At 42.7% G+C, this 288,358-nt stretch overlaps 3 protein-coding genes across 8 annotated transcripts in view; 1 reads left to right on the top strand and 2 right to left on the bottom strand.

Annotated features, from left to right (window-relative positions):
• GABRG3 (gamma-aminobutyric acid type A receptor subunit gamma3) overlaps positions 1-50,638 on the bottom strand; it is a 300,100-nt gene extending 249,462 nt beyond the window's left edge. The window contains exons 1-3 of one of the 2 annotated variants that reach the window (XM_081907666.1): positions 48,859-50,638; positions 39,798-39,946; positions 17,029-17,096 (exon numbers count right to left, since the gene is read on the bottom strand). In XM_081907666.1, coding sequence (XP_081763792.1) covers positions 17,029-17,096; positions 39,798-39,946; positions 48,859-48,911 — 270 coding nt within the window. In that variant the 5' untranslated portion in view covers positions 48,912-50,638. The remainder of the gene's footprint in view (positions 1-17,028; positions 17,097-39,797; positions 39,947-48,858) is intronic. The other variant, XM_081907665.1, reaches the window with a different exon arrangement.
• Positions 50,639-72,784: 22,146 nt separating this feature from the next.
• GABRA5 (gamma-aminobutyric acid type A receptor subunit alpha5) lies at positions 72,785-142,220 on the bottom strand. 3 transcript variants are annotated; one of them, XM_081907662.1, is made up of 10 exons: positions 141,763-142,220; positions 139,616-139,771; positions 123,433-123,554; positions 120,590-120,657; positions 120,251-120,471; positions 104,576-104,658; positions 85,759-85,902; positions 78,913-79,065; positions 76,549-76,760; positions 72,785-75,358 (listed from the first exon to the last, which is right to left on the bottom strand). In XM_081907662.1, the coding sequence occupies exons 2-10, from the start codon at positions 139,699-139,701 to the stop codon at positions 75,062-75,064; spliced, it is 1,386 nt and encodes a 461-aa protein (XP_081763788.1). In that variant the 5' UTR covers positions 139,702-139,771; positions 141,763-142,220; the 3' UTR covers positions 72,785-75,061. The 3 variants fall into 3 exon arrangements, with proteins under 3 accessions (XP_081763788.1, XP_081763789.1, XP_081763790.1); XM_081907663.1 differs by lacking the exon at positions 141,763-142,220 and adding an exon at positions 141,226-141,629; XM_081907664.1 differs by lacking the exon at positions 141,763-142,220 and adding an exon at positions 140,455-140,475.
• GABRB3 (gamma-aminobutyric acid type A receptor subunit beta3) lies at positions 81,736-274,483 on the top strand. Of its 3 annotated transcripts, XM_081907658.1 has the most exons (10): positions 81,736-82,067; positions 169,770-169,817; positions 177,809-177,900; positions 178,071-178,138; positions 250,195-250,415; positions 258,285-258,367; positions 261,178-261,315; positions 262,841-262,993; positions 264,541-264,785; positions 272,079-274,483. In XM_081907658.1, exons 1-10 carry the CDS (start codon positions 81,967-81,969, stop codon positions 272,427-272,429), a joined length of 1,500 nt encoding a protein of 499 aa, XP_081763784.1. In that variant the 5' UTR covers positions 81,736-81,966; the 3' UTR covers positions 272,430-274,483. The 3 variants fall into 3 exon arrangements, with proteins under 3 accessions (XP_081763784.1, XP_081763785.1, XP_081763786.1); XM_081907659.1 differs by lacking the exons at positions 81,736-82,067; positions 169,770-169,817 and adding an exon at positions 177,197-177,462; XM_081907660.1 differs by lacking the exons at positions 81,736-82,067; positions 169,770-169,817; positions 177,809-177,900; positions 178,071-178,138 and adding an exon at positions 247,898-248,061.
• The last annotated feature ends 13,875 nt before the right edge of the window (positions 274,484-288,358 follow it).

Here is a 288,358-nt window from a genome sequence, read left to right as displayed (position 1 = left end):
CCAATCCCATTAATTTGATTTTTAATTGATTTTAGAATGAATTGATTTTAGAATGCATTTCAATTAATTGATTGTGATTTTATGTAAACTGTGTTACTTTTATTGTTGTTAGCCCTGTGAGCCTGGCTTCGGCTGGGGAGGGCGGGATATAAATAATAATAATAATAATAATAATAATAATAATAATAATAGGTTCATCCTGGGAAGGTACACAAATCTGGAGTCTATAAGATGGCTTGATGATGCCTTGCACTGATCTTTCCAGCAACTCCTAGTATAGGTAGTCATATATATCAGTAGTCACTAGATCCAATGGTGTACTCCCCACCCCCCAAAAATCTTCCAGTACATTATTACGTGAGAATTCCAACCTGTGCTAGTGACTGTGAAGACAGTAGTTTTCCACTTTGACCATCAGATTGTATAAGGATGTGATCTTGGATAGGTGGAGTTTTCTATTGTTTGGTGATTACTCTTGATTTTGGCATAACAGTTCTGCTCCCTGTTTTGATAAGAAGCAACAGGATAGATCTGGATTGTGACTAATGTTGTATGTACACTGATTCCCCAAGCTGTGGGGACAAAATGGATTCAGAGCAAACAGGCGTGTGTGCACGGCCTCAGTGAACAGTATTTATTGAGAGGACCTTCAGATATATTCCACCCTATAATTCTATGGAGAACAGTAACAGCTCTCTGTAAAGCTCTTGTCATACCACAAGAGGTGGGAAAGGGGGGTGAATAAATTTCCCTGATGATTCAATGGGAACAACAGAGGGATAAAGAGGGGAACAGAAGAAGAGAAGCATTTTGGTCAACAATACAGCTTGATAGCTCTTCTCAACCTCTAATGAACTAACATTTGCATAATACATGGAGCCCAATTTAGGGAACTTGAAGCCACTTTGCCTTAAAGATGCCCAGATGCTTGGTGAGGATGTGATCCTGCATCATTTAGGAGCAAAGGAAGGAAGATTATCTGGGAGGTAGAGAAAGAAATGGAGGAAGCCTTTTCTTATCAACTGATTGTAGATCTCTGTTTGGCACTTTATTCTGCAATTATGCAATGGCATTTTTCCCCCTGCACTGCCCTTGACCAAAGTCCCCTAATTAAATCATGGAGCGGACAGTTCTGTGCACTTCTTTCCTCAACTAACCCTCACAAAATATGCATCTATTAACTCTACTCCACAAGATACCTACTTACTCTGGAGGAATCCTGTTGACTTTAATGAGATTGCCCAAGACTAATTGGGCACTTGACCTTCGGAAAAATCATTAGTACTCTTCCTGCGAACTTCACTGTGGGTTTTTATGAACTCGGAAAGATTTGACTGATTTCACATATTCTTTTTGAGTCAGAATTCATCTGCCTTATTCCAATGGGAATTTCACCCCATAACCAAACAGAAATTGCCCCCAATACTAATGAGACTAAATCTGTGTTTCTGTCTTCATTGGGAACTAAGCTGTTGATTTTCATAACTGACAACCACTGCAGCAAATGTAAGGATCAAGAACCCTGACATGCCAGCATGGAGGGAAACATTTTTGATATATATTTTTTTAAATATTCAGGTATAGTTAGGAAGGTAACTCACCCTGAGTAATACCATTAGTTCATCAAGGTCCCTGATGAGTACACACTAACTGGGAGTGGTTCTCCAGGGTTTTAGACTGGAAACATACAAAGCCCTACCTGGGTATTGAACCTTTTTGTGTACAAAGCAGGTGTTCTACCACTGAGTACACATTCAATATGGTACTACTCATAGGCTAAACTCTTCCTAAAGAGGGGTATCTCCCCTCTAGTTTAAGGTGGGCTATTATTTACACAGCTTAGTGGGATTCATGAGTTTAATAAGTGATCTTGTGGATGAGCTCGTGAAGGTCAGTGTACTCACAAGAGGCTCAATGAGAATGAAGGTGACTGCAAGACATGACAGGTAGAGAAATGAGATTGGGAATGCAGGTGGAGTTAAAAGGAAGGCAAGCTAGATGGAAAATTATAAACCATTAAAGGCAGTGCAGCAGGAAGCATCTACCAGTGAGAGAGTTCCATGAGGGAACCAGCGGAAGGGCTTCAAACTGGAAAGATGCAAGGTCCAACCATTTCATTTTATTCCACAGGTTAACTCTGGATTTAGAGGAACAAAGTGAACAGATAAGTCAGTTCTTTAAAAATGCTTAATCACAGACTAGGTGTGACCAACACTGCTATTGTTTTAAAGTGGCCAAACAGACAAAAGCAATGTTATGGGGCTGGGTCTTTTTTCCTGCTACTGTCTATCATCTATCATCTATCTATCTATCATCTATCTATCTATCTATCTATCATCTATCTATCTATCTATCTATCTATCTATCTATCTATCTATCTATCTATCATCTATCTATCATCTATCTATCTATCTATCTATCTATCTATCATCTATCTATCATCTATCTATATCTATCATCATCTATCATCTATCTATATCTATCTATCTATCTATCTATCTATCTATCTATCTATCATCTATCTATCTATCATCTATCTATCTATCTATCATCTATCTATCTATCTATCATCTATCTATCATCTATCTATCTATCTATCTATCTATCTATCTATCTATCTATCATCTATCTATCTATCTATATCTATCATCTCTATCTATCTATCTATCTATCTGTCTATCTATCTATCATCTATCTATCTATCTATCTATCATCTATCTATCTATCTATCTATCATCTATCTATCTATCTATCTATCATCAGCTATCTATCTATATCTATCTATCATCTATCTATTCATTCATTCAAAATATTTCTTATCTATTGTGTTAAGAAAACATAATAAAACAGTGGGATGATAAAACCATAGCTCAGGGCCATGACTTAGGGGCAAGCATCTGCTCTGCCTGTGAGGTCGTCCTAGGTCCAACCCCTGTCTGGGGTTGCCAACCCTTCAGGTTTGGCCTGGAATCTCCAGGAATTAACCTCCATCTGCGGGAATCTCTTAAGGCCAATCCCATATAACTGACCAGCCGCCGTTGCTGTCTCCCATTGTTGAGTGCTAGCCAGGAATATGAACAAGACAGTCCTGCCATTCAGAAAAGGCCACACCTACAGATGGTTTTTGGTCACTTCTGCTGTGGACTTGAGCAATGCAACTTCTTTAACTGCAAGGGCAGTTTCAGTGATTGCAGGTACTGCAATCTTTGCTTACTGTCAATCTCTGTTATACTTAGATAGTGCTATGTCATATGACATGCTGCTTTTTAACTAGATATTTATGATAGGTGCTATAGATAAAGCATAGAGAAGTCCGTTGCACATGGGCAGAGAGACACGAGCCTAAAAAATCTACATCTCATCATGGAGTTGCTCAGTGAAGGGCCATGTTTTTAGGATGTGACTTATCAAGCACAATCCCATTAATTTTAATGGATTCATAGCTGGAGCAGTGCTTGCTGGCATGTGAACTTGCAGTATCTATTCAATATTAAATATTTACAGTATAACTACCCCCACCCCAAAAGTGTTAGGATTTCACATTTTGTCCTTCTGAAAACTGGCCAATGCTAGTCATGTATATCTCTCTTGCTATTTGTTTAGTATTGGCATTTTGATGGCTAGCAGCATAAATTACAGCTTTATTATATCACGTACTTCTCCCAAGCAATGGGACTTGTTTCCTTGTGTTTTTACTCAATTTAAAATGGATTTTAGATGACATGAGTATTTTATGGCCATGAAATGACAGCCATTGATGATTAAGATACACTTTTACACAGAAACCACTGACTCTTTTAGGGAAAGTGGAAATCAATAAAAATAGCATTAGATCTCAGCAATATATACCCCACAGTTATGTCATGATTAGGAAAGGTAAGCTACAATCCTATAGATCCTTACATTAGAGCAACTCCCATTGAATTCAGTAGAACTCACTCTTGAGTAGATAGGATTATTCTGTTTAGGATTATTGTGTTAGAGTTGGACCAATAATTCTTCTTAGAGTAGTCCCTTTATAAGATTAATTGTCTTGGCTATTGATTTCAGTGTGTCTACTCTGAGTTATGAACTATAAATCCTCTTGGGCAAGAATTGAGCAAGAATTGAGAGATGCCATCCCCTGACTAGGAGAAAGTAAGAAAGCGGGTGGACTCAGAGAGAAAAAACTGATAGAGGTGATTTCAAACAAGGATGGGGAGAAATATGTTTGCCTCACATTTTCATACAAATGCATCTAATCTGCAATTCCCAAAACACTGTGCAAACTGACTCACAGCTATCCTTCAAATTATGTCCTCTGAATTTTGCTATGTCCTCCAACCAAAAGAGTGTGTGTATTAAGGGAAAGTGTGTGTAAAAATACATATAATCACAAAAATAACATTATACTGGAGGAAATTGCTTTCAAGAATGTGCAAATGCACACTACAAAATGCTGGTGAATTTTCTTGTTTCCCTCCACCATTTTGACTTGGTGCATGCACACTTAGTCCCAAGCGTGATGATGGATGAGTTCAAATATAATATAGATCTGTGGCTTTAATAGAAAGACTGTGTTTTTAAAAGTTGGGGGAGGGGGGGAGAGGGAAATTTCAGAGGTATTTTTTGAACAGGCCTATACAGCTTGTGATCATTCAAGCCAACTGCTGGCCACCAGTCATGCATTGGCCTTTCGTAACAACACAGGGGTTGTTTCTAGAGGAAATTTTATCAAGGCTGTGGTGATGGCTGGTTCCATTCGGGAGGTCTAAAGTTATTCCTGACTGTAATGGCTGCAGCTCTGCCCATCAGTTCCAGAAGATACCATTTCTATCGTAGTTAAAGAAAACCTCAATATATATAAAACAGTGATCAAAGTACAGTCCATAAACAATAATTGGGAAATAAATAGTGTGGCACTTTCATAAGAAATGAGTTTTGCCCAAGAACATTAGTCTGATGGTATTTCTACAGCTGCAGATGCTCCTGCAATATATTTTGGGGCTATGCAAATAAGTCAAAAGAGAAAGGAAGAAAGAGAGAACGGGGAAATGCAGATTTCGTCATGAGCACAGGAGAATATTTAACCGGAAAGCGCTCATTTTCAGACATCTGTTTTTAAAAAAGTACCTCGTGAGCCTGACAGAGAAGAAATATGAGCATTTGGGAAGCCCAACACTGAAGCTGGAATTCAATCAGGGTATTGTTAAGTCTGGAGAATTGGTTTCATTCTCAACTGTGAAGAAAAGAGTGAGGTAGAAACAGAGGATGCATACAAATATAATTGGGAGCAGACAAGAAAATGGGTAGAAAGGGGAAAGATAATAAAAAAGCACAAAGGGAAACTCATCTGAGGAACATGTAATCCACATCTAAGAGTGAGTGAATCAGCAGTTATCCAGTGAAAGTGTAATTAGTAATCACATATCACAATAAGGATGTTCACGTCTGATATAGTATCTCCTATAGAGACAGAATGGACACTATTTCCCCGAATCCACTCCATCACCTGGAAGGGAGTGAGTTCATGCCTTTGCTTTCCATTGAGCTGCCTCACCTCGAATGTCCCACACATCCATGCTGACAATGTAAATGTCAGGTGCGACATATGTGTGTGGGTCAAAATAACACAAGAGGAATTTCCCCCACCCATGAGAGCCAGTCACCTGATTTTGGCCTATGGACATTGGATTTTACATGCATAGGCCAAATGTGAACTTGATCTCCTCCATGTCACTCTGTCAGAACTTTGGTGATGAGGCTGAGGGAGGTGGTGGCCAAGGAAGTCAGGTGATCCCTTGCTCCCCTCCATGCTATAGGCTGCTTCACAGGGGAAATATAATCCAACCTGGTCCATTGTTGTTGTTGTTTAGTAGTTTAGTTGTGTCCAACTCTTTGTGACCCCATGGACCAGAGCATGCCAGGCATTCCTGTCTTCCACTGCCTCCCGCAGTTTGGTCAAACTTATGCTGGTAGCTTCGAGAACACTATCCAACCATCTCGTCCTCTGTCGTCCCCTTCTCCTTGTGCTCTCCATCTTTCCCAACATCAGGGTCTTTTCCAGGGAGTCTTCTCTTCTCATGAGGTGGCCAAAGTATTAGAGTCTCAGCTTCAGGATCTGTCCTTCCAGTGAGCACTCAGGGCTGATTTCCTTAAGAATGGATAGGTTTGATCTTCTTGCAGTCCACTCAAGAGTCTCCTCCAGCACCATAATTCAAAAGCATCAATTCTTCGGTGAACAGCCTTCTTTATGGTCCAGCTCTCACTTCCATACATCACTACTGGGAAAACCATAGCTTTAACTATATGGGCCTTAACCTGGTCCATAGTTGATATGAAAAGGAGTTTTCCTGTCAATGCTACATTATTTATAAACTGGAATTGCCTCATTAAAGGGTTTTGTTTTGGGGTTGTTGTTGTTTTATTGCATGGGATCTCATATTAAAGGCTTTTGTTTCATTGTGTTTTGTTTTCACATGGGATCTCATTTATTTTCCTTCAGAAGTCCCAAGCCCCAAGGCATTGTGCTTCATCTGCCTGCTGGTGAATCTAGCCCTGTAAACCATAAGCCTAGTAAAGAATCCCAGAGGGGAGAGAGAACTCTGTCCTTGCCTCTAGGTGTGTGGCTGTTTTCCACCTGCCTTGCCTCGCTAGTCCTCCTCAGCCCCAGGAGGATCATAAGGGAGATGCTGTCAAACTGAGAGAAGAACTTTCTAGTCTCGTTATAAAAGTGGGGCTGGGTATTAGGGACTAATGCCATCATCCCGCAAGATACTCTCAGTATGTGAGCAGTTGCTGCGCTGCCTTCAGCACTCTATCCTGTAATGAAGACATCTGCTAAGAGAGAGGCTTTTTCCATCTTGCTTCTTCTGCCTTGAGACTGCTAGGTTAGCAGTCGCCCTTTTCCTGCTCAGTATATGGGATCATTGCAGGAGAGTGAGATGTCTGAAACAGAAGAGCTGCATCTCAGTAGTGGGGCACCAGTTTTAAATGCGGAAGGTTCCATTTTCAATCCCCAGCATGGGACCTTGTCTGAAGTCCTGGAGAATGATGGCCAGCTAGCATAGATATCACTGAGCCAGGAGAACAATGGTCTGACTACATATAATAATAAAGCATCTTCTTCCTATGTTCCTAAGTGCCTAGTGGCTATCATGCCTTTTCTTCTAGGGAAAGATTTGGTATCCCAGTGAACGTGGGGTGGCCTCATCTGGGAGCCAGCGTGGTGTAGTAGTTAAGAGCAGTGGACTCGTAATCTGGTGAACCGGGTTCGCGTCTCTGCTCCTCCACATGCAGCTGCTGGGTGACCTTGGGCTAGTTACACTTCTTTGAAGTCTCTCAGCCTTACTCACCTCACAGAGTGTTGTGGGGGAGGAAGGGAAAGGAGATTGTTAGCGGCTTTGAGACTCCTCAGGGTACTGATTAAAGAGGGATATCAAATCCAAACTCTTCTTCATCTGGGCTAAAGTAGGGCTTTTAGCTGGACATCTTGACTGTATTGGTGCCTAGGAGGGATCATCAGGGTAGTGTCTTTTAGCTGTTGGACTACAACTCCCATCAGCCACAGCTAGCATGGCCAAAAACACCCCCAGGGATAATGGGAATTGTAGTCCAACCACAGCTGAAGGCATAGGCGCCAACTCCTAGGGGCCATGGGGGCTTCAGCCCAAACAATAAAATATTTGCCCCCAAAGTTGATAGGCATTGCCATTCAAAGGGTGTGTGTGTGTGCACCTTGTCATGTGATTGACTGTGTGGGGCAGGGTTTACCTGGGCCCCCACAATATTTTCTTCAAGTTGTCACCCCTGGCTGAAGGAGACCACATTGGCTACCCCTAGTGTAGAATAATACAGTATGCTTGGTTGGAAGTTTCTGCGAAGAGCAGTTCAGTTGTTTTCTCTTTTCTGTTTTGATGTGGGAACAGGGGCATAGCATCTCCTATTGCTACCTGGGGTGGGCATGCATATACCAGGTGGTGGGCCATGCCACTACGTTGGGAGTGCCGTGGGGCGCACACATGCACCAAAGCCCAGTGGAGGAGAGGGGCAGTGAAGCGGCTTCTGTCTCTCCTCGTCTCTGCTGCTTCTGCCCCTCAGACAGGCTTGACCCAGAAGTGAAGTGCTGGCTGGCTGGTGACTGTAGCCTCCCCTCTCCCTCTCGGCTGGCCCAGGGACACCCCTAAGGAGGAGGAGCCACTGCTGCCACCACCCCAGCTCCAAAGGCCAGGCCCTGGTGTGGCTTCCCTCAAAAAGGGAGTCTCGTGGGGACACCTGGTTGCACCTCCTCCCCCAAAAACGTGCCCAGGGCTATGCCCCCCAGCCCCCCATTCTATGCCGCAATGTGGGAAAGCTATCTGATTATTAAGTATCTCCATATGAAGTGCTAAACAAATTGCTTAAAACGGCGTGATGTTGATATTATTGGCATTGGATATTGTTAATTGACTCATCAGTATATTTCATGCACACTCAAGACTTTTGATATCTGTCTTAAATGAATTGTAATGGTTGGAATGTCAATGGTATGTCACAGCGCATCCGTTTTATTTGCTGTTGCTAATGCACTTGACTTCTGTGAACTGTTTTGAGCAGAATGTATCTGTGGAAAATGTGCTATGTAAACAGAATGACTCTTAGCCATGACTGATAAAGCAGCAGGCATGGCGTGGGCATGGAAACTCACAACAACATTGCTCCCACTGAGATTTCAGGCAGCACACACATTTTCCTGCCTGCTCTGTGCTGGCACCATTATTCCACACATCTGCAGGGAAGTTAAAGGAGCAGCTATGGCTGAGGATGAGCCACAAAGATGCCCAAATCAGAACCAGAATCAAAGGCAGAGGGAAACTTTATTTTATCCATATTGGATCAGAGCCTTAGTTAGATTTAGATATCTGTTAGACCAAAACCATGAAGGTGACTGTAAAGATGAAGAAAAAGAAAACTGTCATATTCCTCATCTAGGCTGCGTATGCATTACTGGCTTAAAAAACAGCTAGGTTGTGGTTTTTCTCAAATTGGATCAAATCTGTTCTGGGGAAAACCACAGCAAAACACAGTATTTCCAATATGTTTTTAGTTTACTCCTGGTTTTTTTTGGAAAGTTTAAATTGTTGTTTTAAACTGCTTTTAACCAATAGTTTTATAGTCCCCTCCCCCCATAAACTGCTTTGAGTTTGAGTTGTTTTTTTTATTTTTCATTTACAGTTGAGCAGTGTAGAAATTTTGTGAATTAAATAAAAATAAATGACAGGATAGTTACAGGATAGATATGGATTGTGGATAATGTCACATATATAACCGTCTTCCAAGCTAGAAGGGAGGACGCACTGGATACAGAGAACACAGGAGTGTGTACACAGCCTTGAGTCAATGGTGTGTTGTTGTTTTCCAAATTTGATTTTGAGGAACTGATTGTAATTGGAATAGATCACAGTCATATAGAACCAAGCTTATTTATTTTTAAAATATACGTTTTGGATCAGCCAGACTTATGCATGCTACCATTGTCAATGGATGAAAGTTAGGATAGAGGCTTTCCGCTTAAAAATGGCATTCCACTTTAGAAACTATGAAGATAAAGAGTCTGGTGGGAGAAAATACATCACTTCTGCAATTACAGTGTCTACAACACTGGTATCTAATGAGGTCCCCGCCTCCATCACACCTCAGATAGTGCTGTATTACAGTTCCCATCACCTCTTGGTTATTGGCCATGCTAATTGGGCTTGATGAGAGTTGTTAATCCATAAACATTTGGAGTCACCATGTTGACTCTCTCTAGTCCATACTATAGGAATGTGTTCTTTATTACTGCTTTCCCCTTTCCTCAACTTTAATCTAAAGATGATGTGGTAAGAGAGAGAGAGATGGAGAGACTCAGCAGGGCAGAATGCACACCTGTCTGACTGGGACTTGGAAACCAGGCACATGTTGTTAAAGCTTCTTTTGTGGCTTCTGCTGAATGCCACAAAGGGACCTTAATGTATCTGTTGCGTGTCGAGACCCCGCAGCCACCCCCTCATTGGAAATAACTCACACAGAGATATTAGGTTTATGTTATTGGGCAAATTTTGGCCACAACTTTATTGAATTACAGAATGTGAGCTGTATTGACTTAGGCATTGATTGGACCTGACTATATCTGACTCCTGCTCATTGTGCAGGAAGTCCAGTAAGGGTAAGCCACCGGTAGGGGGAGCCCTGTCGATGCAAACCGACTGAAGCTCCCCCTGGTGTTCCCGTCAGGGTCGTGTCAAGGCCCTAGCCCCCAGCCGGGCTTCAGACAAGATCAACACCCCTGGATTCCTTTAACGGAATACCCTTAAGCATGGAGGTGCAGGTGATGGCCACACCTCCCCTCCCCCACACAAGGTCAAACAATGCTTAACTGCAACCCTAACAAAGTTGTGACAATTGCTACGAGGTAGGCGAAAACCAAGTGGCCAGTGCAATTTGCCAGTGGAAAAATTCCTGCCAGGCCCCTCGGACAACCAAGGCGACCAACCAAGGCCTAACCTGCAAAATAGGGAGGGAGGGAGGGCGGGTGATTGAGGAAGTGAGCCAAAGAGGAAGTCCTCTGGCTCGCTCCTCAGTTTAAACGGCCCCGGCCACGCCTCCCCGGCCAGTGGATTGGCTGGCCGGGCTCTGATGTGGCCGGGATCCCCCAGGCAACAGGGGACAAAGTCCCCTGCCCCCGGTGAGGAGTGGGTGGCCATGCGGTCCACCGCAACTCCTCCCCACTGGGAAGTGGAGCGGATTTAACAGTTAGTGAGATGACCCAAACTTCCTGCTTTCAGGCTTCCTTACTTAAGTGGATTGAATGGGTTTACCTCTACTGCCTTACTTTGAAATGCTAGCCTGGAAAATAACCTATAGCCACTGATTAAATGTGTGCGCGAAATGTTGGATTTGGAAATGAAGTTCTGAAATGTCACGGGAGTGAAGTGGCAGGGCTTCTATAGAACCAAAGCAAATAGTCTTGGGCAAGGTGTCTCTGTCAGCAGAGATCTCCTAATCTCCATTGCTGTCATAGACATAAATATGATCTTAAACAACAGGAAAAGGTGACTAAATTCCCGCCATAGGCATGAATCACAGTTCTCCCAAGACAGAGCACCTGATGGCATTTTGTCAAGAATGTGCCTGAGAGAGAAGTTTGAGGGCCACTTTCCTCACAGCTCACTTTTCAGAGATGGCGCTTGGACCGGATTCATAATCAAAGATTTGGGATGGTATCTAATGCTACTCCTACTCAGAGTAGACCCACTGAAGTGATTTGGCATTTCTAATTTTAGTGCACTGATTTCAATGGGTCTACTCTAAATATAATCGTATTGGATGCAACCCTGCGTGTACTAAAAGAGTCAAACACCTGCCATAGCTCTCATATTCAATAAATACTGAATTTTTGGCACCTGCTAAAAAATTTCATTTTTATACAAGCCTACTTATAAAGTTGAGATGTTTCTAATCTGTTTTAGTAGTTTAACTTCTCTGTGTTTTAAATTATGGTTGTGAGGTTTTAGTTTCACTGGTTTTTCTTTTGTATACTGCTCTGATTTAAAAAATAATAATTCAAGAAATGTATATATTTTGTTAAATAAATAAATAATGGCAAGTTGTGGTGTTCTGTTCATTCCCCTCTCCTATAAAGAGCCAACACAGAAAGCGACACTGATACTGCAATGTAAAGTCCAAATTTGACTTTCTGCATTAAGTGACATGTAATAGTTCTCAGTCAGACAGCTAACATTTCCGTGGACACAAATCCAATTTGTTTTTTTCTGTTACAGAGGTGTCAGAACGTTTGGTAAATCTACATTTCAAACACTTCCTGTTTTGTATGGTCACTTCTCACCTCTTTCCTTAGTAGCCATGGAAAGCCTTTCTACTTTGAACCTTTTGTTATCTGAGGCAGCATCTCTATTTCCCCTCGACCCTTTCATATTAAATGTTTGTAATATATTCAGTGTTTTAATGTTTGACATTTTATTATGCTTTTATATGTGTTGGAAGCTGCCCAGAGTGGCTGAGACAACCCAGCCAGATGGGCAGGGTATAAATAATAATATTATTAATAGATAGATGATGATGATGATACATAGATAGATGGTAGATTGATAGATGATAGATAGATGATAGATAGATAGATGATAGATAGATAGATAGATAGATAGATAGATAGATAGATAGATGATAGATAGATAGATAGATGATAGATAGATAGATAGATGATACATAGATGATACATAGATAACTTTGGTACTAGTATCAAAACATACAAAAGTTAAAATATACAGAGTGGTACCCAAAATCAGTCTAACTCAGGTCTATGGGTTCACTCTGAGCAAGACTTATTGGATATTGCCTGCATTCCATACAAAAGTTAAAATATACAGAGTGGTACCCAAAATCAGTCTAACTCAGGTCTATGGGTACACTCTGAGCAAGACTTATTGGATATTGCCTGCATTCCATACAAAAGCTACTTTACTGTAAGTTAGAATTTGCAATAGGCAGAACATTTAACCATTTGAATTGGTCATAACCGAGTGACAAACAGTTTTTTATAAAGACAACTACTGGGCTGCATATTTTATTAGAAAGTAGAATTTCCTACATAGTTAAGTGTTCAGTACAGTGGTACCTCAGGTTAAGTACTTTATTCATTCCGGAGGTCCGTATTTAACCTGAAACTGTTCTTAACCTGAAGCACCACTTTAGCTAATGGGGCCTCCTGCTGCTGCCGCGCCGCCGGAGCACAATTTCTGTTCTCATCCTGAAGCAAAGTTCTTAACCTGAAGCACTATTTCCGGGTTAGCGGAGCCTGTAACCTGAAGCGTATGTAACCTGAAGCATATGTAACCCGAGGTACTACTGTACTCCTATGAATCCAAGCATGGAACATGAGAGCTGGACAACAGTTCAATAGGCTGAGGTACAGTATTATTAGGGGTTTTTGTTTGGTTGGTTGGTTGTTGCTGTTACTTTTTTGTATCTTCATTTTGTATCTTATGATAGGTGTATAAATTGTTCTATTCAGTATGTACCTTTTGATGTTTTGTTTGTTGTTATGATATGTTTGTAGTTATGTAATTTTTCATATGTTTCAGCCACTTTGAGCATGGTTTTAACCTTGGAAAGGCAGCATGCAAATTAAGTGATTGGCTGACTGATCATTTAAAATTTTTTATGGACCTCTGTTTAACATGGTTCCTTAGAGCCATTCCAAACTGCAGGGCAAATGACCCATCACTTGGTCTCCTGAAGATGCAGATAAAACCTAAGCCCTTGAGCTTCCGGTGAAAAGATTAATCTTGGTAAGAAAATATGGAATGTGCATTTCCTGATGAATGACTGAAACAAACAAACAAAAGATGGAGTGTGCAGAAAGTACTGGGGCAACTGACATCTTCAGTCAAAGTAATGTATTTGATTCATTTTTCTTCAGGTAAAAGCAAAGTTTGCCCAGCAAGGGAACCATCTGCTTCAGCCTTAGAATTGACAAATAGCCAATTATCTTTTTCTCCCGTAACAACAAATCAGCGGCGATGGCTTGTGCAACCTGCATACAGCATGGGCTCTTCTGACTCATGTTGCTTAATAAATGCATATTAAGCATTTGTCCTCTTTCGAACAAATGAGACAAAATGTGGTGTGCCAAGTCAGAGCAGAGACAGGCATAAGAAATGCATTCATGTGTGTATGTCTTGTGCAACCAAATCTGGGTGGAGTCATGCAGATCACTGATATGCCACGTTTACATGGTAGCAGATGGACTTTAAATTTATCCTGAGTTCAAATTAGATGCCAGGATAGGCAGAGCCTGATTGCAGAAATTCCAACAATATTATGGACTTTGCAGAGTAACCACCTATGTCCAGAGGGTGAAATTCATTTCTTTCTCATATTTGTAGCTTGATTTTTGCCCAGCAGAATTGCCCACAATTGCAATAAGCAACCAAACAAACAATTTCAAAGTAAAATAAAAATAAAAATGGGGCAGCTACAACTATATAAATGTATACATCCCTGGTTTACCCTATTCCTCCACCAAGTTGTTCAGGGTGATCTACATGGGAAGTATCTCATATTTGTTGGCATCCATCTGCCTTGAGAGACAATGGAGTGTGCCTCCAGGGGTGAAGTCAAACCACTATGTTAGCAGGACTGAAGTGACCTCCTTGGGCTCAAGCCAGGGCAGTGTCTATGGATGTCTTGGTTTGCCAAACAACAAGACTCCTCTCTTGACCTCCCTGATCTAATACTATGTTCAGCTTTAACATACTGACCATAATATTCTGATACAGCAAACATCATAATCAAAATTGCAGGGTGAGGAATCCAGTGGTACTGCGCTACTAAAATGCTTCTAACTTACAGTCACTTGTGGATTCCCACCTCTACACAAGCACACAAGATGTGAAATTATGTTATCCTGTGTTTACCCCAGCTAGTGCGAAATTAAAGAAAGAACTCCTGGTCTTGTAGCGACCCAAATTCCACACTCATTGAATCCTGGCAACATATGAATGTTCGAATTGATTAGCCTTCATCCCCCCCCCCCATTTTCTCTCCACTAATGGACACACAGAGATGCCACCTTGATAAACAAAGCATCCCTCTCTCACACACACAGACACCAAATTCTTTGGGAGGAAACCCCAGCCCTTCAATAAGCAAAGAAAACAGATTTTAATTAACCTTGATTCAAAGAAAATTACTTGAAGTCCTACAGAAATCAACAGAACAAGCCAGTAGCATGTACGATTTCATTAATTTCAATTGCATTTAAGTATCAACATTTCTCTCTGGATCAGGGTCATTATTTAGAATTTGGTAGCTGCTGTTTCCCAATAAAATTATTGGCATTAGAAGTTTCCATTGTGAGTAGGATTAAGCCAAACATTCCAACAGAACTGAACATCACAGCAAAGAGCATTGTTACACGGAAGAAGAAATAAGTCTAAGAAAGAGTAATTTAGCCTATACTAATTTGTTGTACCATCATGATATTCTGTATCTGAATAAAAATAAGGAAGTAGAATTACTAGCACAACCCTACCCCAAAGTAACCCGCACTGTGACTGGGATTTACTCCCAGTGATAATTACTCCCAAATAAGTATGTACAAGACTACATCCCTAATTTCTTCTGAGTTCAGCTCCAAATGTCCTTTATGGTCAGAATCACTGCTAAAAACAGAATTAAATCATGTACACTGTAGAGCAGCAGATTCATTCACATAATTTATTGCATAGCCTCCTGCAACTAAAGCTTTGCCTGTGCACCACAAACCATTAAGTGTTAGTTAACTGTGCATATGTACTCTACAGATAGCTCAGAGAGATATTCATTGTGTTATAAAATGGCACTGCCAAGTTCACTGGATGGGAACAAATGTGGTTTTAAGTACAAATGTATTTTTGCCTTGCTGATAAGAGTTATGCATTTAAAAAGTGCTTTAAAGAAACCCAAACATTATTGTTAAAGTGTGATCCTGTGCATGTCTACTTAGAAGGGAGCTCCACCAATTTCAATTTGTCTTCCTCCCAGGCTAAGTGTGTAGAGGATAGTATCTTTAGTGCACTTATTTGTGAATTTCTAAAAGACTCACAACAAGGTAGCACACTTTACATTAAAGCAATCTACAATGCACTTAAATTCACAACAATGAAAGCACTCATAAACGAACTACAATCTCACAAAGTTACAGTAGCAGAAGAATAAAAAGGATTGTGAAACCTCACCAACACTGCCTCACCAACCTCAGTCTGCCCCCAGCCAACCCCCTGCCCCCAGCCTGCTTCTTACATCTTGTCCAGGAGGCAGTGCTAGTCACAATCTCCTTCTGCCTATCACATTGCCTTTTGGACACTCAATAGTGAGGAAGATGGAGAGATAATGAGAATTAGTTGTCTCCATTGATAGTAGTAAGGTAAAGGACTCCTGGACAGTTAAGTCAAGTCAAAGGGACTATGGGGTTGCAGCACTCATCTCGCTTTTAGGCCAAGCGAGCCAGCGTTTGTCCACAGACAGCTTTCCGGGTCATGACTAAACTGCTTCTGGCCCAACGGAACACCGTGACGGAAACCAGAACGCAGGGAAACACCATTTACCTTCCCACTGCAGTGCTACCTATTTATCTACTTGCACTGGTGTGCTTTCGAACTGCTAGGTTGGCAGGAGCTGGGACAGAGCAACGGGAGCTCACCCCATCATGGGGATCCAAACTGCCGACCTTCTGATTGGCAAGCCCAAGTGGCTCAGTGGTTTAGACCACAGCGCCACCCACATCAAAATTTATTGTAGGCTTTGAGTACACCTCCTGTTGGACTCCTTTTCCTTCCTCAGTACCGGTTCCAATGGCTACTACCTACCACTGATGGATGATGAGTCACACAACATCAGTTTCCATCTGTGTCACAGCCTCTTTAAGAGGGGAGCAGATGTTCCCTTACAATATCCTGGACTCCCCCAAACTTGGAGACAGTTCAGCAGTCAATGCCTTGGTTGCAGTGAGTCCACCATGTTGACATGCAGACTTCCAAAAGATATCAGACCAGTCTTTCAATGGCAAAACACATGACTGCAATTTATTTAGGCGCAATTACCCAGTAGTAAACCCCACCAAGAGTAGCAGGACTGACTTCTGAGTAGACACAGGCATAGGAGTGCAGTGTTAGTTTACATCGCCACGTTTTCTGCGGTCAGCATTGTTTCACCATTGCTTGCAACGTCGGGGCAAGCATATTTCCCAAAGATAAATGGAATATGCATCATTTTCAAGTGTTTTTTCTGTGGCAGACAGATCACAGCATGATACTGCTGATCATCAGCTCTCTCCTGCCTGCACCGTCCTGGCCTCCCTCAATAAAGGGACAAAGAATTGTCAGGAAAGCAGAACCAGATCAGAAAATACAGCGACAAGAGCAACCATAACACTTCACCTCGTCTCATGTTTTAGTAAAAATTAAGGGGATCAGATGCGGATGGCATGAGCAGCGATGCCAATAAAATCATTGACTGGAAGACACTTACCATATTTATTGATGACACGGGGCCAATGCTATTAACATAAATGTCAACATCAATGACAGTTGGTTTCACTGTGAAAGAAAGAAAGAAAAAAAAGCAGCATTTAATAGTGCCCTGGAGACAACACAGGGCATCATGTTTAACATTTCTGTAATTATAGCCTTCCCATCTCAAATCTGTTTTGAAACAACAGCACAGCACAGACCATTTCCTCCCCCCTCCAAGAACTCTTCTAAAATCCTCTCTCTCTTTTTAAGCAACATTTTGGGAATGAATTCATTTGGTGTATACTCTGGTGTACAGGACTCTGTAGTCCTCCTTTCTTTTTCTCTGGAGCCACATTTGGAACTCCATAACTCAATGGAGGGGGCTGCTTTTGTGGGTTGGCCTTCTCACCATCAGCCAGTCCCTCAGTCCATCTGCAGCTCCTCCTGCTCCCACCCTCTGGATGGAAGACCCTGAAACTGACTCAATCTGCCAGGGATCAGAAGAGACACTGTATCAGGGAAAGCTTAGAGGACATACCAATCAGAAAGCTACACATGAACTTTATCGTTTCTCTTTCAGAGGGTTGTTTGCTGTGTTGAAATGTTGTGACTATTTGTGGAATCTACAGTAATTTGTTTGCGTTGTAGAGTTTAAAATACCGTGCTACGTTGACTGATAGCTTGCTTTACTGAGCATAATTGGAAACTGCTTTGTGACCATTCGGTGGTGAAAAGCACTATGCAAATGTTGGGAATAAAACGATAAAAGAACAGTAATTGGATACTTCTGCCTCTGCCTAGACACAACTAAATCCAGTGCCACCTAGTGACTAAACTATATATAGTATCACTAGCCACACAGGCTGTGAATACAGTGCAGGGGTCAGCAAACTTTTTCAGCAGGGGGCCGGTCCACTGTCCCTCAGACCTTGTGGGGGGCCGGACTATATTTTTTTGGGGTGTGTGTGGAATGAACGAATTCCTATGTCCCACAAATAACCCAGAGATGCATTTTAAATAAAAGCACACATTCTACTCATGTAAAACCACCATGCAGGCCCCACAAATAACCCAGAGATGCATTTTAAATAAAAGGACACATTCTACTTATGTAAAAACATGCTGATTCCCAGACCATTCGCAGGCCGGATTTAGAAGGCGATTGGGCTGGATCTGGCTCCCAGGCCTTAGTTTGCCTACACCATACATTTAAAGTTCATTTAAAGCACCCAAACAACCCAAGAATCTTGCAGACTGGAGTTTACCTCACACAGCTGTACAATTCTGAGCACCCTTAAAAATTAAAGTTTCCAGGAAATTTGGGGGGGGGGTGTTGGTGTTTTAAATGTGCTTTGAATGTAGAGTGCATATATACAGAAATAGACTACCATGGACACCTCCACATAAGGGCTGAAACAGAATGCCCCCCTATAGTATTTTGGAGCTGGGAAATGGGGTGGACACTTGGTCTATTTGTCCCTGTTTCATAAACCTGGGGTGGTCTCTTCTTATAGTAACACCCCCCACTTTAGAAGCCATTGATTGGCTTCAGGGACAGTGGTGTAGTGTGGGGAGTGCAGGGGGGGAGGCCGGCCGCACCGGGCGCAACATCTGGGGATTAGGGTTAGGGGGCGCAAATCCATGGGTTAGGGGGAACCTACCTACTTGCCTTGCCCCGGGTGCTGACAACCCACGCTACGCCACTGTTCAGGGAGACCCCCAAGGTAATGCAGAGGCTGGTTGAAAAAGGGCAGCCTTGTTGACAGCACTGCTTTATCTGGTGCAGTTTTCTAAAGCAGAATGAGCAGATGACAGCCCTCTGTTACCTGGAATCGCCCTCCCCCCAGACAGCATGAGACCAGGGTGGCTGGGAGGTGGCCGTCACGGTAGGTATAATATACCATTGACTCACAATAAAAATTGAGAATAGAATTTATTGCTGTACTAAAACATTATAATAACAAAGGGAGGGTGAAGTAAATATTGTGCCATGAAATATATATATATATGGTCATGAATTCTGCCAAATACTATTGATCAATCTACTGATGATAATGATAGTGCAAGAAATGTCTCAATCCACTTGAATAATTTTGCCTGGTCCATGAAGCTTGGCAGCAGGACATGGCTTATAAGGTGCACTAGCATTGGTGGTGCACTGTTCTTGTTTAGGTAGGTAAAGGACCCTTGAATGGTTAAGTCCAGTCAAAGGTGACTATGGGGTTGCAGCGCTCATCTCGCTTTCAGGCCAAGGGAGCTGACGTTTGTCTGCAGACAGACATCTGGGTCATGTGGCCAGCATGACTAAACAGTTTCTGGGACAAAGGAGGACCGTGACGAAATCCAGAGCGCACGGAAACACCGTTTACCTTCCCGCCCCAGTGGTACCTATTTATCTACTTGCACTGGTGTGCTTTTGAACTGTTAGGTTGGCAGGAATTTGGACAGAGCAATGGGAGCTCACCCCATCACCGAACCGCCAACCTTCTGATTGGCAAGCCCAAAAGGCTCAGTGGTTTAGACCACAGCGCCACCCGCGTCCCTCTTGATTAGGTAGAGTGGCTACGCAAGGAGCCTCCATGTTCAGAATGGGGCATGTTCTGAATACCAGTGACCAGGGACAAACAGCAGGTGGTTTTCTCTCTCTTGCCCTGTTTGTGAGCTTCCTTGGCTAGCCATGGGGGGTGGGGTAGGAATGCTAGATGAGCTGTGGGTCTGATTCAGCATGGCAATTCTTGCATTCCTCATTTGTACCTGTGATGATGTACACACATCCCAAGATGCTTGAATAATCCTTGCGTAGTTCAAAATACTAATGATCTTGCAGGCACATAAAACATAAATGAGGGGGGGGGAGCTTTCAAATATTTCTGTTTTTAAATCCCATTGGTTATATTTACATGACTAGCATTAATTACATAAAATGATTTCATGGGGACTGTACTAGTGAAATATAAAATCTCAAATGTGGGAAAGTGTTGGATTTCAACCGTGAAGACATGGGTTCAGATTCCTGTTTATTCATGTCACAGAGATCAGTGGATAGCCTTGGGCAGGTTGCTATTTCTTAGCTTAACCTATCCCAGAGGGTTGCTGTGAGCATAAAATGGTGAGCTCCTGAGAGGCAGAAGAAACACAAATAGACCAGGGTTCACTTCGCTGCCAATTGGGTATGACGTTTCTCCCCCATCTTCTGCAGTTTGAACTTGTGTGTATTTCTAAAACTTGACATTGCCGGTCAGTTTAAAAAATAGCAAGAAGAGAACGGAACCAAGAATCTGAAATATCCTTTAATTTATAATGATACAATACAGTGTAGAAATATTTTTTCCATGCAAGCCTTTTGGCCATCTAATTAAAAGTTAGAAATTTGAATTCAGACTAAATGTAGGGTGGACATGGATGAATTTCAGTCTTTCTAAAACTTTATGTAATTGCTGACAAGTCATATATTGGGGGGGGATGAGTAAAAACTAACTGAAGGGTTTTAAAATAATAATAATCCGGTAGCCAGATTCAAGTTGTTCTCATCTGTAGAGTTGAATAAAGACTGTTCTGGGACAATTTGGGAGAGTTAATTAAATCCAGAAACTCACGCTGAACTCAAAGAATAGCCTCAGATGAACTGAAGCCCTGGCTTCAGCAATCAAAAACGGAAATCAGAACAAATACGACTGATTAATCAATGTAACCCTGATTGTAACGCAACTGAAAACAAATGGCAATCTTCCTGCTGCTCCTCTTAAGAGGAGAAGTTGCAAAATGAAATAATTGAGGAACCTCTAGAAATCCATAATAGGTATAATTTTAAGAAGTATTGCATGGACCGGGGGGAAAAGCAGAGGGCAGCACAATGTAGGCAGATGACAATCAAAGTGTCTGTGAATCTCCGAATCCGTTCCTCTTGAACTGGGGCAGTGTGAACTTTATGACACCTGTTGTGTTGTCAAGAATTCAAACATCTTGAAGAACTTACAATAGCAGGCAAAAGAAGGCATGCTTCAATGAGCCCTGCTCTCTTTACGTGTTGAAAGTGGAAAGACAAGGCCCCTAGATTGTGTCCCTGGAGTTCTCGATCACACTCCCAGACTATACAGAAGGGAAGGGGGAAATGGCTGTGCCTTACTTCTCAAGTTTGGATTGAGCCCCAGGGTTTGGAAGATGGAAAAGAGGCTAGAGGAAAACTGAAAAACATGGCATTTCCTCTTGAGAGCAGGGGTAGCCAATGTGGTGCTTTCCTGATGTTGCTGGACTTCAACTTCCATCATCTGCCTTGACCATTGGGCATGCTGGCTGCAACTGGTGCAAGCTGTAGTCCAATAGCTTCTGGAGGACACAGCAACTGATGGACTAAATGGCTTATGGACCAAAGGGAAGCCCATTGAGGCCCACAGGCCATAGGTTCCCTACCACTAATTTAGCCCCCTCCTTCTAACTTAGGGCCTACTGCTCTGCCCTCCCTTTTTAAAGGTATCAACCTTTTCGTTGATTCCATGCAGGGGGTTGGACTAGATGGCCCTTGGTATCCCTTCCAACTCTATGATTCTATGCTCAGCACATTGTTCCTGCCTGACCTATCTGCCCCGATTCTCTCAGCCTTCTGTGGATTTAACCAAAAGCTTTTGGACCAGTCAGAAAGCTATTACTTGACATTTCTATTTCTGCAATAAACCATGCATTTGATTACACTTGGCACTGACTCCTTGTCTCATTGCTAATCCTCCCTATTAGGAAGGTTTAGCTATGCAATTGTATACCATGATTCTTGGTCCAGGACCCTTCAATACACATGCAATCAGTGAAACTTGTAGACGACAATACAAGGTAATAACTGGTTTCCCTGGAACTTGCATATGTCACAGAAGAGGAAGAAGAAGAAGAAGAAGAAGAAGAAGAAGAAGAAGAAGAAGAAGAAGAAGAAGAAGAGTTCTCTTCTTTATCACTACCACTTTATCACTACCCAAAGGAGTCTCAAAGCGGCTAACATTCTCCTTTCCCTTCCTCCCCCACCACAAACACTCTGTGAGGTGAGTGAGGCTGAGAGACTTCAAAGAAGTGTAACTAGACCAAGGTCACCCAGCAGCTGCATGTGGAGGAGTGGAGACGCGAACCCGGTTCCCCAGATTACAAGACTACCGCTCTTAACCACTACACCATACTGGCTAGAACTATCTGCTTGCAGGTGGAATCCCCCTGCAAAGTACTAGAGAGTACCACAGTGGAAGATCAGTTTGATACATTCTTTAAACAAAAGAAAAGCCCTGCTAGATCAGAACAAAAAGCTACCTAGCCAAGCATCCTGCTTTTCCAGAGTTTCTACCCAGATGCCTATGGAAGGCCAGAGTCATGTCATATTGAAATGATCTAGAACCGGGTGGCTAACTTGTGGCACCAACACCCAAATGTTGCTAAACTACAACTCCCATCATTCCTGTCATTGACCATTCTTCCTTGAGGTGGCTGGGAGTTGGATTCCAGCAACATCTAGGGGTTCACCAGTTCTCCACCCCAATTAGAATTTCTACTCCTTCACATGTGCCAAACAAAGAGTGTAAGAAAGGTGAGCATGTAATTATGGTACTTCCACACTTAAGGAAAATAGACACACAAATGATTAGTTCTATCAAATGTTCCAGCTGGAGAGAGGAGGGGAACGTGTGGTCCACCAGATATTGTTGGCACTAACTCCCATCAGCCCTTGCTAGTTTGGCAAGTGGTCATGAACAATGGGAGTTGCAGTCTAGCAACAACTGGAAGGTCATAGATTCCCCATCCATTCAGTCGGGTGACACAATAGAATAGTCAAAAATGCATATTTTTAAAGGCTTTATTTTAGTCATGGGTCTGGAGCCTTCTGTCATGAGACAGAGGTCATCCCCCGCAGTCATATTGCCTAGTGGGCAGGTAGAATAATGTTCATGCTAGCTCTTCTCAAATCTGTCAGTCAGATTGTAAATGGATCTCTAGCTCTCCAGTGTTTCTTTGTCAGAGGGATGAGACAAAAATAGTTTGAAAGTGCTGTCAGCAACCATAACATTTACATGTATATCATAGGTGGAAGAATGATTAAAGGATGTCAGCAGAGATATCAGCCTGCTCAAATCAACCTCTTTGAAACAGTTCTTAATGCAGGGTGGTTATTTTCCATGAAAAAAAAGGGGGGGAGGAAATGTGTCCAAATTTCAACACTGCCAGGCTGACATCTGGTAGCACCAAATGACAAATGTTTAGAGCTGTCTAGTTGTTTGTCACATACGTTGTAATATCCAAGCATCCTGTTTCTAATTAAGAAGGCCATTGATGAAACTAATGAAAACATGAATAAAGGTTATCCTGGTTATTTGGAGAGTTGGCAAAATACATCTGACAATTTCCACTAAGCACAGATCTTGTAGCTGTAAATCAAGGGGATAAATTCTGCCTCCATGTGCGCCGGCACAAATCTACAGCAGCCTCCCTGGATTTGACAGTATTTCGCTTTCCTGTTTAAATTGTTTTGCACCGCATTTAATAGATTACATATCGAAAATGATTAAGACTTTGGCATATCTGTTCTGTTTAATGGAAAGCCCACAGGGGTAGAAAGATGCCTAATGGGTGTTTTTTTTTTTTAAAAAAAGGGGAGATTTCATTTAAAATTGCAATATGATGATGCACATATTTGTGATCACCAAAGCACATAAAATGATGAACATAACCATTGGTCTCCACTGAGTGCCTTGGCCTGTTGGGTGCCTTACATCTCCCTGCATCCCCACCTTGGATGCTCTTGGCCTGCATAAGAGGGGACAATTCAAAGGCCACATTGTGAGTCAATGAGTGACAGGGGAAAGCCTGTGGGGAAGAAGAAAGGGGTGGGGAGTCCTTCCAGGAGTTAGTAGAGTCACAATGGTGACGTGTTAGTTCTCAAAGGCACTGCTTTGGTGGGGGCAGGGGAGCCTTAAGTTAGCAACAGAGTAGATGCTTTGCTCTGAAGTTCAGTGGATGATGAGAAAGACATCTGCTGGAGATCCTAGGGAGCTGCTGCCAGTCAGAGTACACAATGCTGAGCTAGATGAGCCAATGTTCTAACAGTATAAAGGTAAAGGGACCCCTGACAGTTAAGTCCAGTTGCCAACAACTCTGGGGTTGCAGCGCTCATCTCACTTTACAGGCTGAGGGAGCCGGCGTTTGCCCACTCCGCAGACAGTTTTTCCAGGTCATGTGGCCAGCATGACTAAGCCGCTTCTGGCACAACAGAACAGCGACACCAGAGCAGCGCACGGAAACGCCATTTACCTTCCCTTCCAGAATGGTACGTATTTATCTACTTGCACTTTTTGGCATGCTTTCAAACTGCTAGGTTGGCAGGAGCTGGGACCAAATAACGGGAGCTCACCCCATCGCAGGGAATCGAACTGCCAACCTTTTGATCGGCAAGTCCAAGGCTCAGTGGTTTGGACCACAAATCCGGCACTGGTCCCTCTAACAGTATAATGCACCCTAATATGCTATGTACAGAGGAGGGAAAATTTTGATTCAGTTAGCATTTAAATGGGAACTTGCCAAGTTCACAATTTCTGGAACAAAGCATGAAGCAAAACACACAGCTCAGTTGGTAGAGCTTGAGACTCTTAATCTCAAGGCTGTGGGTTTGATCCCCATGTTGGACGAAAGGTTCCTGCATTGCATGGGGTAGGATTAGATCTTCCTCACGATCCCTTCCAACTCCATGATTCAATGATCCAAGCTATGATTCCATGATTCAAGCAAAACACAGTCATCCTTCAATATTCACACTTCTCTGAATTTTACAATGCAGTTCTCCAGCCAAGTAATATGTACAAAAGTGCATATACTAATGGAAAATGCGCATAGAAATGAAAATAACATACAGAAATGCGTTCAATTTGGGAAATTGCTTTCCGAAAGAGTGCATTAAGAAGGGTGTGCAGAAGAGGAGGGGATGTTAGTTTCATAAGTGGGTGGAATGGGTGCGAGGAGGAAGATGTAGGAGGTTATGGGGATGATGGTGAAAACTGATGCAAAGAGGGGCTGTGGAACACAAGAGAGAAGGGGCTGCAGAAATGGGACTGGGGAGGTGAAAAGAAAGCTAAGTAGATGCATGGGGTGGGAAGGGGGAACTCTGGGGGGATTGTGTGTTATGTGAGAGGCTGGGGGTTGAGTGGAGTGCGTGGGGATCCAGCCCCTAATAAACAGATAAAAATGCATCTGATCTAGAAGAGAATCCCTGAAACAATTATATGATATTAAATGATAATAGCAATAATAAATCATTGCTATCTCAAATTTCTTACTTAACTTAGTCATGACCCTTTTCAATCTGCTTTAGCCTTCTTCTCCATGAAGCAGAAGCTTAATACAGTTTCTAATTATCTTTCCTTGGCAAAAAGAATCAAGGGTTTTATTCCATTCTTATTCTTTTTAAGCCTTTCTGCTTCCTTTGACAGTCACTCATCCTGTTCTTCTCGTTTTAGCCCTGGTTCCTGGGGTCCTCTCCTGGGTTGCATTCATTTTTATCTTCCTACTGAACTTTTAGTGTTTCTGTTGACGGTTCTGTCTGCAAGGGCTTTTCAGAGTTTTGTCCTTGGGCTCCTTCTGTACTAATGGTCAGAGAATGTCCAGCGCGCGACCCACTTTGAGCCAGTTTTATGGCCTTGTGAAAGGTTATTTCTTCCTTCTTCAGACATTGCATTATTATACTTCAGGGGGTCGGGGGGGGGGGGGTATTGGCACTTCAAATATCTTACTGGTGACATATTTTGGTACAGCTAAAGAAAACCTGCTAGCTCCAATCTCAGTGGCACAGGAGCCCGACTTCTCGCAGATGAAAAGATATATCTAACTTGGGACATGATTCTCATCCGGAACGTAACATCATTAATGCTGAGATTTTGGACTTGTCCCAAGATTCAATTATGGAAAACAATCTTTAATCACATTAGGGGCATGCCTGATTTAGATGTATCAAGGTCATCTTACTAGGATATCTAAAAGAAGCAATTCAAAAACCAGATGGAGAATTTATATTGGATTTATTAGCAGCAGCTAAATTGAACGTAATCCCCATATTGTAAAAGGATGCACTTTCCATTTCTCCGCAGTTCTGTTGTTGTTGAAGAGGTGGAATATAACAATACTGATGATGTGAAACTGACATACTATGTAAGAGTATGCATAAACACATTTATAGAGTAGATCTTTGGTGTGCAATAGAATGACAAACATGGCAATAAAGCTAAACCACATTATAATGCCTGCTATTTAAATTATATCAGTTTTATTTCAGATTTTAAACCAGAATCAGATGTAAACAATTAGTCTGATCCTGTTTACTCAGATGTAAGTCAATAGGGCTTCCCTGAAATGCCTCCTGTATAACACACACATATGAATCTCCTTTACACATCAAATAAAGCAGTCCTGGCTTTCTCTAAAAGCTGTTATTCTGTTTTAATTGGAGAACCAATTCTGGGTTGTGTATGAAAATACACCTGGACATATGCAAACAAGCACTACAGCATCATTAGTCCTAATTGGTAATTCATTAAAACTGTGGATAAGATGCTATACAAGTCCTCTAAGACTATCTAGAGTATATAACACTCATTATTGGAGATGTGAAAAGGACAGGGGTGTCTGGTGGTGAGGAAGTACTAGCAAGATATGATGTTGGGATATTTGGGATACATAGGTACCAAAGGACAAAGAAAGCTATTGGATGGATAGCAGTAGCATGGATATCTTATAAAAAGTATTAGAAGAAGAAAAAATACCACCAGCACCTATGTGATTAAAATAATGGTATATTGAAGTGTTGGAATTTGCTCGGAGTGCTCACTGGAAGGACAGATCCTCAAGCTGAGGCTCCAATACTTTGGCCACCTCATGAGAGGAGAAGACTCCCTGGAAAAGACCCTGATGCTGGGAAAGATGGAGGGCACAAGGAGAAGGGGACGACAGAGGACGAGATGGTTGGACAGTGTTCTCGAAGCTACAAACATGAGTTTGACCAAACTGCGGGAGGCAGTGGAAGACAGAAGTGCCTGGCGTGCTCTGGTCCATGGGGTCACGAAGAGTCGGACACGACTAAACAACAACAAATTGAAGTGTTGGAATTTGCTACATTATGCAAGACTACTTGGATCCTATGCACTGGCTATGCACTGAGTCCTTCCATGGGAAGGAAAAGGGTCTCACTGACCTCATTTTTTCCTACAGGATGGATCCAGTACCTAGGCTTCCACATCAAATGTTGAACACACATACCAGGTCAATGTGTGACCTGACATTCATTTTGTGAGTTTAGCCACATTGTTCTGAAATCAAATGACCAGTGAGGATCAAAAGTTGGGCATGCCAGGTTAATGCAGCCGGGCAGCAGAATGGGCACTGAACCAACTTATAAGGTGGTTCTCCATAAGAGTAATATTTTTATTTATTTATTGAATTTGATAGTCACTTTATCTTGCCCAAAGTGATGTACTACCAGTCACACAAAAACCCCAACAACCCACATACATAATAAAATTCAATAAAAACATATAACTGTAATATCCACAGAACAGTAGAACCGGTATTAAAAATACTACAAGCCCATGAATACATGGACAAATAAATAAGGAAGCAATACACACACACACAAAAACACATGATCTGAAGGGGCTTCACTGAGTTGTGGAGCTGCTGTTGCATCCTCAGCCCTGCTGAAATGGCAAGGCCGGCTTCTCTTTGCACCAGCCTTATTCTGGCACAGTATTTAGACCCACATTGGGCCCAGTGAGAACAACTGGGCCAGCTAAGGATCAAATGCCCATTGAAAGGCTTCTGTTAGCAACCACAGCAGGATGATGACGGCAAGGGGTATAGCTGGAACTGGACACACCAGGACAAGCAGGGGAGGGGGAAGGAAATACTCACAGGGTGACGGAGGATAGCGAGGGGCTGGGAGTCAATGCACTGGACCCATCAGCAGAGCTGGGGGGGGGGTCTGTCTCCACGAACATGGTGGGCTTTGAGGTGTAGGGAGCAGCAAGATGGGAGCTCTAGGAGAATGAGGCAGGCCAAGGCCCACAGCCCAGCTTCCTAGCTGGCCAGGTGGGGCTCACTAGCTCTGGGAGGAGGTGTGTGATTCCTCAGCTCAGAACAGGGGAGGGCCACCTGCCTCGTTAAGTCCAGGTGCTGCAATCAGCCTGCAAAGGGATTTGCAGAGGGAAGCAGAGCTGGCTTGCTGTGTCTGCTCAGCTGCCCATGTTGATTGACCTTTGCTTGGATGTTCCTGGGCCTCTGTGGAACTGTGCTTTGGGTTTGATTCTCGACTGTGTTCTGACTACTGGACTACTTGGATTGACCCTGGACTGAGTTTCCTGACCCTTTGGACTTTGCTTGTGTGGATTTGAACTTTGGACTTAGCATACTGGCTTGCTGCCAGGTAGGCCAGGGGTTCAGGACCCACTGTTGGGAAGATGTCCCCGATATCAATGGGTTAATCAATGGATCAATCAATCAAAATACCACCAGCCATATTTCCATCTGCCCATTTAGGGTGGACAGAAGGGGAAACTGAGCACCAGCTGACACATTTCTGCAGGTGACCAGGGGGATGCTAACCAGGACAGCTGTAGCCCATCTAACCCCCACACCTTCAAGAGAGACACAAAAGGGGAATTAGATTGCCCTATAGGTCATTTTCAACTGGCAGAATGCAAACACACTTGTTGCTCACCCAGATCTCTGGACCTACATTAAGTTAATAATAAAGTTACCGTTTATATGACCAGAAATTCATTCATTTTCTTAAAGCATAAATTCATTTTAATAGCTATTTCTATTTATATTCCCAAATGTGCTTAATACCTACATTAATAATTATCTAAATTGGCCAAGCTTTTCCATGTGAATTGTACAATTTGATTCAATTACGTGGCTGTAAGAAGAGGTTTGATTTTATTTTGTAAGTATCATTGGTACCTAAATTTAATAACCGACGCACCTTGCCTCATCATACTCTGCTGAATTACGTTTTTCCTACTTGTGGATTAATCATTAACCAAAACTTCTCTTGTGTGCTATGTGATAATTTCCCTAACACCTTATAAATTTATTTTTGTTTCATTTGTCTCCACATTTTACAATTAAGCAAGTCTTACCTCATGAATTTTGCCTCATGAAATTTCCGTATAATCTAATAAAACACCCTTTTGAAATATACATGGTTTCTACTTCTTTTTCTTTACAATTTGCTGTTAGAGCTCTCCACGTTCTGCAATTACTTGAATCTTATTTTATGAACTTAAGCTGATAAATTACTCTTAATGGGCAATATCTAACATGGACGTGATGGGATTTCCCTTTCCTCTCCTCTTTTCTGCAGCCCCCGCTTCTGCTCTTGGGGAGATTTTGGGGGTGTGAGGAGATGCAGCAGAGATGGAAGGGAGCAGGAGAGAATGAAGTCTTGCTTGCATTAGAAGGTTCATTGCACAACACTCTGACACTGTCAGATGTCGCACAGTGCCTTTCACATTTTTCCTACGGTGTACACCACATTGCGTTTCATTTATATACAGTAAACCATTTTGTGGCTTTTGGAGTGTCTGGCATGCCTGATACATTAAGTTCCTAAGTCAAAGGCCAGGGTCCCAAGCAATGTGGGTGATGTTTTTCTTGTGCATTGTGGCTTTTCGCTTTTGCCTTCAACCATCCTACCCCACCCCCAAATAAACCAGGGCATCCAGAGTGACTGGGTTTCCAATTATTTCAAGTCCACCCCCAACCCACACACCACCTTGTTGTTCTTTTGCATTGTTCTGGAGTGCCTTTGATAGCTACTGCCTTGAGGCATCAAAATGGGATATAAATAGAAAATAATCAGGTGCAATTCAATTCATCAAAAGTGGTGTATTCCACAGGCATTTCTAAGCACAACGAGCATTTGAAAATATAGATTATCTGCTTTTATACACCTCACTGGCATTCATATTTGAATCCCTATTTAAAATGCAGCTGGACTGGTTGCTGACTTCTTTAAAAAAAAGCACAACTACAGTATATTAGTTGACATTTCTTTATCTTCTCTTCCATTTATTTCACTTCTTTTTTCTATACCATGATATATTTTGCATTAAACTCACACAATGTGGCTTGTTGAAAATCCTACCACACTTGGAAATGTTCTCTCTTTTTTAGGGAAAAGGCTATAAGTCTAATTGCTTGTTTTTATTGAAGAAATATAGTCTTGTTCCACAGAGCCAGGGGGGAAAAATCCTTTGCAGCACAGTCCAGCTTATGTTTGTTTACTCAAAAGCAAATCTCACTGTGTCCAACAGGGCTAATGGGACACTTAAGGGAACACAGGCACTTAAGGAAACACAGGATTACTGCCATAGGGAACAGGAAATTAATGAAAATCCAGTTGTTTTCAAAGGGCCTCACTTGTTATTTTGACCTTTAGTGATATTGTGCTCTTAGCTGTGCATACAGTACTACACTGACACCTAGTGACATAAACCAAGCAGTACAACTAATCATTAGCAGAGCAAAAAAAGAGAGTGGGATCGTTCTGAAAGCTGGCTGTTTTGTGTTGCATACACCCAATGGAATGTTTCCCCTCAAATTGTTTTTTGAAATGCACCTTAAATGCATAAGTGGGTTTTTTTGTAACCCAAATAATTTTTATTGATTTTCATGTAAATACAAGAACAACATATAACTACAGTAACTTGGAGAATGTCCAGTGGTAGATTCTTATTAAGTTTCATATGCTGTACACAGTACACAAGCAATACGTTTATTTATGCATTGTCAATTCAAGTATCCTCTCCACAGAGATTCTTGTGTTATGGGCAGAATAAAAGTACATTCCGTCTCATTTATCAAGGAAAAGAATGGAAGCCAAGTCTTGCCAAAAGTGTCTATCTCTGAAGTGCCTTTAATTACCCTTCTATGGTGAATAAGGCCTTCTGATAGAACCACATTCCAAATATTATTTAATCAGGTTTCAATGAGGATTTCTATAGGTTGTTAATTGGGCTGCTGATAATAGAAAAAATACTAATTCTCTGCATTTAAGGTTATTGTTTAAGTTTGAGTCTAAGAATAACGAGGCAAGAGCTGAATTGGGTGGAAGGGATTGATGAGCAATTTTGAAAATAATCTGGAACACCTTTTCCCAAAAGGAGTATACCGACGTGCGTGAAAATATGAGCCTATCTCTCTGCAGCTGTTCCAGCATAGGGGGAGAGATGGTTGTGTTTATTTTGGGTAGATGTGATGGATTCCAGTGCCAGCGAAATATAATTTTGAGAGAAGCCTCCTGCAAACGAGCAGAGATTGTTCATAGGGACGGGTTATGCCAAATTGATTGCGATTTATTATCTGCAGTTATGATCCCTAAGTCTCTTCCCCAAACCTCCTGTATCACCTGCATATTGTTCTAAAAGAATGCTATAGATTAAAGACGCAGCTCCTTTTATGCCATATTTTGATTTGTTACATAGAGACTCAAATGACCTAAGAGAACGAAGGCGATCCAAGTAGCTCGCAAATGTGCACAACTGAATAGACTGAAAGCAGGTTAACTGGTTTGCTATGTCATAGTTGCTGTTTGACAATTACAAGCCAAAGAAACCTTTTTGGGTGATGGTTGTGTGGTTCTTTAGATCCTAACTAAAGAGAACGAGGGAGCAGGCAGAGAAGGGGAATGAAGTATGCATTCCAATTCAAAGAGGATACAACTAAAAAAAATTTGAAATTAAGTAACAGGACAAAGAAAACTGAACGTAAAAATATATATATTATGTTTTAACTTGTCTGTCTTTTAATGCATTATATGTTTTAGAAATGCTTTACAGTGGTACCTTGAGTTACAAACGCCTCAGGTTACAAACGCTTCAGGTGACAAACTCTGCTAACCTGGAACAATTACCTCAAGTTGAGAACTTTGCCCCAGGATGAGAACGGAAATTGTGTGCCGGTGGTGCAACAGCAGCAAGAGGCCCCATTAGTGAAAGCACGCCTCTAGTTAAGAACAGTTTCAGGTTAAGAATGGACCTTCGGAACGAATTAAGTTCATAACTAGAGGTACCACTATATTGTATGTATTGTATTTATATGATTAATTACATCATAGCATATGAAACTAGAGAATTCCCCTCCAATAGCAGAGGCATAGGAGCTAGCCATGTGACTTTGGTGCCTGGCAGAAAATCAAATGGCCCTCGGTTTAGCACCTGGTTCAGCTCCTCTGTATGACCTTTGCCTTTTCTGCCAATATGCAACGTATTTAATGTTTTATCCCTTACCCAAGAAATCAAACTAAAACATCAAAAATAAAAGACAGCTTAAAGTTTAAACTGAAGCAATAAAATGATGAAATGTCAAACTCCTTCCTTCCCAAATTCTCACCTGAATGATATTGATGTTATTTGGCACCAGAAATATAAAAGAGAGGGTCACGCACAAATCTTTCTGAGGAGGGAGTTCCAAAACCTAAATGTCACTGCCGCAAGGTCCAGTCTCCAGTTGCCATCTGCCTAATGCCTGATGGCACACAGGAAAGCTTCTGTTGAAAATTATAGCATATGGTCAGGTTGATATGGAAAAGGGCGGATCTTTGAATAGCCTGACCATTGAAGGCTTTTGTAAGTCAATGCCTGCACTCTGAATCGAGCCCAGAAAAAGACCTAGACGCCAGATTTTTAAGTGCTTGGAATGTTGTGGTCAGATCAGCAAGTCTCAGTTAATAATCTGGCCATTTGATTCTGCATCAAATGCTTCAAAGACAGTCCTATGTCTAAGAGTTAGATAACTGTAATGGTTACCAAAGAATGGAAGATTAGTACCCCTTAAAATGAGTTCTAACCCATGCTCAGTTGGATTTCTCCTGAGTTTTCCTCCATCTATGTACCATCCCAGCCATAGCTGTCAACTTTTCCCTTTTTTAAGGGAAATTCCCTTATTCCGAATAGGATTCCTCGCAAGAAAAGGGAAACGTTGACAGCTATGATCCCAGCTGCTTTATCATGCCAAGCTCCTTAGGAAGCAGGTTGGGATCTAGTCAGTGGGAGTTGGTCTTTGATCATCATTTCCTTAACCCATTGATCAATCAGGACTTCATCAGGCGTGACAACTGTGCCAGCTGGAAATTCTCCCAAAGGTCACCAAGAGACTGTCAATTTGCCTCTGGGAGAAGAGCAGCCTAACTGGTCCTCTTCTGTAGAGGTTTGAAGGTCCTATGTCTCTAAATCTTACCAAATAGCAATTTATCAATGAAAAAGAAATTGTGAATATGCCCCCCACTGGCATTTCAGCTGGCTAAGAACACTAAATCAAGTATTAGAGGCCATCATGTCACTAGAGCCCAACTAACATTAGTATAGTCACATTGCTTTCAAGGTAGCCATGGAGTCCTGAGCTATTCCTAACAAAGGAGCTCAATATGGATGTTGACGTACTCCAGTACTACACTCTAAGGGATCCCTCCCCCCCCCACCATGTCCAAAATTATCTCTGCCAACTCAGACAAGGTATCTGTTGGTCAGCATGATGGACAATATATCAATATATCATTCAAAACCAGTTGAAGTCCATATTGTGAGGCCAGTTTCTTAATTTTTGACCTGGCAATATATTGTGAATCATGTTGTACATGTGTGAGCTTGCTGTGCAAAAATCACAATGCGGGGAAAACTATGGAGCCAGCCAATGCCTCTACATAGCTCCATCCCTATTTCAGACATTGTGATATATCAGTATATAGTGATTTCTGGCTGGTGATATATTGTGATGTTGAAAGCCAGATATCGCCCAGCATACCAATGGATGACAGCACATCCTGTCTTGGGTACCCAAGTATCAGTTGCATGAGCTCAAAAGTTGGGCTTTTCCAATAGAAGACATGGAGGAGAAGATGGAATCCCTTTAATCCACAGCAACAATGATGATTCACTTTCCTACCATTTTGCTGGCATTTGCAAGGATAAGTGCTTCACAAAAACTAGGCTGCTGTTTACTGGAGTTATTTAAGTATCTCAATATACAGTCCAGAGTTATATGGACTTTCCTACCCTGTCTGTTGGAATATATGAGATGTCAAATAATTTGACTCCTTGATCTAGGCCAAGATTTATGATTGCATGCTGAGAGATAATGGGAATTATTTTGCCAACGGATCTTTCAGCATTGGGGAAAATGTGTAACCACAGCTAACATTATGGAAACTCACTTTATTATTAGGTAGTTCCCTGTAGAATCATAACGTGATTTATTCTGCTCATTCCAGGCCTGTGTGGGAGAGATGATTTATTTCCAGAGTTTGTGACCTGGGGACAAGCTGCCCAGCATAAAACGAAATAGCACTTCCAAAAATTAGCTGCAGGTGTTGCTATTGGCTGTGAACCATGTTATTGTTCAAACTTTTAAGAGCTCCATTCGATCAGGTGTTGAAAGCTCTTTATGCCTAGCATGACGCACCCATGAAATTGAAATATTAACAGCTTTTCTTCTAACACTGGATTTTACTATGCAAGGTTGTGTTAGCAGTGAACTAAGACGGGCTGAGTTCAATTAGTAACCAATTGCCTTTAGTTGAAGCAGCTGGGTTATACAAGCAGGGAAATAAAAAACAACCCTTAAAACAAAACAAAAAACCCACACCATATAGGCTATGGATACAGCTAGACTACTTGTTTATTGAGCATTCATCCTGATTTGTTTGCCGGAGGATAAGAGGACATTGGCTAATCGCAAATTCACTGCGATTTGTTTGTTGGGAGGTTAGATGATGCTGCATCAAAGTGTTATCCCACACTTTTAAGTGCATTCTCCTGTCACTTGCTTTTTGAAAAACATCTGATCTTGGGGGGAAGTGGCTTAGTTGCACGCGATCGTTCTGATAATCTTAATGCATGAAAAGGTTAACACCATAGAGTAAGCTGTCCTGCCAGGCTTAGCTTACCTCGAGAGGGACCAAGTAATCAAGCTTTCGATCCCTCAATCTACCCGAGAAGCTCAGCCTCTGAAGCGGCTAAATTGGACAGATTTCAGTAAGCCAAACATGTAGTCTTTTTCTATGTTAAAGGAAGAGGAAAGTTTTGGGACTCACAAGGGCATATATTAAAGCCTAGATTTCCACGCTTTAGTTTGCTGCATGTGGTACATGGGGTGTTAGAGAATGGCTTCGACTAGCTGACTAAACCAGGTGAGGGTAGCTGATGGATCTCAAACCCTCAGTGAGTTAAGGACTTCCTCCGCATACAAAGACAGGCTCTGGCAGATTGAGCAGATGAGACCAATGGTGGATCCATCAATCAAGAAGGTGGTTTCTGCACATACAGGTAAATGGGGCTTGCCAACATGGGAAGGTGGCTTCTAAGAAAATAAAAAAAATGGATCCTAAACCTCTGCAGAATATCTTTAGGAAAAGAAAAGGCTAGGGAGTGAACCCTACCCAAATCCAGAATGGGTGGTGCCTTGTATGCCTGTTTCCAGCGATTCCTGCAGCTAAACTGGTGCCATATGTATTGTTCTGCTTTGCTTTGGACCACATCAGTGAGGCTGAGAGAGGTCTTGACATCTGGGCAACCCAGGACTGCCCAGACATGTGCCTTGGGGAGGTCACTTCAATGCTGCAAACGCAGTGATTTGATTTCACCCCCAGAGGCACAGTCCATTGTCTCTTGAGACAGAAGGATGCCAACAACATTACTCAGTTTCCAGAAAAAGGGGTGCTGGAACTCAACATGAACACCTCCTGTATTCTCTTATAATGGCAATGGTGCCCACCTGAGAGAAGAAGAAGAAGAAGAGTTTGGATTTGATATCCCGCCTTTCACTCCCTTTAAGGAGTCTCAAAGCGGCTAACATTCTCCTTTCCCTTCCTCCCCCACAACAAACACTCTGTGAGGTGAGTGGGGCTGAGAGACTTCAGAGAAGTGTGACTAGCCCAAGGTCACCTAGCAGCTGCATGTGGAGGAGCGGTGACACGAACCCGGTTCCCCAGATTACGAGACTACCGCTCTTAACCACTACACCATACACCGGAACTGAGTTCTGCCTGAAAAAGAGCCCTGATTTTACTGCGTATGTTGTGGATTTAAAATCTTTGCTGGGGTTCCTGCACCAAAGAGTACTCTCCCCCAACCAGGATCTTGTCATACAGGAATTCTCCTTTCATAGCTATTTTTCCCTTGAACCATCAGAAATGTCCTATACTCTTCTTCTACTCTACGCTCCAGGCAGCTAGCGGTGCTAACTCTGAGTTATTGCTTAGAATGGCAGAATTACTGCATGCAGGTGCCTAACCTAGGTGTGTCTGGGAGCCTGTTGTCATCCACAAATCGCTTCCTGAGTCTTTATCTGCATACCTTGGCCTGATTCAATACTATTTAATTCCAGTTGCACAGCACCTCATTAACAAAATAAACTCGAGCGTTTTCAAACAAAAACAAACGGCTAAAAAGTAAAATGCATTACAGCCCATTCCTCACACCCGGGTGACTTTCAGCACACCAGATCTATTCCTTGAATCAGGGATCTGTGAATCTAGGGATGCAAAGTGCTTGTTAAGGCAAATCATTTTCTGCCTGCTACCTGTTTAGAGGGTTTTGTTTATTCTGGCTTGCAGCCCAGAAGTTGGACCTGATAGTCTTTTCGCCTTTTCCATCTCATATGATTCTACAAGGCTGTTCTCGATTTGTTCATCCACGCTTAATAATGGGTTCTGAGCTCCTCTGCCCAAGCCACTTCAAATGGGCCCTGTGTTAATTCAGTTATCTGAGAAGGACTTGTGGATCAATTTGCAAAGCTGCTACAGGAGTTTTCTGTCTGGCTAGATGTGCTGCTTTTGGCTAAAATTCTTGCACAGTGGATCTTTCCCTTCCTCTCTTCCCTCTGACTGTCAGGGGCTGGCAGAGGTGGAAGAGTGGTGCTGACCGCCTCCCCAGCCTGACCCTTCCAGGGAGGAGGAAGAGGAGGAAAACAGTATAGATTTACAACAGTGGTTTGTGGGAGGTCACAGCTCAGAGGCAGATGAGGGGGAAAGCTGGGAAATAATGGGAGAGGAGGAGCAGAGACAGAGCAGAAGCTGGCTGACAAGTTGTCACTAGAAAGCATTCCAGACCCACCATCTCCAAGAACCCGGCAGGCCTTAAAAGTAGGAGAGCAAAGAGCTCAAAGACAGAGGGCACTTAGTGGCACCCATAGAGGAGATGATGACGATGACAAATGAGGAAGTGGGAGAGAAAGGGGGGGGATGGAGATTCACTTAGGACAATGCCATTATCCAAGGGGCTGGGTTCTATAGCCTCTCTCTGTAAAGTTTGAAATAAAAAGGACTGTAAGAAACTTTTCCTCCTCTTTATACATCCCTGGGCAACCAGCCAGGAGCTGCTGACAGCACCCTGACACTCACCCCCTGTACGTTCACACACACACACACACAGAGGAAAACTTTATCCAGAGGATTGAAAGGAAGCTACCAAATACTATGTCTTATGAGGTTGTATTGGGAGGGAGAAACTAATCAAAATAGGGTAGCAGGAATTCACCTTTCAATATGTTATATGAATAATACTTTAAGAAGGGGGGAGGATTCTTAACCTGGCCTCTTTTCTGTTGGAAAGATGCAGCTGGAAGACTCCAATTTGGAATGCATTTCTGATATGGGTTGGGGGCCCAGCTCTTATTTGTTGACAAATGTGCTTTTAACTTCCAAGAAGTTGCAGTGAAGAGGGCCTACTCCATTGCTTCTCGTGTATCCTTGAAAAATCACCCTGTAGGTCACTGTGTTCTGCAGAGGAGTTTCTCCTGAAAGTCCTCAAAATATGAGAAGCCCACTCCACAATAATTCAGAGCAGGGATTTCAGTATGACTACCCCTTTTGTGTGGAACAGCATCCCTGTCGGGATAAGACAGGTGTCCACTATCTGGCTTTGAATTTTTTGTTCATCCATCTTTTCTATCCGAATGAGAAGGTCTCAGTCTTTGGTGTTTGTTTTTTGTTTTGTTTTTTTAAAAAAACAACACCGTCTTGGGGGAGGAGGTTGTACTGTTTATAAAACTATTTTTAGCTGGTTTTATTATATGTTAATAAATCGTCTTGAGACCAATATAAAAGGAGATTCATAAATTAATGTGATGATGACGAATCTCCCCCCTGCAGCCTGCTGTCACAGATACACTGTCCCTGAACATCTAAGTTTCCAGATGTTACCCTCTGCTGATGAAAGGCATCCCTCAGCCGAAGAAGGATGAAGACTATTTTTTGTGTTCTACCCTGCACCCCAGTCCCCTGAAAATCTACTCCGGAGGATTGGGGATTCCTCCTGGCAGAGTCTCAGGGGTTGCAGAGGGCTGCAGTTGGAGCAGGAATTTCTCAACTATGCCACCCGCTCAGTTCCACTAACATATGCCTTCTGTCAGTGGGGTGGACTGTCATGTGACAAAGGTATATGAGAGCAGAAGCAGTAAAGGAAGCAGTAAAGGAGTCTAGAAATGTTGTGAAATGCTGAAAAGCTGCAGAATCATTTAGCATGCTGAATCACTGTGACTCATCTTGGGGATGACTCATTCTCTGTATAAGTATTGTATTTGCTTGCAGGCAGACTCAATGCCTCACTCAGTGTCTGTGTGTGGCTCTGTAGCTCAGTCTCAGTGCGTGGTGGAGCCTGTGCTCAATGGAAACTCTGTGTATGCTCTGAAGCGAGTTTAATCTTCTGTTCACTATGCTGTTATTTGCAAACAAGTTTATTTTAACTCAGTAAAGCTTTTATTCTTTTACTGAAGAAGACTCTGCATTATTAATTTACGCTGCGCATCAGGGACATCCAATGGAGGCCACCCTCTGTTCTTAGATGTCATGGTTATACCTACATATATAGCTATAGATGTATCTTCTGTGAATTAATCCTAATCCCTTTTAAGATCCATCTAAATTAATGCATGTTATCACATCGGTGATAGTGAATTGCAGAAGTTAATTAACTATACAATCTGTCTTGTCCTTAAACTACTACCTATCAATTTCCTTATGCACCCAAGTTCTTGTATTATGACAGAGGGATTAAAATGTCTCAGCTATTCACTCTCTTCTCACTCCATAGTTTTATAGATCTACATAGTATCAGTCATCTTGTTTTCCAAACTAAAAAGCACTCGGACACAGTGTCGTAGCGTGGGGGGTGCAGGGGGAGCCGGCCGCACTGGGCACAACATCTGGGGGTTAGGGTTAGGGGGCGCAAATCCATGGGTTAGGGGGCACAAATTACTCTCCTTGCCCCGGGTGCTGACAACCCATGCTACGCCACTGCTCGGACATCTTAACTTTTTACGCAAGGGAAGATGGTCTAGCCTTGTGATCATTTCAGTTGACCTTTTCTGTATCTTCCCCAGCTTTCCAACAGTTTTTGAGATAGGGAAGCCAAAGTGTACTATTAAAAAGTCTAAATCCACCCATTTTATAAAATGTGTATATTTTTATTATGTTGCAAGCAGCACAATCTTATTATGCATGTCTACTCAAAGGTTAGTCTCGCTGAGTTCAATGATGCACTAATATATATCATTATAGCCTTACCATTTTATTTTCGTACTATTTACTGATTGCCCAGTGTCTCGTATACAATCCAATTTCTACTACAGGTTGTAGTCAGCCTGAACCAATACACATTGGTCTCTATGTACACCTCTGATCATGCACATTGGTTACTAAAACAAAAAGAAAATACGGACACAGCCATCTTCAATAGGATATATCCATTACAGAAAATTAAAGGGAAAGAGAGCACTCACTTCCAATGTCTGGCCGCAGCTTTTTATCATATTCTCTCAGCAACTTGTTTAACAACAGTGTCACGTCAGTGTCATGCGTTTTTGGAGACATTACCCATTTTTGGTTTGTCGTGAAATCTTCAAAGTCATCCTCTTCAACCTTTCTTGAGCTGCAATTCAAAACATAAACCATAGGACAGTGTCACATGAGGAAGGGCAGTGCAATGCCTCTATTTCCTCCATAATTCAGTCATTTCATGAGGGAACATTCAGAGTTATTTGTTTTTCCCATTAAAAGAAGGGGGGGGGAATCAAAGAAAGTCTAAGTAGGACACTCTAATGGAAAATAATTGAATAGTCTTCTATCATTACTTCTCACTAGATGGTGAATCTAGGGACAAATGCCACTTTTCTTCTATATCAGTGTGATGAGCTATTTTGTGTAGTTTTTAACTTGCAGTAGCAGCCTGAGTTGGTGGAAGAACACCCTGCAGAACTTCAAATCTAGCTTCTTTAACACATGCTTCCTCATCTCTTGCCCAGGAAGAAAGTGAAGGAGGGAGGATTAGTTATTTTAATATTTCCTGACCATGTCACCCTGTTAAAAAGTCATTATATATCCTCAGCATTTCGGAGTTCAGGTATTTAATGTAGCATGTTTGAAAATAAGATAAAAGTATCCTGGACACATTGGCTTCAATCCAAAGATAAATTAACTGAAGGAGCCTCATGGAAGGAATGTTTCCAGTCACCCAAGTCTTCTTGCAGCCACACAGGCCCTCTCTGGATTCTTGGGTGGGGGTCCTCCTGGGCAACATGGAATGGGGCAGAGGGCATGAACTTCCCCACCATGAACCTCATTCAGTTAACTCATATTAGGATCCACATCTGAACTGGAATGCTTTCCCCTGCTGCTCCAGCAGCCCCTCATCCCACATCCCACATTATTCTGGAGTTTTCCCTCTGCCACTGCCCCCCAGTACTCCAAAGAGTGTTTTTTGGGGTCAGAATCAGCACTAGGTGAACAAATACAGTGATACCTCAGGTTACAGCTGCTTCAGGTTACAGACTATGCTAACCCAGAAATAGTACCTCAGGTTAAGAACTTTGCTTCAGGATGAGAACAGAAATCACGTGGCGGTGGTGCAGCGGCAGTGGGAAGCCCCATTAGCTAAAGTGGTACCTCAGGTTAAAAACAGTTTCAGGTTAAGAACGGGCCTCCAGAATGAATTAAGTTCTGTAGTGTGACTACATATAACACAACTTCTTGTGTTCTTTGCTAAAAGCATGGTGAATCTTGTTTCCATTTGAGGCATATTAAAAGTATACATTTCAAGTAGAAATAGATGAACATATTCCCAGGGACCTACTTAAATGTATAGTGTATACCCCTCACAATAGTAGTACTAGTAATAATAATAATAATAATTGTACCTCACCCATCTGACTGGGTTCCCCCAGCCACTCTTGACGGCTTCAAGAATATATAGAAGCATCATTAAACATTAAAAACTTCCCTACACAGGGTTGCCTTTAGATGTCTTCTAAAGGTTGTATTGTTACTTATCTCATTGGCATCTGATGGGAGGGCCATTCCACAGGGTGGGTGCCACCACTGAGAAGGCCCTCTGCCTGGTTCCCTGTAACCTCACAGTGAGGGGATGGAAAGCCATGCTTTGCATGTGTGGTTTCTCTCCTCTGTGTTCCATGTCACTTGGCATGATAGGGCAGCCAGTGATGGCTGGTGGCCGTTAGGTCTGGTAGGGTAGAAGATGTGGAGGCCCACAGGAAGCAAAGCCAGATCTGGGTGCTAGAAGCTTGCTCTGCTCACAGTGTAAACTGAGATGGATCTTGGTGGATAAACCTGCGGTGGGTCCAGTAAAGTGGATGCCATTTCTGAGTCCCTGTTTAGGTGTTTGCTTGAAAGTCCCAGAACTCCCTCCTGTCTGGGGGCTGGAGGAGTTAAGAGGAGGAGGTTGGTTGCAGCAATTACCAGATAGTTTGGGTCGTGATTGGCTTATTTCTCAAGGCAGTTGTGGGACAAGCAGGCTTTCCTAGCCCTCCTCTTTCTTTACATGCACAATGTTACAAAATTTTGATCTTGCTCATTTCCTTTCCTTCCAGCTTGTTCACCTCTCCCTCTCTTTGTAACTCTCCTGGGGTGTTGGGTTATGGTAGATTTCCATATTTGTTAACCTGCTCATTATGTCAGGGAATTTGCTGCAGCATCCTTTCATTTATACGATGCACCAGCAAGCAATTGGACATGAGTACAGCTGAAGTTAAATTACAGTTTAATACGTCTGGGATATATAAACTATTTTTTTTTTATACAAAAAACCAAAAATGTGGAAGGAAGCTGTGTTTCATTGCTCATGGCACTTATTTCTAAGCCTTATTGTAGTTTCTCCCTCCCTCCCTCCCTCTCTCTCTCCGGTGATGACACTCATGATTTGTCAAGGTACATTAAATGAATTATTTTCTTTCGGAGGTGAGTTATTAAAGGCTACAAGGCAAATTCCATCTGTATTCAGCTGCAGCCAGTGCAACTCCATTGCATGCAGAGTAGTTCTGGGTTGAGTTGCACCTTGAGTACATATCAGCTGCTGGATTCCTGTTTTCTTTTGGACAGGTTTCTCCACAGTGAAATCACAACCCAACCTGAGTCCCATTCTGCTCCTAGAAGTGGATTTAGGGCGGTGTGACTAGTTCCACCACACTGGGTGCCGAGCCTAGGGGGTGCTGTGGGGTGTCACAGCTATGACATGGTGAATTTAAAGAGCAATGAGAGGGGTTGTTGAAGAGGAATTAACGTGATTTGGAGCAGGAGCTGATGGAAAAAATTAATAGAGGGTAAATGAATGAATGAAGAACTGATCTGGGGTGACTTCTTGTGGGGTGCAAATTAATCAAAGAATTTATTTGCAGTGATTTGGATAAGGAAATGGTTGCCCTACCTTCTGTGGCATTTAAATTATAAAAATCTGCATCTATACACATACGTCTTCATATGAAAATTGGTTTCTATGGGACCAAGCCTCAAATCTTTTATGTTCCTACTGGTGCCCCTGAGGAACTGATCGCAAACTAACAATGAATAATATGTTGAAGGGGGGAGAAAGTGAAGCTTGGCTATATCTACATTCATGTCAAACATTATGACTTTTTTAAAATGGCTATGTACAGTAACCAGATTACATGTGGGTGGGTGAGACTAGAATATGAATTAACTCGGCATGCATATATGTTATTGGTGAGAGTGGAGATTTCATTTTGTAACTTTTTTTCCTGTAAAAAGGAGAAGCATCTGATTGTATTGGCATTATTTTCATAGCAAATTGAATGGCTTGAAAGAAATTGCCCAATGGGAAATGTAAGGACAGGTGTTTGATTTGAAATCTCAAAGCATTTGTTATGCAGACTGCACGATGGCCCTGTACTGAGAATGGTGTTCCTCCTATAGCTTCCCCAGAGTCCTTATTTCAAGGAACAAAAACCTTGCACAGCTCATCTGGTCCCCAGATCATCTGCCCACATTGCAGGCTACAGAGAATGTGGGCCACCCTCAATTTATCTTACTAGCAATATGCTCTTTTGTACCAACTAGGGCTGAGCCAAAATGCTGGGTAGGGTGCTATCTTTGTAACTACCCCAACAAAGTTCTTCACCATACATCCTTGAGTAACAGGATGGGAGAATGGATCATGTTATGGATTGTAAATAGCTAAATAAGGAAGAAGAGGTGAATTGTATGAGTAAATGGATAACTTTGATTGTAAGCAATAGAATCCTTCCCCCCCCCCATCTGTATGGAGGAGGAGCCAGTTTTGCTTAATGTACAGTGGTACTTCGGTTTACAAACTTAATCCGTTCCGGAAGTCTGTTCTTAAACCAAAACCATTCTTAAACTGAGGTACGCTTTCCCTAATGAGCCTCCTGCCGCCAGCGCCCTTCCACCATTTGGTTTCCGTTCTTATACTGAGGTACAGTTCGCAAACCGGGACACTACTTCTGGTTTTGCGGAGTTCGTAAACTGAACAGATCGCAAATAGAGCTGTTCTTAAACTGAGGTATCACTGTATTCATAAATGATCTGGAGTCAGATAAAAGCAGTGAGAGGTGACGAATTTGTGGATTATACCAAATTACTCAATATATTGAACCCCCAGGCAGAATGGGAATAACTCTAAAATACCACCCCAGGCTGGGTAAGTGAAAAACAAAATGGCAAATGAGATTCAATGTGTGGTATGCAACTAAATTTCACTCAGGGTAGACCCACTGAAATGAATGAACATGACTAAGCTAAGTCTATTCATTTCAATGGGTCTTGTCTGGGTAAAACTTTCCAATGTTAAGTGGGAAGTGAGCCATGCTTAGGCAAGAAAATCAGTCATGCCTATGCATTAAAATGGCAGCAAAAAATAAAAATTAAAAAAATCCAATTAAGAGATATCAGGAATGCGATGAGTACAGAGTTAAATGAAATCATTGACTCAGTATGCCGCAGTGGTGAAAAGGCAATTATTGAGAAAGGAGTATAAAAGAAACAGGCTGGTGCCATAGTGTCTTGGTATACATGAATGGTGTGGCCATGCTTAGAATATTGTGTATGGTTCTGCCCATCCCATCTCAAAAAGAGTATCACAGCTGGAAATGGACAGACAAAATGGGATCAAGGAGATGGAGTGTCACCAGGATCCCATGAGCTTCATTCAGGTGTCTACGGATTTGCTGTTGAAGACAGTAGACGGTACATTGCATACTTATTTTGTTGCTTCTTTTATTTCTTGTATGTCTATAGCATTCAAACAGAAATACAGTGGTATCTCGGGTTACAGACGCTTCAGGTTACATACGCTTCAGGTTACAGACTCCGCTAACCCAGAAATAGTACCTCGGGTTAAGAACTTTGCTTCAGGATGAGAACAGAAATCATGCTCCGGCGGCACGGTGGCAGCGGGAGGCCCCATTAGCTAAAGTGGTGCTTCAGGTTAAGAACAGTTTCAGGTTAAGAATGGACCTACGGAACGCATTATGTTCTTAACCCGAGGTACCACTGTACAGTGGAATTCTAAGGAATAAAAGAAGCAATAAAATGCAATTATAATTATTCTGACATCTTGCACAACACAGTACAATGGCTACACCTGGCAGAAAAATTCACTGAGCCCCTCAGCAAGTGGTCCATGGGAGGAAAAATTTAAGAACCACTGACCTATACAATTGACTGGGCAAAGTCACTGTTGAGAACAGACCAAAGAGAGTCTTTTCCACGCAATGAACAATGAATTTGTAGAATTCACTTGTTCAAATTTTTTTTGAAAATGATGATGTCTGCTTGCTTAGGAGGTAGACAAATTCAAATTAGCAATGGAACCTCTGTGTTCAAAGGCAATAGAACTCTGAATTTTAGTTGCTAGGGAGAGTTGTCTTCATATGGGCTTCCAGGAAGCAGAATGTTTGACTGGACTCAGCAGGGCACTTAGGTTATGAATGAGTTGGGGCCTAGGGTTTTTATTTATTTTTTAAAATCCAAGCTGACATCAGTTGTGCAGGGTGTGTGATCTGGTAGAATTTAGACCCAGAAAGATTTTGCAGGATCCAACTAAGGGTGGAGTGAGGAGATGGAACAGAGACTGGAGGGGAAGAATCCTGAATTGTTTGCATGCTTCCACTTCTGAGCTAGAGTACCAAATCAAGTGGGGTGGGGTGTCTTGTAGATCTCTATCGTTATTCTTAGCAACAGTCTCAGCCTCTTGTTTACAAAGTAGCAGAAGGTAAGTGCTATACTGCAGCTGACTTGGGATATCCTTAATCAGAATTTTATGTGTGTGTTTTCTTTAATTAAACCAGTTGCATGGGGTTTCCAATCTGATTAAGAAAGTGGTGCTGTGAGGTGGGGTGTTTAACCCTTTCCCACCTGCTGATCTGAATCACCCTTCTGAAGCTGCTATTTGCCCAGTCAAGTCAAATGTAGCAAAATGGTGTCTGTATGATTTCCTCTTGATGGGCAAATGGGATGGGAGTATGACTGAACACCTCTTCCCTCAGGACAAATTTCCCCAGTCACAGTCCCACATGACTGCTGCTTTGAAGGGAAATAAAAGAAAAACAAAAAGCATGTGTCTAATTTAGTTGAGCCTGAAGCAATACACAACTATGATCAAGTTAATTTAGGTGGCAAGTTCCTTATGTCAGGAAGTTTATTGCTTAAAAAAAAGAATACAGAATGGCAGAGAAGACACACTTTGCATACAAATGGTTCAATCCCTGGGAGCTTCAGTTTAGTAGGGATGGGGGACCCTGTAGCCCTTCATAGGCTGCTGGACTTCAAGTCCCATTAGCTGCAGCCAGCATGGCCAAAGGTCAGGGGTGATGGAAATTGGAGTCTAGCAACATATGAAGGTCATGGGTTCCCCATCCCCAAATTAAACGGATGAGTGAAATGCCCATCTCTGCCCAAAGCTCTAGAAGAGCTGCAACCAGTTGAAATAGCTAGTCCTGTGATAAGATGGACCAACAGTCTGTATCAAGAGAGCTTCATGTGTTCCTTGAGGATGATATATAAAAGCATTTCCTTTTGGCAACTGTATGGAATGCACAGAACTATTTGTACGGGGCTGATCAGACAACATCCACCATGCCACCATGGTCGCTTGCATGGTAGGACCATTGCAGATGGGTTGTTTCCTTTCTGTGCAATAATATTGAATTAAAGTGGAGCAATATTCACTCATCGAGCTAGCACATCTGCTGCAGGACACAATAGGGTTTCCATCTCACCAGTGGCTCTTGGGTCTTGCTAAGAAGGGGAGAGCCCTAACTTAGTAGGCAATGGTGCATGTAGAAGGTCCTATTGTCAAGTAGGATAGGGAAAGTCCCTACCTGAAACCCCCAGAGTCACTGCCTATCAGTGAGGGCAATAGTGAGTCAAGATGGGGCCAATGATCTTCAGAGCTTTGGAGGTTCCTAAATCAAAGCTAGGAAGCTCTGAGAGCCAGTCAACATTGTAAACATCCTAGGAGACATTGTACACTGTGGAAGGATGTGGGACTAAGTAACTGCTCCAGACACTGATCTTTGGCTGTAGCTTTTTCAGATGCACCACCCTCTAATTTCGCCCCTAAAAGGGAACATCGTCAGCATTTCCCCCAACCCCAAAGCAATTCAATAAGGCCAGGGTGATTTTATCACTGCATATTAGAGGATGGGAAGGGTGAAATGACAGAATAAAATGTGTACAGTTGTCACCTGATTAAAGCAATTTTAGTCAACGATGTGAAATAAATAAATCTGCAGTGTGTGTGTGTGTGTGTGTGAGAGAGAGAGAGAGAGAGAGAGAGAGAGAGAGAGAGAGAGAGAGAGAGACTGGATGAGCAACTGGGTCTTGTGGCACCTTCAATACAACAAATTGCACCAGAACCTTTCCTTGACTAGAGCCAAGCATAATCACTTCCTCATTAGTCTTCGAGTGGGTAGGGACTCTCTGGCCCCCCAATATCTTTTGGGACTCTTAAGTTTCCTCTGCCCCAGGCACAATGGCCAATGGTCAGGGATGATGGGAACTGCAATGCAATGCCAGCTGAAGGTCCCCAGATCCCCCCTCCCCTTTAAGGTGCCTCAAGAGACTTGGTCCTTCTTCCTGTAATGGATCAAGAGGCCTCCATCTTTGAACGTTGTTCTCTTGGAGGAGACATCCCCTCCTGGATGGTCGTGAAAGGGGAAGGTGGAGCTTGCCATTTGCAGTATCTGTAAACACTAGATTAAACTTTTTAAAAAAGTGTTGTCCAGTTATTCTGGGATGCCTTTCTAGATGAATGAAAAGGCTTTCCACCTCATTTTGTATTCAGAGGTTGCAGGCATCCCTGGGGTGTCTGATTTGGGAACAGTTTAGAGGAGGAACAGAACTTCTTCACCATGATAGGTGTGTGGATACCACAGGAATGATGAAACCATAGATTCATGCTGTAAAGTTACTGGTAAGGGAAAGCAGAAGGTGTATTGTGGGTTTCCCCAATAACGTGGTGCAACTGCAAAGGAGTTAACTTTGATTGACACCCTGTCCGTTAGCTGAAGTTTAGCAGAATTATTTCTGCGAGGAGAGAGATGGCAAAGAAGCGGCAGAAGGGAACCCAATAAAAGCACCCCGAGCAGGGCGAGCAGATCGCTCTCTGAATGACCGTGCCGGCATTTTCCAGAACGGATAGTGACACGATTATTACCGAGGCATTATCGTAACCCGGTATAATATGATTATCAAAGGAAACCATCTCTCTGGATAATCCCAGACAAGATATTTAGGCAATCGCTTTGATCCGTCTAACGAAATGAGCCTCGCAAGACATTCCCCAGATCAGCTGCGGAGAAACAAAAGCGGGCTAATCAGGCTAATTGCCTTGATCAATTTCCTCCTGTCTTGGTCCTCGACTCGCGTGTTTAAAGATCAGCCGTCGATCGCCCCCAAATCTTGACCCGGGTGAGTGAACGTCAAACCTTGGATCTCACCGCGGCGCCACCCAAATCGCTCGCAAGTGGATCTTCTTTTAAAATAAGAGGGTGCCACTTAAGACACAAACCACTTGGGGAATCTCGTCCCCTGCAGACAGAGCCTTCTTTGGGTTTGCGAGAAAGGCTCGCTTTAGATTCCCCTACAAAGTGCAGAGGAAACTTCTACCTTTTTTTTTTTTTTTTGCAATGGGTGGGGGCGAACGAAGGGGCTTGGGACTGAGAGAGACTCCAGAGGAGGACCACCAGCGATTTCTGGAGCCTTGGAAAGGGAGAAGAGGATGCGTGGAAGGAAGGAGCAGCATCTGGGCTTACAAAGTGACAGTGTGTGTGTCTATGAGTTGCTCGCAGCTGGTCCATTTCACGGCGCCTCTTCCCAGCTGGGGAGAAAATCACGGCTGTGGAGGAGAGCGACCCACCCCCACCCCCCAATATTGTTGTGATCATAACGTTATTTTGGGCAGCTGGAGATGGTGGTTTTGTCGGACACGGACATTCCAAGAAAGAGGGAGGGGGAGAGACAGAGAGAGAGAGAGAGAAGCAGGCTAGGAGAAGCGCGCCAGATGAAACTTACCAGGCTTGGAAAACGGACAGGAGGAAGAAGCCCACCAGAAGCTTAGCGGACATGATCCGAGCAGCGCAGCCAAGCGAGGGGAGAAAGTACAGCAGACCCAGAGGAGGAGGAGGAGGAAGAGGTTGCAGGAGATGTTCAGGCAAAGGGGAGGAGGAGGTGGTATCTGAGGTGAGGGAGAGCAAACCACGGATATTCTCTTCTTTTCCCCTCTGTTGGATGTTCCTTATTCCCAGTTCCGCGCGCTGCAAGGCATATTCCGCTTTTCCTCCACGTCTCCCATAAGGCAACCCCCACGACCCCCCAAGTGCAAAGCGAGCTTTCCCTCGATCCCAGAGGGACTCCGGATCCGAGGAGGGTCTGACAGGTGGTCCGAGGTGCTCCACAGCCCTCCTCCTTACCCCCTTCCCCTCCCCCACTTCCCCCCCAGTTGTCTAAGCTGGTCAAGCAAGCTGCTGGTCCACGGGAGGGTCGCGTCAGCCAGCCATGCCCCTCGGATGGTGGAGACACGTCCGAGAAGGAGGAGAAGAAGCGCCTGCAGAAAGCACATCAGGCGTTGGGCAGGAGGAAAGCTCCGATCCCCGACGTGGGACGCTTCCTCCGGACCTGGATCACCGAGGCTGCGTGGGGTCCCTCACCATCTGAGAAGCGCCCGGTGGGTCTCCCCACTCCCTCCCTCCCCGGACGGCCAAGAGGTCCCTGGCTTGTTCCCGGGCAGCTGGAGCCACTAGGAGCTTAGACGGTGCCTCTCCATCCTTGAGGGTCAAGGTGCTCCAGAAGAAATGGAAAGGGGGCAGTTGGAGGAGCGGGATGGGGGGTCTAGTTTCTCCCCAGCTTGACTGGGCGACGGCAACAGCAGCGGCAGCAACAGCAGCAGCACCTCCCGGCGCCGCCCGCGCCTCGCGAGGAGGCTGCTGTGTTTGGCTGACTCTTCGCCAGGCGACCCACGCTGACAGTTATTGAGGAGCGAGCCGAGCTGAGCCTCGTCAACATTGCCGCGGATGTCCTTGCGAGAGCGGGGAGGTCCCTGCCAGCTGCAGGGATGGCCAGGCGAGCGCGAAAGAGGGCGGTCACATCTCCACCACCCCCAACCCACCGCAGCTTTTGGCAAGACTTGGCAGCCAGGGATGGGCGACGAGGAGGAGGCGGCGGAGGAGGAGGACCCTGAATCAGAATCTGGTGGGCCAAGCAGGATCCTCTCTGGGTCTGGAGACGAGTAAACACGAGCGCCGCTGCTGCCATCCGCCCACTGCTTGATCCGAAATAGAACTCGCGAGCGCAGGAATATCCAGGCAGGGAATGAGGTGGGCTAGTAGCTCGCGCTCAGGAAGGTTTGCGCAGGTTTCTAGTCCGCATGAAAACAGGTATTTCGAAAGGGAACGGGCATTCCCCTCTCCCCCGCCCATTTAAAAAACAACAAACCCGCAGCAATAACGATTCTTTGCACCCCGAGGAAGGGAAGAGGAAAAGTTGATCCAGTTCCCCTTGGCTACAAACAATGGCACCGCGCCCCCAAGTCACAATACGAAGAGAATGCCAATAGCTGAAACGATTCTCTGGAGCAACTGTGCTGAGCTTGCTGTTGCGGTGGACTTTGAGAGGACTAACCCCGTCCTTGACAGCCTTGGAGAAATCATTTAGGTTCCTTTGGCTAAAAGAGATTGGTAGCCACAGACTCCAAAGAGATTCTAAAAGCACCACCAACCTGTTCACCTGTGTTGCTCTTGTAACGTCTGAACCCTGCTAACAGGGTAAGTAAGAAAAGGATCCTGATCTCCTTAAAGCTATTCAGCTATATTATAAGGACTGTTCATCAATGGAACCTACAGTTAACTCACATGGAAATCAACGTATATTCCTACCTTTTTATTGCATCCATATCCCATCCTTTTCTCCAAGAAGTTCGAGGCTGCATACATGGCTTTCTCCTTTCTCATATCATCCCCACCACAACCCTGTGAGGAATGTTAGGCTGAGAGGTAGTGACAGGCCCAAGGTCACCCAGTGAGCTTCTTGGCCAAGCGGAGATCTGAACCCTGGTCTGACACTCAAAACAACTAGGCCACAATGGCTTTAATTATTTGTCGATAACTTGTCTCAGTGAATTCCATGGGATTTAACCCAGACTTGCAAGGCCTAGTGACCATACAGGGTAATGAGGTTCTACCATGTGGAAGTGGTAGAGCAAACAATGTCACTTCAGAGTCTGCAGACTGAATATTGTTTGGGACACTCACTTGTGTTGTAATCCCATGCAAATAGAAAACTACCACACTAGAGACAAAGATTCAGTTCTTTGCCTGCTGTGCTGGGTTTCTATTTGCAAGGAGGTGGTTTTTTTATGTAGGGAAAGCTTTCCAAAATATGAGGACATTTTCAGAGGCTCAGCCTTCCACCACTTCCTGATTCACTTGTAGATCTTCATAGCTTTAGTTGGGTCAGGACAATCTAAGCACTTTAAAGGTTCACATCACTGAGACGTACTCTGCATCCTCATTTTAAAATGGTTTTGTCTGCTGTTGTCATAAACCATCACAAATATATGAAAAGAGTGGAAATGCTATTTTTATAAAAGGGTATTTGCCCCCCCCCAAAAAAATGGTTGGATTCCTGGGGAAAATAAGGTGTTTATCATTCTATTTCATTCATATTGCAGTTACTAGATCAGAGAGAAATGTGAGTTGCAAGGGGGGAAAGTACAGCACAGTGTTAAAACTAAGGAGATAAAAAGCCCTATCATTTAAATACTAACAAACAGATAAAAAGTTATGTGCACATGTAAACTTAAATGGGATATAATGGAATAAAAACACAACACACCATAAGTTTATTAGGAGCAACTCACAATCGTAAATCAGAGTTTTAGAGTTCTGCAAAACACTTCATTAGGCTCCATTTTTAAAAAGAAAACAGTTCCCCCCAAAAGGAATATGTCATGTCAGAGCGCTGGGGGTGGAATGTTCAGGATGCTCATAAGATCACAGATTTCTCCAGGCTGTACAGAGACCAATAAAGCCACACATGCACACACCCCTCTCTTAGGGGATATAAAAGCTTTCTCAAAGATATAGTCTTTGCTTCTTTGTTCCATTCTGCTTTTGGTGCCATCTTTTTCACTGGCTATAAAACCAAACTCATTATTCTGTAATAATGAAGGCATTCTTCCATGCCCTCTAACAGCATCTTTTCAGGTGTGGAACATCACACACACACACACACACACACCGGGTAGGGGCAAATTATAGACCTCTAGGCCTCTCTATCTGACCCGCTGAACTCTCTTCTGGGCCACACCCCTCTGACGTTTCTTCATCCCCTCCCCCACATTTTTTACTGCTGTTGTTATTTTGGCCTGGCTGAAATGTGTACTTGAACTCTACATCTTGCTTGTCTGGTTGGAAGGATGTGTGCACAAACCAGCCTACTGAACAAATGTAAAATTTACCTTAGTTGCTCCGACCACACACACCGCTTGCACTGTATGTTGGAAACATTTCCCCATCCCTATAATGTGTGGGATATGATCCATGAGAGGCAGTCAAGTACGACATTCCTTGCAATGCTAGAGCAGACATGCGAGGGAATGTTTAGTACAGCCAGTGGAAACTTCCTGTTCCTCCTGGCTGGAGCATCCTTCCTATTGCATGTGATAGAAGGTGGATGTGACCTAACCTGTCCAGGTAAGAAAAGGACAAGTCACGCAGCACACTCCCCTCCTTTTTGACTTCCTTCTTCGTTTGACCAGCTTTTAGCTAGGACTGTTCTGCTAGCTCTCAGCTAGCAGAAGCACTGGGATTATTGCCCCATATGGGGTAGATCCACATGCATATATTTGTAACTAAGTCTGCCTTCAGGAATCCAACTGTGAACTGATGTGAGTAAACTTCTTTTATTGTCTTTGAATAAGATTGTGGCGTCTTTATTCTTTTAAGAGGGATTCAAGGGAACTTTCTAGGAACATACAATTCAATCTGAGACAGACAGAATTGTATAATAGTGAGAGCCTGCAACCAGCTATCTGCTGTGCATGTAAAAAGGGGAATGGAACTCTGCTAAGTAAAGGAACTTGCTAGCACAAGTTAGGAAGGATATTAATAAACAATATATCCCCTCCTGCCACCCTGAACACTCCGACAAAATAAAGATACAATAAAGATCCCTGGTTTCCCGCCGCCCTCTCATGTAACAACACAGCTACCTGATTATTACTATTATTTGCACCAGAAATTATTAACTGGGGAAACCCCCATACTACTGAATGGGAGATCTGTCATTGATGTCCACAGATCAAACTTTTGTTGCTGTTGTTAATTAATCTCTACTTATTTCCCTTGGAGAAACCCACTCTTTCCCACTGAATTGGAGCAACACCAATCAAGTTTTCCTCAGATTGATGCTTGCTCCGATTCAGTGGTAAAGAGTGTGTTTTCCAGGAGAAAGCAATGGAGCAAACAGAAAACCACTCTGACTCATGCCTAGAAAGTATGGGACCAGTGGATAACCACTTGGACACGTGCCTTCCAGGCACAGGAGAAGCAGAAATGTGGGTGAGCTCTAAGTCCCACGGAGATCAATGGGATTGCACCCTAAACTCTGTTGGTTTTAGTAGGGGAAAATTAAGTAGTAATATATGAGCTCAAATTTGAAGGCTCATGCCTTCCTCCCTTTTAACCGGATGCCAGTAGGTTGTTCTCCCATACAGAACCACAGAATTAGCCCCAGATCAGTCGAGAAGTGAAAGGTAAGGGAACTCAAATGCATGTCTTTGAAAATGAGTTGCTTTTTTAACAACAGCTTTTCTTAATTAAAGTTGTCTGTTTTTATATTGATTTCATTTGTTGCACGGCTCTTCATAAGAATCCTGGAGCAGTTTATATAATAAAACCACAAGGAAGCAAGCAAGTTCACAAATACAGTTAAGCCACACGTGTGCTCAGCCTTCAAAATACACCAGTGCATCAAAGCCAATTGTACTACCATGTAGCAACAGAAGCAGCTCTGCTTGGTCTAGACTGTCATAGAGTTCACAGGGAGCAGCCACCAAGATGTCCTTCACTTGAGTTCCCACCAACTGCGCTGCAGATATTGGTAGGACAGAGAGAAAAGGCCTCATTCAGTAAGCACAACCTGCATTTTTTTTAAACTTCAGAAGTAGACAGTCATTCTAAAAGTAGCATGAAATGCAAAATAATTTCTGCTTATTCATTTATCTTAGGCTGCAATCCTGCAGTTGGGAGTGCTTCTGGGTTTGGGCGGGTTCATAGGATGTTTTGGATCTCACTTTCTGGGAGAGAGAGAGAGAGAGAGAGAGAGAGAGAGAGAGAGAGGGAGAGGGAGAGAGTCAGCCTTGTGAAGTGAGATCCAAGTATGTGTAGTCTAGCGTAAAGGTAAAGGACCCCTGACGGTTAAGTCCAGTCGCAGACAACTCTGGGGTTGTGGTGCTCATCTCACTTTACAGGCCGAGGGAGCCGTCGTTTGTCCGCTCCACAGACAGTTTTTCCAGATCATGTGGCCAGCATGACTAAGCTGCTTCTGGCACAATGGAACACTGAAACCAGAGTAGCGCACGGAAATGCCGTTTACCTTCCCACCGGACCTATTAATCTACTTGCACTTTTTGACGTGCTTTTGAACTGCTAGGTTGGCAGGAACTTGGACCAAGCAACGGGAGCTCACCCCATCGTGGGGATTCAAACCACTGACCTTCTGATCAGCAAGCCCAAGAGGCTCAGTGGTTTAGACCACAGCGCCACCCGCATCCCTGCAGTCTAGCCTACTGCAGCAGAAATCTGAGTAGCCCATGCCAACTTCAGTAAAGGGAAAATCTATGCCATAGGTAAAGACAAAAAAAGGGAGGGTTTTCTGGGGTTGACCGGGGCATTGGAAGAAAACATTGTCTGATGTCATCATTGATCCCAACACATTGGCAGTATCTTTCTGTCTGCCCATGAACTGTTCTCCTGGGTGGCATGGATTTTCTAAAGCTTGCTGCCTCTTTGGAAATGGAGTCTTTAAACCTCTACTTCCACCTAGGAGGCTATTCCCATGGTTACATTACCTCATTACAGTTCATGCAAATTAATAATTACCTGCTGTAAAAGCTACATTTGACGGTTGCCAGAAGGGCAAATCTAGTTCAAACACAATCTAGTTCCTACAATTGGAGGGTTCTTATTCCTGCTTGTTTTCAGTGCTGCGACCAATATGCTTCATGCTAATTTGCTACTTGGAATGTTTGTTTAAATGCAGCGTGGGCTTCTGCATTGGCTAGATAAGCTGCCTGGACAGTAAATGCCTTGTTCTGTATCAATAACTATTTGTGAGGTGCAGGACTGAGGTAGCAGAGGAGATGGCGTGATTCACAGATCTGTTGCAGAAGGAAGGCATTCGGTTGCTTTGTATGATGTGTGCTTCTCAGGAGGATGTGTTCAAAGGGGAGCTTCCTCTGTGGTGGGTGGTGGGCTGCTAAATCAGGTGGGAAGCATAAGGAAGAGGAACTGGCTAGATAAGGGGTAGGGGACAAAGGGCTTTCTTCCCTTACATAACCAGTAACCATCCTCTTTCAGCACTTGAACTCCGGACAGCTCCAAAGAGCCAAGAACAGTATAGCATACAGTACAGTATAAAATAGGGGCGCGAGTGGCATTGTGGGTTAAACCACAGAGCCTAAGACTTGCTGATCAGAAGGTTGGTGGTTCGAATCCCCGCAACGGGGTGAGCTCCCGTTGCCAACCTAGCAGTTTGATAGCACATCAAAGTGCAAGTAGATAAATAGGTACTGCTCTGGCGGGAAGGTAAATGGTGTTTCTGTGCGCTGCTCTGGTTCACCAGAAGTGGCTTAGTCATGCTGGCCACATGACCCGGAAGCTGTACACCGGCTCCCTCAGCCAATAAAGTGAGATGAGCACTGCAACCCCAGAGTCGGCCACGACTGGACCTAATGGTCAGGGGTCCCTTTACCTTTACTTTTCAGTATAAAATTGTCCCTTTTTTTAATTAGTTAGAGCTTGCCCACAACCAGCACAGAATGAACAGCCAGGGAAACTTTGTAGCTGAGGCACTTCTCCCCTTCCTCTATAGACTACCCTGTGAGACGGGGAAGCTGTCCTCCCTTCAATTGCCAACTATGCCACAAGTTACTGTGTTGCAGCCCAATGACAACAGGGAGCTGCTGCCTTAACAGTCCTTTTTTTTTGGCTGCAGGATCTTCTTGCAGCTGATCCAAGAAATGCTGCTCAGAAAGCCTTTTGTTGCTGCTGTGCTGTTTCCAGCTGAGCCCATTCCTCCCCACCCATAGATTAAGCTGGGAGCAAGCCACAGGAAGTTCTATTTATGGGAGAATTGCCATCGATCTTAAGACAGCAGCTATTGCTTTGGGCTGCTGTTTGGACCATTGTGCTTTAATAGAAATTCCAAAATGCCTGTCAGGTAGGTTTAGAAATGATCGGCTTCTTTTAAATATGTTGTTGCAGAGAGAAGTTTGAAACCTATCCCATTAAGTGAGGCAGGCAGAGTACTGCTATCTGCAAGCAGGCACACCACTCACTGCTCCCGCCCCAAAACCCCACTGTGTAAGGACGTGTGGATCCAGAATTGGCCTCCATAGTCACTTGCAGACACACCATTAAGACTGTGTTCATGGAAGACAATCTTACTCAGCCACAAGTGATCACCAAAGAAGAAGACCACTCACTACTTGGTTGTTCAGTGCTCCATCACTGTGGCTGAGCATGCAACTTCCTTCACTGGAGTATTAAATTATGATGATGATGATGATGATGACTCTAATTATTATCGAATTGCCTTTTACGTGTGTCTGAAAGGGATTAACAAACATACCGTGAAAAGTGTTTTAAGCAGCTTTTAAAAAATAGAACAAAAAAGATAGGTTTAAAGACAATGAACACCCAAGGCAGAGACCTTTTCAGCCATCTGGAAAAGGTTGTCAAAACAAAAATGTCTTCAGTTGTTTATGATAGGAAAAGATAGTGAGTGCCTGATGTATCTCAGAAGAAAGGCTGTTCCATAGAACAGGGGCAGCCCCACTGAAAGCCCTGCTTTGAGTTACTGTGGACTTCTGAAGTCTGGAGAGGTCACTTCCTGGTTTGCATGGGGAAGCCATTTTCAATGGAGCCTAGCAACAGAAGCACACAACTGTCTTGAGGCAACACCAGGTGTTGAAATTTTTCACCCCTAACAATTTTGTGCCTGTGGCAACTGCCCCTATACCCCCCCAACGCTCTGCCAGGGAGTAAAACATAACCAAAGATAAGGGCCACAGACTCCAGATTGTTACTGAAACAAATTGAAACACAATTCAGTAATTCAATTTTCATATAGAAAATAACACTGGGTTTCTCAACAGAACTTCCCCTTCCTCTCCTCTTCTCAAATGCCCCCAAGTCCTCTCCAATCTACTTAGCAGGACTGAGGCAACCCAAAAACAGATCTGGAGGAGGGGACATAAAGGGAGGAGAGGGAAGGGAAATTCCACCCCTTGAGTGCAAATGGAAGTACTTTGTTGGATTCAGCCCATTATTTCATTTGAAGAAAGACGTAGGAACGTCAAGGAAAATCAGCAGTATAATAGAAAATAATGTGGATTAAGAATGGCATGAGAATATTGTTATAGCTGCCTTGATAAAGTGATCAGAGTAATTTGAATAAGAATCTTAGGCTTACTTTCTTCTAGCCTTACTGAAGGTTTGGCCTCCTTGGAGCTTCCTCAGTTCCCCTGCTCTGTCCCCCTAGTTTTCAAAAAGAATATCTGAGTTTCCAAGCATGACCTTTCATCTACCTTTCCTGACATTTTGGAATAAAGTTCATAGTTACCCAGCCAGTGCCGTAGGTTAGGATTGTGTTCTTTTCAGATAGGTGAGAGCATATGAAAGAGAGTTGCATAGGAAGAATCGGCGGGGGAGGGGTGAGAGAGAGTATCTGAGCATCTTTTATATTGATCAGCAACTTGGTGGTACCACAGCCATCAGTTTTCCATCTTGAACCTACCTGGGAGAGGTCATAGGAAAAAGAGAGAGAGATGTCTTTATATCAGTATGCACAACAAACTGAAAGAATACCCATTGAAGGAAGCAGCAGTAATTTATAGTTTACCTCAGAAAGCGATTGAGCTAGTACAGTGGTGCCTTGGGTTAATACTTAATTCGTTCTGGAGGTCCGTTCTTAACCTGAAACTCTTCTTAACCTGAAGCACCACTTTAGCTAATGGGGCCTCCTGCTGCCACCGCACCACCGGAGCCCAATTTCTGTTCTTATCCTGAAGCAAAGTTCTTAACCTGAAGGACTATTTCTGGGTTAGAGGAGTGTGTAACCTGAAGCGTATGTAACCTGAAGCGTATGTAACCCGTGGTACCACTGTATTGTGGCTCCTCTCAAACAATGCAGATATTTTTTTCCAGCTTCCTCAACAGGGAGTTGTTAAGGGCATTGGAAAGTGAAAGGAGATGTTTGATTTTACTGGATACAACATTTTAACCTCTGTGATGCCAGTAGGCACCCCCAACCATGTAGGCATACATTGATGGCATAGTGATCCTATGGGAAATTGCAGTCAGATATAACTAGCAAGCTTAAGGCTAGTTAATGCATGATGGGGTTAAGACCACAGCTCTGTATTCCTAGACTCAGCTAGACTCCTCAGCTGGAAGGAGGAAAGTTAAGATTCCTCCTTTGTTTGTTCTTCTTTCACCACATGAACTCACTGAGATAGGATGTGCCTGAGCTTGCTTGCTACAAGCTCAGACTGCGTAATTATATTCCCCTATTTTGCTATGTTTTATGTCCCAGGAATTCTTCTTGTGTTTACTTGCTGTTGCATGGATAAATGCATGAATCTGACCTTTGGATGTTTTGTAAGTAAAGCCATTTTAAACTTATAAAACTGTATGGACTTTTCACTGTGAGAGGGGTAGAAACGGGGAAGCTCTGGTAGCAACTAGAATGAGATATTTAAAAAGTCTAACAACCTATTATTCTCTCGCTACACTACTTTTGTGACTTTAAAGCTCTGCAGGGGCTTCTCTCCTACTTAGCCCCTTGTTTGAATGTAGGCCTTCAGCAAATTCTGTTTTTATTTAACCAAATATCGACAGATCCTTGAGTCTCCATTGTGTAGCCCAAGAGGCAGCCGCCCACTCTAGTTAGATACAGATTTGCCAACAAGTACTTTAGAGGATTAACATTTTTTAATCTATTAGAACAAACAACCAAAAAGACTTTATACAAATTACAGTGGTACCTCTAGTTACGAACTTAATTCGTTCTGGAGGTCAATTCTTAACCTGAAACTGTTCTTAACTAGAGGCGTTCCTTCACTAATGGGGCCTCTTGCTGCTGTTGCACCACCGGCACACAATTTCCGTTCTCATCCTGGGGCAAAGTTCTCAACTCGAGGTAACTCTTCCAGGTTAGTGGAGTTTGTAACCTGAAGCGTTTGTCACTGTAATGTCAATTTAGTGGAAAACAAAGTTGCAAAAAAGTGTGATTTGAATAGTTCAAAAAACCTAGGATTTGAAAAATGGTTCACTAGGGCGAATTTCTGAAACCAATTCCTTATTTTAAGAACAACCACAACAGAGAAGATCTTCAGTTCAAGTCACATTTCATTTCAATACCAAAGCTAATTGCAGGTGCGGAAATGAAAAGCCAAAACTTACAGGCCATTGATGTGGAAAGTCACAGAGAACTCACGAGTCCTTTCTTTCCCTGCTTGCTTTGTTGAAGATGGTGACATCAATGATGGTAAAGTGATATGCTGAGGAACTTTTCCCTTCATCTCTGACCTTTCAATATAACTGGGGTAAGAAGACAGCACTAACTTGAGAGCAGAACACAAGACAACACATAAGTAGCAGTAACAGATGGAGATCCTTATAATCAAACCTTTGAAAAGAATAATCATCCTTTGAGCGTTTCTGTTTATTCAGTAATCTTCCTTAGGATATGTATGGGAACATATGGATTTTAATTATTTTTGTCAACAGATCACCTGACTCAGTTATCAGATCATTCCTGAGCAGGAACAAGAAAACTCTCTCCCCCCCCCCATAGATTTTATTGGAATATAGAAAAAGGTATACAGAAATTATTATAAAATATCTTTTTTGTCAAAGTAAAAAGTTAATCTAGATAAAAGCACAAACCACAACAAAAGCAAAAGAAAGAAAGAACTTCTTGTTCCTCGTCTATCAGCTATTTGTAAATGTTATTCAACTCATCCATTCCAGTATTACACGTAATAAAACCACTTTCTATAAACCAACATTATCTTCAGTCTTCAAACCCAAATGTCATTAGTTCATTTTCTTTTTCACACACAGAGTCTATAAGAGATTCCCAATCTTTAGTCAATGTTTCCCTGATTAAACATGTAAATTTCACCATCTCAGCTACGTCCAATAATTTTAACAACTGTTCTTCCATTGTTGGGAAACATGAGTTTTTCCATCTTTTTGAGTATAAAAGTCTCACCACCGGAATCATGTCTTGGAATAAATTTCCATAGTCCTTTTTCTAATTGTTTGTCCATAAGTTCCTGCAGGAAGAGTTTTGGTTTCAGTTGGAAGTTAACCTTCAAGATTCTCCGTATCATTGTTTGAATTTGTATCCATTTTTTAATAGCTTTTTACATCCCCCCCCCAGCATGATAGAATGTCCCTTCATGTTCTTTAAAGGTAAAGGTAAAAGGTAAGGGACCCCTGACAGTTAAGTCCAGTCGCGAACGACTCTGGGGTTGCAGTGCTCATCTCACTTTCAGGTCGAGGAAGCCGGTGTTTGTCTGCTCTGCAGACAGTTTTTCTGGGTCATGTGGCCAGTATGACTAAGCCGCTTCTGGCACAATGGAACACCAACAACAGAGCAGCACATGGAAATGCCGTTTACCTTCCAGATGGAGCAGCACCTATAAATCTACTTGCACTTTTGGGCATGCTTTCAAACTGCTAGGTTGACAGGAGCTGGGACCGAGCAACAGGAGCTCACCCCATCATGGGAACTCGATCCGCTGACCTTTTGATCTGCAAGCCCAAGGCTCAGAGGTTTAGATCACAGTGCCATCCTTTAAAATTCCATCTTTAAACTTCCAGCAAGTATTTGGAATATTTTTATACATTCTAAATAACATCTGAGGGGTTAAATACCAATGGTACACCATTTTATTAAAATTTTCCTTTCAGTTAATGTGTATTTTAACCCTATAATCCCATATGCTCCCATTGTTCCATCTGTATATTATACCCAAAGTTATTTTGCCAATTTAATTAAACATTATTTAACTTGTATCTTTTTTTGTTCTGATACTGAAAGTCTTTTTATCTAACTTAAATCTCTCTGTAAGCTGTAAATAGCAAAAAACTTTGGAGAATGTGACCTTCCCTTGCTAAGTAAGTGCACAAGAAAATTCTTCTGTCAGCAGTCAATAATTAGCTAGAAACTAAGTGGGAATTTTGATTATCTGTATTAAACAACTACCGTAGAGCTATAAAAGGTGGTTGTTAAACCATCTAGCTTTTATGGACTCCTCCTGTGGTATTTCAAGCAAATTACTGCATTTAGCAGTAAAATGACACAAAGTGCTATAAAGTTAACTACAATTTCATCAGATTCTATTATGATTTGCTGATTTAAAAAATAAAAACCAAAATAGAATAAAATAAGGAAGACTTGTAGAAAACGTCACTGAAATTTATGCACATTATCCCTGTTGCTTTTCATTGATCTTAGATCAAGCCTGCAAATACAGACACAGAAAGAACTATGAAAATGCCATTACAAACAAAAGCAAACCATCTAGTGGATGACTGTAGCTAAAGCAGGGATTAGTCAATGCCATGGCAAATGCAAACAGTGCACCTTTCTTGAACAAAGTAAGAAATCTGGCAAAGCAACGTGGAGATCACAGACTGTGCACAATCCATTGATAGAAAACAAGGTCCAGATGACCTGGGAAGGATAACATCCTGCAATATATACTTCACTGGTTTTTATTATTATCATTATTGTGCCGAGAGTAAATCATGAGTCACAATCAAAACAAATGCAAGGTACGTCAGGGTTTGTACCAGTGACTAGGCTTGACTGAAAGGATAGGACAAGCTATTTGAAATCCAGTTTCCAGTTGACAGACACAGACTAAGGGCAAAGAGTGGACTTAGGCAGAAACATAAGAGGCTGCAGAAAAAGTGTGGGAATCCATGCGGCATGGATGGAGATGGGACTACAAGTGTTGCTCAGTAGGATGTTGGAGAGATCTCAGCAGGGAACAGAGAAAAGGCATTTGTTACAACTCAAGGGCCAAACCACTCAACTTGGTTGGACAGGCAGAAAGCCAAAGCAGTCAGTTTTTGGAACATACGTGAAAGGTTGGTTTCTCATGCAATGCATTGGACAGAACTCCAGAAGAACACATGCTGATACCCCTGAAAAGCAACAGTCATTACTGCATAGATCAGATGCCCATTTCACTTCCCAGGAATATGTCTTTCTGAAAGTGCATTTCTGTTTTATAGATAGTATACAGATCATATCACAGCAGTGGGAAACCACAGATCCATGTACCAAATTCGGACCATCAGGCCTCCCCACGTCAGCCATGAAGTCATTTTGATCAAGCCATGGGAATAGAGGTATTCCGTTAAAGGGATCCATGAGGAGGTGCTTCTGTCTGGATGCCCACACTAGGTCCATACCACTCCTTGAGATGGCACTCCACTGAGAGGTGGTGCCTATTTGATGTATACCGTAGGTCAACCTACGTAGCATCTAAAGGTCGGTCTTTTATATTCTGCTGCCAACGTTAGTGGGCTTTACTGTTTTGTGCGCTTGTTGGCTTGCCCCTCTCCCTTAAAAAATAGCTCCTCCCCCCTCCAATGACAATGGGTAGATCACTGCAGTCTTTTGGAGTTGGATCATCCCACAGTCAGGCTGCTTGATATCTGTTGTAACCCAATGCCTTTGCCAAACAACTTGCATTTGTAATCGATTAAGGTGTGGCCTAATTTGAACCATATCATGTTGTCACATGTGGTCTTTGCTCAGCAGAAGCTTGTGAGGTGGAGAGCAACATGGGACCTGGACTTGCAAAAGATTGGCCAAGAGCCCGGGGAAAATTAAAGCAGGCTGGAACTCTATACATATGTACTAGGAAGTTCCCTGGAAATGAGCACATATTGGTCTCTTGAGCCAAGCATCACCTACCAGAGCCAGTGTGGTGTAGTGGTTAAGAGCGGTAGACTTGTAATCTGGGGAACCGGGTTCACGTCTCTGCTCCTCCACATGCAGCTGCTGGGTGACCTTGGGCCAGTCACACTTCTCTGAAGTCTCTCAGCCCCACTCACCTCACAGAGTGTTTGTTGTGGGGGAGGAAGGGAAAGGAGAATGTTAGCCGCTTTGAGACTCCTTCGGGTAGTGATAAAGCGGGATATCAAATCCAAACTCTTCTACTACAGCAACTCTCCGGCAAGGTATTTGCTAGCCCTGCTTACCTGAGATCTTTGAATCAAGAGATACTGGGAACTGAAAATGGGGCCTCCTGTATCTAAAGCATGTGCTCAACTACTAGCTATGTTTCCTCAACACCACCCCAAATTCTGGTGCAGAACTCATGTGCAGTGATGAAAAGAATGCTGTGTTGGGATAAGCTGGAGTGAATAAACTTCTCTCTTAGCTCATGACTATCTACAAAATATTCACAGTGTGTTTACTCAGGTGTTCAGACCCGCTGTGATCATGGAACTGCTTCCTGGTCAGTGTGCATAGGCTCAGCTTACAAACGATTTCTTTAAGGCTCCGGAGACTGCAGAAGTGTGCAGAAGTGCAAAGAAATAACAAAGCTTAATTGCAATGGCCTTGATGCTGATTAGCTTTATTCAAATGATGTGCAATGGAAATAAGTGAATGAGATTGAGCCCTGCAGCACATGTTCCGCTGAGCTGAAGAAAGTAAACTTTTTTTTTTCAAGTTTCAAGCATAGCCCTCCCATTCAGTGCTTTCCACCAGGAGCAGTCCTTGTCTTCTAGCTTCTTTGGGTATGTACCAAGACATTATCACCATCTAATTCCCACAGAAGTTCAGAAGTGAAAGCATTTGCACAGTTCACACACCAGCTTAATCATACAGAAAGGATAGCATTTGCATAGCTCATGCTGGTCCAAAGGACCATGTTACTCTAGGTGATGCTCTACGCCATTTTAACTCACTGTTGTATACTAAGTAAGGTGAATAATCCTAGGAATAGTGCTACTTGAGTTTGGGCATCCTTTAGAGTGGGGGCAGAAGGAGGATTCTTCAGCCCAAGTGCCACATTCCCTCATCAGCGGTTTTTCCAGGAGATACACATGTCTCCATCAGTAGAGCATGAGACTTTAATCTCAAGATTGTGGGTTTGAGCCCCATGTTGAGCAAAAGATTCCTGCATTGCAGGGGGTTGAACCAGACGGCCCTTGTGGTCCCATCCAGCTCCACAATTTTAAGATTCTACGATTCTAGGGTTAAAAGCAGGTGGTGCCAGGAGCAAAAGTTGACAATGGAACAGATGTGACTCCTATCTCTGTATAGTAAGTGACATCACAGCCACCTAAAACTACTCCCCAGCACTGTTACATATCTCACCATCCTTCACCCAGGCAAGTGAGAGGCATTATCACTGTTCAAGGATACATTCCATCTGAGCAAATGCACTTGAGGAGACTCCTAGTTCTGATGGCTGACACTCAAGAGAGATCTCTACATAACCCCCAGCCATCAGTCAGTCACTGGGTTATTCAGAAGAGATACACCTAACAAAGGAAGGTTGCCTGACCATCTTAAGGTCACTCTTATGTTTTGGACGGAAGGGCCAAAGCAGAATGAAGCCTACAACTACAGCAATTCCTTGCAACAGATGCCTTAAAAGATGTTTGAAGGTAAATGATCCTTCTAAGATACAGTTACACTGCAGGAAGCTTAGGGACAATTGTTTTCTTCTTGTGTGAATTAATATTCTCTCAGTGACTGTTGCTCTCTGCCTCTGGACACTGTAAATATGAGTGTCCCTGAGAAGGAGCCTAACTGCTTCAGCCCCTAGGTAGTTTCTCTTCACAGAATAAGTACTATTTCCCTGGGGTTTGCCAGCTGAGTCCTTCTGTTTCCTTTGCCAACTCCCATTTTCCCAAGTAGGTTATGATGAATGATGCCCTGAGGTACGCCATACGTTTGAGGGAGCCTTTAGAAGCAGATTTTCTGTTCAAAGATGGAGCAATAAACTGCAATGATTCTGGCACCTTGCACCTAGTGCATGCCGACTCAGATGCACAACTGACCCCACTAGAAAATACTCCCAAGTAGCTGTGTATATAGGACCTAGGCTGTGACCCAAAACACATTTATAGGAGAGTGTGTCCTATTGAAGAAAGAGTGATTTGCTCTTGAATAAATATGCATAAGAATGAGGTGCTCTAAAGTCTCTCCACATTTACTTAACAATGAGCCCCAATTGTACATAGTGAGGTGTCAGGGAACTGACATCGGAGCCAAGTGGAGCGGCAAGGCTCCCTAATGATGCCGGAGAGGGAACCAGCAAGGAGAGAGAGAGAGCTTCCGCTGGGGAAGGAAACCAAGGTGACACCAGGAAGAAAGGAGGGGCTGAGAGTACTTTGGAGGGGAGGCTCCGAGACTCTTCCAGTGAAGTCAGTGAGGAAAGTGCAGGACCACCCCTTGGCACACCTACTCTGAGCAGAAGGCTTCCGCGCAGAGAAGCGAGGAGGAGATTATCTGTTAAGGAATTCTTATGTTGGAGGAAGTTTAGGAAACACCCACTGACGGATTCTGCCAGTGATTGAGACAGTCGCGTTTTTAGGGCTGTCAAACTGGGGAAAGGTCCAGCTACGTAGCCAGCTCGGAGCAGTTTGGAATTTACGCACAAGCAACCCCAATTCCCATTACATGAGGTCTACTACAGAGTAAATGTGAGCCAGAAAGCAGACTTCATGTCAGCTTGCAGTGGCCCTGCAGCAACCATCACCTTTCCCCAAGAATGTTGCACAGGAAAATTAGGAAGTTCCATAGCAAAAGTGTGATCAGTGATTCCACCCAATCAATAATACACCATCCATCTGGCTGGGTTGCCCCAGCCGCTCTGGAGAACTTCCAATAGAATGTAAAAAACCAATATAATATCAAACATTTAAAATTTCCTGATAAAGGGCTGGCTTCAGATGTCTTTTAAAAGTTGTGTAGTTCTTATCACCTCAACATCTGACGGGAGGGTGTTCCACAGGTTGGGCACCACTACCGAGAAGGCCCTCTGCCTGGTTCCCTGTAACCTCACTTCCCACAGTGAGGGAACCACCAGAAGGCCCTCGGCGCTGGATCTCAGTGTCCGGGCTGAAGGATGGGGGTGAAGACGCTCCTTCAGGTACAAGGACCGAGGCTGCTTAGAGCTTTAAGGGTCAGCATCAACATTTTAAATTGTGCTCAGAAATGTACTGGGAACCTATGTAGATCCTTTAGGACTGGTGTTATATGGTTCCGGCAGCCGCTCCCAACCACCAGTCTAGGTGCTGCATTCTTGATTAGTTTTAGTTAGTTACATCCTCACACATCCAAGAAGCATAGCAATTGCAATCACACACACACACACACACACACACACACACACACTGTACCAAGATACCCTGCCTCCCCACAATGGTTAATAAGTTTGATGCACAGATCCCTTCCCTCCCCCGCTCCTTCCTATTCGAATGCTGTTCCCATCATCTGCTCTCCAATATCCATAAGAATGCAAGTACTGTTATTGATGGTGCATTGTGCCATGTTTGTGTACGGCAGCATTATGCTCCAGTACAATACATTCTCTTGGCTTTAACCTGAAATAGAAACCATTAATTGTGTCCACAGTATTTGCTGTGTGCAACAACTTTTGTAAGGAAGCAAACGCTTTCATAGAAAACTTAAATTCCTCCTGTAGGGCACAAAATGAGATAGAAGGTAATAGAAAACAGACCATTATGGCAATATTTTAGCAACACCATCGAGGGAGGGAGGAAGGGAAGGAGAAGAGCAGCACTGGAAACTCAGTTTTACAATGTTGCCCTTTTGATGGCAGAAGGGACAGGCTAAACTGAATCAGAACTGCAGAGAGGTGTTTGCAGCAAGGAAGTTTGGGTCTTAAATGTCTTAGGATGCTCTCTGCACAGTTACTCTTCAATGGCACAAACCTTGATAGAAATTTCTCATTTCACCAGATTTTTTTTTATGGAAGATATTGATGATTAGTAGTTGTGATTTATGGAACAACCCCCAAATGTTGAGTGGAAATCAGAATTCACAGGCACAGGAGGGCAGGGCCTTTTTGGTACTGGCCCCATGCTTGTTGAATTCTCTCCCCAGGGAAATTATAGAGAACTGGCTTTCAAGTAGACCCTGAAAACGTTTTTCACTCGCAACTTCTTCTTAATATGTAGCACTCTTGCATTGTTTGACTGCTGCTGTTTTAATGTGGGACTTATTCCCCATAAGAGGGTTTAAAATTGCAGCCACACAAAACCCCAAACTCTCATTACATATGGTGGAATGGCTATCATGTCTAATAGTTGCCCAATCTGGGAGGTTGGTTACCACAGCATAGACAACAGTTAGGCTATCCCTGACCAGATAGGGGCACAGCTGGGCCACCAGCCAAACTGGTAGAAGACACTCTACACCATCGAGGCCACCTGCGCCTCAAGTGAGAGTGAAGGATCCCAAAGTACCCCTAAGCAACATACCTGCTCCTTCAGAGGGAGTGTAACTCCACCAAGAGTAAGCCACCTCTCATCCACCCAGTCTAGGTAACCAACCCTCCCTAACTGTCCCTTAGTCTTATTGGGACTGAGTGTCACTTTATTTAGTAACATCTAGTCCATTACCAAGGCAAGACATCAGCCCAAGACATCACCACCACACCTGCAGATATAAATGAGAAGAGTCGTAGAACAAGGGCTAGCAGCTGGGACTTCCAAGAGGCTGGGGGACTCTCTTGCTGTTCTTAAGTCTCCCCTGGATGAAAGATGCTGGTAGTCTGCTGCAGTTCATTTAGCCTGCAGAGAAGACCTCTCCCTCTCTGACCTGTATTTAGGTTATGCTGCAGAGTGTGGGAATGTTCAGGGAGGCAGGAGAGGATATGTTGTTTATTAATATCCTTCCTAACTTGCGCTAGCAAGTTCTTTTACTTAGCAGAGTTTACATTCCTCTTTTGACGCACAGCAGATAGCTTTTTGCAGGCTTGTGTAAGCCTCTCACTGTCATACAATTCAGTATTGAATTGTATGTTCCTGGTAAGTTCTCTTTTATCCCTCTTAAAAGAATAAAGACACGACAAACATATTTAAAGTAAAAAAAAGAAGTTTACTTACGTTCAGTTCACAGTTGGATCCCTGAAGGCAGACTTAGTTACAAATGTGTACATTTAGATCTACCCCATATGGGGGAATAATCCCAGTGCTTCTGCTAGCTGGGAAGCTAGCAGAACATTTCTAGCTAAGAAGCTGGTCCGACAAAGAAGGAAGTGAAAAAGAGAGTGTGGCAGCATGCCTTGTTCTTTTGTTACTTGGACAGGTAAGGTCACGCCCACCTCTAGTCACATGCAAAAAGAAGGATGTTGCAGCCGAAGAGGAAACAGGAAGTTTTGACTAGCTGAACCAAACATCCCCTTGCATGTCCACTCTGGGAAAACAAGGAATGTTGGGTTTGACTGCTCTTGGTGGATTACATCCCTCACAGAGGCTCCTTGGTGTGCAGTAAGGCCAAGAGCAGCAGCTGGGACTTAATTGTCTGTTAACTTTTTCTCCTTTTTGCTCTGTACTTATGTCTAAATCTAGATTATTTATTTTGCAGTTTTGAACTTCTTTCATTTGCTAAGTTGTTGGCCTTTTCCCTTGTCTCACTTCATTGACATGCTTTGCAAACACTTTTCCTCTCCTCTTCCTCCACACACGCCTCTCAGTGTTTTGTGGATGGGTGTTGTAAGCTGCTTTGGTGCCCAGCTCACAGTGGAAATGCAACATACAAAGAAACTCAACCAATTAATCAACACGTTTGGCTGTTCCAGCTGTGTGGGGGCAGTGGGAGTGGAATTTCAATGACGTCTCTTTCTTGCCAGTGGTGCATCTCATCTCCTGGGCTCCTGCCAAATCCTGTAGCTCCGCAGCAAGTGGCAGTGATAGAGTGGGAAAGTTCTCAGTGCTCTGTTTTTGTGCAGAACATTTTCCATTTCATATGTCCCTTGGTAACAATGAGTGCATGCCGAGTGCAAAATCAATTATTAGGCAACCTTGGCAGTTTTCAAGCTTTGTTTACTAAATACAAGTAAATTAAAGATGATAAATTAGATCACTCTCTGGGACATTAAAAAAAAATCCAGTGCAAATGGAACTTCTACCTTACTTTGCATAAGATTTTTTTGGGGGGGAGAGGAATCCAAGTGACATTTTTGCTCTAGAAAGCTCACATCTAAATGTCAACATGAGGGTGAACTGAGACTGTATGCCAGGGATCCTAGAGGAGCTGAAGCTGTATACCAGGAACAGGGAACCTGTGGTCCACTAGACATTGGTGGACTCCAACTTCCACCAGTCAAGTTTTAGATATTGTTCTCTGTAGAGGGGAACCTGTGAATATATTGGCGTCAAGTCATCAGAACAAAGAACATGTCACAAGGGGAGGGCACACACTTGAAAAGACCTTCCATTAAGTTGCTGACATGCAAGCTTGGTCTGCCACCCACAGATGTGAATGGAATTCCACTGAGCCATGGTGAGTCACACTTGGTAGACTTCTGACCACTCTAATGGTCAGATGGAATTAATATGTAAGGGATGGGGAAACGAGCTCTCTACAAGAACACAGGAGTAGCCTGCTGGATCAAGCCAATGGCCCATTTAGTCCAGCCTGCTATTCTCACAGTGGCCAAACAGATGCCTGTGGAAACCAGCAAGCAGGATTTGATCACAAGTGCACTCAACTCTCCTGTGGTTTCCAGCAACTGGTATTCAGAAGCATTGGTGAATCTGTTGTTGGACTACGAATCCCATCATCCTTGACTATTGGCCATGGTGCCAGGGGCTAATGGGAATTGGTCTCCATGAACACTAGGAGGGCCATACTTTCTCCAGCTTTGAATAAGGTAAGCAGAAACCCCAAGAAATGTAGTGTTTTTACAATTAGAATGCCTTTCTGAGGATGCTGTGACCCTACAGTCATGGAAGTTTGTACCAAGGGCATGATAAGTCACCCTTTTTATCCTTCCCAACCACTGCTGTGTGCATTGTGTATTTGTGAGTTTCACTGGTAGTAGCAGTCATGGAACACAAAGCTGAGCTCTGAGGAGTCACGAATGTTGAATGGCACAGGTAGGTGGCCAACTGGATCAGGCCTCAAATACACATTGGGAAATGGAGCCTTATTTCCCTGGCAAATTCCACAAACCTGTATGTTTCTAGCATCTGTTCCTACTGGTGGCAATCACAATTCAAGCTTTTGGCTGGTTTTAAAAAAACAAAAAACTGGAACATTAATTCTCTCTATTAACCGTAAGTTTGGAAAAGATGACATTTTGCAACTGACTATCAAATGTATTCTTTTATTTAAACATTAAGATAAAATTACAAAAGCTACTGAAGCAATGGATCTATGCAGGGAAAAGAAAGTAAAAATAACTCAAATTACGCATGCAATCCTGAGCCTAGGCATGGTAATGCAGGAGTAGGTCCTGTTTAAATTCAATGGCACCTACTCCCAAGGAAGTGTGCAAAGGACTGCAGCCTGATGGTGTAAATCCTAGGCATGTCTACTCGGAAGGAAGCCCCATGGACTTCAGTGGGACTTTCTCCCAGATCAATGTGTACAGGATTGCAGCCTTTATCATTCACCGATGAAGCAAAACATACTGGAAGCAATAGAAGTTTCCGAAAGGCATGATCCCCAACAAAATACTGATATAGCTATTGGAAACAGCTGGCTTTAAAAAAAAAAACAAAAAAAATAATTTCTCTCTCTCTCCCTCTCTGTCTTTTATTTATCAGAACATGACATCATTATACAATGCATTCTTTTTTCTCTCAAGAAGACATTCTAAATATGTTCATATCACCCTAATGGAAATGAATACTAAGCGAATGAACAGTACGTTATATCTGGCGTAGTTGGTTCTATTCTACTTTAAAAAATAAAAAAAGTAATCCCATGCAATACATGTTTCGATTCTTCAACAATGATAATTAAGTGGTGGGGGGGGATGTAGCTTGAATTTGAACAAAAGTATTTATTTCCCTGAAAGGCAAAATTCCTGTCACTTCTAATGAGCACGTAGGTAGTGGCTTTATTGTTCAAGTAATCAGTGAACCAGACTCTCAGCAAGCGCATATTAAAACTGGTCCGTGGGTTTCAAAATTCCTATGAGAATCTGGGTCAGTGGCATCATCTGTGCAGTGAGAGATCTTCCACCGGGATCTTGCTCCTGCATAGGTACCACTGGAATGGGATCATGGGAATGGCTCTTGCACAACTTCTGTTTGTCAAGTTGCAGGTCCATGTGAAAAAGTCCCTGGAGTGACCAGTGTGAGTATATATGGCAAAATCATTGCTCAATGCCCGATTTGTTGTCAACATGCTACTAGACTGGAAAACGGGTAGAATTTTGGGGGCTCAGCATTTCTGTCTACCTATAGGGAGTATGTTTTTGTGTGTGCACATGATAAAAGTCAGAGTTCATCTATAATTTTAAATAGCCTTTAGGAAACTGGAATATTGGTAAACCATACTTTTTTCTGCCCCAAAGCCTTAAGACTAAGTACAAACATGGGCTGGATCTACACTGACCAGTATAATGTTATTAGAACAATATTAGATATATTGTTCTAAAATGTCACAGGGCATATTTGTAAATTGAAGACCTTCTTACCTTTGTTTTTTGTTTTGCCAAAATGTTGTCCCTCCACTGCTGGTTGTTCTCTTGTCACATTGTAATGACACTTTATGAATGTTAAAAGTTGGACACCATGTGTCCATATGGTTATCGAAACCATTCCTTACCCCTTTCTTAACATTAAAACCCATGGGTGTAAATCTGCCCAGGGTCTTGAGTTTTATTCAGCTGCTGACTATAGTTACATCTGTTCTTATGTTCTGTGCTACTATAATGGTCTTTAAATATAATACCAGTTTCAAAGTTGTCGAACTGGTTATGGATTGTGGGTTGTTGTGGGGTTTGGGGGAGGCATTTCAGTTTGAGCATTTGCAAGGAAGGGGAGGAGAAAACAAATTTATAAACAGTAGAAATAAATAGCACAATAAATAGATTGTGGTCTCCAATAGTGCTGGGATCAAAAGTTGAACGAGATATACATTAAGGTAGGTAGCTAATAGAATTAGATTAGGGTTTACTTCCCTGATAAGGGCACTGCTTGATTTTGTTGTAGAATCTGGAATTTATTGGAATGGTGGCAGGACAGTTCTGAACACACTGTAGGAGTGAAAAAAGGTGAATCTTGCAAGTGGGGGAACCACATTAGAAACAAGACAAGAGATGGAAAACCTATGTTTCTCCAGGGCTTGTTGGATTTCAATTCCTATAATCCCCAGCCAGCATGGCCTGTAGTCATGGCCTAGACATTTGGAAAAGGTAATAACCATAACTCAAAGTTCTTTCTGCCAGGTAGTGATAGGTGAATCTGTCAGTTCCAGGTTTTCTGTTTCTTGCTTCCCCCCAGCCTTAAGTTCCATTCTCCCCCATTTTCACATCAGTTTGAATTAAAATCACCAGTGTTTTAGTGCTTATTTTTCTTAATATACACGTTTTTGAATGCAATTTTGCCTAACATATACATCCTTTGCAAAGCAATTTCCCTAATACAATAATAATAATAATAATAATAATAATAATAATAATAATAATAATACTTTTATTTTTTATATCCCACCCATGTGGCTGGGTGTAAACACGATTAATTTAGGTCCTTTAATTTCACTGCGCCTACTGTGAGCAGAACAACCCTCATTTTCACTAATATGTGCATTTATATGCATGTTTTACTATAGTATATGCATTTTGGTACACTTTACTTGACTGGAGAACTGCATTGCAAAATTTAGAGAAGTGTGGATTTGAGAGCTGGCTGTGTTCTTATTGTGTTTCTGAAAGTGTGAATTAGGTAAATTTGCCTTTAAACATGAACTGAATCAAATTCTTCCCCATCCCTCCTGCAGGTGCCTGTTTACCATGAAAGCGGTGGGAAGCCATCTGCTTTAGGTGACACATTCCTGATGGGCACAACTTTCCTGCTTTCAATGAAGAATTAGCTGGTGGCCTTATTTTCACTGAAAAAGTGTATTAAGGCTACCAAGTCTTCTAAGTACCAGCCTTTGAAGCTGCCTAAGTCTTCTGAAGCTAGGAGGCAGCCACTAGATCATGGGTAGGCAAGCTAAGGACTGGGGGCTGGATCTGGCCCAATCGCCTTCTAAATCTGGCCCATGGACAGTCCAGGAATCAGCGTGTTTTTACATGAGTAGAATGTGTCCTTTTATTTAAAATGCATCTCTGGGTTATTTGTGGGGCCTGCCTTGTGTTTTTACATGAGTAGAATGTGTGCTTTTATTTAAAATGCATCTCTGGATTGTTTGTGGGACATAGGAATTCGTTCATTCCCCTCCCCCTCAAAATATAGTCCAGCCCCCCACAAGGTCTGAGGGACAGTGGACCGGCCCCCTGCTGAAAAAGTTTGCTGACCCCTGAACTAGATATTTAGTGTGGCTTCATTCTTCCAGATAAATAGTTTGAAGTCATGGTCATAGGCTATAATCAAGAGGCTATTACCTATGTATGAAAAGAATCTAGACCTGGGTCTCTAAAACCTGCACAGCTCCACTATGCGAGAAAAATGAAGGCCGATCCAAGATGCATTCACTCTTCTCAATAACTAATCATTTCATACAGTGTTTCTCAAACCTGAGCCTCCAGCTATTGCTGAACTACAACTCCCATCATCCCTGACCGCTTTTTCTCTAGCTAGTCATGATGGGAGTTGTAGTCCAATGACAACTGGAGACCCAAGTATGAGAAACACTGATTTAATGACATAATCTAGAAATAGGCTATGGATTGTGCTCACTGCAGGGATCATCAATATTCCCATGGTTAGTTTTCCAGAGGCACCAATAATATTTGGCACTGCTAACCATGAGGTCCAGGCATGGGGAACCTGTGGTTCCTCAGATGTTATTGGTGGACACCAACTCCCATCATCTTGACCACTGGTCATGCTGGCTGGGGCTGATGGGAGTTGGAGGACGACAACATCTGCTCTGCTGTTGTTCCCCATCCCCGAGGTAGGTAGAGCAATCACGTCGTACTTCACTCAAAAAGTACTGTGCTGTATGTCAGGAGCGTTACCTATTATGGCTGGGGTAAGGAGAAGCTTGGATGCCAGTCGCCACAGCATTCATAATCGAATGCCCAGCCCGTTTCTCAGATTTGCAGCTGAACGTGTGAACTGCTTTTGCTGAAAAGGTCTGCCTTACCATGAAGCGATGTGAGGCAAGATGAAGCCTGTGGTCTCTGATCTGTGATAGGTGTCCCACTCAACCATGTGTATGCAACCCAAGTGTACATATGTGGATTGCCACTAATCCAAAAACCTGCCAGTAGGAGCACAACACAAGAGATGGTGAACATCCACTTACATGTGCACAGCCAAGCTATGGGCCTGCAGGGTTCTGGATCCTAGTCAGAATACTCCAGAACTGACAAACTCCAAAATAACTTGTATGAACTTTTCTGCAATGGCAGAATCCACAGTTGCCACCGATATTTACATTCAAAGTATAAAAAACTGCAGATATGCAATATGCCCAAACAGTTTAAAAAATATACCCTATTTCATTTGTAAACTATCAATGCAAGTTACTCAGCAGCATAGAAGCCATGTCTCATGTCTTCTGTTGTCCTAGAAAGATTTGTGTCTGCTGCCATTAATGTAATTGCCAGAAATATCTGAGGTTACATGTAGAAACAATCGAGGCAATAATATTTTTTTCTTTTTGTACATATTGTTAAACATGCAAAAACTTCCTGAAGAATATTGCCCAAAGGTAGAAAGTCTTTTGGAACTCAAATTCTCCTTGGTAGAGTTTGTTTTTGCAAGTATGGCTAACACTTGATTCGAAAAGGTCCTTCCATTTATTTTGAAGAAGCATCTTTGATCACAGGCTCCCTGTTCAAATACGTAGCCCAATAGACTAAGTTAAAAGTTCCAAACAGGACCGGAAATACTATCCGGGACATCTTGTCAATCTTACTGATGCTGTTGTAGGTCTTTTTGTTTTCGGCTGGTTTTTCGGCGGGCTTGACTGGAATGGGAGCGGCGTTGGAGATTACTGCAGGGGCAGAGTCCTTTGGTAAGTTTAAGGTGGGGGTCATCCGTCCGGCAGGGTAAGTGTTCATGGCTCTGCTTGCCAACAATTCACGCTCTTTTTTCTGCAAATCAACAGAAAAACAGAACACTGGTGAAAAAAACAGAAATGCACACTTAGGACATGAAGAAAGATGAGGGCTGTATGCAGAGATTATGTGTACCTTAACACTGATAAAAGCAATGGAAGTGATTTAAAGAGGACTAAGCAGGTGTCTGTTTTGCATTCTTCTAGTGGATTCTTATCCTCGCTAAAACTGTAAGGGCACTTCAGATTCATAAACCAAGCAAAATAAACCCAGATTCTAAGAATGCTTTCACAAATACACATTTGAAAACATGTAAGTGTGTGGGGACGCAGGTGGCGCTGTGGGTTAAAGCCTCAGTGCCTAGGACTTGCCGATCGAAAGGTCGGCAGTTCGAATCTCCGCGGCGGGGTGCGCTCCCGCTGCTCGGTCCCAGCGCCTGCCAACCTAGCAGTTCGAAAGCACCTCCGGGTGCAAGTAGATAAATAGGGACCGCTTACCAGTGGGAAGGTAAACGGCGTTTCCGTGTGCGGCTCTGGCTCGCCAGAGCAGCGATGTCACGCTGGCCACGTGACCCGGAAGTGTCTCCGGACAGCGCTGGCCCCTGGCCTCTTAAGTGAGATGGGCGCACAACCCCAGAGTCTGTCAAGACTGGCCCGTACCTTTAAGTGTGTGGGGGGGTAGTGTTTCACCACATCAATCTGATTGTACGGCAAGCAAATATTTTAAAGCACAACTAATTAAGCTTAATTCAGTTTGAGAATGCATCCTCTGGTTGGGTGTGTACAGAATTTATCTTAGCAAGAAGATACAGAGAGAATAAAAAAGGATTTTCTCCTTTACCATGCCTTAGGCTTGGAACTGGTCTCTTTCTTTTTTTTTTTCAAAAAAAGGAGAAAGAAACCCCACCCAGATATTTTTGGTTCAGGCCAAAAAAGTATAGCAAAAAGCAGTCTTGATCTCAGATCAGCAACAAGGACACTTCCTGTAGATTATGTTCACACAATTTTTAACCAAGTCAGAGAGCTCCCACCTTCCTCTTCAGGGTAACTATTCTATCTCTTCAAAGAAATGCATATCATAGAATTGATATTGTTGGAAGTCCCTTGAAGATCATATAGTCCAATGCCCTCCAGTACAGGAATATGCAACTGTCCCATACGGGGATCAAACCTGCAACCTTGGCGTTATCAGCACCATGCTCTAACCAACCGAGCAATCCAGGCTACCTTCTTTTTTGCAGCCTCTAATGCCTTCTTGCCATCCCAGGCCCAGCTTCTTTTTGTGAAATAGTTGACTGTGGCGAATTCAATCAGTGCAGAAAACACAAAGGCGTAGCACACGGCTATGAACCAGTCCATCGCGGTAGCGTAGGCCACTTTTGGTAGAGAGTTGCGGGCGCTGATGCTTAAAGTTGTCATGGTAAGGACCGTAGTGACCCCTTGAAAAGAAAAGAAGGAGCAACTTTTAGAATTACCTGGAAGCTGCGCATGCCTTAAGTCAACCATCTCCAGCTAGGAGCCTTCCGTATGTTTCAGACTCCCATCAACCCCAGCGAGCATGGTCAACAATCAGGAATAACGGGAGCTGCAATCAGGGGTGGACCTTGGTAATATGGCGCCCTGTGCAAGGCCAAAATTTCATGCCCTCTCCAGCCCTCACCCCACTTTCCGAAAGCTGGATAAAAGGCACTGAGTTTTGGGAAGGAGGCAGAAGGGATCTGGCAGGGTCCTAGAGCCCTTCTTGCTCCTCCTCAAAGTCCAGAAAGTGCTTGCCCTGCTTTGGGAAGGTGGCAGGAGGACTCTGGGACTTGGCCCCTCACCCCCCCCCAGCGTTCCTACTCAAGGGAGTCAGGTTGAGGAAGGTTTGATTAGATGAACAGTGCTGGTTTTGACCAATAGAGCCTGGGACCCTGATAGCAAGGAGGAACAGCTTTTCCCAAACATGCCCTCAGATCATCTTGGCAGGTGCTACTCCAAGTGTCCTCTCATCATGAAGTAGGGAGAGTGGCTCCAAGGGAAAGGACCTTCTCATCAGTAGCTTCCCATCTGCAGAATGCTCTCTGTAAAGAGGTTTTCCTGGTACAGTGGTACCTCGGGTTACATACGCTTCAGGTTACACACGCTTCAGGTTACACACTACGCTAACCTAGAAATAGTGCTTCAGGTTAAGAAATTTGCTTCAGGATAAGAACAGAAATCGTGCTCCGGCAGCGCAGCAGCAGGAGGCCCCATTAGCTAAAGTGGTGCTTCAGGTTCAGAACAGTTTCAGGTTAAGAACGGACCTCCGGAACAAATTAAGTACTTAACCCGAGGTACCACTGTACCTACACTTTAGATTTTCCATCTTCTCCCAAACCTTTCAACATCTTAAATACTGAACATCTTTTAGCATCTACCGACCTCACCGGCATTTCATATAAACACACCACTGGTTTTAGTTGCTGTGGGTTGATAGCAACTGATGAGTTTTTGCCTTGGAGGGGTGTTCTGCTGAAAAGCAAATTGTTGAATTGCAGGAATTGCAGTTTGATTTTGTTTTATCTTCCTTTGTATGCCCAATCCAATAAATATTTATTGCTTGTAGCCGCAGGCAATGGCAAATGCAGTAAAATGCCTATTAGCACAGGCCTAAAAACATGGATAAATGTACACCCTGACTTTGTATGTCACCTAGAGCCACATTTGCAATTAGGGGACGAAGAAATAAAATGAATAATTAATACTTCTAAAGATGGCGCTTGCTATTAAGCATTGATCGGCTCCTTGGAAATTGCAAAGCCTGATGCAGTGCGAGCGCCCCAATATATCAAATCTAGAAACGTGCAATACTGAGGGAGGAAAATAGAAGTCATAATGTGGAATGAAGACCTAAAACTGGATACTAACAGCATGTGGATCAGCGGCAGACATATGCCTGCAGAGACCTTGCAGGGTATCCCCAGGGTGCCCTCCCCATGCTGAAAGCAGGATTGAAGGAAGCATTCAATTGCAGCCTGTAGAGCAGGTTGTGATGTGTGCTTGGCAGCAGGGTGTGTGTGTGTGTGTGTGTGTGGTGTTAACAAGAGTTCCTCCATTTTACATATATGCCAACAAGTCCAAAGCGGTTAGTGATCATTGGCCTACATGATCTGGGTGGTTCTGGCAGTGAGGTTCCCCTGGCATGGTCAAAATCCATACAAAGTGAGTGGCCACTACTTCATTCAGGCAGGCTGCTATGATAAATGGGACACATGGTGTTTGGCTTCAGGAATAACTGTGCCCTCTGCCCAAATCAGGCTGCACGCTGGCTGAGATGTAGGAATGCAGCTTCCTGTCTGATGGCGGACTCTAATGTTACATTTCCTTGCTTCTGTGATTGAAGCTGCATGTGGGGCTGTGGCCCCCACTTCCTTCAGACCCTGATGGTGGGGCTGAGGGGGTGGAGAGAAAAGGCAAGGAACTGCCTGAGGCAGAGGCATGCACAGGGGGAAAGTGGTTGGCAGGGGAAGAGTTAAGCATTGCCTCCTACCCAATGATGGTTAGGTCACCAGGACACCTGGTTAGGTTTCTCCTTCCCCTTCCTTAAACACCAGAGAGAAGTGAAATACTTGCCAAAGACTGTTCTAGCAGGGACAGATTCTCTGTTTAACCAAAATGATACTTGGGATAAGATCACCGTCATAATACAAGGAAGGTACGTCTGGATGACGAAATAGCCAATCTTCCTTTTCAGGTGAAAGTGTGCTCTCATTATCGTATATTCACCTAAGGTGGCAGAAGAGGAGAAAACGACACACATAAGTTATCGACAAAAGCCAGAGCACCGGTTCGCAAACAGCTGTCTTCTGTCTAGCAGTTCTTCCATATGACAATGTTGGATGGTTCAAACAAATAAACGAACTGAGGACTTCTTTGTGTACGCACAAGCCACTGGCTGGGAACAAAAGCATACACACCATGCATTTAAAACACTCCACTCCAAAGAATCCTCAGAAATGTTTACCCCCAGGAGAGTTACAATGCCCAGCACCCTTAACTACAGTTCCCAGGTCTGGGAGGGGGGCAGGCTGTGCTATAAAGTAAGGTGAGGACAGAGTTAGAGCCAAGCAAGACCCATCCGCTTGAAGCTTATTTCTAAGCTGAGATCATCCCTGGTACCCAAGCTTCGTAGACTTCGTTCATGATGTTTCAACTTGTGCTAGTACCCTGCCTACCTACCCAGTTGTTGGTGAAGAAAAGTGACCTTCCATGGTCCCACTCAATCCATGTTGTGGCCCCACATGGATGCTGCTGGAAAATGCTTCCCCATAAGAGTTTATTTGTGGAGCAGCTATTGTGTAGAGCATTTATTTTGGAGCACTGCACAACTTATGGGGGAATCCTCATGCCTCTGCCACACATTTTCAGTGACAATTAGCACTGGCAAGGATTCTCTCCCATTGTTGTGGAGGATCAATTAGTCTTTGTCCATCCAGTGCCCTCAAGAAGTTTTAGATTACAATGCCCTTTAGAGGTGCCAACTTGAACAAAATAGATAGGTAGGCAGGTAAGCCCCACCCAACACAATTGATCACAAGATGTGGTCAATTGAATGGCAATTTTATTGGGACTGCTGAAGGGACCTAGGAGTAGGCTCCTATTATTGTGATCTGAAACATCTGGAGGGCATCAGGTTGGCAAAGGCAGCAGTATAGCTATTGTCACATGGAAACATTACTATGGCTTCCACTGGAGGACCTGGTCTCAAGGGGTAAGGTCTGTATCATTTCCATGGAGAGTTCCTACCTCTTACAATTGTATAGCACGGTGATCTACAGACTGCAGACAATTGCTGCGTCCCAAATTACTGTCTCCTTGTAGCTTTAGTGACGACTTCACCAGGGCTAAATTCTATGCAAATTTACTCTATGCAATCCACTACACACCTTAACACAGAATTTCCCTTTGATTCTAATAATCCATAAATATGTGGATCTATGTGCACCAGTAGAAAGGAGATGCCATAGTTTGCATAAAGGACTAATATGCTACCAATTTTTGCACCTGCTGAATCCATGAAGAGTTGTTCAGCTCTGAAAGAACACTTAAGGAGCTCCAGACTGTAGAGAGATTGTATGTGGTATGGATCTTGCAACAGGATTAACTCAAGGCGAGATGTATATTTGCTGTGAGGAAAAACCTAGGTTAAAAGCTGAATATGCTGGATGTAGTCTGGTTTAAAATAAATAAATCAAGTCACTCACTAAAACTTAGTTAGGGTCTCATTTAGGGGTAAGCAGGCACCAAATGAGAGCAAGAAATATATATATGAAAGTGTCGTCCCTTTTCTCAAAAAACAACATCTGGCTTCCCAAAACTGGCAAGGCCTTAAAGTTCTGCATCCTTTGAGTCCAGGTCTTTCCATCTGAGATCCACTGCAGAATCTCTTCTTGAGATTGGTGCTTCCTAGCAAAGACCTGCAGTGGCTGTCGCAAAGGCTGGTTGCATGGAGCCTGGCACCCTATCCCAAGTAAGGTGACCCACATGCAGAAGCAGCCCTCTGCATCATGCTCACCCCACTGAAAGCAACACATTATTTGTCTTTCCTCCAAGGAGGCCAAGGTAGCATGCATAGTTCTCCCCACCCCCATTTTATCCTCACAACCACCCTGCAATGTAGGTTAAACTGAAAGGGAGCAATCGGCTTAAGATCACCCAACGAACTTCATGGCTGCATGGGGATCCGAATCCCCGTCTCCCAGGTCTTAATCCAGCACTCTGACCACCACACCACACTGGCTCCTTTGATTCCAAGAAGCATATTGCAGGCAGTATCCATGCATGATGTGGTTTTGGATTTTGGACCAATTTGATTTCAGTCCCCAGTGAAGAGCAGAAGCAGCCCTCGCTGTGAGCACATCTGCTTCATATCACCCTGAACCTTCCACCTTCTCACCAATTGTTGCATGGTCTAAAATTAAAATGGCATATTATTTATAGGTTGTGTGGTGCTGTGTGTGTGTGGGGGGGATGTTGTTGTTTTTTCTTTTGAAGAAGCAACTGCAAAGGGGGGAAATGAGGCAGGAGCAAAATACGCAAACTGTGAAATTCTTCCACGGGTCTATGCTTGTTATTTTCAGATCCCACAGCTCTGTGGAAGGACAGAACATCTTGGAAATCCGTTCACAAGTAACCCCGATTACAGGCCTCCTGCGAGCTTGATGAAGCCCAGAAAATCCATAGCTGACTGATGCTTCCCCTGTGTAAAATCGGATTTTTGTATTTTGCTAATCCCTGGTTACAATCTGTGTCCTGCTCTTTGTGATCCATCCTGCAATTACAACCCAGCCCGCACAGATGTAACCTGGGACGTTAGCAAGGGGGGAAAGAAAGCAGAAGACGGGGAGGGGGAGAAAGAAAGGGAAAAAAGCAAACCTACTGATGTTGAAAACCAACATTTTATTTGCTTAAACCTTTGCAAACCTTAAGGGAGGCGGTGCCCCCGGGGCACTAACATTTTGATTTCTGCTACTAATCTTGCTGCTTCCTCGAGGCTGAAGCTGTTTGCCCCCCTTCGCAAGTGCCCTGCAGAGTAGTGGCCGAGTTGAGTCCCCTGGCACCCTGGAGCGCCCACCGCTCGCTTGGGATTGTGGTTTTGCTCCGAGGAGCCGCGCACGACCCTAGGAGATGCCTCGACACGCGCTCTGGATCTTCCTCCTGGCGATTCTGAAGGCGAGAGGGGAGCTGCCTTTCATCGCAGAGAACAATGCCGCGATGATGGTGAACTGGTAAGAAACTCGGCCGCCTGCTGCTGCTGCTACCTGCCCGCCCTGGTTTCATCGTGCAGGTGCTCCTCTAACTTCCACCATCCCTCCTCCTCTGACCCAAACAAAACGAAAGCTTTTTGACTTGTGGATCGGTGCGCGCTTATTTTGCGGAGCCCTGGGTATCAGGTTTGGGGGGAATCGGTGCGATCTTAGCTTTGATCAGACAATTGCCAGGTTTGTGGCGCTCCGCGCGAAGTTCCGTTCCGCCACCGCCCCTTCCTCCTCGCCCACCCACCCCTTACTGTCGCCCTTTGGATTTCAAAAGCAGCCCGCTGGGCTCTCGACGGGTCGCCGCTTGGGAAGAGCTGCGGGCGCCTTTGCTGATGCGAACCAGGCAGCTTGGAGCTGTGCCATCGCTTCTCCTTCCCATTAGCCCCGTGTCTGCCTTTGTCTCCATGAAGGGATCCCTTAAAAATAGCCCTTCCCCTGATCGAACAGGCAGCTCCTCCGCCCCACCCCGGATCAGCCCCGGGGGACCCTGCTGGTTTTCCTCCGGAGGTCTGCGCCACCACCCCGGGGACAAAGGAGCCCCGCGTTTCCTTCGGCGGCGTCTCCCCCGATGGGCGCAGCGTGCGGCCCCCTCGCTCCCTCCGCCCCGGGCGAGGTGCTTAGTTTCTAATTACCGCACAACGCCGTCCCCGCCTCGTTCCCAGCAGCGAAGGCGAGGCCGTTATGTAACCTGTTGCAGCCCCTCTGTCTGCCGCCCCCATGTGACTCCCGGGCCTCGGTCCGGGGCCGCGGCCCTCCCTCCTCCGCCCCCTCCGAACGCGCTGCAGCCAATCGCCGGCCAGGATTGCCTGACATAGAACCCCGAGCCAGGCCGGGAGCGGGGGAGGGGGGTCTCACGTGGGTGGCTGGGCGCGGGATTAAAGCTTCTTTAGTTCCCTAATGCTGCCACATCTGGCGCCTCCACTTCCAGTTAGGGAGGAAATGGGAGAATCCTTCGGGTTAGCGCCTCCTTTGCGGCCACGTGGTCCTTCGGACACGCTGCAAAGCCAGGCAACAGCTGCCACTTCCTCCCCCCCTCTCTCTACCCCGCCCGCCTCCAAATGCGTTTCATCAAACAAATCATTTTAAAGCTCGAGAGAGGGAGAGATCAAAACGCGTAGGCGGTTGTTCGCCTCCTGCAGGAGGGGAATAAGCCGGCACGAGCGAAAGCAGCCTCTGCAAAACGCGGGGGAAGCTGCGGGCGCCTCGTCCCCGGTTCCCCTCAAGGGCCTTCCTTTCCTTAGCGCCCAAGTGTCGGACTATGCTGTTGCCGCAGAAGATTTGGCCTTGGTGGAGCAGCTGCACGAAGGCAGCCATCCAACAGGCGCAGCTTTCCCCGGGTTGTAGAGATGTGCCTCTTGGATTTGTGCTCATGCAGCTGTTAGAGACAGGGTGGAAAATATGGCAAGTTCAAGAGGTATTCGAGGATTGATTTATGCTGCTTGCCAGGTGTGTCCTGTATTCAGGACATGGACAAAGAATAGCATTTCCTTTGGATTGCTAGGTTGCTGTCACTTTTAGAGTAGGAGTGGGGAACTGTGGGGTCCTTCGGATGTTGCTGAACCTCAACTCTCATCAGCTTCAGCTGATAGGGCCCGTGGGAACTGTAGTTCAACAGTATCTGGCAGGCCACAGGTTCCCCATCTCTGTGTTTCCCCCCACTGAACATAGTCCCATAGACTAAGCTCATTTATCACCACAATACCTATAGCTGCCTTTGGGTACATACCCAGGCTTCTACCTTTTCACTCTGTATTAATGAAATGCTCTGTATTAATTAAATGCACACATGTAGCCAGGCACGGACTGTAGACTGGAATCCTCTTCCACACACCTAAAAGAGTGTGTGGTGTAGGCTAAGCGGCACATTCATCAGCCTAGATGTGTGATGGCCCAAATTGGACACAAGAAAAAGCATGCAAAATCAGGGAGTCTTTGCATGAGACACTTGTGTCACACCTATATGGTAGAGAAAGGCTGAAAATGCATGTGGCATTTTGGATCCTGGACGCTGTCCGAGCATGAATTGGGCATACCACAACCTGACTGCATGCTCACAGTCATTAAAGCCACTGAATTGGTGGCGCGCACATGCAGTGTTCTCACTTGAGCACTGCAGTATCCAGTGGGGGAACGAGGCATCTCAGGTTAAGCGTTTCTGTATCAGCTTCTCCTCCTGCAGGGATGGGGAACATGTAGTTCTCTCTAGAGGCTGTTGAACTCTTGACTCTCATCAGCCCCAGACAACATGGGGCTGGGAGTCTGGGATGATGGAAGCTGTTGTCTACCAAAATGGGAAGAGCTGCAGTTCCCTATTCCTGTCACTAGGCTTTTCGGTGGGTTCTGCTCAAGCAAGTGGTATACAGTGGTACCTCAGGTTACATACACTTCAGGTTACATATGCTTCAGGTTACAGACTCTGCTAACCCAGAAATAGTACCTTGGGTTAAGAACTTTGCTTCAGGACGAGAACAGAAATTGTGCTCCGGCGGCGCGGCAGCAGCAGGAGGCCCCATTAGCTAAAGTGGTGCTTCAGGTTAAGAACAGTTTCAGGTTAAGAACGGACCTCCGGAACGAATTAAGTACTTAAACCGAGGTACCACTGTATATGCATGCTTGAGCAAGTATTGCCTCCTTTTCCAACCCACACCCGAACAAGGCAGCAGTGTGCAGTGGTTAGAATGCTGGGTTCTAATGCCCAGTTAGCCATGAAGCTTGCTGAGTGACCTTGGGGGCCCGTCACATCCTCTCAGCCCAACCCACCTCACAGGGTTGTTGTGAAAAATTAATGGCGAGGGAGAGAATGCTTGAGCTCCTTAGAGCAACGCTGGAATACAGATGCAATGATACATAAATATCACGGGCAAGGGAGCACCAATTATTTAATCCACACTCACTGTGAGAACAAAAGAGGGACCTTAAAAATGTGCCTGAAATTTCCAGAAGTAAGCTTCTCATTTTCCACATTGACTAAAACATCGGAGGTCCAGGTGGCTTCAGTGCTAGGAGTGCTTTCTACCAGCTTTGGCTGAGGTGCCACCCACAGCAATTCATATAATTTAGGTACAGCAGTTCATGCTTTGGTATCCTCAATACTTGATTATTTCAATGCACTTCAGTCTGCCCTTGAAGTTGATCCTGAAGCTGCAGCTGGTGCTGAATGCAGCTGCTAGATTGCTATGTGGAAAAGACTACTATTATCATGTAACACCTTTGTTCAGGGAATTGCAGTGGCTGCCAATATGCTACCCGGCCAAGCTCAATGTTTTATTTTTGGTATATGCAGTAACATCCTCTGCATCTCAAGACCAGGTAACCTGAGAGACCAGCTCTCACTCCACACCACTGTTAGACCACAACAGTCCACAACTGCTGACAGTATCCCATGGCTAAGTGGGTCAGTTGGCTTTCAGTGTTGTTGCACCGTGTGTTTTTTTAATGGTGCAATACCAGGATAGGAAAAAAACCTGATTTTTTTCTAGCTTGGTATTGTTTTTGAATTTGTCCACAACCAGCATTTTGAATCTGCCCGACTCTTGTTTCATTCTGATACCCTAATGCTTCTGTGATGTGTTACTTAGATGTTTTGATGTTCAGGAATCTAAACCGTTTGCAAAAATAAACACATGAGTTGCCCAAAACAGCATCCCTTCTCCCTCCTCACCTGTACTGGTAGTGATGTTCTCAGAATCGACAGTTTGCCCCATCAAGTGATACTGGTTGAGCCTTGAACCGTCTTCTGCTACTACCACGGATGCAGCTGGGCTGTGAGTCCACACATAGATCACTTCGGAATTGGGATAAGCATCTGGCCAAAAGAGCATGTGAGAAATTGAGTCTGGAGATTAATATTCATAGACTTGAAATCTTACTCGATAAGCAGGGCTTAATTCCAAAGCTCAGCTCCGGAATCTCTTGCTAGTGTCAGGATTCAGTCCTGCACACATTTTATTCTAACATCAATGGAGACTGAGAGCTTGGTATTTTCCCCCCTCCCCACCTAGTCCGCACACATTCTAGATCTGTTGCATATTTTTGCTCTGAAAAACACTTTTTGAGCAACTGGTTTCTTTCTGAAAATAAAAGGTCATTGTTGGTTTATTCTAGACAGCCCCATAGTGTGTCCATTCGAAAACAGGTGAAAACAGATGTAGGCAGTCCCAGCAATGGGGGCAGTATCCGCACCTGCTCAATGACATTGTGGGTGGATGTATACCCAGATTGCAAGCACCACCATTCACCTGGAACATGTGCAGGGAGGAAAATGTGTGGATATCCTAATCGGGGAGGGTTTCTAAATGCATACCAAGTAACTGCCCCCACCTTTGCGGACAGCAGAATTTAGAATCAATCAAATGAAAGCAGCTTATTAAAGACAAACATGGAAGATTCCAGGATGAGGGAAACGACATATTTGTGCTACAAATGGGTTGGTGTGCATACATCCAAAGACGGAGGATATGCATGGTGACCAAAAGAGGATCTGGTATAGTGGGAGATAGAGAGAGAAGGTTTTCGGGCAGAGTGTTTAGACACAAATCTCTCCCTTTATGGAAATTCAGCACCAGTTTTAAACTGTAATGGAAAATGCTCTTGTAAATGTATACCCTTTCTTATTCCTAGGCCTCGGGAACTATCATAATGTTTCCATATTTCATTACTCATTTAGCCTGCAAGGTAGTGACTACAATATCTTACAGATGGGAAGCGGGAGACTGGGAAACAGTCAATTTCACAGAGCCATTCATCAGCGAATGGCTGTGATGAGCCTCCAAGCATTTCAAAATTCCTGCGCAGAAGGCAGTTCCATTAACATTCAAATGGTGAGCAGATCAGCACATGTCTTCTCCAAATTGCACAACAGGCTGCAACTTCTGAGCTTGTGTGCACCCTATTTATATGACAAAACAGCGGTGCGTGCGGTTGTCATGTGAGGTTGCCTATATGAGACTTGCACGCCTGTTACAAAATGGATTGTAATTTTTCTTTTGCTCTGAAACTGGCTCCGTTTTCTGTAGGTCCCAGGCAGTAGCTCAGCCATAGAGTATTTGCTTTGAATGAAGAAGGTCTCAGGCATCTCCAGGTAGGACTAGGAGAGACTCCTGTCTACAATCTTGGGAAGCTGCTGAGAAGGAGTAGGGCACTGTTATCCCTGATCATTGACCATGATGGCTGGTTCTCATGAGGGTTGGAGTCCAACAATATCTGCAGGACCACAAGTTTGGATTCTACTGTACACAATACTGACCTTGATGGACCAATGGTTTGACTCAGTATCAGGTAGCTCAATGAGTTCTATCTTCTGTAGGTTCCTACTCTGCCATATAATGACACAAGCAAATGAGCAGGGTGGCCTCTGAAGAAAGGGACCAGGTGCCTGGAATATCATGTCCCCCCTGCCCCCTGTATGCTATTGACATGCCAACTTGAGATCAGCAGCAGATGGGCTGCAACTAGCTTTCTGTGGGGGAAGAGCAGCTGTGGAGGGCAGGACTTGGAGCCTGGTGCTAATGGGTGACTACTGCTGCTTCAGAACCAGCCAAGTTGGTTGGCCTGGGGATCCTTCCTTCCTTCCTTCCTTCCTTCCTTCCTTCCTTCCTTCCTTCCTTCCTTCCTTCCTTCCTTCCTTCCTTCCTTCCTTCCTTCCTTCCTCCTCCTCCTCCTCCTCCTCCTCCTCCTCCTTCTTCTTCTTCATTTTCTCCTCCTCCTCCTCCTTCTCCTCCTCCTCCTCCTCCTCCTCCCATCACTCTGGTCATGGCACCACTGCAGTGCCCACCTGAGAGTGACTTCATGACTTTCATAGCTTTATCTGAGCCTGTGCACAAGAAAGACCAAAGATGGCAAGTTGTTCCCTACAAGCAATGGTGGCCTTATTGTGCCAACCTCACTGCTGATAAGATGCCAGGCTAGCTGCTGCTACCCACCAATCATATTCAGTAGTCCATCCACAGTCAGTAAGCCTCTTGGGTTTTCTGTCTGCCTGGGGTTGCGAAGGCATAGGCATTGTCAGAATATATGGCTGGGGGCTATATTTGGCTTAGGACAGGGTGGGGGCAAACATTGCACAGGCCTGATTTAAATGCTGGAAGGAGGATATATATCAAGAAGAGCCTTATGGAGCAAATTAGGAGAATTAATTGCTACAAGAGCTGTATAAAACTTCAAGCTGTAGGAAGGTAATTGCATCACTCCTAAATAAGCAGCGCAGAATCTCTAAGGGAAAAAAGTGGGGCTGCTTTCAGCCTAGGAGTTAGTGTTTCATTATGTGATTTTGAAGTATTTTAACAATGCAGCCTGTGTTATCTTGCACAATGTAAGGAAGAGAGAGAGGATGTTCAAACTTCATCACACTCTCTTAGCTTCCTTATGATTTTACGTCCATATAACTAATAATAGTACAACTGTAATTCAGGAAAACAAGTTTTTGGTACTAATTTGATATTTCTCGTCTCGAAAGAGTTATTCGTATCAGCTGCAATTTTTATTTTATTTTAAAGGATATTCAAGGGACATAAAGAGGGGGTGCAATGTGTAATAACCACAATATATAACAGCCAAATCCCTTGGTTTTTGCATTCATGCTATTCTTCCCCTCCCCCCCAATAATAAATAAGTAAAGTGAGCGCCTTAAGGTGACAGGATTACATGCTCTGAGGGCTACATGCTAATTCCTACATGGAAGTGTCTTCCATGTAGGAATTTTGCAATACTGAAAACAGTCTCAGGAGCTCAGCCCAGGTCCTTTAGCCTAACTTCCTAGCTGCTGGTCTACAATGGCTATGAGGCAAAACGAGGATGTAACAATATTCCCAAATGTCTAAATCATTAAGAAATTAACAATTCCTGTTTAAAACCATTACAGGGAAACAAACATTGGGGGAGAAGAATACATTATTCCTACTCTTGTAACATGGAACACTTATTGGATGGATATGAAGCTGCCTGCAGGGAGAGGGGGAATAAGCATTTCAAATGGTAACAACATTGCCAAATTGGAACAATATTCAAATTTGACATATTTTGGCCTGAGTACCACTACTGGTGGGATTCACACATCCAATGTGACTTTTACAATGCAGACTTGGCTTGCAAGAGTAGCCCCCTCCTCAGTTTTCCTGGATCTCCAGTACTTTCTGTCCCCCTTCCTTCCTTCCTCTTGCTCATTGATGTTAATATTTATAGTGGAATATTTATTTTTGGATGCAACATTTGATCTGGAATGAATCTGAAAATTGATTCTGAACTGTGCGTTGACAGTGGCTGCATAATTATCTCTCTAGGGGAAGCAGCCAGAATCGGTTATTTCGGCTGCTATTGTTTTTTCCTTTGTGCGCTCTCCTGCTACGCTTGCCGACTTATTGTCACTATAAATCTCGCTTTTTAAAAGGGCCCTAATGGCTGAGCATTGAAAGAGGATGATTTTGAAGCCACATCTTTAGAAACTGAAACTATACAGGGCAGTTTTAAATAGACTGGAGCTCTTGTAAGCATGACAACAGAGCAGTGACTTCCAAAGAACAATAAAGTATGGGAGCTCAATTGGGTGGAGTCCAGCATCCAAAATCATGTTACTTTGTTGCAGGTTTAACCACAAGTGTTGGTTCTAAATAAGGTTGCTGTTAAGTTGTGGGTGAACATATCAGACGACACAGCGATTCTTCAGACAGCTCTTGTTTATTCACAGGCCAGAACAGAACTGAACTGAAGGGTTCAGCCAACCTGCTTATATAGAGCTCAACTACAAAACAACAGTAACAACTTTCTGTTACTATCCAATCACTGAACGTCACTTTCAATTCCTTATTTGCATATGTGGACCTGAGTGAAAACTATCTACAGTATATATCTACTCAGTACACAACAGTTGCCACCTTTGGTCAGGCAAAATATGGGACAGGTCAGGGGTAGGAATTGGGGGGCCCACCAAATCCTGCCCCCTTTGTAGAGACGAGTTTCCCAAATTTGGCCTCCCAACTCCCTCACCACCTGGCCCCACTCTTCCCCTTAACTCACATAGACAGGCAGGCCAAGTCCCATGGGAGACTTGAGCTACAGCTCTAGCCTCTTGCCCATGCTGGTGTCAGAGGCTCGAGTATGGAGAAGGGAAGAGGAGAGGTCAGATCAGAGTGGCAGAGGGAGTCAAGTGAGAGCGGACTTGCACAGTGTTAAATCAGTAGCTGGCAGCTGAGGAGGTCTCTCCTTTTCCCTTTTTTCTATTGTCGCTCACACCAGGCTGGGCTCCTTGTCAGCTGCACCAACAGTGATGCAACCACCATTTTTGGCTGGCTGAACTCAAATACGGGAGGGAAAGGCATCCTGTTTGAAGTCCAAAGGGGACAGGAGACATTTTTGTCTCAAAACAGGGCAATCCCATTTTTTAGGGGCTGGTGGCAACCCTCATTCTTAAAAAAGCTGTAAATCAGGGCTGGGGAGGGAGGGAACTAAAGGTTGCATACACTTTCTACCAAATATGTAAATCCAAGTATCAAATTAAAATATAAGAGATTTATAAAAATAAATGTTATCAGGTTATTTTGTATAGTACTATGCATAATGGCTGCCCCTGTTTTTGTGGAACAGCATCCATGTTGAAATATGACAGGCACGCACTATAAATCCTATTCAAAGCTGGAGTTTCCAGCGATGATAGTAAACCCCTGTAAACCAGTGTGGCACAGTCAGTGACTGGTGATGAACAAGAGAAAGCATAGCATAGCAGACAGCTTCTGATAGTTCAGCTGCATGACCAAGCTCCAGCTTCTAGAAGAAGGCAAAATAAGCAAATCAATCTTATGATCTCCAGCGAAATGTGGGCTGCAGGAAAATGGTGTCTTTACCCAATTATTGTATGCAGTCGGAGCCGTGAAATCAAAGCCATCTCCAAACATTGCCAGTAGAGCATTTCATTTGTGTTATGTGGGGGATAGCCACCCCACCAGCCATTCTGATGTAGATCAATGTTTTTCACTCCCCCCCCCATTGTGTGCCTTAGTAGGTTTTACATTCAAAGGCACAATATAATTCTCAAATAAATAAATAAGAAACGAAGATTGCTCTCACACGTGCTTACAATGGTGGCATAAGGCCTTGTATGTGCAAGAATCGTACGGTAAAAGAATGTCTATAGTCCTTGACTGTTTTCTTTGTTTACAAATGATTGGTTTGCTATTCACCTACGAAGGGGTTCAGTTTCCCTTTCTAGAAGACTATATATTCTGCTAGGGCAAAGTGGTGTTTGGAAAACAAATGATTGATCAGTGGAGGCTGATTCATTTGAGTTTAGTGGGGCAGCAATCTACTTGCCCTTACTGCCCTCAGCTAACTCTCTCTTGGCTGCCTTCTTTCTTACAGCTACAGTGGTACCTCGGGTTACATACACTTCAGGTTACAGACTCTTCAGGTTACAGACTCCACCAAGCCAGAAATAGTGCTTCAGGTTAAGAACTTTGCTTCAGGATGAGAACAGAAATCATGCTCCGGCGGCACGGCGGCAGCAGGAGGCCCCATTAGCTAAAGTGGTGTTTCAGGTTAAGAACAGTTTCAGGTTAAGAACGGACCTCTGGAACGAATTAAGTACTTAACTGGAGGTACCACTGTACTCGGGAGATGCTTCTGCCTATCATTGGCTCTGGCTCCACTTACTTTTTGTTTGTTTGTTTGTCATCCTAGCAGTCCCAATGGGCACATCGCCCCCTGTTTCTTTCAAGGGCAGCACAGTTTATGCTACTGCGGCTTTCACACTGCTAGCGCAACAGTGTTCCTCATATCAAATACATCAAGTGTGAACAATGTACCTGCATCTTTGAACACCCATGTATGTGTACCCAGTTCAGGTCAAGTTCCCACTACACAGGTGTGTATGCAATGCATACTTTATATTGTTGTTGTTGTGGGAAACACTGGTTTACCTGCAGTGGTTGTACCTAAAAGCTGAGCTGAAACTGGGAGGGGAGAGACACATCATTATTTTTCTCATCCAATCGAAAAAGTGCCTCCCCCTTTACCCAATCATTCAGGTCCCTCAACAGTGACTGAAAACATCTGCAAAGTGCATTTCTGTTGTCAAGGGCCATGCTCTCTGTCTTGCCAATGCAGCATGGTTCCCTTGGCATGTGTGAGTTTCTTCCCCACACTAATTCATACCAGGGGCAAAGCGCCAGCTTCAATTGTCCATAGTGTTGTTAACACGTAGCCAGATCTGAATGCTGTTATGATGTCATCACATTCCCTGTGTGATCCCTGATTGTCTAGGATCACTCAGGGACGAAGAGATCCCAGAGGAAGGGGGAAAGCACTAAGTAGAACCAGAAAAGGAAACCAATGAATGCACACCTCTGAAAAGCAGAGGGAAAAGGTACTGTTTGAGGAGAGCATTCTACAAACCCAATTGCCTCACATTCCCCAATGTATGTTTATGGCAAAAAAATGACACATCTCTTATCAACCATGCTAAAGATGTTCTGGGTAGAGTTGACAGCAGTTCTGTTGTTCTTGCAAGAGTGTTTGACTTCTGCCCCCACTCCTGAAATTCCACAGCAGGTTGCTCAACGTTGTGGGCTTTGGAAGTGGCAGATGCTGTGCCATGTCACGCTAACACATCTTGAGAGCTTACTTAATTTGATTTAAAAGCTTTATCTCTGCCCCAAGGCTGAGGGTCAGTAGCTTTCTCCTCCTTGACTATGGTCCTGCACAATACCAAAGAGACACTAAGGCATTCAAGAAGACAAGGTTTTTAATGGCCTAAATTCTTGTCTGGGTGGAAGTAAAAGCTACTCATTATAGAATGCGGATGACTGCTAAGTAACCAGTAATGCAGCAGCAACAGCTTCTTAACGTATACTGCAGTAGTAGAAGGAAATCGTTTCGAGTCTGCAGGCAAAATGCTGGCGTCACTGTTATCTCAGCATGGAGTACTTGGAATGCATGATACTATAAAATGCTTTTCAGACAGAGGGCTAATGTAATGTTTGGAGTTTGCAAATTCCAAACACTTTGTCGTTAATAATGGAAATATTTTCAGTGTAACAAAATGATACTTTTTAAAGAGGCGTCAAAGATGGGAATTGGTATAAAATAAACAGTACTGTACTTTAAACTAAGAACAATGCACATATGCAAAGTCAAATATTCAAGTTTTGATTTGCAGTTTTTCTCACTGTTAGTTACATAATAATCACTGTCATTTTACTTCCTGCATCCCTCTGACCTCACTGTTAGCTGTCACTCCAAAGGCACACCTATCTCTTTAACTCAGAATTAACACTTCATACATCTGATGATCACAGACTTTTATGCCTTAATAACGCAGATAGTTTTTAAGCTGACACAATACACTTTTTTGTCTTTGCTGCAACAGATCAACTAGGGCTGCCATGCATCTGGAATTTTCCAGACATTGCCGGGATTCATCCTTCAAAAATGGCATCTGGGCGGAATTTTCATAATTCGGTTTAAATGTCTGGGAAAAGTCGGGCGTATGGCAGCCCATTTTGGAAGTGTTGAATTTTTTGGCAAATTTCCTATAAAAAGTTCAACAACTTTGGCAAAAAAAAAACCAACCTCGATGACTTTTTGTCCAGATTTTCTCTTGTGAAATATGACAGCCCTAGTTCAACATTATTATCCTTACGGCAGCATCAACAATAAAGACTTTCATTTCAAATTCTAATTTCAGTGCATTTTTTATTTCACCCATGGAGATATTCAAGTGGAATGAAATATCCATGAGGGTTTTGCAAGAAAGATTCATAAGCAGGAGACAAAACTCCTGTCCAAGGACGTTTCCCTCAAGGCCCATCATGTATTCTCGTGGAAACAAAGCTTTACAAGAGAGCTTTGTGACAGTTTCTTGCTTGGGTGGGCAAGACTTTTATGTGTTCCACATTTTGGGAGTGGATCATTATAGCGTGCTTTGTGTAGGCTTGGCTTCCAGATGGAAGCTTTAGACCTGTCTCAGCACTTGTTTTCAGAAGCCTGACAACAGCTTACAGCTTTCTGTGCCCTGTATTGCTTCTTTTCTTCAGTAAGTGTAATTGCAAGTTTATACTAACAGCACATAAAGCCGTGTCTTCTATTGTGTCTCCTACTAAAGCAAAGGCATACAGGTCTGTTTCTCGGAAATTTCTGTCATTCCTGTAACTCTAATAGTCATCTCTCAACTAAGATGATGGGCTTTTGATTAAAGGGGAAGTCTACCATCAATGTGAGCGCATTCAAACTGGAACCCAATACAAACATTTCTGTTGGCTTTTCATTGGCATGAGATTAAAGAAGTATATTTTTTGAATCTGAGGCTATTCAGTCAAGCAAACAAGCAGACGAGAGGAGCCACAGAGACAGGATGGGAGATAATACGATAAAACAGATTCATTGTTTAGAATTTCAGAGAATACAGGTACAAGAACAAGCAGGTACCTGATGTCCGCTAACAACACAAACAGAAAAGTCCTCTTCAGTCTGAAGATGCAGATGCAAAAATTGTAGAAGAAGGTCCTTGGACAGAGGCAAGCCTTGCCCCCAACAGCTATGCCAGCTTCACATGATGGTTTGAAGGGAACTTCTAAGCACATTTGGCTGGATACACTCAGAAGTTTCCTCATGACTGGGAACCCAGCCACTATCAGGCTCCCTGATTCCAAGAAAGCTGTTACATATGTTCAGCTAAATATGCTCACAAGCCCTCTTCAGACCTTCCCTCTCAGTGCTGGAAGACTAAAGCAGGAGGGTGTATGCTCAGTCCGTGTGGGGAGGCGGGAGGGGAGGGGCTGCACAAGTGCCCCTGCCCCAGTTTTTGTCCTCCACATATTCATGCCAAAAGAGGGCTCTTGTCATTTTGTTCTGAATCTAATTTAGGATATCATAGGGGAACCTTGGGCCAGTCACCATTTCTCAGCCTAATTTACCTCACAGAGTTGTTGTGAGGATCCAATAGGGAAGGGGAGAACCATAGAAGCAACCTTGAGCTTTTTGGATAAAAGACAGGAAATAAATATAACAACAAGAAAAACAGCAATTGTTCCTTATGCCCTTTAAAAGTCCTTCCCGCTTCTTCCTTGCTGCATTTTCTTTGTGGCTTTCAGCCCAGAAATATAACATTCCCTCTGACTAGTCTTAGGTTGAATCTACACATATATAAAAAACGTTGTGAAAATGCTTAAGAAAAAACTTTTTGAAAAATATATTGAATTTGCAGTTCAGTGTGGAAAAGGGTTTCAAGTAATTTATAATGACCATTATTAGTTCTTCCTGTCAAGGTTCATATTTCCATTAAAAAAATTACTTTCTTTTCTGTTTGTTTTTTAGCTTTATATACTAACTATAGGAAAGAATGGGAGAAATTCAATGTTGCACTAAGTTCTTCAGCAGTTTACCAGTTGTGCTGGTGGAGTGACTTGTGCAAGAAGCTAGCATGGTTCTCATAGCTTGTTGCACAACAAATTGCTTTAGCACCAACACTTCCAGTTGCACAACCAGCTTCTCCTAGCACAACATTTGTACTGGGTTTTGTATTGCACAACCTTTATCTCACCCTTATGCCAGCACAGCAGTCCCTTGCAATGGCGGTCAGAGAATGCAGAATTCAGGCCAACAATCCTGGCTAGATAGTTGAACTCTACACACACACACACACACACACACACACACACCAATTCTTGAAGCATTTTTCAAAAAGTTATCAGGAAAAGTTCAAGCTTCTTCCAAAAGTTCTCTAAGAATAAAGGTAAAGGTAAAAAGGTAAAGGACCCCTGGATGGTTAAGTTCAATCAAAGGCGACTATGGGGTTGCGGCGCTCATCTTGCTTTCAGGCCGAGGGAGTCAGCATTTGTCCACAGCTTTCCAGGTCATGTGGTCAGCATGACTAAACCGCTTCTGGTGCAACGGGACACCGTGACGGAAACCAGAGCGCATGGAAACACCATTTAGCTTCCCGCCGCAGTGGTACCTATTTATCTACTTGCACTGGCGTGCTTTTGAACTACTAGGTGGGCAGAAGTGGGGACAGAGCAACAGGAGCTCACCCTGTCATGGGGATTCGAACCACCGACCTTCCGATTGGCAAGCCTAAGAGGCTCAGTGCTTTAGACCACAGCACCACCTGTGCCCCTCTTCTAAGAATAAACATCTGCCTCCTTCCAAACACTTCCCTGGCAACACTTTTGTTCCCACTCTTCTTTACAGCTGGCTTCCCTCCATGTGAGGCTCAAACGATAATTGGAGAAGGATACAAAATGGCAGCTGTCCCTTCTAAAATAGCAGAAAATGCAGCTTTAAAAGGGAGGAAAGAATGGATGCCATACCCAGGAGGAGTTTGAAGCACAACACATCTTATAAGCCATGATCATGGAAACCTGGAAGGAAGGAATGGCAGCTCTGGAAGCAAAGGCAAGTGTAACAGCAGAAAGTCTGGATGAAGCCACTGAAACTGCTTCTGTAACCATGGATTTAAGTTTGCAGCCAGAACAAAAAATAAATAAACGGCTGCTTCAGGAAAATAAAGTCTAAGCCTGAGGAAGCTGAAAACATTTAACAAAATGTTAATTTACATGTGTGCAGGTTTAAAGAAGGGGCAGAATGAGATAATATTACAGAATTTCCCTGGAATTATCCCCAGAAGATATGACAAGAGTACATAGAGCACTGTCAGCATACCTATGTGATGCAGGCCCCCCACAAACAATATTGTTATGTGCTTCCACAGTTTTAAAAAGGAAGACAAGATCTGTACAGTTTTAAGAAATGTTGAAGGAATAATACACGGCAACAATCCAGTCATGATCTTGCAGGATTTATTCTCAGATACTTTGAAAAAAACGAAGCACAGAGTTGTGCTCCACAACACTCCACAACTGCAAGACGCAGGAATAAGATACTATTGGGCATTTCACTTTTGTTTACTTAGCCCCAAAAGGAAACACCAAACTCTCAACCACCAACCACAAGGAAGCCACAGAGCTATTAACAACGCTAGAACTGGACTCTCCCACTTGAGCAGCAGGATAGTGAACCCATTGGTAAAAATGACCCTGTTCAAGAGCCCAGGTGGGAGAGCCGCAGCAAAGCCAAAAAACCACCGAACAGAAGACCGGGACAAGGAAGAGGTGGCATTGCACATATTTCAGAAAGGTTACAAATGTCTAGAACATAAGCTGGAACTAAGGTAGAACTATTGCAAGGCAATAATAAGTTTTCAAAGGGGGAAAATGTTTTTATAGAAGCTAAAGCAATCAGATTGGAATGATCTGAAAACATAAACATCTTAAAATGTTGTTGGGACATGAGATTTAAAAGAAAATGCCCACTTTAAAACATCCTATCATTTACTTGATTAAAATGTTTGAATTTTATGCTTGTGGTTTATTCTATACCCTTAGTGGTACTTGAGAACGTTGGGAATTTTATGCAGCCAATGCTGCTAGTGTTATTCATATAAAACACATGAGATGTCTGAGAAGAGTGTAGGAATGGAAGACTGTCTTATCTCTTCCATCTGAGCGTGTTATTGTACTGTACTTTAACTTTTGCAGGATGCAACAGTTGTTCTGCCAGAGCCTGGAGAACACAGACGTGATTATGGATTGTCTGTATAGAATGTAAAAAAAATGTAGTTTAGATCTACGGATGTTTCTTTCTTCTTGCTGTATGATGCTAGAAGACTTGAGTGCACTTTTCGTATGAAAAGTGTTGCAGAAAGGCACTCTGGAGATGAAGGGACATGCCATTCCCGAGATTTCCCACTGGGAGACGCTCAAAGGTCCTGAGGGGTCACCGTCTCCCCAAGAGCATTTTTCCAACAGAGAACCCTCTAACATTGAAAGAGGACCCACACCATGCTCTATGTTTTGAAGGTCTTTAAGGTAATAATTCAAATGTTTTTTTGAATATTTCTCAGGGCAACCATGTTGAACAGTTCAAAGATGAAAAGGAATAAAAACTATGTTAGAAATAAAGAGAGAAAGATGTAAGGGTGAATTTCATTCTTGAGCTGAACACCAACCCAAAGTTGGTGCACTAACTTAATTAAGACCTACTTAAACTTTCAAACTCTGATCTAATAGAGGACTTAGCACACACACCCTTGTCCTAAGCTGTACGTAGGTCAATATCAACTGCAAAGGTAGGTTAATCACCTAGGATCACTACACTTAAGGCTAATTAGTGTCACTAAGAAAGCAACAGATTTTTTAATTGATTTACAAAATACTGTTGTCAGATTTAGAAGGCCTTTATAAGCAATGGCAGATCTAACATTTATTTATTTGAAAGATTTCCATATAGGAAAATCTCCTCTGGATGGCTTACAAACTTTTTTAAAGAAAACAATTCAAACCCCGATTCCAACACTACTTATTCCTTCTGGCTGACGTAGCAACATGCTTCAGTTTCTGCTTCAGAATTGTTTCTTTGTCCAGAAAATTTGTCCAGATTATATACACTTTTGAATGAGAATTTTATAGCACAATTATTATTATTATTATTATTATTTAAAAAATGCCCTACTAGAGATTTTCAGTACTCAATCAAGAGTATAGAAAACTGAAAAACTTTACAGTAACAACTTTACCACAGCAAGTGTAGAATTATCACACTGTCAAAAGAGCGGCACACATTAGCAAATTCATCTTTGAGTGAGGTGAATGCAATATCATTAACACTATGTGCAAAATGTGATTTAGGAGCTAAGTCAATTGTCTGGGCAGGGGGGCTCCTTTGTCTGGATTAGACATTTGCTCAGTAGACCAAAGAACTGCGGTGAAATTCTCATTCTGACATTGCTTTGCTGGCATGACCTTGAAGGAAAGTCAATTAACCTCTTTCTGCTCCAAATATCTTGTTTGTACAAAATCATAATCATATTTACCTGCTTCTATTGAGCTGCTGGGAAGCCTCACTCAATAACTGCAGAATACCTATTGGGCCAGCGAAGGAGCTGAAGACTGAAAGATAATCTTGTTGGAATTTCACCAGACTGGCAAAAAAGTATGGCCAAATATTATACGTAGATGAGACCAGCCCAACTTCTGTTGGTGTAAGGCAGGGATGGAAAACTAGATCCTTATTAGGGCTGGGGAATATATTGCTAGATCACCCAAAACCGGTTTGAAGTCCATATTGTGAATCAGTTTCATAATTTTTGACTTGGCAATCCATGTAAAAATCACAATTTGGAGGAAAATGTGAAGCCAGCCTCTATGTAGCTTCATCCTTATTTCAGACATCGTGATACATTGGTATATTGCAATGTTTAGCAGATGATTTATCACAATGTTGAAAACCAGATATTGCCCAGCCCTAAATCTACCCCAATTCCTGTGGACAAAGTTTGACAGGTGTGCATGGCTGACCACTTGTCAGTCACTTGATATCACAATGACATCAGACCACCAGTTTATGGCCATGCCGCAATGTCTTTACCGTTCCACATTTGATGTCATATGTGACAGGATGTGTAGGGCAGGTGGGCATGGCTGGGCCAAAAGGGTCTTGCAGGCCAAATGGGGATGACTTATGAGCATAATTTGGCCCATGGTGTGGAGGTTCCCCACTTTTGCTGTAGTGAGTATACAAACTTGCAAGTTGCATATAATTCCTCATGGGGATGGATAGGAAGACAGCTAAATCTGGAATGAGTCTTCTAAATCTTTGGTAGGTAATGTGCAAAGATTATGAGGATGAACCAAGAAAAGATACCATCTTCTTTCTTTTTGCATTGCTTGCTTGTTAACATCAACTTAGTAAAAAAGAAAAGAAAAAGAAAAGAAAAGTAAAGGTAAAGGACCCCTGGATGGTTAAGTCCAGTCAAAGGCGACTATGGGGTTGCAGCGCTCATTTCACTTCAGGTCTAGGGAGCCGGCCTTTGTCCACAGACAGCTTTCCGGGTCATGTGGGCAGCATGACTAAACCACTTCTGGCACAATGGAACATTGTGACGGAAACCAGAGGATATGGAAATGCTGTTTACCTTCCCACCACAGCAGTACCTATTTATCTACTTGCACTGGTGTGCTTTCGAACTGCTAGGTTAGCAGAAGCTGGGACAGAGCAACAGGAGCTCACTCCACTGTGGGGATTCAAACTGCCAAACTTCTGATCGGCAAGCCCAAGAGGCTCAGTGGTTTAGACCACAGTGCCACCCACATCCTGTTCTATCAACTTAGTAGTATCTGCTTGTCTGCTATCTAGGACATATGTGTAACTTCAGGGAAAGGTATCCTCAAAAGAGGCGGGTGGTAGTGTTTGTTTCCCTATCCCTGCCCCAGATATTATAACATGAAAGGCAACATTTGTGGCTATGAAGAGTACACTTTCTAAAGAATACTATGTTCATGATGACCCACTGGTCTGATGCTGTACACCATGTTTCCATCAAGTCTTCCTTACATACTTTGGGTTATATGCAGTGTTGTTCCTCTTCAGAGCAGACCCATTGAAACTGATGAATATAAATAATTTAGGGTTCTTAATTTCAATAGGTCTACTCTGAGTAAAACTGAGATAGATACAACCCATTACCTTGCATTGTCCTCCTGCCATTTGCCTGCCAATGGACTTTCTAGACTCCATCTCCCTACTCCAAACTACTCTGCTGTTTAACTGTAAACCTGACTTCTGCAACATGTCCCTCTGGCACACACACACACACACACACACACACACACACGGTAAAGAGACTTTCACTAGGAAAGTCATTGTAAAGAAAATGAAGGTGGGGGAGAAAAAGGACCAAAGAGGAAATCCTCTGTTTTAGCAAGCTCAGATAAAATATTTTATATGAGAGCATGATACTCTTGAATTGGCTAATTAAATCCAAGTGTATCATGCTGTGGTTGTTTTTGTTTTCAAGCTGCCTGATTAACAAAGCAAAGGTTAAACATTTGCCGGTCCCTTCACGTTAGCATGCAGAGATCCCACTTCTGCTGTTGCACTTTATATTTGATCAACCCAGAAATCTGCAAGGCAGTGGGAGTTTCTGTCATCTGCATTTTTAAGAGCCAAGGTCGCCCAAAGGAAAACAGTCCTACATACAAAGTTGCTTAGTCAGAGCCTAGACGTGTTGGATTTTTTATTTTTTATTTTTTAAAGATGGCCTGCACTGGTTGAAAAGGAAACAAATTATACGGCTGAGGCTGAATTCATCAGCAGCTCAGAGTTGGAGGATCACTGAGCACATGAGTAATTTTATTGTCACCTTTGATTTTGTTTGACAAACTGAAAGCCCCCTATGAGCTCTAACCCACACCATTTGACGCTTTCAGAACACTATCCTGCATCTGAATAAGTTCTGAGAAACAGCACTTAGAGTTTATATTGGCTTTCTAAAACTCTTTACTGCAGGGCTATCCAAGGGCACCTCCAGACTGTTAGTGTTTTGTGGAAGGGATTCAAGTGCATGCTGGGAAATTTAGGTTTGTGCAATTAAGGTGGATCCAAGTGCTGTGTCTCCCTAGTGCAACAAACCCACTATGTGTATAAAAAAAGGACTTGTAGGGGTTAAAGAAAGAGATGGTGAAACACACTGGAAAGTGTGGCATGAATAAATGACTAACGAAAGATGTATAAACACTACACAAGCCAATCAGGATAGATGTCTGATGTAGGTCCACTGCTGTATAAGCTCTCTGAACATAAATCAAAACAGATGCTCAATAAATGCTGGATATAATCAAACCTTCCTGTATGCTTTGTCCAAATACATCAGGATGAAAGTTCAATAAATAGTACATCTGGAGGACCCCCCAGGTATGAGATAGTCTACCAAAAGAATAAGGCTGCTGCACTGGAGTTGAGCCTCTGGCTTTCAAAAGCAAAGCCATACCCTGCAAGTGTCCCCATATTCCAGAGACATTCCCAGAATTATGAAAGCCATCCTGGCTTTTGTGTTGATCCTGGAATGTACCTATTTCCCCACTAATGCCACCGCCACCGAGTTCGGGGAAGAGTCTGAGCTGGCCTGCTTGCTGTGCTGTGTCCCATTGGTGAAGTGGGGGGAGGGGATGGGGGTTTCAGTTGGTGGGAAGTGATAAATGTTCCATTTTCCTCTGAGGAGTGTTGGAGCGTATGCACAGCTCCTCCACTGTTGTAAAAGTACACTTTGAACTGTTCCTCTGATTTCTCTCTGTGGCAGCCAAGCATAGGAGCCAACTCCTAGGAGCCGAGGTCCCTTCAGCCTACCCAATATATATATGTGTGTGTGTGTGTGTGTGTGTGTGTGTGTATTTGAGGGGGCATCCCTCCAAGTTGATGGGGATTGTCATTCAAATGATGTGCGTACAACACCCCCCCACAATATTTTATTCAAGTTTTCACCCCTGCAACAAGACAGAGGGTTACTGAAGAAGGGAGGCAATAGATCCCAAGTCTTGCTTTTTGAGCCCCAGTCCCCTGCAGAAGTATTTAGTGGCCTGCTGGAATGTAAACAGGTGATATTTGTGCAGTAGACATTTCCATAGTTAGCTTTTAAAGGAAGGAGCCCTTGCTGCAGTTGCGAGATGAGGCCCAAATTTCTACCTGGATCCACCCCAAACCAAATTTGTCTTGGTTTCTTACTGGAATAAGAGGCGAAATTCAGGCCTGCCCCACAATCAAGAGCAGAACAAATGGGTGTGGATCTTCTGCTTCGTTGCACTGACAAAAGGGCTGTGATTATGTTCACACTGCCATCTTTCTGGGTAAAGTATGGCAAGCAGGCAATGGCTGCTGTTGCCTCAAAGTACTTTGCCAAGATGGCTGTCAATCTGAATGGGGGGCTGCCATTTGCAACTGATGAGAAGGACATGCTTTGGTACTGCAATGTGGAAAGCATTATCAAAAGCAGCCCTTTGTGACGGCCAAAAATCAGTATGTGCTTGGGTAGTCTGCTGAATAACGATCGGTTAAAAGCAGCGTTATATTTTACCTGGTGGCAGTGAAGTTCTAAAGGGAAAGACCTGGGAAGCATCATGGCCCAGGATCCAAGGAATGACATTAGTTTTTCCTGCTCTTATCCTTATCTGGTCAGTTTGCTCTCTCTCTGTTCTTTCTGCCTGCGTTAGCAAGCAAACCTCTTGTTTTACTGTACAACTGGCAGGAAGTGAGGGTGGGTGTAAAGTCTAGAGGAGGAGCAGGTCAGGATAATCTTCAAATATGTCACCTTCTATTGCTGCTATGGAATTGTTCAAGGGCTATGCATTTTCTTCACATTGTCTCTCTCTCTCTCTCTCTCTCTCTCTCTCTCTCTCTCTCTCTCTCTCTCTCTCATTTTATTTGTCTGTGGTATCATTTTGGATGCTGTCAAATGAGAACGTATAGACCATATGCCCAAAATATTATGCTCTGGAACATAATGCAGCATAGCTTCTCCTTAATCCCAGTCCTTTCTTTCTGGACCTGTGCATACCATATTGGATGAAAAGGTGCATTATGGTTCTTCGCAGTGATAATTCTTTGAATGTTTTGTGTCTCTGCTGGAAAAACTATACAGAGCATTCCATAATAGTGCACATGTAAATACTAACACAATTTGAGACTTAATGGAATGATCATTTCCACATAAATATAAGATCCCCAGGCACCTGCCGCACAGTGACTAGCTGCTCTGCTTGCAGCTCCTAATGAATAACTGTGCCACATGGCTGTTCTCTCATTTATGAAATAAAATGCATCCCAGGTCCCCTTTCTCACACTCGTAACATGCAGGGAGTCGCAAGTCGAAGCACAGATATTTTGGCAATGTCTGGCACACTTGCTAAAGGCAGTCTATTAACCTATTTTTATAGCCCCTACAAAAATTTCCAAATGATAGTGGCTATTTTTTTTTAAATTCGCCTCCCTGACTGCAAACGCCAAAGTTATCACAGTATATAAAGCGAGTGTGGTTTGCCATTGGGAGGATTGCCTCTGGGGATTATTGGGAGTTAACTATGGAAGCTGGTCTGAGCCAGAAAAAGTCCTTGCTAGATCCAGTGCTTTTCCCCCCTGGGGGTACTCAAGAGTACCATCACCTTTGTAAAAAAATATTTAAAATGTGGAATAACTTCATGGTGAGTACTAGCACCTTTTTTTCTTAACTGCCCCGCCCCCCCAGCACTGACTAGATCAAATGTACAATTAAAAAGAACAGATGTAGGAAACCAAAGGCAGTGTCAGATCCTTCACATTTAGCTAAGTTACCCTCATGGCACACAGAAGCCCCATTAAAATAGGCTCTCTTGATCTCGCTCAAGGGACACTGAGGTCCACCTCCAGGGGTCTTCTGGCAGTTCCCTCACTGCATGAAGTTACAGGGAACCAGGAAGAGGGCCTCCTTGGCAGTGGCGCCCTCCTTGTGGAACAACCTCCTATCAGATGTCAAGGAGATAAAGAACTACCCAACTTTTAGAAGACATCTAAAGACAGCCCTGTATCAGGAAGTTTTCAACGTTTGACATTTTATCCTGTTTATATGTTTTTCTGGAAGCCGCCCCAAGATGGGTGGGGTATAAATTATATTATTATTAAACACTTACAACTTCCAAATTTTAACGGGCAAGCATGTGCATCCATGGGGAAGTCTTCCAGCTGCATGGGGCATTCAGCAGAGATGGTCAATCTGACAGAGAGAGAGAGAAAGAGAGACAATTAAGAGTTTGTTGGTTTGATTCACAAAGAAATATAGTTATGCCAGATAAACATGGATCCACATGGACCATTACACATTTAATAGATCATGCAGGAGGATTGCCAGGGCCATGTCACCCAACCTCACTCACTGCCATGTGGGCTGTCCCACCCATCACTGCCATGCTCCTCCGATGTCCATTCATTCATTTGTATGTGGGGAGACCTCCATCTGGTGACTGTTCCATGTGCAGAAGTCAGGGGAGCATGATGTGCTGGCATGGGTCAGCACTAGACCGCATGGCCCCTTGACTGTCTCCAATCATTCTTTCGACACATGGGTTGTATGAACCCCTTACAAATGTTGTGTGAGAGAGGTGGTGAAAGCACAGCCATATTTTCCACACCTTCTCATGGGAATCAAATGATTTCTAAGTCACATACAGAAGCTTTAATAATATATTGAAGATGCAATAATTGTTTCCTTACCACCTTAAATTTTAACCAGTTTCTTAAAAACTTGGGGCAATAAAGTGTGGATAGCTCATTCCACCCCCCACCCTCCAACGCTTTTGCTAAAGGCTTTTCTTTTGGCAAAGCAGCTGTTCTGCTAATCTGTAAGACTCCCTCCATATTTATAGTGGCTGCACCATTTCCAAGTACAGTAGAGGTAATGTTGATAATGACAACGTCAAACAAACACTTGAAGGTATGGAATCGTGAATGCTGTTCAAATGCTGCTAAGAGACTATCAAAATCACATTGATTTTAAAGACTTAGCTGGGAAGTTATCAAGCAATGGGACTCTGAGAAACAGCCATGCAAGTGGAAGTCAGTGGTAACTAGAGAAATATACCCTAAGGAGGATTTCCTAGTGCCGCATGGGGTGTTGTAATAAAATGGCAAGCTGAATCAGTGTTGGTTGATCAGAAACTCTGGTGGTACTTTAACTAATGGGGAGGGAGAGAAGATATTTTTCATATCTTAACAATAGGATGGGTTGTTACTTTTAGACTGATTTATGTGTGTTTGGTTGATATGTGGCCGTGTTCACATGCATCGTGGCAACCCAGAAGAGGGCAGAAAAGGGGGTGGAATGGGGGAGAACAGGAGCAGGCAGAGGTGGAACAAGTTTATGTGCATGATGATCCAGAATGCAACTCCCATGCAAATCTGGGGTTGCCTGTACATCCAGGGACAAGTGTGAGCAAACCAAATAATCCAACAAATTTAATGTTTCACTGTCACACTAAAACTATTCTCTCTGTTGTTCCCTGTGCTGGTCAAAACCGCACCATAATGACAGCATCTAAACTATAGTCTCAGGTTATTTCCCCCCAAATCTATTATTTGAAGAATTGACTTTCTGATCCAGGCCCGGTTAACAGCTATCCACTACAATCAAAAGAACACATTCTTGCGGTGCCTATATTAGTTAGATCCCATCATCTCATGGTAGTTCCAAAACAATCAATCGGTTTTCAAGTTGACTGTGAGTCAGTAAAGCAAGCATAGGCAAACTTCGGCCCTCCAGATGTTTGGGACTACAATTCCCATCATCCCTTGCTAACAGGACCAGTGGCCAGGGATGATGGGAATTGTAGTCCCAAATATCTGGAGGAGGACCGGAGCTTGGCTATGCCTGCTGCAAAGGGTGGAAATAACATTTTTGAAGCCCACGTGCCATTCTACAACCATTTCCTTGGACTCTCTCCCCTCCATCTTATTCAGTAGCCCATCCATCTATACAGTTGTCCTCATCTCTGTTCTCTCCATCCATCCATTCAGAGACAGCCCAAGACATGTTGCTTCCTGAGGCATAGCAGCAAATAGCCCAACCCTCAAGTCAACATACATAGCACCCAAGGCCACACCCAAGCCCCTCTCCTCCTCCCTGGCAGTAAAAAATATACTGGTAATAGATTAGATAACTAGCCATTTGCTGCTCTTTCATGGAGCCCAAAATCAGCTTCCTAATGCGTCCCCCTCACTCTGCATACTGGTATACAATCTATCTATTCTAGGTGAACTGGTAGCTTTATCTCACAACTAATCAATATACCATTGGCAGAAACGCCTATTTCTGAAAAGTTATAAAAGCATAGCCTTGTAAAACAGCATTAATCTGCAGAAAAGAACAGTCGTCCCCTGAGCTTTCACACAAAACATTGTATGCGGCATGAAAACTGTGGGGTTTTTCAAAAAATAAATCCATGAAAGAATTCTATACAGTATTCCCTAATCCAATCACTTTTCTCCAAATGTGTATAATACTCTTAAAAAGATGTACGGCTGTAAAATATCTCTGTTAAAAAGAAACCGAACCCAGAGAGTAACCAAGAATGTATTAAAAAGGAGTTTATGATCAGATTCCCAAACCACTGAACTAATAAACCTGTATTCTTCTTTCCTCATCAACCCTAAACAAGAGTTTAAAGAATACACAGGAGAGTAAAGTTTAGAGGTCATGGGAGCCAATTCCTACAGGTCAGGGTCCTTTGCCCCCCCCAATAAAATATTTGAGGGGGCCACCAGCCCCAGGTTGATGGACCTTGCCATTCAAATGTTTGTATGTGCCATGTCTTGTGATCAATTATGTGGGGTGGGGCTTACCTGCCCCCCAATATTTTATTCAAGTTGGCACCCCTGTTAGAGGAGATGTATCTGGTGTCTTCACCTCTGACCTTCCTGTGGTGAGCTGTCAGATCTGAAGAAACCTCGATTGTGCGGTGATCTTGTAGAGTATTCTCAGCGTGTTCAGATGACCATGCAAAGAATCCATTGTTGGATCTTTGACCTCATTGCACAAAGCTCAAGTAGAGGACAGAGGCAGCAGAAACAGGGACTTTGGGGACATGGACTAGTGAACGTACTCCCTGCACACTTTATTCCCTCACCTGTTCTGTGAACACCTAAATAGGACTTCTGCCGCCTTAACTTCATGTCACTTGGTCATTATCATGACTTAGTATCAAGGTGCAACCACTATATCTGTGTATATAGTGATGGAAGATACTTGTTTCTGCTTGATGTTTTCTAAATTGCTTGAGATGCATTGAACCAGCCATGGAGAAGTGGCAGTTACATCCTTTCCACAAAGACTCAGCTGATGCTACACCCCCACAGCATGTGAGTGAATGAGGTGTTTCTAGCCTTTGGGAAAATTTCATGACAAAGTTTAGTGGTACTTTATTAAAAGAGTTCGTAGTAGGTTATACATTGAAGCCTTGTTTATTTGTTTCCTATTCATCTATGCACAATCTAGAGAAACTGTAAAGTGGTACCTCTAGCTGCAGACATGATCCATTCTGGGGTGCCGTTCGCACCCCGAAAAGTCTGCAACTAGAGTGGCGCTTCAGCGCAAGCACGGAGCATGATAGAGCGCTTCTGCACATGTGTGAAGCATGTAGAATGCTTCTGTGCATGCACGAAGTGTGCAGAACGCTTCTGTGCGTGCGAGCACAGCGAAACACAGAAGTATACACTTCTGGGTTTGCTGTGTTTGCAAGCTGAAAAGACGCAACATGAACCTAACGCAACACAAGGTATGACTGTACGTAGAAAAGAAATGCAACAGAATAACCTATGCTCTGTGACTGTATTATGAGAAACCACGGTTTAGTGAATCATGCATAAGTTACAAAAAGCCCCTCATCTCCTCCTCCTGCACAACATAAAAAAATTGGGAAGAGTTTATTTCTGCTTTTAATCTACCATGGCTTCCCATGTCATTAGAATTGTGAACTATGGTTAATACAACCAACAGTTGATTTCGACCCAGCTTCAGAAACCATGGTTTGATGTTATCTAAAGTTTGTTGTGCCAGGCAACAAGTCTGTTGCTAAAGAGAAAGCAGAAGTTTCTGAACTCCTCTTCCCAACCAGGCAAGAAGTTTAGAGAGGGGAAGCAAGCGAGCCCAAGGCTTAACACAGTTTGTGAAAGTTATGCAAACCATAGTGCCCCATACTGCAAGCAAGGAATTGTTGCATAATTTTTGCTGCCTTTCTGTAGGTCAGGGATTTTCAGCACACCTTATCTATCCACGCAAAGGACAGCAAATGATTTAGTACAACAAAGAAGTCTTAAGATGTGACTAAAGATTTGGCTGCCATACAACTATGTCAAAGAGAAGAAAACCCAAAAGTTGGCAATTGGCCAACAAAGTTGTAGACAATGAAGTTCAGAAACAAGTGAGGCCGGGATATTTTAAAAACAACAACAGCAACAGTTAACTTTTAAAAAATAAATAAAAATAAAGAGAAAACCATGCACTTTTTTTTAAAGGCAAACGAAAGATTGAACCATTAGTATATAGCTAAACTGATTGTCATTTATTTTTCTTTTTGTTCACTGTTCAGTTATTTTGGGTGTACCTGAAGTGATTCACTTTCCTCTAACCTTGTCTTTTAAAAAATCCCCCTGGCTTGATCTCTCTCAGTGTTAAGTCCTTCTTAAACCTTAGGGGACTTCAGCTGTGCAAACCTTGCAGAGGCCATCTATAAGGAAATGCCTGCCACCCACTGGACTATATTTACCCACCCACCCTGTCTGTCTTCTAGCTTTCTGTTTCTCATACTCTGCAGCTCCTTTCTATGCCCTGCTGTTGGTGGGCAGGCACAATCGCCGCCCACCAGTGAATTTGTGATTCAGAAAATCTGGAGCCCCTCTTCATTTCCTACTCACGGTCACTGTCTGTGCCAATTTCCATGATTAGAAAAAAAAACCACCCGATCGTTACTATTTTGCTGTTGCAGAGCGGTGATGAAGCTTAATTACTATTTGTATGTTTTTTGTGTGAAGTGCTTTCAAAACTTCAAATGGCAAGGGCTGCGGAAGGGCACAAGTCTTGTCCTTGTTATTGTTGCCAGGTGCCTTCTTCAGCACAGTGGGTAATTTAAGCCTTGGCGTTACTGAGAAACTTTATTTCTGCCTTTACCTAATCAATGTAGAAGGGGAGCAGAGGCCCCTCCAGGCCATATCTAAACAACAACAACAACTGAATGAAAGAAAAGAAATGTAGAGATCATAATGGATCGCTCACTGTAGATGTTGACCCTGTAGATGTGCGGCAGCTGTGAAAAATGTGAATTCCATGTTAGGGATCATTAGGAAAGGGGTTACAAATAAAATGGCCAATATCCAAATGCTGTTACAGTGATACCTCGGGTTACAGATGCTTCAGGTTACAGACTCCACTAACCCAGAAATAGTACCTCGGGTTAAGAACTTTGCTTCAGGATGAGAACAGAAATTGCATGGCGGTAGCGGGAGGCCCCATTAGCTAAAGTGGTACCTCAGGTTAAGAACAGTTTCGGGTTAAGAACAGACCTCCAGAACGAATTAAGTTCTTAACCCGAGGTACCACTGTATACAAATTCATGGTATACTTCTGGTCTGTTGAAAACAATTTTGTTGATCTGGAAAAGGTTCAGAAAAGGATAACTAAAATTATTGGGCTTTGAGTGACTTCCTTATGAGGAAATATGGGGCTTTTTAGTTTGGGGGAAAGGCAAATAAGAAGGAACATGATCAACATGTTTAAAATTATGCAGAGTTTGGAGAAAATGGATAGGGAGAAGCTTTTCTCCATTTCTCATAACAAGGCTAGGAACTGGTGCCGATAAACTGAAGATCAATCCAGATAAGACTGAGGAACTGTTAGTGGGTGGTTTCCTAGACTGGATGGATGGGAGGGAGGTTGCCTGCTCTTGATGGGGTTACACACCCTCTGAAGGAGCACGCACGCAGCTTGGAGGTAACTCCTGGATCCATTGCTGTCGCTTGAGGCTTAGGTGGCCCAGGTGGCGTCTATGCTCTGGTAACCTCTAGGGTAGATTACTGCAACACATTATATGTGGGGCTACTCTGAAGATGGTTCGGAAACTTCAGCTACAGAATTCAGCGGCCAGGTTGCTCACTGGGGCAAGACGGCTTGAGAATATGACACCGATCCTGGTCCGACTGCACTGGCTACCAATTACTTTCCGGGCCCAATTAAAAGTGCTGGTTTTGACCTATAAAGCCTTAAATGGTTCATATATCTTCATGCGCCGGACAATAACTTTCCTCTATACCCAGCCCTTTGGCCATCAACTGTCTATGGCCTTTTAGAAGTGGTTGGGATGTTTTTAATGTGCGTATTTCCTCCTTCTCACCCCTTGGTTTTAATGTATCTATGTGGGGTGTTGTTGTTGTTTGCTTTTTTGTGTTTGGTTGCAAGTTGCTTTGGGTTGCTTGGGCAAGATAAAGGGAATGATTTTTCCCTTTACCACGTAATCAAATATAATTTAAAATCTGTTTTTCCCACCACATCTTTTAGCTACTGTAAAAACCTTAGAAGCATCTATTATGTTGTGCATTTTGAGTTTTGTTTGTGTTTACTACCTAGAAGTCAATCATACATTTGACATATATTCAATCAAACAATTTAGGACCTTGGAAATTTAATGGAAAAGGCTGAGTGGGAAACATAATGGACCTCATTCCATACAGAAACAATTGGAACTGGATCATTAGTCTGCATGCAAAATACCCTTCCTCCTTCCTTCCTTCCTTCCTTCCTTCCTTCCTTCCTTCCTTCCTTCCTTCCTTTCCTCCTTTCTCTCTCCCCCCCCCCTCCACACACACTCATGATCTTAAATTCATGCAACCACTTTTTAAATCCTTATAAGAAATCAAGCTGATACACAAAACAAGTCACATTGGCTTGTTGTTGTTGTTGTTTATGTTTGTGTGTGTGACAGCAGAATAAAAAATACTGGCCGATTTTCACATAATCTCTTAATCCTTTGCTGCCACACAAAATATTAAGCAACATGAGTCAAAAGTCATATTTTGGGGTGAGGGAGATTGGCAGATTCTATCTAGCCCATCTTTTAGTTCCTGATGGGATCAGGTCCATCTCCCTTTCCTCGCAAGCCCCAAATATTGTCTCAGAGAGTGAGAGTTCAGTACCTAACACGTTAATAAAGGTAAAGGTAAAGGGACCCCTGACCATTAGGTCCAATCGTGACCGACTCTGGGGTTGTGGCGCTCATCTCGCTTTATTGCCCGAGGGAGCCGGCGTACAGCTTCTGGGTCATGTGGTCAGCATGACTAAGCGGCCTCTGGTGAACCAGAGCAGTGCACGGAAATGCCATTTACCTTCTCGCTGGAGTGGTACCTATTTATCTACTTGCACTTTGACGTGCTTTCAAACTGCTAGGTTGACAGGAGCTGGGACCGAGCAACGGGAGCTCACCCCGTCGTGGGGATTCGAACCGCCGACCTTCTGATCGGCAAGCCCTAGGCTCTGTGGTTTAACCCATAGTGCCACCTACGTCCCCTAACACGTTAATGGGACACTTCTTTATCTCACGCTATGTTTTTACTGCCTCGTGGGCCTTCTCATGTTCGTGTTTATGTGATTACATCAGGTGCTACCAAAACACTAATAACAAAGATGAGAAAAAGAAAAGGCTAACTCACCCCCCCCATGCATTAAAATGAAAAAGCTTCTCTAGAAGCAGCTATTGATGGGAATAATGTCCGTACTTATTGAAGGGCAGCTGGGGTAGCCGCTGTTATACCCTACAAGGGATTACACGGCCGGGCTGGGAAAACATCTGGCATGCTAGTTTGTCTCTGCAGAGAACCAACCGATTTAAAAATTAAGGTAAGTTTGTTTTTTTAAAGGAAGGAAAAAAATCAGCCGTGCTGCAGCAGCACTAAAAATAGCTCCTTAATTCCACACTAATTCATTCTAATACCCAGTAAACATTACGGTGTCTATAAAGTTTCTGTTAAATGTATTTATGGGAGCCTAGAACCGAAGTGCACCTGATTCTGAACATCATGCGCACATACATGAATGATGCACATGACGCAGGCCTTGAAAATGTTCTTCTCCATTAATAAGCACAGCTACTGGGCCAGGACTTTGTGAGCAAAGATATGCCTGTGCTGCCATCAAGTGGCCATTATACATATTGCACTCAGTTTCAGCTGGCACACATTTTATTTTATTTTATTTTGAAATGTACAATTAAGGCAGGTCGAATATTCCCACGTGCAAATGGTACCGACTGCTTGCTTATGGTTAATAAATTCAGCTTCCCTACAACCAAATTCAATGGCAAATAAATTACCAGGTAGTTTTGCAAAATCAACATTGAAAGCTCATCAGAGTATAGGTTTGCATCTTTGTTCTGCAATTCAACAAGCATAGTGGTTTTCTCTGAAAGAAAAGAATCCTGTTTATTTGCTCCCCACTTACATATCAATAGAAAGCCGTGTTTGTATCAATATTCCCATGCCCTCCTCACTTCCCGGTTAAATTTCTGATATGCTATGCAAATTAGCAATATCAGACAGAAATATTAATAAAATCTCATTGCTGGTACTCTTCCTTTCTCTATGTGCAAACCTTTTGGATGCCACAAAAACCAGAGTTGTTCCTGTTAGCATTTTGTATAGATTTTCCTCTTTGTGAAAGCCGCTTGTTCCAAATTTAGAAACGGACAATGCTCCCCTCTAGGGGCTGAAAAGAAACATGCAATCTTAAATTCATGTTGCCAGTTTCCAAACACTTATTAGAAATCAAATTACTACGCAGGTGACCATGCTGGTCACATTGTTTTACAATCAGCTTAGTATTTTTACTGTCCATTTGTCCAGCTAAATCAGATGTGTGGCTTAATTCTAAATATATTTACTTATTTCCCAGTAATTAAACTAATATTTTGTAAAATAAATTTTAAAAATGCAATCTATCTCTTGGTTCATAAATGCTGAAGTAATCAAATAATGGGCATCTTAAGCCCATTAAGAACATATCTTAAGCAGTTGCTTGGGTGGATGAACCAGGCATCATCGCTCAAACACAGGCAGGAAGAAAACCTCCAATGTACTAAAAGATGCTTGGGTTAATAATATCTGGAGCATTGCTCTATCAGAACGCCCCACATACCATCAGCAAATAATCAAAGGCATGTAAAAAAATACATTTAACACAATTTGGTCTCCTTTTTTTTCTCTTTTATGGAAGGACAGGATATTTTAACACTATAATAATCACAGAGGTATCTGTGGAGGGGATATATTGATTGAAAATGTCTAGTAAACCGGATCGGTAGTTGGGTTCCTGTTGAGAGTATTTGGCGAACCAACATGACAGGGATGAGGGATTGAGGATAGGAGTGATCATTCTGTGGTATTATGGCAGTGGGCAAAGCTGAAGTGTAACTTTTTAATAAGTATTTTTAATAATAATAACAGCACATAGGCAGAACTGTCATAACCTCTCACCCAACACTTTCCCACGGAGCCAGCTCTCATGGGCAACTTTGTGCAGTGCAGCCCAGTCTGATGCTGAACTTGGGACGGGAAGGATTAGGGAACTTGATATCGATTCGGAGTTGGCACATGTCTTTTCCTGCCCTTTTGTCTGCTCAACACAGCAGATCATTCCAAAGCAGCCAAAGCGGCCAACCAAAATGTGTGCCTTTAGCTCTTGTGTGCATGTGTTTTTTGTTTTGTTTTGTTTTAAAAAGTGGGGGCACCAGATTAGCAGATGAACAGGGAGGTGTCCTGTCCTGTCTCAGCTCAACGGAAGCCTGCTGTATAGGGGCACTCACTCTTTGGGTACAGTCATGTTACATAAAGCAGAGTGGGGTCACAACAGGGGAGGCTGCTGTTGTCAGCACCTTGGACAGCGCCCTGCTAGTCTGAGCCTTATTATGCAGCCACTAGCTCTCCTCTTCATGGGGAAAGCAATGACAAACCTAGACAGCATCTTGAGAAGTAGAGACATCACCTTGCCAACAAAGGTCCGTATAGTTAAAGCTATGGTTTTCCCAGTAGTGATGTATGGAAGTGAGAGCTGGACCATAAAGAAGGCTGATCGCCGAAGAATTGATGCTTTTGAATTATGGTGCTGGAGGAGACTCTTGAGAGTCCCATGGACTGCAAGAAGATCAAACCTCTCCATTCTTAAGGAAATCAGCCCTGAGTGCTCACTGGAAGGACAGATCCTGAAGCTGAGGCTCCAATACTTTGGCCACCTCATGAGAAGAGAAGACTCCCTGGAAAAGAACCTGATGTTGGGAAAGATGGAGGGCACAAGGAGAAGGGGACGACAGAGGACGAGATGGTTGGATGGTGTTCTTGAAGCTACCAGCATGCGTTTGACCAAACTGCGGGAGGCAGTGGAAGACAGGAGTGCCACAGCCATTCTTTTATTAGTTATTATTATTATTCATTTGATTTATATACAGTCCTTCATTGAAAGATCTCAGGGCAGTTCACAGGATAAAAATACAAAAGCACAAATATATAGCTAAACCAGGAGCAACAAAACAATAACCTGTATACCACAAGATACATCTAAAAGGTTGTATAATATTAATCAGCTCAAGGCCTGGTTGAAGAGGAACATATTGGGAGTAATGTAGTACCTTGGTTCTCGAACTTAATCTGTTCCAAAAGTCCGTTTGACTCCTAAAAGTGTTCGGAAACCAAGGCACGGCTTCCGATTGGCTACAGGAGCTTCCTGCACTCAAGCAGAAGCCGCATTGAATGTTCGGCTCCTGAAAAATGTTCAAAAGCCGGAACACTTACTTCCGGGTTTACAGCATTTGGGAGCCGATTTGTTCATCAACTAAACCGTTCAAGAATGAAGGTACCACTGTAGGTCTTCTGAGTCCAAGGACTACAGCAGGCAATGTATTCTGACCTGGAAGATCCCAGAGCAGTGGACAGTGACTCCTTGAGCAGCAATTCCACCTCACCTGAATCGTCCTCTGAGCTTGGGAAGGGGGTGATGGTTGAAGCCCAGGAAGGAGACTGTAGGCACCACACACATTTAAAGCACATGACTTCAAAGGATCCTAGGAAGTTTAGTTTCCTCCTATGATTCCCAGTACACTTAGCAAACCACAGTTCCCAGGATTCTTTTGGGAAAACCATTGCTCTAGATGTGCACTGGATGTGCTTAAAATGTATTCTGTAGCCATACCCTTTAAGCCTTTACCTCCACCATGGTCCTAATCCAGATACCCATACAGTGGTACCTTGGTTGTCGAACTTAATCCATTCTGGGAATCCGTTCGACTTTTGGAACCATTTGAAAACCAAGGTGCGGCTTCTGATTGGCTGCAGGAGCTTCCTGCACTCAAGCGGAAGCTGTGGAAACCGCATCGGACCTTCAGCTTCCGAAAAACGTTCGCAAACCGGAACACTCACTTCTGGGTTTGCAGCGTTCAGAAGCCAATTTGTTCAGGGACCAAGCCATTCGACAACCAAGGTACCACTGTATTGATCTAGTCCCCCCTGCATTAATTTTTAAAGAGATCAGACACAGAAGGGTTAAATATGTGAATTATGTTGTATCTAATTTAGTGCTCACATCCCCAGTGGAGGGGTATTTCCAGCTCAAATTAAATCAAGAAAGGTACTACACAAAACTGACAGTCTATGAAATCTCCAACTTTGTGGCTGTGGCTTTCTTTTCTTTTCTTTTCTCTCTCTCTCTCTCTCTCTCTTTCAAAGTGACCATAATGGTTATGCAGAAAATTACAGCAATTGTGCATTATGGAATGGAAAATTTAAGTGCTGACCTTGTTACAAGTCTGCAATACTTGTATATGCTACTGAAAAAGATGTTAGAAGAGGAGTGCTGAATTTAATTGAATGAACTCAGTTCATTTCACTTACATTAAATCTAAATTTTCAGTATCCTTACTGACTGGTGTCCAACATTATCTAGGATTTACAATTTATTGAATGATTTTAATACCCCCACTCATATATTTCTATACGCATTTTAATTTTTATGTACATTTTAAAATGAAATGTGCACGTACTTGCATCCACAGAAGCTGGAATTTCAATTCTGAATTGTAATGATCTCATAGAAATAACCTCCAGGGCTGCTAAACCATGTGGTTGGTCAAGCCCAAAACAGGTTTTGGGGGGTCACACTGAGCTTTATTATTGAACAAAGTCAGCCTGAATTTAAAAACAATGGAACAATTCTCAAGCATAACAAGGGCTTTCTCAATTTGCACCATGGTTACTAAATGTGAGGGAAAGCGACTTGCTAATATACACACAGAGAGAGACATCACACTTTGAAACCTGACATTTTACAGCTAGCAGCTATTTCTCTGAGGACAAACCGGTGCATGTTATCATTACTTTTTCTGCCAGTGAAAAATATCACAGGAACACTCATGATGAAAGGAGTGATGTTCTAAATGCAGCACAGCTCTGCAGAGGCATTTTGATATGATTATGTATTACTCAGGGATTTCCCAACCAAAAATGGAAGCAATAACACAAACGGCAGCCTGATACAACTCTTTAATTCTAGCACATAGTGTGTACACACATTGGGTTGTCCTCAAAACCCAAATCTGCCACATTCATTTCAGCACCCAAGATACCTACTCCCAACATTTCTGCTTTCTCAGGCTATCCTACCTCACAGGGTTGTTGTGAAAATAAGTTAGAAGCTGGGGGGAGCTCTTTGGATCCCCATCATCTGGGGATACAGATAAGATAAAGTAAGACTGAAATGAATAGGCTAGACTCTCTGTGATGGCCTGGGATTTGGACTCGGATGCTGAACCCAAGGAAACCCAGCCTGCACAGGATTCCCCGCCTCCAGAACCAGCTGAGCCGGGGCTGGGGCGTGAGCCTGAAGGGTCCTCACCTGTGCTGGATCCTCGGGTGCAGGCACCAGCTGAGTCTGCTCTGGCTCCTGAGGTGATGGAGGACCCATTGCCTGCAGGTGCTCCACTCTCAGCCCTGTCAGGGGAGGCTGAGGTTGCCTCTGGGTCCGGTAACCCTCCAGCCTCTCCTGAGCTGCAGAGGCTCAGGGCAGAGAGGCGGAGGGAACTAAGTTCCCACAGGAGGAGTGCTCGCCTCCAGGCCAGGAGAGGCGAGTCACCTGTGTAAACACTGTGAAGACTGAACAAAGGAAGATAAGAACTAACTCTCCCAGCACACCGGATCTGAGACAATAACGATTATGAAGGACTACACATTATGTATCTATCCGATTATGCCGGATTTATGTATAAGCTAAACAAGCTATAGCTTAGGGCTCCACTCTTTGGGGGGGGGGGCAAAAAAAAATTAAAGAAAAAAAAACACTGGATGCACATTTCCAAAATATAAGATAAAAAACAAATAAAATAAAACCTACATACAGCAACAGCAAAATCATTTTAAGTTAAAGCTTAATAATTTTTTCACTATTAATATACTTCTTCTTGATTGTATTTCACTATTAACATATTTCTTCTTAATTGTATTTCAGTTCAACAATTACTTTGATAAAATACATATTTTGTTATGTGCAAATGGCTTTAGATACCTATTAGGTCCATAAATTACCATATAGCATATATTCAACACAAAAAGCAGCAACAATTTGTTGTTGACAAAGGACAGCTGGACATATAAAGGGCCCCATTACCTTATGTAGTTTAGGGCCTCATCAAACCAAAATCCAGCCCTGACTACACACATGAAACACATTTTATATTTTTAAGAAATAACCAAGGTGCTGTCTGTAAGGAGGCAATGATGGTCGGCTATAAGAATGGACAACAACAAGTGAAGGATAAAATGGATATTAATGAAGAGATGATGTTGCTACAGGAGGAAAAGATGGACATATGTTTACAACAGTAGCAGGAAACCTGATTTTTTAAAAAAGAAATTGTATTAAATTAAAGTAATTTGGTTGAATTTGTAAGAATCTGGAAAACTAATAAAAAAAAAATGAAAGAAAAGGTGTCCCACCCCTAGCCTAGAGGCTAAGAACAGATTCAAATACAGGGAAAAGAACCTGGCAGGAATGTTTCTGATTATCTGTGAATATACTCCCTCCGCTTTTGGAGCCAAGTGGAGTCAACCCTCTACTACAGCCTTTCTCAACCTGTGGGTACCCAGATGTTGTTGGACAACTCCCATCACCCCTAGCTAGCAAGGCCAGAGCTCAGGGATGATGGGAGTTGTAGTCCAACAACATCCGGGGACCCACAGGTTGAGAACCGCTGCTCTACTAGGAAGCAACACCTTTTGGCTTCCTCACTAGGAACCAGGGTTCTGGCGAAGCAGCGATCAGGCTCATAAAGGGCGGGGAAAGTCCTTCCCTGCTGCAAACCATGATAGGAATTGAGGAGGTGCTCTTAAACTATAATGGACTCAAAGGGTTCTAGGGCTCTGCTTTCTGAGGCAAGCATTCTCAGGTCACTGCACGACGATACTCTCTAGGATGTAGTGCCACAGCTAGAATTGCACCAGGTGATCTAAGTGCTCTTACAGATCTATACAGACAGAGATAGACTTTCAGGTAACTTGGGCCAGAGTTGTGAGTTGTCAGTTGAGGGAACTGAGAGAACGGCTTGGTTAAGGCTACCTAGGAGGTTCACTGCAGAAGCTAGTTGTGAACTGGAGACTTCCTGAATCATAGCTCAGTCTCACAGGAAGTTTTTTGTTGTTGCTGCAGCCACTTCCAGATAAGTTTTGCAAAAGGATGTCTGCATCAGTAGAAATGTGATGGTGCTAGCAAAGTCACGATAAGCCAGGACAAAACTTTACTTGAGTTCCTAATGATTTCAGGGGATGGGAGAAGAACTCATAATAAGTTCACTATTACAAGTCCAGCCAATTCCAGAGTTTGCCACTATCATTTGTCATTAATCATATTTTACAGGGAGCTGTACATGATATGCAATGCATTACTTTTCCTATAGATTTTTGTCTGTGTGACCACACTTCTGATGCAATTGTTGCTCCTAAGCAACTATTACAGAACATTTATTTGCAATTAGAACAACAATAACAACAACAGTCAGGCAATAGTCAGGCTTACATTCCATCCTATTTATTAGCAATGAGAAAAAATAATAATAATGATCAGGCCACAGAGAGGCTTATAATCCATTCCACCACCTTTACAAATTGCAGTGCAAAAGTATGTCTTTCCAATATCACTAGATCAGAAAGGACCAAAGCTATGAAAGATATGGATATTGATCTAAATCACAAAGACTTTTAAAAAGCACTCGCTTGATCTGAAAAAGGGCACCTGCTAAAATGAAGCCTCTCTCATGTGCTTGCCAAAGCTTTAACATCATGGTCTGTTAATTAGGATTAGTAAAAGTCAAGGAAGAAAAGAAAAACCTAGTCTTTGATTGTACAATAAGTACCAAACCAGTGACAGATTCAACTTTCTGGCTTAGATCAAAATCACAGCTACAAATACAATGGGAAAGTACCAGTCTTTTGGAAAGAAAGAAAGAAAGAAAGAAAGAAAGAAAGAAAGAAAGAAAGAAAGAAAGAAAGAGAAAGAAAAGTCTGCATCATCTACTTTTCAGATAATTTTTTTAAAAAGATGGGCATTGTTCAGAAGCTGTATGTTAATTGCTAGTTATAAGGCATGGTTATGCCTTCTGCTTTCTTTTGATGTTCTCATCAATGTACGCAAGAGACTCTCCCCCCCCCCTGACTCTCCTGTGAAGAACACAGGGCAGCACAAATGGGGACCTATCACAGAACAAGCATCAAAAGAAACCCACAAGATTCATCCTCACCTCATTGTGTAGAGCAGGGTCCCGTCATCCTCAAGGCGCAAAAGCTTGTTAGGAGTGGTCATGTTGTGGGCGATAGATTTTTTACCATTGTGGAAAAAGGTGTCCGGAGTCCAGATCTTACTGGCAAGGAGGTTATTCAGAGGCAGGCGTTGCATGGGACCTTTAAATTGAAGCCTTTCGTCTTTCCAACTTTGCCGGAAGAAAACATCAATAGTATATTCCTGGCATAAAACAGAGACCATTGTATAAGTGCCGTAGCTCATAAGAATGAACCAGTCCTCCAGATTATTCTAGCAAATAGCAGCAGGGGACATTTAGAATCACAGCATTGCAACCTACCATTTCGGTGTCTGACACAGGGCCAAAACTGGTGACAAAGATGTCTGTTTTCACCTCTGTTATTCTCTCTACAACAAAGAAATGTAAACAATTAAGACTGCTCCATCAGCTGGCAATTTGCATCAAGGAGCACCTAATCTTATAGCAATAGCAAAACAAAGAAGGGTTTTGCCCTTCAGTGGCATCCTGACTCTTCCACTTAATGCTATGCAGCTTCTGGGCAATTACCATATTGTTTCTGTGTTGAGGACAGCACTTAGCACTTTGTTGATGCTAAAGATACATTGCAGAAGTAAGTACAGTGGTACCTTGGTTAAAAACTTAATTCGTTCTGGAGGTCTGTTCTTAACCTGAAGCACCACTTTAGCTAATGGGGCCTCCTGCTGCCGCTGCACCGCTGGTGTGCGATTTCTGTTCTCATCCTGAAGCAAAGTTCTTAACCCAAGGTACTATTTCTGGGTTAGCGGAGTCTGTAACCTGAAGCGTATGTAACCTGAAGTGTATGTAACCCAAGGTACCACTGTAGCAGCAGTAGATCACCTCCGCCTACAAGATTAATGCAAGCAAGAAAGTTTGGCAATTCAGCGGGTCGCGCTGTGGGTTAAACCACAGAGCCTAGGACTTGCCGATCAGAAGGTCAGTGATTCGAATCCCTGTGATGGGGTGAACTCCCGTTGCTCAGTCCCTGCTCCTGCCAACCTAGCAGTTCGAAAGCACGTCAAAGTGCAAGTAGATAAATAGGTACCACTCCAGCAGGAAAGTAAACAGCATTTCCGTGCACTGTTCTGGTTTGCCAGAAGCGGCTTAGTCATGCTGGCCACATGACCCGGAAGCTGTATGCCGGCTCCCTCGGCCAATAAAGCGAGATGAGCGCCGCAACCCCAGAGTCGGTCATGACTGGACCTAATGGTCAGGCGTCCCTTTACCTTTACCTTTAAGTACATGTAACTAGGCACACGATGTGGGGCTCCTGAATGTGTGGGCTGCTTCAACAGATGTGCAAAGCGGGGTGCGGACACAGAGGTGCCCTTCCATTGAAAGAAAATGGGTCACTGTGCACGCCAAGTTTCTGCATGCCTGCATTAGCAGCCCAGTCCCCACAACCATCAGAAGAGTGAATGAAATGAGTGGTGTTTAGCTCTGGTACAAAGAGGACATTAATTATGTCTGCCCAGCTTCAAAAACAGCTGGACTGGTAAAATTAAGTGATAACATTTAACAATGTCAAATTTCACAACTGGCTGCATTTGTTAGTATTCACATGGTTGTACTAAAAACTGATGCTCTGATCTTTTTAAACACTGCTTAAAGCTCATTTGGGGGGTTTTCCCCCCTCTCCCCTTAAGGATTCTATTCTATTCTTGCTTGCTTCGTGGAATGATAACGTCATAACAAAGCCTAGGTCATTAAGGCAAACGTGAGTTTTGCCAACTATTCAGCTTAATAATTTAGATATGGTATATTGATTTTACATGACAAATCATTTCAGATATCAGGAAATCCTAGAAATCTTGGTGATGTTTTCTTGGTAATGTGATATACATCACAACCTGGGGCTATAGTAACACTTTCAGATATTTAGGTTATTGATTTACAAGATAGAGCATTCTGAGATTTGAGAGGCAACTGATTAGCAATTAACCAAAAACAGATACAGTGGTACCTCGGGTTACAGATGCTTCAGGTTACAGACGCTTCAGGTTACAGACTCCGCTAACCCAGAAATAGTACCTCGGGTTAAGAACTTTGCTTCAGGATGAGAACAGAAATCGCATGGTGGCAGCAGGAGGCCCCATTAGCTAAAGTGGTGCTTCAGGTTAAGAACGGACCTCCATAACGAATTAAGTTCTTAACCCGAGGTACCACTGTATAGGGAATATTATATAAGACTTCTATCCAGATATTGAAAGGAAGAACCTACTCTGTAGGTAAGTGTGATGACCCTGGGGTCAAACTCCACTTTTCAGTGGATGAGGATCCTCTTCAAATGAAAAAGGTATCTCTCACTGAAGGCAGAGCTAGATATTGGGATAGATCAGTGCCTCCTATTTAAGGTTTATTCTGATTATGGTTGCTGCTAAAGAAGTACCTAAGCTTTTATGGAGTCTCCAGCCTGAGCCTGCATGGAGCTGTCCAGAGTATCTGACTACTCAAACTATTGAAGGGGTTGTGGATGGTTGTGAGGGGCACGGCCTCGACAGTGGTGGCACCTTGACAGCTGAACCCACTTCCTGTTCCTGTTCCAATAATGCCTAACGGCCTTTAGGAAGTGACTGAAAGCATTCATTTACTGGGTCGTTTTGCAACCTTTGACAAGTCATTCTATTACTTGGTCTCCACTACATTGTGGCTGGTGTTGTTCAATTGTTCAGTTCTCATTTTTTGTTGTTGCATTGCTTTAAATCTATATTGAAGCATCTCTGAAAATGTGAGATATAAATAATAAACAGTATAGCAAGTGGCATTCATACAGTCTTGCAGCAAAGCCACTATAACTTAAAATCAGTGTTCTCCTCCCACCCTCCCCAACTTCCTTGTCTGGTTGCAAGGCTTCTCTGGGACTGCTCTGAGAATGATGCAACAGATTACAAACTGTGGGCCAGGGATGCTTTTTCTAACTTGAAAATGGGGAAATCTTTAACATACAACCAGTGAGAAAACAAAAGCACCAGGGGATTTTTGTGGCACTCTTCTGCTGCTTTCAGTACACCTTCTGGAAATCTCTTAACCATCTCCCACTGCTCCCTAAACACATCCTTGGTCATCTCTTAATGGGACACGACTGCATGCTGTTTTAAGCATTTGTCCCTACAATGGCATGCTTGAAGGAACATCTGTTGTACCTCCCAGGCCTGGACGAAGCCTGTTATCATATCCATCCAGCAGGCCGTCCAGAATCCTAGTGAAGATGGTGATGTTATCATTGGTATCATATTTCCCTGAAGCTGTTGGCATCTGTGAGAAGCTGCGAAAAGGGGGGGGGGGGAGTGGAGAAGACACATCAATAAAAACTGGGAGAGACAGCTAAAGAGTTAAAGGTTGTGTCATCAATCTCATAAGCATCTGAGACTGGATAGCTTAAAAAAGGACTGCAGAAAAATGTAATGGCTTGGTTGCTCCTGGATTTTGCTTGTTGGGGATTTCTACCACTGTGTTCCACCATCATGTGTCACGCAAACAGGTGCCCCATAACATGCATAACACATGTGCATGCTGCATTGCAAAAAGCGTGATTCACCCTATTGTGAGGGCTTCTAGGTACAATTTGTTTCCTCTTTTCCAGGAGTAAATCAGAATCTACTGGCAGGTCCGGTGGTGCCTGGTGTCCATTGGAACTGATAGGGTGGAAGGCAGGGAGGCCAACAGTAGGTGGAGCCAGAGCCAATTACAGAGCCATGCCCTGACTGGTTGTAAGTTCAAAGGCAGGCAGGTGGGGGCCAGCTGAGGATGCACTGAGATTGCTGGGGCAGTGTCGCCTTTGTTCAAATGGACCAGCCTCTGCTGGATAGATCAAGAAGTACCGTATTTTTTGCTCTATAAGACTCACTTTTCCCCTCCTAAAAAGTAAGGGGAAATGTGTGTGCGTCTTATGGAGCGAATGCAAGCTGTGCAGCTATCCCAGAAGCCAGAACAGCAAGAGGGATTGCTGCTTTCACTGTGCAGCGATCCCTCTTGCTGTTCTGGCTTCTGGGATTCAGAATTTTTTTTTTCTTGTTTCCCTCCTCCAAAAACTAGGTGCGTCTTGTGGTCTGGTGCGTCTTATAGAGCGAAAAATACGGTAATTTGCAGCAGACTCCCAATTGTTTAACAATAGTGACAACAAAGCGTCTTCCCCTCCCTCCTTTTCTAAATTAAGCTGGTGATATCAGGGGTGGAAGTATAGGGGAAAACTGGAGAGGGGTTTTGTGTGAAAGGGCTGTGCATTCAGTTTTGGTATTGTAAACAAATTCAATTTGCTCAGAAACAACCTGCTCCTTAATTCTAAAAGTGTGTTGCCCCACTCAGCCATTCTTTTCTACCTGGTTAGTAGATCTAAACACCACAAACCTGAGATTTGTTCACCTTCTTTATCCCTTCCCTTTTTGTCACCTTTCTTTGTTTCTCTAATAGTTCCATAAATGCACTGCTTTCTTCAAATATGTTTAGGGGTACTCTCATTTCAACTCAAGAAAATCACCATTTTATAGTTCAAATCGGGGGAAATTAATACAGTAAATGGACAAAAGTACACAGATTCACAAAATGTTTAGGGGTATGTGTAACCCCCAGAAAAAAGCACTGCATAAATGCATATTGTGTGGGAAACTGGCTTGTGGACTCTTCCACTTCTGCCTGCTGGTGGGCTCACAGGATTGAATGTTCCATTCACACATAGAGAGAGAGAGAGAACATAGGAAGCTGTGTCAGACCATTAACCTATCTAGCTCAAAACTCTGCACTGACTGGTAGTGACTTCCAGGATATCAGGGAAGGAGTTTTTTCCAGCCCTTTCTGGGGATACTAGGGATTGAACCTGGGACCTTCAGCATTCAGAGGCTGGGTTAACAACTTGTTCCTCAACCTGATGAGGCTCATTTGACAACAACAAGAAATGGAGCCTTTGGAGTCATCAGCCCAGTCCTGTGGGATTGTTATGGCAAAGCAATTCAGCAGGTACCTTCAGGTATGGCCAAACTTGGCCCTCCAGGTGTTTTGGGACTACAATTCCCACCATCACTGACCACTGGTCCTGTTAGCTAGGGATGATGGGAGTTGTAGTCCCAAAACATCTGGAGGTCCAAGTTTGGCCATGCCTGGTTTAGACCATTAAATGCCAGCTGAAAGTGTTTCTATTCCTCCAGGCTTCTTCGTGCAACTAAGCATACATCTTTCCATTAAGGCTGCTTTCTAATTTTATTATATATACAGTCATACCTCTGGCTGCAAATGTGATTGTGTGGGAGGCACATTCGCAACCCCCAACATTCTCAGCATGAAGCACCGCGTCTGCGCACGCGCATGACGCAATTCGGCACTTCTGCGCATGCACATGACATCATTTTGTGCTTCTGCACATGCGTGAGTGCCAAAACCCGGAAGTAACCCGTTCCAGTACTTCCAGGTTCAGTCCGCAACCCAAAAACGCGAAACCCGCAGAGTTCGTAACCCGAGGTATGACTGTATATATATTTACATGGTTTTTATTGTATTGTTTTATGTGTGACTGTTGGAAACTGCTCTGAGATTTTTTTTTAATGAATAGTGGTATGTAAATATTTTTTTTTATAAATAAATAAAATAAACCGCTGGTTTTCAGCTGGTGGGTTGGAACCCACAAGTGTGACATGGCTTGATCTGAGGTGGGTCTCAACAAGAGCACTACCACCATGCAAATGTATGGTAAAAGATTAAAAAATGAGTCCCCAAATGCTGGTTAGGATTAGAAGTATGTCCTGGGCCTGAAAATGTTGAGGACTACTGGAATAAACCAATCCTTCTCCCTGATAAGAGGGTTTTCTATGTGCAGGGAATATTAGAGATACATTCAATCACATGAGTCCATGCACATACAGTAGTTTGAAATAGTACAGTCCACAGACAGGTTTATCTCCCACAAATGATATTTGTAAGCACCAGGCCTCAAATTCTAAGCCAGAGGGCAGGAACAGTCTTTCTATAATCTCTGTAAGGTGATGACAAGTCTCTTTCTCACCCCTACTCAGAACAACTTTAAAAACCGTCATTTTTTTTCTGCTTTAGCATTACATTCCCCACCAAATTCCTAGACATTCTGCTGCACCCATTGCCTTCCTTTTCTGCTACTGCTGGACAGACTCCAGAATCTGAGATGAGTAAATGGAAAACATTTGCAGATATTTGCAGATAAGTAGCCAATGGGTCAAAGGCCTTCTTCCCTAAGTCGATCATGGTCACCGTCAACGCGCCGCTTTAATTAAGTTGCAGCCAGAGGATCAAATTCTGCCATCTGCTACACAGAGTCTTTAGCAACATTTTAATCCTATGAAATTGTTATTGCGAGCAGTGATGGCCACAATGTTGTGTAATGCCGAGCAAAACCATAATGGAAGCTAGATCTTCGGGGAACCAGTCCCATGGCCATTCTCACTTAACATGGACAATAAATGCCACTAGGATCGAGAACGGAACAGGGACTGCCCATAGCTCCTGTAGGCATGGAACTGCCACCCTGTCATAATTAGTGTTCTTAACAGAGGACGAGATGGTTGGACACTGTTCTCAAAGCTACAAACATGAGTCTGACCAAACTGCAGGAGGCAGTGGAAGACAGGAGTGCCTGGCGTGCTCTGGTCCATGGGATCATGAAGAGTTGGACACGACTAAACGACTAAACAACAACAACAAAATTACAAATGATTTGGAATAACAGTCACACTCTAGTGTTACACATAATATAGTAAAGGTAAAGGGACCCCTGACCATTAGGTCCAGTCGTTGCTGACTTTGGGGTTGCGGCGCACATCTCGCTTTATTGGCCGAGGGAGCCGGCGTACAGCTTCCGGGTCATGTGGCGAACCAGAGCAGCACACGGAAACGCCGTTTACCTTCCCACTGGAGCGGTACCTATTTATCTACTTGCACTGGTGTGCTTTTGAACTGCTAGGTTGGCAGGAGCAGGGACCGAGCAACGGGAGCTCACCCTGTTGCAGGGATTCGAACCGCCGACCTTGTGATCGGCAAGTCCTAGGCTCTGTGGTTTAACCCACAGTGCCACCCACGTCCCTACACATAATATAATACTGCAGCAATTCTTAGAGGAACCTTAGAGGTGAGCAACCTTAGGCCCAGGGCCAAATACCACCCTCCAGGCCTGTCTGACCCTTGGGACTCTCCCAAGGCCACATGCCCCCTGCAGCCACACCTCCTACTCTCCCACAGGCCACACTCCTCACACTTCACACCCTCCTGGAGTATTTTTGCTAGGCTGGAATGTGTCCTTGAACTCTGATCATTACTCTTGCTTGTCTACCTGGAGGAGAAAGAGGTTATGTGTGTTTTGAGAAACTGGCCTCTCGGCCGCTGCCAGAACATCACACCTCCCTCCCTAAGCTGAACAGAACCTTCCCAGGCTTTGGGATGGAGTTGTGAGGGGAATCATCATCATCATCATCATCATTTATTATTTGTACCCCACCCGTCTGGCTGGGTTTCCCCAGCCACTCTGGGCAGCTTCCAACAAAGATTAAAAATACATTAAAATGTCACACATTAAAAACTTCCCTGAACAGGGCTGCCTTCAGATGTCTTCTAAATGTCAGGTAGTTGTTTATCTCTTTGGCATCTGGTGGGAGGGCGTTCCACAGGGCGGGTGCCACTACCAAGAAGGCCCTCTACCTGGTTCCCTGTAGCCTTGCTTCTCGCAATGAGGGAACCACCAGAAGGCCATCAGAGCTGGACCTCAGCGTCCAGGCAGAACAATGGGAGTGGAAATGCTCCTTCAGGTATACTGGGCTGAAGCCATTTAGGGCTTTAAAGGTGAAAACCAAAACTTTGAATTGTGCTCGGAAATGTACTGGGAGCCAATGTAGGTCTTTCAAGACTGGTGTTTTGTGGTCTCAGCGGCCGCCCCCTGTCACCAGTGTAGCTGCCGCATTCTGGATTAAGAGATCCTGCAGCCCTCCTCCCTCATTCCCAAAGCGCAAGAAAGAAAGCTACCCACTGGCACTGCAAGTAGACATCACAAATCCTGCTTGCACTCAGATTCTGCTTGCGGGTTTCACAAAGCCATATGCATGGCCACTGTGAGAATTGGATGCTGGACCAGGTGGGTATTTGATTTGATCCAGCAGAGCTTTTCTTATGTTCTCTCTGGCTCTGGCAATCTTACACCTGTGTATAAGCATTTTTCTCCATTTGGTTGGGTTTCCTCTGCTCCGTTAAGGAACTTTATACATGCCTGGAAGTTAACATTCACAGTCTCATTGAATACCAAGAACGATGGATCATATGGTCATCTTAAATTCTAACTGTTGTCAAAAGCGTCTGCAAGATTTCTTTTGGCCATCATGGTAAAAGCTAGGGGTTTGCTTAGAAATTTAGAAAGAGTGAATGCAGACCAGTGACAAAAGCAGCTAATGTACTTACTCTTCCACTGGCCAGGCTGAAACACGGGGAAAGCTGAAACCCTTTGTGCAATTTCTCTTCTCTTAGGGCAGTAAAAGGATGCCATAAAGCATTTCCCCAATGGATTTTTTAAAAACTGAAATTGTGTTTGTCTTCAAGGAGACATTAAGACTAGCAAAAGCCTATGATTCTTGTCTAATCCAACACTCTCCTGCTCCCGGTATTTCCTGGAAGCAATTACATCCTATGTTATGTAATATAATATAGCACCACATTGAAAAACTATCTAAAAAGAAGGAATCCAATGAGCTTTTTAGAAAGGGAAGTCTGCATTGTTTGGATGGCTGACACTTCTTGGGAAGTGTGCCGGTGAATTCTCTTTCATTACACAAACTATTTGTGGTTTGAAAAGCTTTGGTGCAATTTTAATTCTGCCTAAAGCTGCTTATAAGGAAACAACTTTGAGAGAGAAACAGAATATGGAGAAGAACTGGAAGCCTAAAATGGTTTCTAGTGATTTCCGGTGCCCAACTGGACATCATATGCAAGCCTTGACAACAAGTAACCGCAGTCTGTCATTGTCTTCTCTCCCCCTCCCTGTCTCCCTGTCTGTCTCACACCTGTTTGTGTAATTTCATAGTAATAGGGATGGTGATGCTGAAGAATTGTGAATTATTTAGCCTTCCATGTGAGTGATGTGAGCCTCCCTCCCACCCTGACATCAGATTTTATTTTGCTGGGGATTTCACCTGCCATTTTTGATGGTCTCAGTGAAGCTGAACTGATTGGACTATTAAATTGTTTTGGCAAGAGATGCAATTTGCTTGATTCAGCATATGTTTACCTGCATGAAATATGTGCTGTTTGCATTCTTTTTATTTATTTAAAATTCCAAGCTCAGAAGAAGAAAAGAGCTTGGCTCTGTCTAGAATCTGATTCCAATGTTCCATAACTATTATGGGTTTTCTCTGGGGGAAAGCATAGCTCCATTTGTGAGTGAGTCCCTGGAATGTGTTGATTGGTAGCCTGAAATCTCATCTCTTTGTTATGTTGGTTGGCAATAAAATGAAAGAGTACATTTTTTTTTCTTATTGTGCCACTTGAAAAATCCACTCTGGGCCACTTTAACTGTTATCTAATTCTTTTACAGAAAGCCATATTGCGTAAGACACAAGATGCAACTCACATGTAGAGCATTACATAAAATGGTGTCTTTTTCACAGATGCCTTCCCCCAACCGGCTATGCTTCCCCAAGGATGACACCCCCTTTTGCACAGGGAGTGAAATGCATGCATGCATGTTATTGAAAAGCAACAACATGAATTTGGGAAACCACTTGCGATGGTGACTGTTGTAGTGAAGCCATCACAGGCTGTGTTTTGACATGTTATTAATCTGGAGGTTACTCTGGTGTCACAAGCAAGTGGCATGTTATGATCTGTGGTGTGTCAAAAGCTGGCAACTATCTTCAAAGGTCACACTATGGTAGCTTCACCACATTGGTCACCATCCCAATTGGGTGTCTATATCCACACTAAAACATCAACCAAGGTAGAGGCGAATCATTTTATCCAGAGTAGATTACTCATGGAATAGTGATGGATGTTTGATCTTTAGCAAAATGGGCTTACAACTGTTCCCAAAAAAAGTATTAGGCACATATGGTAAAGCAGATCCCAAAACTGTCAAAGCAATCAGATGTCTCCATAATTTGAGAGCACTATGACAACACTGTATGTCAGAGCTCTCTCCCTGAGCAGGGAAGGCTCACCCAGAGTTGAGAACTCAAGGATCTGTTTAAGGATTTTCTAAGAACCTTCAGGATTCAGTGCTTAGCACTTCCTCAATACTTCACCATCCTTCATCCCACTGCCAATAGTTCCAAACAAGAAGAGTGAACCTACCATGTCTCCCAGACTTGATGGCTATATAGTGCCTCTGTGATCAAAGGCACTATGAGTCTGAACATGGTGAGCAAAAACTGCAGGAGAGGGCTATTGGGCTTGCATCCTGCTTTTGAGCACCCCATCTGACCGACCAATATGGGAGAGTATTCAGTCAAGCAAGAATTTGTGTTTGACTGACTCAGGCTGGCAGCATATTGGTATGTTGGATTTGTGAAACTACAGAAAGGGATATGTATTATATCTGTATCCTCCAAGAAGCTCAGAGGGGCATTCTGCTGCACTATGACCCTAAAAGGTAGGTTGGGTTGAGCCCTCCAGGGCTGATTGGGTATTAAAACCTAGCTTTCCCACATCCAAATCAAACACTCCAGGTACTGCACCAGACTAGTATGTGCCCTAGTTCCTTCTTTCCTTTAATATTTCTCCGTTCCACAACTTCAGAAGTACTGAAATAGAAAGCGATCACCAAAGTTATTGGTGAGCGTGATTTATGTGGCTTGATCAGAAACAAAATATTGGGAGTTATTAGCTACTGGGAGAGTGTAGAGCTTTTCATCTGAAATATTAAAAAACAGCAACACACTGGTGAATGTTCTATGGGAAAGAATCTTACGTCAACGAGGTTTGCCCTTAATGAGCTCCTTCCATTTCTGTAATTAAAACCGATGGATTAGTTTTGACATCAAGTGAAATGTAGCTCCTGATACAAATTCTGCTTATCATTGATGGCTCTGGGATGCATGGATCTCACCCGTGGAAATGGAGATCTCTGAGTGTGTCTCTTCACAACAGGGAGACTGAGTTTTTATGATTCAGTCCCGTTGTAAATTTATTTCCCAGGAAAAGAAGCAAATCTAATGAAGAAGGAGGCGGAGAGAATACTTTACAATATCTTCATAAAGAAAGGGTATGGCATGAGGCAGAGAACCATTTTAAAGAAAGCTGAAAGTGCTTTCAGAGAGAACCATTAGCTGTCATGGTGTACAGACATCTCTTCCATTTGCCCCCGTTGCCTCAGGTCAAATAGTGTTTGCAGGTTTTTAAACAATACAAAACCCTTAATCAGGGCCAAAGCACAGCATCACTTTTCTTAAAACTCTGAAGAAAATGACTGTGGGAAGTCAGTGATGAGTAGTGGTGCAAGGAGACTCACGATAAAACCCTTCTCTGACCCATGAAGTCTGTCACTGCCTCTCAGCTTAAGCTACCTCACAGGGTTGTTGTAAATATAAAATGGCAGGGGAGAACTGTGTATATTTCCTCCAACACCTTGAAAGAAAAACACAATAACATATAATATATATCCCTATTAACATCAGCAACTGTTCTCTGTCTTCAGCTTGCAAAAGTGACAAAAAAAAGTACAAGTACAGTAAGGAGGGAGGGAGGGACACTTATATATGTGAAGTACTTTGAATGACTCACTCAGCTAGTGCCTTCCAGTTGGTTTGGATTACAGCTTCCATAACGCTTGACCACTGGTCATGCTGCCTGGGGCTTATGGGAGCTGTAGTTCAAAACAGCTGGAAGGCACCAGATTAGGGAAGGCTGTTCACCTCATCCACTGATGGCAGAGTATTGTCCTGTTGCAGAATATTGTCTTTGCTAAAGACTGGCAGATGCCTCTCCCATGTTGAAGACTTTGAGCTATCCATTGCAATCAATCTCTTCAGAATGCCAGAATAATATTTGTTGCGTATCAATGCAGAACACGCCCTTAAGAGCATCCCCATCTATACAATGTCCAGCTCACGTCAGGGTGGAAAGGCCATGATCTGAGTTGACACATTATAATACATTCACAAAACTGTCTCCTATATTTGAGGTGAGTGGGGGAATATGCAAAGTATCTTACTGGAGCATATCTGGAGCTCTCTGACTTTGGAAAACAGATATTGGGTTTCCTCAAACTTTTCTAGCAGAGATGAATGGTGGGAGGGGGGAGTTCCCCCCTCTTCCCAATTCTCAAACAATGTAGGTGCAGTTGCCACCCCAATTTCATGTGTGTATGGATATTCACCACTTAAAACATTTATTGAAATGTATCAGTATAGGTTAGGGACACTGGTGGCACTGTGGGTTAAGCCACAGAGCCTAGGACTTGCCGATGAGAAGGTCGGCGGTTCGAATCCCGGCGATGGGGTGAGCTCCCATTGCTTGGACCCTGCTCCTGCCAACCTAGCAGTTCGAAAGCATGTCAAAGTGCAAGTAGATAAATAGGTACCGCTCAGGCGGGAAGGTAAATGGCGTTTCCGTGCGCTGTTCTGGTTTGCCAGAAGTGGCTTAGTCATGCTGGCCACATGACCCGGAAGCTGTACGCCGGCTCCCTCGGCCAGTAAAGTGAGATGAGTGCCGCAACCCCAGAGTCAGTCACAACTGGACCTAATGGTCAGGGGTCCCTTTACCTTTACCTTTATCAGTATAGGTTCATGGGTTTGAGGGGAGAGCAGCTTTGGGTGTACAGAAAAGGGGAGGGGGAGTGACCACCACACCTGCTTAAATTTGGATAGTTAGGTGTGGGTTTCAAGCATAGCCAGTGCATCACCTAGTAAATTTCTCTTCTTCAAAATTAAGCATTTTCAAGATATATATTTAGTAGCATTTTGAGGCTTCTGTCCTGATAACAAGATACATTGCGTATGTTTTGCTACAGTATTAAAACCAAAGCTGTAACTAATTTGGGAGGAACTTTCTCCATTGTTACAGCTTTGGATGGATGTTGCATTTTTAAAAAAAAGCCTTTTGAAGCATCACTATGCTGCAAATTTACAACGAACTTTGTTTTGGCTCTACTTCCTAAACATTTATTTCCCCCCAGGATTCATATTGTACTTCTTGGCCAAAAAAATGCTATCCAAGTGGCTGGCAAATACTTTAGCTGCATAGTAGCCTATGAATAAAAGAGGCCTCTTTGAATTCTACAGTGACTAGGAAGGCCATATATTGAATCTCTTATAGTACATTGGATTTTAGTTTACTGCTTTTACAAAATGCACCGTAAAACAAAAAGTAATTACAGAAGTGCCTGGTTGTGACAACTCTAGGTGTCAAATGGCTTTGCTGAAAATGCTGCTTTAAATTATGGGACCCAGCCTTATGAAGATCTATAGGGCCTTTCTGAGGAATCCCCAAACATTTCACAAGCTAGTTACAAAACCGCAGCTAAACGAGGACAGAATTTCTGTGCTTTATTATGCACGTTTTCCACACATCCCTGCATTGCTGAGAGAATTGAGCATCAGGGCAGTCTACAGCCAACATTGCAGTGAATTAGGAACTTTACCCCTGCAGTTGGTTACAGGGATTTGTTCGGTGAGTTTTACCAATTTTAAGAACTGCTTTACTGCAAGGATAAATGGCAGAATGCAGAAAGGCTGCCTAACCCTGCCAGGTTGGTCTTGTACTAAAACGCCTGATTTTGTTACCGTTCATTGGGAAAGCTTTATCCTGAATCATACAAGAGGGCTAATTTAACTGGTTCTAGCGTCTGCATCTGATTGTGTGTGGTGTTTTTTTTTTAAATAGAATCGGAGAATGAAAGAAGATACAAGGCCAAATTTCATCTAGAAAATGTTGGCTTGCATTTAAGACTCATAATAGCTGAAAGAATGCAGATAGATAATTTAGTCCACTCTCCTGCTTTAAAATAGGATGAGCTGTTCTGAAGGAGGAGGCTCCAAGTGGGAGCTTTGCAGATGAGCCACCAAGAGCTTTGCAAATGGGACAACCTCTCTGGGATCACCTGAGGATTCTGGGTAGTGGTGTTCCTGCTGCTAGCCAGAATCAGGAACCACAGGCAATTCAAGGCGGACAGTCTAGCACCCTTACTGAGCATGCTCCTGGTCTCAGGTGACCCCAGAAAGCCAAGCATTTGCCACTGTGTGTTCTAAAGCTCCAGATCTGCTGCATTCCTTCTCTTTGGGAAACTTGCTGCTGAGGGCAGCACACCACTCCACCCCAGTTCCTTGCCAGATCTAAAGAACTTGAGTGCCTAATGATGCTCATTCTTCAAAAGCACCTGTCTCGAGCAAGCTCCCTGTCTCGAGAAAGCCGATTCAATTCCTGAAGTGCCTTTAAAGGGGATTTGAATCAGCGGAGCTTGGTCCATTGGGGCAAATGGGGCACTGCACTTCCAGCCTCTGTCTTCCCTCAGCTAGTATCCACCTTCATGGCTTTGCCTGTCATTGGCTTGGCTCTACCACTGTTGGTCTCTCTGCCTTCTGCCCTGCCAGTCCGAATGGGCACCAGTGACCACTGATTGGCACATGGCCGTGATATAAGCAGAGCAGAGTGTGTGGGAGTATTTCACATTTCCCTTTTCTGCACTTTCCCTGCCTTGCAGCAGCAACCTTTTCTCGTGTATTCTTATATGGGCAAGACATGCCCACTTCTATTCTAAGTGGGATGGAGAAACAAATACGCAGAGATGTTAACTTTTTCTCATCCCTCCTATTCATCCTTTCTTCTTCTTCTTCTTCTTCTTCTTCTTCTTCTTCTTCTTCTTCTTCTTCTTCTTCTTCTTCTTCTTCTTCCTCTTCATCACCCTCCCCAAAGCTGCTATTTGGCTTAGTGAGATCTCATTTACTTCTCTTTTAAAATATATTTTTTATTATGAACCTTCCCTTCATCAACATACTATGTTGATGGGCACCCATTAAAACCACCTACTAAATCATAAAATAGCAGTTAACAGATACTAAAATGCAACACCCAACAATGGAAGAATCTTATAAAAAAACACACAGAGAGAGGGAGACACAACAGATGAAATACTCATCAATTTACAAAACTTCAAATACCTGGGCAAATAAATCTTAACTTGGCACAGAAATGCTAACAGCGTCAGTGCCTGTCATACTTGTAAGGGCACGTCCACTGACGGGGCACTACCAACTTTATTTCTTAATATCTAATTATATTTGCAGTCCAGCACTTTAACACTAAATGTGTCTGGTCCAAAGTCAATGGCCAAGGTAAACAACTATTATTCCCTCTACTTTCTGCTGTTCTTTTTTAAGAATTGGAAACTTCAGGCAAACCTCCATTCCTTTCCCCCCCAGCACTCTTGGCTAAATAAGCCCCTAGCAATCATATGCTCAATACTCTGTTCAATATAATAATGAAGCTAAACAACGCAAATACTGACAGACGCATGAACTGCAAAGCAGCAGGACCTGTGTCCTCACGTCTCTGGAACCTTATATAAAAGCAAAGACAGAGGGCCGATTTACAACTCATGTGACACACACAAATCAGTTTTAGGCTTGTTTTGTCTGGCCTGACTTCCTACCAAGAGTCCTGAGAATTGCACTGCTATGTTCTACCTCCTCAGCTGGAGGCAGTATGACTGACCGCCAATTGCTGGGCATCGCCAGTGGAGAAGGGGTTGTTGCTTGCAATACTGTAATGGAGGTGCTAAGATGGAAGCCCCTGCTAGATATCCCTAACCTTCCACACAGAACTACAACTCCATGGGTGTCCTGGGCAGATAAGCTTACTTGGCCTAGCTTTAGGGTGTTCATGCACCATACTTTACAGGGGACAGTCTCCTTTTAAAGAGCTGTCAGAGGACAAACCTCTATTTGAAGGCATCAAGTTTTTTAAAGCCCTGTCTGGGTCCACGAACCATAAGCTTAAGGACCTTGAAATTGCTCATCCACAATCAGCACCTGGACAGCACCCAGGTCACCTTGTCAGTCATCCTCCCAATGGCAATCTGCATTTCTCTTTAAACTATAGGAATCACATGCATTTAAACTTTATGCACAAATTCCTGTCCTTTTTATTGATGGTGTATCAGTACAAGCAACCCCAAGCAAGAGTGCTAGAGGTTGGCTTCACCCTCACTCATTTTCCCTTTCACTCTTGTCTGCTGTGATTTTGGGAGCTATTGGAAAGGGCTTCCTTGGACAGCTCCCATCTTCCTGTCACATTTCTGCTCCGACAACCCTTATTCTTCACCACCCTGCTTCTTAAACTACCAAGTAAGCAGAGATCAGTGTCCCAACTGCCCAGGCAACCAGAACAATATGTCACTTTCCTGTGATGCCAGTGATCCAGCATAGCTCATCCCAGCCCCTCCCAACTGTGATTTACCCCACTATGAGTTTCTACCGTGTTCTGGGCAATTAGCCTGTTTTGTCTGTTTTTGTTTTTCCATTTCTTTTGTGGTGACTTCATCAAACAAAAATCTGGGCAGGATGAATCAAATTCAAGGAAAACTTTCTGTTGTTCTCGTTCTAGTTAAGGTCTAGAGGTCCAAGTATTTGCAACATCTGGCTTGGTTTGTTATCTAAAACATGAAACTTGACTAACCTATATTACATTGTTTTTGTAAAATAAGATTTCTACAAAGCTCTGAGGAAAGGACAAGGGTGCATTAAAAAAACAAAACACCCCCCCCCAAAAAAAAATCTCAGTACATTTCTGGTTAAAATTGATGTTCCACTGAAATCCACCGGGGTTGCATTGTTAATTGCAAGAACACGAGTTTTCTCCTTTCCCTACAACAATCAAGTAAGAATGTAGCAACTCTGGATTTAACCTCAATGCTTGCCTGTATAGCACATTACTAAAACATTGCCCCAAGGGGTTCACCAAAAGTGTTGATTTGATTCCCGCCCCCCTCAATTTCTCAAATGCAACTTTCAGATTCATTCAGTAGTAATTGTTCAGTGTTTCTATTGCACCTTTGAGTGGTTTTTCTTTCTTTCTGATCTTTGCAACCATTTTATAGGGTGGTCCAGTATATTTCAATATTTCAAAAAAAGAAGTGGGGGGGGGGTCAAAATAGATGTGCATTCAGTATGTAGCAGGCAGCTGTGCACCTTGCTTTTCCTTAACTAATCATCGAGGGAGAGGAGTCTGATTCCAGTGATGAAGACAGCTTTCACTCTCCCACCAAGAACTGAATGGAGATCAGGTCTCTTCACTGCCTAAGAAAACAACCCCCCATTTCTAGTTTGGCCCTGAGTCTGGAAGAGTGGCTTGCCACCCTAGCGAATTCATCTTTCCAGAAGTACACAGGAAAGAGTTAAACAAATATAGGTAGAAAGCAAACCATTGCCCTAACAGTATTCCCACTTCCTTCAGCTAACCAGGAGCTTGCAACCTATGGGCACGCTTCCCTTCTGTTGATTTACAGCGATGCTGACTTTTGTGATCCCAGAGCACTGGAGTGCTGGAACACAAGCCTGGCTCTTCTTATGGAGGAGAGGGCAAGACCCCGGCTGCTCAGCTCATAAATCAGATTGGCTGCTTGGCTATATGAATCAAACAATCCTGAAGCTTGGGTTTCTCTCTTTCGTGCCCTGAACAGGGCCAGCCCTCAGCATTAGGCAGAGGAAAGTGTCCACTGCAGGCAGCAATGCTGGGGGGGGGGCTGTAGCAGCAGTCCCCCCCCCACCTACACAATCTTCATTCTCTCTCTCCCCCACCAAAAATAATAAAAGCATGAAGAGGATAAGGCTACACTAGTAATCCTCTATGGATAAAGACTACAAAATTATGGGGGAGGGGTGGAATTGTTCATAAACATAGGATATATTGCAACTTATGAAAAAATACTTATCCCTGCCCCCAGAGGAGGCAGACTCCTGTACCTGCGGGAAGGGCAGGCAGCAGAGTTGCACTAGCTATTTGCTGCATTTACTGATCTGAAATAAAACATTTCTTTAAAGCTAATTCTGCATATGTCCAGGAGCAGTGCTATTTTTCTAGGAAAAGAGGTGCTGGAGCTCACCATGAACCTTGTTCTCTTATAATGGCAATGGCACCCATCTGAGAGGTGCTGGAATTGAGTTTGGCTGGAAAAAAGCCCTGCCCAGGAGTACTGTGGACCTTGACTTGGAAAAGTGCCATTTGCTGCTGCTCGGGGGGGGGGGGATGTCTGGGACTGCCCTTGATGGTTGTTTAACCTTCTTTTCCCAAGCATCTTACTCTTTCCATCAGCCACCAACCACAAGGGGAAGTGGAGAAGGTGCCTTCAGGCAGAGGTCAGGAAACCAGGGATCTATGGGACTTGCAGACAAGCCCCATAACCCAATGGGAAATGATGCACTGAGAGTGTCATTTGCCAGTGACGAGGGGACTTGCTCTCTGATTCACCATCTTTTGTAGGAAGGGAAGGGAACAGAGGAAGGAGGAGGGCCCAGGGCATTTGAGTCTTGCCCTGTGTGTAGGAGGACTAGACCAAAGTCCAGAAGGGGTGATCCATTCGAGTAGAAGGAAGGCTGACATTTCTGAGCTTCCGCCTCCCATATTGTCTGCTTGCCACATCCCTGTTCCTAATGCAATCACTGTAGCAGTAAACTCAGGCCACGAAACATGCTCAGAAGAGTTAAAACAATGTGCTTAGGCATGATATAATGGGTCAATAGCCTGGGGAACGGAAGGTTGCTTTGCCCATTTCCAGAAGGGACAGAAAGCAGGTGTGTAAGTGACGCCCCCTTCAAGCCAATGCACAAAGAAGGGACTTGTGCATCTGCCTTGCTGCCTTTCGGTGTGATGCACAAGTTTTGAATACACATGGAGCATGTGCACTTCACTAATGCTTTAATTCCCCTTTCTGGAGGGTACAAACAGTAACAGGGAAAGCTAATGAGCAAGTTACTCATGCAATTATTTTGCTTGCTTTATCGTGTTTTCAGGCACACAGTGAACTGACTGGCTCACATCCCTGTCCCTTACAACTACATATATTGAAGAAGAAATAACGATGATGGCGACAGTAAAACACTCTGCATGTTGTGTGTCTGGTATTTTACATGAGCTCAGAAATATCCTTATATATTAGGTCCATATTGTTGCTATTTTACATATGGGGGAATTGAGGCTGGCAAAACCACAATCCTGATCACTCCAAATCCAGCATTCTCTCATTGTACCACATCCATTTCTGGGTATCAAGTATGCATTAGGATGTTTCTCTTAACTCCTTAGAACCAAAGGTTTCCATTCATTTAAATAATAATAATAATAATAATAATAATAATAATAATAATAATAATAATAAGCATGTTACATATGGTAACTTACCCAAAATGACTGGCTAAACTCATAGAAATGCTGAGCAGAAAGCAGTTTTTGATCATGATAAAACCAGAGAACATCCCATTGTCCATTCCCAGTGAAATTATTAATAGAAGCAGCTGATTTTGCAGGGGTATACCTTTCACCACCTTTGTTCTGAAACTGCAGAGGACAAGAGAGGCAGAAATGCACATAAGTGTTAACTTAAAGACACTAACTAGGTCAGATATCAAGCAATACACCGCACATCATTTGTCTAACCCATTGGGGAGATATTCGAAACATTCCTCAAAGACCCCAAATTCGTTGAGAAGTGGAATTTACATAAGGTTGTGCGAGCATCTCTCTCTACATGAAGGATGTCCAAGTGTATTCGGTTACCCGGAGCTGGTTGGATAATGAGGACCCCAGCGTATTCAGGATCTTTTGAGGTTGCAACCAGTTCCTATAATTAAGTGGCTTTCCATAGATGTATTGATATAGCGATAGATCTGATCTGTGAGTCGCAAATCAGGCAAGGAAGTACTTGCCCTGCTCACAATGGAGAATCCATGGCAAAACAAATGTGTGAAAACTACAAAATAGGCACTTAACCTTTCCTCTTTTTAATTATTATGATATGCTAGTGTGTGTCTACACACAGACACACTTCCCTCAGATGCCCTTTGTCTCACCTGGCTAGTTTCTTAACCGCAAGAAGCTAGCTGATACACCCTGGAAGTCAGAGTACACACATAAAGAACGGTACATAGAAAGCAAAGGCCTCATTTGCTTTGAAAGCCCCTTAACGACACACTAAGGAGTTGGGAAAATGGGGAGGGGGGGATGGCATGGCAACAAAATACCTGCTTGCAGGATTGACTGGTATTCCTTTATTTGCCTGCCTGCATACCTGCCTGTCTCCCCGTCCCCCCAAATATTAAAAAAAATCTCCTTATGACTGTATGCGAGGGAAGCATCTCTCCCTTCTCTTCCTGATCTGTCTGATCGGGATGCAGAGGTGACAAAACAAAGCAGCCTTTCAACTCTGGGCTGCTTTCCTCCCCCCCCCACCCCCCGCACCTGAGACTAAAATAACCCTGCACTCCACCGAGCCATGCAGTGGAAGCAGCGAAGGGAGGTTCTCCTCCGTTTTTCAAAGTGCTGTGGCGACCACCGAGCCCTAAGCAGAATTCAGGTGACCAGCGAAAGACACCAGGAGTGGAGATACGACCTGGCCCTAAGTGCAGATGATTTTTAAAAAAAATATATTTTTTTGACTCCTCCTGTGGAAAAGAGGGTTCCTTGCCTCCTCCTTCGAACTGGTCCAGATCTGGACCAGCGGTTGTCTCTCCCGCTTCACCTCCCTCGCTTGGCCAGAGAAAGAGGGCACTGCAGAGCCGCAGCAGTCCCCCTTACCTCTCGGCAAAGCCTCTCTGCCACTGATCTCTTGCCCGGGGATTCACACGCAGACCCGCGCAAACAGCCTCACCCCACTTTCCCACCACCACCATCACAGCCACCACCATCCCCACCCCCAGATCCTATTACTCTCTGGATCCCTCTCTACCTAGATCTCCCTGCCAAGTGTGCATGCACCCCCCTCCATCTTCTGACCCAAGGAAATGGCTGTGTACCCGTGGCCGGATCCACGCAGGACGGGGTGCCTTGCAGCCCTTGTTGCTGCTCCCGCTCCCGCTGCTGCTACTGCCTCTGCCGCCGCTGCTGCAATGAAGCCGATGGAGCGCCCGGTTCTCCTCTCGCGCCTCGCCGCGCTCTCCAACTCCCGCAAACTCCGGCGAAAGAGCACAAGTGCGGCTCTACCTCCGGCTCCATCGCTCTGGCCAGCCGGGACAGAGGCGGGGGAAACCCTCCCCGTCCCGACCCCCCACCTTCAACCGGCGTCCACTGAGCGATCCAGGCGGACGGATGGAGCGCAGCTGCGCCAGGCCAGCCAGAGCAGCCAGGCCAGCCAGCAAAGTTTGCCTCCCTTCCCGACCTGCTGGCGGGCTCGAGGAACTGGGGGGTCGCCTCCCGCGAGGAGATCCACACTCCCTTGCTCCCTTCCCTCGGTTCTCCTCGCCCACCATCCCTGCTCTCCTGCGGATCTCGCCTGCTCCGTGGAGAAGCGCTCACCCAACCGCGAGTTCGCCGTGCAGCCAAGAAAAGCTTACCAGCGCTGGTCCACCGCGTGGATTTCGCCTCCCTTGCTGCTCTGCTTTTGAGCTGGGGGTTGCCGCGGTGATCCAGGCTTCTCTCTTAACAGAGCATCTTCCACCTCGGCGCCAAAAAAGCGTGGTGGTGGTGTGGTGGTGGTAGCGGCGGGGGGAGTCAAAGGTAAAAATCCAAGTAACAACCCCCGTTTCCAAGATTGCTTGGCTGGCCGGCTGGGGGGTGTCTCTTTGCTCCCCCTCGATCTCCCCTGGTCCCCTCCGTCACCCCTAGTCTTCCCCTCGTAAAATCCACATGGCTTCTCGCTCGGCTTGTAGTCGAACGGCTGCCAAGCAGACGCGCGCCAGCAGAGGCCGCTGCACGCATGGCAGAAATAGCCCAGATTAATCACCGAGTGAGTCCCTTTCCTTACACAGGAGAACTCGAGACTGCTAAGGCAAGCGCTTCCTAAATTGTGCTGTTTCGAAGGAAGGGGATTCCGAAGGCAAGGGGTGGCTTCTTGCGTGCTGAACTGGGGCTTTTCGGTTTGGGGAAACTTGAATGCAGCGTAGAGAGGGAGAGATCTTTCATTTTGTCCATGCGCACACACACAGGAGAGAGGGCATTTTCAGTATGCAAAATGATTTCCAGCCCTTTTTTGTTCTAAAAAGTGTTTGCTTAAAACTGATGACATATTTGTTGCATTTTGTAGTGGTAGATATGTGTTGCCGCTGCTAGGATGGCAACCCTGCTCAATTTACTTCTGAGTAAACATGATTAGGATGAGGCTTCAAATGCACATGCAACTTCACCATAGTTAATCAAGGTTTCTTGGCAACGGGGTCTATATAATACATATGTTTACATGTGAACATAAATATTGTATGCATGCGAGCAATGCATTGGGTGGAACAACCTTGAGATGCAAACACAAGACGATAAAGGTGATTTAAACAGATACTGGTTTAGATCCATACTTAGTCATGCTTAGAGTGGACCCACTGAAATCAATGGATTTTGTGTTAGTCATGGCTAATGTAAGAACCATTTATTTCAATGAGCCTACTCTAAGCAAGATTAAGTTGGGAGCCAACCTAATATTTACTAATAGCAAAAGGATGGTGTTTTCTGAAACCCTGTAAGAGGTGAGAATGTCCTTCACTTCAGTGGATTGAGTTGTAGGTCAGACAGCTGATTCTCACCACCTCACCCCACCCAATAATAATAATAATAATAATAATAATAATAATAATAATAATAATAATTTTGTACCCCGCCCATCTGACTGGGTTTCCCCAGCCACTCTGGGCGGCTTCCAACAAAGATTGAAAATACATTAAAGTTGTTGCTACCATCAGTTGCCTTGGGTGAGTTCCATTCTTCTTACAACTTCTTTACACAATTCCTCCCCTGCAAGCATTTTACAGAAGCAGATATCTGGACACCATCATGAGAAAAGGACATGATGAAGGCTGAGAGAAGAAGAAAATGGCACACAATGCAGGCTGGAATTTTACCAAGGGAACTCAAACTTTGTATGTCCAATAACACAAGTAGAAACCACATCAGTGGCAGATGCTTCATTACAAGGGGTCTTAATCCTAAAGATGTAAGCCCAGCCACACTTAACCAAGTCTCATTCAACCTAGTGAGCATGTTCATGGGTAAACCTGGATAGGCTTAGGCTATAAATTACACCTGCACTTTCTGAAAAAGAAATCAGAATTATCTCTCACAAACGTCTGGATTTGTGCACATCTGTTGTTGTTTAGTCATTTAGTTGTGTCTGATTCTTCATGACCCCATGGACCAGAGCACGCCAGTGCACATCTAGATCCAAGCAAATTTGCGCTTGTTTTTTCCTTAGGTTGCAATGTTTTCACTGTTACTGCCAACTGTGAGAAGGAGCAGAGAGATATGACAAAGACTAAGCTCTGTTCACGAGTAAACACACACACAAATTGTGTTTCTGAGATTCCACCTTACATTAGGTTCATGTTTCCCAGTTTGGAATTATGTTGTTGTTGTTGTTGTTGTTGTTGTTGTTGTTTTGCCAGATGGTTGCTTTTGACAAGAATACAGTTGAGATTCTCAGAATGCAAAAGTCTGTGTCCTGTATTGAGCATCACATTTTGCAGTTCAGCTGCATGATACACAGAGCAGTAGCCTTGTCGTGGTTGCCCTTGCCCTCCTTTGGGCTTCATTCTTGCAGCTGTATGGCTTGGTTTCAGCACAGTGGAGAGAAATGCCTGGCCCTGCTGCTGAGGCCTTTGGACTTTGTAAAACAACAACAACAGCAGCAGCAGCAAAAGGAGTTCCTCTGTACGTGTACAGGGCATATTCCCTTGCTTCAACCACAATCTGCCTTCAACCATCACAAATGTGGAATTAGAATACAAGCTAGCCTGGTTTTGCATTTCCCAGTGTCCCCACAGTCCTGGCCTCTGTTTCCTCTCTCAGCAGTCCTAACACAACACCTATAGCTGCTTCTCCTCCCCGTCACTGCCGCTTTTGGCTCTTGTCAACTCTTCCATCCCTTGTTGCTTCCTCCCTTCTGGTCCTCTGCTGGTACCTGGTTCCTTCACTGCATCCCTAGACCTGACCTCCAGAGGTCCTTCAAATGGAGCTCCTGCTACAGTGAATGCTGAATGCTCCCCAGATTTGGCTACCTTGTTGGCATCTCCAGGGCTTCTTCATATGTTCTTCAGCTCTTTCCATGTTGCACTCTCTCTCCAGATATGTAAGCTATGAACTGATCTCATTGTGTAGAAGGCCTCTGTGCTAGTGGCCAGGACCATAGCGCCATGTCACAGCATCTGCTTTGCATGGAGAAGGTCCCAGGTTCAAGCCCTGACATCTCCAGGTTGGACTTAGACTGTTTGCCCTAATGGTATAATTTGGTATGAGGCCATTGTTCCTAGTGCTAGAAGAAGGCAGGAAAATCTCATCCATGCTGGGGAAGTGCTGTAGCTCAGTGGTTGAGTAGATGCTTAAAGAATAATAATAATCAGGGCTTTTGTTTAGCTGGAACTCACCGGAACTCAGTTCCAGCATCTCTCAGGTGGGTGCCATTGCCATTCTAAGAGAACAAGGGAGGCATTCATGGTGAGTTCTGGCACCTCTTTTTCTTGGAAAATAGCACTGGTGATGATGATGATGATGATGATCTATCCCACCTTTCTTCTAAAGAGCTCAAGGTGGCATATATGGTTCTCCCTTCCCATTTTAACTCAGAACAAACCTGTGAGGTAGGTTGGGCAGAGAGATGGTGACTGGCCCAATGTCACCCAGTGAGCTTCATGGCTGAATGGGGACTTGAACCCTAGTCTTCCAGATCCAACGCTCTAACCACTACACCACACTGACTCTACTGGTAGAAGTTCTCCACTTCAATTACTGGCCTCACCTCCTAGCGATAGGAAATTGCCCTGTCGGAAACTCTAAAGAGCCACAGCCAATCCGTGTGGTCAATAGTCAGCTTGATGAACCAATGGTATGGCTCGATATAAGGTTGCTTCTTGAGAAGACCTTCCACGTGGAGAGCTGTTAATGGAACATAGGAAGTGGGCCAAATATTCTGAGGCTGAGATAGTAAAGGCCTTTCAGAAATCTGTTCTTGTTTTTGTGGAGGGAGCTGCTTGTTCGACAAAAGTCTCCATGCACTGGGAATCATGCCCTATGTCAAAAGTAGCCTCTTGTTCAATGGTGTACATTTCAAACTCTTAGCAACCTCACAGCAGCAGGAGAAAATGTGTCTTCCTGAAATCCTGGAAACCCCAACTTAGGTTGACAGTGTGGATGGCATGCAAAGCTTTCTGGTAGTCTCATTTTTATATTTATTATGCATTTTGTGTTTTTATATTGTGATTTTATGTTGTGAACTGCCCTGAGACCTGCAGGTATAGGGCAGTATATACATTTAATTGATTGATTGATTGATTGATTGATGGTGGTGGTGGTGGTGCAAGCCTCATAGGGGTGTTAATATTTCACTCCCAAGAGCTCTTACTAAGGAGCAAGCTCACTGAGCACAGGGGGAATTACCTTTTAAGTAAACATGCATAAGATTACACTGTACAGTGGTACCTTGGATTACACACACTTCAGGTTACAGACGCTTCAGGTTACAGACTCTGCTAACTCAGAAATAGTGCTTCAGGTTAAGAACTTTGCTTCAGGATGAGAACAGAAATCGTGGCACGGCAGCAGCAGCAGCTGGAGGCCCCATTAGTTAAAGTGGTGCTTCAGGTTAAGAACAGTTTCAGGTTAAGAACAGACCTCCAGAACAAATTAAGTTCTTAACCTGAGGTACCACTGTATTGTGGAAGGATGCCTGGAAGCACACACACACAAAAGCCAGATCTCCTATTTGGCAGCCTTATGCACAGTTACTTGAAAGCAAGTTCTGTCGAACTCAATGGGGCATCTGCAGAAACATGTAGCGTTTCACTGCAGGAGTGGGGAAGGGGAATTTCTGCAGCTGATTTCTTTGTCAGCTCCTACACGACAAATTCCACCTCCTAAAAGAAAACCCCAATTCTATACAATTGTTTAAAAGTACAGGAGGCCTCCACTGTCCATTTGCTAATAATGGCTCTATAATCAATGTATATGAAAACGGAAACAACAATAATATGAATTATTACTACTAGCAGGAGTATTAAAAACACCCTGTAATTTGTTGCTCTTTAAAGTGTCACAGGACTAACATGGCTAGTCCTCTGGAAATTGTTGCTTTTTCCACAGTAGACACACTACGGCCACTTCTTCATAATGATAAGACAGCCAAGGTCATCTCTCCCTGACAGCCTGTCCGTTCGCTCCAAGGAGAGTTGACTGATGAATATTATCCTTTCTGCACTAGCCACAGGATTCAGGCCATACCAATTTTCTCTTGGGAGTAAATGGGCTTTGCTTTGGTGCCTTCTGCTGCTCACAGATTCAGAAGGAAAACCAATGAATTTTGCCAGGTTAATGCCATGAGAGAGCATGCCTACCTATAGCCTGCTAAATTCTCTATTGAGCTCCTAAAAAAATATAATGCAATAAAACTGCATAGTCTTCTGTATGGATGAGGATATTATGCAGCAGCCCATATAAGAAAGCGAACCACTTTCTAAACAGCAAGTTTGTGTTACACATACAGAAGACGTTGGCAAGGAGGATATTAAGAAGCACCTCACTAATATACACAGTTCACATTCTTAATATAAACTGGAACTATGCAAACTGGAACTAAAACGAGGGAAAGAGGCAGATTTATATACTGACATTTCTTTTAAGGTGCTGAGTTGATTTCAGATGCCAAACTGTAAAGACACCTTACCCGGAGAATAGGACAATGAAGAAATAATGCATTTATAAAGAAAGTGATGCGTTAAAGGTAACGTCAGAAACTTTATAGGATCCAGGAACTAGGTCAGGTATAACTGTGAATGAAAAACCACAAAGCAAGCACAGTTTGTGGCCCAATTCCATAGCATTCAGGTAAAGCTCACCTAGGTAGGATGACAGCTACAGTTAAAATGATGAGTAACAGTCAGTTCAAGTATCCCAGCTATCTTTCCTTCTCCATTCCACTGTGACACAATCTCTTGATGTGGCCCAAGGTGATAGGGCAGTTTCACTTGCACATCGATGCAAGCAAGTGATAGCTCCAATTTCACAGAATCATAGAATTGTAAAGTTGGAAGGGGACATAGGAGGTCATCTAGTCTAACCCCCTGCAATGCAGGAATTTTTCACCCAATGTGGGGCTCCAACCTGCAACCCTGAAATTAAGAGTCCCATGCTCTAATGACTGAGCTATCCAGCTAATCATTAGAGTCTAGCCTAGAGTTGGGCAGGCTTGAACCCCTTAATATCCATTGATTGTTGTTGCTGTTTAGTCGTTTAGTCATGTCCGACTCTTCCTGACCCATGGACCAGAGCACGCCAGGCACTCCTGTCTTCCACTGCCTCCCGCAGTTTGGTCAGACTCATGTTTGTAGCTTCAAGAACATTGTCCAACCATCTCGTCTTCTGTCGTCCCCTTCTCCTTGTGCCCTCCATCTTTCCCAACATCAGGGTCTTTTCCAGAGAGTCTTCCCTTCTCATGAGGTGGCCAATGTATTGGAGTCTCAGCTTCACAATCTGTCCTTCCAGTGAGCACTCAGGGCTGATTTCCTTCAGAATGCATAGGTTTGATCTTCTTGCAGTCCATGGGACTCTCAAGAGTCTCCTCCAGCACCATAATTCAACAGCATCAATTCTTTGATGATCAGCCTTCTTTATGGTCCAGCTCTCACTTCCATACATCACTACTGGGAAAACCATAGCTTTTACTATATGGACCTTTGTTGGCAAGGTGATGTCTCTGCTTTTTAGGATGATGTCTAGGTTTGTCATCCATTGATTAAGCTCATCTAACTGAGCTGGATTCTAGCTGATATGTGAATGTACCATGCCTGTATCAGATTTCAGGCTATGCAAGCATAGGCTATGTGTGCATGTTTTAGAATAATAGAATTGTAGAGTTGGAAGTGACTGGGAGGGTCATCTAGTCCAACGCCCTGCAATGCAGGAATCTTTTGCCCAACATGGGGCTCAAACCAACAACCCTGCAATTGAGAATTTCATGCTCTACCAACTGAACTATAATCTTGACAGGATTATGGCTTTGGCATCAATACTTTTATTGGGCAAGCTATGTCGATAAGGTGGCAGGTATCTGGAGTTACTGGGAACAACTTTTTAGGCATGGCACAGGAAGAAAAGGAAGGCATCACCATCACAGCTGTCAACGTTTCCCATTTTTAAAGGGAAATTCCCTTATTCCGAATAGGATTCCTTGCAAGAAAAGGGAAAAGTTGACAGCTATGATCACCATGGATTCAATCCTCTTTGGAAAACACTTGTTTTATGTTCTACAGCACCTGCCCCAAACAAACTGAGATAAGAATCAAGTTCTGGCCTTTGAAATTTCTTTCCTTTTAGAGATTTAAATCAGAGCATTTATTTTACCCTAGATTTTTAATGTAGGTTAACTAAGCATAGAGATGAGATAGCAAAAAAAGGGGGGAGGAAAGAAAAGCCCTCATCATTAAATAAAAATTGCAAATAAGGACGCTGGCCTAGAATTTTTGTTTTTCAACTGTAACGGAGGGCCATTGTATACTTCCCTGCTCCACTTCCAACTTTGATCTAATCTCACATTCACTTCTTTGAATGTGTCAGATCTTTCCCTCAGAGCGGGGTGGCTTAGAGATGAATATTCATTCAACAAAATCAAGAGAGAAGTCCTAATGAGAAAGGTTCTGGAAATTGGATAGCAGTCTAACAGCAAGGCGGCTGTCGATTTTTATTCTTTCTTTCTTTTTTTGTAAACTTCTCAGAAGAAAATGGAAAAGTGCATCCCGCTGCAAAAGGGAACATTTGATAAATATCAATTTAATTTTAGGAGATTGTGCTTGCCACGAGAAATACCAGCTTACAGGCACACGTTGCTAAACCCCATCTGTTCAGTCAGCATTTTCCTCCTGTTCTTTAAGAGGAAGCATGATGCATAAATAGGTGCAGTTGGCCACTGGGCCATTAGAGGGTACCATCGTTCCATAGAATCCTGTGCTAAGCAGTTCTGATCAGCAGGCCTGAGGCTTGCTACCAGTAAGGCCATTTGAACTGATGGTGGAGCACTTGCTCTGCCTGTAGCGATGGCAGACTTTCTACGCAGAGGCTGGCAATTTGAGCCTTTGCATGCATCTCTCTCCCTCTCTCTCTCTAATTGTGACAATAAACCAGCAAAAGACAAAAAGCAATTTATCAATGACAAAAAACATGACATACATTTCATTGGATTTCATCCAATTATTGTTCCCAACACTGGAGATAAAATAAATATTCTGGTGTGTGGGTTTTTTTATTTGGGCATTTATGGCTTGTTAGCTATTGCTCAGGAGTATATATGCACACACACACACACCCAAACAAACAAACAAACAAACAACAAAACACACACATACATATATGGTTTAAATCAGAAACACTCCTGCATTGAAATGAGAGTTTACCATACCTTAATGGCTTTGGCCATGGCTTTTTTTCAACAGAAACTCACTGGAACTCAGGTCCAGCACCTCTCAAGGAGGCACCATTGCCATTCTAAGAGAACAATGGAGGTGTTCAATTGTGAGTTCCGGCACCTCTTTTTCTAGAAAAATAGTGCTGATTAATAGCACCTTAAATCCTAATCAAGAATTTTATAACCTGGAATTGGTAGTTAGCATCTGTCTGTCTCGAGAGACAATGGAGTGCAGCTCAGGTGAAGGAGTTAAACCCTTAACCAACTACAATACCCAGTATTTTTGGAAAGTGGAAATGTGCTTTAAACACATAGTGCGTATGCAGCCTAATAACACGTTAACTCAAAGACTGGTCCACCACCATCTTTCCCTAACCTGGTGCAACTCTGCCCATTGCTGGAAACCACAGAAAAGCTCTGATGCTCGAATCCTGCTTGCTGGTTTCCCACAGACACCTGATCAGCCACTGTGAGAACAGAATGCTAGATGAGATGGGTCATTGGTCTGATCCAGAAGGCCCTTCCCATGTTATTATATTCTCTACCTAAGAAGAGCTGATGCAGGTGGCGCTGTGGGTTAAACCACAGAGTCTAGGACTTGCTGATCAGAAGGTCGGCGGTTTGAATCCCTGTGACGGGGTGAGCTCCCGTTGCTTGGTCCCTGCTCCTGCCAACCTAGCAGTTCGAAAGCACGTCAAAGTGCAAGTAGATAAATAGGTACCACTTCAGTGGGAAGGTAAACGGCATTTCCATGTGCTGCTCTGGTTTGCCAGAAGCGGCTTAGTCATGTTGGCCACATGACCTATATGCCGGCTCCCTCGGCCAATAAAGCGAGATGAGCGCCGCAACCCCAGAGTCGGTCACGACTGGACCTAATGGTCAGGGGTCCCTTTACCTTCACCTTTACCTAAGAAGAGCTAGTAAATGAGCTGAATAGACCCCACCGCTTGGGAATGGAGACAAACCGCTGGCTGGCTGGAGCCAATTAATTTTTAAGCAACCAGGTTCAGTACCTAACATGTCAAAAGCTCCAACCTGGAGATGCTGACATCTTCTGATTGCTTTACTTGTGCTCTTTTCTAATTGAGACACAAATAGCGACACATTTTCTGCCTTGCAAGGCAGGCACGCCGTACTAGGTTGGTACGAATGCCTACTTTTATCTGTCTTCTCAGCCCCCGTAATTTCAGCGGTGGAGAAGATCAAGCAGCTTCCCCAAGCCAAATCGTTAAGGGAGATTAGATTTTGCTTTCAAAGGAAATAGCAGAAGAACTCAGTGGTTGCACCCAGAAATTCTGTTGCCTAAACTTGTTGCCTAGTCCACCTCAGCAACCACTTGCTCGTGGGGAAAATGTGTTCCTTGTGCTTTGGGAGGTGCGATGCTGCCAGCTTAACTAGAAAAAAACACACCTGGCCTCCTCATGTATCTTTAAATGCTAGCTTGATCTGTAGAAATCAGTAGGGGAACCTTTCATGCAATAGACAGAAGCTAACTGAGGGAGCTGGTTTTATAGCTTCAAGAGCAATGCTGGTAATGGGGCGGGTGGGGGGCAGAGGAAGAGAGCGAGCTATACACTATACAGAAAACCAGATGAGAATAATGATCACGATGGATGGGGGAGAAATGCAGCTGAGTTCACATTTAAATGTCGAGCTCACTTAATTTGCATTTTCCAACACGAAAACGCAGCTGTCCTTCAAAGTTTGCACCTCTGCAAATTTCGCAATGCGGTTCTCCAGCCAATTGAAAAACACATATACTTAAGTAACAGTTGCATAAAAATGCATATATTCGTGTAAATAGCACGCAAAACTGCAATGGATTAGGGGAAATTGCTGTGCAAAAATGTGCATATTAGGGTAAATTCATCCTAAAGTGCTGGTGAATTTTCTGAATGACTTGTTTTAATGCAAACTGATGTGGACTGAATTTAAGATTGGAGAAATCTGAAAGTGAGAAAAATGAAAATTGGCAATTGGGATACCAGAGATGTTTCCTTAAAAAAGGGGGGGGGTGTCTGCTATATCAAAAATGTATTCAGCAGGTGGGAGTTCAGGCATTTCCTTTTGCAAAAGGTTGCTTCATCACAAGAAATAATTGTTGCTATTGAATTTTACCTATCACAAAATTTGTGTTGGATTTGGAGAGTTCTGCTTCACCCAAACCATGGATTCTGAGGGAAGCAAACAGACTTCTTGATAATATTAGCCCACTTTTCATCGCATTTCTGTTTCTGCACATCTGTAATAGCAAAGTCCACTAAACATACTTTTTGATTCCTGGAGCCTTCAGATTGATAAGTTCTGTTGCCTCAATGTTTCGACAGCCAAGGGGCCTCCATTAATCTTGGTTGTGTTGTTTTTGATGCTATACTTTTGCTTATTGCATTGCTCTGTGCCGCTCGCTAAAACTTCACGCAGGCTACAATGTAAGGGTTTCTTATTTTCGGCTTCTGATCAGCCCTGCGAGCTAATGATGATTGGTGACCAAAATTATTTGTACAGATGAGATGTCCAGCATAAGCTTTAGTGCTGACCTGCCATGCTGTCTTCGGCTTCAACTGGGAAAAATAAGCCTTCAGAAAACTGCAGAGATGTTTATTTTAAAGTCTCTGAGACAGAGCTTCCCTTCTGCATTTACTGGCACGTGTTATGTGTTAAGATGAAATAAAGGCACTCTGCAATTCCAAATTCCACCAAGGCTTCGCAAATCGGACTGCTACAATTAATGTGGTCTTAAGGGGGAAAGAGTTTTCCGACAGATCAATCTATAATTACTTGTATTGAAACTGGCTATCTTCCCACTCACCAGCCCTCCAGAAAAGAAAAGAAAAAACTTGACTAGCTAGGTTGTAGCTTAAGGCAGTGTGACATTTTGGACTAGTTATTTCTTCAGCAGAAGAAACTGCTGTGGACTAAATATCAACAGAATGGAAATATGTGTGTGCTAATCCATACACAAACATACACACACAAAATGATTAATAATGGAACATTGCTCTGATACCTCTGTAGATGAAGGAAATCAGACTCTGCTAGCCTAGCCAGCATCAGATGTGGTCTACTTTTATTTTTAATAAAGTGGTTTTGGATTTTAAATCCTGTGAAAGCCTCAAACCCTGGTCAGTTGTTCTACTCGCCAGAGGACCAGCTCGTTCTCGAAGTCAGGATTGGGAAGCTAAAGTAGAGTATCCAATCTCTAGCAGGGGTTCTACTTTTTCATGCTTGGCAACTGGGAGGTCAAAAGGAGGTCACAGTGAGCCAGATTTTGACTGTCCAATCTTGCCAGGTGTGTAAAATGCACACTCCTCAAAATATAAGCTGAAATATGAGTACAGGCATGCTTGTTCTTCATGACAATGCTACTGTTAACAATACAAAATGCATTTGATATGTGGATGCAAAAATATTACTGGGGGTAGTACTGATGGACTATACACTGTTAAGACTCCTCTAAAGTATTTATATACCTGGGGTCAGCAGTCAAAGACTTCCCTACTTATTTTTAAGGCATCCCTTCCTTATACTGCCTGCCAACCTAGCAGTTCGAAAGCACCCCCGGGTACAAGTAGATAAATAGGGACCGCTTACTAGCGGGAAGGTAAACGGCGTTTCCGTGTGCGGCTCTGGCTTGCCAGATGCAGCTTTGTCACGCTGGCCACGTGACCCGGAAGTGTCTCCGGACAGCGCTGGCCCTCGGCCTCTTGAGTGAGATGGGCGCACAACCCTAGAGTCTGACAAGACTGGCCCGTACGGGCAGGGGTACCTTTACCTTTACCTCCTTATTTTCAACCCACTGCCTCTCATCTCTGTGGATCTTGGTTCTCCCTACGACCACAACAACATCTATAAATCTTGCATGCAATTTCCCCAGATATCCTGGCCCCTTAGGCCCTTCACTTCTTCTGTTTGTTTCTCACAATCAAGTCCTTCTGTCTGTAAGCCCCATGTGAAATCTTGCCTCCAGTCTAACTTCCCGCCTCCCTCAGAGCACCTGTGTCAATTCCATGTTCCATTTCCCCACCATCAAATGGAACATGGAACATTCCATGACATCACAGCGGCCCAGCCAATAGCTTTGTATGGGGTGAGCTTGTAGGCGATAGGCAGGCAGGCTGCTTTAACTTACTTAACTATTAATAAAATGTATTGTCTTGAAACTGACCGGTAATAAACAGGGATGGACTCTTGCCAAGGTCAAAGGATTCTGCACTGCTACTTATTCTTGTGTGATATAAGGAGGCCTTCAGGCCCTTGCTCTTTTCTACAGAACAAAGTCTCTGTAATTTCATCCTTGCCACAAATCCTTAGATTGTCCAGAATGGCACTTCTGAGCATGTGTATGTGTCATATTTTATCTGTCTCAAACTGAGAAAAGAAATAAAAAAAACCTGCTATTTTTGTTTGCGTTGGCAACGCCATCATTCCCTGTCCTCATTTCGCACTCCTGTTTGTACCCAGGGCAGCTGACTTGTATGCTCTCATCACCACATAGCAGCCTTATCAGGATGCACAAATATCCTTATCTTCCTCTCCCCGTTCCCCATAACATCTTTTTGGAACACAGTGACTTTAACATTAATGCTTGCTTCAAAGCTGCACTTCATTTGGAAGCTATATTAACAGATCAGTTTAGCTGTCAAAGAGACATAAGCAACCTGAGGCACTCAGAACAACAAAAGTGGAGAAGACCCTGATGCTCCAATCAGACATTATCAGTAATAGATGGGCATATTGTTGCATTCTAGAGTTATTTTGCCTCCTTAGGAATAATTTTATTTCAGGAAGCTCACACCACCAAGACTGAAACCCTTGCAATATTCTCATCCTAAATTTTCTTGCAGATTCAAAATGACAGAATAGAACCTATTATTATTATTATTATTATTATTATTATTATTATTATTATTATTATTATTATTATAGGCCCAGACAAAGAACAAGGAGAAAACCTCTCAGACCTGAGAGAATTAATTTGTGCACAATACAATCAAGATATGGGTCAAGCAAAAATGTGGGTGAGCCCCTAGTCTGAAGTCACACAGGCTGTTGGTGAAAAGCAACAGACAAAATTTTGCTCATCAGCTTCACTGCATTTGGGTTACTGAGTTAAAGTTAACCTCTTGTTACTCTTACACCACATTGTAAGTCTGATGTGGATGAGTGCTTTGGAGGAAAACAGAACTGGCGGCCTTTTTTCTCATTCAAAATAGCATGGGTAAGAATGCTTTATAAGAAAGTGATATTTCCAAGGCCACCAGCACGCCAAGAACCAAAAGAGTGATAACAAACAGTGGCTGCATCAATGCTGCTGTTTCTGTTTAATTTTACATGACTTTAACAGGATTTAAATGCTTTCTACTGGCCTGTAGCTTCTGAACTATATCCCCATTGTGTTGGCTTCCTTCCTTTCACGTGCTCCTCCATTCCAGGAAATCATGTTGTGATCATGGCAGCGGTGGTTTTATGGACAGGAGAGTTAGAGCTGTAAAAGAGGGCTGTTGCTGTGTTTGTGTTAGGGAGTCAGGTACTGCTGTGATGAGTGACCTTATAAAATTCTATACAAGCGAAAATATCAACTCTCATATTGCTGAGGGCACCTTCATGAGTGAAGCACTTTGTCCTTTGCTTTAACACACACCAGTCCACCCTTTTCCTGCTTCTGTCCTGTTTCTTAACGTACAAAAAGGTCACAGGCTCACTGAAGAGAAAGAAAGGGCATTTATATAAAAACATAAGAGGAGGCCTGCTGGATCAGACCAAAGGCATATCTGGTCCAGCATTCGGTTCCCATACTGGTCACCCTGATGTCTCTGGAAAGCTCCAAGTAGGATATGAAGGCAATAGTGTTGTCGTGCTTGTTGCCTCCAGCAAACAACAACAACAATACATTTTATTTATACCCCGCCCTTCCCAGCCAAGACTGGGCTCAGGGCGGCTAACAACCGATATAAGAACAAATTGATTGAAATACAACTTAAAAACAAGATTAAAACACAACATTAAAATATTAAAATGCAGCCTCATTACAATGGAAACTCAAATCAAAAATGTTTTTGGGTATGAAAACATCAAGTCTTCATCAAGGCTAACTATCCAGACTGGTCTGGATAGTGCCATTCATTAGAAGACTGTTTCTAATAATGGAAGCGAAAGAGAGCCATTATGATCACCAGCCATTGAGAGACTTCCCCCCCCCCCTGAATTTGTCTCATTCCACCTTGAAGATGCCTGCTTCGTAGTGGCCCAAGCAGGAGAGGCTGCATATCTCTCCCCAATGTGGTGGTAAAAAATGGGCAGGGGGGCATCCACAGGTACGGAGCATTCATAGAACATCATCAGTCAAACCTTTTACCTGTATTTAGTTTTGGGTTTTTTTTATCATATTCATAACCTGATCGTCAACTCCAAAATTCCAAGGGGAGAAATACATAAAATTAAAACTAAAGTCAAACAATAATATCAAACCAGGCCAACATAAATTCCATACAAATGAAACGACAACAGTGATTTTAAAAATCAAAACAAAACATTTTATAGCCATGTTTAGAGTGCTGGGATAGCATTATGGGTGTGAGTCACTGTCCTTGGTGCTGAAATAGTACAGCAAGGCATGACAACATCACCCTTCTGAATGCACCCTAGTCAACTGAATCCAGCAGCCCATTGTGCACACAGGAGTTCTGGTATGCACATGCATCTCAGGCATGCAAGGCTTTCCCCATTCATTTCAATGGAGGGAAAGAGTTTCCTCTGAAGTTTGTAAGGAGATGTTTTCTATGTGCCCCAAGACAAAGCCAGTAGCTGCATGATTCACTAAAGGTTCATATCAGGCTCTTTTGGTTTTGAGTTGGGATTCCATGTGCAGTTTGTTGGTTTGTTTGATTGCATTTACAGTGGTACCTCAGGTTAAGAACTTAATTCATTCTGGAGGTCTGTTCTTAACCTGAAACTGTTCTTAACCTGAAGCACCACTTTAGCTAATGGGGCCTCCTGCTGCCGCTGCGCTGCTGCTGCACAATTTCTGTTCTCATCCTGAAGCAAAGTTCTTAACTCGCGGTAATATTTCTGGGTTAGTGGAGTCTGTAACCTGAAGCGCATGTAACCTGAAGCATATGTAACCCGAGGTACCACTGTATATGCAATCCTTTTCTGTAAGGAACTCAAGGCAGCATACATTTAATCCTCTCTTCCCCATCTTATCTCCACAGTAAGCCTTTGAGGTAGGCTAGGCTGAGAGAGAAGGACGTGGGTGGCGCTGTGGGTAAAACCTCAGCGCCTAGGACTTGCCGATCGCATGGTCAGCGGTTCAAATCCCTGCGGCGGGGTGAGCTCCCGTTGTTCGGTCCCAGCTCCTGCCCACCTAGCAGTTCGAAAGCACAATTAAGTGCAAGTAGATAAATAGGTACCGCTTCCTAGCGGGAAAGTAAACGGCGTTCTGTGTGCTGCTCTGGTGCCAGTTCACCGGAGCAGCTTCGTCACGCTGGCCACGTGACCCAGAAGTGTCTGCAGACAGCACTGGCTCCCGGCCTTTAGAGTGAGATGAGTACACAACCCTAGAGTCTGTCAAGACTGGCCCGTACGGGCAGGGGTACTTTTACCTTTTACCTTTAGGCTGAGAGAGTGTCCCAAGATCACCCAGTGAAGTTCATGGCTGAGTAGGAATTTGAACCCTGGTCTCATAGGTCCCTGTGTGACACTCTAACTATCTAGCCTACCCTCTTCTGAGGTGGTTGCAAAGTCCATCTGGAGTGCCAGTCCATTTACTGTAAAGTGGATTAAAGCATTCTGCCATCGCCGCACAAAGAAAGGAGGGGAGAAGCACTTGAAACAGACTTTTTGCAGATTGTAAAGTGATGGAGAAATGTATTGGAAAGTGTGCAATGCATGAAAGACTTATGGGAAGACTTGTAAACACCCCATAAACAAATTGGGATGGATGCCTGATGGATGCCCATTGTCATATAACCTGTAAACAAAGCAGAATGAATGCTCAGTGAAGACTGGATATAGTCTAAAGGTTTGTGAAAGTAAATCAGAATGAATGCTGAAAAAGCATCTCATATGGCGGAGCGTTGGAGCGACTCCATTGAATGGTGAAAGCTCACAGGAGAGGGAGGCAAAACCTACCTAATTTGGGTTTTCCCCCCTACAACTTTTGCTGATCAATATACTGATGTTGGGACGCGGGTGGCGCTGTGGGTAAAAGCCTCAGCGCCTAGGGCTTGCCGATCGAAAGGTTGGCAGTTCGAATCCCCGCGGTGGGGTGCGCTCCCGTTGCTCGGTCCCAGCGCCTGCCAACCTAGCAGTTCGAAAGCACCCTCAGGTGCAAGTAGATAAATAGGGACCGCTTTCTAGTGGGAAGGTAAACGGCGTTTCCGTGTGCAGCTCTGGCTCGCCAGAGCAGCGATGTCACGCTGGCCACATGACCTGGACAGCGCTGGCCCCTGGCCTCTTGAGTGAGATGGGCGCACAACCCCAGAGTCTGGCAAGACTGGCCCGTACGGGCAGGGGTACCTTTACCTTTACCTTTATACTGATGTTACCAGCTGTGAAAACTCTCACATATTCAGGATGTCTCTTCCTGATTCCTTTGGGAGGGAATAAAATAATAATAAATAATATTTAGTAAGAAATATGACTGCCCTTAAACCCCATTTGAAAATTTCCCAGAAGCCTCTGTTTAGAGGAAACAAAATGGAGGATGACATAAATCTTTGGTTCAATCAAGAAGAACAGTCAGCACAATTTGCATCCAGCTCCAAGCCCGTTAGACACCTTGGGAATCCCTTGTGGTGTGGGTAGGATACTTCCTGGGGCTGATTTTTGTTTACCTAAAGCATCAGACCCTCTGTTCATTGTTCAGCATCTTTCATCCGTCCTTCTGAAGCAGCAAGGATATGTGCATCAGTGCAGTGACTAGAAGTTTGCCCAGGAAACAGGAAATAGCATCCAGGAAAGAAGATTTTATTTATGAGCCCGCTTCTCGGCAGTAGCCCAGCTGAACACATCACAACTACGAATGAGTTCACCTCACGCCATGGGCTACAAAGCACCACAAGCTCATTTCACAGCTAGAGAAAGTGAGTCATAGTCTGAAGCTTCGGTGAGAAGGTTGAAGGAAGTGAACCAAACTTTCCTAAGCGCTGAGCTGATGATACGTTAGCCAACAGACAATGTCTCTTTGGGGGCTTGTACACGATAGGATGAAATAAAAGAAGTAGGTTAAGCCATAGCTGAGGTCAACAGTACCACAAAAAGGCCTTGTGTATGCCATTCTTCTTAGCAGAATATGGAAATTGCACCAGGTTTCTGGAAGTGGGGTGGAATGGCTGCAGCATCAGAATGTCATGCTTTTCCCTAGAAAGAGACAAAAAGTTGCTAGCCAGTCTAGCAAACCACAGGTTTTCTCTCAGCGTTGGGAGAACAGTAACAGCAGCAGCCTGGTTGTGACTTAGTGGAGTACTATGGTTGCTGAATCTGAGTTTTCATCTAGGAGAATTATGACTGCAAGAGGTGGTGATGGATGTAGAACTGTGCTGGACTTAATACTGAAATATGACCTGCTTTTCACTTGAATCTGAGTTTCTAGTATACTGGCTGGGGTCCCAAATGGATTTCCACACAGTGGTAATTTAGTGAAGTCTCAAATTAATTTAGAAGTCCCAAATTAAAAGTTTTCACATTGAAAGGTACGCTCCTAGTTTGCACTTGTTCTAACACAACTGGTACAGGGAACCTGTGGCATTCTAGATGTTGCTGGGCTAAAACTCACATCTTCCCTGACCACTGGCCATGCTGAGTCCAACAACACTGGGGCACCAAATCCCCGATCCATGCCCAGTATATTGTGGTTTCCCAAGCCATATAGTGAACATGATCACTGCCACCAGAGTTACACAGGAACACATTGCAATATTATTTTTTGAAGTAGAAAAAATGCATCTCCCTTTTTTCGATACGGGCAAAAAAGCTCTGCTCCAGGTAGAAAATATTTGAAGGTAAAGCAGATTTTCATTTGGTTCATTCCTCCAAAGGACTCGGGTACTATTTGAAAAGGTGTTAAATGCATCTCTGTGCAACTAAGAAGTTGTTTTTGGTCAAGGAGAAGTAAATTGAACCTCTTTTTTTGTTTTGCCAAAAAGTTATATCTAAAAGCAACATAATGGTATGGTGAAGAAGACGAAGAGGAGGAGGAGGAGGAGGAGGAGGAGGAGGAGGAGGAGGAGGAGGAGGAGGAGGAGGAGGAGGAGGAAAGGGAAATGGCCTAACATGCCCCCAATTAAAATAGTACACTGTCAGATTTTCAGAGTCTCAAGGGCTCTGACTAAGTAATCTATCTTAAGAACACTTTTCACTTTTAGCTGGGATGTTTCATGACTGTCAACATACTAACGTATTAAAACATATTAAATCACTATCACTAACAAAAAAAAATCCAGCTCCATAGGTAATGTGGATGTCATTGTTAATCACTATTGCAGGTTTTGCAAATTTCCAAGTTTAAAGGCAATCTCAGTGACTTTTCTTGCTCTTCTTACAGTAACAGCTTTTTTTAATTTCTGCCTTCTGTTGAAAAATGCAATATGGTTTGTTTGCTCGAAGTCATCTAAATGTTAATGATGCTACTGTTCCACAACCACCTCTTCAGCCAGACTTCCCCAACCAGGTATCCTCAAGATGAGGGAAAGTCCTCTGAGCCTCTTGTGGCAGGTAGTTCCACAAGCTGGGAGCTGCAACTGAGAAGGCCCTGTCCACATTTTTTTAAAAAATCCTATTTATAGACAGCATAAATACTTTAAAAATTCCTTTCATGGGTCAGGGAAAGTCCCGGCAAAAAGATAAGTCTTTATAAAACTTCTGAAGCAACTGATGGTTGCCACTTCACATTTTGGAGAGGAAAGGGGAGTTCCACAGAACAGGGATGACAGCAGAAAATGCCTGTTCAGTTTCCTTGCTCTGTTACTATACATTTGCAGGCGGGACTAGGAGATAGCTGCTTTTGCAGCAGGAGGAAATCTGAGGACAAACCTTACTGTAGGTAAGGTAAAGGTAAAGGACCCCTGGATGGTTAAGTCCAGTCAAAGGTGACTATGGGGTTGTGACGCTCATCTTGTTTTCAGGCCGTGGGAGCCAGTGTTTGTCCACAGACAGCTTTCTGGGTCATGTGACCAGCATGACTAAACTGCTTCTGGTGCAACGGAACACCATTTTGGAAACCAGAGTGCACGGAAACGCCATTTACCTCCCCACTGCAGCAGTACCTATTTATCTACTTGCACTGGTGTATTTTCAAACTGCTAGGTTGGCAGGAGCTGGCACAGAGCAACGGGAGCTCACCCCTTCACGGGGATTCGAACCACCAACCTTCTGATCGGCAAGCCCAAGATGCTTAGTGGTTTGGACCACAGTGCCACCTGCACTGCATAGAGTGCCAAATGAACAACATTGTGGTTTGGTTGTATTCATGGCAAGAGCAGTGTGCATGGAAACTATGCAGAACCAGGGATTTGATCTATGTGCTAAAACAGGAAGAAACTATAGTTTGCCAAATTAGATATGCAGTGTGATTTTATGACAGACCACTATTTCTCCTGTAAGTCAAAGGATCTCTCTAAGACTAAATGGAAGTGGGTTTCCTCATCAATTTATATTCATGACCCACCAGCATCTCTTTGTGCATCTGTCATTCAAAATCAAGATCCCCCCCCCCCCGCCCAAGTGTTAGAAGTGCTATATAAATGTTTCATGTTAATAAATGGATTATACACACAGAGCTTCTTGGAAGCTGAGGAAGAGAAGCAGAACATGTAGTTGGAAGTTGTATTTATTATTTACAAGATTGATTAGACAGCTTTCCCGAAAGATCAAAGCAATATATGACAATTCAATAAAACAATCAGATTAGAAACAACCTTTAAAAATTAAAACATGAAAGGTTATGTGCAGCAAATGTCAAAAACATAAGCTTTCAAAGGAAGGACTTGAAAGACTCGAGTATCGTTCGCAGCAAAACAGACACACTGTCAAGTCTTGTTTATTCCTTGCATGCAGGATTAATTATACTGGACGGATAGCAAGTCATTTATGAAAGACGGCCTCTTATCCCAAAATGGTGTGTTAGATTTCTATTTTTTCCCTCTACAAAACTGTTTGTACATAAAGAGATTCTTACACTGGAAGACGTACTGCAACATTAAGTTCAGCAATTAGATGTGGAACAGACTCCCATGAGAGGTTGTGGACTCTCCTTCCTTGGAGGTTTTTAAGCAGAGGTTGGGTGGTCACCTGTCATAGATGCTTTAGCTGAGATTCCCGCATTGCAGAGGGTTGGACTGGATTACCCTTGGGATCCCTCCCATCTATCCAATTCTATGATTCTAGGTGAGGAAATGACATGTTCAAGGTACGATAGGGAAGGTTTTTAATGTTATATTATGTTTTTATATATGCTGGAAGCTGCCCAGAGTGGTTGGGAAAACCCAGTCAGATGGATGTGGTACAAATAATAAATTATGGTCATGATAAAACCTCCCACATTAGCGTGACTAGAAGAGGCTCTGTCATAACAGAGCTCTACTGTGTGGTTATTCTGAAGGGCCATAGCTCATTGGTAGAACTCATTCAGAAGGTGCCTCTATGCAGGACTGGTAGAAAATCCAAATAGTGTAAGCAATACTAAGCCAGATAGCACAATGCTTTCACTTGACATGAGGCAAGTTCTTGAGAATGTGTAGATAAGATCTAAGATGCCACAAGCATGAGATTGCCCAGAAGCAGTTGATGTGCATTGCTCACAGCTTGCTAGACTTGGAGGTCCTGGAAACCAGCAGGAAAGTCCATTTTGTGACCAACACTGTACAATGTTGGTTGCTGTTTTAATGACATGTAAATAATCAGGCGATAGATTTCCACAAAGACACTCTAAGGACTCGGCTACATTAGTAAAAATAAAATGGTATAAATACGTTATAACACTGTGACACCAGATGGTGCTGTAGAGCTGAAATTGGAACTCGATGAAATTTTTCCATTGTGAGCTTTAAAACGGTTTTTTCCAGAGCATTTTTTATAGCTGTGTAGATGCAGCCTAAATCCTCAGTCGGTGTTCTCTTCTCCTAAGCAAGCAGACCCCACAAAGGCTGATAGAAATCCATTCTACTTGAGAAAGGAGGGAAGTGATATTGGGCTGGATTACAACTCTGTTAGTTGGAATTAGTTCCAATTGAAATCAATCAGAAGAACATGTGATCCAACAACTAACTTACACTGGATCCAGCCCATCAAGGGTGCCAACTTGAATAAAATATGGGGGGACAGATAAGCACCAACTCACATAATTAATCACATGACACAACACACACTATTTGAATGGCAATGCCTGTCAACTTGGGGGAGCCCTCGAATTTTTTTGGGGGGTGTGAAGACACCTTGGCCCCTAGGAGTTGGCTCTTATGCAGACCATTGTTTCCTTATGTATATCTTTATAATGATTCAGACCCAAAAAAGGCATCACCCATCTACCTGAACACATGTTTTTCAGCATTTTTAAAAAAGATAAAAGTGGAACATCTCCACTTTGCCCATGGAGTTAAATATATTCCATTATATTCAGGCCCATTTAAATGCTCTTCGCTCAATTATATATGCATGTGTATTTATATATATGTAAAATATAAATGGTGTTAGTTCTTCTGCATCACTTATCCAACGAAGTGTTTCCTCACTTGTCCACACATTGCCAAAGGTTCACTCTGCAATTTCTCTGTACTCCAACACTTGATGTTAAGTAGATGGGAGGAGGAGATAAATAATGCTGTTATTGACACAGTGCTGAGCTAGAGGATCTTTAGATCTGAACTTTTCTGATGTTTAAATAAGTGTTACAGACACAGAAGCACACCCCCTGCGGCTAAGATCTGAAGCTTTTAAGAGTTCCCAGAGGAAACAAATTCTAAATAGCTGAACTGCACTTAACTATGAAAAAGAGCATGTCGCTATGGTCATGTAAATGATGCTCTTTGAGTGCAGTGCAGAGCCAATGTGGATGCAAACGAATTGTGAGAGGGGACCAATCCACATGCCAGGTTCCCTTGCTCCATTGGACACATGAATACTAAACCCGAGCTATAGTGAAACATGTTGAGAAAAGGCACATCTAACTACACGTCTGTTATCCCTTGTACAACCCAGTAATGACCTTTAAAGGCAGTTGACGCCACAGGTGCATGACGTCCATGGCTGCAGCAGGGAGGACCGACAGAATGGACACAAGATGCTGGTATTGGGTTGAATTAGACCACAATTTTATCGATTACAGGATAAAGTAGGTTTGGCTAAAACATTGGGCATGTATCCTGCATCAAGCTGCCTAATAGCAGGCATAGGCAAACTCCGGGTCTCCAGATGTTTGGGACTACAATTCCCATCACCCCTGACCACTGGTCCTGTTAGCTAGGGATGATAGGAATTGTAGTTCCAAACATCTGGAGAGCCGGAGTTTGCCTGTGCCTGCTAATAGGAACCAAGTGAGGTAGACCCTGTACTGGGGAGTCATCCCTGACATGGATTGGGTGCCATTGGGAGAGGTGTATTGGCCCATCAGTCCTCATGGGGACTCCCAGGTTGCCCCTCCTGGCCCCTCCAACAGGGTACCCCCACGACTAAGGATCCAGCCCAATGCCTGCCAAAGTCGTGGCAGTTGCTACAAAGTAGGTGAAAACCTGCAAGACAGCTAATTTGCTTTCTCCCTGGCCCAGTATCCCAGTATCGCAGGAAGATGAAATGTCTCCTAACATTGTGATGCAATTCTCTGATCAAAGACATGGACAGAAATATGTGTATTAAACATGCATATATATTTGTGGAAATAACATACAAAATTATTACGGAGAATTGTGGCTGAACTGTTTGTTAGGAGAAACTAGGTACAAAAAAATGTGTACATTAGGAGAAATGTGCAGTGAAATGCGGACTGTTTTGGTTTTTCTAAACTACAAACTGGAAATGTGCTGAACTGAATATTGTGTTTCATTTATCCCTTGTTGGGAGTCAACTGGCTGTTGAGTTAGCAGATGAACTGAATTTAAAAGTGAAGTGTTTACTAGTTATAATCACATACAAGTTGGAATGGATGCATATAAATCTCTCTCTCTCTCTCTCTCTCTCTCTCTCTCTCTCTCTCTCTCTCTCTCTCTCTGTGTGTGTGTGTGTGTGTGTGTGTGTATACACATACATACATACCCACAGCTGCATAAACCAAAAGCAAAAGGCCAACCTTTAGAGGCGGTAAAGAAAGACACTACTATCTGGGTTTGGGGGGGGGGTTGTTTTTTTGCTGCAGAACAGGCTTTAAATAATATACCAAGCTGTTGGTAACTGCTGTGGAAGTTAATAAGCCCTATTCCATCTCCAAATACATTGGAGGGCTTTTCTAAATTCATGCAAATGTAAGAGTATATGCTTGAGAGAATATGCACAAATAAATCCACATGCTTAAGTTGAATATGGTGGATGAACTTTTATCGTATCTGGTTGAACCCTGAGGAACCAGATGGCTGGTCAGAATCTTCCAACAGGGCCAGCTGCTTTTAGATGCAGCTGGGCTCCAGCTAATGCCCTGCTGTCCCTGGACGAGGTTTTCCAGGGAGAGTAAAATAATGGTCTCTCAGGAGGGCATCAGCTGAAAAAAGCACAGTTGGCATGAGAGAGGAGGATGAGAGTAGAAGCAGCAGAGGGAGCGACTCATTCACATTATGCCAGTCAGCCAGAACTATCCTTACAAGGCATTTTCAATGTCAACGCAGCAGTGGGAAGTGTCACAAATTGAGAATAGACTTCAGACAGGATGGGGAATAAAGAACTAGCTTTATTTTCAAGGCTGTGACTGTGAGCAATGCTAGATCACCCCAGAAAGGAATTATATTGAAAAATAGAATGAACAGGAGCCTCCATAGGCATATTTTTGGCTGTTTCTGCATTGCACATTGACCAAATATATAAAAAGTGACATTATGGTCTATATTTCTGTGGTGGTTGCAGTTGCATGCACTGCGAAGGCTAAAATAACCAACCAACCAATCTTAAAAGGACTTTTTGTAAAGGATTTCTCTGTGTTCTATTTCCGAAGGACAGGGATCAGCTGGTTGAAGAGGGTCTTGCCTATCCAGCAGCCGGGATGGAATAGAAACGTCAAACTGAATCGTATAATTGTAGAGTTGGAAGGGACCCCTGAGGGACATCTAGTCCAACCCCCTGCAATCCATAGCTATCATCACATTAGAACTAGCTTGCAGCAAAACAGCACACACATACACACAAACTGGAATCTCTGTTTCTCGTGACATAAATTATCAGTTGTCCAATTGGAAAAGTCCAGTTGTTCTGATACAAACCTTCACAGCTTCTTCCCTGAAGCAAGAGGTGTTGAGAGCCTTTATTCAATAGGAACTGGTAACCTTTTTAAAATTAAAATAAAAAATTGTAATGTTTCTCCCAAATATGTCATACTGATGGTTTTGTGATAGAATGCCAGATTATGTTTACCGCTATATTTATGGGGCTAGAGAATGTAGGTGGGAGAGCCTCTTTAGAAGTGCAGTAAAGGACTCATGAACATTATTATATTATAATCCCATATAAGTTAAGCATCAAAATTACTTAAAAGCATACTGCTTTTTGTGTACCCAATAGGGTTTTGTTTTTGTTTTTTTAAAAAAAATGTTTAGTCAGAACCATAAGCTCCTCATACATAAACATTTCAGGAAACCTGATACACACATATATCCTTTATGCCTTAGAGAAAGAGAACTGTAAATTTGTATTAAATTTAAAACCTCTTCAATGTGATTTCAGCAACTTCCAGCGATAATTTAATCAGTGCCAGAGTGTTTTTAATATCCCAAAAGTCTTAAATGTAACTTGAATATTTTGCTTTGGGTATTGCAAGAGCTGATTCTCTGTAATGGGTCTTTGGGCTTCAAGGCTAATCTGCTTCTATCTGTTTTTAGAAGGAAGGAAACGTTTTCCTGAAATGCTGTAATCATATAGCTGGCATTGAACCTGTAGACACGAACAGCATTTAGTACATACTTGACTCTCAGTCCAAAGACTTATCCATCTCTTCCATTTTGAAAGCAAAATGAGATGCATTTAAGCCTCCACTGGATTTCAGCCATACTCTACAGACTTTAGGATACTGTGCAGCAATATCGAACCATTGAAAGTGCCAAGATGGTTTCAGCTTAATTTATTGACTGTGTTCATTTCATGGATTGGAACATTAGGGCCACATTTATTTATCTATTTATTTCATAAAACATATACAGCACTTGATTGAAAAGAAACCTCAAAGCAGTTTATAAAAAAGAAAAGAAATTTAAAAATCAAGAAAAAAGTCCAACAGTACTTTAAAACATACAGAAGTTGAAATACTAAAACAGATTAAAATGACCTCAACTTGCTAAGCACCTGGGTAAAAGGTAAAGGTAACTAACAATTTTAGGTCTTACAAAGGCAGATTAATTGGGGTGAATGCTATACTGGGCTTGGTTAAGGAAAAGACAAGGGCAGACAGCTTTCTTGTGTTCTGATGAAATACCTCTTAGAAATGTCTAAGGAAATAAATGACAAATGGGTTAATCTACAATTTTATTTATTAATTTGGGAAATAAATGGTTAAGTTGTTCTGCGGCACAAGGCTGCTAGGGCAGAGGACACTTAAAAACTGTTAATTTACAGGCCATAACCCAATGAGAAAATCAGAAGACAGCAGGCTGGCATGCTGGAATGTATGGGCAAGTAAAGCATTGCTCAGTTGGCACCAATATGACATCAGGGTTGGAGCCAAGTGAGCTTCTCTGGGTAGGGCATTCCAGATACAAGTTACCACAAGTGAGAAATCCCTGCCAACTGACTTCCTGTGCCAGGTGAACTCAGTAAAACATCTGCTGATGACCATGAGGTTTGGGCAGGAATGTGTGGTAGGAGACAGCGCTTCTGTGTCCCATGAGCAGTGGCGGCCGACCCCCCAAAATGACATAGCTCTGTGTGCTTGTAAAGCTGACTGCAGAGCAGAGTTGAAAGGAGAATGGGAAAGAGTGACTGTAGAAAAGGGGGGAAAAATAACCCATTTAGTTTGGGCCCCTCCTCTACAAGGATACCATGAAAATTGATTGGCAGATAAAGAGGTACCTTGGAAAGCTACCCCTCCAGAGTGATTATCAATGCCCTTTCTAACAAGACCGAATTGCGGATATTTGTCTCTTCATAATGGAGAGATACTACACTAACATGAGGCCACTGATATCCTTTAATTCAGCTCTGAATTAAAGCTGACTTTTCTGCAGCTGAAAAAGCTGCACAGTAATTAATGGTTTGCCTGAGGATCAGCCCTGATATAGCAAAAAAAATAATAATAATCACATCTTGCATTTTCTGGAAGGCAACCTGAAAGCATGTTTTGATACCAGTCACAGCCTCCTGGGTGCTCAGTACAGGTTAAACACAGCAGAGTTCCCTGTATCACATTAGTAGTGTTTCATTTTATTCTCTAAAGTTGAATCTGTATCCTGAGTCATAAGCACAAATATAACCCATTAGCTTTCTCAGCAACACTGATGGCAGCAACAGCAAAACCATATGTTCTCCATTTGATTTACCATCAGCAGCAACTGCCTGGCTGCCCACAGTTATTCTCTGCTTAATAATATTGGCTCATAATAAGTGAATATCTGCTATTAACTAGCATGTGAAGAATTTTTAATAGGAATCATGATGCCTCTGGTTTTGCGCTTCTATAAATCTCTTCCTCCAGTGCTGCACTGTTGGAAAACTAAAAGAATTTCCCCCAGTGTGTCAAAACAGAATAGCTTTGACTTCAAGTGATGTCAATTACTGAGCAAGCTTGAGGGTGGGGGGGATGAAACAGAGCATCTAACTGCATGCACACACTCTTTGATTTTTGTGCAGTGATCAGTGATAGACTTTGCTAAGCTGCTTCTCTGGATTATTATTTTTTTGATGCTGCTACATCAATAAAAACTTCAGCTGTAATTTATCCACTTCATCTGTGTTGCACTGTGGTCAAAATGAATATGTCATCTATGCCTTAGATTTTACCATCAGTTACTTTATGCTTGTCTTACTGCTATTACAGGACAGTCTTCTGACTACTTTCCCATCTTTTTGCGTACTCTTCTCCAGTGTGGTGTAATGGTTAAGAGCGGTAGTCTCGTAATCTGGGGAACCGGGTTCGCATCTCCGCTCCTCCACATGTAGCTGCTGGGTGACCTTGGGCCAGTCACACTTGTTTGAAGTCTCTCAGCCCCACTCACCTCACAGAGTGTTTGTTGTGGGGGAGGAAGGGAAAGGAGATTGTGAGCTGCTTTGAGACTCCTGAAGGGGAGTGAAAGGCGGGATATCAAATCCAAACTCTTCTTCTTCTAGTTCATTTTGTCTCAATACAAGCCTGCATTACCTAAATGTATTGACTGTCCTGGGAAGCAGGGAACTGTGTACTTCAACAGCATGCCTATGTACCCACAGGCAAGCTAGGCGATATTTTAACTATATATGCCTGCGCTTTCTCATGTACTCCCCTCTCCCCTCTTTTGGCACAGCTGTGAGATAAAAGGCATTTGCTTCCCGTTTCAACTAACCAAGGTTTGTTGTTGCATCCAAACCTAGACAAACTGTGGTTAGTGTTAAAAATGGTTTCTTGAACATAGCCAACTTTGAATCATGGCCAGTGAAATACTACTGAATAAACTGACTTGTTCGCGAATGTTTCTGTTTTGTGGTTCTAGAAAAGGCTTTGGCGAATGAAAGGCAGAAACCTTTGCTCAGTGAGTGACTCCAGGTCTTGAAATGAGATCTGTGTGGGATGTTAGTAGGAAAATGGGGCAAAGAAAAGGCAACAGGAAAAAAAATGGAAACATAGACTTAATGAATCATTTCTTTCTTATTTTTTAGGAATGCTGTGGAAGAAAACAAAAAACTCTATGCAATTTATGACACAAGGTAAGTCATAAAACTGTGCAAAAACAAAAAAGTGCAAAAAACATAACTGAGATATTAAAGTTTGAGATTCTTTAGTCACTTGAGAAAAATCAATTCAATCATTTAATAATGTCAATGGTTCCAACTATTTTCAAATTTTTGGGCTCCGATTTGGAAGGCATTTAATGCTTCTCTTTTTTCAAAATATAATAAACAGATATTCTGAGGTCTAGAAGAACTGTGTGCATCTTTTCATCAAATATATATATAGATATAATACTAAATATTGCCTTGGAAATCTGCATGTCTGACTAATTAAAGCATGGAAGCTGATTTACCCTACCAAGGAACTTAAAGTATTTTATTCTGAGCTACTCTCCCCCACCCCCCACACAGGTGAAATTATCGGTGGAAAAGTTGATGAAGGAAAAAATTTTGAGCAGAAAACTCAGAGAATAGGATTAAATAAATCCTGTCCACTTTGATTTTATTTATTTGATTTACTGTACTTCTCAGTGACTTTTCATTCAAATGAATCTCAAAGTGGCTTACAAACACTGAATAACAATAACAGAATGAACATAATAGAACAAATACAGATAAATCATATGAAATAACTAACAAATCATCAATAAAACAATCACAATCTATTAAACACTATTAACAACACCGCAATTAAAAATAATATGAACATCACAATCATAGCAACTCTGATTTAAAAAATCAATGCAGCATTTATAATCTATCAAACAATATTAATATTAACAAAATAGCAGCTAAAAAAAATTCAAGCACTGTTCAGTTCATACACAGACTGTATTTTGAATTACTCAAGTTATTCCCTCTTCCTCTTCTTCATCTCACAAACTCTGAAACTTCTTTCTAAGTTTGAACTGGTTTATTGTTTTGTAGTGACAAATAACAATAAAACCCACCCACTTTCTCCCGCCGCTTTTCCTCTGCCCAAACTTTCAGACTCCCGAGGCAGCTTTTGATTAAAAACAAAACTGGGGAAAAGAAACGCACTACTGTATATCATGTCTAGTTTGGCCCCAGAGAGAGAGGGGAAAAAATCTTGAAAATGATGTATGGTTTTTGTTTTTTAATCAGAGCACATGGCTATTCATAGAAGCTGACATTTGCTTTCCTGAGAACTTGTATCTGTGACTGATAGGTTTTGGGCAACTTACCAAAATGGGGTTTATAACATACTGGCTTATCAGACTAACATACTGGCTTAAGACTAAAAGAAGGAGAGGGTGGGTATTGTTGCAGGAGTACCACACGTGTACTGATGAAATACGTTCTTTATTTGACCATAAAGTGCACACCTAGGCATAGTTCAGTTCTACAGGCACAGTAATATTCTACGTAATAAAGTTATGACACTGACACCTGTCATACCATATGCTCTAGAGAATATTAAGACTGCAGTGGAAAATTCCATTTATGATCTCAGTGTACAACTGCACTGATTAATTTCCCAGGCCTGAAAAGCGAATGCAGTCTTCATCAACAGCCATGAAATTACCATAATGTAACAGAGTGCAGGGTTGGTGGGTGGGGGGAATCAAACCCAGCAAACTTAATACAAACAAAAAAACCCTGGTCAGCAACTGGTTTTCTTGGGGGGCAAGTTTGAGGTAGGAGTAACTGGTGAGGCAATATCTCTGCTAGCATCTTTTAAAGCAGAGGTGGAAAGCCGAAGGCCTGTTGTCAAAATGTGGCCCTCCAAGTCTTTCCATCTGGCCCTCAGAACTCTCACGAGGCCAGGCATAGGCAAACTCTGGCCCTCCAGATGTTTGGGACTACAATTCCCATCATACCTGACCACTGGCCCTGTTAGCTGGGGATGATGATAATTGTAGTCCCAAACATCTGGAGGGCCAGAGTTTGCCTATTCCTGCACTAGGCCATTTCCTCTTCCCAGGCCACACCCTTCACTGGCCCCATTCTGCACTATCCTTGGCCCATGCATTAGCACAACTCAGTTCATTAGAGCATGGTGCTGATAATGCCAAGGTTGCAGGTTCAATCCCCATATGGGACACCTGCATATTCCTGCATTGCAAGGGGCTGGACTAGATGATCCTAAGGATCCCTTCCAACTATATGAATGTTTCTAGCTGGTTAGACTATGTCCTTGAATTGTGATACCTTAAGGGACAGATGCGAAAGAAGTCACGATTCCTTTTTTCAATACTTTCTTCACAGCAGTTGCATTTATTCACTACAGTAATATTGTAATGCAGCATTTTTATTTTATTTTATTTTTTAATCCCAATGCAGCTAAAGTAGTACCAGATTTTGCAATTATGCACATAACTGGAAGAAGCCCTAGAGCAGATTAAACAAGTGTTGTCCACTCTTTTCACTATATTAGTCCAGCTTTGATGAGCACAGGTGGTCTTAAAACGATTAACCGAATTCCCTTATTAAATAACCTGTATGTATCTTACAAGATAGTATTGCTATTAAGTCTGGAGCACATCAGAGGAACAATCCAGCCAAAGTTAAGCTCTTTAACTCACCCTTTGAAACACGTGCTTAGCTCCCACACATTGAAATCATATTTAACTATGATTGCTTTTGTTGAATTATGCCCTATATAAAGAAAGTGTGAACACAGATACTACATTTTAAGCAATGAGGCTAGTCCATTTGGGGAAATTGGCCAAGGTCTCATCAATGCTATTCAGTTTCCACCTGCATGCCTTTTTACTGACAAGCAGCCCGGGGGGGGGGGGCACAGCCTGTCAGCTTGCTCCTCCTTAGATTCAGTGTTTCCCTTATAAAACTCACCTAGGAGCAGAATGGGAACAAAACTATAATTAGTTGATTGTGCCTGTTATTGGCTGTGGCTCTACCTACTGTTCAGCTCCTTCCTTTCCATCCCACCAATACCAATAGTCACTAGTCTCCACTGATTATAAGTGGAGCAGAAGCAGTCTGGTCGTGACATTGCTCACCTCGAAACCCTTGCCTTGAGATCATGCTCTGGGGGATGGAAAGATTTTGCATGCTTCAGGCCACACTGGAGGAAGACATGCAATTATGGTTATCTAGTATGGCTAGTGCCATGCGGGAGGCAGTGCAAGACAGCAGTGCCTGGCTTGTTCGGGTCCATGGGATCACAAAGAGTCAGACACGACTAAACGACTAAACAACAAAGTGCCATGCTAGGACTATACTGACCATTTCTTCTGAATAGAACCAAGGTACGATTGCACTCTTACTGATCCAGTGTGTTCGATTTGCCAATGTCTTTGTAAGTCTGATTGCAAAGCCAAAAGTTCATTCCTTGCCCAAGAGTATTCACCCATCATGAATGCTCTTATTGAGAGTAACATATGCCTCTTTCAAATCCTGATGAACCAGCATACATTGGTTTACAATATGGCAAGCTCGCCATTTTTGCCCAAGAACATCCCCTCCCCACAACAGATGTGTACCAGCAGTGCCATTTAGGAAGGGCACACACCCCTGTACATTTTGAATGAAATGTGAATATTCCACAGAAGCATCTCTTTTTTCCCCTGGAAAACTCACTGTTTTCGTGCATTCAGTTACTATTGTTATGATGCATGAAAACTGTGCAGTCCTAGGCACATTTACTCAGGAGCAAATTTCACTGATGTCAGTGGGACTTACTCTCAAATCCTTATAGGACCGCAACCTACAGTCGTACCTTGGTTGCCAAATGCCTTGGGACTTGTACATTTCGGCTCTGGAACAACTGAAAAATGGAAGTGAGTGTTCTGGTTCTTGAACGATTTTTTGGAAGCCAAACATCTGGTGTGGCTTCCACGGCTTCCAATCAGCTGCAAAAGCTTCCTGCAGCCAATCAGAAGCCGTGCTTTGGTTTCAAAACATTTTGGAAGTCAAACGTACTTCCGGAACGGATTCCATTTGACTTCCAAGGTACAGCTGTATGTGTTTATAAAGCACATTGCCTTCTCCCCTGCAATTTAATGCTTAGTAAGCTTTTTGTTGTTTCTGATAATCCAGTCTTCTCCCACCAACCAATCAGAACCTGATACCTCTTTTCTCCTCACTAGTAAAATCTGTAATGGCACACACAATGTGTACCTCCTCTTTCTCAAATTGCTTTACATTGTTTCCTTGAAGAGAAAAGCACACACGCATGCCAGTTTGCCAAAAGAGGATAGGCAAAGACCTGGAAATGAGAATTAGCCAGCTGAATTGATAAGAGTAACAAGATTCAGCTTCTACCAGAGGAAAACTCCCAAGTCACTGGGTGGCTTCTGGTATTATTCCACCTCTTTTAAAAATGCCATCTAAAAAAACACATGCCATCTTATGTTTAAATAATATCAAATAGCACATTATGATGGTTTCAAATTTGTAAAGGATCACATGGAAGTAAGAGAACCCAGAGAAGCAAACAAATGCTCTATATCCATAATAAAATAAACCTCTCCCCCCTAACAGACTATCAGCAAGCAAACAGAAATTTCACAGCAAAGCTAAATGGGAGAAATAACCTTATAATTATAACAGATTTTACACATCTTACACAAGTGTTGATTTGTTCACACCTCACATTTCCTTCCAATTTGCCTATATAGGGCATTACTCAGAAACACAATGTCCGATGATGATGTATATTCCCTTAATAAGAAACCTCGTTCTTTTTTTAAACAAGAAAAAAATATATCTTCCAATGCGTTATAGATTTCAAAGAGAAAGCTGAATATGTATGAGTTGGAAACTATGTAGAAGGCTGGGTAAGTGGAGCCAAGATAGTCACGTCTCAGTTTAGCCTTATTCTAGGTCAGCAAGATAAGGCAGAACAGCTGCATTAGTAGGCATAAGATCCCTGAAGTCAGGCAGATGCGCGATTATTTAATGTTATTGTTCTATCTCAGAGAGCTGAGGCCCCGGGTCCCTTATGGGTTGCCAGAGGAGCTATGGCACAAAACTTGACAGTATCACAGATTATAGCGACCACAAGGAGAACTATCCAGCCTGTTAAGTATTCTTCCACTCTTTGTGGCCAAAGTTCAGTGGTGCCAATGGAAGCTTCCCTGCCTTGCCCAAATAGCAACTTGGAGGGAGGGCTTCGAGGGGACTATGGTGCAGGAGAAAAGAATTAAACCCACCTCCGCATGTGGTACAATCCTAATCCTGCCTGAGGCCACAAGAGTTGCTACTGACACTTCTGCAAAAAGAAAGAAAAAAAGAAAGGCAATTTCAAAGCTGCCTTTACATGTTAAACATGTGAAGGGGTTCCATGTAAGTCAGAGCAGAGCAGAGATTCAGGCTTGTAGCAGGACCTTGGAGAGCTCCAAATAGAACCAAAGCCAAGTCTAGGCCTGGAGAGGAGCATAAAAGCAGGAACCATTGGTTGCTAGAGATGTCTTGTAAAGACAGGTCTTTGGCCCAGCCTTTCCCTGACTGTACCCTGTTTTATATGTTTGAATCCCTGTTTTATTTGGTTTTATACACTTTTATATGTTTTCATGCTATCGTTTCATCGGCTTTATGTTGCAGTTTTGTTTTTATGATATTGTTTGCTTTGTATTGTATACAAATAGAGATTTCGAAAAATATTAAGCAGCTTATAAATGCTTTAAAATAAATTAAACTGGCTACAGTAAAAAAAACCACACACACCCAAAGAGGGCTACAGTGACAAATTGCTTTGCTCTCAAGGCTGGAAACTAGGGAGCAGTGCCAAGGGCTACTTGCGGCGGAGAGGGTTTTGAAAGGTGGCACCATCCATAGAGGGAAGTGCCAAGCCTATGGGGCAAGAATGCAGAAAGGACAGAGCAGACAACCTTTGGAATGCCCTGGGTGGTGGAGCTAGAGAAGCAAAAATACCATAAAAAGGGATGTAACAGGCTACAAGATCAGAAAGCCCTGCAGGGCAAAGTCATGGGAGGGGGTTGAAGGTAAAGTGAAGGCAGAAGTGCCAACTTGGTCCTGTGACCATGGGTGTGGGTCACCCACACCGAAATCTGTGGGTGCCCAGGCCCTTCATGGGGAATTTTGTAAGAGCTCAGGCATCCAGAGAGTTGGCACCTATGAGTGAAGAAGCTTGCACTGCGTACTGGAAGAGGGCTGCTGCAAGAAGGATTGCTGCTGGACTCACCTTTGGGCTGCCCTCCCATGGCTGCCATCACCTAGTGTTCTGTGGGGCATGTGAACCGACCTTTCATGTGGGGAAACCTGCGCCAAGAAAGGGCACCTCTGCAGTCTTCCTGGCCTCAGGAAGGAAGGAAATAAAGGGCACCAGGACTGATGGATGGCGCGTGAAGTCCTTGCTCTTCCACCTTGCGGGTTTATTTATTGTGAGCCTGTGGGGAAAGCAGGGTATAAAAGAATAGAGCAGAAAGAAATCTCAGCACACAATCATAGAATGGTAAAGTTAGTCGTTTAGTCAAACCCCCTGCAATGCAGGACCCTTTACTATAGCATCCCCTGGTGGTCTAGTGGTTAGGATTCGGTGCTCTCACCGTTGCGACCCAAGTTTGATTCCCGGTCAGGGGAAAGAAATAGAGGATTGATGGAAGTCAAAAATTTGAATAAGATGTAAAAGTATGTTTAATTAATAAAACTAATAAAAATTATAATAAAAATTATATTAAATATATATATATAGCATCCATAACAGACAGTCATCCAACCTCCAAGAAAGGAAAGTCCCCAACCTCCCAGCAGATGCATAGGAGGAGCAGTTTATGAGGGGAAACTTCGTAGCCCAGCCCCTGAGAAAGCGGCCCAAACTTGGGCTGCTTTCCTAGGCGCTTCGAGGCCCACTAGCCGCTGGCAGCCAGCAAGGCCAAGAGGGGGCGAGTCCTCGGCGCCGAGGGCGGCTCTCCTCGGAGGGCCTAGCCCCTCGGCTCCCCGCCATGCCCTCGCCCCTCTAGGTGGCCCCGCGCTGCGCCTCGCGCCTCTGAGGAGAAGCTGCACCTGTGGCTGCCGCCGCCTGTCCCACGCCTGCTTTGGCGCGCGAGGCTCCACCCGGCTCGCGCCTGAATGCGCGCCCGGCATTGGCGCTGTCGCCAGCCGCCGCCGCCTGAGTGGAGGCAGCACTAAGCGCAGGAGGGCGCGAAGGCGGCGGCTGCTGCTGGTTCCTACCGAGGTGGCCTCAGCTTGGCCCCAGGCGCCCGGCCACAAGGGTGCCTGCGTGGCATGGACGGCGCCCAGAGGAGCCGAGCAGAGTCTCCTCGCGGGAGAAGGCGGCGGCGGCGCCCGTCCGAGCTCGGCGCCCTCAGCTCGCCGCTGCCCTGAGCGCCAAGTCCGAGCCGCGGCGCTCCCTCCCTGGGCGAGGCGTGTGGGGAGTGCGGGGGGGGGGAGGACCGGGCGGCGCGGGGTGGGGGTGTTGGGGGGGCAGTTCTCCTCAGCTGCCTCTCTCTGGCTCTCCTCAAGAGCTTCGCCTCAGCCTCCTGCGCTGGGCGGGAGGGGTGGGCGGGGGGAGCGTCGGAGGAGCGAGAGAGAGCGGCAGGCGAGGGGACTGTCGCCTCCGCCTCTTCCTCGGCGGCTCTCGGGCAGCCGGAACCGCACGCGGCCGCGGCGGCAGCTGCTGCTGCTGCGGCGGGAAGGGAGCCCGGAGCGGAGGGATGTGGGGCTTGGGACGAGGCAGGATCTTCGGCGTCTTCTCCGCTCCGGTCCTGGTGGCCGTGGTCTGCTGCGCCCAGAGGTAGGAGCGGCGCCTGGCGGGGAGGGGAGGGAGGGGACGCCGCGGGGGGGGGAGGGCTGCGGCTCGACCCGAACTGACCAGAGCTTCTTTTTCTGCCCCCCTTGCCGACCTCTCTCTCCTTCTCGCTCCTTCGCCTTTCTTTCCCTCACCCCTCCTTGTCGCGGATTTCCATCTCCTCCCCTTTATCGCTTCACTTTTCCTCACCCCCCCCTTTTAATTTATTTTTATTTATTTATTTTTTTAAAAAAACCCTTCGCATCTTTTCGGACTTTTCTTACCTCTCTCACCCTTTTCAATCCCCCCCCCCTTTTCAAATTTCTCCTCAAACTCCTCCTTTCCCCCACAGTGTGAGCGATCATGGGAACATGTCCTTCGTGAAAGAAACGGTGGATAAATTGCTGAAAGGCTACGACATTCGCCTCAGACCGGATTTTGGAGGTGAGTCTCTGGTTTGGTGCCTCTTGTTCTTGTCTGTCTCGGATTCTGTGCGGGTTTTTTTGTTTTCCTTGGGGAGGGGGAGGAGGAATATTCTTGAGAGAGAGGAGGGGGGGGAACCATGTTTCTACCAAGTGTGGGGCCAAGTGACACTGTCTCCTGTTCTCCATTAGGCCCCCCAGTGAACGTCGGGATGAACATAGACATTGCCAGCATCGACATGGTGTCAGAAGTCAACATGGTGAGTAGGTCTCTGGTGACTTGGCATGGACATGGCTGGGAACTTACTGTGTTGGATGTAAAGCTTTTTCAATGGTCCTGAATCTCAGTTTTGGTGATCACGCTCAGAGGCAGAGGAATCATGGAACTGTAGAGTTGGATGGGACCCCAGGACCACCTTATCTAGTCTGCGTCCCCCTCCAGGAAGCTGGAGTGTGCTTAGGAGGGGCAGTAGGTGGAAGGGTGTTGAATAAGAGGCCCTTTCAGCCAGAGAGCACCTGGGCTGAAAGTTTTGACAAGTGCCGGAAACTAGCAGTTGCTAATCTTCGGCATTTTCTGTCGGAGGTGACCCTGGCCCCGGTTATATATACATTGAGGTTTGTGATGCTACTCTTTGCTGCTTGGCGAGGACCGCTTGTTGATTTGAGAAGTTGTAATGCAGCAAAAGCCGGTCTAATGGCTGGCTTGGGTGTGTCAAACGCAGTTAGTACTTGCATGTGGGGGTGTTCAGTTGATGGCAGCAGAGTAGACTGCATGCTGAAGGGGATAAAGCAGGATTTCAGAGTGCTGTCTCAGGTGCTGAAAGGGAACTTCTGTTGCCCAGATGCATCTGTTGTTCCTGCTGCTTGCTGGGATTGCAGATGTCACCCTAATCAGAGTTTTAAAACTGCACTGCTTGTATTGTGTGTGAAGGAGGCATTGCACTGTCTAAATCATGACCTGGTTCCACTTAAAAAACCCATGCTGCTTGTCACCGCTGTAGAGCATGGAACATTTCAAATAATAAGTGCAAATAACTTCGAACCAAGTAACAAATGTGTGGCTTTGCCATGCGGCAAATATTTTTGGCACATGAGAACTTACGCTGCATCCTATTCCCACTTTCCTGGGAGTAAACCCCAATGACGTTAATGAGGCTTACTTCTATGTGTACGTTTGCACTGTTAAAAGTAAAAGATATATCACAACAGAGCTGGGATATCACTAATGTGCTGGTTAGGGAAACTTTCCCCCCAATATTAAACGGGATATATGTGCAAGCACCTTATCGTATTTTGCAGTCCTAAATATACCTTGTTGAAATGCTTCATTTGCAAAAAGAGATCTCTAGAAGACTTCTTGTAAAAACTATGGCATAAATATCAAACATATCTAAAAGTCTCAAGTTAGTATAAATATATTATACTAATTGGGTTTTTTCTTTTATTTATATGTTCTTTAATAATAAACATGTTGGGTGCTATGTTGTTTAAAAATAAATAAAAGAGAATGCATCAACAGTGTTTTAAAGAATAAACAGAATAGAGGAAATATTAGAGAGAAACTATTTTAAGATGCTTTCTAATCCTCTACTAAACTGGATAAAGTAGTTTTTTTAAATCCCTTCTTTGTATGTTTAGAATGTGTTGTTTAGATTGAATTTATTTGACCCAATAGATTACTGTATTCTTAATACAATTATGAGCAGAATAAATTACTTTTTTGTGTTTGATTGTTTGGAAAATCTTAAAAGGTGTGGCTTCTGCAGAAGAAACAACTTGATTAAAATATGTTGATTAAAATATGTTGACATATTACTTGTTACTTATAAGTTAAAAACATCACAGTTATTTACTATTGAACCCAATACCTTTACAGTCACTAAATGATTTTGACTGTCAGATTTATTAAGTTTAGAAGTTATTTGTGTTTCTATAGTTCTTTGGTGATTCATGATGGTCTCAGATAATACAAGAGGCAGGTTTGCTGTTCTCAGATGGGACACTGGTTCTTAACACAATATTGAACACATTACTTATCTGCCCTGGAAAATATCAATTGTGGTTTCTCCTTTTTTCCCCTCTTATGCTGTTTTATATTTAGTACTCCAATCCTAACCAAATTTTCTGGGGAATAAGGTTACTTTTGGATGTGGTAGAGAAGTGCAGTGAACAGGAAACACAAATTAAGTGTACTTCCTGTCTTTCTGTATATCATCAAATTAGAAACAGCTTCCCATTCCAATGGGTGCTTTCCAGTATTAATCATGCTTTGATAAGACCTAGCGAAATCTCTATCTACTGCGAGTATGACTTATTTGGCTATCACCCATTGATTTTAATGGGCCTTGTTTCTAAGTACTTCTGTGTGGGACTGTATCCTAATGCTTTGACAGCTTAACCTATTATCTACACTTCTTTTTGAGTAGGTGTTTACTGTTTTTCAACTTCAGGAAATGCTGGTGGATATTTTCAGAGTATTTTCTTCAAAGGGTGTTGGCCAAAAATAGCCGAGGAAGCCTCAATTGAAATTAGAAGGAACAGAACACACAAGAGTAATTGTGTTGTGATACAATGCAAACTTAACACACGTGTTCTGTACCCTCAGTTACTGTCAACTCAGGGCAGAGATGTGGTCCCAACTCTGTGTTTTGAGGTAATGAGGATTCTGGAGGAAGACCATCCAGAAGGTTAGCCAGGTTTGTCTTACAGCACCTTGAAGACTAACAATTTGATGATGGCATAAGCTTTTGTGGACTACAGTACATTATCCAGAGTTACAGTAATGTAACTCCAGAGTTGCAGATACAGGTATACATAGTGGCAAGGAAGAGGATTGTAAACAGTGAGGTCAGAAGGAAATTAAATTCAGGGAAGTTCTGCAGTTCATTTCCTTAATTCTTAAGGTTTTTTTGGTGCTGCAAGTCTCTTTGTTGTTTCTGGAACAAGAAGCCACTTGGAGCAACACCCTCCTAAGTACACCAATTCATAGCTGCAGGTGCCTTGTCCATTGTCCTCCCCTCACCCTCACAACTGGGGAAATAATGGAAAGCTGTTAGGGCCAGGGTGGGATTTTCAGAGAAGACACTAGCTGCTCCTGCTAAATTTGTAAGCAGGATGTGATGAAAACATATATTGTATATCCTCAGCTCAATTAGATCTCCAATAAAAATAGTCGGGACTGGAGATTTTTTTCAGGTTGGTGAATTGGTATAGCCATAAGTTGAATTGGCTTTAAGTTGCCTGAACTTTGCTGCTGCAACTAGTTATAATAAAATGTCTATACTGCATTCCCTGCCTCCAGTATTTGCAGAGAGTGCATGGAAGAAAAGACCTCATTGCTCAATTATGGCCCTTCCCCATAGTAATTGGTAAACAACTCTGGAATCTATTGCTGTTTTATATAGTCTGCCACAAAGTGCCTATAATTGGAAGAATATATTTAGTTTTAAATCTGTACCTCCATATGCCCAGTACTTAATCACATTTATTCATCAGTGGGTCCTGAAACATTGCAGGGTTCTGATTTATTAGGCCACGTCACATGATGAATGGGATGTTTAAAATAAACAGCTTAAGTAATGAATACAAGCATGACAGGGACAGAACATATATTCCATCTAGTCTGGTACCCAGTTAATTGATTATCCTAAGAATCCCTTGACAGCTACAGATGTAGGTTGAAACGTCTCGCGCAAATGGCTATCTACTTCATGTTATATGTCCTGATTCTTGAGACACAGATTTGAGCTCAGGGACTCACTTCAGAGCAGGGCTTATGTCCCCAAAGAAGCAATTGGTGACATTTAATTTCTGCAGTTGTGCACTCTGTTCTACATACAAGTGAGGTTAGTAATTTGTTTAGAAAATGGGAAAATGCCAGTCATGGTTGGGAGGTGGTTTATTGTGTAGTCTAAGCTGCTGTTGCTGGGTGAGAAGTGAATCTGAGCAATGTGATACAGGGTGTTGGGGTCTTCAAACCCATTCTGCTGTGAAAACCACCATATTAGGTTCTGGAAAGGGGGTACAGTGAGAGTTCCCCAGTCTATCTCCTGTTAAAGGTGTTTGGGGCCATAGCTTCATAGAGAGAATTAAACCATGTGGAAATCTTAACTTACAGCTAGAGGGTGCAAAGAAGGGAGCCAGAAACTGACTTTTGTGATAGATGGGATGAATGTGAAAAGGGGGGGGCATAACACAAGGACCCCAGCAATGAGATGTACAGTACTGCACATCCTTGTGTGATTCCTGTTACCGTTTTCATTCCAACCACAATTGTGCTCCCTTCGCAAGTGTAGTACTTCTCTACACTGGAGTAAATGGTAACTAGGGGTGAAATCCAACAGTGCAATAAGTTTCAGCTGTGCAATGAAACTTCCTCGCACTCTCCTCTCCCTGTGTGCCCCCTATAAATATGTTCCAATGGGTTGGGGAAACTTCCAGAATAGATTCAGGGGAAGCACAGGGAGGGGAAGTTCCACTGCACAGCTGAAACTCTGTGTGCTAGCAGAACTACTTCCCCATTTGCTTATATGGGAGAAAAGAAACAGTACAGATGGTAGCCCATTTCCTTTGCGGCATGGAACTTGATGGAAACTACTGGGAAACAGATCTGCTCCTTTCTGCGTGCCCTCTGCCTCTTTGTATAATGCATAAGCCACTTGCATTTACTTAAGTGTGATGGAACTCTGGGAGCTGCCCTTTTCTATAGCAGGGGTTCCCAAACTTTGGTTTCTGGACCACCAATGGTCTGCAAGCTTCATTCCTCTGGTCTGCAGCATATCTGTGTATTTGTGGTTGAAGATGGGAAACAGCACAGCCATTGTATTAAATATTCATAGAGGTTTTTTTCTAATTTGATTGCTTTTTTCATTACTTATATTGTATTTTATTGTATTGCAATTCAAATTCCATGGAATTCAAATTGCCCTGCAATAAAATACACTGTATAAGAAATAAAATAAGCAATTAAAATCATACAGCATCTAGCACAACACATTACAAATTCTACCACAGGCAGAAAAACCATTAAGAGGTTCAACAAGATGATCAGCAATTTTCAGGTGATCTGTGGCAGGAAAAGTTTTTGAACCACTGTGGTATCTCTGGTAAATAAAATTTATTAATTATAGGCAATTTGATTTTACCAGAAACCTTGTTAAAATGTGCACCACTAATATTTACTGTGGCTTGTATTTGATGAAATCGTGCTCATGTTGGACCCTTTGAAATTATTCGTCTTAAACACGACTAACTTAAATTCATTGGTTTTAATGTGTCTAGATGAAGCTGTTTTCATAACTAAAGTGTGTTTCATCATCCTGTTGGGACTCTCTGCTTGTCAGACTATATTTTCATATAATTAAGCTTCAGGATACTCCAGAATGTAAAGATTAGTGCTTGATTTAAAACAACATCTTTTTTTTTACATAACACAATTCTGAAATGAATATATAAGTGGTAGATCAACCATCATATTGGTTGTCCACGTTAGAATTATTAATCAGATGCATGTAATACCAAGATGATACTGTGGTTTTTAAATTTTTAACCTCAGTAATTATTAAAGCATTTCAGGCACACTCTTTAAACGTGGTAGTGGTAATGATACTAATTTATTTGATTTAAACCTAGACATTGGAATCAGCTTTTTGCATAATTGGTCTATTAAAACCTGAACTCTGCCTTAAAGATAGAGGATTAATGTATTCAAATAAATCAAATTACTAGAACTGTTTTTACCATAGTACCTTAAAGGCAGCACACAATTTGACTGTCAATTATATTATAGGCTTTGTTACAAGTATTGTAGCACAGCATATATAATCAAATCCAATTCTTAGCATATATATATATATATATATATATATATATATATATATATATATGCAGGTTTTGGTGTCCTCGGGTGTCTTCCCGTGTAAAAGTTGGGGTGTCTAGGCGACGTTTCGACGAGGTCTCACTCGTCATCTTCAGGCTGGTGCTTTCGGCTTCTTGTTACTGGAACAGAGCAGGATCTCAGTGTTTGAGTTCCTATAAATACTGTTGAGGGGGTGTGGTGTATAGCCTCCAATGTTCTGGGCAGAGAGGAAGTTCCCAGGCTAGTGTGCCTTTTCTTCTTTTGTTCCTTAATTACTTGAGGGATATCTTGAGTGATTTCTTGAGTGATATCCTGAGTACCACTTAGGTGGGTCATTAGGTGTGGATTAGTTGCTAAAGTCTTTGTGTCTTGACCTCTTGAACTTTGTGAAGAGTTTTTCTGAGAAGATGGCTGTACTGCACTTAGTTGTGCTCTGGCTTGGCTTCGTGTATAGGGGCGAGCTGTGGTTTTGTGGCCTGTGTCAGCCAGATCTGTGTAGGGATTGCAGGGGGGTGCAGCATCCGGAGGTGCCACCATGGTTTGGCTACTGGATGGTGTCTGTAATTTATCTGTGGAGAGGGTCTGGGTTTGGGTCTGGTGTGGTTGATTGGTGATAGCGTTCTGTGTGCCTCTGGATCTGGTGTCAGTTTTTGTGGGGAGGGCTAATTTCCAGATGTCTGGCAAGCGGGATGTGTCGTCACGCTTGTTCATGTTGTGAGGGTGTTTCTCTATCTCGATGGCTTCCATGATTATTCTCTTGTGGTGATGTTCCATGTTAAAGAGCAATTTGGAATCTGCAAAATTAATTTCGTGTCCTGTTTCTTTCATGTGTTGGAAAAGCGAGGAAGTTTTTTCTTCTTTTTTGACGGCATTCTTGTGTTCTGCGATACGTGCATTTATTCGTCTGTTTGTTTGTCCAATGTACGTGGCTGGGCAGACTTTGCAGGGTATTTCATAGACCCCTTGGTTTTCCAACTGGATTTTATCCTTGGGGTTTCTGAGGATATCAAGGGCACTACAGATAAAATTAGCAAAATCCTCCATAAACACAATATCAAAACAGCCTTTTGCACCAACCAAAAAATAGCCAATATCCTCAGAAACCCCAAGGATAAAATCCAGTTGGAAAACCAAGGGGTCTATGAAATACCCTGCAAAGTCTGCCCAGCCACGTACATTGGACAAACAAACAGACGAATAAATGCACGTATCGCAGAACACAAGAATGCCGTCAAAAAAGAAGAAAAAACTTCCTCGCTTTTCCAACACATGAAAGAAACAGGACACGAAATTAATTTTGCAGATTCCAAATTGCTCTTTAACATGGAACATCACCACAAGAGAATAATCATGGAAGCCATCGAGATAGAGAAACACCCTCACAACATGAACAAGCGTGACGACACATCCCGCTTGCCAGACATCTGGAAATTAGCCCTCCCCACAAAAACTGACACCAGATCCAGAGGCACACAGAACGCTATCACCAATCAACCACACCAGACCCAAACCCAGACCCTCTCCACAGATAAATTACAGACACCATCCAGTAGCCAAACCATGGTGGCACCTCCGGATGCTGCACCCCCCTGCAATCCCTACACAGATCTGGCTGACACAGGCCACAAAACCACAGCTCGCCCCTATACACGAAGCCAAGCCAGAGCACAACTAAGTGCAGTACAGCCATCTTCTCAGAAAAACTCTTCACAAAGTTCAAGAGGTCAAGACACAAAGACTTTAGCAACTAATCCACACCTAATGACCCACCTAAGTGGTACTCAGGATATCACTCAAGAAATCACTCAAGATATCCCTCAAGTAATTAAGGAACAAAAGAAGAAAAGGCACACTAGCCTGGGAACTTCCTCTCTGCCCAGAACATTGGAGGCTATACACCACACCCCCTCAACAGTATTTATAGGAACTCAAACACTGAGATCCTGCTCTGTTCCAGTAACAAGAAGCCGAAAGCACCAGCCTGAAGATGACGAGTGAGACCTCGTCGAAACGTCGCCTAGACACCCCAACTTTTACACGGGAAGACACCCGAGGACACCAAAACCTGCATATATATATATATATATATATATATAATCTCACAGCCTATTATAAAGCTGCAAATGTAAACTTCAGTTAAGTAAAATGCTAGCTTATGGAGTTCTAGATGCTCAACAGGAGTTTATTTACATTTTAGAATTTTGCCTCCTTATGTTGAAATGGATAAAAATAGGACATTTTCTCTAAGGAATTGTCTGCTGCTAGATATGATTTATGGAGTAAGAGAAGAGTGTTTAGAGTGGGCCTGTACTAAGTGTCTTCACTTGAGGTTTCTTTTCCCCAAAAAGATGTCCAGAGTTATGTTGAACATCTGCTAGGGATCAAAAGGTAGCTTTAAATAGCCTTCCAAGATCCTCTACAATGTATCTCAAGTTTCTATACATCTTAGTAATGCTCTAACTACCGTATTTACTCAAGTCTAATGTGCCATCGAATCTAATGCGCACCTCAGTTTTCAGAAACTTGGAACCCCCAAAAGTATTTGCTGGTGAATGTAAATGCACCATCAAGTCTAATGTGCACCTTAATTTTTGCAATGTCATTTGGCCCAAAAAAGGTGAGCATTAGGTTCGAGTAAATATGGTATATGTCAATCAGCTGATGATTAGGGGGTCCAGCAGACTTGGCAGAGCTTTTGTTGCATATCTAGCTCCATCATCAAAAAAGAACAGAATAGCACCTTATTACTTGCAGTTCTGTGCCCTGTTTTAACCTCCCCACTGAACCAAAATGATGTCCAGAGATTAGACTGTGTTTTTTAGATGTCTCCTTCCTTTTTTTCAGATTTGAGGCATTAAAGGATGGCGTTGAGCATGCTAATAACATATCTATTTCTGAGTAAATGCAGTCTGATTCGTACATTCAATAACCAATGTAAAATTGAAAGTAATTAGGGTTTGCAAAAGTAAGGTTGATTTGCAGTTGAGAATCAATTCTTAGTAGCTGGCTTAATTTGTCTTAGAATGTCTGTTCAACTTGCTTAGAATCCTTTGGAGACTGCACTTAGTCTAGAAGATGAATGTGTTTCCTGATCTATACCAGAGCGAGCATATAGGACACACATTTTATACAAGCATCTCTCAGCACACTAAAATGCAATAATAAGGTGGTGCTACTAATCTAGGCAATGGTGAAAATTTAAGATAATTTATATGGAAGTTTATCTTCAGCAAAAGAGTCTTAATTTGGTGGGTGTGGGAGGCACTATGGGTTTTCCAAGATTTGCTAGCTTCTCCCAGGTCAGGTCATCTTGTTACAAAAGCCTGACAGTGAAGACTCAGGGGAGCTGTTCACAGCTATCCGAGTACATTTTTGCTATAAAGTTATTGAAGATGGTGAGGTTAAGTGTGCTTTGCTGCAGAAACAAAAACTGGCAAATCTAGATCAACCAGACTGTTTCGAAACTGGTGTAGCTATGTGTTTGTGAGAAACATATACTGTATGAGCAGCTTGCTTAAAGCTACCCCATACTGTGCTTGTATTAAAACCAGAAGAGTGAAGTAGCATAAGCTGTGACCCATGTTATTTATATATTTGTTTCAAGAATTTATATACTGCCCTTCACCTAGGAGTCACAGAGCAGGCCACAACATAATAAAATCCACGTCTTTAAAATGAAACATGCAGGTCCCACTATACAAACCTAATTCGTTCCTGGAAAAAATAGTTCATAAGGCAACTGTTTGTAGAATGACCTGAAGATTTCCATCATTTAAGGGGGAAATTCCATTGAGTTTCTGACCCAGAACAGTTTTGCCTCCAAATTAAAAACAAACAAACTAAAAAGCATAGATTGGTGAAGGATGGCAGATTAGATTACAAGCAAACTTCTATTTCTCTCTATGTTGATTCAACTTGTTTCCAAGTTCAGTCATGTAATATGAATGTTCTCCTTACAAAGGATCAGCCAGACTGACTTCCTCTTTATTAGAATCATAGAATTTTTGAGTTGGAAGGGACCCAGATGGCTGTCTAGTCCAACCTCCTGCAATGCAGGAATCTCAACTAGATTACACATATACAGATGGCCATCCAGCCTCTGCTTAAAAACCTCCAAGGAAGGAGAGTCTATAGCCTCTCATGGGAGTCTGTTCCACTGTCAAACATCTCTTACTGTCAGAAAGTTCTTCCCAGTGTTTAGCTGGAATCTCCTTTCTTGAATCCGCTGCTTTGGGTCCTAGCCTCTGGAGAAAACAAGCATTTGGCAAGCCACAGATTGCCCATGTCTGAGTTAAGGAATGCCTTCATTTGGTTACATGGATCCTGGTGTGAATTCACCTCTCTGGCATTTGGCTAGAACCTTAAGAAAAAAGTTATCGACCTTCATTTCCCCCCAAAAAACTTCAAGGTTCCCAGGAATTATTGCCCCAGCCTAAACACAGCTCATTTCCTAATTACAGAGAGGGCGAGAAAGAGAATATCCCAGGATTAAAGTAAGAGAAAAAAATGTAAGATTAATTCTTGCTCTCACATCCTTTCCAAATGTTTCAGCTTTAAGGCATCTCCAAAACATGTGAACTAAATTGGCAGAAAGTTCCTAGGCACACACAGGCATCATTATCACTAAGTCCAAGATGGTACAATTTGACAGAGCACCAGTGTATTCTTAACAGAGTGTTTGTGTTCCAGAGCTGCACATGTAAGGTAGTTAAATTAATAGGGGGGAAATAGGGTTGGTTTTTTGGAATCTGAATACTTTAAATCCAAATTCTTGGATTTTATTTATTGGATTCTTGCAGTTTATTTATTTACTTTATATATAAGAGTAGTTATAAACCGCAAATTCAAGAAAAAATATCAAGATGGTATACAGTAAAAACAAAGTTCCAAGTTTACCAAGCCCTGGGTGTGTAATTCCAATTCCAAATGCTGTAACACTCATGATGGGATCACTTTGCTTCTGATACTGTATATTTCTCCATACATCTGTATGTTTCCTACCCAGTTTTATTTGGAATGTTAGAAACAGATTTAACCAAAGAAGTTAAACAGGGTCTTAATAGAGAAAAGTTCATGTTTGTGAAGTGTGTGGTTGGCTTCAAAAGGGATGGATGAAAAGATTGCCAGATCCACAACTAATAGAATCATAGAATTGGGGAGTTGGAAGGGACCCTGAGGATCATCTAGTCCAACCCCCTGCAGTGCAGGAATAGGCAGCTGTCCCATACGGCGATCGAACTTGCAGTCTTGACGTTATCAGCACCACGCTCCAACCAGCTGATCTATCATTTCTCTGAAGCATGGGAAGGGGAACGCAAGCATGGTCCCATTACATACCATACTTTTCTGTGTATAAGACGATGTTGGTTTTTTTTTTACCTTAAAACAATGCTTAAAAATTGGGGTCATCTTATACATGGGTATTGCAGACGGGGGATGGTGGAAATGATTTCTGTCTTGAGTAGTAGATTGTCACTGGTGTTATTGCGGGTGATAGGCTGCTGTGGCAATGTCCGCTTGCAATTGCTGCAGCAATGCCCACTTGAGATTGGTCGCTGCTTTGAGAATGTCCTCTGGCGACTGGTCGCTGCAGCAGCAATGGCTGCTGGTGATTGGGCTCTGCTGCAGCAGTTGGGTGCGTGATTGGCGGCTGCTGGTGTCGATAGGAAATAGGATAGGAGGTTTCTGCATTGTGTTCAATCGGAAGCATTTGGAATTTCTGGAAGCTTTTTTGACATTCCTCCCATTCTGGACAATCTCCCCTCATTTTCTTAATATTGAGTCCCCAAAATTAGGGGGCGTCTTATCCACAGGGGTGTCTTATAGACGGCAGAGTATGGTAAATGTAAAGCAAATTTGAGGATTCCTCCTCAAGGAAAATATCTGAGGAACTTTGAGGGAAGGCAAAAGGAGTTTGTATAAATCTAGCAACGTTTCCCAGTGCTGTTCCTAACCCTGGCCCCAGTGTGTGAACTGAAACTTGTTTGCCATGAGTGCAGCCCATTTGTGATTATGTTAGTTACATCATGTCCATAAAGCATCTTCAACAGCATTTATTGTCACCCTAAGCTAGTATATTCATAAATCAATAGATCACCAGCTATTATTGTTTTAATATTTTAGTGCCAACAGTCTGCTAGATTTGGTACTGTATGTACATCATCATCTAATTGATATGTTAACACTCAACCTTGACAGCAACCTTAGCAATATTTTAGGAGTCTGTCTCCCTGTTGGTACAGCTGCTGAGATCTCTGCTCAAGCTCAGTGCCAGCTTAAATGTGTGATGGTGAGAAAATGTTTTGCATTTCCCTTTTTAATTTTGTTGTTCCCACAAAGGTTGGTGCTGGATACTGATTCCAGAGGATAGTCTGCTAACAGTTTATGTTTACTGATAATTATGGATTCATTTAATTAAACGCCTACATTCCTGCATTTTCAGAAATAGTAAAGTCATTAAGGTTGAGCCAAATATAGAAGATCTAATAACATAGCTTAATAATTAGTATATTAGATATAGCGTGGTGATACAACTTTAAGAAAGTTGAGAGTTAATCACATCACACTGATAGATTACCCTGAATATTGGAGGGAATTGGGAGTTACATATGGGAATTAATAGGAGGCTGGTTAGTTTTTCACACTGGAGCAAGCTTATATGTCACTTCTCCTTCTGTTATGGTTTGTTTTGGGGTTTTGTTTTTTTTTGGCTTTAACTGTATTTTGTATCACTTATTACACAACACCACAGTAGCCTACATGAGAGGAGGAAAGCAGAGTGCTTGATCTGAGTGTTTGAGTCTTGTGGCATTTCTCCTTCAGTAGCCGAACAGAACATCTATGTATTTCTGTACATGAACAATTTTTCCAGTGCTCTCATAAGAGTGCTCCACTTTGGGCCTTGGGGTTGTTGGAAATCCCACCAATGGTAGTTCAGCCTGCTTGAATATTTGGCAAATGGATTGGAGTGGTCTGTGCCAACCATTGCCCCTTTCCATCTCTGCCAAATCCATCTCTCTTTTCCAGTACAGTGCAAGGGGATTTTATATTGCACTTCAAATCTTTTAAATGCTGGTGCCCCAGGGTTACTACATTTTAAAATGTTGGCCCAGGGAACATGATAACAGCCACCAGAAGCAGCAATTTAAAACATTCTCCATGGATAAGGTTCCTTGTTTGTTGACCGTCAGCACCAAATTCCTTAGTACTAATTCTCACCTGCATGACTTAGCCATGCTGATTTGAGAGTTGTAACAGGAGTTTCCAACCACCTCATGAGAAGAGAAGACTCGCTGGAAAAGACCCTGATGTTGGGAAAGATTGAGAGCACAAGGACAAGGGGACAACAGAGGACAAGTTGGTTGGACAGTGTTCTCGAAGCTACCAGCATGAGTTTGACCAAACTGCAGGAGGCAGTGGAAGACAGGAGTGCTTGGCGTTCTCTGGTCCATGGGATCATGAAGAGTCAGACACAACTAAATGACTAAACAACAACAACAGGAGTTTCAGTCAGGTGGCAACAAAAGAATGGACTCTTGAAAGTGCATTCTTGCTCTTGAGATATTTGAGCATTATCTGAGCAGTTTTCTTTCTACAATTGAATGAGAGAGCAACAGAGAACTCTGGATAACTTTGGATAACTCTGGATATGATCTCACACAATCCTCTGTGTAGAATGTACTCCTGTACAGTAAGTGAATTTGGGCATATATTTCTTACCCTTTCAAGAATACCTAAGCTATATAGCTATTGCACATATAGATATAGCTTGTGATAATTTGAAGGGCACTACATTTTTGAAGGGCTCTTTATTGACGTTTATGTCTGATTGCTGATTTTGGTGTTTCACTGTAGAGTTTTTTTGGTGCGTTTTTTTGGAGGAATCTTTTATCCTTTGAAAACGTAATGATATTAGGAACCACTTAATGCTGCAAATTCTGATTTAGTAAAGAAGATTTCTTTTGCTGCAGCTTCTGTATAGGGTATATTTTATGTATAATCATAGAATTGTAGAGTTAGAAGGGACTCTGTGGGTCATCTGGTCCAACCCTCTGCAGTACAGGAACCTCAACTAGATCATTCATGGTCATCCAAGCTATGCTTAAAAATCTCCAAGGATCTCCAAGGAAGGAGAGTCCATTGCCTCTCATGGGAGTCTATTCCACTGTTGAACAGCTCTTACTGCCAGAAAGTTCTTCCAGATGTATTTCACATTCACTATTCAGTGAACACAGCAGCCAATCTTTGTTGCAAATGAGGGCTGTGTATAGAGAATGGCACATTATTAATTTGCCGCTCTGTGATCTGAACTATTACAGAAAATGATCAGATCTTGTAAGGGTGAAGGAACACTAACAAAGTATGCCATCTCTGTTTCACTGCCATGTAGTCTGGCTGTCAGCCTGCCTGTCATTTGCCAGAATTATGCAGAAAGGAAAATGAGAGAGAGAGAGTGAGATGAGTTAGGTATCCATATAAGAAGAGACTGTACAGATTATTGCAAGTTGCTGGTTGCTTTTTTGCCTTTAGGTATCAGATGTGGCGGTGATTGCGGAAGACACTAGAATGAAACAGGATTTTCTGAAACACATAGAATTTGCAACACCAGTTCCAATGTAATATTTAGAACAGAACCAAGAGGGGTGGGGGTCCCTAAAATGATTGTTATCACTCAAAAAGTTACCACCTCAGAAAGGTTTTGCTAGCACTCTTGGTATTTGAATACCTCAAATAAACCCAAACTGTCTGTTCATCTGTAAAAAGGTAGCACCACACAGTGTTTAAGCATGGGTAGGCATAAAGAGTTTTAAATCCCTAGCCACATTATGCAATAGATAAAAATAGACTTATCCATTAGGATATTAGAATCACTAGGCATCCAGATGTAAAAGATAATAATGTATTTCTAAAACTGTCTGAGCTGTCTTTCTTTATCCTAAGAAGGTATGAAAAGACAAGGCATATACAGGGTGAGTCCTTTAAAAGAGGCCCTGTGGATACAGAGTACACATGTTCTACAGGGCCTCTTTTAAAAGACTCACCCTGTACTTGCATAGTTACCAATTCTTAGAAGTCCATTTCTTCCAAAGAGGCCTGGGAAGCAAGGGATCTCCATGGGGCCTGTGACTGTGGCAGCCAAAGAGAGCAAGAAATTACTTCATGGCAGGAAACTCCATCTCAGTCTGGATTCTGAATCTTCCAGGAAATAGGGATCCCAACACTTGGCCAAAGGGAGTCCATTGGAACATGAACCAATCAGCGTTGTAGTACAAGGCAGCAAGATTCCAGACCTTGTGAAAAGGAAATAGGAGCAGATTAAGGCATGAATGACACTGTGCAGCCCAACCTGTACAACTTCACTTCTATCCAGTAATGAGGCAGCTTTGTATTTAATTAAGGGGTGGGTGGGATGGAACAAACTGAGAGATAATATATGGCCGCGACTTGGAAAGACTTGGTTAGGGTCAAAGATTCAAACGGTCCTTTCCTGTGTGTGACAAAACACACCCATACTACTTCTCTGTTGTAAATGTTGTACTTGACTTTTTAAAACGGAAGACAGAATATTAAACAGGGCAGTAAATGTTGGTTACATGGGGGAACAGGGTCTAACTGCTATAGCCAGCATGTGCTTTCTTCTGTTTGAAATGCCGTTATTCAGGCAGAACAATTTTGTGCGTGCGTAGTTGTTTATTAATTTTAAATGAGTTCTGTTTGTAGCTACAAGTCATAGGAGCTGGAAATAATTTTTGTTTTTTAAATACTCCCTTCAGTTTTGTTTTGTGAGCAACAGAGTTCTGTGATTACCGTATTTTTCCATGTATAAGACTAGGCTGCTTTTTTTTGCTAAAAAATAGGTTTAAAATTGGGCCTCGTCTTATACATGGATAGTGCTGAGGGGTGTTTTCTTAATTTGGAGTCCCCCAAAATTGGGGGTGTCTTATACATGGGGATGTCTTATACATGGAAAAATGTTGTAATTTAAGAACCCAAGTCCTGCTTCGGTTTCCTGTGAAAACAGTTTTACAGAATTTCCAACATTGACAGATTTTTGTTGCTGGCTTCATGCACCCAGTAATGTGGAACTTTTACTTGTCTGGTGCTATGAGAGGTTTTATATTAGGGTTACTTGTATCTGACTGCAAGGGGAAGAATCAAACAGCACCCTCCCTCCTTTGAATATCTGACAGTCTCAGTTCTTCTCCTTTCTTGCCCAGGAGTCACTTAAGCTCATCATGCAACATGGGCATGCCTCATATCAGCATCCTGTAAGCCAAATACCAGGCCCCATTGGCCCAGCAACAGGATTTTTAAATTATTCCTCCTTTCCAATCCTGACTGTGGATACTAAGCCACTAGCAATGGAGGGAACCGGTGACACTTTGAGGAGCGCGCTGGATGCCGATTTGGGGGGCTTAAGGGGCATGCATGTGAGTAATGTGCTCCCCAAAGATTCCAGGGTGAACCTGGAGATCCAGAAGGTCTATGGTGCCTGAAAAGAGCCCCCCCCCCCCCCGGTGATACAGTCTTAAAAGAGACAGTGTTGTCTTGGTGGGTAGAGCCTCAGCACATGGAACAATTGTCCCAATGACAAGTTGCTCCAGAATCCCTCATTGGCTAAGCGGCAGGCTCCCCCCCCCAAAAAAAAGCCAAAATCTGAACGAACCAATTCGAGAATATTGCAGAAAGAAAAAAACCCAACTTTGGAGTTAAAAAAGGGAGTCCACTCCAGAATTGGTCTATATATTCAAGCTGCATGGGGGGGGGGGATCTGACTGAGAAAGACAAGGTAAAAAAATAAAGAGCCTGCTATGAAACCAAGTAATAGGGGGAGCTCTGAAAATGGAGACCAAACAGTATAAAGTGAAATCAGGATTTAAAGACCCCAGACCCATGTAAAAGACTGAAAATTCCAGAGATAAGAAAAATAAACAGTAAGAATTTATGGGGGGAAGAAAACTGGCGGTGTGTAACTATCTCTCCTGCTTCTTATTCCTTTCCCTCTGTCCATACTTCTCATTTAGCAGTGGATTAGAATCAGCACACCATGCATAACCACGCACTGGAGAAATAACTTGTCCATTGTAATCTGCATCTCGTGTGCCTCATCACATGCTGAACAAATTTTCCTTTGAAGAGATGATGGTCCAGAAGAGAACCATCATCGGGGAAGTGTCTGTGTTGCCTGCAATAGAAATAGAAATTAGGGGACCGAACTTTGAGATGGAGGGTCATCAGCAACTGAGGAACGAGGAGGAGCAGGGGAACAGGATGAAGAATTAAAAGTATTTAGCATCATGTAGTTGCTGGCTTCGATAGCATTCCTCCATCCTCGCTTTCTAGCTCCCTGCCTAGCTGCCCGTCTGCAACAGAAACTTTGCCTACTGATGGGGCTTGCTCACAGCATCCTTTCCCCAGAACCATGTGGAGACGTTACATGGAGAAGCCAAGAGTCGGGTTAACAGCATTCCCTGCAATGAGGCCAGTTAGCAACACTGCTGTTGAAGGTGTTTAAAAACATTTAAAAACAAAAAATGAAGAGGGCAACAAACAGCAGCACCAGCACTCATGCAAATCATCTTAAAGTTAAGATGGTGAGGTGACCCATTATGCTTAAATCTCCAGCAGTGCTGATAGTTTGTTTGGGTGAAGTGAGTCCTGCATAGTGAAGGACGATGATTTAATATTCTTGTGTCCCAACTATGGAAAACAATGAATAGCAATGAATACTCCAGCTGTGTATAGGATTGTCCCAGTCAGTTTCCAACAACATCCTTTGCAGAGGTCATAGGCCAAAAGTCAAAAATAACTTATTTTGTATAAAAAGCAAAATAATGCTCAGTAATTAGAAAGCACATTGAAGTTTGATCTGCTGATCTTTACTGGGGGGAGGGCAAGCTCTGAGTTTTGGAATGGAATTTCTAGAAAACAGACACCCGGTCCTTTGATGTTATTGTAAAGTGGCTCCTTCAAAATCCATTTTTCCCCCCTGGCATGTCTGCCCATGTAGCATTGTAAATTGCTTTTAAAATTACATAAAGGAACTTATGCTTCAAAATAGAAATCAAGAGCTTGCATAAATAATGTTCTTATCCATTAACAAGAGATGTGTTCTTTATCTTTGCATTTAGAAAAGCTATAGTGCTTCATCTTGAAACTAGAAGACCCATTTGCAGACACTCGATGATCTTGCCCTCCTATCCATCACAGGAGGAGAGAGGGTTTTTCTGTAGGGTGGATAGGTGCTGTCCTTTCCTACCACATTTTAGAATAAAAAAAGGGAGATAAAATGCATTAATTCATGGGAAAGTGAGAATCATGCAGGAACAAGCTAGTTTTCTTTAGAAAGGAGAGAGAAAAATAATGTGCCTTGTGGAAGAATGTTGGACCCTTTCCAATGCTGTCTCCCCTCTTCCCTCCTTGAGCCTACGCAAGGGCTTCCATGCCTTTGCTGTGGGATATGGAACTGTTTAGGGCATAAAGCATTAATGGACAATTACTGCTTTAGCAACTCAAAAAATGACGTGGGTTGGACTGAAATGATGATGAGCAAAATGCTGCCCATGGAATGGGATTTACCTGCCTCTCTCTTTCCTGCTGCACCACCCACCCCCACTTTCAAATATACCGAGGGTTTAGGTACCTTGGGATATAATGTGGGGTACGGTTTGGGGGCGGGGACTGCAGGCAGATGGGAAGTTGGTGGAAATCACAGACTCCTCGTTGCCTAAGTACAATGGAGCTCTAGGCACTGCTGGATTCACACTCCCTATGTTAGGAGGAAGCAGTTGGTATTGCTCATCACCAATGCAACAGCATTTCATTAGCAGGGACTTGTCCGAGGACAGATGATGCTATTATATTTCTAAAGCTAAGTAAGCCTCGGTTTGGTCAGTGCCTGAATGTGAAAGTTCCTAGGCGCATAAGGCGATGGAGATACACAGTGATGAATAAAACACAGGAAAGATTTTAATGGGGTGAAATAGGCCAGAACTTTTTTGATTACTGATGTAAAGTGGTTTGGCAAAGGCATTGGGTAAGTATATGCCCTCAGCCAACCCACTTGCTGGTTGAACCCGGTGATGGGTCACCACTGGTACCCCTTGGCATGGATCAAGTGTGACGTTCCTGTCAGTGCCACCTCTTGGAAGGGGTGTCATCAGCTCCACGTAGATTGCTCAACATCAGTGCCCCTCCCCGAACCCTTTTAATGGGGTACCTTAATGATAAAGAATACCACCCAATGTGCTATCTGCCAAAGTCATGACATTTGCTATGAGGCAGGCGAAAATTGGCAGACGGGCCAGTTAGCATCCCGGGGGGAGGGGAATCCTCCCCTGGAAAGCAGTGACTGAGTTGTCCATAGCATTGTCCTCGAGCTGCTCAGCTGAGTCACAACTGGGCTGAACCACACATAAAGAAATGGGCAGAAGGGTGGGTGATCCAACGACAACTGGCTCCACATGGGCAAGAGGTCAGACACCAGGCACCACTCCCCTTTAATGGGGGGAGATGGTCCCGTCTGCTGCCTGGCCTCCATCTTCACCTGGACCACCAGTGCTCACCTGGTTGGCTGGCCTGGGGAGCCTGCTTCCCTCCAGGAAGTGTGCTTAAAGCCTGTATTGTCTTGAAGGGAGGTCTTGTGCTTCCCACTCCCTGCCCTCTCCTATACCACATCGCACTAAATTCCCACAATAACTGGTCCTTATCTTGCGATTACTGGTAAATACCGTAATGGAGATCCTTCCAGATGTCGTGAGCTTCCAGTAGATGAAATGAAACAGGCTTCCTATGCATCCATATTATGCTGACAACTTTAGCAGTATGGCTGGGACAGCAGTGGGGAGAAGGGAACAAAATGGGATGGAGTAGAGGCAAGATGGAGACTTAAGAAGGAAGACCTGGAGCCCAAGAGGTGCACAGAGGAAGGGTATGGAGCAAACTATACACTAGAACCCACCCATCTTGCAACACCAGTGCTTTTCTTTCTGGGGTTACTCAAGGATATTCAGTACCATCAGCACTGCCCAACACCACCTTGGGAGATGTGAGGGGAACGAAGTGGGACAGCTGGGCAAAAGTAGATTGGAAAAGAGTGGTGGTGAGTGGATCAGGAGGAGAAATGAGTATGAGGATTATGAGTGGGGAGAGGCTGGGTATACCACATGGGAGAAACAGCAAGAGTTGGAGTTTTGCATCTCTTCCCTCTCTCCCAAAATTATGCCAAGTGCGAAATTTCTCTGGTCAATGACTAGTAATACACAAAACATTGCTTGGTAATATATCTAATACGATTGCCCAGTAATGCATATTCATTGTCAGTTATATAGTGCTAGATAGTAATATGTAGTAAAATGGAATTGCTTGCTGGAGGGAGGAAATCACATTTTTCCACTGACAAAATAATGCATTTTGATTTCTGAGATAATGTGATATTGTCGCATTAAAACCATATTCTCAGGGAAAGATACCAGGATTCCCCGCTGCAACTAACAGTTGTTCATTTATCATCTAGCTACTACAATACACTCCCATTTTCTGAAAAGGGACACAATTGATTTTGAAGCTAGCAATAGACTCGGATCATATTGTCCTTTTTGTCAGTTAAAATATTTTGTCTTATCTCACCTCAGTTTACTTACTCTTAAAGTTTGAAGTCGCTTTAGTAATGGGCTTATATATAAATGCCTGGTTTTGTTTTTTTGTTAACTGCAAAGGAAAAAGTGCAGTTCGGGATGGCTACTATTAATCTTAATTTGACCCTTGTTAGCTGAGCACATCTAGTAATAATTCAGATGCATAACTGCTTACTAGTGCCTTCTTCACAATGCTGAAATGGACTTTTTAAGAGCTTAAGGAAGCACTTGGATATTTTATTTCAACTGAATTTGACAAATGCAATTAATTTTTTCTGTTGACAATCCATTCCTAAAATTTTTTTCCTTTACAGCATGATGCTGGAGAAACAATTTAGAGCCCTGTGTGCATTCCGATGCATGCAGACCTTTTGTCTGACTAGGATTTCTCATTTTATTTAGCAGACTGGGCAGTTCCAGATGGAGAAATCGCTGAAGTGAACAGAGAGGTCACTGTAGCTGGGAGAGTTTGGGTCACTCAGTGGAGCTCCTGCGCTCATAAGAGATTACTGGTGTCTGGTGTGTGAGAGGGTATATGCTGAGTGTTGTGCGGCCTCCCATTACACATATGCCATGAATTGTAAAATGGGCTTATGCCTATACATCGGCTACACACCTTCTACTTAAGAAAAGGTGTGTCCATATTTTGCATATTGGACCAGTGTGTAAAGGAATGTGTGTGCATAGCCCAAATTAACAGGTTATGCATATATGCAGTGGGGACACATGATTTCACTGCCCATTTACACATTCAGTGTACATTGTTCAGCAAAAAAATGTAAATAGGCCTTTGGCTTGTCAATATATTCATTTTAGTCATTGTCTGCAGAACAATGTGGTTAAAGAAACCTATTTCTCCTTGCCAGATTTAAAAGTAGAAAATGGTTGATTTTTGCCACAGGCACAGTTCTGTCTAATACATCCACTTTGAACTATTCTGATCTTTGATAGAAATTGCATTTTAATGTCAAGCACTGAAAAGAGTGTGTTTAAAACCCTTCCACTTTTGCTGCATAACCTGTATTTAGTCATTCATCATCTTGGACACTATACAGAACCCAGAGAAGTGGAACTTTCTGCCAATGAGAGCGTCTTATATATAGATATCATACTGTGTCACCTGAGAAGGTTGTAAGTGTGTGTGTGTGTTTAGATTGCTGCATTTCCCTTTAGAGTACACAGAAGTGCATTTCAAAGGAATGTGGCAGATCACACATGTGTGCACTTCATAGTAGTACAGTATGCATGCAGTTTGTTCTTGGGTATCTGCAATGAAATATAAAGTACAGTGGTACCTTGGGTTACAGATGCTTCAGGTTACAGACTCCACTAACCCAGAAATAGTACCTCGGGTTAAGAACTTTGCTTCAGAATGAGAACAGAAATTGCGTGGTGGCGGCATGGCGGCAGCAGGAGGCCCCATTAGCTAAAGTGCTACCTCAGGTTAAGAACAGTTTCAGGTTAAGAACGGACCTCCAGAACGAATTAAGTTCTTAACCCGAGATACCACTGTATAGCATAAAAAGCCACGCTTGAAGATTTGTTGTAGTGTACTTTGTCCACTGTTGCCACTGAATTGTGGGCACCTTCAGCACACACATAGCAATGAGTTAACTCCTCGAGCGTAAGATAAATAGCGGAACCAAAAATAGAATATTATGATGAAGTATGTAGCTTGTGACAGACCACTTCTGAGGACTACAGTTAATGCTCAGAGACATTATGGTTCCTGTACTGAGAATTTGCAAGATGGATGTTATCAATTAATATTACTGGTACATGCCAACTGAAAAATGGTTTATCTTTCACAAAAGACAAATCGTTGGGATGATAAATAATTGGATGTGATGTTGATGAAGGCAATCAAAGTACAGAAGAGCTGGCCCAGCAAATAATGATAAAAATGTATAAAAACATTTTTTTATCATGTATAATTAAATTTTTGACCATGTTTTCACAAGGATTACATCTTTTATGTTCTTCTTCTTTATTTAGTAATCCTTTATGTTAAAAATAAAATAAAATAAAAATGATACTGCTGCTTGCAGTGTGAAGTTATTTTTTTAGTTTTGTTTTTATCTTCAACATGCCATTTCAGTTCACAACTCCTTAATTCAGTATATTTGGAATTCGTATGTGAGCATGGGTGCGCACAGCAGCCAGATGTGTAGGTTGTACAAGCATCAGGAATTGCTGTGAACAAAACTGAGGCAGTGAAGTACATTATTCAGATGTAAGATGCTGCTGCTAATGGAAACAAGGGCCGATTCCTACAGAAAATACTACGTTTCTTGTGGCTTTAAGGACGCGTGCCAATCATCATATTACAGTTCTGTGGCTACCATGGTTTTGTTTATGTGCATGTTATGTATCGCCTTGCATTTCCTAGCTCCTCTCTTTGGCAACAGTCCTAGAATCTCCCATACCAGAACAACTGAATATATCCAACTCTATATGAAATATAAATAAATCTATAGGGAGGCTTAGAGCCTAACAGGGCTGCTTACCCGCATTATCACCTTACTGCCCAAGCCAAGCCTTATTTCGAACCCGTAAGGTTTAAATAGAACTTTGATTCATTGCTTCCCTTTTATATCACTATTAGATCTTTCCCTTAATTTGATACTCTCCAGATGCTGATAGAATCCCATTAGCTATCAGTCCCGGACAGGATGGTCAGTGGCCAGGGATGATGAAAGTTATAGCCCCAAACACCTGAAGGGCACCAGGATGGGGAAGGCTGCTCAATTATGTATGCTTTCCCCTTGTTGTATATGAATGCTTGTGATTTATCCCTGTGCAGATGTTTAATCTATGTACAGATGTGCACACAGAGGGGGTGAGATTGGGATTGTGCCTGCTGTGGCCCCACATCTAACCTCCATATGTCTGAGGTCCTGTTTGCAGAAGACCTTACATGTGGATATCCAGACCTGTGTAATTTTTGTGCCTGTGGCCTGAGCACACTTTATGCAATCAGAGAGCTGATGTCAGGATCATCCCATCATGGCTTGGGTGGATGGGAGTTGGCGTCAACAACATCTGGAAGGCAACACATTGGCTGCCTCTGACTTATACATACTGGGATGGATATGTGTTGGGTATATTTGAGTAACAGCTTGTAGTCAAGCAGGTTGGTGCAGTAGAACTAGCAAGTGCTGTCCTCATCCCTCTCCCCACGATCATTTGTCCACTGAGTAATAATAGACTTGTGAACAGGATTTATTGAATTAAGTTACCAACTCCTTAAGGGGTGTTGCGTGGGCAAAATTATGTCAAAAGTAATGCCGATTTCTGGGTTGTTGTTTTTCAGCATTAGCTTTTGGCAAATGACACCAAAACAACTCTCACTCATACACTACTTATTCTTGAAAAATGTGTTAAACATTTTGTTTGAGTAAATGAGGATTTTCAGAACTTGCTATGTTTGTAGAAACAACAGCAAGAACCAGCCACTTGCTCCACAGCCTATGAACTTTGCAATGTTGAGTGGTAAAAAAAATAATCTGCATTTCTCAGTCGTGAGGAGAAGACACTGTACAAATGACTTTGGATTATACTTTCCCTTGTTCACTGAGGCAACATTTTGTATATAATGGGTCTCCCTTGTACCTTACCTTCATTTATATTTTATCACTACTGTGTTCTTGAGACCTACCAAAAGCAAGTCAGTGCTCAGGTCTACTACCATCCCCTTTTATTTTTACTTCCACTAATTCTTCTTCTTCTCAGCCTTTGGCTTCCATTCATCCCCCCCCCCCCCGATTACTATATTAGCTTCAATTCCCCCTCCCCAATTAAAAAATTATTCTGCCAAAAGGAGTGTCTAGTCACTTGTTTTGACCACTGGTGCTTATATAAAGATTTCAAATGAATGGTAAGATTACATATTCTTCACCAAGTAGATGTTACTGCTCAGAGTCATTTCCTGTCACTCTCTCTTAATAGTTGCATGTGCTGAAGCTTGAGGATTAAATACTTTCTGATACAGATGGAATTGTAGCTTTATGTTTGCAACTTCAAAACCAGCAGATCAGTTTGACTTTATGGAAAGCAGATCTCCCAAGGTTCTTCTGTTCCTTTCCCCAAACTTTCTTGTCATTAAAATTTAAACAATTCTTAAAATGCCTAGAGAAAAATGAAAATTTTTGACTTGGCACTAGGAGGCACAAAGCAAAGTTGTCAGCCACGAAAGTGAAGCCTGTTCCAGTTTTATTACCACAATAGAATCATTTGAAGTGCAGGGAAGCTCTTGTGGGAGGAAAATGCTTCTTGAAGTATTATTTATTCATTAACAGATGTATAACCCTCTTTTCAAGAAAAATTCTTTCCAAAGTGGTTTACAAAATATATCTCAAAGCACTGTGAATCAAATATAAATTAAAACTGTATTTAAATCAACTACTTAAAAATATCCCCCAAAGCCAAGGTGATACAAATATAATAATCCAATATAACATAAATAAAAATCACCACAGCACCATTATTATGGAAAAGTGAACCACCAATCATTGCAGGCTGTAGCTGAAAAAAACAAACCAGCCTGTGAGGCTCATTGGATTGAATTTTACAATTGAATGCTGACCCTGAGGTATTTAGCATGTTAAAAATGCTCCCCACTGAAAAGCAGCACACTGAAAACCATTTAAATTTCTATTTGTTAAATTTATATACCAACCTTCATCCAAAGAGCTCAAGGTGATTCGCAAGATAAAAATACAAAAGCACAAATAAACAGTTAAAACAAAAACGCAACGAAATAACTCCCCATTCCACTTATCCCATTTATAAGGCTGCAGAATCCTAATCAGCCAAAGGCTTGGTGGAAGAAGAACGTTTTTGCCTGGCACCTTAAGATGTATAATAAAGATACCAGACGACCCTCCTTGGAGCATTCCACAAATGGGGAGCTACTACAGAAAAGGCCTGTTCTCGTGTTGCTACCCTGCAGACCTCTCATGTCGTAGGCACATGAAGAAGGACCTCAGATGAGGATCACAAAGTCTGGGTCAGTTTATATGGGGAGAGATTTTATATTGTCAAATTTTCAGTTTTAATGTAATACAGTCATACATCGGGTTGGATGTGCTTCAGGTTGAGTGCGTTCAAACTGCGCTCCGCAGCAACCTGGAAGTAACGGAGCCTGTTACTTCCAGGTTTCACCGCTCATGCATGCTCAGACGCTCAAAATGCCATCACGCGCAAGCGTGGAAGCGGAAAAACGCAACCCGCAGGTGCACAGATGCGCCATCGCAAAGCCATTTCCGACCGTGGGAAGGAGAGGGGGTTGCGGGTGGAAAACCCCTCCCACAGGACTCACGCGGGAGCTGCCCTGGCTCCCGCGTGATCAGGGAATCCCCGGGCGTGTCGACAACCCGGCCCGCCAATCGGCGGACCGGGGAGGCGTGGCCTGGCCTATTTAAGGCTGGGCCCGCCCGGGGCCCGCCCTCTTTTCCCCTACTCAGCTGAGCGGTTTCCCATCCCACCCTCCCTTTAGGCTTAGCTAGCTCTGACCTTGCTATGGACTTTGGTTGGTCGCCGCAAGGGGCCTGGTAGGAATTTTTCCAAGTTGGCGCACTTTGAGCCTTTTGTTTTTTTCGCCTACCTCGTAGCAAATCGTCACAACTTTCCAGTATTGGCGGTTAGGCATTGGCAGGGGTCTATTGTTATGCAAATGAAGTATGGGGGAGGAGCGCCATCACCTCCCAAAATGAATGGGTAGTCCGGTAGAGGACTCCGGGGGGCGTTGCCTTGTCCAAAACCTCGTGAGGTAAGGGCCTCCGGCACGCCCCAGAGCGGTGACACCCGTGGGATCCTAGTTGGCGTACTTCAACAGGACTCCCACGGCTTGTGGACAACCCTTCCCGGCCCCCATGCCGGGTAGTCGATAGGAGCCAATGCCTAAGGCCAATACCTTTCAATTCTGTAATCAATAAAGTTGTGGCCTTTACGCCCATTAAACTTAAATTCTGTGTCCAGTGTCTTCATTCCACATGGGGGAGGGTTCTCGCCACGCAACTTACGTTGCATTCAGGATGCGAACAGGGCTCTGGAACGGATCCCGTTCGCATCCCAAGGTACCACTGTAATAGGTGTTACGAGTCATAATTATATCTACAGGTGAGCTACTATGTGTTTCATGAGCGACAGTTTTCTAACTACTGTCAGTACAGGTGCACATGTTGTATGTTACACAGAAATTCAACCTGGCTGTACCAAGGCATGCATTATTTTGTCAAGGTTGTTTTACGTCTCCTGGTAGGAGCACAGTCAGCATATAGGGCAGAACTAAACATCTGGCCGCAGCTGCTAACTGGGTCTCTAGAAATAAAACCAGGGGCAGGTCCCAGGCTGTGAGCAATTTCAAAAGATAGAATCATTTCACTGTTGCTTTTTATTTTAGCGAGCACACACTAACCCTGGGGTGGGGAGCCTGTGGACTCTCTCTCCCCCCACCCATGTTGCTAGACTGCTACTTCCATAATTCATGATTAGAGTTGAAGTCTAACAATGTTTGCAGGGCCACAGATTCTCCATCACCGGTTTAGAAAAATGTCTGCCCCCCCCCAAAGCTGTTCTTTCACCCACTATCCTTGGTCCACCTCCATTGACTTTACACAATGAAGGTTAGTTACTTCATACTTCTTGTCACTTGAGTCCAGCCACAGGAAAAAGAATGGTGTCTCCTGGAAAGTACGTCCTATGTTTTCCTCAACACAGAGCTTCATCAGCTGGCTAAGGCTTGTCTCTTGAGGTAGGACGTACCTTATTGTCGATAACAGAGCTCTTAACTGCCTCTGGTCTCCTCAGTGAACTTTGTTTAGACTTGGAGACTTATGGTAGGGGTATGGTGTTCAGTGGGTGGATCGGATTGTGTGGCGTTAGATGTGAAGCTGAGAAATGTTGAGATGTAAGCAACATGAGCCATGCAAGAGAAACGGGAGGTGGTCACTGTGCTTTACATAGAGGCTTTCTGTTTCTGGCTTCTGTTTAGAGGTTCAAGAAGGCATAGTTTTCCATTCCACCCTGTTTTAACTGCATGTTTCCATTCCACTACAGTTTGTCTTCCATCAAAAACTATGTTATTCATCTTGCTGTCTGCTGTGGCAAACTTATGCAATTAAGTTGTGATTATGTTATTCCACCCCGTTCATTTTTTTATTTTATTTTGTTAAAAGACCAGAAGCCTTTTTTATTAGGTATTTTAAGTCAAGATCTACCAAAAGACAAAAAGAATTTGTTTATGTATGTGACAACAGTGCCCAGAATCTTATTAGCTCAAAGACGGAAAAGTGAAGAAATACCAACAAAAGAAAGAAGAAATACCAACGAAAGAAAAGTTGATGGAATATGCGAAAATGGCGAAGTTAACTGGGAGACTCAAAGATAAGGACAATAATGACTTTAAGAAAGATTGGGAACCTTTCATGATGTATATACAGAAACAATGTACTGAAATGAACTCGCTTGCAGAATTTGACTAAGACACTTACAATTGACAAATATAAATAGAAAAAAAACAAATATGAGGGCTCACTTTGAGTTTTCTGATCCATTCTTTCTTGTTAATGTATGAAATTATAGATATATTTAATAATAAAGGAGCTGAAAATAAGGAAGAACCAATCCTGTCCTTAGTTGTCAAAACAAGGGTCTGTTTTAGAGCCTGCTTGCTTGCTTCTTATCCCTGGAATATTCAGCTCTCTTCATTTTAATGCACAGGAAGCACTATGCAAATAGGAGGAAATTCAATCAATTATGTATTGTTTGTGCGTGGAAAACAACAAGAACAGCAAATACCAATCCTGTCCACTAAACTGATTTCCATTCTGGACATGGGATGAAGAGCCAAACATTGTCAGTTTTCCCACCCGTTTCCATTTTCATCAGGATTCTCTAATATCCTACTTGTGCATCTGTGTCTGCCAGTGAACCCCCTGTGTTAGCATCAAAAAGTACATTCTAACATTGGTTAGAAGATGTTAAGGTAAGGCTGCATTGTCCAGTGTTCTTAGTTCTCATGGATGAAATGTGCAGAGCTCTTTTGAAAAGATAAGCAAGTGAAATCACATTTAAAGCAACTGTCAAGGATCCCATGCCATGCTGTACTCAAGCTCTTTGAAAATCAAGCCACATAAAATTATGATGCATTTTTCTTGATGGTCAGTTCTGCAACTTTATTTTCCAGCAGGGAGACAGATTTACATTTCTTTAGACTTCTTCTCTGAAACTTCCGGTAGGACTACAATGCAGTCAGGTGCAAACAGCTGCAGCATGCAATTCCTACAGTTGACGTTGTTGCTTGTCCCACTAAGTAACTTTTACTATGCCTGCGGGAGAAGAGCTGGAAAATGCTCCAATAAACACTAACTGTGACAAAATATGGGCTTGTAAAATATTCAGCAACACGGATTTATCAGAAGAGGTGATTTAATACCACATTTAATCTGCAGTGCAGTGCTGTATTTTAACAAAAGAGGAATAGTAGACATTAGGATACCGTGGGTTATAGATAGGTAAGGCTCTCTTCCCCACCCCCACTTCTTTCTTCCGCTGGCACTCTTTTATAAATTGATGAAACATACATGGCTTCATAACCATTATAAATCTGGAATATGTGCACCTGGGGTTGAAAGAGGAATTGAAGAGGGCATGATTCTTAAACCGGGATTGGAAGCCAGTTATTGAACATTTTCAAAATTAGGTTACAAAATAGTAGGGGTTTTAAGAGGATTTGCCTGGTTGCTTTTTATTGCCTCACAGACACACATAAATAGTGCTTCTGCTTAAACTTTTTTTGTGTGTGGAAGAGAATTTAGACATACAACCTTCAGCTGGAGTGCCATTCAAATGTCAGGAAAAAAGCCATACCACTTGAATCTCCTGAAGTTATGAAGGACATCCTAATTACTACAAACTGAAATGATTGGTTTGTAGTCCTTGATAGCTTTGAATCCAGCTGTGTATATATGGGGACAAGAAAGGAGATTTGGTGCCATACAATGTCTCCTGACAGCCCTGCTCCCCCCCCCATTCATTTTTCTATGGTTGTTTGTAGTTAATATGTGTTCATTCTCCCTGCTGCTCCCCTTAAACCCTTTTACTGCATGATCACCACCAGTCAGGAACCATGTAGAGAGGGGCATGGCAACATAATGCTATATAGCCACTCAGATCTGGCTACCTAGCACAGTCCCTGATAGCAAATGAAACAGTTTCCCCTCTTATTCAGGAAGGCAGAAACACATCTCTGCATTGCAAAGGCGGTGATAATGTTCCTTGTGTTTTTTTGTGTGCTGTGCTCTGGTGCTTTCATTGCCTTCCTCAAAGAAGAATGTGGCAAGGCAGGAGCATCAATAAGTTGGCTTGGAAACGAGGACACATTTCCGAGCTTTTCTCGCACTACACTTCAAATCTGGGCAATTAAACTACTGTAGTGCATCATGGGAAGAAACAGAACATTTTCTAGGTGCTTTAGCAACACAGGGGCATATTCCCTTCCTACACACCCCTGCAAAATGGGTAAATCCATGGGCCTCTGTTTGAACTCCTGTCCCATCACCTTCTGAAAAATGACTTCCCATTCTGTGCCTGAAATTTAAGCTCAAGACATTTTTTCAAAGGTAATTAAAGTTCCAAACATTCCACCGCATTCTCTCTCCCCCAGCCTAAATCTAGCAAATCTTTGCATGTATGCTTGCAAAATGCGTGATTTAACTGAATGACTGTAAAAATAAAATTTTAAAAATGTCTTAACTTTTCCCCAAACTAAGATTTTGCTACCTTCCAATATCTCTCTGATAAAGTAGAGGGCCGAGTCTGTTTTGGCAATGGCAGTCGTAATCCACCACAGTGGAAATAATCTGCAAAATGGGAAAGGATTGCCATGCACTTCTGGAGAAACAGATTGAAAGCCACTTGGGCCTCAGAATGGGTGTCACCTGAGCCCAATGACTCTCATGAAAAATATGTAGTGCTTTCCCCTTATTGTCAAGAAATCCTACTTTCACGGTTATATCCTGTGTGAAGGGTTCTAGGCACAAGTAATACTTTTTGTTGAAGCTTACAAATAGAATAATATCTCATTAGAATGGCATATGTATCTATTTCCTAGTTTGCTCCCTTCTTTTCATCCAACTGGAAGAAGTCTGTGCCAGCTTAACCTGAAAGCATATCCTAATCCTTTTATTGTTGGCTCTCTGTCTGCTTTTTCTTCATTTTGAAAATAAAATACAGTAAAATGCTCATGCTTGATCACCAGGTGTTTATATTTCTGTGGTTCGTGATCTGCGTTTCAGAAAAGACATTTTTGGCTTCTGGTTTTCAAGACTTCTCAGATGTATGTAGAGAAATCCTCTTGTTGTTGCTGTAATGTTTTTCTGTTGCTAAGTGTTGCTCTGGTGCAGCTACAGTGCAGTTCTGCTTCAGGATATATATGATGAACAACAATATTATGGCATCACTTAAGGACAGAAAACAACATTAGCCCCTGTAGAATAAAGAAGGCCATTGAGCAAGCAATGCAAAGGTCCCAGCAGATATTTTTTCATTATCTATGAAGCAGTGGGCCAAATCCCCAAAGTTCCATGGAACTAGACTACAGTAAATATAAATAAACAAATCATGAGGGAGGGAGAGGAAATAAACCACAAAGCATGTTCTCCCTAACAGAGAGCACGTGTTGCGGTTGGGGGAACAGGCCACTGTGTCATGACTAGGCAAATTTGGTGGAACCCGAACCTGTAAAGGGTTAATTGGGTTGCCGGGGAATTTTGAGTGTTGCCAATTCGGAGGAGGGGTCAGAGGCTATAAATATAGGAGCCAGACGATGTGACGTCCTCTTGGCTGTTTTGCACCGGATCACCCGCCCCCCCCCCCTTTTATATGGTGGTTCTTTGGTTCACTTGACCTTGCTATGCCTGTCATGGGGTCGTCCGCCTTTGAGCAGGGGCCTGGTAGGAATTTTGCCATTTGGCTGATTGGCTGTTGCCATTTGGTTTTTGCCTACTGCGTAGCAAATCGTCACAACTTGTAAGGTTGGCGGTTAGGCATTGGTTAAATTGGTTCTTGGAGGGGTAAGTGCCTATCCCTCCAAATGATGCGGAAAGGGAATTCCGTTAAAGGAATCCAGGGGCTTGCCATTCTTTCGTCCTTGTCCCCGGAGTCGGACTTGGGCCGTGCAAGCCCCACCGGAACATGAGGGTGAGAAGTGTTGGTCTGATTCCCAGCTTCATTTCTCACCCAATACTTGTTTCCCACGCTGGCTTCCGCTGGTGTCCGGAAGTGCCAGCTCTGTCCTTGGGGGGCAAGGACAGATAGTAAAACCAATGCCTAAGCAACCACTCACATTTTTTGTATTTGAATAAAGTTGTGGCCAAAATTATGCCAAAAACCTTTTTAAAAAATTGAAGCGTGAAGTGTGAATTTTTGGGGGTTGGCACTGTGGGACTCAACACGCAAGTTTAACCAGTAGAAAAGAATTACCTGAAAATGTGGGTTTAAATATGCTTGTGGAATACATTAGGAAAAATGTAAATACATTTCTCATCTGCTGAAAATATTACTGTGTCTGAATCTTTTAATATGACAACTCCTTATTTCTTTAAAAAAGATTGCATCTACTTGATGTGTGACTTTTTTTTTCACCTCCAGAGTACAATAAGTGCTCTCATGGAGATCCAATTAACAGTTTGAAAGAGCAAGGCTGCCATTAAGTTTCTAACTTTACATGAACACAGTAATGATAGCTAAGGTAGCGCTACAGCACTATTTATATACTTGGCTGAATAATTTGTATGTTTGTGCTGACACACAATTAAATTTTAATAGGCTGAAGTGAAAGTTCATATTGAAAAGTCTCTAGTGTAAGTGAAGCAGCCTGTCGTTTACTTGTCTGCTTCCTCCCACCACCAGCAGTTTACACTTTGGAGATTTTAATCTGGTCAAACAATATTTTTGCAAAGAATTAAACTTCTTCTTTCACCTCAACCCTTACTTCAGGTCTCAAGCTTGATATTATTTCACCATTATAATAGATCATACTCGAAAGGAACAGAATTAGCTGAAGCACAGGGATTTTTGTAAGTGCTTTGCACCTATTAGCAACACAAAGTTGAAAAACAAGTGTGTGGCTTTTTTGTTGTTGAAATGCATCAATGTAATGGGTTTTGCTCTGAAGACCTCCCCACAAATTTTAAAACTGCCTTCTGCTCATGAAAGGACTCACCTCACTCTAGAGCATTGCCTGAGAATTGCTGCCTTACACAGTTATCTGAAAAGATGCAGGACCTTATAAGTGTTGTCTGTGTGATAGCACAGCATATGTCTGGCAGCAGCTATATTTGCATGCAAGCACGGTCTGTGTTTTTGGGCCAATGCATACTGTAAGATCCTTTCAAATGCTGTGTCCACAATGTGCTGTGAAATCTGCCAGCCCATGACATACTTTTCAGGGCAATTATGTTTTGGCTGCCTCAAATTGAAACTCATCGGCCTGAGAATAGTGAAAATACAGCAGTGTTCTAGCGAATCCTGCCTTGACTTCTTTACTGCTGGCAGGCTCTCTGTTAAAGAAGAATGCTAAGAGACTACATCTGCCTAATATGTAGTCACGATGCCTTCAGAGCAGAGTAAAGCACACAGGATAAGACTCCAAATTATGCCAAAGAAGCAATTATACTGTTGGCCTGCATCGGTAATGCAATATATATTTGTGCTCTAGTCTCATTAAAGTCAAAGTCAGTGATATCTAAGTGTATACCTAAAGTCGGAAATAAGATTTCGATCTGCTTCTCTCAGGCTGGATTTGTGGGTCTGGCTGCAGACTTGATGGCGTTTGTGCCAAGAGAGCCGATGCCTATGTTTAAAATTCTACCACTCCAGATAAAATGTGTTTAGACCTTGGTCAGCGACTGATTGCTGAATTGAACAAGTGCTGAACGACTAGCAGTGTTTACCCTGTCCACTGATTCACTCCTATGCAAACAGAAAGTCCCTAAATTAAATCCACAACACGGCTACCGCCTCAAAATTTTAATCAAATTGTGCCCCTCTGTATTTGGAATGTAACCTCCACGTAAGTTGCAGGCTTACAGCATAGTAAGCACGTTTATTGTACATATGGTTGCAATCAGATGTTAAATCGTACACATTCTGGAAGGTATGCCCAAGTCTCCTTGTCATACCTACATGTACAGTAGTTTTAGATTGGCCACAATCCGAATTGGTTCCAGGGGTTTACCTAGGGGGTTAGTGAAACAGGCCACCACTGGGGGCGCAGACACAGGATGGGTGCAAAAATCACCCCAGATTGCAGTCCAACCAAGGAGAAAGAGTTAGTTGTGTAGGGTGAGACACAGATTGCCTGGATGGCAACTGAGATTGTGGAGTGGGTGGGTTGAAAGGACAGCTGGGGTAACAACCACACTCTTCTTCGCACTCACTGCCAGCAGGGGATGTTAACTTCTCCCAACTCCTGTGTGTGTGTGTGTGTGTGTGTGTGTGTGTGTGTGTGTGTGTGTTAAACCCCTGCTTCCCTGGGGATCCAACTAGGCTCTGCCTGCCTGCCTCTTTCCCTGCTTGCCACTCTTGTGCAGAACTCACTTGTCTGGTGACTATTGTGGTAAAGTGATTTTTTTGGGAGGGGAAGGGGGTTGCTGATACAGCTCCCTGCCAAGGGTGCAAGGGACCCTAGGTACGCCTCCAACTGGTTCTTAAATTTGGCTCACAAATTTGAATACAGGAGGTCTGTATATTCTGTAACATCGAGCCTATGTACCCACCCATGAGAAGTCAATGTATGTTTCTTTGCCACATGATCAGGGTTCCCATAACAAACTCTTTTTGAGATATAGTTGGTTGCACATGACATCACAGATAAGGTGGGATAACATGCATGCCTGGACCCGTTGCTTCTCTCAGGACATGTTCAGTATGTTTATATGGCTGATGTAGTAATTGGCCCCATTTCTGCATGGAAGCTTGCCCAATGGAACACTCTCCCTCTCCTCCTCCTTCTGCACACAGTTCTGGGGGGTTCTCAGGATTCCCTGCAAGCCAATGCAGGGGGTATGCAGTGGAAAAAGGGGACATTCTCATTGTGCAAGTGGAAGTCCTTCCGCAGGGCTTCTGCTAATAGGTTGCATTAGGTGAAGCCCACTCATTGTAACTCAATCCATATGAAATATAGCCAAAATGGAAAGAAGCAAATATTTAAAATAATACCACCTCTCTTTTTGCTGATGTTTGTAAAGTGAAAAGGGAGAAATCAGGGTGTGTGTTTTTAATGGGGTCAGTATTTGCGTTTCAAATTCAAATATTAGGAAAGATTTCTTACACAAGAAGTTGATAAAATCATATTGTTGTTGGTTAGATAATTGTATTCATTTCAAAAGGATGGCACACAGTAGGAATATAGTACAGTCCAGGGGTGGTTGGAAGATAGATTAGTTGCAGGGTTTCTGACTCCCAGTTGTCTTAAAAAAAGAACAAAAGCAAGGCTTTCCCCCGCATCTCAAAGTAGGTCGCTGAAATGTGTGGGGAAGCCAGGGGTGGATTTTTGTGTGAAAATACTCATGAGCTCAGAGCCTACACCATATATTTAAAACACATGGTTCCCACCCCCTACCAAATCCTGGGAACTGCAGCTTGCCCTTTACATAGCATTAATTCCCAGCACCCTAACAGTTTTGCATCTGCTGGCAGCTGGTGGACCTCAGTGGTCCTAGTGGAAAAGCAAACCAGATTCCAGAAGCATAAAGCCTGCCCAACCCTGGGATGGTCAAGATATGTTTAGAGCAAAGTATCTAAAGATTTATTAACAAATGCTGCAGTAGCCTTCCAGATGATAGATCTACGTGGGATTAGAGTAGCAAAGCCCACTAAAATAAGAAAGAAAAAAACATTATTGGATTACAACAGCTCAGTGCCAGGTATTTTATGTGGAGCACTACATGAAAAAAAACACGAGATAGTTCACTCAAATAGAGTTATTCCTGACCGTAATTTGTAAGGCAATAATACTTTTGATACCTCATAGATTCCAAAGTGACTCTCTTAGTACAATTCTGGAATTTGTGGCTTGCAGTTTGCAGCTCTCTAAATCATATTCACCTAATATAAATATTCACTGTCCTCAGAATACTCTATTAATTTTCTGCTTAAACTGTTGCTTTTCCCTTAACATTAATCACTTTAGTGTAATATTTACTCACACATTATTCACTGCAAGAGAGCAATCAGAGCACAAAAAATAGCATGTTGCATATATGATCATCCATGACCTATCAAACTGGTGAGGTTAAATAAGTAGTTAACAACCAGAAAAGTAGATAATAGATATAACAGATATAAATACAAATTTCCATATAAATTGGGAAAGTGAAAAATTATTATTATTTGTGCATAAAAATGACAAATATAGTAGTGGGACAGTGAAATATTAATGCCCGTTGTTTCCATCTCTAATTTCAATTTTTGAAATACTGGTATTTGAGGTAATATTGCAATTCGCTCAGGACAAGTATTGAATTGTCATTGTGGTATAGTGGATAGACTAGCGCTGACCTTGGCCCAGCGAGACCATGGTTCAAATCCTTGGGTGATCATGAAACTCATTGATAGCGTTGTGGACCAGTCACAGTCTTTCAGTCTAATCTGCCCCACATAGGTTGTTGTGATGATGAAATATTGGTGAACCCAGGGGTGCCAACTTGAACAAAATGTTGGGGGGCAAATAAGCCCCACCCCACATAACTGAGCACATGACACGGTGCACGTGCACCATTTGAATGGCAATGCCCAAGAACTTTGGGGGTCCCAGCCCCCTCAAATATTTCATTGGGGGAGCCGAAGGGACCTCAGTCGCTAGGCATCTGCTCCTGTGAATGAACCACCAACACCCCCTCAGCTCTTTGTGGAGCTGCTGCTACAACTGCTAAAAGGAATAATTGTCATAAACATTTTTCCTTGATATTACCATCCCTAGAGATGTTTTAGTGATGCACAAGTACCGGTATATTTTTGTACTCACCCCACTTCCTCTCATACACATTTAGTTTTTTCTGTAGGTTTCATTGTTGGGAAAATAAAGTTTCCTAGAATATAGCAGTTTTAAGTACCCAAATTAAGCTGTCAAACCCGTTTCCTGCATGTCCTTGTCTTGGATATGCTGAAATCTTCCTGAACTCTGTGTTTTGCATTTTCCTGTTTAAAAGTATTGCTCATACCTTAGTTCCTTATCTGATGTACCTTCTGCTCAACTGAACAGTTCACTGCAAAAGGGTCAGAAACCATGTCTCTAATATTTTTTATTTAAACAATGTGTGCTGCCTTCAGTTCTGATAATCCTGCCTGCATATTACTATGAATTCAATAATACTGTTTAAAAGTGTCACTGAGGTAAGTATTCTAGGAACTACAGTTTTCAAAGAAGAAGTGATTAGTTAGAATGGGTGGAAGAAAGCAGCAGAACCTAAATATCATGGCTGGGTAACTATCTGACCACTGAATCAGGCTATCGACAGACTTCAGTGGAATCAGGGCTCTACAGGCGAATGCATCAAAACTTAGTGGCAAAAGCCATTTAATTTAAAAACATAGTGCCTGCTGAATCAAGCCAGTAGCCAGTCTAGTCCATCCTGTTCTCACAGAGACCAACCACATGCTTATGGGAAACCTGCAGGGCAGGCCTGGGTAAAAAGGTAAACAAAAAAAAGGTAAAGAACCCCTGGACAGTTAAGTTCAGTCTAAGGTGACTATGGGGTTGCGGCGCTCATCTCACTTTCAGGCCAAGGGAGCCGGCATTCGTCCACAGACAGCTTTCCGGGTCATGTGGCCAGTATGACTGAACTGCTTCTGGCACAACAGAACACCATGACGGAAACCAGAGCACATGGAAATACCGTTTACCTTCCCGCCACAGTGGTACCTATTTATCTACTTGCACTGGTGTGCTTTCGAATTGCTAGGTTGGTAGGAGCTGGATCAGCGCAACTGGAGCTCACCCTGTCACAGGGATTTGAACCGCCAACCTTCTGATCACAAGCCCAAGAGGCTAAGTAGTTTAGACCACAGCGCCACCCTGGGTACAACAGCACTCTCACCTCCAGCCATTTCCAGAAACGTATTCCCAAGCATACTGCCTGTAGGCAGAGTATAACCATGATAGCTAGTAGCCAATGGATAGTCTTATTCTCCATTTACTTGTCTAACTGTCTTTTAAACCATGTTCCATAGTTCATGCACTGTATGAACTTGGTTTTGTCTGTTCCTTTCTAACAATCACTATATGTTCTGTTTCTCCATGCCATTCTTAATTATAATACACTTTATAATACACTATAATTATAATGTTTGTTTGTTGTTTGTTTATTAAATTTATATACCGCCCTTCATCATAAGATTTCAGGGTAGTTCGCAGAATAAAATGCAGGATAAAAACAGGTATAAAATTAAGGGGGGAGGACAGCAATACAATAACCCCCTCCCTCCACAGACACTTTAAAAGGCTTTGGAATATTAATTGACTAAAGGCCTGGTTGAAGAGGAGCGTTTTTGCCTAAAAGTATATAATGAAGGTGTCAGGCAAACCTCTCTGGGGAGAGCATTACACAAATGGGGAGCCACTACAGAGAAGGCCCGTTTTCATGTTGCCACCCTCTGAACCTCTTGCAGAGGAGGCACATGAAGAAGGGTCTCAGATGATGAATGCAGAGTCTGGGATGGTTTATATGGGGAGAGGCGGTCCTTCAGATATTGTAGTCCTGAGCCATTTAAGGCTTTATAGGTCAAAAACAGCACTTTGAATTAGGCCCGAAAGCTAATTGGCAGCCAGTGCAGTCGGGCCAGGATCGGAGTAATATGCTGCTGAAACTGTATTGTCCCAATGAGCAACCTGGCCGCTGAATTCTGCACCAGCTGAATTCTTCCAAATTGTCTTCAGAGGCAGCCTTACATATAAAGCATTGCAGCAATCCCACCTAGAGAGGTTAGGCTGCCTCTTTGCACTAGACTAAAATGCTCCAAATGCTATAACCTTTCTTCGTAGGTCTTCTCCAGACCGTTGATCATTTTGGTTGCCCTTGCCTGAACCTATTTCAACTCTACAATCCCTTCTGTGAGGTGAGGTGACTAGAACTGTATGTGGTACTCCAAACATGTTCACAACATAGATATGTATAATGGCATTATTTACATTGGCAGCTTTATTTTCAGTTCCTCTCTTAGCTTGGAATTTGCCTTTTTCACAGCTTCTGCAAGCTGGGCTGATGCTTTCACTATGACCCTACTAAGGTTTTGCTCTTGGTCATTCACTGCCAATTCAGACCCTATGAGCAATCAGGAAATTAAGGTATTTTGCCCTTACATGCACCACTTGTTTACACTGAATTGCTTTTGTCATTTTAACACCCATTTACTGTGTTTGGGGGGACGTGGGTGGCGTTGTGGGGTAAACCACAGAGCCTAGGACTTGCCGATCAGAAGGTCGGCGGTTTGAATCCCTGCGACGGGCTGAGCTCCAGTTGCTCGGTCACTGCTCCTGCCAACCTAGCAGTTCAAAAGCACATCAAAGTGCAAGTAGATAAATATGTACTGCTGTGGCGGGATGGTAAACAGCGTTTCCGTCTGCTGCTCTGGTTCGCCAGAAGCGGCTTAGTCATGCTGGCCACATGACCCGGAAGCTGTACACCGGCTCCCTCAGCCAATAAAGCGAGATGAGCACCGCAACCCCAGAGTCGGTCACGACTGGACCTAACAGTCAGTGGACCCTTTACCTTTACTCTGATTGAGAGGTCCTTTTGCAGCTCTTTGAAGTGTGTCATCCTTGAGAACAATCACAATTTAACTCATGCTTCTTCATACAAAACTAAGTTGTTGTTTTTTTAAAGTGCATGTAGTGGATCACAGGTGGCGCTGTGGGTTAAAGCCTCAGCGCCTAGGACTTGCTGATCGAAAGGTCGGCGGTTCGAATCCCTGCTGCGGGGTGCGCTCCTGCTGCTCGGTCCCAGCGCCTGCCAACCTAGCAGTTCGAAAGCACCTCCGGGTGCAAGTAGATAAATAGGGACCGCTTACCAGCGGGAAGGTAAACGGCGTTTCCGTGTGCAGCTCTGGCTCGCCAGAGCAGCGATGTCACACTGGCCATGTGACCCGGAAGTGTCTCCGGACAGCGCTGGCCCCTGGCCTCTTAAGTGAGATGGGCGCACAACCCCAGAGTCTGTCAAGACTGGCCCATACGGGCAGGGGTACCTTTACCTTTTACTTAGTGGATCACATGATTAAAATGCACTCGGTAAAATAGGCATGATCACTTATCAGAAACAACAAACTAGACATAGGATTCACCCAATTTCCTACATGGAAGTGTGAAATCCATCTTGTGTGAAACAGTCCTAAATGACTGTTTAGGATACAGGGTGAATCTTAAAGTCTTTAGCTCTTTTTTAGCTATTCAGAAGTTCAGGGATAATGAATGTGCATGGGGGAGAAAGCAGTTGACGTCTGTGACTTTCCTAGGCAATTAGGGACCAATGGAATGTAAGTAAATCTCCAGAGGTTATGCTCATAAGAAAACACACGCTTCATCTAAATTTCCTGAACTTCCTGCTATATGGGGAACAGGGCAAAACAGTGTTGTGTGGTTATCTGTAGTAGTGAAATCCTACGTATTGCTGGCTATCAGAGCACAAACTCAGTGTAAATCAGTAGGTTCATATTTGGTGGGACCATCCTCTGTACACCGACATCGCCGCATCATACTTGGTCAAGAATGAGAAAGTGGCAAGGTTGGGGCTGCATGGCTGTGGTGGCAAAGCCAATCTGGTGCTTCGGCTGGTTTGTTCTCATAGTACCACCCTCACTGCTGCTCTTCCCAACCCCTACCCCATCCAGATAAACTGCTCCAATGCTAATGTCAGGAGAATGGTTCTGTGGCTCTGTCCTATCATTCTGGCCGCTATTTGTATGAATCGTGTGAAGAGCTGTCACCACATTCTACCTAGGACTCAGCTATACAGCTGCAAATCAAACGTTTTAAGTGCAATATACAATGTGGCACTACATGGTAATGGTGAGCCTTATGGGAAATACAATGTATTTCTAAAAATGCTTTAAAAATCATTTCCAGAGCTTTTTAAAATGTGTGTGTAGATTCCACCCTACAGTGAATTGCTAGACTTAGCTTTTTCCTAGTGGGTTTTGTTTTGTTTTTTTAAGGAACATTATGGAAGAGAAGAGACCTTAATTTAGTAAACCCACAAAAAGTAAATCCACCTCCAAAACCCATATTAGGGCAAACCCTGTCAAAGACTGGCTGGATGAAGAGGAGTGGTGGGAGGCAGCTGCTGGGGAACCCTCAAGGGAAAACCCAGAGTAGGAAGGCTCAGAGCCAGGGGATTGGTGGTGGGACACAGAGGAGCTGCCATAGGGAAAAGATTGGTGGGAAGAGGTGTCAGAAACTGAAGGGTTTAGTGAGCAGGAAGAACCTGTGACAGGGAGCAGTTCAGACTCCAAGGCTAAAGCAGAGGAGGTTGGTCAAGAGGCTGTTGAAGAAGCCAGGGAGTCTCCCCCTCCTGCTGTGACAAGCTCCCTTTCCCCCTGAATGAGAAGAGTAATGCAAAGAGCAGAACAGAGATCAGAGGTGCACTGACACAGTTTGAGACTGCTTAGGAAACATCTGCGAGAGGGGGAGCCTTAAGGCCTCCAGCCCTGACAACTGTTCCAGAGGGGCAAGACCTCCTGGGAAGTGTTGCTGAGGCCACTAGGCCGAGTTTATGTCCTTGAATAAATAGTTCACTTTACTGAAAATGGACGTCTGGTTCTTTTAGTGCTGAACTGCGTCTCACTCCAGACCTGACAATACCTTTCTTTGGCAAGTCAAAATACAGTGCAAGTTTTTGAGTTTTCATTATGTTAGATAGCAAACAAAACAGGGGGGAAGGGAACAGCTAGCTTATATGTTCCCAAGGATTTGAGGGTGGCGCTGTGGGTTAAATCACAGAGCCTAGGGCTTTTCAATCAGAAGGTCGGTGGTTCAAATCCCCGCAACGGGGTGCTCCTGTTGCTCAGTCCCTGCTCCTGCCAACCTAGCAGTTCGAAAGCACGTCAAAGTGCAAGTAGATAAATAGGTACCGCTCTGGCAGGAAGGTAAATGGTGTTTTCGTGCAGTGCTCTGGGTTGCCAGAAGCGGCTTAGTCATGCTGGTAACATGACCCGGAAGCTGTACGCCGGCTCCCTCAGCCGATAAAGCGAGATGAGCGCCGCAACCCCAGAGTCAGTCATGACTGGACCTAATGGCCAGGGGTCCCTTTACCTTTTTATTCTTTGCTGATTCTGCCCAGCAGCCTCTGGTTGTAGCTGTGAAACCTGCACAGCACCTAACAAAGCCTCATTTGAATATCTGCTACATACCCCACCCCGCTAATTCCATACTGAGACCGAGATCCCTTTTCCTTGCTCCCCTCCCTTTCTCTGTTTACCATCTAGCCTGATATTACTATTTTCTGACGTTTTCGTTGGCCTAATATGGTTTGGTGTAGTATTTCATGGTGCATTTTTTATAGTGAGATTGGCATGCACAAGGTGGAAGAGGGAGTGTGTTAATTTATAGCAAAGTCCTACCTCTCCTCAGGGAAGTATGGAGAAAATTGTCTGTTAACAAGCCTTGCCTGCTAGGACTATTGCTATAGGTGATTCAGTTTAATCATTGTTTCTGGCCCCGGGCATTGCCTAAATGCTCATGCCAGTCCTAGAACAGCTCTGCTAAGAATAACTTGCTTTCAGTCAGAAGTGGGAAATTAAACACAGCGAGGGAAGAAGCATCATGGTAAACAGAGCAGCAGAATGCTAATAGGATAGGTCATGTGATAATTCTTCCTAAAAACAAAAACACAGCACAGTGCCTTCAGCTTAATCAGAGATTAAAATACCAGAAACCTTGAGGGTTCTCTGTGGTAATCTCTGCAGCGCAACTAAAGAAAATGGTTATGTAGCTTCAACAAGCGTTGCATGTAATTGCTGTTTTACTATGCAAGAAATTTTTGCTTGTTTTGTGCTGCCTCAACACTTCTCAGAGTAAAGCTTCTATTTAAAATATGAATTGACGTTTTAGAGGATAAACAACATACTAGATACTGTTTAATTAAATGCATTGGCCCAAAGTCATCCTTCATATAGCTTTGCTGACTGGCTTCATAGCAATTTTAGCATGAATTAATTGGGGGCCTTGTTTCTATATCATGATATTGTTATGCATGTTGCCGTTTTACTCTGACTGGCAAAAGCTATTAATGGAAAGGAAAACAGCTTGCCCAGCCCCATACTATAAATGTGTTAGTGGAATAATATTTTTAGCCATTCTGTTGGCACAGCAACTTTCCTAGAATATGCAGCCTGAAGAGGATATAATATACAGTAACACTATTGCCATTTATTTTAGCTCATTTCCATAACCTATTGACCATGCCAATTCTCCCTGTTGTCCCAGAGTCAATTGCTAAGTTTGAAAAATTCTATATTTCTGGAAAATTTGGCTTCCTTCCCTTCAATCTTTTTCTTTTCTTGTTTGCAAACTTTTACACTTCACTGGTGCAGAAATGTACCAAAGAATTGCAGTTGTTCACCAAATGTTTTAAGCCAGAATTCATTTCCACTTCAATCTTAAAATAATCATAATCAGGAATGGAATTTGAAGGCAAACATTTACAAGTTGCAAAACCTCAGATTGTGTGGGGTAAGGGAAGAAAGAGGTAACAAATTGTTGGTAATCCTTGTTGTGACTTGATGGTGAGTGGGATTCCCTGTTCATAATGGAACTAACACTCTTCCTAAATTAGCAAGTTTTCAGTCTAAGGTTGCTCTGTACTGCTTTTGTTTCTGTCCTGTGCCAAGTCCATCTACCTCAGTACTGTCTGCACCAGGGTTTGCCAATGTTTTTGGACTCATGGGCACATTTTGCTGACATCTATGACTTTCCGATTTGAATTTCAAGAGAGTACTTGTGGGTGCCAGTCACCAAATGGCAGCCGGGTACATGTGGCATAAGCTCTAATGGCTGCTGTGGAAGCATTACATGACACCAAATTAGACAATACAGCTATGGTTAAGCTGTCCCTATAATATTGGGTGGTATTCAGTGAAGCTTTACACAGAGTAGACCTATTGAAATTAATAGACCTAACTTAGGTGGAATCTACACACATATTAAAAAAATGCTGTGAAAATGCTTTTAAAAAAAGTTTCGAAAAATACATTGAATATCACATAGATCAGTTTTGCCATCTAGTGTCACATTTGTATATTGCACTTTACAACACATTTAAAACGTTTTATTTGCAGCTGTATAGCTGAGTCCTTAGTCATTAATTTAAACTGGTTTACTCTGAGCAAAAATTACTTGAATGCCACCTTGTATTTCTATACTAGAGAAGGCTTGTGCTGTTGAATTCCTGCCTGTCATATAGCTGTGGAAGGCACAAGAACTTTGTTTTTCCTCAGTGCCAACTCAAAACCAAAGCCTAGACTCCCCCATAAAACAGGAAGATACTTACTTCTGAGTGGAAATATATGCCATTGTATAAGTTATCTATGCAATGAATTCTTAATGAGTACTTGGTCTTCAGCTCCTGGACAGCATGAGACATACAGAAGCCTCTTTGCAAAGTTTTCTCATTTGTCTTTGGGAGAGAGGGGTGATTCTTTAACATCCACCCACACTTAACTGTGTAACAGTCTTTACAGAAAATAATTTCTGATGATTACCTGATCTCAGGCGAACCCAGCACAGGAAAGCTGCATCCTGGTTGCTAGGGAGAAGGGAAGGGAAATTCCATGGTCTATTGGAAAATAAGACAGAAGCAGGTAAAGTACACCAAATAGAGAGCAGCTCTTTAAGACTCCAGGCATTCCTATAGCCTGGTGTCCAGACAACTCATTTATCAATCCCAGCTTTGACTGCACTCATTGGCTAAAAGCACGAACAGGTGGAAGCAGCCAGGCTGGCTCATTTCATAGAAACTGTTTAGAAGGGCGTTTATACATTTTGTTTCACAGCTTTCTTTCTAGGAGGGCTAGAGACCAACAAAATAAAAGCTCAGTCTGGAGCTGCTGTCTGTAGGTACCAGTGAAGGCCAGCAGGCACCAGGTTGGTGACCCCCAGTGCTTTGTGCTCAGCAGTCTTTCCCAGGAGTCTTTTCCAGGCTCTGTGGAAATATCAGGGATTGAACCTGGTACCTTCTTCCAAATATTAATTGCAGGCACTATCCCTAGATCCAGTGCTGTTTTTCTAGAAAAAGAGGTGATAGAACTCACAATGAACATTTCCCATGTTTTCTTAGAATGCCAGTGACACCCACCTGAGAGGTGCCAAAACTGAGTTCTGGTGAGTTCCAGCTCAAGAATTTTTTTGCCCAAATCTAGCTCCCTACACCGATTGATTTTGTTTCTGTGTTATATTCTGCAACAGACTGACGTGACTATCAGATGAGTTACCCACTGGTCTAAAAGCAGAGTGGTAGACTAGCCTCGGGAGAACTAGACTATGCTCTACTGACTTCATTGAAGGTACTCTGGCAACATGGTGTAGTAACAGATTCAAGAACATGGCCTGGAGGCTGGGGAAGGAAGTTTTAGATCAAAGGAAAGCTTAAGAAGAAATAGTGATATTTTCAGCTAAAGTGAAAGGCTGATGATGGCGGTTTTTTAAAAGAAAAAAACGTTTTGGGGTGGGGGAGTTGGAATTAAGTGCATCTGTACGACAGCTGAAACACATTTTGTATTTTTCTCAGTCAAACCTACGTACCCATTTGTAATTTTCATGCAATTATTTTATGAGGGTTTATGAGACTTCTTTTTTTAAAAAAAAAAACCAACATTCTGCCTTTACTAATCTAAAATTCTGTAGCTCTGAAGGAAAATTATGTTCCTTTTAGTACAAGCTTCTGTTCTTACGACAGCAGGGGCCAACGAGTTAAAGCCCTTGCTCTCCAAGCCAGGGTATCAGTCACTGTCAGGCGTGGAGAGTCCTTCCCTTCCTTGGGTAACTTCATAGACAAGAATTAACGAGCAGTCAGTCATTCAGTCATCAGGTTGCATGCAAAAATTCACATCTCTCCACAAGGAGAGCAGTTGGCTACTCTAAATCCTCCCCCTTCTGTCTCCAGCAACGTCCTGAGTGCCAACAGGAAGTTACTCCTCTCTGCATTCTTTGTTTTCTAATACAGATGGACCTCCTAGTTCTTGGGGAGGGAGGGTCCCCTAAACTAATGACGTCTCTGCTGGCTGTTCCTTCCCTTCTGTTTCTCTTTCCATTATCTCGTAACTAGGCAACTCCTGTCTAAGCTGTTCAGTGGCTGTGTCTCTCTCTGCTCCTGAAACTGCTGGAAACGGGGGGGGCGAATCTTCCCCCTCCTCTTCCTCTTCAAAGAGGAGCTGATCTGCCTGAGAATGCATTCCCCAATCAGATTCAGACCATTCCCTGACAGGCCCCCTGCACTGGTAATTTGTGAAACGGAAATCTTGTACTCAAGAGCAAACCACAGAATTGAAGCGATTAACATAGTGTATCATTTGGCTGTAAGAGAAGATAGCATGGCCTTAGCTTCCAGCTTGGAAAGCACTACCCCAGGAACTCTTAATACTGGCTGCGAATGTTTCCAGCTGTGAGCTGGTTCAGATGTTTAACTCTCTTGCATTGTTTTGCTTGCATGATCAGTGTTATTGCAATGGAGAGGTCAGTGGGCAGGGATTTGTGGCTTTGAAGAAATCCACAGAGTCTGAATTCTAGATGATATAAGTCCCTTTCTCTAGGGCTATTGTGCATGCATGCTTGTTGGTAAGATTTAATGTATTAACTTTCTAACAAGCCAGGGTGGGGGGCGGAATTACTGTGTTTGGCATTAAAAAGGTTTCACAGAAGGTGCTAGGCAAGCTTTCTTGGGGCAAGGGTGAGGATGTATTATTAGGTGTGCTTTCTTGTTGCCCTCCTCTGTGCTTGTGATGGAGGGGTACCCTGAAGAAGTTATCCACAATTTATCTTAAGGTCCAGGTCAGCTCACATGGTAGAGACATTCCTTCAGGCGTTGGGGCCCCAAAGCCATTTTATAGGTTAATACCAGAACCTGAGGGACACAGGTGGCACTGTAGGTTAAACCACAGAGCCTGGGACTTGCTGATCAGAAGGTCAACGGTTCGAATCCCTGCGACGGGGTGAGCTCCCGTTGCTTGGTCCCTGCTCCTGCCAACCTAGCAGTTTGAAAGCACGTCAAAGTGCAAGTAGATAAATAGGTACTGCTCCAGCGGGAAGGTAAACGGTGTTTCTGTGCGCTGCTCTGGTTCACCAGAAGCAGCTTAATCATGCTGGCCACATGACCCAGAAGCTGTACGCCGGCTCCCTCGGTCAATAAACGAGATGAGCGTCGCAACCGCAGAGTCGGCCACGACTGGACCTAATGGTCAGGGGTCCCTTTACCTTTACCTTTTTACCAGAACCTGGTAAAGCAAGCAAGGGCCAGCATAATATGTTAAGAATGCCTGACCCCGTATTAGTAACCTGCTGATTTTGCACCATCTTCAAGGGCAGCCCAGTGTGCAGTAACCTAGATGGGATGTTAACAGAGCGTAGATCACTAATGCGAGGGCAGCAGCTGAGACAGCAGTGTGAGATGCTGAAGCACGCTTTATACCACGGAGGCCACCTTTGTTTCCAGTTACAACAATGGCTCTAGGAGTAATTCCAAGCTTTCCCTTCCAGTGAAGTGCAACCGTTTCAGAATGGGACGAACACCAATCATCCAGACTGAGCAAACAGCATCCACAAACGGCACCTCTGCCTTGTCTGGATTTAGACTCAGTTTATTGGCTCCTAACCTGACTGTTACCCCGGTCAGGCACTTACCTAACATCTTGTTCACTAACACGTTTCATGATGCAAGGAAGCCGAGATAAAAACAATGTACGGATAATAAATCAAGCAAGCACGAGGCTAGGAAAACCTGCTGAAGTCCACACAAACAACTGCCAAAAGGTACACTACTTCTCAGTGCACAACAGAAACTTTGAGTGGGTGAATTTGCTTGCCAAAGACAGCTACCGTTGTGTGAGTCACAAGCAAGCAGGGATAACCTTGTTCTCCCTCTTTCTTCCAATAGGGTAAAAAGTAAGAGTAAATAAACCCTGCAGTAATAAAGCAATCTCACACATGCAAAAGAAGCCTGTCAGCCTTTGACTTTCGTTGTGAAATGTTTTCTGGAGAGGAAGAGTAACCAGCTCAGAGGAGCATTGCATGTGCTTTTAATGAAAGGGCTGGTGCCATGCTGTTTTTATTCTAATTATTTGTATGGGTTTTAATAGATTTTTATATATGTATATAGTTTTACTTCTAACAATGTTTAACGTTTTATTGATTTTTTTCCCCATACAAATAGTTACAATCAAAAACAGCATGGCACCAGCTCTTAAGCAGCCAGTTTCCTAAAGCCTATTGGAACAAAAAGGCCTTCACTTGTTGGCAGAAAAGTGGCAAGGAGGGAGCCAGTTTAGCTTCTTTAGGGAGGGAGTTCCAGAATCTGGGAGCAGCCACCAAGAAGGCCCTCTCCCACATCTTTTATATTATTATTTTATGTCAACCAGTTAGAAAGTGTTTTTAAAAGAAAAAAGAGCAGTCTGTAAAGCTTGTTAAATAAATAAATAAATAACATCATGCACCTCAGCTTCATAAAATGGAATTTCCTGGCTCTTCTGACCCAGATTCAGATTCTTTCCATCCCATTTCCATTAGATCTCTTTCAAGTATTGTTCTAGAAAACTGCCTAGGTGTGTATACTAAGTACCAAGGCAGCTAGGCTTTCAAGCTAAGCCAATTATGTGACCCTGCCATCACCTTAATTTACTCTTTGACTACTGCGGTTTGTTTTTAACGTGAGACGTTGCTTGGATCCAATCAAAACTTCACATTCTCTCAGTCAAATACTGAAATGTATAGTCTGGATGATATTAAGTGCTTAATAAAATAGCCTAACGTGCTTAATAAAATAGCCCAAAATGACTTTAATTACATGAATTCTGCTGTGATAATTGCACGGGGAGCAAATTCAAACATTAAAACTACCTCTCCAGGCTATGCGAACAGCATTTTCTGAATTCTATTAGAACACTACACAGTTTCTTCCGCTCTCAGAAGAAATTGCTGTAATTTCACTTTGAACATCAGTTTAATATGATTCTTCTTTTAATCGCTTATTTGCATTCACGCTCCATATCAACCTAAAGGTTTTCAGTAATAAGACAATTTCTTTTAAATTACAGTAAAGTGATACAGAAATAAAATATAACAAGCTTTGGAGCTGGGACATATATTTTACTAGGAATAGAAATTTTAATTTCTTTTTTTTAAAAAAGTCAGGTAAATATCGAAACATATGCACCTCCTGTAAGTAAGCCGTTCATGTTGTATTAAGTTGTTCAACCATCAGTAATGCCAGAGTATAGTGAAAACTGATGCTTTCTTTGAAACAATTCACTTTTCCTTTTAGAACCTCCCCCTAAAAATAACTTTCCTTTTCAGATCGATTATTGAGGACCATGTCAAGGAAACATTTTGGCTCACCTATTGTACTTCTGTAACTTTCTGAACCCTACTTTCAGGCTAAAGAAGGCAAGGATGCCCCAGCTCTGGTTCACTGTTTAGACAGGTCAATTTAACGTCCACAAGGTTCAGGCACCTGGACACAGTGGCGTAGCGTGGGGGGTGCAGGGGGGGGCCGGCCGCACCGGGCGCAACATCTGGGGGTTAGGGTTAGGGGATGCAAATCCATGGGTTAGGGGGCACAAATTACTTGCCTTGCCCCGGGTGCTGACAACCCACGCTACGCCACTGCCTGGACACAATTCCTTTACCCCCACTTTGCTTCTCCCTTTGCAAAAACTGCAGTTAACCATACATCCTCTCATGTCCAAACCAGGAAACTGTAATTAATGGCTTCCAAACAAGCCAGGATCTGGAAACCAATTTTAAAGCATGGCTTAGTATCCTGGCTTGAGCAGAAGGCATTAGCCATAGTTACCTGGTTCAGATGTAACTTCTGTTTCCTGGCTATTCCATTCCTTGCATGCAAGGAGGAGCACAGAGGCTGTATGTGGTTGCCCGAAAAACTCATGCATATATTTGCTTATCAAGCCAAGGTTTGATTGTGCAAATGCAGCCGATGTCTGTGATGGTGACCTAGAAGTTCTAAATGTATGAAAGGAGTCGCATATTGGCAGAGGCCTATTTTGACTTCTGTAATGAGGAAGCATTTAATGGAAAATGCCTGTGTCTTTGTGGAAAGATTAGGAAGCCTGCACAATAGTATGTGATTTACTTATTAAGATATTTTTGTACTGCTCTTTGCCAAAAATGGTGACAGGACAATTTACAACAATATACCTATTTCACTATAATTCATTTTACTACAGAATCATGTTCATGCATGTACAATCTTAGAGCAAGTTCACATAAAACATTTTCATTTACAACAGAGGACTCTCAAATGCCTGCATAATATGAAAAAGGCTTGCTAAGAAGGCAAGGATTTCTTATTGTGGTCACACTGACAGTTTTCTTTTATATATGCATACATACCGTATTTTTCGCCCTATAGGACACACTTTCCCCCCTCCAAAAATGAAGGGGAAATGTGTGTGCGTCCTATGGGGTGAATGCAGGCTTTCGCTGAAGCCTGGAGAGCGAGAGGGGTCGGTGCGCACTGACCCCTCTCACTCTCCAGGCTTCAGGAAGCTCTGCGCAACCCTTGGGAGACCGGCTCAAACACGTGCGGGCTCCAAAGGGTTGCACAGAGCTGCCTGCGCCCCCGGGGGTCGCTCAGCTCTGCGCGACCCTACGGAGCCCGGATTTAAAGCCGCGCTGGTCTCCGAAGGGTCGCATAGAGCTGCCTGCGCTCCCGGGCGCAGAGCTGCCTGCATTCAGAAGCCTGGGGCGCGTCTCCCTAGGTTTGCGGATAGCAGGCTGTTCAGGGGGCTGGGGTCGGGGGAAGCTCGGGCTTCCCCCGTGCCAGCCCCGCGCCTGGGGGGGGGGATAAATTTTTTTTTCTTTATTTCCCCAACCAAAAAACTAGGTGCATCCTATGGGGCGAAAAATACGGTATATGAATATATGTATGCATTCCAGGGTATTAAGAAAATGTTTTAATTTCTTAAAGTAGGTGGTATCCGGTATAATGAGAACTGATTCTACAACTGTATTTATATAACCTTTAAAAATAAAATAAAATCATAATTTTGACACATTAGTGTGTGTTTTTTCTACTTTGCAAAAATATCTGTCCTTATAAAAGTCACCAGCTACTGTATGAAGTCCAGAATGTTTATGTTGAAATGATTTTTATCTAACTGACAGAAAAAAGAATCTCAAATGGAAGGCAGGTTTGGCCTCTAAATATATCTGATTAATGATATCAAACTGGCATACAGCTCTGTGGTGCTATAGCTTTAAGCAACAAGATTTTCTGTGCCACAGCATTTTCTGTTCACCTATTGAGAGGCTGCATGACAATATTGCTGTATATAACTATTAGACTTAATTACAATGGCTTTGCTTTGCCTTTTATAATGGCAAAATGTTCGTGGCTAAATATAGAACCATCCGCTTTCTAATGTGGATGCAACATCTGTGAAACCTTAGGTTGTGTGCAGCTAGTTATTTAGAAGTAGATCTAGCTTATTTCTGCAGTTAAGTTCAGTTCCCTGTACAGTAAGATGCCTGAAGTATCAGAGCAACACGTTTCTTCCTCGTGTTCCTCTCCTGTTTTTATATTATATTCTATCTGTTATTTTTCTTGGAATGATGTTTTGGTCCCAAACACAGCCCAGCAATCCTTAGTACTAAAGGCAGCTCCCATTGTTTAGTCATGCTATCCTGCCGTACGCTGTGCTTGCCTATCCACCGACAGTTGCTGTGGAGCAATATGCTCAAATTATACTGAAGGCATTCTGATTGGTCTGATACCTACATCTTAGCTTGCTGCATCTTCGTACACAAAAAAAAGGACAAATCAAGTTTCTAGCGTTTGTTTTATCATTCATTTTGTCTGAGTTATTTATATCCCGTTTTTCTTTCTCAAAAATCCAAAGCTGCTTTCAGAACAAAATTAAAAACGAAAACATCATGAGCACATAAAAAACCCCTTCCGTGCAGCTCTACACCTCTTAGCCGCTGGCTGTGGGGGCCAAAAAAGTTTTCCCCTTCTGCTTTCACTGTGCCTTTCCCCCAGACATTTTTCACTCCATCTGGAAAGCCATATGGGCCAACCTTCATAAGCCCAGTGGGAGCTGGAGACAACTTCTCAGATGTGCTTCACCTGCCTCCCCTTTTTCTGGCACCAAGATCTTTGGTGAGTAGTTAGAGGACCATCTCACTGAATCCATAGACAAAAGAAAGACTCTGCCTTCAGTCAATAAGGAGGACTAGAAGAGGTGCAAAACCAGTCTCCCCCCCCTCCACTCCCCAAAGACAGCTCTCTGGGGCCCAGGGCGTCTCTTCTTACCTGCCTTTGTGGGGTAGTCAGGACAGAACTCATGGACATCAACCTGATGGTTCAGGGGGCAGAACCTTTGACCCTTCAAAGTTCCCCAAGTAGGAGGGAAAGTCCTCTTCTGTCTGGAGCTGTTATAGCATTGGTATAGCATGGGGGCATGACTTGGATTGCCCCTGGCATGGATATGGCATAAGTGTGCTGTTGCTCTGTGTCACTCATGTCCCACTGAGATCTCTACCCAGTTTTAGGCATTGAACTAGCATAAAAATATCTGTGGAGGGATCTAGAGTGTTCCACTAATGTATTTTTAATGGTAGTCCACTAACATGACAGTGTTCCCCCCACATCTCCTTTAACTGTATTTCCCCCTTTTTTTTAGTATAGTGTTGTGCCCTGAAAGTTGCAATGATTGTTTCCTCTTAGCTAAAACAATGGTGTACGGAAATGTATGTGTTTTAGGATTCAATGTATAAATAAGTATGCTTGTATAAAAGCCTTCTTTTGCTCATTTCCTATGACTTTCAAACTGTCTACCTTTGCAGTGGATTCCAAAACTGTGTGCTGTTTTCACAGCATTATTCTGTCCATTTTTTTGGGCATCAGGTACGCCCTTTGACTTCTACACTGAGTCCAATAACCTCCCATGTTACTTTTAGTAAAGTGTGGGTTGATGTAGAGCACGTTCCCCACCTGTCCCCGTACTGAAGATTGCTAAGGGCAAAGCTGAATTTATTACTGGCAAATAGGCTGTTGTCCATTACAGTTAATATACTATGGTATACCTCTGTACTTCAAAAATTCTGCTTTATATATGGTATCAGTTTACTCTTATACGTTGATGGAGGTACTTAAGAGTCTGTGCATTGTTTATCAGCCTTTTAACACCTCAAACTTACAGTGCTGATGAAACTCCCAAACCGCCCCTCCTACAATATCATAAACAGGCACAGAATAATTTTGAGCATCAGTACTGTTGATAAAGGCAAGCAGGTTTTGATGAGCCAGATTCCCTTGGAAGCATCATGCGTGCTTCTTTAGTAAATCAAACTCAGGCAGCATAGGAACAAAGGACAGCAGAAGTTGCCTCTCATCCCATCCTCATTTGCTAATGAGGTGTGTTTCCCTGCCTACAACTGCTGAACTCCTGAACAAAGGTCTTATTTTTCTAGGCATTTTGTGCTGAAACAAGCAATTTGAGTCAATATCATTTCGCCAAACCAGCAAGCTGTCTACCCACATTGCCTCCATCTTATCAGGATTCATCTTTAGTTTACTGGCTCTTTCCCAGTCCACTACCATTAATTGTAGCCAATAAATATTGATAAGCATTCTGGCTTCCAAATCTTATTTTGCATGGTTCCCAGACTGAACTAGGTTCAACGCATATATATATATATATATATATATATATATATATATATATATATGAGAGAGAGAAAACAACCTGGGTTTTTGGCATCCTTTGGGCAAACTGAATCTTGAAAACATGAATCTGAGCTACATTTGAGTCTGCATTTAGCCAAGAGTTGCAATTTTATTATTTTACTGTAATAATAAGGACCATGTGGATCAGGCTCGTCTTCAGTTCTTTATCTATCTATCTACCATCTATCTAGCTATCATCTATCTATATTGCATGTATGCATGTATGTGTGTATGCATGTATGTATGTATCTGTGTGAACTAAGACTGGGGTTTTATCAACTGCTCTTGTTCATTTACCAAGCATACTAGCTGTACAGATGTGCTGTATATAAGTGGAAAGATGGGAATATTTCTTCCCTCCAGTTTCCTGGGTTAGGATATAGCCTTCATTATAAATGAGCAATCCTCTCCAAACAACAGGTGAGCACTTCCTAGTTCTTCTCACTGCCCGTTTGTTTTTCACAGTATACAGCAATTTGTGGTATACAGAGCAACCTTTATTGATACACATGAAGTATTTGCACTGTCTTCAGGTGCCGCTGTAATCCTAGTAGCATTATGAAATATCTAATGAAGTGCAAGACATCAAACTCGATAGGAGCCCTGAAAACAACTCATCTTTCCTCTATTCTGTATGGTAGGGAGGGAAAAATAATTTGATTTCCATAGAAGGACGTTGGGTAACTGTTAGTCATCAGAATTGACTAAGGAAGAGAATGAGGTTGGGTTGCACCAGACGCATTATGCTGCTGCAGGTGAATGCAGAGTTCTCTCTCTTCATTTTGCTCAAATATAACTTTTGCCGAGGCTCCAATACTCTCCTCCCCAACTTTCAGAGAATCTGTTAGTTGCTCAAGCAGCCCTCTTGCACTTCTTTTGACCGCACAGGCTGTCAGCACATGATCAAAGAGACATTACTCCTGAAAGACTGATGATATTAGGCATTTCAGGCTTTGAAGCGAGTCTTCAGCCAATTTTGTTTTGTGGTGTTATTACCATTCTTTTATTAAATTAAATTTGTATACCACTCTTCATCTGAAGATCACAGAGCAGTTCACAACATTATTATTATTTTAAATAATTTTTATTAAAGATTTTCTTGTTTTACAAAAGTACATGCATTGTCTCTTTTTTCAGGTTGTAGAGTGTTTTCTATAGATCGGTTACATTTGATGTGAGACGTTAGTGTTGTATACAGAATAAGGTTGGGGAAGAAGAAAAAAGGGGAGAGACCTCTTTCACTACCAAGGAAATATAATAGACAAATAGAAAGAGAACCTACCCAAGTGACGCCGACATAAAACCCCCACATATACACTAAGTAAAAGAATATAACCAGAACATTATTGAAATTTTAAGCTGTGTGTTGACAAGGGACTCTTAGATTTATATGAAGGGCATGGTGGTTTTAAACTACCTGTTTTGGAAAGTATATTGTTGATGATGATGTGCTGGTAAGACTGATAGGACAATTGACATTTTTAAAAATGCAGCAATATTGGTTTCAGTGTCAGGGACAAGTGTATGCTTCATCAGGTCAAAAGATCATGTGAAATGTTTACTACAGATATATTTCGAGAATAGGATTCATGGTCATGAATCGTATAAAAAAATTGGTACAGCCTGTGCCTTTGCACATAATAGTTGCTCGAAAACACTAAATCTAATTTATTTATGGACTGATCTAGATTCCACCCCCACCCCCAAAAACCCCCGTGGCTAGTGTCTGTGATGATACAAATAAAGGTTATGACCTGTTTCAAATGGGTATGTGCTGAAGAATAAGTGAGAAATGCAAGTGGAATTCTAGGCCTGTGCTCCTGGCATATATATAGTTTCACTTTTCTGTTCCTTTGCTTCTTGAGCAAACATGTGGCTGAAGCCTTCAAGGACCCATTGTATTATTTGGCCACATGCAAAAACGGGCTTCTCATTTAATCAAAATATTGCACTCTATAGTGCTAGATCCACTTTACGTAAAATGGATACAGTACTTACATAATGTTAACAAAAATAGAATACACATTTTATGGTCATTAAGCCTTAGAATTCAACTATGTTTGACATACTGTACAGCCTTAAGGCTTTGGTAATTTAGACAGGCAGTATCTGTATAACGTAGCTGTCAAAAACTGATGTCACTCTTTTTCTGTAAATATACATAGCATGGACTGCAGAAGCCCTGCATTTCCATACGCACAAAAATATTGACACAAAAGGTTAAATAACTCGGTTTCTTTTTGGCTCACTTTAATACTTCCTTATTAATAGCTCAATCTGGTTCTTAGGTTCTCTGTTGTAGAATGGAAGGAAGTCTATCCTACAATGTGAGCTAAAAAGTGGCCTCCAACTCAACTCATTAGTTTTTAATCAAGCTTGTGTTTGCACCAGGGCAGCTAAAGCAGCTTTTTAGGATTACAGAGGTACCTTGGGTTAAGTACTTAATTCGTTCCAGAGGTCCGTTTTTAACCTGAAACTGTTCTTAACCTGAAGCACCACTTTAGCTAATGGGGCCTCCTGCTGCCACTGTGCTGCCGGAGCCCAATTTCTGTTCTTATCCTGAAGCAAAGTTCTTAACCTGAAGCACTATTTCTGGGTTATCGGAGTCTGTAACCTGAAGCATATGTAACCTGAAGCGTATGTAACCCGATGTACCACTGTATTGCTGTACTATCAACATGTGAATGAGGGCTCTTTGAAGTATCATGGTTTCTGTCTACAGTACTCCTCAGTCCAGTGCTTTATTTTGAATTTGTGGCATGCATGCTCACACACATACAATGATTTGCTGCCAAGGAAGAGAGAGATGACAGTAAATTATCTATTAATGCTTCCATCAGTATATTAGCTAATATCTGCTTTCTCGATATGAACTGTTACATACTTACATATTAAAAAAAAGAAGTGTTCCCAAACATGTTTATTAGCCTCTCATCCAAACTGAGCATTGTTCACATTCAATTTTTTCTTGGCATTTCTTGCAAAAGTAATTGATCACAAAGCCATCAGTAATAATAGAGTGTTTGCTTCATACATATAAAGCGAGGACGTCTTCCTCTTGGTGCAGGGTACTGCCATTATTTATCAGTAGACTAGAACCAGTGACATGTAAACTGCTTTCTTGCTTACAGCTTTGAAATGTGAGCTTTCAAATTTGTAAGCCTTAAGAAAATGATTCTAATATTAGTTGTTCGATATCGTTCATGGTGATGGATGTTCATCTGCCACCATAGTAATGGAGGGTGACATGTTGGTTTATTTGTTTCATCATGAATAGGACAGAGGACTTATCCCCACCTCTGTTTGCCCTGCCACTTTCCCCGATCTTTAGTGCTGAATCCGAACAAAGGCAATTGGATTTCCTGTGGATTGCCGTTTGTTCCGATTCAGCACTAGAGAGCAGGTTTTCCAAGGGAAAGTGGCAGGGCGAAGGCAAAACCACTTGAACCCACGCCCAGAAAGCACAAAAGCAGAAGTGTGGACAAGCCCTGAGACAAAACATAAGGTTTAATTTTCACAGGTTGCAAGGTTGAATCTCTGCTTTTGTTGATCTTGGGGGTGGGAGGGGCATGAAGATGGGTGATATTTACCCACCTTGTTTACCCACAAGGCTATACATTAAGGAGTGAATTGTTTACATTTGTACTTGAATAAAATACACATAATGTTTTTCCCTGAATAAAATACACACAAGGTTTGCCTCTTTGGACGAAACATATTTGGCATCTTCACGTAATAAATTACTAATTTTACTTCCCTTGCTTGCTTGCTTGCTTGTGTTACTGGCCTTTTGGTGTCTCTGATCTTGTAGAATGATGGAAAAAACTTGAGAACAATACAGGTTAATTAAAGAAAGCCATCCAGTTGCCAAAGCCAGCCGCCTCCAACCTGGTGCCCTCCAGGTGTTTTGGACTACAGCTCCCATTAATCCCAGCTAGTTTGGCTTTAGTATAAAACATCTGGAGGGCCACTTCCCATGCAACTTGCAACACACCAGTTTTGCACCACCCATTTTGGTGATACAGGCCAGGAGAAATGGGGAATGGGAAATGCCAACCACTGAAGGATACTGTAAACCTAGTAACTAAGTTGCGTACATAGATTGTCCAAGGGATGCATCTAAGTACGGTGTAGTGAGAATGCTTTTTTCCCCCAACATGGCATTTAATATCCAGATAAGGGAAGGTATGCAAAACCTTTCCTAACCTGTTCCTTCTGAAAATGCCCAACATTTTGTGCCCTTAACAAGTGAAGTAAAAACCATGTTTTACCTTTCTTTGGGAAATTTACCTTGGGGTTTTTTGGTCCTCACCACTATCTTTTGTGCGTCTTCATACAATGAGATTAATTGGAGTCTACAGAGACTTCCCTCTTGTGTGCCGTGGGAAGGTGATAGAATTTGCCATCCATAGTGATTGAATGGTATGTTCTGTCCACATACCACAGAAACAGAATACGGAAGGTGTTTCTGTTTAGGAGATCCGTATTTTGCTGTGAAAGGTTGGTCTGTGCTGTATTAATGCTGCTATCATTTTATTAGCACCAGGCAAAGCCTGTATTTAAAGGTATAACATTTATTTAAAGTGACCTAAGTAATGTTTTCTTTTAGAGCTTGTAGTTTTATGCCCATTGTATGGGTGTTTCAATCTTATAAACATAAAACCTGATTTTCCTTGATACCATACACATCATCCTACATGTGTAGGACTTAGGGGCTAATGTACACTTTACAGCTGCTCTGTGTTCTGGCCAGTAAAATTATGGAACAGTAGATTGCCCCAATTGCATGAAGAGTTTCCATTCCATTTGCTTTCACCACCAGAATAGCCATAACATGTAAATCTGCCAAACAGGTAAAAAAAGAAGAACTCTAAACTGTGTTTCTCTTTAGATATGAAATGAATAACTGTAAGATCTGCAAAGAGGATATGCTGTTCTCCACCACTCCTAGCTAAGGATAATTTAATCTAGGTTTGGGTGTGGAAAGAAATAAAAGACTGAAACAGTGAGATAGGCTGTGAGGTACAGATTTTGGCTCTGTAAGCTCTCAAAAAGTGGCTTTTTGGTGTGAGGGGAAGAGACTTCCTTTCTCTGGCAATCTGATATGCATCAGTGGCAGGAGAACACTGCCATGACTTGGGAAATGATCCCACTACCAAAACAAAAGCAGCCAGTAGGAATTCTGCACCAAACACCTGCTGATATCAGAAATGGCAAATACTCAACTCAAAATAAAATATTTGCCACATGATGAGCTATTTTACTGTGACAATAGTGTCATGACCTTGCAGTTGCTGGCAAGACTATTTTGAGTACAAATGTACAGGAGCATGAAGTCTTAGGACCTCTTTCTTGTGTCAAATAGGTTTCTGGGGGAAAATATTTTTTTGGGGGGGGGATGAATGAATTCCTATGCCCCACAAATAACCCAGAGGTGCATTTTAAATAAAAGGACACATTCTACTCATGTAAAAACACGCTGATTCCTGGACCATCTGCAGGCTGGATTTAGAAGGTGATTGGGCTGGATCCGGCCCCCGGGCCTTAGTTTGTCTACCCATGCCATAGCAGAACATGGAAGCACAAGATCTAGTTATCCCCCGCTTTAAGAAACAGGTATAACATTTTAGCACATAAAGGAGGTAGCTAACACCCAACCTGTTATACTAGCATGGATATTCATCAGTATTAATTAGCAGTGGCAATGCAGAAATGCAGAAGAGAGGACTGCAAGTTCTTGAAGATGTACAATATATATTAAAAACTAATTTTAAAATATAAACAAAATAAATACATGAACAACAGTATTACAAAACTAATGCCTTTGGTTGTTTCACATACGCCTTTCCAGTTCTAACCAAGTTGTATCATTGCAGCTAGACAGGAGTGAATTGTGTCATGTGACATTGATTGCTTTCTTCAGCTTGAGATGGTTGTTCCTGATGCCTTAAGAAACAGGTGTTGTCACCTACAACCTACAGCAAATACTATCAGGGCTGGGGAATGTTCTTGTTTCTGTTCAAACAACTGCTGAAGCATTTCATGTTAGCGTTTAGAAAGAAGTCATCATTATCCTTGTGAGACTAATCAGTTTCATGTATATTTCACAGCATGAAGTCCTATTTGCACTATCATTATCCTGAGATAGTAACTCCTGAGCTCAGGACATTCTAAGATTTGTTCACATGCTCATATGAAGAGAGAAGAAAGCGAAATGTTTATTTCTATTAGGTGATGGTTTACTATTTCAAGGAGAGAGACAAAGACCTTAAAATGACCCAAGATTTAAAACAGGCTTAGGCAAACTCAGCCCTCCAGATGTTTTGGGACTACAACTCCCATCATCCCTGACCACTGGTCCTGTTGGCTAGGGATGATGGGAGTTGTAGTCCCAATACATCTGGAGGGCTGAGTTTGCCTATGCCTGATTTAAAAGGCCTTGAATCAAGCTTGTGTTGCTTGGGTCATCAATGGACTGCTAGTAAGCTGGTACACAGCTGCTGGGTATTGGAGGTCTAGATTGGCTGCAAAATGAATGGATCAGTACAATACCACAAATATGTGTTGGATTTTAATTGGGTGGCACTTCATAAACTATCCCAATAACTTTAAGATGGTGATGATTTAAGCCTGTGTAAAACAACCTGCTAACTCCTTTTGTCATGTGAGTCAATACCAAGAGGTAGGCTGACAGAGTCCACTCCGATAAAACACTGGGATGGGACTCCATCAGCAGTAGGCAGCGAGACTGGAAACCAAGATGGCTGTAGATGTATTCATCCTCTGGATTTAGCCCATTAAGTCAACAGAGGAACCCTGAGCTGGGATGTCTTGATGTTTTTCCTTGAATAGTGGACCTCCTGCAAAAAGTTAGTCACCTCTGCAGATAAGATTGGGAACAACTTTTTAAAAATCCAGCCCACATCTATCTTCAGAAGTTTGGAACATGCTCCCATCTTCTTCATAATGACCATATCTCTCCCAACCACTTTCCTTGACTCCTTAGAGCATATTTTCTAATCTTATGTAGGGACTACAAGATTGGAAAGCATGCCAAGTTCAGTAATTAAGGCGTTTAACAGTCACTAGGTACCATCCCATTTATGGCTCTCATTCTGGGACATACTGAATATTTTAGTGACCTTGAAAAATCAAGCCCAGAGTCCTTAGTCTTAAAAAAGAAATAATCACATTAGGCAACCAGTTAATTAGATCTCACTTAATTAGCAGACATACTCCTAATAATTTTTTTGTACTTCTAATTAGCTTCTACTGGCTAAGTCTCATTTAATATCTTATTCCAGTTTAATTAGAATTTTTCCATAAATGGGATTGATTTGGTGCTTACTAGGAAAGTTAAGATAATACCTTGCCATAATACTGTCAGTTATGTAACTTTATCCTGCTAGTTTAATATTTTTTCAGTGTTAACTGCTCTGAATTTTAAAGTTGGAGTGGGTTCAGAATCAGAATATTTTGGATTGTGTTCAGCTAACTTTAACTCAGAATAGATCCATTGAAATTAATGGACTTAACTTAGTCATATTCATTAATTTTAATTGGCATACTCCATGTAAAACTTTGCTGAATACCTCCTATTCAAAAGAGATTATTACTGTTGATACTTAAGTAACAGTAATTTAAACAAGACTTCAGCAAAGAAGAAATGAATGTTTTGTGTATGATATACAATATGTGAATCAGAAAGTCTAAAACGTGATATTAATATAAGTGAATGCCAGCTGCTGGAGAACATAACAAGTGCAACAAAACAGCAGCATAAACATACTGTTTGCAAGCTCTCTTGATTTTAATTGTATTCTCCAGCAAGAACACACTTGCTTCTTAGCAGATTTTGTCTTACTATAAAAATAATAATGTGGGAACAATCTGACTAAAATTGGTCAGTTCTTAAATTCTATTTAAAAGGCTTAAGCCCAAGCCTATGGAATAAACAAAAGTTTCAGAAACTTGGCTGGTTCATTTTCTGTGTTATTAAATGTCCTTTTAAAATGAATGGAATAAAAACTGTGCAGACATGCGTAATGCATAGTAAACCCCGCAGTTAACTGGAGCTGACACTGAAAAGGCTTTGGCTATAAGAGTCTGTCTATGTTATTGTTTTTATTGTGCAGTAATTGTGTCATTCCTACTCAATTACTGTGGGCGTTCTAACCATCTCTCCGCCTGCTAGTACATCAGCTTCAGGGCAATGACATTTTTCCAGCACTCAGGCAGCAGCCTATTCCACACCCACCCAGGTACTCTTGCCTACTCCCATAGCAAGTAATAAGTGACATCACTCCAGCTTCCACCATCACAACATGCTGGGTCATATAGCCAATTCATGAACCTTTTAAATTTTTAATTTAATTTTTCATGTTCAGTTAGTTGGCGGCTGCCTGCTTCCCCATATCCCAAACACATATCTCAACTTAGAAAAGCACCCTAAGCAATTATCCTACTGCTGCAATGCTATACAGTTATACAAGTACCAAAAAATGCAAGGACCATTGGAGGAGAGAGACTGTAGGCAAGTGTTTATATGCTAATGCTAGAAACCTCTGAGCCTGATGGGTGAATTGGAGCACTTGGGTCTTAGAGGATGGCATTGTCCTATAGTGGGCACAAAGAAAACCTGGTGGGATGGAGATACCCAAAGGGACACAATTTTCCCTGGATAAAAACTCTATAGGATGGGCAGAAGTGGTGTCTGTTAAGAGTTGTTCAGCGAATCCCTGATCCCTTGTGTAGAAATAAATAAGCTTTCCATCCCCAAGGAGTTTCGAAGCTTTACTGCTGAATAGTCTTATATACTAACTAGAAAGGATAAGTGTTACAAAGAAACAAAGTTAACATATTGCTGTCAAGTCCCAGGCAGTATGGTTCAGTCCCTTATGCAGTTCAGTAAACTTTCCTCTCTCTGGTCCCAGAGAGAGATCCTAAGCTTGTTCATCATTGCAGAGCTTAGCTTCATCTGCCACTGCTGCTGCTGGCCATCACTGACTTTTCAAGTTTCCTCTTCTGCTTTGAAAGATGTGCAGCTGGGTTTCTGGAGATGAGTCATCAGGTAGCCTAAGCCTGTGAAATGGAATAACGCCAGCTTTTTGCTTTCACCTAAAGGAGAACCTCTCACTTAATGTAAACCTCTGTTTTCCAAATGCTAACCTCTACAGATGTTTTAACCTCAGCATGTAGAAACATTTTATGCACATTAAACTTTTAGCTTTAACAGTGTCACTCTGCAGGTCAAGAAGAGCACTGAGTCCAACAAGCTAGAAATCCCAAAAGGGCAGACTTCCCCACAGAATCATTGTGGGTGATGATATTGGCCCCCAAGTGTTATTTTGTCCTAGGGATGTCCTATTGTCCCCCTGATCAAAATGTCCAGGGAGATCGTGAGATGATGAATGAAATCAAGGAAACATTCAAAAGAAGAGATGTTGTCGGGATAGTCAAATTTTTTTTGAAGAAGTCTCTTAAGATTAATAAGGAACCAATTCAATTCACACCACAACTAGTTCTCCTTTACTGATTTTTTTTAAATTATTGGCCGCATGCCTCTCAGTTGTACAAAAATAGAAAACTTTTTCTGACCTCCATGTTTCTTCTTGGTTGTATAATGTTTGGAATATTGCTCTTCTAGAAAAAATAGCATGACATGTGGGAGCCTCATGCAAATCCAGATTCTTATTTTTCTTTCTTTCTAAATATACTAAAAATAGATTTTAATATTATACAATACAGTTGAAACAAAGAAAAGAACATAGCATTAAGATAATGGTGTCATTTTGCATAGTCTTAAAACATTGGCAGTCTGTATAGGTCCTCCACAAACAGGTTTGTGAGGTTGTTGGAAGAGCTTTACTTTCTTTTTCCTTTACATATGAAAAGAAGGAACACCAGGTTTCAGCAAATGTATTTTCCACTTGAAACTCTCCTAAGGCCAGTTAGTCATTCTGAACCAGCTATATCCCAAATATTATTGAACCATGTCTCAAGAGTTAACTCCAGCTGGGATTTCCGGTGATACACTATCATCACTAGATGTGCGGCTACCAGTAGGAAAATAATTAAATCTTTATGCTGGGTAGTAGGGTTGGAATCTAGGGACACAGGTGGCGCTGTGGGTTAAAGCCTCAGCGCCTAGGACTTGCTGATCGAAAGGTCGGCGGTTCGAATCCCTGCTGCGGGGTGCGCTCCCGCTGCTCGGTCCCAGCGCCTGCCAACCTAGCAGTTCGAAAGCACCTCCGGGTGCAAGTAGATAAATAGAGACCGCTTACCAGCGGGAAGGTAAACGGCGTTTCCGTGTGCAGCTCTGGTCTGGCTCGCCAGAGCAGCGATGTCACACTGGCCATGTGACCCGGAAGTGTCTCCGGACAGCGCTGGCCCCTGGCCTCTTAAGTGAGATGGGCGCACAACCCCAGAGTCTGTCAAGAGTGGCCCGTACGGGCAGGGGTACCTTTACCTTTACCTTAGGGTTGGAATCTGGGTTTAGTTAAAGCAGGGCTAAGGCTGGGTTTGGCAAGAGAGGTTGTTTAACCATCTTTGAGATAATATAAAAGACCCTGGTCCAAAATATATACCGTAAATAATTTTGCATTCCCACTAAGCATGAAAATATGTTCCAAGGTTCCCATAGCCCCTCCAGCAAAGGGTGTGTATGTGTAGGGATTTATTGATTTGGGCTAGATGCACTGGAGTCCAGTACCACCTAAGAATGACCTTCAGATAAGCTTCTTGAAGGTGAGATGAGATAGTTCTTAAGGGTGGTGTCCTCCATGTGCCATCCCATTCAGTTTCTTTGCCTATATCTGTCTCCCATACTGAACATAGGCCCTTTACATTCACCATATAGTGTTCTACAAGCATACTATAAATCAATGAAACCATGCCTTTCATATCACAGTGGGGTTCAACACACCTTGATTCAAATATCGCAAGGGAACAAAATCCTTCCCCTCTTTCTCTTACATGTTTTGCAAAGGAGCAGCACTGGAAAAGTTGAAGCCAATTAGGGTGCAGATCTTTTTGCCTTCCTTTAGCCTTTCTTTTGTTATTGCTTTGTCTTTCTATATTAAGTCTCGAATTCTATACACTCCCCATTTTCCCATTCTTTATATTGACAATATTGTATCTGCCACAAACAGTGATAAAACGTGAAAGTCTTAATACTACTTCATTCACTTGCCCAAGCAAGGAAAAACCCGTCATCCCTGACTGTTAGCTATGCAGCCTAAGGTCTACAAGTTCCCATCCCTTATTTAGAATAAGAATAAGTAATGAGGGGGGTAGCATTTGTTTATAAGATTAATATGCTATGCTATATTATAGTTCATGTTTCAATATTTTCTGAAATTTAAATTTGGCAGCCACTTAGTCATACTGGTATACCATACATTTGCATATAAACACACCTATAAACTTGCTGAACCTCTTAATGAGGGTGAAAGAGGAGAGCGCAAAATATGGTCTGAAGCTCAACATAAAAAAAAATGAAGATCATGGCCACTGGTCCCATCACCTCCTCGCAAATAGAAGGGGAAGAAATGGAGGCAGTGAGATATTTTACTTTCTTGGGCTCCATGATCACTGCATGTGGTGACAGCAGTCACAAAATTAAAAGATGCCTGCGTCTTGGGAGAAAAGCAATGACAAACCTAGACAGCATCTTAAAAAGCAGAGGCATCACCTTGCCGACAAAGGTCCGTATAGTTAAAACTATGGTTTTCCCAGTAGTGATGTATGGAAGTGAGAGCTGGACCATAAAGAAGGCTGATCACCAAAGAATTGATGCTTTTGAATTATGGTGCTGAAGGAGACTCTTGAGAGTCCCATGGACTGCAAGAAGACCAAACCTATCAATTCTGAAGGAAATCAGCCCTGAGTGCTCACTGGAAGGGCAGATTGTAAAGCTGAGGCTCCAATACTTTGGCCACCTCATGAGAAGAGAAGACTCCTTGGAAAAGAACCTGATGTTGGGAAAGATGGAGGGCACAAGGAGAAGGGGACGACAGAGGACGAGATGGTTGGACAGTGTTCTCGAAGCCACCAACATGAGTTTGACCAAGCTGCGGGAGGCAGTGGAAGACAGGAGTGCCTGGCGTGCTCTGGTCCATGGGGTCACAAAGAGTCGGACACGACTAAACAACTAAACAACAACAAATAACAAATAAACTTGCTGTCATTTAGACAAATATGCAGCTATTTGGTCAGTATTTTTCTACTCTGTGTCTTTATCCATGGATAGAGAAATCAAAAGGAAGAAATCCAAGAGGATGGGCTGGATGTTTAGAACATAGCAGATGCTTAAATCAGATTCATGCCAGTTGCTTAGATGAGTCCAAAGTAAGCAGCTTGTGCTGTGGAGCCAGATTGCACGACATTGTTTATGTTGAAGCTGTAGCAACTAAGGCCAGAGCGGTTCTGGAGCACTGCTGTCAGTTTCAGTGCTTCACTGACAGGAGACCAAAGGAAGTGGCTTGACAACTGGAGTCTTAGTCATAAAAAGATACGGTGCTCGGGCTAGATTTTTAAATGTGAACAGCATAGCAAACAGAACTCGAAATGCGATAGAAATCTTCCTCCCCACACCAGAATCTTAAACAAGATGTCTCACCATTTTTTCTTTCAAAGGGGGAGGGAAAAAACCTTAAAAGTTGCTTGGCACACAGTGTGAACTATTAGAGTCTAAAAATCTCGCAGCATAGGAATAAAGTGCTTATGAGAGTAAAGCCTTCGAATAATGTAAAGGCTTGACTGACTCACACAAAACTTCAGCATTTAAGCCTTGATCCTAAATGTATTTATGTGGATCAAAACAGCTTCTCTTTCCCCATTCCTTGCGGCTCAGGAGTAGGAGGGCGGGGAATGCTTCATGAAATGTAAATTAAAACCTAATTCTGGCGTAGTCAATTTGACTCCAGGCACAGCTGCCCAGAACAATAATAACTAAAAGGACAAACTATAGGGAGTAGATAAATAGGAAGATACCAGTACAAGAGGAATTCCCCAGCCTTCCATTCTGCATACTGTCTGTTGTGCTGGGATTTAGGCATGGCTACAGAGGAAGAAGGGGAGAATTGTGGTGGTACAAATGGAAGGAACTGAAATTGAGCTCAATCTCAATCCCTTTTCATGTGTATCCACCTATCAACACTTGTATTGTAGGTGTAGCACACACTACAACTATAGTAACTACATGTAATTTGCCATCTAACGTTCTTTTGAATGAAAAGCCACCATGTCACAAAAGCCACCATCGAAGAGGATTGGCAACATTACATTGCGATGGATGGAGAAGAGGGCAAGGTTTTAAAATACAACAAATATATCAGATTGTGTTTCGGGTGGTCTAATTCGCCAGCAAATGAAAGCATCTGCCTTGTTTGTATGATTAAAATAGCGGCATTTGTTATGGTTTGTTAATCTAGCTTTCAAATGTAAGCATGGGCATTTTAATTAGCTGTATACTGTTTGTGCGTTAACTCATTTCGCATTCGTTTCATGCAAGTCTAATTTATCATATGTGTGTTCATATTCTGCATACATAGGCACCAAAAGATAATAATTAGGAACATCTGTTAACATTTACCACAAGCAGATGTTAAACAAATTACATTGTTTATATACTCAGCATCAATTCGGAATAAGGCATATAAGTATTCTTCAGTGTTCAATGAATTACATGTTATTCACTAGTACAGTTGTACTCTTTCTTTTTTAAAAGATGTATATAATTACTTACAAAACATTTAATATGCTGTTATGATAAAAATGAAAACAGCAAGAGTTTCAGCTGAAATTTCCACATTCTTGAGCCTTCTATAATTAAAAATTAGGTGCAAACTTGGATTATGCTCCTAGACTGCAATCATGAGTTCATAGAGAGACAGAGAGATGATTTAGCAGTCTACCTCTCCCAAGACCCCAGGTACAGCCCAGCTCCCAGACTTCACAGCAGGGAATTGAGGTTGACCAGGCTGGTCAGTTGTCCTATGTGTGGTGTGAAAAGCACGTCTGCTTGTGGGAAATTTGTTGCAATGGTTCATTCAGTGCAGTGGTGGTATGTAGAGGTGGAGATGGTATCACTTGGCTCCTGTGGGGGGCACTCTGCAACCTGAAACTCTTCACATAGGATTGCAGCAGCATTATTATTAATAATACTTATTAACCACTCTTTGCCATGAGGTCCCAAGGCACCCTCTTCAACTGCCAATGCCCAAATCTCTGAGGGCAGTGAAACAGCCGAGAGGACCTTCTTTGCTAATCTTAACACACATCAGGGTCTTATAGGGAAGGAGACAGTCTCTTTGGGGCCTAAGTCATTTAGGACTTCAAACACTAAAGTGAGCACCTTGAAAGGCTCTGGAGATGAACTGGCAACCAATGCAACTGTTTTAAAACAGAGGTTATATGAAGCTAAATGGACTGCTGGCTAGCGTTCTGGCCACTGCAGTTTGAAGTTTCTAAGTCGACTGCAAGGGCGGCCCCATTTGACCATTTTGATACAGGATTCTTTCCCTGAAACTGCAGCATTCAAAGATTGGCTGAGAAATGTCTGTCTTCTTTTGAAGTTTATTTGGATGGCAGTGGAAAGCTTGAAAAAATATGGTTTGAGTTTACTTCAAAGATGAGATGACAGCTTCAAGTAATCCTTTCCCCCTGCCTCCTCTTGCTAAAGCAAAGCAAGGTCCTCATCTGGCCACTGCTACTTCAGGTTCAGTCACAACTGTCTTTGAACATTTTGTTCCTTTCTTTAAAGTGGTTACGATGATTCTAAATAATCTATCCCCTCGAGAGTGTTAGCTTAAAAAGGAAATAAACTTTGTGCTGCATAAAGCAATTTCAGTGCTTTGCTGAGCCTAAGGTTATTTGTCTTTCAAATGGTAGTTTTCTTGGGTATTTAGCTTTCTGGTCCTTTTTGAAAAAGAGCTGTCGTCAACAGTCTCAATCTACTAGTTGTGTCTTTCTCCTGATGTTTCCAGCCTGGAATGGCTGGATCCTGAAAAATGCCACCTACACATCTCAACTCCTTTAGGTTGCATAGTGATACAGAGTCTTTAAATGCAATATTCGAGTACCTTTGGGATATCTTTGTGTATCTGTTTTCTGTGGGAATCTTGCTTGTGCAAAGCTTCCTGCAGCAAACATGTAAAGGATAAATGACAGAGGTGCATCTTTAAATGTGTGCTTAGTTGAGAGTAGACCATTCTACTCTTCATTGGCTAGCCTTTGCTTGCCACTTCCAGTACAGTATCGTTCCCCCTTTCGCTGCACACTTTGGTATGTAGGAGAAAGAAAGAGGAAAGGAAATGGACATATTCCTTCAGTCACTGAGTTTGCAGTCATGTGCACAATTATCTGGAGGTAAGCTCCATCAACCATAGTAGATCTTTCATCTGAGTAAACATGTATACAAATGGCTAGGGTGCTGGACTCAGACTAGGACTGCAATCTTGCATCATTTACCAGGGAGTAAACCCCATTGAACTCATTGGGACTGAGTCTGAATAGACATGTAAAGCATTGTGCTGTGAGAATGAAGAGACTTCTTTTTTCATTTCTTGTTTATTTTAAAATATTTATACTGCTTCCCCAGGAAAAGGGCATCCAAAACAACTTACAACGATAAAAGCTGCAATGATTTGGTGGGGGGAGAGAATCTGAACTGCGTAAGACCTAAGAAATTTCCCCATAGGAATCAATGGAAATCATTTATTTGTTATGTGACTGCTTGCCTAACAAATGATTTCCTGAGTAAACAATGTGTTCAGATCATGAGATCTGTGTGTATTGTCTTCTGTGTGAGATCTTCTGAGTTCCAGGTGTATGACCTTAATTTCCTAAGTTGAAGGCCACTGATGTTGCCTGGCATCAACTAAGGAAGGGTAATCTATGTATTTATTCCATAAATAAATCCATTGCTCAGGAATTTTCACAACAAATTACAATTTTGTAAATTACATAAAGAAACTACTTTTAAAATAATAAAACCGTATTATAAGTAAATAAATTTCTAAAATTCCTTACTTATAAGCCTACCTTAAGAACATTCCTTTGAACATGGATTGTTTTTATGTATTTGTTTCCAGTACCTTTTCACAAAACATTTTACACAGCAATCAAAAAACGTAAAGAACAACTTATTTAGAATGCCTGCTGAAATTGAAAGGATTATTTTTAGATTATTCAGTCATTAGAACTGCACTGGAAGCCCCAATAAGCCAAATTATTGATTAGAAATAGTAGGCATTTTTTTAAAAAAAATATGACCAATTTACATTTTCTCACTAAAGCAATATTCCAGAATGCAACTTATAACTGCAGGAATAGCTCCTTCAATGGACAAGCTTTTATATCATTTGGGCAACAGGAGACTGTGGCACAACAAAAACAATCTCATGTTATTGTTCTGTCCCTTCTATTTCCATGCCTGAAAGTCTAGTACTTTGTGGTTAGTTTTTCTTCCGCTGCCAAAATGAAGATATTGTGCCTTTTGTTGCTATGCCAACCAACCTTCTATTGCGTGCAGTATCTCTTAACACTGGTTGATATGGCAACCTTTCTCATTACACTTATACCCACCAAAGAGGTTGTTGGCATACTTATTCACACCAAAAGGCATGCACTTTGGGAGGCAGCTTTCATTGTGCTAGAGACCTGCAAAAATGTTGGTGTGCCACTTGGCCTTCATTTGGAGCCAACACATTTTCCAACACTAGCTAAAAATATGCTCTGAGGTAGGTAAAACAAGTCAAAATTAACTGCCCTGCTCCTTTACTTAAAGAAGCACAACAGAGATAAGTAATTGATTTGGCACTGACCTGTTACCTGACCATAAAGCACTTTACCTGACCATAAAGGTAAAGGTAAAGGGACCCCTGACCGACTCTGGGGATGCGGCGCCCATCTCGCTTTATTGGCCGAGGGAGCCGGCATACAGCTTCCAGGTCATGTGGCCAGCATGACTAAGCCGCTTCTGCTGAACCAGAGCAGTGCACGGAAATGTCGTTTACCTTCCCGCCGGAGCGGTACCTATTTATCTACTTGCACTTTGACATGCTTTTGAACTGCTAGGTTGGCAGGAGCAGGGACTGAGCAACGGGAGCTCACCCCGTCACAAGGATTCGAACCACCGACCTTCTGATTGGCAAGTCCTAGGCTCTGTGGTTTAACCCACAGTGCCACCTGCGTCCCATACTACATAGGTAGCAAGGCAATAATCTGGGAAACTTTGGTGGTCATGTCTTGCAACACAGAGACTTTCACATTCTTGGGATAAAAAAGCTGATGGGAACATTTACTCTTTAAAAAGGTGTATTCAGTTCAAGAAAGTTGAAAGGAAATATCCTTGTTCCAAAGAGAATAAATCTTGTTTCCACTCGTGTTTATGTATAAGATATCCTGTTACACATGAATAAATGCACAGGCACCTTCAGAATAGAAACACGAACCAAACTTTATTTAATAGACTTAACACTGTAACTCCCTGTTCTCCCCCCCCCCCTCAACTTCTTGTAGGAACTTTTCTTTGTGAAGTGAGCTGCAAAAAAACAAACAAAAAAAAAACAGAATATTGGGACCATCTTCCTCATCTAAATAAATGTAATTTTATTCCAAATTGGAAATTGCTTTAATAAGTTGATAGGAGTTCCTTTCCAGTTTTTACAATGCTGATTGTAAAATTATTGAGATTGTAGAAATTTTTATTTTTCTATAATGGGAGAGCCATGTTTTCTCCACCAGCTGTGTTATATAATTTTATTACACTGTGATAAATGATAAAACAAATATTTTATGGGTGGCATTGTGTGTGAAAAATACAGTGTGGCAAAGTTTGGAGAGGTAAGCACAAGTGTTTCAGCATTTTATGTATTTAACTATTTGTTCATAGAGTTGTATGGTTTTGAAGGCTACTAGTTTATAAAGTCAGCATGAAAGCAGCTTCATCTTCAGTTACTGAGCAGGAAGCTCCTCTCTCCTCTTTCTCAAAAATGGGAATATGATGGAACTTTTGGGAGAGTACAAGATAGCTGTGGCGTGCCTTTCCTGCTATTTATTCTTTTTCCCAGCGACACAGAGTTCTTTTAGACTGCTTCTAGTTTAATCAAATTACTAATATTGCACTATAATGTGGTTTTGGTGCTACACGTATACCTGTGGGTTTTAGTAATCTAGTTTTTGGTTCCAAATTACTTATTAGAGGCCAATAAAAATACTTTGCAATTTTATTACTACTAAAACCAAGCTTTAATTAAGCTATAACTGGTAGAGAATGCATTTGTTCCTATCCTCTACATCAGAAATTGCAGAAAACACCAGGGGGTATATTGTCCTTCTGACGATGCACTAATAGAAATTGTTCATGAGACTGAGAGTGGAATATAACTGCTATTTCTCTGAACAGTAGTGACATTCATTCTCCACCAAAGATAGTTTTTCATCTTGCAGTATTGTATCGTGTCCCCTGAGAAATTCATGTCTGATTTGGGATTCTGAAAAATTCAGATGGATGCTTCATTCCCATGCTTCCTTCCATGCAAGTAATTCCAAAAGTGTTCCCATAGAGGCAAATGTTGCACCACACAAGGCAGTAGCCCTCACAAAAAAAAAAATATTAGTACGGTAATTTATCGGTGCACATTTGAGGAAGAAAATAAAAAGTTGAATCTTTCCCTACACGTTTTCTTTTTAAAAAAGCAACAACCCAGTGACATTTTAATTACACAGAATTGCACGGTGATATGCAACAGAACTCAAATGTTGAACACAAGCTAGGCTTAGAATGAAGTGTATCAGACAAAGAAAATGTGTAAAATTGATTTCAGAAGTGTGATATAAATGACTTAAGTTTCTTCTCTTCTCTCCACCAGGACTACACACTAACTATGTATTTTCAACAATACTGGAGAGATAAAAGACTAGCCTATGCTGGGATTCCTCTCAACCTTACGCTTGATAACCGAGTAGCGGATCAACTATGGGTGCCTGATACTTACTTCCTGAATGACAAGAAATCATTCGTGCACGGTGTTACTGTTAAGAATCGAATGATTCGCCTTCATCCAGATGGTACAGTGTTGTATGGCCTCAGGTATGTAGCAGCGTGATTGATATTTTTCCAGTATTGTTTTTGTGCTGTTGACCTTTGTTCCCTTGGTGTTAAGTTATCATAGACCCTCTACCACCTATCATGCGTCCTCTAGCGTTTCTCTAAAAGATTCCCCCAGAGAATAAATGACGTTGCTAATACAGTGGCACCTTGTCACTCGAACGGCTTGGCTCCTGAACAAATCGACTCCCGACGTGGCTTCCAGTTGAGTGCAGGAAGCTCCTGCAGCCAATCAGAAGCCACACCTTGGTTTTGAAACAGTTTCAGGAGTTGAATGGACTCCCGGAACAGATTAAGTTCGAGAACCAAGGTACCACTGTATTTCCTAATTTTGCCAGGTTTTCTTTGCTTCAAAATTTAATCTACCAACTCATATCCAAGTATCTATCAAGCATTCATTTAAAAGCATGTGGTCTGTTGAGAGTTGCACTCCAAGGTCTAATCATGTGTGAAACTTAACTCCCCATCCTTCCTGCTCTTTTACTTCCCACCCCAACAGAGCATACATTCCCTCCTATCTCTGGGGTTCTACATGGCAGTTCCCTCAGACAAACATGCCTTTCTGGTCCCTTAATGCCATTGTGTTAGTGGGACAATGAAAAGTGTGTAATATATTTAATGTGGAATATCCAAAGCTCTGATAATGAATCACAAGGTAAAGCGAAACTCCTATTGAAGTCACCATGTGGGAGGCTGCTAGTTAGGGCTGCTATCTCATGAATCAGTTCAGTCATATAGAGAGTCTCCATATCAGTGCCAGCAGGGAAGCTTTCAGTTGATCACACTGATTCATATGATAAGCAGTAGTGCCCAGGAAAGCACAGAGTATGGTGGAAATAACTCAAACTGGGCACCAGCGTTGGGTGAAATCAGGGCACAAATTTATTGACTAAACAGCATGTCAGAATCTGCCCTTATTCACCTCCCAAGTCAGATCAGAGTTGTTTGTACTAAATGTTCATTGATTCAGTTCATATCAAATGCTTCATTTTCAAAACATTTTTACACTCCACACTCTCCCAGAAACCCCTGGACTTGACAGATTGAATCCATGCTGGAGGGTCTCCTCTGTAAACTTCACTCACTTTGGCCAGAGAGGATGGAAATTACACAGGGAAACACAGAGCTTCATTGTGTACAGAGTGGCTCAGAATTCAAAACACAGATCCAAGTGGTCAGAGCGACTCAGAAACAGATTGGAATTTGTTTTTAAAGTTACAGATACTGATACGGGGGGGGGGGGCATGCACACCTTTATTTGAGATTATGAAGCCTAACAGCTCCCCAGCATTGAAGCAATAAAATCTACCACTTCCCTAATATTGAAAGAGGAAGCTGTACAATTCCTGAACTTCTCCCCCAAAAGATAAAACTATGCAAACCCTGAATTAGTCCAAAAGCATCAAGCCTGAGAAACCACCCAGTCTCAGAAATAAGAAGCTGTGTTGCTTGCTATGGTCTTGTTTGTGAAAGGAGCAAGATATATGAAAAACACATTCCATTTTAGCGAAAGCAGGATTCGTTATGTTTTCATTCCTGCTCATTCCCCAGAAAAGTATGAGTGATCCAGAGCCTCTCTACTACCGCCTCAGTAGCCAGTGCTATAATACCACGGTGTTGCATGCCACCTCAATATCCAAGCGTTGCAAGATTCCAGGGGTTCCAGGTTCTTACCCAGGATTTGTGTTTCCTTTTGGCAATGAGGCACAGCAGAAACTGTAGTGTCTTTAAGAGCTTATGCTGGAGGGGTTCACAGCATGAACACACCAGAATGGGTCTTGTTTCTCCCATAGCTACAGCCTTAAATTCAAACAGAAAGCAAATGTTGCTCTCAAATGTTGCTCTGGTTCTCTCTCCAGCTTGCTGCTTTACTTCTAGGTCACATCACTGCTCCCCAAACTCTCTACTTTCAATTGTGGCTTTATCCATTGAGCATAGCTGTCAACGTTTCCCCCTTTTTTAGGGAAATTCCCTTATTCCAAATAGGATTCCTTGCAAGAAAAGGGAAATGTTGACAGCTATGCCATTGAGAGAAGGGCCCCCACCAATCTACCATCTTGTACCAAGCCCCTTGATCTCCCTTAACACCCTAAATTCCCCTTAATGTCTCATCACCCAGGTTTATCACCTCACCAGGAGGGTAGCCTAGCTATTCCAAGAATCTGAAGCCTGGATTAAATTCTAACATTTGTTAGATCCAAGGAGAAGAGGGGTCTGGCACCCAGTTTAACAATGCCATACAATAGCAACATTTTGTATATAGACCAAAGCCCAACAGCAGCAGTAAATAATGACTCAATGTTAAGTTGCTCGTGTCATGCCAACCTTTAATTCAGTTCAACAAACAAACACAAGCTCTGAAGATAAATTGCTGAAAGCAGCAAATCTCTTAAAGAAAACAAATGCTTACATTATCTCTTCAGATTGTAAGAGCTAATTCCATTCTATCCGCAATTTAGTCTTGGAATTTTATTAAACATGTCGAGTAGATGTAAATTACAAAGACTTCTGTGGAAATTAAATCAGCTCAAGGGTATTTACTTCAAACTATTTTCAAGCACTAGTTTGTTGTATATGTCTAATTATATAACTAATAATATTAATCTAAATGATATGAAACTGTGACATGTTGTACAGAGTTTAAAATAATAATAAAAGCCTTACCAACAGCAGCTTTGAGCATTGCTGCTATCTGCAAATTCAGCCAGTACACTACTTGTATGCATATTTTCTTCAAACATGGCAAGTCTTGCTACTTGAGTGTAGAAATTCCACTCATTGTGATGGTGTAAGACAGTTTTGGCACTTCACAGCTTGCTGCTGGTGGCAGACTGATTCAGAGCCTCCCAATGGCTGATGGGAGACATTCCCCTCAGCCATGGGGAAATCAAATTTTACCTGCTCACGATGTCAGCCCAATTGTGGGCAGGCTTTAGGAGGTATCAGCAGGGGGAGCCATGCAGAGCCAGGTGTTGTTTCTGCTTGGGTCCACTTCTTTGGGATTTAAAGGGGCCTGCCTCCTTGCCCGGCAGCACAGTCTGCATTGTGAAATAAGAATGCATTCAGATGCCTGCACTTCTTTAGCAATTTCTGAAGACAGTCACAACAATTGCAATTAATGGAGATTACCTACTTCTAGGTGCATGCAGGGCAAGAGATTTGTTGTTGTTTAGTCGTTTAGTCATGTCCGACTCTTCGTGACACCATGGACCAGAGCACGCCAGGCACTCCTGTCTTCCACTGCCTCCCGCAGTTTGGTCAGACTCATGCTGGTAGCTTCGAGAACACTGTCCAACCATCTCGTCCTCTGTCATCCCCTTCTCTTTGTGCCCTCAATCTTTCCCAACATTAGGGTCTTTTCCAGGGAGTCTTCTCTTCTCGTGAGGTGGCCAAAGTATTGGAGCCTCAGCTTCAGGATCTGTCTTTCCAGAGAGCACTCAGGGCTGATTTCCTTAAGAATGGAAAGGTTTGAGCTTCTTGCAGTCCATGGGACTCTCAAGAGTCTTCTCCAGCACCATAATTCAAAAGCATTAATTCTTTTGTGATCAGCCTTCTTTATGGTCCAGCTCTCACTTCCATACATCACTACTGGGAAAACCATAGCTTTAACTATACAGACCTTTGTTGGCAAGGTGATGTCTCTGCTTTTTTGGCAAACAGCATTATTGGGAAAAACTGACACAAAAATTCTAAGCAGCAAGAGGTCAAAAGAAACACAACTATTTCTGTGCAGTCTGGTGTGCCTTAATTGATTACAGAATAACAGAACAGTGTCCATAGTTTATGGCACAGTCTGGTGTGCATGAAGTATGTATTTTAATTTTTCCCTTCCCCTCTTCCTATAAATTCCAATTGTTACTGATACAAATTACCTTTTACTTATGGTCGCCAACCTAAACAATACATGTTACCATGCATCGTTTTGTCACTGTAATAACTGTAATTATTTTGGTATATACACTTCAACACAACTTTGTTAATATACTCATAAATGTTTACATAAGTTTTTGTCATTGTTTTATTTTTATGTAATTGTTGCATGCCATACACTCTGATGTAAACAATGATATATCTCAATACAGCCATGTTAAGCAGTTTCAAGATGAAAATGAATAAAAACTACATTATGGGGGGGGGGAGATGAAATAAGTCAAGCTCTGCTGATTTCAACTATAACACTCACACTGATGGGATGGTTTGGTCAGAATTCACCCAGGTTAAATGATTTGCATATTAACAGCATGGTTAGCCTTATCCTGGGCTATAGAGGGTTTGGCTCAAGTGTTCCGCTGCTCAGTTCTGCTACATGAGCTGCCCACCCACTGCCAAGACACAAATGTCTCCCCCTTCCACTCACCTGATGTGCAGGTGAAGCCCATTGGCAAGGCCCCCACCAATGGAGTCAAGTGGAAAGCCCCAAAGCAGAGAGGCTGAATTGACTCGGGATCTGCTGGATCCTGAGTGGGTTCCACAGTCATGTTTGGCTGGTATTGAGCCCAGGCCAGGCCCGATCACTGCACCAGCCTCAAGCTGGCCCAAGGATTATCTTCCCCTGCAACTTCTGCCACTGCTATGAATAGCAGGACTGCAGATATAGCAGTGTCTCTGTGGCGTCACAGATGCAGAGGGGGGTTGAATTTTGGCCTTAAATTTTTAAACTTTTAGGTAAGGTTTTTAAAAAATTGTATGGTAATGTATAATCCATATCCTGTTCACTCTCCAGAACCCATTATTTTCAATATTTACAGGTGGAGACTAGGCGCTGAGCTATGATTACTTGCATTAGATTATTCACCCTGTGAAGGAGAGAAGGGTCGGATTCTGGTTGAAGCCCTGTACATTAGCTGTGGGTCTGCTTTTCTTTCCAGATGATGAGTTTCTGAAGCTGACTCTTTAGATATACAGTAGTACCTCGGTTTAAGAACAGTCCGGCTTAAGAAGGATTTGGTTTACAAACTTCGCAAAACCGGAAACTTTACCTTGGTCTAAGAACAGAATCCAAATGGTGGAAGGCCACCAGCAGCGGGAGTCCTCATTAGGGAAAGTGCGCCTTGGTTTAAGAATGGTTTTAGTTTAAGAACTGACTTCCAGAACAGATTAAGTTTGTAAACAGAGGTACCACTGTACTGCAGATTTTATGTTCATACAGAAAGAACTCAGAAAGACAAATTCAGACATAATTGTAGGCGCCACACACATATTTAAAAATGTGGGGTGTAGATAACAAAAATAACTTTCTGTGGATAACAAAAATGACTTTCTGAAAAGTATAATTGTCTGTACAATCCTACTCTTTCCCACCTTTCCCTTCACCCCATTTTAAGATAGTTACCATGGTCATGAGCATTGTGAATAATATGTCAAGCCACAGAACACTTAGATTTCCCGAAGTATAGTCAGCTTGCACATTTTCAAAGAGAAAGGTCACAGTGGCTTAAGAAATGGACAAAATGTGAGATAAACACAAACTGACTGCTACTTGTTTATTTATAACATTTATGAAGAGATAAGTATCAAAACCAACCCAATATTTCCAAATGCATTTAGGCCGGCAATGTCTACAACATTTGAAAACAATTAGCCACTGTTTGATAAGGTTTCTACTTTAGTTATATTGCAATAAAGAATCGGTCTTGTATTGTAGTCAGGTATTGCTACATAGTTATGCATTGAAAGAAAGAAGAATAACTGTTCCTTCCTTTCTTTGATACATAACTTCCATAAACACTGGCCTAGGTTTTGAGCTGCTTGGTTTGGCTTATTGCAAAGATGCTTGAGATAGCCCTTATCAACACAAGCTTTCTGTAAACAAGGGGAGAGGAACGTTTAAAGGTCCTTGAATGTGCCATCAACAAGTGGTAGAACATTCCTTTGTGAAGATTTATTTGTAAAGATGAAATCCCTAAACTCACTTAGCAGGGAGTAAATCCCATTGAATTTTCTTAGAATTAGTTCTGAGTACCTTGGTTTAAGAACAGCTTAGTTTATTAACAACTTGGATCAAGAACGCTGCAAACCTGGAAGTAGGTGTTTTGGTTTGTGAACTTTGCCTTGGAAGCAGAACATGTTCTGCTTCCTGTTGAGTGTGTTTCATTTGTAAATTGAGTCCTGCGCTGCTATGAGGTAGCACATCTTGGTTTAAGAATGCTTTGGTTTAAGAACCGACTTCCGAAACAGACTAAGTTCATAAACCAAGGTATCACTGTACACAGAAACAGGAATGCATTACAGAGTTTACAGTGGTCATATAAGTGTAACTTGAGGCTAAATTTTGTTATACTTATTTATTTTAAAAAAATAAATCCTTGACTATGCTGCTCCTTCCAAGTGTGCAAGCTGTGCAACATTTTATACAAACAATATAGGAGTATAAGGAATACAGGCATATAACTCAAAACCACAGAGAAAAGCATTGTACCATAAGTATTTAAAGTGTGTTTGCCCACATATATTCATTTTAAAATGCATGAAAATGCACGATAAAGGCTAGGAGCTCCCTTGATTTATTGAAGCAAATCATTTTATATTTGTTTGCTTAAATAACTTGATGCAAGCAGAAAAGCTCAGGTCTTTTATTTGTCCGGTGCACTAAACTGGAACTGCTTGCAAAACGATTCCACTTCTTTAACAAATAAATAGGATTATATAATTACCAGAATGGTGCATTTTAAAACAAGCTTGATTGGCCCTTAGCTTAAGGTAGCATGCTTTTCAAAAGGGGGATCATTTGGTGTTACTTGTACATGTTAAGTCACAGCTGCTGCTGTCATACTGGAGAAATACAGTCTCCCTGTGCTAAATAGTCTTGAGCACCTTGCCTGGGGAATTAGCTGGGTGCTAGCAGATGTTTGGTAAAAAGGAATTCATCCCTGAAGCCACAGACCAGCTGCAAAGGCACTCTTCAGAAGCTGTTCCGGTCCTTAAGAGTTTTGTTAATATATTTTTTTTATCCTGCATACTGTAATGTGAACCCTTGAGAAATCTTTTGCAGCTTTTTCTCCATCACCCCAATTCATCTTCCATTTGGCTGATCAGTCTGTTTTCCCTCATTCAATGAAATGGTTTACTTTGAACTTCATTGGACAAGTTTGCTGACAAACTCCATAGCAAGCTCCCATGAATGATCAAGCCACAGAGTAGCGAAATTTCTAAGTCAATGCATAAGCACTTGTTTAAAAACCACACATTAAGGTTGCACCTGTGCACCCACTTACCTGGGAGGATGCCCCATTGAATTCAGTGGGATTTGCCTCTGAGTAGGCATGCTAGCTGAACTTCCACATGAGTTTACCTCGTTGTTTTGAGGGGCGAGGTTCCTAAACTAACAAGGATAGTCTTTTATTAGCATTGTACCTTTTCATTTGAAAATTACCGTTAACATTTTGGATATGGCAGAATAAAGAAATATTTAATGAATAATGTGTAACTGATAACTTGCTGATTATCGGGGCTTCAGCTGTGCAGGGTCCTCTTCAAGCAAAGATAAGCAATTCGCTGTTGGTGCTTTCAAGAAGCCCTGCTCTGTGCTTGGAAGTCCCAAGAACTGGCTGATAGGTGCCCACAAACTCCTTTTTGTCCCAGCCACATCTACCCGCCCCACATAGGATGAAAGGTGCAGGACAGGTGAGCATGGCCTTGCCCAAATGGCCTGATGAGACAAATGGGGAGCCCAGTGGGCCACAGGCTGCCCGCCCATGAGCCTAGTCGTAGTGAAGGAATAGCAAACGATTCAGTACCTCTCTCACATTACTTATCAGTTCCTGTTTTTCTTTTCTTTTTAATGTTATATTTATTTAAGGGACTGTTGATTTATTGCTCTTATAAAGTTCCTATTGTTGCATTTTGTTTCAGAATTACAACCACAGCAGCTTGCATGATGGACTTGCGAAGATACCCATTAGATGAGCAGAATTGTACACTGGAAATAGAAAGCTGTATGTACACATAAAAGTACTTGCTTTACTAGATTCAGTTGTGTTGAGTATTTTAGCACAAATTATAATAATTTTAATTTTGCTGCTCAGTTATTTGTTTGGTTTCCCATTCACATTCATGCTACATACTGAAGTCTCAGGATGGTACTAGGGCTGGCATAAAGGGCTGACATTGTTAGGCATTTATTGAAGGCTGCACCTTACCAGGGGTCCGCTGGCAAAATTCAGATCCCTATGCCCTTTTCTATGTCACTGCCTCATCAGCTGCCCTCTCCAGGCAAGTGAAGAGTGACGGGGCAGTCACCTGACCTCTCTCTCTCTGGTTCGTGGTATGGATTGGGCCCAGAAGGGCAAGGCAAATGAAAGGGCAACAGCATCAGAGATGAAGAGGAACAGTTCCTGTGAAAGGGAGGCCCCCTGAACACACACACACACGGAAGCTGACACTGAATAGGACAACCTAGGACAAAATATGAGTTTCTTAATGTTAAATCTGTTGCATATGATGCAGGCAAAACTATGTACTTTCAGCTTCTATTTATGCAAATCAGAAGGTTAAGCAAGTGTTTAACTTCGCCCCATTGAAATCACTGCAACTTAAAAGTGTTTGGTTTTTGTTTGGATCATGGCCACTGTATTCCCTTGATTTTTGATTTTTTATTTTTGCAGGGATCTTTTTCGTATGTAGAAAAATATATAAGTACATAAATATAGTAGCTAAGTTGCTATTATTTGTGGGCATAAAAAAAAAAAACCCAACCCCAAAGGCATGGAAAATATAATGCCGTTCTGATTAGGCACGAGCAATGACTGGATGCTTATCTACAACACAAGAGAACTAGTGTTCATGTTTTAATCAGATTCAGTTTGAGGAAAGCAAGCACTGAGATTCAATTTGCTTTCAGTGTGCTTTATTATGGATGAGTGATCTTGCTGTGCCCCCCTCCCCCCTCTTGGGCTGTCAGATAGACCTACTTATGATTAGAAGTTCAGCTTCATGTAAGAAGTAAAACCTCTCTCTCCCCCATTCCAGTTGTTTTCCGTAATTGGAGTGCTCATATCATTTAAATTTGTATTTCAAGAGCCAGCGCTTTCTTCTACAATGCAAAGGGTATAGGGAATTTCTACACGCCTAAAATATCAATACACGCTAATGAACACTTTTGTGTAAATTACGCTTGGCCTGCTACCACGTCCCTGTTGAAGTTACAGGAGTTTTGCCATGGATTTCAAAGGAAGAATTAGGCCATCTGCCTCAAATTTGTCTCACAGCACTTCTAAAGTCTCTTTCTCAACATTTTTCAGTACGGTGCAACTCAAGCATTTTTTTTTTTAAAAAAAATTAGTTCTTCAAATAGTAGTGTTTCAGGATACATCTATGTCATTGTTATTTAAAGGATTGAATATTCTTTTTTAGTGCATCCAATCACCTCAGTACATGCATGCCAGGGTGCTTCTACCTTCCCTGGCCCTGGCAGTGGTTACATTGCTGACACTGTAAGGCTGGCATGAAGACTGGGTTATTTTCATCTTGCTTTCAGTGCAGAATGTGCTAATGAAGGGGGGAAACCCTGCTTTTTAATGGTCCATTTCCAGTGCTCCTGATTGTGCTTCAACCCAGAACCACAAGTATAAAAATCTGAAGCGCAGACCCTCTGGGCTCACCGTTCGAAGGAGATTGGTGTCGATAGAAAAAACATCTCTATATCTAGGGTTGTGCTCAATACTTACAGGGGGAGCTGCAAAAGTAGTCCCTCAAATCATAAACATTTGTTGTCATCCACTCTTGTTCGTGGCTTCTTCATTGTTCAGTCTTTAGTCCTGTGGGTCCCATTTTTATAGTGTCTTCTTCACATAGGCAGCATACATGCCATTTATTTAAATCACATTCACCTGCCCCCAAAAAAAGAATACTGGGAATGGTAATTTTCTGCAAATTGTAGTTCAGTGACAGGTAAGGAACAGTTCCCGTGATTATTGGTGGGGGGGTGATTTAAATGTGCTTTAAATGTATGGTGTATGTGTGGTCACAGACCACATGATCCCAGCCAGTCAAGGATTGCATGATGACGTAATGTCCCTATTTAACCAATAAGATTGACCATATATATGACAACATCACATGACTAATTCAGAGTTAGGACAATGGTTTCTGTTCTTACTCTGAAGTGTTCCTAAAAAGAACCTCCAGTTTTAAGTCTTTTTTTAATTTTTACTATCTGTAACTTTAAACTTATTACATAAGACATATTATTTTTGGAGGTAAGTTATTCAGGTTGTGCAGGAGCTACCATATAATAAACATGTATTACTACAGCATCAATTCTTAGCATGAAGCCAAGAATGGGATTTATTTATTTTTGTCCCTTTAAATATAAACAAGAAAATAAGGATAGATGACACATCTGATGGGCAGTTGTTCTCATCCTGGCAGCTGACAGATGTTTCAATTGGATCTAACGAAAAGAGACAGAAGTAGTGTCTAATAGGCCCATGGCAAGCTTATTGGTTTCTGAGGGATTGACGTCTGTAGTAGCCAGATAGTTGCATCACATTTATTAGTCAACAAAACTTGGTAAGAAATACACACATGGCTGCCCCTTCTCTGCTTCTTGAGAGGGAGTGAATTCGTTGCTCTTCTGGGGCAATGAAGACTCAGACAAAATTGTGCCTTGGAGGAATGCTGTTTTATTTTCTGAAATTGTTGTTTATGGTTGTTATCTTGTAGTTCTGTATTGCTTGTCCTCTAACAATGGTCAGTTTTACATTTAAGCACCCATGATTCTAAAGCATTTGTGCTTTGTTGACAGATGGATACACAACAGATGACATAGAATTTTACTGGCGAGGTGGGAATAATGCAGTCTCTGGAGTGGAAAGAATTGAACTTCCTCAGTTCTCTATTGTGGAACACAAACTTGTGTCCAGGAATGTTGTCTTTGCCACAGGCAAGTATTTATCATGATTTGAATGCTCAGCATCATTAGCTCTCTTGCACATGCCCATTTTTGTCTCTATATGGCCATAGAGGTGACAAAAAACGGGTGGCCAGATCATAGCTTCGGAAATAAAGGACACTGATGTTATAATGACTGGAATAAAAGACAACCGAGACATTCCATGTTTTTGTGATGGTCTAGAATAAAGGATATAAGTATGAACTTCCCAAACTACTGTAGGGCTCGCGGGGGTGGGGTGGGATGCTTTGGCAAAGCAAGACTGCCAACCAAGCACTTTAGAGGCAAAGTCCTTTTATTTGGTGATTGCAGAGATTTGATATGAAAACATTTTGCAATATCCTACCTACCACTGGGGACGCGGGTGGCGCTGTTGGTTAAACCACAGAGCCTAGGATTTGCTGATCAGAAGGTCGGCGGTTCGAATCCCTGCGACGGGGTGAGCTCCCGTCCTCGGTCTCTGCTCCTGCCAACCTAGCAGTTCGAAAACACGTGAAAATGCAAGTAGATAAATAGGTACCGCTCTGGTGGGAAGGTAAACGGCGTTTCCGTGCGCTGCTCTGGTTCGTCAGAAGCGCCTTAGTTATGCTGGCCACATGATCCGAAAGCTGTACGCTGGCTCCATCAGCCAATAAAGCGAGATGAGCACCGCAACCCCAGAGTCGGTCACGACTGGACCTAATGGTCAGGGGTCCCTTTACCTTTACCTTTTACCATTAATGCTGCAAATTATGAACCATACAGAACAGACAGTTGGGCATAGTAGTATTAAAAGTGAGAATAATAAGGGGCTATAAACAAGAACAGGGGCAACACTTAAAAACTGACTGAAATAGTACAGCAAAAATAATTCACTCAGAAACAGCTTTATGAACCAAGCCACCAGTCTGAATTTTCCTGATTAAATTATTTTGGTGCTAATTATTTAGTGCTAACCAAGCTAATGGATAAACATAGTAATGGATAAATAAGTATTGATCCCACCCCCCCCCCCCATAAAAAATATTTCTTTCTTTTTTTAATTATTAGGTTTTTATGTCAGGCTTTTGTTCTAATTATGAGCACTGTAACAAGTCCTGACAGAATTCACTATTTTGATAATTATTTTTAAGATTTAGGGTTATCTAATTTAAACATCCATGAGCTGGGATCAAGGGGAAGAAGGCTATTCCACCATCTTGTGGAGATGACATCACACGCACACACATTTACAGTAATATGTGAAAATTATTTTGTAAATGTAAATTAACTATATCTCTGTACTTCACAAAATTTCAAAAGGTAACCGGATAGGTGTTCAAGTATCACGACATATTTTCTCTAATATGCATTAGCTTCAATGTGAACTCACAAAGTGATTTTTATTCAAGGTTTTGTAGGTAACAAAACAGCACATCAAATGTGTTTTTGCTTCTGTAGAGGAGGAGCATATTCTGCCTTTACTAACGTCATCAATAGTTACATTGGAGAATATATATATATATAACTAACTGTTATTTCCCTTGTTTTCTAATAGGTGCCTATCCAAGACTGTCGCTGAGCTTTAAGTTGAAGAGGAATATTGGATACTTTATTCTTCAGACCTACATGCCCTCGATACTGATTACCATTTTATCGTGGGTGTCCTTCTGGATCAATTATGATGCATCTGCAGCAAGAGTTGCTCTCGGTATGGAATGAGGATGAATGGGGCATTACCCTGTCATATCCTTGTAGGAGGTTGTTACAACAGCCACATATTTAAGCACAGGTGACAAAGGATTGCATGCAGATGGGTGAGTGGACTGGCACAGGAGGGATGGAGCACTTTCCAGAAAATAAACAGGCTGTCAGATGAGGGAAGTCCCCATTTCCACAAACAGCGAAGAAATGCAGTAAGTTGCTACAGCCACAGTCCCCAGCAGGCGAATAAAGACTTTTCACAGACTGGGCTTTTTTTTGCAATCCTGTGTTAGAGCTTGCCTCAGATCAGAAGTGGTTTGCCCAGTGGGGTTGGAGCCACAGCAGTAGCCTCCCAGCAGCAAAGCAATGCTGATTACTGGTAGCAGGAGGTAAAAGACAGTGACAAAGTTGGGGATGCATAACCAACAGAGCCAATCCATTGCTCACACCACTGTATGTACGCAGCCTCAATCTTGCCACTGCTTCACTCGTCCTGGTAAGCAGTGGCTCCGTTCCCTTTGCTGTTGAAGCAGTTGGGTGATGCAAGGGGGACCGAGCCGAGAGAAGGTTTCTGAAGTCCAAGCCCTTCTCTGATTATCGAGCTGGCTTTGTGGGGGAGGATGAGGAGGGCAAAGGAATATATAGGCCACTTTGCTTCCTCTTCTTCCTCCCAGTTCCTCATGGATTCTCCCTTGTTACATACGTTTGGGGTACCCAGAATAAGATCAGCACTGAATTGCATGCAGTCCCATTGTACACTCTCAAGTGTAAAACACCTGCTGTTGGAACATCAATAGTTTTCCAGCTATTATCTGTTCAAGGAACTGTTTCCATATCACCTGCCACAGAACACCTGTGCTTTTAAGTGGGTTCTTAACAACAGCAACAACAGCAACAGCAGCAACAATTTTATTATTTATACCCCGTCCATCTGGTTCTAAAGCACACATGCCATTCACACAGGACACTTGCTAGAGCTTTGGAGTTTCGCTTGTTAGGGTACACATTTCAGATAGAATTGGTGGGCCAGCCAACTTTCGCCATTACCACCCCTTGGTACAGAGAAAGCCATGATCCACCCTTTGAAAAGCACTGGGTTACATCAGTTCTCTAAGCTCAATTGATTTCAGCGAAAATCCCCTTTCTAGCTCTCCTTTATATCTCCTTTCATCCTTTTTAAGGACTTTCTCATATCACAATTTTCTTTTAGGTCCGGAGAAAGTAGTTATATAACAAATCATTTATAGGTATTTCAGAAGCAAACTCTTCAGTAAAGAAACTGTCTTACTTCAAACCACTTTGGTTGTAATAGGTCAGGCATCCAATAAATGTTGGATAAGATCTCTTTGTGGAATTGACAGACCTATGAAACAAAATACGAGGTCCTTGAAGGGAAAGGCAGAATATAAATGTAATAAACAAACAAATAAAACAACAGCATTCCCTCTCTTTATTTTGCTGACTCTTCCACAACATCAACAAGCTCCTGGAAATGGCTTTTAGGGGGAAATGCATGAAAGATCTTAATATACTCGCCTTTCATCCTGTTTTTAGGTATCACAACTGTGCTTACTATGACAACAATCAACACTCATCTCAGAGAGACTTTGCCTAAGATTCCCTATGTCAAAGCCATTGACATGTATCTCATGGGCTGCTTTGTATTTGTCTTCTTGGCCTTACTTGAATATGCTTTCGTCAACTACATCTTCTTTGGAAAAGGCCCTCAAAGGCAGAAGAAACTTGCAGAAAAGACTGCCAAAGCAAACAACGATCGCTCTAAGTTTGAAAGCAACCGGGTAGGATTATTCACATCATCTACTAGCCTGTGTTGTTTTCAGTTCCAAAACACCACTATGGATCAGTAGGATTAAGTGTACTTACCCTCCACGCTAAGCTGTAGCATTGGCATCTGTAGAAACCGCAGCCACCTCCCTCCCTCAGTATGAATAGATCCTTAGTCACATAAAACACTCCCAGTACACAGAGAGTTCAGAAAGGGAAAGAGTGAGCAAAACATGGTTCTGGTAGGCTACAAGTTCACATACTTTATTACCATAAGCAAAATTGCTAGTTCAGGATTCACAGGCCTGGGAACTTCTCTTCCCATCACTAACACTTAATGCAATGTATTTTGCCCCAATTACCCTTGCCGTGCCTCCAGGATAAGGGAAATGGCCAACTGAATGTGTTTTGTTACATACAAAAACTACTACTTCCACTACTGCTTATTATTTCCTTTTAGTTCTTATACAGAATGAGAAATAAGTCATGGAGTCCAGACTTAAAATGCTGTCAGCTATTCTTTTTTTCAGACTAGGGAAGATGCAGTTTTTTTGTTTGTTTGGCAGTTGTTTTTACGTGTATCAAAAACAAAATGCACATTTATTCAGTAGCAAAACCTCCGCTCATTTCCTGCTGTATGCATTTGTACAGGAAATGGTTAAAGGAGTGCAAGAAGGCAGCTTTTCTTCACGAGGTTTGCCTCTGAATTCAAAGGGCCCTTTACAATGTGATATTAATGGAGTTATATTTGGTTGATGCAGATCATGGCAACTGGCGTAGTAAGAGATCGAGAACCACATATTTCGATGTGAAACTGCAAGTGCATAGCTAGAGCAGTGCCTCCTTTTGTGTTGTGCAGGAGAGAAAGCTAAATATGAGATCAATGTTTAGACATTTAAGAAAGGCTTTAAGTGTGGTGTTTGTATTCCTCAGTGTACTGATTTGTTTTTTTACTAGTTCTATTGTTACAAGTCACCACATTGAGAATTTTTAAATGATGTTTATCTAAGGGCAGTGTGTGTGTGAGAGAGAGAGGAGACATGTGCCTCAAGGCACATGCAACATTATACAGTTGTATAGGTCCTCTCAAGCCAATATTATAAATGGTGTCCCAGCATATTTTGTTGCTATGTCCAGGGAGGAAAGTGGTATTCTTGTCACCCACTTTTCTTAAATGGCTAAATGTGTTATCTTTCATGCGATCAGGGGAGCACATCCAGGCTTACATAATTTCTTCTCCCTACGTAATTTTTTTTTTACCCAATCTGAAACTACTTTAACTGTCCCAATGACTTCTGGGAATTGTTTTGTTTTTGTAAGTTGTGTGTGGGGTTAAATACCAACGCGCTCTAATACAACAAATACTAGTATGGATTAAATCAAGCAAAATAAAATGAGAGATACCATATTTTTTGGTAAATGGTCTATGTAAACCCAGCAGGTAAGAACAACTGACTTATTTTGTAGGCTGTCACACAAATAATTTTGTGACTAATTCTGCAATCTCTGGTTTTCCGTCTTCTAGAAGTGAACTGGGCAAATCCAAACTAGGACTTCTGGGCATTCTTCTAAGCAATTGGGCAACAATATTTGTATGAGCATCTAGATAATAGGGGCAATGTAAAAGCACATGGTCTATGGACTCTCTCTCCACCATTACAAGGGCAGAGCCTTTTGACAAAGGGGATTTTTCTGTAGCCCCCCATTTAAAACCACAAATGGAAAGACCTTGCAAGTGTAAAGGCCCTCATAGGACTGTACTTCTATTGTGAGGTTCATTATCTCCTCTGCCCCCCGCCCCATTATATCTGTATCGCCCTTTACAACTCACAAGGTTCCTTGGCTGAGAAGCACAACACTTAAATTGTGATATAACCAGGGATATTTATAGATTGTTTTTTCATATGAAGCCCCTGAAATTCTGCAGGAACCTATAATAATTCACCAAAAAACTTCTCCGAAACTGTGCTGCCGTACCCCACCCCACTCCTGTGCACTTCCACCCAAATGTGTGCATGCATTGTTGCTAGAGTTGTGTTTAGAAACGTATGCAAAACTTTACAGCAGTAATTCAGGGAAGTGTTTTATTGAAGCTTTGCACCTGTTCTTTATCAACATGAAGGCTGGTTTGCACATTCCACTATTTTGGTGATGTAATAACTCTCCACTCAGTAACTATCAGGGTGTAAATCTATACCCCCATTGCTGGTCTGCTTATGTTATTCCCATGCAAGCATCACTATAGAATGAGGTGTTGGATGAGCAATGCTTAGAAAATACCTGTCTCCCAGTTGTTAAAGAATTGAAAGAGAAATGTGGTTTCCAGTCTTTCTCTGTTAAGTACGTCCTGCATGGTTAGCCGAAAATCCTGTCCCTAGAAACAGAGTGTTCCAACCAGGAACATTCATTGTACCAATTATTATTAAAAAGCATTGCTCACTTTCTCCAGCCTCGGATCTTGGGAGTTAGGGAGATATGATTGTGCAGGCTGTGTGATACTAGGTCCTCAAGTTAGTTTGAATTTGGCCTGTTGAATGATCATCTGCCATTCTTGTACTTGGGAAAATATTAAATATATTAAAATAATTACAGGCTTTCTTCTGGACTGAGCATATATACTACAGAACAATGTTAGTGAGCTCTAAAATTGAGTGGTAAAGGAAAACCTGCACATGATTCGTACCGGCCCCTTAATAAGAGCCATTTACTGAAAACATGTCACCAGTTTTAATAATTCAGCATGCACCTTTTTAAATTGGCAATGAGCCCATCTAAAATTTTACAAGTAGAATTGTTAATATTCACAGTGGCAAGGACGAACTTAATAGTGCAATTTCTGTAGTATGTGGAAATGAAATACAAAACTTTCCCCTTTTAATTTTCTGATACACTTCACTAAGATCTTTAGCAGTATTTGTTACACTGTTTCCAGGATGTTTATTTGGACTTTAGTGTTTTTAAAAATATGTGCTAGAGCTAAAGATCTCCATTAAAGTTAGCTTAAGTTAGATTTGGGACGCGGGTGGAGCTGTGGTCTAAACCACAGAGCCTAGGGCTTGCTGATCAGAAGGTCGGCGGTTTGAATCCCTGTGATGGGGTGAGCTCCCATTGCTCAGTCCCTGCTCCTGCCCACCTAGCAGTTTGAAAGCACGTCAAAGTGCAAGTAGATAAATAGGCGGGAAGGTAAATGGCATTTCCGTGCGCTGCTCTGGTTTTGCCAGAAGCGGCTAAGTCATGCTGGCCACATGACCCGGAAGCTGTCTGTGGACAAACGCCGGCTCCCTTGGCCTATAGAGCAAGATGAGCGCCATAACCCCAGAGTTGTCTGCGACTGGACCTAATGGTCTGGGGTGCCTTTACCTTTAAGTTAGGTTTATTGAATTTATGAATTGCTTCCAACAACGAAAGTCACAAAGCAATTTACAATAAAAGAAAAAATTATTTGAAAGGCAAGAATGGCTAATCAAGAAAATTAAGTAACTAGACATTTAAAAATGGCTTCCGTGTAAATTCTAGTATCCCTCTTTTTAGCATTCAGGAGGTCTGGTTATCCTTCACTGAAAATAAAACATAGACAGTGTATGTGGATTGCAAAGTAGTTTTCAAATGTTCTCACTAATATAACCAAAAAAGGAGGGGAATCCATTCGAGACAATATTGAAAGTGGCCAAGTGACAGTGAGTCCACAATATTAGCACCTTGGAACTGGCATAGGTTGACTTTTGGAGCACAATCCTGTTTCAAGGGGTGATACAACTGAATGTCTAAGGCCAATCTATATGGAGTTCAAAACACACAGAGCCCAGACCATAACAACATAGCACAAGGTTAAAATAGTCCGGTTGAAAAATCCCAGCTGCCATGGACTAACATTGTCTTAATATACAATGTTTTGATCTGATTCTAAAACCGCCTGCTTCCATAAGCAAGCATTTAGAGAAGGTATATTGACTGTTGCATAAGTACAGTGTCAAAACTCATATTATCCCAAGCCTTGTGGGGATGTTATATCTGCATGAAAAAGCTAACGTGCAAAGACAAGAGAACCTGCAAATAGAATATTATGTCTGCTAGTGACTTGCCTGTTTGCCGCTGGGAGAGATCATCAGGGGGTTTGGACTGGGTGTCCATCAATATGCAGATGATACCCAGCTCTACCTCTCTTTCAAATCAGAACCAGTGAAGGCGGTGAAGGTCCTGTGTGAGTGCCTGGAGGCGGTTGGAGGATGGATGGCGGCTAATGGATTGAAGCTGAATCCTGACAAGACAGAAGTACTGTTTTTGGGGGACAGGGGGCGGGCTGGTGTGGAGGACTCCCTGGTCCTGAATAGGGTAACTGTGCCCCTGAAGGACCAGGTGCTTAGCCTGGGAGTCATTTTGGACTCACAGCTGTCCATGGAGGCGCAGGTCAATTCTGTATCCAGGGCAGCTGTCTACCAACTCCACCTGGTATGCAGGCTGAGACCCTACCTGCCCGCGGACTGTCTCGCCAGAGTGGTGCAGGCTCTAGTTATCTCCCGCTTGGACTACTGCAATGCGCTCTACGTGGGGCTACCTTTGAAGGTGACTCGGAAACTACAGCTAATCCAGAATGCGGCAGCTAGACTGGTGACTGGGGGCGGCCGCCGAGACCACATAACACCGGTCTTGAAAGACCTACATTGGCTCCCAGTACGTTTCCGAGCACAATTCAAAGTGTTGGTGTTGACCTTTAAAGCCCTAAACGGCCTCGGTCCAGTATACCTGAAGGAGCGTCTCCACCCCCATCGTTCTGCCCGGACGCTGAGGTCCAGTGCCAAGGGCCTTCTGGCGGTTCCCTCATTGCGAGAAGCAAAGCTACAGGGAACCAGGCAGAGGGCCTTTTCGGTAGTGGCGCCCGCCCTGTGGAACGCCCTCCCATCAGATGTCAAAACGATAAACAACTACTTGACATTCAGAAGACATCTTAAGGCAGCCCTGTTCAGGGAAGTTTTTAATGTATGATATTTTAGTGTTTTCTGGTTTCTATGGAAGCCGCCCAGAGTGGCTGGGGAAACCCAGCCAGATGGGCGGGGTACAAATAATAAATTATTATTATTATTATTATTATTATTATTATTATTATTATTATTATTATTATTCCCTGGCCAGGAAATCAGTCAGTTTCTTCTATATTGCTCTCAATCCTCGCAGAAGGATCCCACAGCTAATTTCTGGGATCTGACCCTTTTGTGGATCACTATATTATAACATCTTCTGATGATAAAGCCAGATCAGATAAAGGGTGCTACACATTCTCATTTTACTACCACAGAGCCCTTGTTTTAAGTTCCTGTGCCACTTCAAGAGGGGAAAAAGGGGAGAATGGTAAAATGTAAAGTAAATAGTACTGTGCAATTGAGAACGGTATCAAATACACTTCAATTCCGGGACCCTTAAAATTAATATAATATTAAACAATTAAATTGGATTGAAATGACTCAGGGACCATGAATTGCCTGCCATTAAATTCACTTTCAAAAATTCCGCACAATAAAAAATATGTTGAAATTGGCATTAGGAATGAAATGAGAAGCCTGCTCATTTTGATACAAGTTTGCTAAATCATTTTTTTTTAATTGATCTAGACCCATAAAACAAATGGGAGTTTTGCCATGAAATGACAATTCCCAGACAGTACAGTGACATACTTGCTTTCCAAAGCGGAACAAGATAAATTTCTAGTAAATATGTTGCGCCAGAGTGAATAGTATCTTCAGGAACCTCTGGTTATCATTACGTTTTAGGAATAAAAAAGAGCAAGTAGATTGTTCTCCCTAGTTGAACTTGCACACTCAGTAATCCTAAAGCCAGGCAAATGTGATCTGAGGGGCTCTTAGGCGTGGTATGCTCTGTCACCAAAGAAGCCTGCTACTAGGACTTTTACACACACTCACACAAACACGTACAACCATGTTCTTCTGGCAATGGGTATGGGAAATGGGGTTTTCCAGGGGAATGTTGGGGGCAGCCAAGCACTAGCAGGATCCTAAGTCTCCTCGTTCCCCTCACATGCCTTCAGCTATGCTGCAAATGAAATAGCAGATTTCTTTCCATTTATCACAGTTGGGGGGGGGGGATAATAATAGAATAAAAACCGCCAAAGAAGAAGACCTCCCTACCCTGGGGACTTAGGAAGCCCTTGGGAAGTAGTGGTACGTCTGCTATGTAATCTCACCACCATCGCAGGATTGTGAACTATACATTTGATCCTGTTTAAGTAGGCCAAATGTTTCATATTTACAGGTCTGGTGATTGAGTAACTTTTACCCAAGGCAGAGCTGCATTGGGAGATAAAAGGTGGAATGAACCTCCTGTTTCTAGCAATGAGTCAGTGTATTGTGGTTCACTGCAATTGCACCCATATGTGTGCCAGGGAGAGGAGAAAGTGATACTTTGAGTGTTGTACCAGTCATTCCTTCCATGAGCAGCAATACTCACTTGGGACCGGAATTTGCCCATAGTGTTAATGGCTTTTCTGAAGGATCGTTATGTAGGTAAAGCGACTTTGTGAGTTCTACAGCAGATGAGTAGCCGGCATCTGTATCAAATGCAATTTTGAATATTGATCAGAACTTACAATACAATTCAGTAGTGAAAGTGGATTTGCTCTTTAGCCTTTTTATATACTGTTGTGCTCACAGGAGCGTGCAAAGGTCTGGGGGGGGGGGATTCCTCATCCCACCAACAGAGACCCATCTGTGTTAAATGCCCTCAGGAGAGAACCCTCTCAAGAGAACCCTCTCTGATCTGCATCATCTGAGGTCCTGAGGTGTGACTACCTGGCTGACTGGCTAAAGCTCTGAAAACAGCACTCCAGTTACAGAATGAGTCTGCATTGCAACATTTTGTTTCGGGCCCTGCTTGTTTTATATTTATGTTATTGGCATGATTCCTAATCCTTACCACTTAATATGGTAATTATGTCCATTTTCATGGGGAATAGTTAAGCCTTCCATGCTAATTATTTTATTTACTTGTTTGTGTGTTTGTTTTAAAAGCAGTTGTATACTGCTATTCATTGAAAAAAAACCCAAAGTGGTTTATAACAATAGAACAAAAAAACCCATACAATAAAAAAAATTAAAAAGTTAAAATCAGACATCAGTTAACTATTATGGAAAGATGTATTGTTAATTTCCTGCATAGGCCTGATGGAACAGAAGAGTTTTCAGCAGGCATTTAAAACTTGGAACAGAAGGTGCCCTCTGTTCTGAAATAGAATTAAATATTTTTATTTACTGGAAACAATTATGAGCGTCCATCATTATGAATTTGTTTCCAACTAGGTGGACATGCATGGGAATATTCTGCTAACATCCCTCGAAATTCACAACGAAGTTGCAAGCAATGAGGTCACCACAAGCGTCACCGATCCTCAGAATTCAACAATATCCTTTGACAGCTCAGGTATCCAGTACAGAAAACAGAGTTCGCATCGAGAAAACCTTGGAAGGCGTACATTGGACAGAACTGGCGCACACACAAAGAAGAGTCATTTACGGAGAAGGTCTTCACAGCTAAAGATAAAAATTCCTGACCTAACGGATGTGAACGCCATAGACAGATGGTCAAGAATGGTGTTTCCTTTCACATTTTCTCTTTTCAACTTAATCTACTGGCTATACTATGTCAACTAAATTGACTTTACTTCTTTTTTTAAAAAAAAAAGACTTCAACAAGTTAAATATTAATTTGCCTGTTATTTTGTATGTGTACATAAGAACTTTTACACTATATATATATAAATATAAAATATATATAAATATATTTAAAATCCTGTTTATGTGTGTACATATATTGTGAAAGAATGTGTATTATACCCATTGTGCATACACATATGTACTATATATATACACACACACACTGTACTTTCGGAAGATAACGGACAGTTTAGCAGAATGCGCATTAAGTGATTTTTAAAAAATGAAATAAAAAGTATGGAGAGGCAAGTGCTCTGAAAACTGTAGGTTTTGATAAATCTAAAAGTCATTTAAGACCACCCAAATATTTTTCAGACCTCTGCAATTCCATATTTATCAGAATTATGTGATATTGTTTGTGGAAACTTGACTGCTCATTAACTGGTAGAATTAACACTGGTACGCTTTCTCTAAGTTACATTTCCTAATCATTGAACCAATGAACCTAATCAATATTTTTTTAATTTTTGTTTTTGCTAATGGTTTGTGTTTTATATTCTAGCAAAGATCAGTTTCCCTATCAAAAACGGGCATCATCCTTTTAGCGATCACTTGTTTATTCTCATGTAGCAAGTTAAATCTTGATCAAGAGATCAGTTTGCTTCGCGTTCATAGGATTTACAATCCTTAAGAAGCTATTGAACAAAGCAAAGCAGCCTCTTCTTATGTGATACAGTGCATTATATAATGTTTTAATTTAATATTCCAATTACAGTATAGGATTATTTTGAGGAGAGAATCCCTACAGCATATTGTTACTGGAATGTTGTTTGAAATGCAACTGCTGCTAACATATTTAGGATCTATTCTGATCTATACAGGGTTATCAAATCTTCTCCTTTGCAGGGGTACTATAATCTGAGGAGATTCTTTCTGAGGAAAATTTTAGTTATACATTGCTCCATGTTCTGCTGTACCTGCTTCCCCTTTGCAAATCGTTTCCATGTTACAGTGGAGCAGCCAGGCAGAACAAATCAGTTCCACAAAAGAATAGATAATATATATATTATATAATATATATAATATATTTCTAAGCTTCTCTGTGCCACAGAGCTTTTCAAATTTCCAGAATGCCAGGCAATGGAGGATATGATAATCTTAGCCCATTGTTTCTTTAATAATTAGTATTCCAATGATAAACTAGAAGACACCTCAGGTTAAAAACGAAAAGGGAAAACCATGCATTTACGTTACCAAACATTCTTAGAACATGATTAATGTAAGATATATTTGCATAATATGCATATATATGAATAATTTACCCAATTTTCTTTCTAGTGCTTGCTACTGTGACTGCATGCTATATCATACTTTTGTTTCTGTGATGTTACAGCTTTCTCTTCTCTAGAATTAAACCAATATAGCACTTCTAATGTATAAATTCAATAACAGAACATTTTCACATCTATTTTGTACATATATATGTATATACACACTAAAACTGCTAGTATAGCTGATATGTTACATTCACAAACCATAAATAATGGAGAACAAATGTCTTGCTTCAGCATTAAATGCATTCAGTCATTTTCCTTATGCAAAATGTTCCACTTTTGTTTTCCTGTAGTTAGAATGCATTCATATCAGTGCTGTTAACTTAGCATACATGAGATGAATGAATATCAAAAGGAGTTTAGAGAAACTTGGATGAGCAGGAATTTGGAAGGTAAAGTTGTAGGTGCAATTCGCCAGTTGTATTCCCCATTCATTTCATTATGGCAACTTCCACTAGTTGGGTTGCACTGGAAACATTTTGTAGCTTTCATTATATGGAAGCAACCTCTGATTCACCATACCATTAAAGGGCCACTTTCCATGTTACAGGAATGCTTTTTGCATGTCACTCCCACAAAAAATAATATACTATAGAAAAGGGTTTTATGTTGAGACTGAGCTAAAGCCAGTTATACCTGGTTTCATTTTCACATGTTGGAGAACACCATATATGGGGGAGAGAAATGGTATTTCACATAACTGGCCTAGTGATTTGGGGGGGAAAAAGTTTTACCTTGATATGAAAACAGAAACCTGCAGAATTATATTTAGTCTCAGCTGATACCACACCTGCTATTGAGACAACATAGATATATGCAGTGCTATTTTTCTAGAAAAAGAGGTGCCGGAACTCACCGTTAATGTCTCCCTTGTTCTCTGAGAATGGCAATGGCGCCCACCTGAGAGGTACCAAAATTGACTTCCAGTGAGTTCTGGCTCGAAAAAAAGCCCTAGATATATGCCAGGAATCCAGGGCAGCTTGCTAGAGACCATGGCTTTCTTGGAAGAATACGTATTAACTAAAATCATGCCAAAATTATTCTTAGTGGACTGGTTCATTTTATTGCCTAACGGAAGCTGCCATTGAAATTATAATATGAGCCTTTAAATCAAAATAGGAATCAAAATTTCAGTACAGCCGTAGTGTTAAAATAATTATAATAATAATAATAGAATGTGGAGGCTTATACTGAAGTTCATAAACTTATGAAAGATGGGAAGGGTTGTCTTTTTCATTTTTTCGTTTTTTGCTATGAATGTAAATAAAGATAATTTTGTGTGAGGGTATCTCGATTGGTCTATAACGCTGAGATCAAAAGTAACGAGCGAGGAATGACAGCAACCCATAATGACTTCAAGCTTCAACAACAATTTAGACAATGTGATTCATAAACTAATTAAGATGAACTAGATATCTGTAACATTTAATCTGAATCCTAAACATATTAAGCCGAAACAGATCTATAGAACCTACCGTATTTTTCCATGTATAAGATGCTGTTTTTGTAGTATTTGAAAATGTTAAAAATTTGGGATCCTCTTATACAAGGATAGTATTGAGCGGGGACGGGCGATTGGTGGCATCCACAAGCAGGAGATTGTCAGCAGTGATTGGGTGGGTGATTGGTGGCTATGGCAAGGCCTGCTGGTGATTTGCTGCTGCTGCGTCAATTAGGCGGGTGATTGGTGGCTGTGGCAAGGCCTGCTGGCGATTGGCTGCTGCTGTGGCAATTGGGTGGGTGATTGGTGGCTGCGGCAAGGCTGGGCAACCTCCCCCTATTTCCTTAATTTGGGGTCCCAAAAAGTAGGGGTCGTCTCATACACGGGGGCATGTTATACATGGAAAAATACAGTACTTTGTTTGTGTGTGCTTAGGATTACAGTGGCACCTCGGGTTAAGAACTTAATTCGTTCCAGAGGTCCATTCTTAACCTGAAACTGTTCTTAACCTGAGGTACCACTTTAGCTACTGGGGCCTCCTGCTGCCACCGCGCCGCCGGCATGCAATTTCTGTTCTCATCCTGAGGTAAAGTTCTTAACCCAAGGTACTACTTCCGGGTTAGCGGAGTCTGTAACCTGAAGCGCTTGTAACCCAAAGCATTTGTAACCCGAGGTACCACTGTACAGCCTTACTAAGCAATCCAACCCTGCTTTTGCACCAAGCAGGGGCAGGGGCACTTATATTAGATGGAGTTACCCCACTGCTCAACCCTGGTGGCCTCTGCCTACAGAGTGACAACCACCTTCCTCCACTGTAGCTCTACTTCCACCTGCTAGACAGTAAGTAGGAACCCTCAAAATGGGGCGTTCCAGAGACAGGGGAGGCAGAACCAGCCTGGGATCTGCTTGATCCTAAGCCAATCCTACTGCTATCCCATGGGCCCAAACTGGACCTGATTGCTATGCCAGCTCCAGGCTGGTGCAGCTGCATGCCTCTCTTGCTCTTCTACCCTAGCCATTATGGGCTGTACGTGCTGTGGTGTCTCCACCTAGCAATGGCTGGAATTAGCAGCCTTAGTGACTCTGGTGAGATCAAGGAAATTGGAATACAGCTGCAACAACTTTGGTGGGCGAGGAACCGCTGCCAGAATAAGCCTGCCGAGGAAGCAAGAGTCCAATCCCAAGGCTCATACAATGCTACAGAGCTTCACATGTAGCAAAACATTTGAGGGTTTTCTAGGGAAGCCCAGCGGAGAATTTGGATGGGACTAGTGAAATTTCTTGAAAGGTTTTCCCATTCCTGAACTCAGGCTGCTACTCAAGCAAATTTAGCCATGTCTTTTATAGCTTTTTACATAAAATTCTTATAAATTATTTGCAGGCCAACAAAACATGTTTGTTATGAAAGGCACTGGAAAGAACATAATAAACATCATGCTGGATCCTGCCAAACACCCATCTAGTCCATCATTTTGCTCTCATGTTGGCCAACCATATGCCTCTGAAAAGCCCTAAAGTAGGACCTGAATGCAACAGGGCTCTTCCCATTCGTGATTCCCAGCAGCTGGTATTCAAAGCATTACTTCCTCCAATAGTGGAGAGGGAATGTAGCCTTGATGACTGGTATCCATTGATAGCCTTATTCTCCATGAATTTCTCTAATCCTCTTTCAGAGCCGTTCAAGTAGGTCCTTATCATTGCCATTGAAACAGTGTGCATAGTAAAAACAAAAAAAAACCCAAAATCAAACACAGGAACACTAGCTCTAGGAACAATAGCATCAAATCAACAAACCTTAAAACAACAAAACAGTGCAAGCTCTTAAAAACAACGGAACGGTTGCATCAGAAAATTGATGAGTATCATCAGCGTTTAGCACTTTCTCTAAATGCTTAAAGCTATGCATCACCCCACTAATTTTTCTAATGTCACTTTGTAATAAAGGCCAGGATTACAGATTGCATTTTTAGTGCTGTGCTGAATGATCACCTAGTTTAATTTTCAATGTCATAAGTGGTCTTTCAAGGGATATAAGCAGTCTTTAAAAATAAAAATCCATGCAGTACTGATCTATCACATATTTGGTATAAGAGCCTTGTTGGATCACCCAAAAGCCTATCTAGTACAGTGGTACCTCTGGTTACATACTTAATTTGTTCTGGAGGTCCGTTCTTAACCTGAAACTGTTCTTAACCTAAAGCACCACTTTAGCTAATGGGGCCTCCCGCTTCTGCCGTGCCACCGCCGCATGATTTCTGTCCTCATCCTGAAGCAAAGTTCTTTACCCGAGGTACTATTTATGGGTTAGCGGAGTCTGTAACCTGAAGCGTATGTAACCCGAGGTACCATTGTATAGCATGGTGTTTCCACAGTGACCAACCATATGCCTGTGGGAAGCCTAGCTCAGTGGTACTCTCCTGCTTGTGAATCCCAACAATTCGTATTGATATTGGAAATTAGTCACTGATAGCAGTATCCTCAATACATCCCCTTTAAAGCTATCTAAATAGGTCCTTCACCGACCAGAAGATTTGGGTCAGACCCTGGTTCAGTACTTTTGAGTAACAGCTCATCTATGTCCAATATACCTTTCACATTGGATTTTTGTTTTGTTTAAAAAAGGAAGAGGAACTTTTTTATTAGGGGACAGAATTGGATGAAATTTGCAGGCAGAATATACCATTCTGAAGGCCTTTATTTCTGACACATTTCAGAATGATAACTGCAGTAGTCTTCTTGTAAAGGCAACTGCTACTTAATAACTTAATCTTCCCTGCTGATTTGTAGTCAACTGATCTGAAAATTGGAGAAATGAAAGTGGCGCCCCAGGTTAAGAAAGAGTTCAAGGGACTCTTGTGCTAGGCACAACTGAAGTTGTTTTGGAGTGCAAAGAGCTAAATGGCATTTACTTTCTATGTAAAATAATTCCCTCTGATTACAAGCTTGACCAGCCAGTCACAGTGGAGCTCTCTGCCCCCTCTCCTTCCTATCCTGATTTATTCCTTAAGCTTCAAGACATAAGTTGCTCTTGCAAAGCTGATCCTTTCCCCCCCAAAACCTGGCTGGGCCAGCCCAACCATGAGGCAACATGAGGCAACCACCTCAGGCAGCAGATCCACAGGGTCAACAGATCCTGATGTAGATCTTTATCCCCCTCTTGTTCCTGGTCTAGCTCTTTCTCTCCCCTTCTTTCCTGGTGGGAAGTGAGGTGCCATTTTATGGTTCACCTCAGGTGCCAAAATGTCTTGGGCTGGCCCTGAAAACTGGGATTGAGGAGCACTGATAAAACCATTTCTCTGATTACAAGCTAGAAGTGTAAGTAAAAAGCTTTCCTGCCCTCTCCTGATCCTTTCAGATAGTCATAAGTTTTGATTTGGCAAAGCTGCTCCCTCTTCTTCCTTGCATTTTCCTTCTTGAGGAAGCTTAGAGACATAACTTCACATTTTTTGGAAGCTGGCCTGCACCATTTCTTTCATGTCTGGGTCATCGCAGCACCACAAAATTCTTCTGTCCAGTCTTGGACAGATCCTACTTTGCCTCAGATTGGTTGAGACCGGATCCATTCAAAGCATCGCACCTCCGTTTGGGATTCATCCAGATCAGGTACACACCAGATCTGGCAGAGAATTCTCTCTCGTGACTCTTCTAGCATACAGCTTCATTGGACAGCCTAACTATTATGAGATGAGGAAAAAATCTTATTTCTATGCACTTCTTACACACCATGCATAATTTTATATACTCTATCATGTTCCCACTTGCCTTTTTTTATAAAAAAAGTAAAATATTGTAACCTTTCCTCCTAGGGGAATTCCTCCAGCTGCTTAATTATTCTATACCTCTCTGCAGCCACTGAGCTCTGCAGCGTCAGTGTCGTTTTTGTCTTTCCCCTTTACACCGTGATCTCAACCAATTGAGGATTACACAGTGAATCTGTTAACATGACAGTGACACATAACTAATCAGATTAAATTGATGCCATTGAAGGCATCAAACGAAGCCCTTCTGTTGCCTGTGCTCTGAACAGGAGAAGCAGGGAATGGAATGTGTCTCCATTGCCCAGGATAATGGGGACACACTTCCTGTCTTGCTACATCATATTCCCACTTCACTTCCTGCCACTTGTTGTTGTTTAGTCGTTTAGTCATGTCCGACTCTTCGTGACCCCATGGACCAGAGCACACCAGGCACTCCTGTCTTCCACTGCCTCCTGCAGTTTGGTCAAACTCATGCTGGTAGCTTCGAAAACACTATCCAACCATCTCGTCCTCTGTCGTCCCCTTCTCCTTGTGCCTCAATCTTTCCCAACATCAGGGTCTTTTCCAGGGAGGGCTAATTTCCTTAAGAATGGATAGGTTTGATTTTCTTGCAGTCCATGGGACTCCTCCAGCACCATAATTCACCAAGAGTCTCCTCCAGCACCATAATTCAAAAGCATCAATTCTTCGGCGATCAGCCTTCTTTACGGTCCAGCTCTCACTTCCGTACATCACCACTACTGCATGGTAAATCCCTCTTCAGTTCAAGTTGTGTGTGGCTGTCTGGGCCAGGATGTAGGTGTGGAGGCAGCTTAGGATGTACAAGCAAAGTAAGGCAGTGTGGGTGGGCAATTTTCTTACTCAACTGTGCATACAGATAAATATGTCCTCTATATGTATTCCATTCCTTTTAATGTATCAGGATGCACTTGTATTTTAATTCATATGCTGCCCCAGTTGGTCAGCTGTGCATGACTGAACTGAAGGTGGGCAAAGTACATAAAGCTTTGTTGCCTTGTCCCCAATTCTCCTTGACACCCCTTTTGGTCCTTCTCTGCTCTTTTCTAAGGGGAGTGAAAACTCAGCAAATAGGTCGTGCTTTGCAGGAGGAGTGGAAACATTATGAATATTTTCCAACCCGCCCCCATCTCCCCAATTTGAGAGCCAGCGTGGTGTAGTGGTTAAGAGCGGTAGACTCATAATCTGGTGAACCGGGTTCGCGTCTTCGCTCCTCCACATGCAGCTGCTGGGTGACCTTGGCTAGTCACATTTCTCTGAAGTCTCTCAGCCCCACTCACCTCACAGAGTGTTTGTTGTGGGGGAGGAAGGGAAAGGAGAATGTTAGCCGCTTTGAGACTCCTTAGGGTAGTGATAAAGAGGGATATTAAATCCAAACTCTTCTTCTTCTTCTCTTCTTCCCCAGATTAAACAGAAGATTAGATGGAGGCTGGAGTACAGGCAACAGATTTGAATTGACAAGTGTGTTTTTTCTAAGAAAGATACTGTAACGGAGGAGTTGCTCTTATGGGCAATTTGGGAATTGGTTAAATGAAGCCAATAGAAACAGAGGTACTTCTTCAGCTTGGACAGGTGGGGCTGCAGCACCCTGTCCCCCCAAACTCCAGAACCAGAGTCTCCCCCCCCCAAAAAAAACACAACCCACTAGTCATAACAATCAGATCACTCACTCACCTTTTCCAGGGTTCATCTTCAATCTTTGTCTAGGCTGGCCAATCAAGTGTAAACTTAACATGCATTTAAATCAGCAACCACTGTGTGTTGCTCACTACTGTCGGAGCCAGCTCCTAGGGGCCGAGATCCCTCCAGCCCTCCCAATAAAATATTTGAGGGGGGCCAGACATTGATGGGCATTGCCATTCAAATTGTGTGCATGCACTGCCTTATGATTGATTATGTGGGACAGAGCTTACTTGCCCACCCCCTGCAATATTTTATTCAAGTTGGCAGCCCTGCTTGGTATCATCCCTGTCTGTAGAGGGAAAACCCACCCCGCATTTTTCATTCATGTTAAGTTGTGGGTGAACATATCAGATGACACAGCGATTCTTCAAACAGCTCTTGTTTATTCACAGGCCAGAACAGAACTGAACTAAAGGGTTCAGCCAACCTGCTTATATAGAGCTCCACTACAATGCAACAGTAACCACTTTCTGTAACTATCCAATCACTGAACGTCAATTTCAATCCCTTATTTGCATATGTGGACCTGAGTGAAAACTATCTACAGTATCCCCCTGCTGGCCCAGGGTGAGAACTTCAGTATATAACAATTCAGTTCCTTTCCTCGTAGAGAAATCTTTTACGAATTCCCACTGAAAATTGCATGGCAGGACTGTGAGTCACAACAATACTCCAGTCCCCCACTTCTCCTTGCAATGGCTTTGGTGATAGCACAGCAGATGCCAGGAAGTACTTTAGCCCTTGTGAACTTTGGCATGTCTTCTTAGGAAAAGATCTATATTAAGGTAAATGCCTTGCAGTATTACATTACTTGTCTTTGACAAATCCTCAACACAGCAAGGCTGGCTGAGCTAACAATACGGACTGGGACTGTTTTTGTTATGAATAATTAATAAACTTTTTTTAAAAAAATATGACATTGAAGAACTGAATAATTACAAAGATGCTGCTTTTTGGAAACTTATTAGATAATACCTGCATGTAAGCAGTTATAGAACCGTTTCCCATACTTGGGCCTCCAGCAGTTCCCATCATGCCTGATCACTGGTCCTGCTAGCTAGGGATGATGTAGTTCAAAAACAGCTGGAGACCTGAATTTGGGAAACGCTGATTTATAGGATTGCAGTCTTAGGAAGGGAGTTGTGATGGATCAAAGCAGGAATTGGTATGTTAATGAGAGTGGGAAGGAGGCCCATCAGGTGAAAATAAGGACAGGAATCCTACCAGCTGTGTCTACTGAAATGTCCTCTTCTACATTACTAAGGTACAGGATCTCTGCCATCTTTTGCCTGCGACTACCAGAGAAAGCAATGTGATCTGTAGAGCAATCCTGTGTAGGCCAGTTCAGTGGGGCTTATTCCCATGCATGGACTTGCAGCCTTGTACTTATTTTCTTCCTCTGCTGATAGGCTCTGGGCACCCCTGGCTCCACCTACCATTAACTGCCTGCTTTTTGCCCAAGGTTGGTGCAATGCATGATGGGCAACCCACAGGCAAAGTGCACCCAGTGGACTCCACCACACTAGCATGTCCATGACCCAGCTGTCAGACCACCTATCGTTTTGACATTCCCACAATGTTCCTTGCAAAAGAAGCTGACGACACTCTGCAGCCATTGTGTGGACAGCACTATGCCTCTTATGATACTTAGGATTTCATAACCGTGTGGTGGCTGAGGCTGAAAGATAATGGCTTGCTTCAAGCCAGGAAGAACGATTATGGCCTAATGCAGGGATGGGGAGCCTGGGGTCCTTCAGACATTCTTGGACTCCAACTCCCATCAGCCCCCACCAGCATGGACACTTGTTAAGCATGATGGGAGTTGTGGTCCAGCATTATATGAAGAGCTGGAGGTTCCCCATCCCTGATCCAATTGGAGTTTTGAATCTGGACTCCCTGGCCCACTGCTTTCCCTCTTAGCAGTTGTCCTACACCAGCTCTCTGTGGCCCCCTATTTACAGTGTACGCAGACAGGTCAGGAAACGAGTCTGTGCTCAGTTTAAGACACATGTGATTTGCAAAGATTGGATGCTCTGAATAAGTACCCTACTGATCCTCTCCGCTTCACACAGAACCCGTGTGTGTGTGTGTGTGTGTGTGTGTGTGTGTGTGTCTACTGCTTCATAGGGATTGCTAGCCTACCCTTAGTTGTAACTACCGTATGATAGAGAGAAATGTGGTAAGGTCCTGATGCCATTCTTCCATTATTACATCAGTATCAGGAGAAGGCATGTTTACTGAATTTCTTCCTTCCTATAGCAGTTAAAGGAGCACCTGTAGATAGGCAACTGTGATTCATGTAATTGGAATTGTCATGTCATATATATATTGTCATATATATATATATATATATATAAAGCTATCATTTGACATTTTCAGGAGTGCAGTGGAATATTACCCAACCAACACATGAACAAATTGGGACCCTTCACAAATAACGAAAAGACAAATATTTAACAACATGCATGAAACAAAGTGGTGGAAAAACATCACTGTGAATTTTCATTCTTTCTTTTTTTTCTAGAAATATTTGTAAAGGGGCAGAGAGGAGGAGGAGGAGGAAAGGATGGTATGGAATGAGCTTATTGTTTTGAAAAAAATTACAATAAAATATATTTTAAGAAGGAAAGAGAGTATTATGGATTTACATAGCATTGGATATATTGTTTCTTTTTCAAAAGGGAAAAAAAGGCATTAGCATCATGCAAGTAAAACCTTGTTTTTAAATTATTGACTAATCTGCTTTCACCAGTCTCTTAATCAACAGCTTTTTTCTCCAAGTCATTCCTAACATTAAGCAGAAGTAGAGGATATGAATTTCAACCTACAGATGCAATATTCTTTTTTGTTAGGTATTCAAAACAAATTCCATATTGCCTGAAGAAGAATAACCAATGCCATCAAGAGAATTAAAGGAAAACAACAGTAGACTCAAAAAGACTGTTGCCTTTGGGCATCAAGTAAAACTCAGTAAATAAAATGTTGTTTACTTTAACATGATTCCCCCCCCCCCAAGGCCTTTCATATATATATATATATAAATTAGTGTAACTTTATTTCACATAGCAAAATAAAGAGGGTTGTGTGTTACTTGTTTTTCTTCTCAATTTGATGCTGCTTCTTTCTGCCCTCTAACCCTGCACAGCACTTAAGGAAGAGAGTAGCTTGACTAAAATCCAAGGGGACCTATACATAAGGACCTAAAAAGATCCCAGCTTGATCAGACCAAAGGCCCATGTAGCTCAACATCCTGTTTTCCAAGAGGCCAGTCAGATGCCCATTGGAAGTCTGCTGGCAGAGGCTGAGCCCAGCACCATTCTCCCCACATGCAGTTCACAGAAACTGTCAGTCAGGACTTGTCAACAATCCCACTTGTCCAGCGCCCAGAAAGCACAACTCTGAGTGGTTTTCCCATGCTTTTTAGACATTGGTCCAAGCCCGGATGGATCTACTATGAAACTAATGCAGCTTAAGCCTTAAGCCCTCATCCTGCAGGGGCCCCGGAAGTGAATTTTGGGTTTAGAAGACCGAATTTAAGTTGCATGACTCCAATTGAATAGTTTTTGTTGTTGTTGTTGTCTACAGGTCAAGGGGTGCAGTTTAACCCACAGTGGGTGGAGCTGTGGGTTAAACCACAGAGTCTAGGACTTGCTGATCAGAAGGTCGGTGGTTCGAATCCACGCGACGGGGTGTGCTCCCGTTGCTCGGTCCCTGCTCCTGCCAACCTAGCAGTTCGAAAGCACGTCAAAGTGCAAGTAGATAAATAGGTACCGCTCCGGCGGGAAGGTAAATGGGGTTTCCGTGCACTGCTCTGGTTCACCAGAAGCGGCTTAGTCATGCTGGCCACATGACCCAGAAGCTGTACGCCGGCTCCCTCGGCCAATAAAGCGAGATGAGCACCAAAACCCCAGAGTCGGCCACGACTGGACCTAATGGTCAGGGGTCCCTTTACCTTACAGTTCAACAGACCCCAACGTTTGAGAGTCAGTAGCACAGATCTGTCAGTATTTTCATTCTTTCCCATTGCTGGATGTGTGATTGTTACATCACATGTCTATGTTTACATTCCATGCTTGGAAAGTGTGGGAAACGGAAGCTAGTCCTATCTCTTCCATTGTAAAGGTTTGGTGATCTGTCATGGAACAACCTCACTGAGTAGACAACTGTGGTTACCCAGATGTCGTTGATGGCCGAGAAGGGGGCCCCATAACAGTTCGAGCTTCAGGACCTCAAAAATGTAGGTTTTCCACTGGGTCCAAATGGTTTCCTCCTCGCCCCACCCCATTCCCAAGGAAAACCAGGCTCTTTAGGAGCAAATGCCGATCCGGAGAAAACCAGAATTGCTGTTTGATCTGATTGAACACTAAAGAGCGGTTTTCTGCTGGCGAAAGCAGCAGGGTGAGAAAAAGTGTGGATGAGCCCTCAGAAACACACTGTTTCTGATAGTGGAGGCAAATGACTACTAGCCATTAAAAGTCTTATCTTCCATGAATTTCTCTAATCCTGTTTCAAAGGCATCCAGGTTAGTGGCCATTGCCACACCTTATGCATGTGTGGGTATGTGTGCTTGTCATCTGACACCCTTCTCTACATCCCAGAGAGGTTCAGACAGTGGTAACAAGACAACAGGCCTTTTCTGTGGTGGCTCCCCAATTGTGGAATGTTCTCCCCAGAGAGGCCCGCTTGGTGCCATCACTACAAGTCTTTAGGCACCAGGCAAAAACATTCCTCTTTACCCAGGCCTATGACTATTAAATAATCAACAGCCTGTGAAAGGAAAGTGGGCGGGAGGAGTGGACTGTTACCATTATGATTATTTTACTATTAGGCTGTCTGTCATTATGTTTTTTAAATTCTGTTTTTACCAGTGATGTTCTGTGTTGCGTTTTTAGTGTTGTACACCACCCTGGGATCTTCTGTTAAAGGGTTGTATATAAATTGAATTAATAATGATATCAATAGATATAGATATAGATAAATAGTTGTGGGCCAAAGAGGAAACTTTGTTCATTTGCAGCACCATCCTAGACATGTCTACTCATAAGTAAGTCCCATCTGCATGCATGTCCACATATTTAATGTTGGTTAGTATAATACAGCAGCAGATTATTCTGTCAGGATGATCATTACCCAACCATCTGCTTTTACACGTGCAAAGCTGGCCGTCAAAGTCTGATAGAGGCTAATGTACATGACATTGTGGGGGGAGGGGGGAAACGGCTTGGATGAAGTAGAATCTGAATGCAGGCCCAGCTGTTACAATGTCTGAACCATGGCAGCTTGGTGACTTAAACATCCAAATATTTGACTTTTATATGCAGATTTGGAAATTGCTTAATGAAAAATCAACTTAAAGAAGGAGTAACTTTATTGAACAATCGGAAAGTCTTGATACTTTATGCTGTTTCTCTTTCGGCCAGAATTGATAAATTATTAGATGGCTTAACGTGCCAATTCTTCCAGCCCATTATACTGAATTTAATTCTTCATTACTGTCATCTTTCAAATTGTTTTCTGAGAGAATTGCCCAGTAGAAATGTTTTGCACCAAATCCTCATGCCCGATGACACACACAGAAGTCACAGAGTATTCAACAGTATTCAACAGGAGGATTAAGCAGGAGCAAACTGCACACACACGGGAGGAAGCTGCCACTCATTCGTACAGGTAATGAAGTAAACACAATTCGTATTATGCAATTAGGGCAACATCTATTGCCAGAAGCACTTTAAAGTATATTTGCAAGCAGTGCGAACTAAGGCTGTGCGAGGACAATGGGCTTTGGGTTCGCAAATAGGACAGGAATCAATGATGGGATCACCGTGCCCAAAATGTTGCAGTCTCTGTAAGATGAACGGCTACCCTCCTGCCACCATGTTTCCCCCCCGCCCATCACATGTTTATGCATGCACAAGGCAGGATGCAGAAGCAGCCATAGCACCAAATTCAGATCGGCCCCATTTGAAAACTCTTGTTTCTCCGCATCTGTTGGTCAGCCGGAGACTGCATTGCCACTGTTTCTGACAACATACCTTTCTAGGATCTGATCATCTTCAATGAAGGTGGGAGATATTTCAGCACCTACTCTATCATTTTAAAGTCCTCTTAACAATAAAGACAATCTATGGCCTTTTGGGATGCAGGTGGAGCTGTGGGTTAAACCACAGAGCCCAGGACTTGCCGATCAGAAGGTCGCGGTTCGAATCCCCGCAACAGAGTGAGCTCCCGTTGCTCGGTCCCTGCTCCTGCCAACCTAGCAGTTCGAAAGCACATCAGAGTGCAAGTAGATAAATAGGTACCACTCCGGCGGGAAGGTAAACGGCGTTTCCGTGCGCTGCTCTGGTTCGCCAGAAGCGGCTTAGTCATGCTGGCCACATGACCTGGAAGCTGTACGCTGGCTCCCTCGGCCAATAAAGCGAGATGAGCGCCACAACCCCAGAGTCGTCCGTGACTGGACCTAATGGTCAGGGGTCCCTTTACCTTTACCTTTATGGCCTTTTAAACTTTGCAGGGGTATTGATTTTGTTTGTTATTATGTTGTGTGTTTTTTGTGTTTTTATGTTGTAAATGGTCCTGTGACCTAGGGCGCTCTAGAAATTTAATAAAGGAGAAGGAGAAGGAGAAGCCCTGGGTGAGGAGGTACGGGTGTGAGACCTCCTCCCAGGTTGCTTTTAGGCCCTCCAAGAAAATAATGGCTAGGATACAGTAAACGCAACAGTTGGTGGATAAAAGTTGTATGACTTCTGAAAGCTGTCAGATTATAAACTCTTATTTTCCTTTTTGTCTACCCTGAGTGCTCAACAAGCACAAGAGTTTGTGGTAATCTGCCTTGTGGCTGCCTTTAGCACTTTGTGTTTTACCAGCTCAGCTAAACAGAAGAAAATTGCTCATAAAACGTTATGTTTATTGTTACCAGAGGGAGGTGAGAAGAGAAAGGGAGCAATGCGCTCTACCACGTTTATGACAAAGCCTTGTTGTTATACTACATGCCCTCTGAGAAAAATTGGCAAAACAAACATCTTAACATAGTTGGCGCGAGGGAACGTGGCTTGTCCAAGCATGCTTTGGGTAAGAACAAAGCCGTCTTTTCCTTGCTCGGAGGGTTCTCTGGTCTGTTGGTTTGAAGACAAGCGAATGTCAGCATGATCTCCCCAGATCCCACTTACATCCCAAGCAAGAACTAATTTTCATGTGTGCCTGAAGAGGCGGCTCACACCTTCTGAAGTCAAGTAGTTGTGGTGGGAACAGCAGTAGCAGCATGTAGGAGGAATTAGAAGGACATGAGAAGAGTCTTGCTAGAAAGATCTAGTCCAGTATTCTGTTCTCACAGTGGCCAACCACTTATGCTTATGGCGAGCCTACAAGCAGGATTTGAGTGCAACAGCCTTCAGCTCAATTGTGATACCCAGAAATTGACATTCAGAAATGTATGGCAACCAACAGTGGAAATAGTATGCAGTCATCATGACTAGTAGTGCAGAGGCCCAATTCTGCTGGAAGAGTGTATGCAGTGTCACAATAAAAACGAGGCATATCAAAGCCAGTTATTAGTTTCTGTGCCCATGCTAAAGGTAGATCCACTGACCATAGGCACACATTTTTTTCGATGAGGCATTTTTAGAAATTTGATTTTTCCACGGGCAGGAACTTTTGCAGAGCGGCACTCTTCATGGCATCATATCAGGAACACAC

The sequence above is a fragment of the Podarcis melisellensis genome, assembly GCF_964234715.1.
Source record: "Podarcis melisellensis genome assembly, chromosome: 4".
NCBI classification, from domain to species: Eukaryota; Metazoa; Chordata; class Lepidosauria; order Squamata; family Lacertidae; genus Podarcis; species Podarcis melisellensis.
This window is presented reverse-complemented; position numbering and strand designations above follow the sequence as displayed.

Bases quoted from the DNA above. Each gene is read 5' to 3' on its own strand.
- GABRB3 (XM_081907658.1), top strand. From the start codon at position 81,967: ATGCCTCGACACGCGCTCTGGATCTTCCTCCTGGCGATTCTGAAGGCG. The intron at 178,139-250,194 runs GTGAGTAGGTCT...TCTCTCCACCAG, and splicing joins TGGTGTCAGAAGTCAACATG to GACTACACACTAACTATGTA. The intron at 262,994-264,540 runs GTATGGAATGAG...TCCTGTTTTTAG, and splicing joins TGCAGCAAGAGTTGCTCTCG to GTATCACAACTGTGCTTACT.
- GABRA5 (XM_081907662.1), bottom strand. From the start codon at position 139,701: ATGGACAATGGGATGTTCTCTGGTTTTATCATGATCAAAAACTGCTTT. The intron at 120,658-123,432 runs GTACAACAGATG...TCTTTGTTGTAG, and splicing joins GCTTCGTCCAGGCCTGGGAG to AGAGAATAACAGAGGTGAAA. The intron at 120,472-120,589 runs GTAGGTTGCAAT...GTTTTATGCCAG, and splicing joins CTGTGTCAGACACCGAAATG to GAATATACTATTGATGTTTT.